Raw genomic sequence first — 239,621 nt, forward strand, 5'->3', positions numbered from 1 at the left:
TCTCACAAGCTTTGTGACAGGAAATTTGTCAATGTGTTCAGTGAGTGCCCATGAGCATGTAAAGGATAAAGCACATTGAAATGATGGAGGAAAGTTGTCTGGTCCTGCAACTCGAGCCCAGAACCCTGGTTGATGTCTAACTGCTGTAGCCAGCTGTGAAAAAAGATGTGGAGGTAGTGTACCCAAAATCTGTGACCATGACAGATTCCATAAAACTTTGTGGGTTTACGTTCAGGTAAGTAAACGGTGATTGGTTTTGAGGGACAAAAAAGCTACTGAAATAGTGCATCTATCAACAGATCCATCTTCGTATATCCAACTTCTCCATTAAACTGTTTTACTTTCACTCATGATCCTGGATGAAATCAAGATATTCTTAACACTGAACTAGAAATAGACTCCCCTGCTATAGTTTTTACATTGTTCAATGGAAATGTGAGTTTTCGATACTGTAGAGCAAGCATCAGCTGGAGAAATTCTGCTACTATGACTTTCTCTCCCTACCCTGACCAAGGCAGTATGAGATGCTAATCACCCTTCAAACCTCACAGCATGAAGACTGACTCTTGAGAGTCTATTAATGAAGACCCAGCTGTAGTAAGCGGTGCTCGTGTTTTGGACAGATGGTAAAAGAATGCCCAAATAATGAACTGGGAAGGGCAGTTGTCCAAGAAAGTACTTGAAGTAACTTCAAACGCTCATTTGACTAGGTGTAATTTGTCAGCCAATGTGTACATCTTTACTCACAGCCATAGCCAAGCTCAGGGAAGATGTAAAGCCACTTTAAATCAGCTTGTGCCTGGGCAGGAAAAGCACATAGGAAGGGTATCATCAGTAGCAGAGTGACACGTACTGCAAAGAGTCTTAACAGTCACCTACATCCCCTACCAAGCCTGATTCGGATCCAGTCATTGCTGGTACAACACTGTCACCCTCACCTGTAAGAGACTAATGCTAACATACGCAACCAGCTAAAAGCAGCCTGTGCTGGCAAAAACCATTGGCAAAACAGTCAGTGATAAGATCCAAATGTATTACCCTCATGTAACAGATATTTCAAAATGAGAAAGGAAGAAAAAAGAAAGAAAAAGAAAATTCCTGTGTTAGGTCTGCTATGAATAAGAGTCAACCAGATCAGAAGCGTTCCTTGTTCCTGCAGTCCAGGTGAATGACTTGGCATCTGGCAGCATTAAAACGCATTTTGTTGCAACAGGCACTGCAGATTACACCATCCTATCTCTCTCTGTAACCGCTCTGTCCCCATCGTTATTGGCTACTCCGTCAGTTTGTGTGTCATCCTTAGATTTTATCAGCAGCAATTTTATATTTTCTTTTCCAGACCACAGATAGAGGAATTGAAATAACATTGGGCACAGACTGTTTTTTTAAAAACCTCTCTCCCATCAGTCAGCATTCCCTGCCTCTTTTGACTCAAGTCAAAATATTGCACTGGGCCATGTTGAACACATTGCAAAAGCATATTATCTCTCTGCAGTCACTGTTGACAACTGAATTTGTAATCACATACAAAATGAAAGTTGTTCTGTTTAGCAGGCTCCACTGCCTCGAAAGCTATGTTACGTGATATTAATTGTGTTTCTAGTTATCAACTGAATCTCTCATTTCCCTGCACACTATTTTGCCAAATATTCACTTCAGGTTGGTCAGCTTAGAATTTTCTTAACCTGTCCTCATACCTCTCTGAAGTACTGGCAAAACTTAAGACCCTAGCAGTCATCTGTAATATTGCCAGCACACCCAGGTTCATTAAAAACAGACGTTTCCTGAGTCAACCGTCTCATGACTCTTAGGTATATGTTATCCTATTAGATGAGGTTTGGCAGACTGTTTGGTTACTTCTTCCTGAAAGTAATCACCCTTATCTAAGCCCATATGCTGCAGCTTTTAAAATACAGAGTGAAAATCATGACATAATGCCTTTGACTCCCTAGGCTCATTATAATTATTATAATTATTTCTCCTTAATTATTTCTCCCATTCCCAAGCCTATGGAAAGTCTTTGTTGCCTCTAGCTCCCCTCGCTATTACGTGTTGTGTTTAGATGTCACACTCTCCAGCAACCCCTTTTCTGCTGCCCATTTCTCCTTGCTAAAGGGATGTTGTGGACAAGAACAGCAAGTAAGTCCTGGAGGAGGATCAGGAAGGATTCCCAACAACTGCCTAGGGATTCACAGGCTTTCTGTAATTCAATTATAGATTAATAGGGACAAAAGCCCTACCTGCAATTAGGGAAAAATTTGAGGAGAAAAATTTGCTCCCAAATTCAGGGTCTCCGTGCTGTGGTACAGAGGTTCTTTCCATGCAAAAAAAGGTCATGAAAGCCAGGTAACAGTTGGCACAGAGCCCATAACAAAGACAGGGACAGAAATCACCCCTCTAAACTATTAATTTTGTGACCGTTTCCCATTCCACTCCATATTTTTTCCAAATTACCTGCCCCATCTTGTCTTCATTGCCACACGCACAACTGAACTAAAAGCTTTGCACTCAGAATAAGTATCTACTACAAGGAGAAGCTTGTTACAGTAATAACACATTCACTGCACACACCTGCATTCTAATAACTATGGTCGTGTAGAGAAATCCTCTTAAATCAAAGAAATACCGCAACGAATAATGAGAATGTTCAACAAAACTCTCTGAAGCAAACAGGGAAATAGAAAGATTGTTTGACCTTTTAATACTGTAAATACATCTGCAGTGCCCAAGGAATGGCTGCATCCCACAGCCTCCTGAACAAATACCTGGTGCCTCTAATAACACCATTTTCCTGCATGTCTCTGTAGCAGCCGCATGGCTCCTCTTAGCATCAGGACAAGACAGTTGGGATTATATAGAGCAGCATTTCCCAGGGAGTTTGGGTTTGGTTTTTTAATCGTTATTAATATTATTATTCCAGGAACATTGTCCATTGAGTAAGCTAGGTCATCAAATGCAGCATCCACTTTGCCTTGATATAGTTAGACAGGAGCAGAATACCAGGGATTTGCATGTGCAGACAATCAAGTGCTGCTTTATTAGCCATGATAGCCTGAAGAACCGATTGCAATGAAACACATATCCCACTGGACAAGCCACACTTCACTGGGAGAACAATCTTATCATTGAGGTCTCACAGTCCTGAAAAAGCTGGGACGGTCAGAGGAGGACTTTAATGAGTGCTTGAGGCAACAACATCAGCGCTTCCTCAGCATCTCCTTTGGCTGACAAAGGAAGCAGCCTCCATAGGTTTTGGGTTCACCCTACACAAAAGCAGTTGCAGGAAGAAAGCTCCTCATTGTCTGAGTTTGGAGGCAAGCCTATACACTCCCCAAAGTGTATTATACACTCCCAATTTCTATGAGCTTCCAAACAGCAGTGATGAGCACAAAGCATAAACTTGTGTGCTTCATGTAACTGTGCACAGGACAAAGACCAACAAGTTAATTCTGCTCTAATTATCTCCCAAACCAGAAGGAGAATAGCTGTGAAGCTGCTTTGGTCTACAGCAGGGCTAATTTGCTGGGCACTGAGAGGCATACTGGATCTCTGGAAGCTGAACTGTTAGCTGCCCAGAGCTGCAATGTGCCATCAAGAGTCACCAGCTTGTTAAGAGGTATCAAGGCATAGCCCTGGGTCAGGTTTCCAAAATAGTTCAGTTCCCACCATATTAGGTCTGTGAAACTCTACTCCCAGATATGAGCGCTGATCTGTTTTGAAAATCAAGCCCTAAGCTCTTGGAATCTGCCCTTTCTCATGCTCTTCCTATTACTACTGATCTCCTCATTTAAAACCTAGTAGTGCTGAGGGGTGGTGTGATTAGCATGATGCTAGAAACAGTTTTTGGAGTCTGCAGAGCTACCCTGGTTGGAATGTTTTAGCCATTCTTCCTTGAAAGTATCATTAAGAATGGGAAGAATATAGTAACAGGGTGTTTAAAAATACATGCAGAGAAAGCAAATTTTTTTCACAATTTTCCAGCCAAGTCAAAGGAAAGCCATGACTTACTCAGACTGCCAAAACACTTTTGAATGAACATCACAAAATAGAAAAGCTATAGAAATTAAGATAGCATAGGGGAGGGGGATAAAATATTATTTGGGTGAAATTTTAACAAAGAGAAAAGAAATGAAGAATCAAATGGCCTGTTTTCACCCTGGCAAACAATATGCCTAAAGGCTCCACCCTGAATCCCTCTCTGTTTGATTTGCTTATGCTTATGAATGATCTAGAAAGGAATGGAATCAAAATAGCAAAAATGCACGAGTCACAAATTTTTAGGTGGATCAGTAGTAGGAATAATCATGATGAAATTCAGGAAGACTGTAGGCAACCAGAAGACTGGACCAAGTAATCAAATTCCAGTGCTGAAACCCCAAAGACATGTAACATCAGGAAGAGGAAAAACTTGCTTGCAAAGGAATCTAAATGAAGGTGGGCAGTTTTTTCTTTACTGATAAAAAGTTTTTCCTTACATCCATCCTACTATCTCTGAGGCCAAAACTGATGAAGCCCAACATTGCTGCACAGGCATGGACCCAGCATCTCTGGCACAGAATGCTACCATGGCTCCCAACAGCAATTGCCCCCATCCCATCATGGGAGAGGCTACTCCCCACAGCAGGGGAACATCTCCTGTGCCTGCCTGCCAACCTCCCTCTCTTCTGCCTTCTCTTTCCCACCACACACAAATATATACTTAGGTCCCTCAGGTGCCCCTTGACCTCTGTGAGAAGCACCAAGTAGGAGACCAGAGAAGGACAGAGGATACAACAGGAAAGAGTCTGTGATGTTATAAGGAGAGGGAGAAAAAAGGAGAAAGACAGAGCAGGGAGGAGGAATGGTTGAGAGATGAGGCTAGGGAGAGAATGTGGTTCAAAAATATAATGCAGGTTACACAATGAAGTAGTCCAAGTCATCACTATAGATATATTGATACAGATTCAGTATATGCACAAATGACAGCAGAGAGACAAAATTAGTTAGAAATCGAACACTCAAAAATGTTTGAGCAGTTCTACATAAGCATCACAGACCCAGCTGAAATCCTACAAGTAACATCTCTTCATAGGCTCTAAAATCTTCCTTGGAGACACTGCACATGTTAAATGGGGTTATGGGATGCAACAGGGAGAAAAAAAGAAATCAGCAATTCCTGTTAAAGCAAGATATTAAGAAGATATCCTAGGGAAGGAAAGAGTAAATGACAAGGCTAATAGCTAGGATTAGGGTTAAAAATTACAACAATAAAAGAGCTACAGATGGAGTAGGGAGAAAACTGGATGTCAAAGGAACAGGGTGGCTGCAAACACATTGTGCACTGAAAGCTCTTCTACCTTTAGTATGCCTAGGAGTCTTGGATGAGGCTGTGCTGACAAAAAGGACAAGTGCAAGGGTTAGGGTTAGTGCTGGGACGCAGACAAAAACCACTGCTCCAGTTGCAGTAGGGCAGGAAAGGAACTGTCAAATGATAGACAGTCTGCAAAATGGTTCTTCTGTGACAGCTTGCTCATCCTAGCCATAAATGGGAAAGCTGGGACAAAAGTGAGCCAAGGTCAGTAATCTAGGCTAAGGTGTGGATTAGGGTTTGTGTTGGGAGAGGTTCAAAGCTTACCTCCCTATTTTTGATTGGGGCCGGAAATGGGCTGGCAGACCAGTGCTTAAGCTGCTGAAGGAATTCATCCCATGAGGCCTTTTGTACAATAATGCCATGAAGTAATGTGTGATCTTTGTAGTATACCCACTTTATCCCTACTCCTTACTTCATAATGTCAGGAAAAGAGACATGCAGTGAAAAAAACCCCAGGGAAATCACCACCGATAAAAAGAATTATTAAATACTTTCTGCAAACAGATGTTTAAGCCTGTGTACTCATTGCTACAGTAGATCAAGGACACAGGACGATTCAAAATGAAAAGGTATTTGTCTATAGATAATGTTAGTTTCCAGAGTCGTGAGAGTTAATGGTAACAACAATTTTTAGAGTATATTAAATGCCATTCTTCAAGGCTTAATCCAACCTCTAACTATTTAGGGATCAGGATGAGATCTAATGGGACTTGAGAACAAGGTTGAAAGGATTGATTATCCTGCATCTGCCTGCTGTGAGGTTCTTGCATCTTCTTTTGAAACATGTAATGCTGGCCAGGGTCAGAGGCAGGATGCTGGACGGGAAGCCACCCTGGATTAACTTGTTTGTACTCCCTCTGCTCTGCCTTGGCTGCAAGCTATGAAAGGTTTTATGTCTGTAATCCACAGCTCTCCTTGAGGAACAGAGGGCCTCTGAAATGCTAAACAATCCCAGGAAAGAAGCTTACCTGAAGCCATGAGTAAACCCAGCAGTCAAACCTCTGGCATGGATTTTGGCTCTCTCCTCTTCTAACTGGCTCAAGGTTTGGATGTCTTTGTTTTCAGCCCTGTATCTGAAAGATAAATGAATTAGCAGGCTTGCTTTATTTTTTGTGTTCTCCCAGATAAATGTATTAGAGGAATTTTGCAGGTTATGGAAATAACCTGCAAAATAAATTAATTCAAAATAAATGCTGTACCACACTGTGTGTTATTGTATCTTAGTACAGGGCACAGCTGAGCCACACAGTCTCCTACATCTGACTGCAGAAACATCATTCCTTTTGTCCAGACCTGGATAAATGAAACAGTAATGCTCTCTTTTCGGCTTATATCTATTGTGACACAGAAAACATGGGGTCCAAAAAGTCTCCTTAAATATATATTTTATTTTCAAAATTTCATAGGAAAATTGATTTTGCTTTTCAAACAGCAAAGAACTAGAAGTGTAACCTAGGGCATCATGGAGTCAGGGGGCCCAGTTATTGACAGAGGAGACCAATAGCTGTATTTCTGTGTAAACTCCTTTTAGTGAGTATAAGAATATCTGAATTGGCTTTACCTGAGCTCTCTCTAGCCAGTTTCTTCTAATTTAACCAGAGGGAATGTTGTTTCCACCACCTAAGATAAAGAAGAAAATAGAAAATGTGAGAGACGACAGGCAGACCTGCTTACTGCGAGCAGAGCTGTTGCTAGTGCCTACAAAATTTCCTTCCCACCTCCAAAGGAAATACAGTTTTCAGAAAAATATCAAGCCCAGAACACACTCTAAATCTGACAGGCAAAGATTTGTGAAGAAAGTGAAGGTATTTTTTTGGGTGCAGTGCTCCTCTACATGGAGAGAAGAATATAGGTGGGAAGCACAATAGGAACCCTTTCCATCTCAGCAGCTGTGAGCCTCTTCGTGACCATGCAAAGTCCTCTCTGAACATAGCAGCCCACCAAGCAGCACAGCACCAACTGAAGTACCTTCTCACCTACATTCTAGCAGTTTATCACAGCCTTCAGCAAGTCTCCTTCACCCTTAACCCCAGCCCAGTCAACATTCAGGGAAATGCAGTTCCATTAACCCTTTCTTGTATGGACTGCATTCAAGTACGCCATCCAGCTAAATAATAATGTTAGCTCAGGTGCTATTGCCTCTGTTTCTCCAACCACATTTTTTTTCCTTTCCCTTCTGCCTTTAGTAAGTTCTTTAGATTCAAGTACTAACCTCAAACCAATTCTTTATTTCAAAGCTGGATTATTGCCTTAACTCTCTTCCTATTTTTCTACCACTATCCCAGTGCTCTCTGACTGTGAGGATGTAACACAGCAACAAAGGACCAGAAAGAAAAAGACAAGGGATTAAAGTATAAATGGATCTAAACACTTAATAGCTGAAAGGAAGAAAAGTGTGACCTACATTAATCAGAGACAAAATAGTGACAATAGGTTTCAGCTGGCTGTGTACCTAATTTTTTATTTATTTAAGACCCCAGGTAGCAGGAAAACATGCTTCAAAAGTTTTAACTCAAATGTGGCTTCAGATATAATTTGAAAGTTTCCTACACTTTGGACACAATCAGACAGCATTTGAGGAGAAAATAATAGAATTCACCTTTATGAAGGCTGGCTCTCCAGACAAGAAACAGTGAAAAGTTGCAGATTGTGCTCTCCTGTGTAAATTACTAAGGTTTCTGTTTAATTTTACCATGAGGATCTTTGTTGCCAGTTCATGAAATTTATCTACAAGCCTTTCAAACTACAGCTTGAAGCTCCAGGCCCTGAAGTCAAGAGATGATGTGAGAGCCTCAGCTTCCATCACAAATAAAATTGAGGCCTGACTTATGATCATGAAGACAATGTTGAATGCCAACAAGGTTCAGACCATAAGAAATTTTAAAAGCCCTCTTCTATATCTTTTGAATGTATGATCTTTTAAAGAAAACTCATAAGGATGGTATACCAACTTGTCTTTTGAACAACTGGAGTGAGCAGTGCAGTAGACATGGAACTGTTCTAAGTATACAGATCACTCAAGGCTGTTGTCTGCATCCTTTATTTCTCACTCCAGCTGCAACTAGGAAAAAAGACAACATGCAAAAAGCAAGGCTTGTGCTGTCTGCTGCCTTGTGGGAAGTCTGGGAAGAAGATTTCCTCTTCTTGGTCTGCCTAAAACAGGGCATGTCTTTGAGGTCCTCAAGCCTGAAGCAATGAGCAGCTGAGAGTGATGCATTCATAGTTTCATTCCATACCTTATCTACTACCCTCCTTCCAAACAATACAGCTTGACTGCTTGACTCCTTGACTTTACTCTTGTCTCAGTAGCCTCTTGAATTCTGAGCTGGATTGGGTTTCCTTTAACAAATCAGCTTCCTTGTCCACCCCCATTTTTAACATTAATTGATTGGAGATGCTTTTAACTGTTCCTTCTGGGTGTATTAATTTTTTACAGATTGAATTTGGTCTGATGAGGCAGGAAACCTGAAACTATTCCTGGCATCTCCTGCATACTCAGAATAACCACTCTAATGCATTCAGAGGCACATGGTAACAGAGCAGGGCTGGGGAGGGGGGAGGCAGAAGAAGGGGTGTAGGGGGAACCTAGGTTGTCACCTATCCATTTTCAAAAGACATCAGTAACTGATTGCTTAGCCACGTCATCTTTTATATTAAACATTTTTCTCAGCAATGCAGGTATTTCGATCAGGCTGGGGCTGCTGACATTAACAGATATTAAATACACTCAGGAGAAATATGATCAAATGTTTGAAGTGTCTAGTAAATGTGCTGTTAGCTGCCCTCCCAGGGAGGCTTAGTTCAAGCTATTGTGTTTTGCTGAGCGAGAGAAAGGCTGGAATATTAGACAAGGAATCCGAAGGCAATTTTATCAGCAGCGTTACTCAGCTCTGGAACACATTGCTAAAGGACTGGAAGCTTTTCTATTACAGCCATCAAATTACTTGCTATTCTTAAACATTGAAATGCCATTTTGCATTTTAAACCCTCTGAGTTGGCACCTGTGAAGGATTGCTATGCTCAGCACCAACACCTCCTTAACTCTGATGCTGTGGCAAGGCTCTGGGCAGGGCTGGGCATTGATGCACCATTAGACCAGACAAAGGTTTCATCCTTCCTGCTCACCCAGATAGGAGTGGGAGATAAACTTGGCAAAGCTCCTCTCTCATGTAACTCTGCTCAACTCAGTACATTTAACCCATAGATTAGGTTGACTGATTCCATTCCTAGTGAGATGCCCTGGATCATCAAATAGGCCTTAGCCATCTCAGAGAGCATTTGTTTCTTCCTCCAACAGGATTTGCTATTTTTTTTTTCCAGAGAAAGCCTCACTCTTTCCTCCTGGAGCAGAGGAAATAACAGCTAGGAAAACAATTGGCAGAAGAGGAAGAGGGTTGGCCACACTGGGAGTTATATGAAAGAACATCAAGAGAAAAGATTGGGAGAAGATCCTGTCTGACAGTATATCTCCCCACAGGGGCTATTTATCCTCTGCTTTTTAGCTTTTGGTTTCATGAGATGAAGGCTGAGGTTGCTCCTTCCTATTGGCACTTCAGGGATACCATGCCTGAGCCTGTGAGATCTCTGTTAGGCTGGGAAATATAAGCACTTCTTCACAGAAGTTTTCTCAACCTTAAAACAGCCTCTTGATCCTGCAGGATTCTTCCAATAAAAGTAAAAGAAAAATAAACCAAACCAAAGTAAAAGGCCACTTTCTTTGGTAAAAGGCCAGGTGCCCCCTAAAGAAAAATTATTGTAGATTACAGAATATATCCTATATATTCCTAGTAAATAAGTTACATAGATTACATAGTGACATACATAGTATTTTTCTATCCTGGAAAGCATCCTCATTCATATAAAACTTCACAATATAGCCAAATAATCCAAATACAGTCATGTATGAACTGGATACAGCTCCTAAAAATACTTCTCTTCAGCCAAAAGTTAAATTCAGCCAAGCTGAGAGACCAGCTTATTTTTTATTAAACAAATGAAACGCCACTTGTCTAGTATATATCCATACTTTACCTAGATGGTCAGTCCCAGGAGCAGCCTGAAGCTTAGGGCACTCCTAAGACCCAGGTCTACATGTCCAAGCACCCTTATAGATTATTTTAGTTCAGCTTGAATTCAGTCCTGTCCACCTTTCCAACAGTCAATGTTAGTGCCCTGCTATGAAGGACTTGGACTGTCTCATCTGACCAATCAATCATGTGATTTTACTACAGGGAAAACAAGATACATGGGGACAGTACATTGAGGTCTTTAGGTAAAATCACCATTTAGTACCTATACGGTACTGTTTTCCCTTTCTCTCTCCTCCCTAGAACCCTGGGCTGGACAGCTGAGTTAGCCCAGAAGTACTTCAAGGCCACTAGTGATTCAAGAAGCTAGACAGTTAGTGCAGGTGTCTCCATTCAAAGCTTTGAGGGTATTCATTAGTCAGTCATGGTGGTCAAAAAGTAATTGGCCAATGCATTGATGAGGATTCTAATCCACTGTTGAAGCACTGGGTACCAAGAGGTGCTGGCTTCAGTGAACCAGGGGTCTCATTTAGCAAAGCAAGCCCTGGGCCCTCTTGTTTTTTAGAGCAGCGTGTTTATTTTAAATTCAAACATACTGTCTTTTTCTACTTCTTCTTCTTCTAGTGCTAAAAAGGGGTTTATGACAGATCTTGATGGATATGAATTGTCTGCCATATGTTGTTTCCTTTCCTGACTGTTATCTCCATATGTCAAATGTACTTGGATCTGATGATCTCCATACAAATGATAACAAAACAAACAGACAAGGAGAGGCCAGGCTACAGGGGAAGCAGAATCCCAATCAGAGAACTGAAATACCAGCAGACAGTCTTTCTACTGGAGCCTGTAAGGTTTATATGCTGTCACTCAAAAACAGTGACTAGCTACTCCTCCCAGGCACTCTCACACATTAGTTGCTCTCTGACTGCTAAGAAAGTATGTATTTGAGGGGAAATTCCCAGGGGATCCACCACCCTGTTTAGGATATAGAGAGTTTAGCCAGACACCTTGTGGATAAAGGTTTTTTTACCTCCAGCATAACCAGTGCCAAGCTTTTTATAACTTCTTTTTTTCCTGGTAAATTGGGTAAATTATTGAAAGTGCCCCAAGTGTCTTAAATTTACCAGAGATTTGATCTCCTAAGTCCCTTAGACACTTATGAAAATTGGATCACTTCTCTCTCACAGTTGTTGCCTCTCTCTTTCACTTTCTCCTTATCATATTGCCATTTTTTTTTCTGTTTCTTTGAGGTTTCTCCCATTCTCCAAGCAACCCAACAGCAGTATTTCAAAAACAGAGGATCATAAACACCTGACAATCCAAGATAGTGAAAGGTAGGTACCCTACCATGTTGTCCTGAATTACTTCTTCCTTACTGGTCCCAGTTTTGATTTCCTAAACTAGATAGGAGAATTCCTGCTTATCCTTCAGGCTGTGCCGCCCTGCAATGAGCATCTGTGAACATGGGATCACTCCACCTGACCAAATTCTCCTTTTCGTGTCTGCTGCAAGGAGGACAGGCTATTCACAGAGAGGCTGGTGACAGTGAGGACAGGAGAAGCCCTGCTCCACAGCACTCTCATCTCCACAGTGGAGCTTTCTCTGAGACAATGGAGATCCAGAATCACATTGTGTAGCCCCTGTGATCATATTTCATTGCTGGAAAGGTATCATTTTTCCTATAAGTAGTGTATGTGCAGCCCTACCTCCTTGCTCCTATGCCCAAACTTTCTGCATGAGAGCAAAGCCTTTCTTTCTGGCTGAATCCATGAGGAAGAAAGTTTTTCTTTACAGGCCAAGCTAAATCTGCGCAGTTCCTGAGAAAGGACACACCAGCAAAGTAAAAGATAAAAAGCGTATTTTAAGTGGGATAGTTTCTGACTTTGTCAATTTCTAGTTCTCTCTTTTGTTTCTTTCTTCCCTTCACAGTTGTTGCCCAGCTGAGCTACTCAAGAAGGGAAGCAAAATGTTGAAACAGAGATCTTTGCAAGGTTAAAGAAGACACCTTTCACTTTAACAAATGAGTCTCCATCTGGTTAGCATCCCTCTCATGTGTCTGTAACAGATACAGGCACAATTGATTACATCAGGCCTACTAATTAAAGCTCTCCTCTGATGTAATGGTACCACTAAAATTTCCACTTGGGTCAATCATGTGTTTTTGTGGATTCTCTTTTTTTCATGACAGTGAAGATAATATTTAAGGGAGTACATTTTTTAAGGGAGACCAGACAAAGAAGATATGAAAAGAGCTGAGTCAAAGCAATCAACACAAAAGAATTCTAAGATTTAGAATCATTCCAGTTGGAAGGGATTTTAAGAGTTCATCTAAGCCAAACACAAGCTCAAAGTCATCTTCAAACATAGGTCAGGTTGCTGATGGCCTTGCCCAGAAGTTCTGAATATCTTAATGGATGACGGTGCCACAGCCTCTTTGGAGATGTGTTCCAGTGCTTGACCGCTCAACTTCCAGGCTAATACAGCAACATAATAAAGGGTTTTATGGCTGAGCTATCCTTTCAAGGCAAAGCATGGAAAGGAGGGCTGGATGTGACCAGTATTTTCTTGGTGCTCAGCATCTACTCAAGAAAACTCTAAGGCCCACAAGATGAGCTGGTGAATTGATGTTTAACTACAAAACACATCAAGGATGCTAGTTTCTAGAGAAGCTTCTGCAACACAATTTTCCTTGAAGAACTACTATTGCGAGTCCAGCGCTTCCCAGAGCATCTCTCTTCATGGGACTGGCCACACTGCCCTTCAAAACTAAGAGGATTTAGGGACTCCTTTATCGCACATCATGCTACCAATGTTTTTATTAGTCTTAGAGTGTTACACACACTCATTTTGCTAGAAAATATGGACGCAGATGATTTCCTACCATCTTCCTCACTATCTTTCCAGGACCTTTTTTTGTAGGTGCCTGAAATATCTTGGGCTGTAATGTGAGAGGTGGAGAGTACAGAAAAGGTGGGCACAGGGTGGAGTGAAGGGAGGTGCTTGTGTTAGGAGATATAAGCCCATGGCACAAGCAATAAGATGGAATAAAGCATCATCCATACTGAGTATGAGGTGATCTTGTCCCCTCAGCGGTCTGTGGGCTGAGTGATCCGTGCAGGCGGCCTGGTGATGTTGCCAGTATTGGCAACATACCTTACCAAGTGTCCCAGGTTCACAGTACAGCCAAGGGAGCAGTTGGCTTGGGTACAGAGACAGAAAGAAGCTGCAGTGAGCAGTCCAGGTCAGAGAACAATAGATGAGGTTATGCCAGCTTCGATGCCAAAGTCAATGCATTAAAACCATGTCCTGAGCACTGAGCCACTGACGGAAGAGATCTATCTGGAATGAGCACTGGTGCTTATGTGAGCATTCAGGCATAGGAGAGGGGCTGAACCCTTCAAGAAACACCTCTTTCTAGAAGGCAGGTTACCACCTGCTAGCTTGAATGTAGTTAACAGAGGTCAGAGATTCCCCATAACTTCTGGGTGAGTCACTTACTTCATAAACCTTGCCACCATTTTGCTGGCTTTTGTGACAATGATGGTCTCTTGGACCTTTCCCATTGAAGGAAAGGAGAGAGGCACAAGCTGCAGCAGATCATTGAATGCCTGAGGAAACCTGAGATCTTTCTAAGAAGTTGCAATACACTCAAATTTTATTTGTCAAATTAGTAACACCTGAGATAACAAACAGCTTACTGCTTCTCTAATGAAATAAAATTTTATCTGTTGGCTCAGGACAATGCTATAACAGACTGGTTGGGTTGCTTCTGTTCTACATGATGATTGCTACTAAATATGTATTTAGAATATTTTAAAAAATGAATGTGATTCATTTTTTTGAGCTAACTAAAACAAGGAATTGATCCAGGCAGAGGGAATAGACAGTATAGCATGCTTGCATACATTAGAGTTCTTCTTTGTTTGAGTTATTCCAGTATCAACTAAGCCTAAGATTTCAGTATTTAGCAGTAAAGTTCACACTTGTTAAAATTCAAATCTCGGTCACTTGCTCATTAGCCAAGAAAGTGCCCTGCTTGGAAGTGAAATAGAAATAAATAGCAGATAATGTGTGTAATTGAATTTCAATTCAAGAAAAAGAAACTATCCTGGAGGCAGTGGGCAAGCCACTACTGGTGCTTAGTTGATGGCTGGGGTTAAACGCTGATGTGAACCTCAAGAGTTTTCTTGAAGTCATTCAGCTTTACAGGACTCTGGTCTTTGCCTTAACAACTGCTGTTAAAAGAAACAAGCAGTTTAGTGAGAGGCACGGGGATATGGGAAGGGTGGAGGACCAGGAAGAGATCAGTTTGGGTGGATTGTGCCCACTTCAGTGTTAGCCCTGAAAAACATCAAGAATTTCAAACTCTCCTACGCCACAGCTCCAGTTACCAGAAGTCTGTTTGTATGGATTTATGCAGCAGATAACTCCTAGTTTTGTCTCTTTTACATCTCTGACCATTAAGTACCAGTGTTATTGCCCTTGGGGAGCACTTAATGTCTCCATCCATTTCAATTTCATATAATTTTGCGCTGGTTCTTTAGAAATGCAATTGCATGCATTGCTTTGTTTTGGTCAATACCACCTAGACAGCTTGAAGTTGGCACACAAACTCATTAAAGATAATAATGCCCTGGGATTAAAAGATTTGACTGTTTCATGCACTTGAACAGGAAGGCATTGAAAGGACCACTACCAAGATCAGACAAGCTGAACATTTAATTTTATATTTCAAGACTGGGATTGTATTTTGTTGTCACACTCTCACAGTTCAATTCAATACAGCTTTTGTCAACATACAGAGCACTTCAAAGCTGCTAATGCAATTGTTTCTATTTAGGTGGTGCCCTTTAATCAACAGAAGATCTAATATTACAGACAGCATATATGTGGAACTCATAGAAAGCCTTGCCAGATTAGAACTCATGAACCTTCACAACCTCTAAAAAACACGTCTGTCTGTGATTGGAACAGAATAGAAATCGTAAAGCTTCCCTAATTAGTGCATTCAGTTTTGGTGCCATCTAAAGACTGAAGCACGTAAATCTCCCTGTTTAAAATTAATTCTACAAGACAGAGAGGAATCACCATAGTGCACAAGCGGAGCCAGGGAAGGTGAGAGAGTAGGAACTGGAACAGCAAAACTACAGTGGCACTAATGATTATTGCTAATGACAAGATGTTAGGAGAGCTAAATTGTCCAGAAGACTGAATGTGTGTGTGTGTGTGTGTGTGTGTGTGTGTGTGTGTGTGTATGTGTGACAGAGAGTACATGGGGCTAGAAACAAAAGGGTGAACTGCTAAACCTCAATGGGGTTGAGCAAATTATTTAATACAAATAACTTCTCAAATGAAGTTCATCTTATAGTCTATTTACTCTTTACAAAGTGTTTGTTCATTGATTTGAGATTTTTTTTCTGAAATGAATTCATCGGCTTAAATGGTACCTGGAAACCCATTAATTAATTCAAATTATCTACAGTTCATTCACAAGCTGTTTGCTGCAAAAAATTCTTTACCTGAAATTATGCTGGTTTTATAATTCTCTATAGTTGTCTGATGTCCTTCATTCATTGCTCATACTAGTTTTCAAAGGCAGATTCTGCTATAAATTTGAAATTCATTGTATGGAAAAAATCATACACGAACTAAAATTCACAGTAAACTGTAAGCAAGGAATTTTTTTCCCTTTTTGTGTGCATATGTGCTCCTAAAAATGCTGTCTTCCAGCTCCCCTCAGGAGAACATGGCAGGGACACTGACAACCAAATCCCAGAATGAAGAGGGTTTGCAAATGTCACAGCATAGAACTAGAGAAAGCAAAATGAAGGATACACTTGTGGGGAAAGCAGCAGTCTGAGCTTGCATCTCTTAACACGAGTGATACTTCAGGTAGATTTTACAGGTAAGCTGAAGAGACATCCCAAGCAAGGACTATCCCAGCGAATTCTTTTGAAACCATGAATCAAGTGTAAATGACTGGAGGTATCTTGAGTTTACATGACATATCTCTTTGTACAAGAGACAGATGGTCAGATATCACCCTGCTAACGCAGTAAATCTCTACACAGAACAATCTTTAGGATAATTACAACTATGCAGCAACATTGCGGTAAGTGGATGCGGCTCTGCTGAGGTGGAATTTTGTTGACATCTAATGAGGACAATATAACTTCCTGTGCATATCTGAAGCTCATTCAGAGTTGAGAAAGGACATTGTAAAGGTATCTAAATATAATATGTCTGTACTGTGCTAAACTAAGTCAGTGAATCCAGGTGTGACATAGTGAGGAATCACACAGGCTATAAGTTCTAACTGCATTACAGGTGAGTTCCCTTATTCAGCTGCTTAGGTGGGCTGTAAAAATAAAGTATTAATATCAGGAGGTATCCTGGGGAAAAAAACCCAAACAAACAAAAAAAACAACCTAAACCAAGGGACAAAGTTGCAAAAGAAAGTAGGAATCACATTTTGGCATCACACACATTCAGTGTGATAGCCCCTCTGCTCAGAGGCAGCTAGAGGGATGCTAAGTTGGTCTTTTTCATGTACTGCTGTGATTTTCTAGCAGGCAGTGCTACAAAAAAAAAAAAAAAAAAAGGAAACTTTGGCTTTCCAGAGGTTAAACCACTTTACCATTTCAATTTCCCTTCTTATGGGAACACTTATGACTCCCAGAGAATGGGGTGACAGGTTCCTCACTCCTCTTAGTGCCCCTTCCTCAGACAACCTTTCCCCTATGCTTTTTAGTACTTACCACTCCCCTGTCAATGATAAACCTGCATCCATCACTGCTGCTGTAGGTTTTGGCACCAGATTGGACTCCCAAACCTGTGAAGGCAGGGCTGACAACAGGCAAAAATTTAAATTAATTGAGATTTCCCTCCTCATTTGGAAACAACTCAGGGAAAACATAAACCTTGTCATATCTGAAGGACGGCTTAATACTACACTCCTAAATGAGACATGACTGAGTCTTAATCCCACTGAGTGAAACCTGACTGGTTTGTATTAATAGTTTGTTATTATCTCTGATAGTTCCCCCACTCCAAATCCTTTGTGCAACCTTTACATGAGATTTTTAAACAACAAAAGAAAATCCATTTGGAGAGACATTTTCCCATTTTAATAACATTTTCACACATATGAGTTAAGTCAGTCACTGTTACAAGCTCAGTCTCTCTTTTCTGCAGTGATCAAAATTAAATGCCAGCAGATCTCCAGGGAGGCTACAGGCTGAGCCAAGCACAGCAAGCTCCTGTGGTAGGTACTGACACTCTCAGTGAATTCCATCACTACTTATTCACTTGTTTAGCAGTAATTCAAAATCACATTTTTGCACAGATCACAGGACCTCAACTGAGCAATTTTTTCTGAGAGTGTTTCTCTATACCATGAGATTGGTCTTCAGGCTGCCTCACTCCAGCCCCTCTACTACTCAGTACCAAGATAGAAGCTGTCTTCACACAGGACCAGGTGAAGAAGTGGCCCTGAAGTTAACACAGAAGCTTAGAGCTGGGGGCTCTTTCAGATCAGGAATCTAAGAAGCAGATGTCAAATTCAGGCTTTGCTGTTGTGTCGACAAACTCATTTATAATGCTTCTGGTTCTCGTTTAAAATGCTTCTGGTTCTCAAGAAGGAGTAGACGATAACTCCCTTTACTTCTCCTTCACACAGAACAAGTCGCTGACTCTGCTGTGAGGAGTCAAATGAAGAGCTAGAAACACCAGTGTGCAATCTCCCTTAGAGTCGTGTCCAGCACTGCCTGGAGTAACCACATCTGACCAGGGTTCATCCAAAAAACCCACACTGGGAACTCTTAGCACCAGCCATGTCTTTTTATAGTTAAGGACCTTCTTCCTAAATACCGTGATTGCACGGAACACTCTCATTTCCCTAACAATAGTAGCTCATGACATTCAAGAACCTGTGCCATCAAGACCTTCAGATTTGGACCAGCAGACAGTATATATACATCTTGAGGACACCAGAGGGAGATAACCTCACTCATAGAAGCAAGGCAATTTACTCCAGAGGTTCTCACACAACCAGTGCCTCCTCTCGTTCCCCAGGAATATCTCTTCTCTTAATAACTTGAGCCCCAGCCCCTATGTGGCTAGAACAAAGAGCGCTTGCTTTGAAAGTAATCTGTAAGGGAGGGCACACTACTGTCAGCACTGCCATCACCTAGAATGTTTTGCAGGGCTATAAACTATTTGGGAAAAATAACCCACAAATGTTCAGGACCTCTGCAAAATAAAAACCCTTTAAGTGTCTTTGAAAGGGACTATGTGTTTTTCAATTGTCAATGCATACAGAATCCTTTGCCATCTATTCTGGGCTGGAGTTATAGGTGGTCATAAGACACCTGAAAATTATTGAGGGTATGAACTGGCGATGTAATTCCAACATAGGCTTGGATTTTGGAAAATTAAATTACATTTGGAGGTTATAAGGGAGCAAGACTGAGGCAAGTGGTGTTTTATACCCAGTAGTTTTCTAAATCTATTCTGGTTTTGTAGGGTGAGGATTGTACTCCGCCTTAGTGATCCCATCTTCAGACAAGAGGCAGAAGAACTAAGGAAATGTGCTACCGTGTTTTAGCATTTGCTAGTAACATTCTGTGATTGGGACTATTGTAACATCAGAGCTAGTCTTCCTTTGCACCTTGCACAGGCATTCATGCCTGAACAAAGAATACACAAAATGCTACTCTTTGGATTTGGCAGTGTGTTATAAGCATTTGGCACAAGCATACATTTCAGCGTAAACTGCAAGGCAACAAAGAATCCAATCCCATTCACTTCACAAAAGAAAAGAGAAAAATAATAAAAACAAGAGCGTTTTGCAGTTGCCTAATGACAAAATTTCCAGGTCTGAAGAGACTTTTAAAAAAAATGTTCCTATCAGCCTTGCTTTTAAAACAGGAAGAATGATAACTGAGGGCAACTAATAGCTTGCAGGGTCAATCTCAGCATTAGGATTTGAATGAAGAGATGAAAGAGGTCTAAAGGGAATGAAATCCCTGGGCACAGAACTATGATCCTTTTGGGAATCGTTCCCATGGGGCCACTTAGCAACAGGCCACCATCCAAGCACAACACCCCTGAGAGGAGAAGAAAAACTTTCTCCTTTGTATTTTGCCCTCTCTGTTGAAAATACTGTTTTCAGCTTGTTCCCTGGGGAGTCAGTGCCTCATTAGGAAGAAATAAAGCTGGCCAGTCTGAGAGTGATTGTGTCTCATGCTCTGCAAAGGCACACATTTCTCTTATCCCCAGGAAGAAAATTGCCTCATTTTATATTCAGAATCAAATGTACTGAAATTATAAGCAGTGGAATAATTACATTCAACATGACACACTAGATCTGACCTTAATAAGATAGCCTGCTGGCCTTAACTGTTGTGGGACTGTCTCCTTCCATTTGTAGACCTGGGGATTGTTTCCACTTTTTCCTTCCAATAAAAATAAGTTATGTGCTCCTTGCATCTTGTCCATGTGCTCGGTGTGACCCTGTGGGCTAAAGCAATAACTCATTCAGTTCTGCTGCATCTGAGTGCTGACTTGGCCAGTGCCACCATCATAGAAACAAAGAAAGCAAACATGTACTTAGAGAGAGGGATGGACACAGCCATGGAGTTATTTTTAACCTTTAATCATTTGATAGCCAATTTTAGCAATTCTAGAAGAAACCTTGGCTCCGCTCACACAATGAATTTACCCTGAGTGTTGATGGCTCCAATGGAGTCATGAAATACCTCTTTGACAAGGGTATTTAGTATTAAAATCTGTCACACGCCAAAATCTGACAGCTTCTTCTCTTCTGACCTCCAAGTCGTATTAGTATTTCAGTGCCACCCCCACACATCTCTGCTAGTGCTGCTCAGTTGTGACCTACACCCCCTACTATTACAGCACCAAGCACCCCATGTGATGTAGATAACACATTTTTCTGATGGATTAAGTGTAACACAAAACCATTCATGAAAGTTTGCCTTTGCTCTGAAATTTTTCTGCATTTAGAGCACAGAAAGCTGCAGGATGGGAGGGAGGAGGAGGAACAGGTCTGTTCAGGACATATCCTTGGGAGCCTGCAGATGTGGTTTTTAATCCCTCTTTTCCTTGGAGAGCAGTTAATAGAAAGCATGTAAGAGGTGAAAATGAACATCTCACCTTTCTCCTGAGTAACAGCAACAGCTGGAGACAAAATGTGTGGATATAACTGAGATCTAACAACTATGTGCAAATTCTGCTCTCCAGAGGGGTGCAAACATGAAAGTTTGGTTGGGAGTTTTCCTGCCTTCCCCTGACAAAAGCAGTATTAAGGTTTTTCAACTAAATATCAAAACCCAAGTTATTGCAGTGCTTTCTTTTGGAACTTATGCAATGACTACTTATTACTAGTTCAGCTTTCTATAAGACATTGGATTTCTTAAAATAAAAGGCATGAGACGCACCACAGACCCCCTGTATTGCTATTCTGTAGGTATAAAAGAGGCACTCTGGTATTTCCTTCACAGGGGTGCTGGAAGGACAACACTGAAAATGCTTGGAAGGTGTTCAAAGGCCATGGGTGTAGACGTTGTACATACGAGGACATGCAAAAAGAACTGAGTCGTGTCTTTAGCGAGAAACTGGATGGGTAGCAGTTAGACCAGGATGCTTGGAGAAAGGATATGTCTTATTTTCCCAAGTCTGTCCTTCATCTTCCAGCTGATGCTGAACATAGCACTTTTATTCTCAGTACATCCATTTCCTCACCCGTAGTATGGGAGCAGTACCACTGACCTTAAAACTCAGGAGACAGCGAAAGCTGAACTCACTATCATACAGAATGCTTCATAATTTGCATCACAGATTGTGGATGAGAATTAACAGTGTCATGGTCCTGATGCAGCTAATTTTGAGCCTTTCATATTCCAGTGTTAGAGCAAGGAAAGCAAAAGTCATTCTTGCTTTAATCAGCCTTGAGCAAACCCTGCCTGCACCTTCTGATATACACCTTGGAAACAGTGACATGGCATGTAGTAGCCCATGCACCAAGGACAAGTGCAGAACTTGCCTCTGCAATGGTAACAAGCTGTAGCACATCCTTCATGAAGCCCCATCCCTGTTCATTGAGCTCTGCAGAACAAACCATAAGCGAAAACAAAGGCTTCAAGAGAACCTAAAATCTCCATTGTACCTTTGTGCTCCAGTGCTCACCTGGCTGAAGTCCCTCCATGCCTATGATCTGTCTCAGAAAGCCTAGCAGGACAGCAGACACCTCATGGCAATTTGTCACTCAGGGTTGCAGGTAAAGGACTTGTGTTTCCTCACATGTAGAAAGCTTCTGGTAGCAATTTTTCAAGCTTTAGCATATCCTTTGTCTCTGAGGATGATCCATCATCTGAAGTTGGAGAGGGTCTCCTACACACCAGGAACTGGTCAGTGCTCTGCTGCTTCCCAGTGACAAGGGTTTTTCTCCTTTTTTTATTTTGCCTGGCCTCAGTGTTTATGGTCTACAGCCTCCTGTACACCCTGCTCTTTGCAGTGCCACCATGGAAATGTCTGTATAAATGTGAATTTCAATAGCCATTATACTCCCAGCAGCAGCAATCCACGTTCGATACCTCGGAGCCTGTTAATCTGTAGTAGTCATAAGGCTACTTATCTCCTGCTCTTTTCAAATACCTCAGCAGCAGATACAAAAGGGAAATGGCAGGAGCTATTCTTCTCTGGAGTTTGTGAGCTTTGGGTTTTTTTCTTTTTCTTTCTATTTTTTTTTTATTTTATGCTGTACTGTTTCTACATTGCCAAATGTCACATTCAAAACCGATGGTAAAGTTTGCAAGAGAGATAAGAGACGACAATCTCCCAGGTTTCTGGTACTGTAAGACTCTTGTCCCAGGAAAGCACCTAGTTGCAGGATGACTTTGCAAGGGCCCAAAGTGCTTAGCGATCTATGTTAATTAAAGCACTATGGTCTGAAAGCTTGAAGAGATTTAGTTCAGATCTTCCTTGGGGTCAATTTTTGCTGTACTACGTATTCGCTGATGAATCCTCAGCACCAGCCTAGGGATGCTGAGCTACAAAGGAAGTTTGGAGAGAGGTGCTCATATGCCATGGACATAGGCATTAAAAGACAAAGAGAGATGTGGCTCCAGAGAGACTTCTAGTGAGGATAATGAGAGCTAAAATTGTGCAAAGGAAATGAACTATGAAAGAAAATTATCTTTTGTTTTGGACTTGGACTGCGGCCTCTAGGGTTCTTATGGTGAAAGATTTGGGATGCAGATTCACTTCACCTCTCCCACTGCTGACATCCAAAGTTGAAGCCGTTTCAGCAGCCAAAACCTGGACAAGAGCTCTCCCTCAGAGCCCTCCCTCATCTCTTTTAATCTCCACAAGTGGAGTGCTGTTGAGCAGTAGAGTACATTGCGGATCTCACTACGTGTCCAGGTGTGACTAAAACAAGGCCACAAAAAGAGCAGTAAGGCACAAGCTTCACAACTAATCAGCTGCGTGAGTTGGACATGTTTAACAAGAGACTGAAGAAAATTCTCTGCTATGAGATGAAGTGTTCCAGGCAAGAGCAGAGGTTTGTCAGGTGCTAGCTAGGGAAATAGAGCTGTGGAGCTGGGTTTACAAAGAACAAAGTGCTGGACTCATGCATTCAAGTGCTCCTGTGCAGAGCTGGGTCCTGCAAATGGAGAACAATTGTGTCAACTAGGGCAGGACCCAGAGTGTTGCAGATGTGAGGGAATGGAGAGGATACTGAAGATGTTTAGCAAAAGGTCCCAAAAGGTGGGGAATGATCTGGTTCTTGTAAGAAGATGGTAATAATGCAACTTTATTTTCTACATACAATTAAGATACTTAACAGTTCTTTCAGTTCCATTTTAATAATTTGGTAAGCAAGAGACCTTCAGTCAAGACACAAAAGGCCAAGAATGAAATTTCATATTTATTGCCATCACTTCATCTTTTCTCTGCTTTTCTGGCTCATTTGTCTCAAGGTGTGGAAACAGCTGGCTCACTGAACACCATAGAAAAATATTAAGGATCGCATGCCAGGCAGGGCCATTTGCAACTTTCTGCTTAGTGTTGCAGGAATATTTCAGTACTGGCAAATTACCTTCAAACTTTTTCTGCTCCTCTACCTTAGAGAAAAATCCTCTGGTCTTTCTTCACCTACATGTTTTTTTATTAATTATCATCAATGGATAGCCCATCACCACCAGCTAAGGCGATCAACCATCTTACAGGTGAGACTGGAAATCTCATGGGTTTAGAGGCTTAGACGAGCTGATTTACTTAGGTAGAGGAAAGAGGGCCAAGGACAGTCATTTTATAGCAGCCTTCCTACACTGCCTGACATGAACAAAACAATGTTCCTGTTTTCTCTTGCTGTCACATCTTTACACATCCCTGAAAAACTTTCTCATCCTGGAACTTTTGCTGGAAAGTTCAGTCTTAGAAATAAATCTTAGATTAGCAAAATGAGAAGTCTTCCAAGTGCTGATTGCTACAGACTAGGGAGGTGAACTAGGAAAGGTATAAGTCTTCCTACATTTACATGGAAGCATACACCACAGCCCCTCTCAGATAGGCTGCTGGGATGAATGGACTTTCATAGAATTATATAATCACAGAATGGTAGGGTTGGAAGGGACCTTTAGAGATCATTTAGTCTAACCCCCTGCTAAAGTAGGTTCACCTGAATCAGGTCACACAGGAACACATCCAGGCGGGTTTTGAAAACCTCCAGAGGAGGAGACTCCACACCCTCCCTGAGCAGCCTGTGCCAGGGCACCCTCGCCCTCACAGAAAAGAAGTTTTCCTTTGAGATCAAGTGGAACTTTCTGTGTTCCAGCTTCTATCCATTACCGCTTGTCCTGTCGCTGTCCGTTATCCCTAACCCTGTTTTGATCTGATGTAGTGTGGCTATTTCTTTGGTTCCTCTTTATAGAAGTGGTCAACAGTGCAAAATAATATGCTTTAAGAGTTAATAGTTTGAAGTTTCATTCTGATTTGCCTTGACAAGGCAGCTAATGGTAAACTCAGCTTTTAAGCAGGATAACAAGCTTGTGAAGCTCTCCTAATAAGAGGAAGTTCAAGGCACATTATTACTTCTAACTGATTCCATCTGAGAATCTAAACAAAAACTCAATCTTTCACAAGCTGAGGTCTACACAGACAAGCATATCCATGGAGCTTCACTGATCTTTATTTTGTTAAAAACATCCTTCATGGTTGCCACTTATGTAACTCTACCAATGGCAGTAACAGTGTCAAGACTGAGACAGAGTAGCATGGCTGCTTCTGTCACGTTACCACATCATTTAGGCCCTCACAAACCAATTTTAGGTGATAATGCAGTGTAAATAGCAGAAGCCAGGGCTGTACTGTTGTGAAACCTGCTCAGTCAGGCTGGCATTTTACACTAGAGATAAGGAACAGGGGATAGCGCAGGATTTTCTCCTTTCCTACTGCCCAGGGTCCAAAAAAAAGTCAGTAAAGGACAATGCTGAGCTGCTTGGAAGGCATCTTTAATTCCTATTGAATTTCTGCAGCCACAGCTCTATATAACAACAATCAAGACAAGAAAAAATAAAAGCAAAGAGCAAGGTCTAGCAACCTAAGATAAACCATGCTCCTTTTGCTATTGATCACCTCAACTCAGTGCTTTCATTCCTAGTCAAATCTGATCAAAACATTGCAGAGGATTTCTGAGAAAACAGGACGTATACCTGGGGAAAAAAAATCTATGCAAAAAAGCTATATGGCAGGAGCAAAGAAGTAAAGTTGAATTAAAATCTGGCTTTATTCTCCCCATCACTTCCTTCTCTCCTACTCAAAACCTTGGTTTCAAAACCAAGCTAACAAGCTTCTACCATCATCTGCTTGTGGAAAGATAAAGGGTCCAGGCACTATCATTTTATTATGCCAGAATCATTGTAATTCCATGAGTAGCCACTGGTGTAGTAAAAGAGTCTTTTATTTTCTTCAGCCAGCCTGACAGCTCGACCCATCTGGAAGGAACATGCTTTTGGTGACTTTCCTTGTGCATCGTCATGCACGGCTGTTGTGCTTTAACCCCAAACAGTACCTCAGCTCCATACAGCCCCTCACTCACTCCCTGTCAGTGGGATGGAGGAGAGAATCAGAAGGGTAAAAGTGAAAAATCTTGTGGGTTGAGATAAAGACAGTTCCCATGTGGAGGCAGACATTCAGCCATCTCCAGGACAGCCAGGCTCTATCACATGTAACAGTTTCCTGGGAAGACAAATGCCATCACTCCAAACTTTCCCCCTCTTCCTTCAGCTTTATCTGCTGAGCATGACATAGAATTACAGACTCATAGAAATGTTTTGGCTGGAAGAGACCTTTAAGATCATCGAGTCCAGCCTTTGTCCCTGTGGTTAGTTGTCGTCAGCTGTCCCATCTGTGTCCTCCCTCAACTTCTTGGTGGGGTGGTGTGTGAGGCAGAGAAGTCCTTGACACTGTGCAAGCCCTGCTCATCAGTAGTCAAAACACCCCTGTGTTATCAACACTGTTTTCAGTACAAATCCAAAACATAGACTCTTACTAGCTACTAAGAAGAAAATTAACTCCATCTCAACCAAAGCCAGTACGATGGCTCATTGTAACTTGGCTGTTACTTGCTTTTCCTGCCTCATGGGGTTAGATGCTCAGGAGGAAGAAGATAAATAAGAGGGCCCAAGGTGCCTCACAACAAGATTTGGTTTGCCTTCTGAATTATTGCTGCCAGAAGGTAATGAGCATTTCTCCCCAGACTTTCTCTCACAAGGACAGAAAACTCACTTGGTTTAACAAGATTTTCCACATGCTTGTTGTTGTGGGCACAGGCTATGCAAGCCAGAAATGACAAATATGTTCTTGGTTTGAGGCAGCCACACAAAAGCAAGAGAAGCTTTTATAGAAATCAGGAGACACAATGAATGAGCTTAGATTTGCATTCAAACTTAAGCTCAGATCCTCAAAGGTAGAGAACTTTCAGTTGATCTTTTCAGCATGTTTCCTTGATCTATGCTGCAGGTTCAAGTGTGTGAATACAATTTTGTGGTGTATGTATGGGTGTGCATGTACCTGATTATTATTTATGTGAACTTTGGCTTGTGTGTTTACACTATATTCAGGGCTTGCTCCAATGCATTTGGCAATACCAATAAACCTATTTTCTGGTGTTTACCTAAGCAAAGTAATAATCCAGCTGTACTTACAGCACTTTGCAGCCAGGACACTTGAGGCACTGCAGAACAACAATAGAAGCATTTCAGAACACAATACAAACACAGTATTAAAATCATCTTACAATTCAAACAAAACATGCTGAGTTCCTGAGAGGAAGAGCAATGGAGATGTCAGAGAGGAATAAATATGTGGTTACAATGGTTTTGTTTCAAAACACACTGTGAGAAAATCTGGTTTAAATGGGTTTAACAGGGAAGTGGTGGTGGGGGTGAGGTCCTAGTGCTGGAGCCCTCTCTGACAAAGACTTACTCTAAAAGTTGAGCTATGTCTGGTGCCGACACACAGTCAAATTAAGCTTGAAGTAAGCAAGCCTGGGTTATTGCAAAGATCGGTGCTGTAAAGGGGTTTCAACCAGCAGTCTCAGTATGTGACAGCTGCTTTGCCCCAGAGGAGGCAGCCTGAATACAGGGTGCGTGAAATTTAATCACTGCTCGTTTCACGTACTAGTGGGGAGTAAGGGAGTTATCTGCTAACCAATGTGAGAGCCACATGCAGTGACGAGGAATGACACCTACGACCCCAAAGGCAAGTTTCTCTCCAACAAACAACAAATCATACACTTTGTACCTGTGCCCCATCCCAGGTACAAAATAGATACTCCCACCCTTCTCTTTTATGCTGTTTCCCATAGATTTAGCCCAAGAAACACAGGTTAGCCCACTGGGAGCATCAGCTTCCCAGCTTGCCTGCTCAGCCATCGAGGGGTCCCCAGTGAATGCTGTTGGAGCCATTGTTATTCCTCCTGTGCAATATCTCTGAGCACAGCATGGAGATATAAAGTCAGCCCAAGCTTGAGCGCCTTCTCCAAGGCTAGTGCTACATAAAGGGAGCTGTATGCGGTGATAAGCATCTAGCTCCAAGGCTACTGAAAGCTGAATAAACCAGCATTCATTTGTTGTTCGGGGAGCACAGCTCTAAGCTGTATGCTGCCTGCTGCCTTTTCCATGTAAAATGGGGAATTTCTGCTCAGATGCCAGATGTTAGAGCTGTCTTTGAGTGTCAGGCACATTTCAATAGGATACAATCACTGGAGCTTCCTTGCACTGAACAAAGTTAAAAGCCTTAAGCAAAGTTGTGCCTGGGAGTCTGGTGTAGCAAGAGGAAGGCTGAACAGTGCCCTCTGCCTTTTCAGCTCTGTGTGGTAGTCATTTTTCACTCCCAAATAGGCTCCCGTAATATTCCAGGAAAAATGCTAGGAATCTCTCAAGAAGGAGTTTGGGGTCAAGGCTGAGCCCTGCAGGTGATGTGCACAGTGAGCTAGAAACAGTGGTGGGAGGGAAGAGTACTGGAGAGGGAAAAGTGGTAACTAGGAAAGCACCAACACTACACTGGAATGGAGTGGTTCAGTACTAGACTCACTCAGGAAGGTATCAGGATGCTGTGCACTGTACTGTCTGTCCTGGAGGGGTCTCAGTGCCATGGCAGAAAAAGACCTCCAAGCAGCCTGTCAGACTGTCTTGACAACTCTGTGTCGGAATCCTGCAGTGTGTGAGACCTGGTGCAGTGTAAAAATAAACCCAATATTTCCATATAATCTCACTGACATAAACACAATCACGAATTGCACGTGCCAATTCAATCACAAATGTGACATCCATATTTTTCCTCTAATTTAAAGAACATCAGATGATCTTGGTCTAAACTTTAATTTAATATAACCAGGTAGAGAAGAAGCCTTCAGTGTATAAACAAAATTACTTGTTTGCTTTACCAGAAGAGCATAGAATACAAATTAGTTGCCAATATTTGCACAGCGCTTAGACAATGACTGAATGCTTGGGCTCTTGGAATATCCTCTCGTGGAAAGGAGACAAAGGACACAGTTCTGTCATCTTTGCATCCCCTCCAGCAGTAGTCCCCGTGTGATGGGTAGGAAATGGGTTAGGTTGGCAGGGGTCTTACTGGAGTTTCTTCTCTTCCATAATCACCCTACCTGCAAATGCCTAATTGTTAGCTGAAAATGTGTATCTCAGGAACAGTGCTCAGAATCAGTGCTCCCAATGACCTCATCAGTGGCTGAGAGGGTGAGAGCTTAAGGTAGTACTGAAACAAGAATCACAGTAGCTTAAAATTTATAGAATCAGAGTGATCAATGATCTTCTCCAGTCTGTGCCTTAGCTGCAGAAGATTCTATAGCAATAAAAACAGCATCCCTGCAAGACTCAGATAGAGTCTAAGACTCCAAGCTGACCTGCCCTAGTCTCAATTTATTAGGCAGGATCACACAAGAACAGCTACAGCAGATGTAATTTCAAGGTTAAATGTTTGAAATCATCTAATGTATCATAAAAGGTGAAATGGCAGGATATATTTGGCCAATTGGTGTAATTAACCCCCAAAAGCAGGACTGAATTCCACCTGTCCAGAATCCTGTAAGTGCTGTCATTCTCTCCAAAGACCTACATGCTGCCTCATGTATTATTAGAGATATTAGACCTATATCTGTGGCCTCTCTCCCTGTCACAGTCCCTACACATCACACACTGACATTGTCCTTTCCTCCTAGCTTTCATAAGGAATGACATTTTTGACATCACCCTATGAGCAAGAAGAAGCAGAAAAGCAGCAAGCTGTTCAAGGATGAAAACACACAAATCCACCTAGTTAGTGATCTGACAGTTTTGCAGGCAGGTGATATCTCCTGTCGATTTCTTCTTCAGATGGAAGGAAAAAGGATACATGGAAGACAGTCTCTCACAGTCCAAGGCACCTGGTGAGAAAGCAACTGAGAGTGTTCAGAACCTTCCAAAGTTTGTTTCATTCTTGTAGGGGATACGCGCACTTTTGGGTATTTCAATTAAACAACCTCCTGGGGCTTCCTCGCTCATTTTGAGAAAATCCTTTCTTATCTGAAACACTTCCCTTGTGCATTTGGACATATGGAAGGATAGAAAATGTGCAGCCTGAGAGAGAAGCCTGGAAAGGCCATCTATTCTAGGAAGAGGTTTGAAGATGCTGAAAGAGACCGCTTATGTCTCACTGCGGACACTTCTGCCTTCCTATTCTTTTGTTCTCCTTTTTCCCCTCCATTTTTTTCCTGAAAAGAACTTAATAATAATCAGTAGTAACAGAAATAGCAGAAAATGACAGATACCTAGAAACTAATAAAGAAGATGGTCTTCTGGGACTGGTCTAGAGTCTGTAACACAATTGGAAGTCATTGCAGAACCTGACTGCCACATTTCTCCAATCTTTCCATGTCAATTTCTTGCTTTACTTTTTTCCCTTGGTGTCAGCTCTATCTCTATACATCAGCGCTATATGTAAAGGAACAAAGCATTTAGTGCTTCCCAGTTTTCTGATATAGCTTGATTTTGTTTCAGTCTTTTCTCAAGCTCCTTCTGGAGAAAGATCTGAATCATGAGTAAATAAGGAGCATGTAAATAAAGAATGAATAAACAGAGTATGAAATGTTTCTCTCTGAATTTTGTTTATTCTTCAGTCATTACCCTCCATTTATGTAAAAACAGGTGAAAAGCGACGGGTACAAATATGTTCCAGGCTAGACAAAGTAAAATTGATGGAGACTACAGATGCCAGAGCAAATGAGATCTCTGAGGGTTCAGAAAGAATCTCACTGACATATCCACTCAATATTCATAGAAATGAGCTCAGGGAACTTTGCTCAATTAAAGCTTGGCTGCAGGGGAAAGAAGATCCAAGCTGAACTTAGAAGAAGTGGCTTTCCGGACCCATAAGATCTAGGTCAAAAGAGACATCATTGGCCAAGGAATGCAGTATATTATAATGACATCTTCCAGAACTGGTGCTTTGGAGAACTCTGGCTTAATGATGCTCATCTCTCAGACTTATACCCCTGATGCCAAGTTAATGCCTCCATAGCTAACCTGGTAGCATAGCTATACCTATAAATGCAGACTCCCACAGAAAGAGGGGACTTTTGACCCTACTAGCCAGTGAATAACAATTAGGACAAATTCTGGACCTAGTGACAAGAAATCTGGAATAAATCCATTGAATTCTTTGAAACTTTGGCAGATTTACAGTAGCATAGAGTGTTTTCACATATTCAGTTGGGGTACTGCAGAGTTGCATTGATATAATCATATATCTTCTGTCTATTTCGTTTAGAGAGAGGAAACAACAGGAAACTAGAGCCAGCATTAGCCATCATCTCCCCAGACTCCCTGCAAAAGCTCCAGAACAGCATGACTTTACCAGTGAAGGTTAAGCAAACCTGCATTGTCATTCCAAACAATGCCTCCCCACATGGTACTGAGTCATATTGATGCGGTCAATTGCAATAACATCTTATGTTTCTGTGGTACCTTTCATCCCAAAGGAGCCAGTGAGGGATCTGGTTTAGAGGTTTCAGTGGAATGCTTTGACTCTCTTTTGCTGCACGAGAGCTTATTATTGGTGCTTGCAGCCTTGTTCTGCTTGCCACTGCTGTGAAGCTTGCCCTGGAGCCTACACAGTCTGAAGCTCTGGACGACAAATATCATCCGATGACCACCCTAGCAAATACCTCCACCTGAAGCTGCAAGTGAATGTGAAAGGCAGACAGAGAAGAATTACACTTTGCAGATGAAAACCAGACAAATCTCACTGCTTCTGCTGTACTGTGTGGTATAAGGTGGGTTATGAGTCTCAAAACAGTGGAAAAATGACCTGACCTACTGAATGTGAAACTGGATGAAGCATACAGAGAGATCCAGCCCAAGAGAGAATCTAGGTCAGATGGAGGCCAGGTAAAAGCTGTGCATTTTCATCATGCTGCATTCTCAGATTATGCCTGGAATATCTAACATGGAGTGGAAGATTTTCCATGTAGAATCTGATTTTCCTCTGCCTCCACTTTCGTCAATAGCTCTTGTGACACTGAAGGCAGAATATCATTTAAATGAATTTGATAACTAACTCTGGAAATAAAGGAATTAGGGTCATTAGTAAATCTTTTCACCTTAGAACCTATCCAAACATGATCAAATTGCTATCTGGTGTAATCTAATTGAATTCCATGGATTTACAACCACAGACAAATTTTAGCCAATAAAGAGAAGAATACAAATGTTTTATTCTGACATTTGTGACATTATAAAGTTAATATAGCTGTGCAACGAAGAGAAGATTTCTGAGTACTTTTGTCTCATTTAGGTCTCATTTATAGTGGAAAGTAATTAAATACATTCCGTGAAATTGCACAAAGCAGGCAAGAATGCTGAAGAATGTCACTTCATTTGTGGGCCAGAGATGTACTTTGCTATTTCCTGCTGTTTATCTTCTGTTCTGCAAGTCAGAATTCCCATTTATGTTCAGCTCTTGGCTGCCAACCTACAGCCCACTGGAAGATGCATGTCATTTCCAGAAGAATCTTAGTAAACACTACCAGTGGAGAGACATTTCACACTTGGCAATTCATCTGTCAGAGCAAAAGATAGCTTCAAATTATTTCCATGACCATTGTGCAAGTACTCGTGGAAGGAGGCTAACACCGAGAAGATAATGCTTAGGGAAGACACGAGGCAATGACAGTTGTCTTACCGTGAGTTTACTACATCAAGTTCATCAGGTCAGTTGAAGAAAATAGAAATAATGCTTGCAACAAGCAGCCCAGGGGTACTAGGGCATCCCATGGCTTTGGGGTGGCACTGTGACACCTCTCCTACCCGTGTCATGGTGGGCAGAGCATCTGCAGCAGGGTAAAAGACCCAGAGAAGTGCTTGCATTGCACAGAGAAATTAAGAGGGCATCCTTCAGCCTCCATAGGATCCTATCCTGTAGAGGTGTCAGAGCAATAGCCTTCTTCTGTTTCTTTAAGAAGCTCTGGGAGTTGATGATGCACCATCCTAAGAGTAAGGTCATGAAGTTCATGTCTGAATCAAGTGAGGAAATGAGGTAGCATTCACCCAAGCACTGCCTGTGCCCTGTTGGACTGTGCTCCCACCACCTTGTTTATCTGTTTATCTGTTCCTCTCTCTCTCCATTTTCTCATCTCTCCATCATCTTCCTCCATTTCTTGGGTAAAAGGGAGAACGGGATGATAGTGAATTGGGAAAACAGGATGCCTGACTCACAAGCAGGTATCAGAAACTGAGGTAAGTACGGGTGTCTTGCAGTCCCTTCCCAGCAGAGAGGCAGAGGAACAAGGAAAGGTGTGCATAGGTCGTGCATGCACACACATACACACACACAGAGAAAAAAATTCACAGGATCATTGAATGGTAGGGGTTGGAAGGGACCTTTAGAGATCATGTATTCCAACCCCCTGCTAAAGCAGGTTCACCTAGATCAGGTTGCACAGGAGTGTGTCCAGGCAGATTTTGAAAACCTTCAGAGAAGGAGACTCCACACCCTCCTTGGGCAGCCTGTGCCAGGGCTCCCTCACCCTCACAAGAAAGAGGTTTTTTCTTATGTTTAAGCAGAACGTTTTGTGTTCCAGCTTCTATCCATTACCCCTTGTCCTGTCACTGCATACAAAAGAAAAAAAGGGATGTTCCAACCTTCACACATCCACTATTTAGATATTTGTAAACGTTAATGAGATCCCTCCCTCAGTCTTCTCTCTTACTAAACAGCCCCAGTTCCCGCAGCCTTTCCTCATAAGGAAGATAATCCAGTCCCCTGATCATCTTGGTGGCCCTGTGCTGGACTCTGCAGAAGTTCCTCATCCCTCTTGAGCTGGGAAACCCAGAACTGGACACAGAACTCCAGATGAGGCCTCACCAGGGCAGAGTAGAGGGGGAGCAAAACCTTCCTCGACCTGCTGGCCACATTCTTCTTGATGCATCCTAGAATGACATTGGCCTTCTTGGCCTCAAGGGCACATTGCTGGTTCATATTCTCACTCCATCAACACTTTGACAGCCAAGGGTGTCGTGATTTTTTTCTGTTCTAAGAAAACAATTTGCCCATCAGGTCCACCAGATCATGAAACCTTTTCCTCAGTACTTCCATAGGACCTGCACCATTCTAATAGGAGTTAACATGGAATATATGTGAAATATACATTTGGAAAGCTGACAAAGGTATGACTGAGCAAGATATGATCTGCCTCTGTGAAATATGAATCTACTGTAATTTTTTGCAACATAGCTAAACCTACCCCTGAGCCTCACTGGCTGGTAGAAAGGTGAAGTACAGGGTTGTTGAACATGAAAAATTGGCAAATTGCAAAAAATCATGGCTCAAAGGTGAAAGTAGGCTTGCATTCCTTCTTCAAATCTGGATTCTAACCATGCTGAAATGCAACTTTATTATGTAGCCTGGCAAGATTTCAGCAATTTTATTGAAAGGGCATTTTGTTATGTTTATTATATTTGTCAAAAAGGCATATTATGGTGTTTAAGAGATAGCATATAAATTTATGAAACTTTAACATTTTTGTCAAAAATAGCCTTTACTGAAAATCAAATAATGCAAGTAGTAAAACCTCCTATCAGACAAATCCAGGTAAAAATTTTCCATCAAGGCACAGACCTATCCACGGAACTGCCTGTGAAATACTGTCAGTGAAACCTGTGCCATAAAGCATTGGAATAGCTGCTGGGTGTTCACATTTAGGCTGCAGTGCTCCCAGGTGAGTACAGACGGGGCAATTCTGTCTGTCCTTGCCTGACCACAAGTGTGGGAATTGGAGGGCATCCACTGGTTTTGTCGCCCTAACTTTTGCAACAGGAAGGACAGAGGTTCTGGCTTGTGTTTTGGCAAATGTAATGCAGTCCATAATAAGCACTTGTCCCTCTGGGCTCCAGAGCAGGACTGGCTGGTGTTGACATAATTGTGCAGGTATGAGTCACAAGCACATCCTCTGATAGCTCTCCGCTTCTGCCATCACTTTCCTTCTGCAAGTTTTCTTTGCTGCTGTTGTTGCTCTTCATTTTCTGCCATTCATTTCTGCCTTCCTCCCCACACCCCTCAACTAAAAACTGCCTTGTATTTTGGCTCAGAGAGCTCCCTTCTGGTCCTCTTTCTTTTTTCCTTTGTTCATCCTCCACAATACCGCCAATATGGTGTGAAACACTTGATCTCTTCCCCTTTCTTACTTAGGAGGTCTGTCTGGTATTTTGCAATTGATACTCTCATCCTTCTTGGAGATTGTGATTTGGCAGCAAGACAGGCTGAGGAACTAATTAAGTTATTATTTTGTCAGCTGAGATCTCTGTAGCAGCCATAACAACATTTCCAAAATGATGATTTTGGAATGCCATTCCCCAAGTCTCTTCCCTAGGCAGGGAAGGGCTCAGTTACAATAAAATGTTTCCCACATTACTTCCCCTTTGCAAAGGAGCCCTAAAAAGCTGGAAAGGTTTTGGGGATGATAGACATTGGGAGGTTAAGTAGGAAGAAAATCATGTAGTAAAGAGCTGGAAGAAGAGTAGAGATCAGGAGGGAATGCAGTCAGCCCTGCCTGTGTGCCAAGGTAGGCTGTCCTTACGCTGGAGGGGTTCAGCCTAGCATGACTAAACCTTGAAGGGCAGAGAAATTGCTATTTGAAATCCAGAGGACAGATGAGAGAAGTGGCAGAACGGTCCTCTTATGGATCTATCATTGCTTTTCACCAGCAACCTCTCTGGACCTGCCTTGTCTTGCACTCTTGGTGAGAAGCCTCAGCACTGCCTTTGCTTGCTATTATCCCTTATTTCACTAAGGGATACATTCAAGGCAGTGCCCAGCAGGGTCTTGTAATAACCTTACTAGACCTAAACTCTGATGATGCCAAGAGTGTGACTGTAACTAGCTAAGGGGTAATTAATCTCCTTTCATTTCTACACATCTTGTTTTGGGAAATGTACCTCATAAAATGCCATGGGACCTGAAAGCTGACAGTGTCCATCATATTGAAAGTGCCTTGTTTATTGTTCAAACTCTCCCTAGTTGAAGTATCAGTAGACATGGATGCATCTTTTAAGCATTTATCTATCTGAAAGTGCTGCAATGGCACTAGTTTGGTTAGGGTAGAGTCATGTGCTGCTGTGATTGCCCTGGATAGTAGGAAAATGCAAAAGGCTCTGAGAGTGAGGGCGATAAGCGATGGGATGAGATTACTAGGCAAAATTTAGGGGAATAATCATCACCAAACCAAGCTAGCCTGGAATGGATGCTGCTTTCAGCAAATGTAGCATCAAAATGGGGGTTACAAACCAAACATATTGCAGAAACTGCCTAACTTTTGTTGGCCTAAAATATAATTAACTGCAGGGCTTGAAGAACACATTTGTGTGGCTTCCTTCTCTCTGTAACCCCAAGATTCACCTGAACATAAAATCCACTACTAACTTCTTGAGAACCCTCTTACTGCAGTGGGACAGGAAGTTTATGTTGTGTTTAGGGAGTATTTTTGCCTGGGTCTGCCCTGGCTTTTTGCATAGAGCAAAGATGCTGGATTTAGAGGATCTTTTTCATTCTCATAGTCCTAGGTAAGTTAGGACAAGTTTTCTTTTTGCCACCAGCAGAGGCCACAACCTGCACATCACCTTGTACAGCAAATATCAGACTCAAAACCTTGGAGAATAAATAGGTACATGGTACATTGTCAGAGACCTTGTTTACAGCCTTGGGGTTTTTTACCCCATTTTTGTCAAAGTTTCATTCCTTCCTTTTTGCAATGAGCTATGTCCTAAGAGGATCTTTGTCCACTCATACATTTTAGTATATGCTTATACAACTCCAGATCACTCCAGGCAAGCCTGAACAGTCTGCTTTCCCTGGGCATGTGATAACCTATGGTTTCTGGATGACTCCTCTTGTATGTCACGCAAGGAGGTTGTGGGGCATGAGATAGTAGATGAGATTTTGAGAGCATTATATTCACTAGGCTACTTTTGGGTACAGACATCATTAGCTGAATTGCATTAGCTTGACCCTTGAACCAGTGAGAGCCTACAGTTAAGCAGATGAATCAACCCTGGCATGAAGCAATATCATATGGGACATCAGCAGGAGGCCAGGCAGAAAAGTTCAAAGTATGGATATGTCCACACAAAACTTAATACACTGCAGCTCATCCAAAGATTTTCACATAAGCGATTTTTTTAAATGAATCCAGTCTATGAAAAGTGAACATTGACTTGCTGTAGTTCACTGTGTGAATTCAAAGTGTTTCAGGTTTGTAAGAAGAGGGTAGCACAAAAGCTCAAGTAGAATAAGCTGTCCATTAGGTAGCATTTGTCATGTGAATGTGAATGAATAACTGAGGAAAGCATGTGAACAGCACACATGAGAGAGAGTCATAAAAGAAAGGAGGATCAGAAGAATGTTAGAGTTTCTTTTGCTTCGGAATTTATTTAACCCACTGACCTCTTGTTTGTTTAATTCAACATAAAAGGTTACCGAAAGGCCTCCACAGTTCTTGGATGATGTACTGAGGATACCTTAACCCAGCACTTTGGGTTGGTACCCTTTGGACTGAACATGGTCTTGGCATACTCGCAGTGCTGTCCACTGGCACAGTGATGATTTTGCCCTCTCTTGACGAAGGTTTAACTGTGCCTGGCAGTGATGAAAGAAATGTATGAAATAGAAACAAAGTAGAAAGAAGTGTATAGATGCAGCTCCATTAATTTTACTCCAGTCTGAATGAACTTGGAAAGCTTTCTAGGCAAGGTTTTGAAGTGAGGGAATATTAAGCCACTATTTTTTTTTAAATCTATCAACACTAACCTTGATTTAATATTTTCCGTATAACCTCAAACTCCAGGATTCATAGTCAATCTGACAGGACTTTCAGGGGAGGCTGTACGAGCACTTTGAGGTCACGGAGGTCTTGGAAAACAGATGTCCTTAATATCTGAATGTTGTTAACAGTTCAGAAGAGTTTCTTGTTCACTGGCAGCCTCATTTGGTCTGTGGTAGCCCGGCATCTATTACCTTAAAGAGAATTTGCTTCAGACACAGAGGTCAGTATGGCTATTGCCATAACTGGTGAAGACCTGAGATCCATGAATGTTTGGAACATTGTTTACTGTGAGAATAATATACTGTGCTTTTAGGGCCTTGAGAAACAAATCAACAGGGGGAGAGGAAAAAAATGGCTCTGAGGACATCGATTAGCTTCCCCAGTGCAGCTTGCGTGCCTCACAATGGGATAGGAACAAGTACTTGTCATCTCAGTCTCTCTTTCCCCTTCCTCTGCCTGTGCTGCTCCTTTCTCATCCTTTCCATGAGTCTGTTGAAACCTCTGCCTCCATACCACTAAGTCCTTGATGCTCCTGTAAAATATGCAGAATGAGCGTATGAGAGACTGGATGGGCTCCTAACTGCTCCCTGGGCTGGCAGCTTAAAGCAGAGCAGCTTGTAGATGAACAGATGGCAGCATTCAAAATACCTGGGCTACATGGAGCCAGGGCCTTGAGTCCCGGTAGGGCCAATTCAGACAGCTATTCCCAGTTGCTTAACTGCAGTCTGCATATCTTCCTCTCTCTACCACTAGATAAGACTGAAGGCTGTGCCTGGTTTCTATGCCTGCTGTACATTTTGTAGCACTCTTGGTGAAGGCTGGGGTTTCCCCAGTGGTTTTGGGTAATGTTTGCAGCAGGAATGATACAAATATCTAATTGGCAGGAATCCTAGACCTTCTGGGGAGCTAAATTTCCTAGGGAGGTATTCAATAGATAAGATATTCTGCCACACATATATCAATATTTACAATTTCTAGGACCAATCTTGAGAGCCTTATTGAATAGCTGGAAAAAGTCACATATATTTTGACAGTGCTAAGCAAGCACTTCAGGCTTCAATTCTCATTTATAATGTGCTTTGGGATTAAAGGTGTCCTATAAATATGATTATTATTAATAACAATATCATTGCAAGTCCCAAAAGAGTGAGCTAGGAACAGATACAGGGTATTCTGCATGTTTGTTAAACCAAACATAACCACTACAGGAGACAGAGTTATTCCTGCCTTTTATTAGAATGAATCAGAGAAGCAATAGGAACAAATAAGATCAAAAAGACCCTCTGTATTAAATACATCTCTGACTACTCTTGCAAGCCAGATATCAAATTTTGTACTGTTTTCCAGAGGCTGATTTTTAGTCTATAGTCTTCATCTGATTTTACAGTCAGCATTACTTCAAGCTTGTTACATTTGTAACAGGACACAAATACTGCACCATTAATTTAATTTAATTTGCATTTCAGAATTATTCAACTGGAGTAAACTGAACACAATTTGATTGAAACTGTCCTGCAGGACTGGCTTTAAGTGCATTCAACAAGAGTGCTTTATAAATAATGGCAGCATTTGGTACACAAAAGACATCCTCTCATACTGGAGGATTTGCAGGAGTCATTAGTAGACAAGGGAAAAGCAACACTGGCAAGAACCGAACTAAACTGCACACTTCTGTTCTGAAGTCCATTTTTCACTACATGTGCCTTCAGAAAAGACTTCAGCTGCAGAACACGATGATCTTCCACACATAGGTCCTAGAGAAAGCGATTGCTAACTTTGGTGTTTCACTAGGACAGAAGCATCAGGACTTAAGTAACTGTTCAAGAGAACCTTGCTATAAAAGGAATGAGGAATATCAATGTTCGTTTCACAGTGGCTCTTAGAAACCCTAGTCAATGATGGAGATACTGTTGTAAAGACACCACAGAACCAAAAAACCATCTCCCCCTTCCAGATGTGAGTATCTAAAAGGCAGTGGGTAGACAGGACAGTGGATAGGATGAACAGATTCCTGTTCATCAGTATGATGGGTGGTGGCCAAACCACCATCGAGTTCTTCATAGACAGTACAGTAAAGGAGGGGTTTCAACGGAGATTTGGAAAGATAATGAGGGTCTTTACTGGTCTTTACTAAGATTCCTCCCAATAACTGCAAGGAAAAAAATGTGCAGAAGTGTTTCTATAAAAATGTTAACAAGTGAGAAAGAGACAGACAGAATGATGAGAAGGGAAAAGACATTGTCATAGCAAAGGAGAGCTCTTTGGCAGGGAGGGAAGGGTCTTGACAGGAAAGATAAATAGCTTGTGCTTGATGGAGTAAAGAAGAAGAATGTAAGAGATAGGAGCAAAGAATGTGTAAAATCCTCAAACTGATGGATTAGGAAGATGATCTTTACAGCAGTATTTTGCAGGCATGTGCAGACTAAAATTACACTTGGCAGGAACAAAGAGGAGGGTGTTTCAGAGACCAAAATGCCAGACAATTGAATTTTAGCCAGGTTAGATAAGGTCTTCTGATGCTTTTAAATGGGAAGGCTAGGATACTACCAGCATCTTTCCTATCTTGCCTGAGAGTGAAAGGAAGAGTTTTGAAACACTGTTTTTCCTTCTGATTATGATACTATCATTTTTATATGAATGTCTTTTGTTCCAACTTCTGAAAGCCTGCAGAATCTGTGAGATGCTCCCACTCACATATGTGGGAGAAGGACATGGCCTCAAAAGCTGTAGGTTATAAGATCTTTGATGTCCTGGCATCTGTCTAACTGATCTCACATAAGCTCTAAACGAGCTTTTGAAGGTGTCACTATTAGGATAAATAAGTGAGATTTGCTAGTGCTGATTTGGTGGTGCCTAATAGGTGGGAAATCCAGGTCAATCCCCTTATGGAAAAAAGGGATTCTGTTTCAGACCCCTGTGAATTTTGTGATGTGTCACAGTGAGACATCCGATTATGAAGAAACAGAATTGCCATGCTGCACAGAACAAATGGACCATATAGTTTAATAATCCTGCTGTGACAGTGCCTGGTGAAATGCCTCAGATTAAGTACAGGGAATCTAGCAGAAGATAAGTAGGGAATGACTTTCTAACAGGGGAAGTTTCTTTTTAACTCTTATCAGATAGCAACTAGCCTAGGCCCCGAAGCAAGAGGGTTTATATCCTTTCGTAACAAAAGAAAATATGTATTCTATTTAATGAGAACATCCCCAATTACATTATCCATATAAATGTCTAATCCTTTTTTAAAATCCTACTAAGCTCTTAGGCTTAATGTTATCTTATGGGAATGAGCTAATTAGGCATTGTATAAAATGTATTTCTTTTTAACAGTTTTATACTTGCTGCCTTTTGCTTCCATTGAACATCCCCCTGTCATATTCTGGAAGAGTGAGCAGGAGTATTTATTTTTCTTTCTTTCTACCACCCACCTTTTCCATAGCCCAGTCAGGAACCTCCTCGCTGATATGCAGCTTCCAGTGTTACCAGAGCTTCCCCATTTGAACACCATATTTCATGTCATTTTGCAATTTCTGCCACTTGTATCTGAGAGCCTTATTCACTATCCCCACCAAAATGGGAAACCAGAGCAGGACAACAAGATTATGCCAATTACTTATACAAGGGCATTACCGTTATTTCAGACTGCTTTGCCCCATACTGTGGTAGATTGACATTATTGCACATTCGATCACCTTGTTATGCCTTGAGCAAGAGAATCTGCTGCACCCTCCCTCCCTTGTGGCACCACAGCTCCCTTCCCAGTACATGACAGCTCAAGTAAAACGCTCTCCACCGCCCATTCTGGAGGCACTGTCCTGTGTCTGCCAGCGTAGGAACAAGCCCATACCAGCGCCTGCTCTCAGGAGCTGCTTTTGCCCTTGCTCCATCTCCTCTAGACATGAGGAGACTCCATGGTAGCTTCAGTGTTGTAGGAGTTTCCAGTCTCCTGGAAACTCAGAGTTTCCTGCCGAGTCATGAGGTTCAGACTGGACTCCCTTGCTTTCTAAATGCTTTCTGAGCCTAGGTAGGGCTGGATCCAATCTTTGCCCTGACTGTAAACAAGAGTTCGGACTCCAGGTTCTGGCACAGAGTATGTTTATTATGGCTCGAGCTGGACCCTCTCTATGAGAATGGTCTCAAACCAAGAACTCTCTGGGTTATTATTCATTTACAATCCAAGTTCTTCTCCTCTCTTGTGAAGGCTTGGTCCAACAGTAATTTTTGAGTCTCAGGTCATCTTCTTGCTTCTTTCTCCATCTCCAGATGGTTTCTGTTGCTTATCTCAGTTTTACGCAGATTTATAATCCTTTAATGCTATCTGCACTTGGGTGTCATCAGTGTCACCAGTCTTTTGTTAACTTCAGGTAAGATGATTTCCTCCCCCTCCATCTAGTTTATGTTTAACACCAAACAGCTCCCAATGCTTTGTCATCCTGAAGTCTGTGGACTTGTTCAGCCTTAGCAAGTTTCAATTCATCTTGGTTTTGCACAATTAATCCTAATATGTATTCTAATTTCCAACAGTCAAATCTTCCTCTTACACCTCACTTTCCCCTCCTTTTTCCAAAAGTTAAACAGCATCCCTAGCAAGGATTAAGGAGGTGTCTTGCTGCCAATCTTTATCACATTACAAGCTGATAGCTTATTCCTATGAGTTTTTTTCTGGCCCTTTTGCAGCTATTTGATGGTTCCTCCTCTCACCTTTTACCCATCTTGTTTTTTAACAGTATCTTGGTAGAGGGTTTTGATATGTGTTTTTAAGTGACCAAATAAAATTTGACAAATTGTTCACATCCTATACAATACTGCAGAGGTACTGGAGTCATGAGAGTAAAGCTTAGTTCTTGCTAGAATAGAAAGAGCCTGTATGGAGCAGAATATAGAAATTGTGAAGGATTTCTATAATCTGGATTCAGTACGGTGTTTCTTCTGGCTCTCATCCAACCTTCTGCACATTGATTTTTTTTTTTTTCAGGGCTTGTACATGAAGCCAAACAACCTTTGCATTGAACTCAGAAGTAAACTGATCACAAGCCAAAGATGAGTCCTCTCTCTGCAGGTATCTCAACCATTACTGCAGCATTTGTTGAGTGTGTCTTTATTTTTCTGGTTTTAATCTGCAGTGTGCTGACAGCCCCAGAAAGATCCTTTTTAACGGACTTTAATAGCAATGCAGTACTAAACTTATATAGCACCTGCCACACCAAGGTATCCCAATAGACTTTCCTAATAATAGAGTTTAAAGCTTCTGCTTTCACGAGCCAAAGGCAAGGCTCAAGAGAGCAAAATTAAGTTTGAGTTTTAAAATATTGACAAGCTTGACATTATTAATTTCAAGAGGTGAATTCATCACTGCTGAAATGGATTGCAGGGGAGAAACCGGGGGAGGATCAGCAGAGACAGCACTGATCAACTTATAACCACACACCTGGATAGGAACCCAGGAACAAAAAAACCTTTGTTCAATATGCAACAACTGCATGTTTACAGCTGTCTAACTCAATGTAATTAAAATAAGTCATCCAGAAAAGCAACAGGAAGTCTGAAGTCTGAAGGCTTGCGGTATGCAATTTTGAGCTTTCATGCAGTACCTTCTATACAACATTCTACAACTATTAATGGGTTACGTCTCCCTGGTAGCAAAAGCATCACAGTTATTGCAAACCAAGACACACAAAGATCAAATGATCTGTGCAAATGAATTCATAGTAGTACTAACAGCAGAAACCCAGAAGCTCTGGTTTTCAGATTCCTCATCTACTCTTTAGACAATGAAGCTTTACAAAACTCCAAGAGGTCAATGTGGCACAAGTAAGACTTCTCTTTCATTTTGGTCCTAAGAATTTGTAAGTTATGTGCTATTAAGGCTACTAGAGCATTAATAACTGTAGCCTTTAACTGGTGTAAATTAGGTGTCATTTCCTTTCATCAACAAGATTTCATGGTTTTAAAGACAAGAAAGCAGGAGAAGAACCAAACCTTGTGTTTCCTGAGATGCTCAGTCTTTCAGCAATAAATGAAACAAGTTGAAAACATCTTGCAAACCACCTGAAACAAGAATACAAGGAGATGCTTAAATGTTTAGAACATTTATGAGCACAGTTTAACAGATTCTAGAATGAGATTTTACTTCTTTTCAACGGAATTGGAAAGCTATTTCTTAGCTATCTGCACGAGCTGATGAAAACTGCTTCTGAACTGTGTCTGCAAAGTTCAAGACAGGACACACTTTCCAGTAGGAAATAGGGGATATGCTTTCTGAACATTACAACCAATATATACTTTTTGGTTCCATATCTTTTAAAGTTAAATGCATCCTCAAATGATCACAGCTATCTTCTTACTCTCAAGTTATTTATCACATGTCCAATAAATTTGTGAGCACCAATCAGTGCATCAAGCTACAAGTTCCCATTTGGAACTCCTAAATTATTTTTTTTATAATGGCAATAAATGATTTTGATTCAGACAGCACAAGTAACTGAAGCTTATAGATATGCAGAACTGAGCTTGGAAATAAGGCATTTTTATTTCTCTGCTGTAAGATTGCCCTCCTTGATTTTCAAACCATTCTCAGACATCTTGCTGCCAGGCAAAAGGTGACATGTAAAATGAGCTGTTGGTAGGAAAGGGTATGACTGAGCAGAAAGTATGCAGAAAAAAGGCGAAAAAGGAGCTTTTCTCTGAAAGAGAAAGTTTACAAGCAAACTCAAGCAGTGGAAAAAAACTGATCTGAGGACTCAAACTATTTTTATCATCCAATACATGAACTCCACCATTCATTCTCTCATAAGAAGTCCATTTATGATCCTTTGTTTGAGTGACTTTTGAAAGTGTGAGGAGGGACATTGCTCTGACTGAGCTCTGTCTGGCTAAGAACCACTCAGTGCCCTGCACCTAATCCACAAATTGCACCATGACTTCTATTCACCTGTGGACAGAGCACACGACTCTAGAAACCAAAATGCTGAACTAGTGCCCTTGGGGTCCCCTATACTCATTTGGTGTTGGTAGAATCCAGATGGGTAAATCAGATAATAGATATTGAAGGCCCAGTTCTGTCCCTTTAAGAAAATATGGGACCACTGCCAGTGCTATGCAATGAAGAAGGTACTTCCTTGGGTTAAACAGATCCAAAATCTGAAGAATTAAGCTAGCTCCTTCCAGCATTCCGATGCGAATATGATGAAGATATGTCCTGTTCTAAATGCCACACAGATCTAAGCACCACAGTGACACAGCATAAAATATGAGGCACACTGCATGGCAGAACTCCCCTCGGCTCATGCATCAGCTTGCATGAGCCAGGAAACAGGCAGTAAAAAAAGCTGCATGCTATCTTTTCTGTCATCACATCCAAAGCTGGGGCAAATAGTCATCAAGAAGAACCTGATGCTGGTACTCAGCAAAGAATGAAAACAGTCTAGGATGGGTCTTGGACAGCCAAGAGAATCAGATAGCAGCGACAAAGGGACAAAGAAGATTTATAGGACTGACATGTCTAATTGGGTGTTCTTTCCTGAGAGATGTTGCCACGTGAGCAGGGGGTTTGGTTGGGGACTAACAAGCAGCCTTAGCGTCTTGAAGATTGAGGGAGGAGATGCTCACAGATTCTCTGGGAAAGAAATGAGCTTTTTGTTAGGTTTTATCCAGGGTTGGCACAGCATGGGAGGGCAAGAGAGAGGAGAGGGATTTTAATAAGTGGGTACTTTAGCCTGGGTTTTTTAGTAGTTTTACACATGTAGAGGACATTACACTTTTCATTTAGGAGCCCAGTACTACTGGGCACTTTCAAAACATAAATGTCCAAGGCAGTTCTGGCTTGATAAAGTTGCCAGTCAGGAATAGGGAGTACAGAGCAGATCAATATATAATGTAGAAGTCATCGTCATCAAACCACCTGCTTAACCAATGTCTAACAGTCTGTCTCCAGAAATAGACCACGAGACAAGCCTGGATGTAAGAGATTCTGCAGCAAATAATTAGAGATTAAGCTCCAGCTAACTACTGAAAGGTTGTTTCTCATCCATTTTTGCACCACGTCACCTATGCCTACATGTGTTTTACTTCAAACTTTATTTTCACACTCCTGAAAAAAAGCTAGCCATAGACTTCCTGCAGGGACATAAATTAGAGCCTAGGTTACAGTGTAAGCTGAATCCAAATGACACAGCTGAAACCTAGAGAGCAGAGTTTAATTTTAGTAGTCCTTCAATGCCACTGTATTAAGCCTGTATTTTCCAACCTCTTTATTGCCCCTCCTTTTCCTCCAGCTTAGTAGAAGCCACCAGCTTGTTTCTAGAAAAGCTGAAACCCAAACTATCACTACATGTTCCATTTCTTCCCCACTCAGCTTTCTTCAAAAGCCTGAAAAGATAGTACCTGAATGGGCTGCTCAGTGGGCTGAGTGCTGAGCCCTGGGTGCTCACTGGTAAGATAAGGGTATGGGGAGACACTGACACCTGCATGCAAACAGCCATGGGACACTGGCAAACAAAAGGCTCAGGCAGATGGATGTCCTGCACTGGGGCACTCACTCTCTGCTTTCCAGGGCAAAGTACTGCAACAGCAAAAGCAATCACAAGGCTGTCCCACAGCAAGGTGACTGACAAGATACATGGTCAAGTACTGACATAGGGTCAAAGAGAAGAGAGAAGAGAGTCCTTGGGAGAGACCTTGGCAACAGGAGGTCTAAAAAAACAGGAACAGACCTTGGGACAGATTGTGTAATTAAGGGGAGCTGGATATAACTGTATTTTAAAGATCTCTAGGGAAGCTTGCTCAGAACAGGTGCAGCAGCAGAGCTGGATCTGGAACTATGTAGACAGCTCTCACCATGTTTGTTAGCAGGTGCTGAAATCTCTGCTTTGAAAAAGTAGTTAGTTTTCTATCAAGAGCCCATGAAATTTTATCCACTCTGTTGTTTAGAGGTCTACAGGAAAGTAACATCTTTGCAGGGTTTTCCTAGGCTGGACAAGCAACAGAACAGCTGTAGCAATGGGCCCTACGTCTGAGTGCTTTAACATTTCAAGCAGCTCCCCTTGCCTTTTTTCCCTAGATTTGTTTAATGAAACCATTTGGAACCATGACAATAGCTTATGTATGGCTGCTGCTGGTAACCAGGTTACCGATATCTTTTGAACATGCTAAGTAATTAAACGTAGCCACACTTAGTAAACAGAAATACTAACTTGTGGCTATGCCATGCTGTAGGACTTTTTAAGTCCGTCTCTTTCTTTCTTTCTTTCTTTCTTTCTTTCTTTCTTTCTTTCTTTCTTTCTTTCTTTCTTTCTTCCTTCCTTCCTTCCTTCCTTCCATCCTTTTTCTTTCCTTTCTTTCCTTTCTTCTTTCTTAAAAAATTATCATGTTCTTGTGTTGCATTGATAGGACTTGCCTCCTCACCCTGGCTAAGACAGCCTTTCTGACTGTTCAGTAATTTGCAATGCAGGAAGAGGAATGCAAATGAACTCGGAGGGAATGAGGTGCAACGATAGTCCAGTGGCTTTATATGCACGGCTGAGTACCAGGAAGGTGAGAGGGACAAGGAGAGAGGAAACAGGAGCAGGACTGGGGACAGGGAGGTACACAATACATAGAGTATGAATAGAAGGAAGTAGGAGCTTGAGTGGCTCATAATTTAAATGACTATTAAGTGAAAATCCTAGCTACAACACTTGTGACAGTACTACTTTCCATTGTAACAACCAAGCACATCATGTAAAGTGCCTGAGAATGGGCAATGCTTGTGGTGAATTCCCCTTTAGCAGGCAAAACTCCCTACTCACTATCCTGTCACTCTCTGTCACCACAAGAGCAGATCAGGCATCCTGCAGTCCCAATGAAACACTACTTGGTGTTACAGGTCCTTCCACACCAGATGCACTTTTCTGCTTCGTTTTTGGCTACACATACTGCTTACAGGCAGCTGTAAGGATTTTCAGTATCACATTTGTTATTTTAAAACTTTTTTACACCTACATAAATTGGTTGGATTGGAAGATCCATATAAATATGCTAGAGGAAGGAGCAAAACCAGGGAAGTTGTATCCAAAGTTTTTAATGAAACATCAAACTCTTTTAGAAACATTAAAGGAAAGATGAGTAACGTCTTCCTCTGCCCTTGACAGCTCTACACAGCACCATGTTTCTCCATCACAGCATCACAAAGACCACCTTGAGATGACACGAGCCACCCCTTTGACACTTCGGTCCAGCCACAGCACAGACGAATTCTTTTGTTAGTTGCCTATGTATACATGCAAACTAGCAAGGCTTTGAATCCCTTGCTGAAGACTTCTCCTGATATTATCATGGATGTTGTGCTGATGCACTGTACTGCAGTAAATATGAGCTGCATCCAGTGGACTTTGCAGGCGGTGTTGGCGGTGCCTTCAGCTGAGATGTGCCAGCTCAGCATATATAAACCACCTGCTTCCAGGTGCTTTTATTTTGGCATTTAACTTTTTGAACCAGCTCAGTGCAGTCTGTTTTTCTTTAAAAAGGGATGTTCAGCTTGCAGTATATGCAGCACAGGGTCCCCTGCCTGGTTGCTGTAGCCCTTTTTCCCAGCACAGCTGAGGGCCAGGTGAAAGACCCTGCCTGTGAGAGTATCTATCAGCATGGCCAGAAAGTGCTGGGGCAGGAGAGGGTCACAGTGTGTGGCCTTCTCTCTGGCCCAAAGTAGAGAGGTGATGTGCCCATCCCAGGAATGCAGGGAGGCATCACTTAGAATGAATAATGGCCATTGACACCTACTCCAAATCAGGATGCCTGGAGGATTTGTGTCACCTCCTGATCCTGAGGGTTAAGGAGATCTTTCCCTACTAATTGGAGGTAACAACAATACTTCACTAACAACCACAGCTGAGAGCTGTTGACTATAAATCGGCTGGTAGAGCTGGTAGAAATTCTTGGATTCTTTTCTTTGAAAATAGAAAAGCTGAAAGCTTTCTTCTTCAAATAACTGATTAGAAAAAGGCCTACACTGACATGGCCTTAATCCAGTTTTGACTATGAGTAACAGAATAGGAGAACAGGATAGTTTGTCTCAGACCCCAATTTGAGGTGTTAAACTGTCACATTGCTTCAGAAACAGATGCTGTTATAGACAAAGCCACTGTGTCAGCTTTTCCCTTAGCCTCCTTAAACCTCTCATGTCTCTGCTAACCACTGCTGTGGGGGTTAATAAAGGAATAAGTAAATTCAGTGGGCAACATAGTTGAGAGTCCTAGCAATGCTGGCCAGCTTCAGGAGGCTAATTGTGACAGTAAGGTCTTGAGGATACCTGCTCAGAAGTCTCTTGGGATTTTTATTTCTTCCCAACAGCTTGTTGATATCTTCCCTTTTCCTACCCTCCTGTTACTCTTTTCTCCATTTTTATGACTTCTGCCTGTGGTATTTCACTGAAATATTTTCAGCTGATTAACCACTGACCTGTCCCCATGTTCTACCTCCTCCTGTCAGCAGTCTTCAAGATGTACCCTGTAACCTGTCCCTGTGTTGAAAAATTCAATGTAAAATGTAATAATCCCCTGAAATCCATTTTCAAACTCAAATAGTGACTCATCCTCTCTCCTACATGACATAGGGGTGGTTAGGCATACAGGATCGTCAGCGTTTCTGTGCCAGCACTTGGCTCTGGACCAGAGTGTGGGTATTCATGCTGGTCTTCTGGCCAGACTTGTTCCACTCACATTCTTATTTGTCCTATGAATCCACACATTCGCAACCCATGCAGGCCAGACTCACTGCTGAGGTCAAAGATGGGTTTGGAAAGCTAGAGGGATGAGTGAACATTCAGAAAGTGAAGTTAAGGATCAGCAATGAGTCAGTTTCCGTCTCCACTTTCTGTCTCAGCTACAACTACAATGTCACTGTGTGGCTCAATTTCTTTCTCTTGCAGCTGAGCCAAAGTTTCTCCCCATGTCTGATATCTTGTCAGAAGTATCTCCCTAACCACTGCTTCATTTCCAGATTCCCAGTCTTACTTCTCACAGTGCCCTGGAAACCATGCTTTCACAGTGTGCTCCTCTGGATTCTTACCTGCTGCCTGCACGCTTGGTTCCTCCCAAGTTTCTTGCCTGACTGAAAGCAAATGGAGTATCCAGACTTCAGCAGTAGTATGTTAAAGTGAAATGCTTTGCAGCTTGACAGAGGGAGGTACAGAGATCCCCTGCTCTGATTCTAAGGAAAATCCAAAACTTTAGTATGCTCCTTACCTTCAGAGAGCATCATCTCCTCACCCTCTGGCATACACCCCAGCTTTTCCAGACAGGAATTGCAGCTCTCCCCTTGAGGTGAAAGATGCCTTTGGATCTCAGCATTTCCAGTCTGGAGACAGGAGAGCAGAGTAGACCACAGTGGATGTGTTTACTGCAGGAAGCAGGATGGGACTCTCTGCAAAAGCCCCTCAACAACTATCCTCTCTCTCCCTCTTCAACCTCTGTCCAAAGCTGCTGGCTGCTGCCCTGACTTGTGAAGGACAAGCTGCTCAGGGCCACTACCTCCTCCAAACTTTCTTCCTTGTATTCTGCCTTGATGCAATGGTCGAAACAGTAAATCTTGAGGCTCCCTGACAAGCTGGAGGGCTGCCTCTCAGCCTGAGATCAGGAGGCATTTAAGGGGATGAGTCAGGTTTGATCACCACCATGAGCACTGGCCAGTTCAGCAGATGCTCCTGTGTGGTGTGACACTTGTGGTTGACTGCATAGTATCCCTGCCGACCAGCCTGCAAGTCCACCAGGAATCTGCCCAGCCATTTTCAGCCAAAAGCTAGGGAAATGCTTCTCAGAGAAGTTGATCTGAAAGGCAAAGGGACTGAGTACAAATGTGGCAGCTCAGCCATATAGCATAAAGGAAAGCTATCAGTATGCACACAACAGGGGAAACTGTGCCATGGGTACAACTGTTAACACTTTAAACTTGTTTTATAACAGTGTCAGACAAATCTGAAACAGCTGTTCTGTACGTTCTGCATTTCCAGCAGCAATGATTTTTTTTATTATCATTATTTTTACTTGCTGTAAAATAAATTGGTGCTGCCGCTTACAAAATTACCCGAGCTGCACTTCACGACTTCTCTTCTGATCTTGCTGTGATCACATAGATACCATAAACGGCAAGATCAGGGTTTGCTCTGTTAACATTGGTGCCACAGCCCTGAAAAAGCTGAATGTTGGATACATTATGGAGAACAGGCAGGGACAGCAAGGGAGAACTCTCAGCTCCCATTTTACATTCTCTAAGGCATTTTGTCATTGAACTATTGAATACTTTCTCATGCTGCCGAGCAATTAAGCCTCCCTGACACCCAGAGTGTTTATGAGGGAATTACTGCTCATCTGAGCCATGCTCAGAAACACCAGGTCAGAAGTCAGAGAATTGACAAACCTGTTGAGGTGCTTGGAAATATGTTCAGCTGCCGAGTCCTTGGTCTGACATCAAGCAGTGGAGGAAGGAGCAGAAACAGCTTATTTTCAAAGAGACTGCCAGGGGCAGGCACCTTTCAGTCTAATGAAGGCTGAACTGTTTCATATTTATACAAGATGAGAATTTTATTATGCTTGTTTATCTGTGCTGCAGTAGGACCCAGAAGACTTAGGTGCAGACAAGGTCCTCTTGTACTAGGCATTATGAAAATGATGAAGTCAGGTAAAGAAAAAAGAGAAAATATATCAAAGCCACAGATCTTCTACCTTTCCATTTAAATTCTTCTGGCCTAAGCTCCTCCTTCAAAGGAACATGCATGTATAGTGCTTTGTTTATTTTTACCCGTTTAATTTATAAACCAGGTAGTTGAAGCAAAGATTATTTGGGACACCACTGTCAAATGAATCTGGACTCCACGAGCAGAGAAAGTGGGTCTTGGGGATTGCCAAAGAAGTACCCAAAGCATGAGCTCGGCAGGAGCTCTGCATCGGTTGCTATATTGGGAGTTGAGCGACGTAAACACTATTCCTAGATCTGCAGGTGTCTTCTTGTGTAAACCTAGGCAGCTTGCTTCACGTTCCAAGGCTGCTTTCCTCCTGATAAAATTGCTGTAACAATGCTTACCTTATTATTTTTTTTTTAAGGTACTGGAGATCGTTTGCAAAAAGAGCTTTCAAAGCCTAAGAATGGTCTTTGCTGAGTTTGCTATCCAGCATCAGGAAATGCCTGGCACAATGTAATCATCATTACACATTCATAAGTCTCATAGTTTATAACAATAATAAAAGTTTTGGCTTCCATAGAGCATTTACAGGTTTATTTTTCTGTGAATTATTTCAGTATTAGTCACTGTCACATCTGTGTAGCGTCACTAACCACTTTTGTTTTCCAGGCATCCTCTCCCCTTTTAGTAAATCTTACCTAATGTTTAGATTTAAAAAACAAAACAAAACCAAAAAAAACCCCAAAACATTTTATCTGTCATTTTTAGACTAGCCTGGAATGTTTAATTGCACATCATTTTTTGCATTTGAGCTTTTCTCAAAGTGTCCTGGATTACATAAGGGGCAGGAAGGGGATGTAATATATCTGTGAAATAAGTAAAAGTATTATTCATAAAAATTGTCTCTGTGTAAGTCATATCTGTGCAAATGGCATATGGCTGTGTTAAGTCTTCTCTTCCACTCTGGACTCTCCATCCAGCCATTAACTGCAAAGAAACAGCACTGTTATTCACAGTAATAATAATAGCATTTGCTCATTTCTAAAACTGCCATCCAATATAGGTTGATTCATCAGACTGTCCACGAGATTATTATTGTTTCCATTTCAGAAAACAAATCTGAGGCACGGGGAGTCTTGAAATAACCAGGAGAACATCTAAGTCCTGACTCTAAATCCTGTGCTGTAACTATTTAAACACATCCTTTAGTTTCCAAACTAAAGTGTTATGTTTTAAAAAAGTCACAGCCACAAAAGCCTTCTAATCTACATAACTCAAGTTCATAATTCACGGTTGGTTAAATTTGTAAATATTTTTTCTGCTTTGTCAACACAACCAAGGTTGAGAGCCAAGAGGAATTCAGTTTGTCTTCTTTAATCTGGAGACTTCCTTCAAGCAGCAAAGAAGACTGGAGTTGGATTAACTGGGGCCCAAGTCAGAGGCTAAGGTGCAGGTACTTCTCTCTTCAGACTGCTTGCACTGTCACCTAACTTAAACCAAATGAATAAGCAAAGCTGCAGGCGTTCAGCTGGATCACACCCTGCTATGCCAGGTGTGTACAAAAATAACAAGACACACTTCCCAATCTAGAAAATGAGATGAGCTATGCATTGAAGAGCAGGCATTTGAAAGCCTGGCAGCCTTGCTCCCAATTCAGCCAATCTTTCACACGGTTCAGTTGCCTTTTCTGAGGTCACATCTGTGTTGCTGACTTGCTGCAGGTTAATGTCTTCATGGTCCACAGCCTATGCCCTGAGCTCTAGTGAATCATCGGTGCTGTTCACCTCCATCATTAGCTATGACTATAGCTCAGACACATCCCCTTCCACTGCCCTTTCCCACATGCTCCTTTTATTTTTTCAGCCTCAATACAGGGTTTAACAAGAATGATCTTCTGAAAGAAAAGATTTCACTAAGAATATCTGCCTACTGGAGAGGAATAAAAAGTGGTGATTATTTCAATCAGTTCAAGAGTCTCTCTAACAGATTGGCACCACATGAGTCACTTTTATCATTTTATGGCAATTTACATCTCAAGATGAGAAAGAAGATGTACAATGCTTGTGACTTTCTTCACCTGCTCCACTTTATAGTTGTGCACGTGTATCTCAATTGAGCAATCATGTTTATACTAAAATAAACCAACCCCAAAATGTACTGATTATATACAGATACAACCTTTTCTAATATATGTTAAAAAAAAGCACTTGAGAAACAAGAGTATTTAATTGTGGCTTCTAAATCCAGTGTAGTGCCTCATGATCTTGTGAAGTCTGCTACAACATCTAATCTTGCAAGAAGGTTGTTTGAGCCAGAAGCATCTCAATGAGACGTAGAAATCAGATTTCACCATAAGAACATTCTCCATATATGTCCTTTTTTACATCTTTTACTAAACTCTGTGTGTCCTGCTGGCAAACACCTTCCCAAATGCAATCGTTCCCAAACTGCAAATATTACAATTTTTAAGTATTCAGTGTCTGCAGGCTGTATTTTGGTTGCTCTTCTCTGCACTCTCCGATTTGTCTGCAAAAAGATGCCTGGAGAAGAGCTGCAGGGGCAGCTACTGGTAGTACAGGTAGCCAGTACAAAAGACAAAAAATTTTATTTTCTATCGATTTACTGGTTAAGAGCGCTGCATTAATGAAGCTGGGGCTATTTCCTTCAAGTACTCTCTTCTCTTAACTCACTCAGCAGTGCTATCTCAGCAGCTAGGCTCCTCAGGAAGTTGTGCCAAGAGGAAGCTCTTGTGCTTCAGTGCACAGAGTAGCACGCAGCCACAGATACTTTAAAGAGGGCTGGCAGTTGGATCAGTAAACATGTCAATGAGAACTCTCAACAGACATCTTGTCTCCATTGTACCACTCAGTAATATTCAAAGTCACTGCTGAGGAAGAGCAGCAACTGACTGAGCTACCAAAGCACTAAAGAACCACTTGATGCATTGACAGGGAGTCAGGTAACCCCAGACTCAGAAGTCTGATAAAATGACTGGTTTTAGTAAACTTTGTCACAAACCAGTATCTTCAAAAGATGCTTCTTTACATGGCTTCAACTGAATTCTAACTTTTTATTAACAACTTTGAAGTGTGCCTTTGTATGTATTCCATCACTACTTTTCTCTGGCATTAATTAATTTGATATAAAATTCTTTAAAAAGCTTGAATATTCAAGCCAAGGGGTTGTTGGCAGGATTCATTAGTTGCTCACAAGGATCTACATACTCCAGGCCTTTTTAAAGATATCTATTATTTTCAATGGTCAATAACCTTGGTTTTCAGTGCAAAGCAAAAACCAAAGCATAACAGTGCCTCAAGAATTTATCCAAATTTCACCATTATTGACACATCACTATTTTACCACACAGCATTCCTCACTCAGATATAAAAACTTCTAGCAGGGGGTCAGCAGTATTTTCAATTCACAGGCTAAAGGAACCTACAGTGAGTGCAAGACTGCAGGTTGCTCAATGCCACTTGCTAAACCCCTACAGCAACTACAGACCAGATGCTTGAAACTCCCCTCTCCTTTCCCCTTAGTCAAAGGGGATCTGTCAGTAATCGTTGTCTCTACGCTTCCTTGCTTGCTGTACCTTACCTCTCACAGGTCCCTTTCTCTGGGGCTGAAGTGACCTGCTCTCCCCCAGCTTCAGCCAGCTCTCAGCCTACTATCCTCAGGCACTGAGCATTGTTTACCGCTGCCAAAGAAAGCCCCGCGTACTTCAGACACCTAACCCATTTTATTTCATGCTTGGGGAAACCGCGGATAAACACCTACAGAATAAGCAGGAAACAGAAGACGAACCGTCACCCTCTGGCCTCCCCCCTGGCCTCCAGGCCTTCCTCTCAGCTTGTAGAGGCGGCGAAGCACGGAAGCAAACGGAGTACAGGGCAAACAAGGTGCGGCTCACCCTCCCGCATCGAGGTCCCTGGGAGGCGGCCACCTGCCAGGGAGAGACCCCGACTGCGGACACGGAGGTCAGCCCCCGACACACTGGGCGGGCAACGACCAGCCTCTCTTGCACCTCGTCCCCGGCAGCAGCGGCTCGGACAGCTCCCGGACCAGGAGGATGAGGAGGGCGGCGCGGCCTGCCCAGCCTCCCCGTCCCTGGGCAGCGCGAGGGAGGCCCCCGGGGACCCGCTCGCCACCGACCAACTTCCGCGTCGCAGGCCCTCCGCGCATGCTCAGCCAGCGCCAACACCCCCTCCCCCTGGTCTTCTCTGGCTGCACCACTCTGGTCCCAACATGAGGGAGGAGGCAAAAGATAAGCCGCGGCTCCAAGCAACTCAGCAAGCCTCAGCCCTCCCTAAGCCGCCTCACAGAAAAGTTCACTCCCATCTTGAGTCTATGAGTGCCTTCTAAACTTTGCTTCTCGCCTAGTTCCCGCCCCGGATCTAATCCAGCTACCCCCGAGGATAGGCTATGGTACATGCCACTCCCAGCTGATCCGGTGGCTTGGCGAAACCATCCCGCTCAGGACAGGGGGAGGCACGGCGCCGAAAGGGGACACACACGTATTGTTGAGTCAGAGACCGAGCGGCAGGGGAGGGCGGGCGCGCCCCGCTGCCACAGCGGGGTCGTCACAGAAACGGGCGGCAGGGAGGGGGCTATCGCAGAGTGCTCCGCGCCGTGTCCCTGCTCCCCCGCGGGCCCGGCCGGCAGGGCGCGGCCGCCCCCCCCCACCCCCCCCCCCATAAGCGCGCTCTCCCCTCCAGCGCCTCCCCAGTGGTCGCGCCCGGCTCCAGCTGACCGGTCTGGAATCGCGGTTGGGAGCCCCGCGCCCCCCCCGCCCGCCGCCGCCCCGCGCCCCGGCCCCGCCATGGGAGACGCCGGCAGCGAGCGTAGCAAGGCGCCCAGCCTGCCACCGCGCTGCCCCTGCGGCTTCTGGGGGTAAGCGAGGGCCCCAGAGCGACGAGGGGGCTGGGCTAGAGCCGGCTCGGCCCGGCCGGACACGGGGAGGGGGTCGGGCGGCGAGGAAAAGGGCGACGCGGCGGGGGGCCGCGCGGCGAGCGGGGGCAGAGCCCAGCCCGGGCCTGGCCTGGCGGGCAGGCTAGCTGGCCGACGCGCCGGGCCAGGTCATAGCCCTGGCTTCAGGCCTATCCCAGGGGCCGAACCGTCAGCTCGCCCCGGTCGTTGGCCCCTGCCGGGAGGGCCTTAAGGGCCCGGCCTCAGGGCCAGAGGGGTGTCCTCCTGCCTCTCGGCGTGTGGCCGGGTGTGCCGCATCCCAGGGGGCCCGGGCGGGGGTGGCGGCGGCTCCGGGCTTAGAGGCAGCGGGTGACCTGGGGCGGGGTGGGGGGAGGCGGCTGCAGTGCCCCTGGGAGAGAGTGAAGGCCTGGCCTGGATGCGAGCCGCTTCCCCCGCCGCTTGGGCAGGTCGGCGGTGGCCTTGCCGGCAACTCGGTGAGGTAGGCCTGCACGGATCCCCAGACACGCAGGTTTTCTTGAGCGGCTGCCCCACCTTTGGGGCTGTGGGCTGCGCTCCCAGACCTGCCTTTGGCTCTTCGTAGGCTCAGATGAGAAATGAGGGCCTCTGGTTACCCGGCTGGGTGTCCTGGAGCGGGATGCCTGACATATCACTGCCCTGTGCCCAAGAACGAGCTTCTCTGTCGCTTCTATTCATGCAGGTCAGCGCTGGGCAGCATAACTATGGAAGAAAAAGAGCTAAGGACAAAAATAGGCTTCTTTCTCCACTTTATGAAGACGGAGAGGTTCATAATAGATAAGGTCCTTCTTAGCTGTAGGCTGTTCCTCTTTTAGAAAGAAGGAAATAGGGTCATGCCTGTATGCCAAAGGTGAATAAAGAGTAAGTCGGTATCTTGCTAAACTCCTGTCACTTCTAGGGTCATGTCTGTTAAAGATGTTTCCATTATTGATTTTTTTTTTTTTTTTAAAATCAGATCTGTCATGGCAGGTGATATTCTGTCAAATACACATGATCATAAAATGTCTTAAATGTATATCAGAGAAGCATTAGTTCCTAATGCCGTTATTTATGGGAAGTTCAGAGAATATGTGGCTAAATAGACTTTTGAGGGCCCACCTGAGATTTACACTTGTCTGTGATTGTGCCTTCTTGGGATTTATGTCATACTATTTAAGGCACTCGGGGGAAGTGGAGGCTGAGAGAACAGAGATGCAATAAGAGTGATTTAGTGATGTCACTCTACATTTGGTAGGTTTATTGGAGTGGCAGGATTTTAAATGAAATCCCAGTTCTGAATTATGCCAGAAGCCTGAACTGCAACAAATGCCACAGCACTGCTGGACTAATCTTGCTAGACAGACTATAAATATACAGTAAATTATTTTGCTTATTTTTGTTTTGTTAGGCTCCCATGTTTGGACCTGATGTTTTCTGTAATGTAGTGGAAAGCAAGATGCTGCTGTTGCTAATGTAGTGTACTGACTTATGTAACATGATACTGATGTGAAGGGAGAGTTGCAGAAAGTCGAAAGTGAACTTTTTCTTTGGGCTGAACTTCTTGGCTAGTTCATCATGTTGCAATAATGAGAAGAAAATCTGGTGCTTCGTGTTAAAGGGGCTGCTTAACGGTGACAGGAGGCTCTCAAGAAATCCCATTGCATTTAAAGGTGCTACTTTCTTTTGCCTTTTTAAATGTGTTTCCCTTGCACAAGCAACTATCTAAATAGTGTTTTTTTCTTTTTCCTTTTTTTTTTTCCTCACGTCATCCCTGCAGTAGTAGTTCTTGTAAGATGTTTTTGAAAGACAGCTCTGTGGGGGAAAAAAAGCTTACTTTTTCCACCAGTACAATGAATGAATTAATCTTTTTCAGTTTCTTTTAGATTCTGCCAGATACGTTTCAATACCCGGTGGCAAACTGTGTATCTGTTTTTTCCACTTAGAAAAACCAAACAAACCCCAAAACTATGCTGTCAGCTTCCAGAGTTTGATGGTTTGTTGTACTTCTCAGTCCTGAAGAAGCTTAAATGTCTTGTCAGTATTGACCTAGGCCTTGCTCTACAGCTTGAAAAGATCAGCTGATAAGTCTGCATAGACATTCCTTCCTAGTGAGATTGCATTAGCAGGAGTGCTTAAGGTGTCAGAGTTTCACATCAGCTTTCTGAAGAAAGTAAATCATGATAGCAAAAAGGCTTATATGCATCTGAAGTTGGAATTCTGCTGCTTTAGATGTCAACTAGGGTTATCAGCAGCAACATATCCTAAGACAGAATCTTATCTCCGACTTTAGTGCCACTTTTAGGTGTCTTTCAGGTCAGAGTTTGGAAAAAACAGGACCACATTTCCTCTTTATCTGCGGGGCATTTAAGACTACAAAAAGTTCTGGAATTTGTGATTTAATGTAGTAGTTTCCAGGAAATTTGTAAATAATGTAGAGAGATAGTGTTACTTTATGCTTCCCAGTCCCTGTTGGCCTGATGGTTGAGAATCCTTTCACGAGTGTTCTTGAGTGAGCCCAAACCATGTAGGTAGCAGAACAACTCAGTGTCAGTGAGTCAAACAATAAGGTCTAGGTTTAGCCAAGCGTAAAATATGGTGATTTTTGGTCTTTTAAAAAATTGATTTTATGTAGTGCTTAGCCAGAATTGTTTGCAGTAAGGTGCACCTTTCTGCAATATTCCACAAAGATAGGAAACGTTAAAGAAAATAGTGAAAGAAGTGTTAAAGTTGAAGTAAGCTATGGGCTTCTGGGCTAAAACTTGCCTAATGATGAATAGTGATAGAAGTAGCTCCTAAGATGCACATTAACAGTGGAGGCAGGCAAAAGATTACAGGAGAATTGCATTGGAAGGCCTCTTCTTTTAAAATGCTTGATTTGATATTAGAAATTCAGATCGTGTAGGTTTCAAGAATCTCTGGTGACTGGAAAACTACTAAACTCTTGATGTTTCAAGATCTAAGAAACTGAAGAATGAGCAGCTGAAAGAAGAGACTTCAGTGAGACTGTTCAGAACTTCTGAAACATCTGCTTAGGGTCAATGGTTTACCTTTTGTTGAAGATTATCTGTCCTTAAATCCTCTTCAGACTTACCCTTTTTAGAATGCCCAGTCTGCCATTTCTGCCAAGTAAAGTTCAAATGCAACACTGAGATGATCTTTATATGTTACAAGATCCCTTCAGTTACATAGATAATCTCAATTGGGAAGCCTCATCTGTATTTTTGTTATTTATGAAAATTTCACACAACTTTGTGTTTGGAAGTATTTTACTCCCTTTTCTTCCCATTTTTCTATCTTAAACTTCAGTCATTTACAACTCTCTCACTTTTTATTGGAACGGTCTTTGTGTACAATGATTGTAAAGGTGTGATACGCAAGTTATTTTAGGTTACTTCATCTAGAGTTTGTGACATGTTTAACTTCTCATTCTTATGATCCTGAAAAAATATGTCTTCTTTTCCTGATTAACTGTGTGATGTTGTTTGATTTTTTTTTTTTCTGTGTGTGTTTTTTTTTTTAAAAACTAGTGGATTTCAGAAACCTGTTTCATCTTACAGCACATATAAAATCTTCAACTCTAAACTGATAAATACATGAAAATATTACTATATGTATATATTCCATTTAAGCCATTTTGCTTATTAAAGATGTGATCCTTTAATGAACCACATGTTGGCAATTCCAGTTGTTTTTTAAAGGACTCCATACAGGTTTCACTTGTATATAGCTCATCAAAGGATTGGGGCTTTTACTATTAAATGGTTATATGCATAGAGGGGATAATAATTTAACAACTGAATTTGTACCATAGTGACTGCTACTTATTTTTCATATGATCCAGACTGATAGCATACCATTGCATTCAGTGCCTTAGAACTGGAAAAAAGGGAAATATGTTAATGGATGTAAGACAAATGTATTCCATTCTTGAAATGGTGGCAGCCAGCAGGAAGTTGATTGAAAACACACTATGATTAGTTTCATCTCATCTTATTTCTGGGAACTATAAGGTACTGTAGTCAGCCAAAACTGATGGCAATATTGTTTGAGAACATGCCAGCAGGGGTTTTGCGGGATGTTAACCATTTGTTCTGTCTTTCTCTGACGCTGTGTGCATCATATTGTGTGATGAGACATTGGGCCCCAAGCATTCTATGCTGGCCTAATCCAGAGTTTATTTCCAAGCCTGGATTTTCCAGTCACTTATGTATCATCAGGTCCCTGCCATGCCAGTCTGGCTCTTTTCTCAATTTTGTTTACTAAAATTGAACATTTGATCAAATGGTGAATTATCTAACATAAGCATTATTAGTTTGTGACTGTATATTGCCAAAACTTGCATTTAGCTTCAAAACAAACAATGACTATATATTTATGGCATTAAGAAGTCTCTTCTCTGGCTAGTCTTTTTTTTTTTTTTTGGCATTACAGCTGTTCATTCTGTACAAACTTTCAGTGACTGTCCTTTCGATATGTAGCTTTCCAGTCTTACAGGCTGTGTAGGTCATCATGAATGCATAATGCTTTATAAACCTAATTTTGCTTTAACCACTGTTGAAACCATAAATGTTGAAACCATAAATGAGGCTTAAGTAAACTGTTGAAATAATCTACCCTTTCCTCTGAGTTAGTTTTCAATGGGCTTGTATCATGTAGTTCCTTACCTAGACTTTCACTTACTGGAGCTTTGGATCAGATGCTGGAGTACGCAATGAATTTGCCAGTTTATACAAGAAGACCTGTGTGCTACCAAGTAGATATTGGCTTATCAGACTTCAGTATTAACTGGGGTCTTCGAGTGAGTAAGTAGTGAGGCTTGAGTAAGGTGCTTTGGCATAACTGTCTGTGTGTAATGCTGTCTTGAGGAGCAGGCTTTCTCTGTGATTGTTTATCAGAAATGTCAATTTTTCCCTCTGAAGTGGAAGAATGGATGTAAATCAATAAGTTAATGACACTTAGGAAGGCTAATTCTTACTACCTTGTACACGATCTAAACAATTTTTTGTGACTAACGTAAAAGGCTTGTTTGTTTTTATTTATTACAAACATTTACAGGCCATCTATCACAGGAGACTGTAATGGGTTGGAACCAAGTAATTAACTTCCCTGCTGTGGTCCTGGTACTCTGTTTTGGTCTTAGGTTAAGTCTAAAAAGACTTGAATATTGTAATTTTTTTTCTGTGTACGAACTTGTTTAATACTCTGTCAAATACTTGGGTAAAAGAACTTGACACAGTTTGTAGCTGAAACCATCATTAACTGCTGTAACACATCTACTGATGTGTTGTACAAATAGAAGTGACAGTTATTTAACTGCCAGAAACAGAGAGTCTGATGAGGAATTGATTTATTTACAAGTTTTCCTAGAAAATGCTGCAGAGGATAATAACAGGCATTGAAGAGACACTGAAATTCTTTGCTTTGATCTTAATTTTAGAAAAAACTCCAGAGTTATGAGACATAGAGAAGCTGTGTCTGAGGACAGAGTGCTGCTGCTGGTGGGGATCTGAACTTTGTCATCTTCCCTGCTTGAATAAGAGCATGCCGAATAAAGAATGATAAATTGTGAGGTTCTTGTGATTTCCCTCAGTGATAATACAACTAGAAGAGCGTCTCAACTAAAGTCAAAAGATAGATTTCTTTTTTCCCCCATTATTTTTGTACAGTGAGCAATTACCTTGCAACTGTGGCTGCAAGATGCAACACATTTTGGAACAGGTTTTTTTCTGTTTGCTGCAGAAGCTTACTTTTAGGAATGGGAATTATTGGCGCTCAAAGTAAAAGCGGATGAACTGGATTTAATACTTTAACTGTAATAAGCTCTCTTCTAGGAATGTGGAAACAGTGCTTTTTTTTTTTTTTGCAATACTTAATGGAATAGACAAAACAGAAAGGAGATTTTGTTATTTAATGAAAAACAGCTGTTTTGGATCAGATCAAAGATGCATCCAACCCTGTTTCTGATTTGAGTGATAAGCAATGCCGAGGGAATAAGCATAAGGACAGAACAAGCATGCAGTGATTCTTATCTTGGTATACTTCCTTTGCTTCTGGCAGTCTGACATAAAGTTGTCCTATGTTTTATAAATTTATGGCTTAGTAATTTTTACCCATTTTTTAATGGATTTGTGAAATGACTTGGTGAATCCATACATACCCTTGACCCTCACAACATCCTGTAGCAAGTAGTTCTATAATTTAACCATTCTTTTTATTAAAAAAGGTAATTTGTTTTATTTCCTTGATTCTTGCTATGTGATAATTCTAAGGAGTGAATAAATTCAAATAGCTGGTGTATGAGGGTGTTTTGTTTAAAAAGATCCAAAAATAGGACTGCTTGATTAAAAATGTCTGTTCGCTTCTTCAGAGAAACCAGAATTTGAGAAAACCACCACTTTCTTAAACCATGAATTTATTTACATAAAGTGTTTTAGAAATATTTTCTAATTGTAAGTGGATGCTGTGCTAATTATAGACAGACATATCCATCAGTTTTTAATCTAACTGTAACTTCCTCATCAGTCAGAAGGAAATTAAGTGTCATAGCTGTTGCTGCTACTCCTACAAGTACAATGAACAAGAAAGAAGTAGATTGTGTGCAGCTTTTTGATGCTTGGAGGAGATAGAAGTTACTGTGTGTAGGTCACCTTCCAGGTTTCTTTCTATCTTCCTGTCAGTCAGTGTTGCCTTCATGTCTTCTGTAAACTGTGATCAGTTGAAGATATTGTGGTTTGGGCAGTACTAATGACTATTCCACAGTTAGTGCTGCAGAATATCTTTCTTAATGCTAGTGAGTAAAACAATCAACTTTTGTATGGCACCTTTAAGGTGTCGAAATCAGTGATGCAAAGCATTAACTTCATGGTCTGTTAATTGGATATGTTTGGTTTTAATTTTAATATTTTCACTAACATGCTATGCCAGTTATTGCTGTTTTTTTAAAACTATTTTAAATTACAGGTTTGTGCGTATAAATTAACACAGGCTTCTTTAGAGGCACGTGGCAGGAAGGATGAATGGGATGTATTTTTTCAGCAAAATATTGCTTATATGATTTGAAATTTAAAATGTCACTGCGCTTCTGTATCTCCTTAAATACGCAAACTTGAATGACTAACTTTGTGTCTTACAAATGTCTTGTGAATGTTGTTAATATTTGGTCTTACGTTGAAACCGTTATTTGGGTCTCAGAGATAAACTTCATATTTAGTTTAGGCAAGTAAATTGCATTGATCTGTTCTCCATTTTCTTCTCTCCTCTTTTGTTTACATGGCAAAAATCCTCCCTGTCCATTCAGTATAGGCAGGGCTCACCAGCATGAGATCACAGAATCTTAAGGGTTGGAAGGGATCTCAAAAGATCATCCAGTCCAAATACCCTGCCAGAGCAGGACTGCCTAGAGTAGGTCACACAGGAACTCATCCAGGTGGGTTTTGAATGTCTCCAGAGAAGGAGATGCCACAACTCTACACTTGCCCTTGCTGAAATTCATTAGATTTCTCCCCACCCAACCTTCCAGCTTGTCCAGGACTCCTTGAGTGGCAGCACAAGAAATTTTCAGTTATGTGTTCAATTTCTCTATTAGTAGCATCTGAGTAGTAGCACTGTGGTAAGTGCAGTATTTGGCTGTGCAAAGAAGTTGTATTAGGAAATTCTTGATGGATTGTTACATTTCATCTGCCCTCTGGATTCTTCCTTTTAAAGAAAGAATTGTAGGTATTCCTGCTGTTTAATCTGACCACCATATGCATGCTCTGAACTTGAACAGTGTAGTTCAATGGGTGGAAGATAAATTCAATTTCTAAGTGTTGTAGTATTTTTATTAGCGGTTTACGGGAATTTATTTTTAAAATTAGTTTCATGGTCATGATGTCCTTTAATAAAAATGTACTGTGGTTAGTGTTGCGTTTCCAGTGTTTATTTGGTTTAAATTAAGGGACTAACTAGAAGTACTGAAAAATTTTAAATGGAGATAAAAACTTTTTTTTTTTTTAAATTTTAATAAGCAGCCTGTTTTTGTGATCTGTATATTTAACTGTTTATTTGAATGCAGAAGTACAACTTATTTCCTAAGACACTAAGGAAAGCAGGGAAGGAGCACAATACTAGATTGGAAGCGGTGTTTGGTTTTTTGTTGTTTTTTTTAAAGCAGATTGGCTCCATGATAACCTTCTAATTGTGCACTTAGAAAAGCAGAATCCAAAGTCATATCCTCATTGACTTAAGTGCTAAAACACAACCAGCCTTCACAATATGACTGTTACTGAGATCAGCCCTGTCACCATAACAGCAACGTTTTGATCTCTAATTATATGTTGTTAGAGATGTCTCAGAGGAATCTGCTTATATAAAGTAGGCAAAATGCTGTCATTTAGCAAGAGTCCCTCAGTATTGGAAATTATATTGTCCCAACTCTTGATTAGATGCTATTTTGGTTCAAGGTAATGCAAATATTAAGGAGTCTAGCATTTTGATAAATCGATTAACCATCTTTGAAACTGTCCTCTAACAACTATCCAGTATTACTTGATGAAATGCTTTTTTTAACTGTAGAAAGGTGAATATTAGGTCAGATATTGCTGACACCAGTTTGCAAGAAGAGACATTAATGTCAGATGCAGTAATGCTTGTTCATTGCTTAATGTCTTAGTGTTAACCTTTTTTTAAGTAATCTGCTTCAGTGAACTGATGGAACAATAATGGTTTCTAAAATTGTTCAGTATGTTAACAAATGCTTCCTTATTCATGGAGGTAGCATTCAAGAGTTTCTCTGAGTTAACATACTAATCAAATTTAAGTATAATAATTTGTAGTTTTAGGCTTAACTTTTGACTCTCTACTTCTTTGAAGAAGTGAAAGGATTTTTAACGTATGTTTCCATAATAGAGGTTCCCTCTGATTTTAAGTTGGAAACATTTTAATCTAAATATTCATTTTTTTAACAGGAAAAAAATATGGGAAGCGCATGATTTAATTAAAAAAAAGTTCAGAATTTTAGAAGACTGAAAATAGTTCTTTGAAGCAGCTGATATTTTTTTCATGTTTGCATAGACTTGTGGATGAATTGTTAACTGTACTGTAATTAATAAAGGGCTTTTAGGTTTAATCTGTGTATACTGAGTAACAGATGTTGACTCATTTTTGAGTTTTCAAAAGAAAGCAATACATTAGCAAAACAATAGCATTTCAACACTTCATATATGTATATATATATTTTGGCAGTGGGGCTTTGTGATTAGTACTTTATGGGCAAAGTAATTGAAATTAAACCTGCCTTGGAAATTATAATTAAGATGGGACAAAGTGACTTCTCATTTTATTTAGGAAGGTGGACTAACTGCAGCTCCTGCTCTTGTGAAATACATGGGGCATTTGTGATATTTCTAGCATGCCTATTTTTGAGTATATTTCTTTTGAAGAATTAGATGTTAGAATGTCACTAAAAATAGTGTTGAATGTCACTGCATATTTTTCTCTTACTTTGTCTGTAGTTTGTTAGCATTAGTTTTATTTTGGACACTAAGTATATTTCTGTTTTAACTTTCTCTTGGGTACTGTAATTTGAAATATATTGACATTGTGGTCTAATGCTGATTTTTTTTTTTTTTTTTTTTAAATACATCTTACATTTATTTCAAGAGTTTAGAGAGTAGAGGAGTAGTAAAATATTTGGTTTTTAAATAAAAATCCCCTTCTTGACTTTTAAGTTTGGAAGGGATTTATTATTATTTGTGCTGATGATGCATTGTGTGACAGTCGCTTTTCCCCTTGCATGGTTTCCTTCATTGGTGAATCTTACATTGCTCTTCATTTAAATCTGGAGTGCTTTAGGAGCCTCAAGTGGGAGACTTGGTAGCAAAGACTATTTATAGCTTCTTCAGCTCTGTTCTTTTAGAGAGAGGTGATTGTTTAAATCAGAACTGTTCAAGGACAATATTGACTGATTGTTGAATGTTGTTTCTAGGGATGTTCATGTAGAAGGAAGTGTTTGTGGTGGGTGGAGGAAGTCTCTTTTATTCAGAATAGTTGCTATGTAATTAGAAGAGCAAGAACCGCCTTCATGACATGTCTGCAAGTCTCAGGTGGTTTTGCAGCACTCTCTTGATGAAGATAGGACCCCATTATTATCCATTAATCTATGATGCAGTCTCTCCTTTGACTGTTAATGTTCTTGTGTGACTAATTCAGGAAAGACCAGAAATCTTTCTGGTGAATAATTAACACTTACTGTCCTGCTCAAGTTGCTTCTAAAGAGAGATTCAAAGCTAGAAGAAATACACAGTGATCTATATCATAATATAGTAAACTGAACTGATGTGATTTAACTTACTTTGATGTAATACTGGAACTTCCATCACTTACTGGCATAACGATAACTTCAGCATTACAGGTTAGAATTCAGTTGCCTCAACAGACACATCTTCTGAAGTGCATCTGAAATTCATATAACTGAAATTACTGATTGCTTTTGAAAGCGCTGTAACTGGAAACCCAAACCAAATGGAATGAGAGCAGGGCTCTGATAAACTTAAGCTTACAGCTTTCAGTGGTTGCTACAGTTCTTGGGTTTGGTTTTTTGTTCTGTTTTCTAGAGTGGGTTTTTTTTGTGTTTTTCTTTAGTTCAGGTTCCCAGCACACTCCTAGATGCCATGGAGAAAGTGATTTAGCTGCTTTTTTATTAGCATTCTTTCTTTTCTCATTTCAGTTTGCTGATTTAGTAGTAGGTTTCTGACTTCTGTTAGCAATGTGTTTGTTGCAAACTTGAATATAGAAATACTTTTGATTAGTCTTCGGGTTGTGGTTGGAAATGTTGAAATTGTGGCAGTATTTATGTTTTATATAAATATATAGACAACACTTTAATTTCTTTGCAGCTTTTCATACAGGATTGTAAAAACTGCAAGACTCATCTAGATGGACTGTGTAGCTAATGACTTTCCATAGTACAGAAGAATGCTCATATGTGTTTACCAGTTTTCAGGGTGAAAACAGCTGTAAAAGGAATTTTTTCTGTTTGAACATGACTTTGACTAAGTATTCTAATGGTATTTTTCCTGGTATAGTATCATAAAAGTAAAATTCAATATGATATTTTAAAAATTATTTTTGAGGACTATTTAAGGTGACTCAACCTGTAAATAATTTAGTCAATTTATGGTCCAAATGGATTTATACTCTTTTTAACATTATGTAGTTAGATTGTGACACAAAGGGGAACTGCAAAGACTTGTATTCTTTAAATGTCCGTGAAGTCAATTAGAGATTAAGGAAGATGGTATACATGATCCTCATTTTGGGAATTATTATTAGCTGTTTAATCAACAGTGCTTTCCTTTCTTCTACTTAGCTTTCTTATCCCTCATCATCTATTCAGGACAAATTCTGAAGGTAGATGTTACATTTTTAGTAGAACAACCAAATACCTGTGACAAAGCTACTAGTAGGACATGAAAGACAAGTATTTTCTCCCAACTAGCTGGACACATGGCCTGTGTTAATGTTTCTGTATGTTTAGTTTCAGCTGTTTAGTTGGAGATACTGTTTGGAAACCACTGCTTCTAAAATCATGTAGCATACAGAGAAATGCTGAGTGTGGTATTATCCTTACCGCAAAAAATATAAGCTGCTAGTTCAATTTGTACCTAGCTACAAATGTGTTTAAATCATTTTGATTATAGTTGAATTAGTCAAGTATAAACATCTTCAAAAGGTATGGATTGCATTTCACCTTCCCACAAAAACATCTACATACATTGAGAAAAATTATGCTTAGAAAGCTAAAAATCCAAATTTTTCACCTTCTAGACTACAGTTTGCAGGGGATATGGTGTTAAGTAAAAGTATTGGGAAGTAGGGGGGCAAGAAAACAACGTACATGAAGTTCATGATTTACATGCTATTCATTAATTGTGTATTTGGAGACATGTTTTTTTTAATTCTGTTACCTGCCACCTGATTTCCCAGACTATTGTGCTTTTCCATGAGTGAAGACTGAAGGTAGAGAAGTTTTAGATATGGACAATTAAAAGCTAAAAGTCATGCAGATCATGGAAACACCAATTTTTCTTTCTTCTCTTTTTCTTGGAGACAAGCAATGACTGAAAAGTTATGGGCTGATACTGCTTGTTGCTTGCTTTTAAAAAAAAAAAAAATTTAACTCCTGCTTCTCTTTAGCATTCAACATTAATTTGATATAATTAATGAAGCAATAGAGTTGCAGTTTGCAACTGCAACATGTCACAGGGGTTAGCTAGTTAAAACTTGCTTGTTCTGCTGGTGTACTGAGAAGGTTACACATAGTTTGGATCACAGTTCAGGATGAGGTAATGTTACAGGGCTCATTTTTATTACCCACTCTTAATGATCACTCTGTGCTTGGTTACTGTGCCTTTGCCTACGATTACCTTTAGAAACGCATAAAAAGCTGATCTAACGAAAGAGCCTTTGCTGTTTGCTCTGCATGCACCGGAATGAAATATTTAACTTGGCTGTGATTTTCCACTGTCTGAATTAGATGAAATAAGTATATTGAGTGTGTTTTATCCCTTTAGTCTTGATTAGCAGAGGAAAATACGAAATTGAGGCTTGTTCCCACACTTTCTCTGTGTTGTTTTGAAATAAGAAAGTGATGAGAATAACATAGTGGTTTCTGCCAGTGCTGTGATACTCTTTATTTTTATGTAAATAAATCTAGGCTATCTGCTTTATAAATGCTTAGAAAATAGTAATATCTACCTGGTGAAAATGACAACTGTGAAGATTACAGTTTGCGTTTGCATTAATTGGGATCAGCGAAGATAGAAAAGCCAAAATACCAGTCTGTGTAAAAGTTTCCTTCTGTCATGGTGTGAAGGATGTGGATAAAATACTGTTTTTTCACTAGATGTTTAAAACCCATGAACCTGAAAGCAAAATGTGCATGCTGAATGCTTTCTACCTTGGTAATTGAAATCCAATTGCCTGAGACTTGGGAAGTGTGCTGTGTGAAATGGGAGAAAGGCCCAATGCATTAAGTAGGAGGGTCTCATCCCAACTTTACATCTGACTCCCTTTCTGGAAAGTGCTATTCTTTGCCCTGTCATCCACTGAAGAGAACATGCAGCAGCTTATTTCTTGTGGTTAGCTAGATGACCAGTGCTAACTTAGTGGAGAAAAGTTATATACCTGTATGACTGGTCCACACTGTGCTTTGCAGTTGTTGGAATCTTATACAGGGATCATTCACTTGAATAGCAATGGAATAATAGCTCCTGACAGCGAGCTCTTAAGGTACACGCAGCATAAAATCATAGAATGGTAGGGATTGGAAGGAGACCTGGTTGGAAGGAGACCTCTATAGATCATCCAGTCCAACTCCCTTCCCAAAGCAGGTTCCCCTTGATCAGGTCACACAGGAACATGAGAGAGGCTATCAGAAACATCTGTGCTTGGAAATTAGAGAGTGGCAACAATTTGAAGGAGGGGGAAAGGGGGTAGGATAAAACAGGTTCATGTTTTGATTATTCCTTTAGTGTCGTTGTTACCTTTTCTTCTAATCAGAGAAGTAAAAGTAGAAAATTAAAACTAGATATTTTTGTCAGAGACTAAACCTTAACAATTTTGGATGACCTTGTTCTCTGTCCTGCAGCCATTAAATTTTAGATCTGCTGTACTTGCATAAAGGTTCTAGTTATAAATTTATAAGGAAAATGTCAAGTGGCTAGGCACAAAGTTTGATCTATCTTGTTAATTATGTAGACTGTCATAGTTTAGCAAGGAGCAGCTTTTGCTTGGTAAAAGGGGGAGTGGGTTGCAGTGAAGACCCGGTAACGAGTTTTTGGATTCTTCCCCCAGCTCCTGGGTTCAGACCCACCTCCAGCCTGGCTGGGCCAATCTGGTGCCTTTGCCATCACTATTTAGGGATGAGAATTTGAAGTGCTGGGAGGAGGTGTAAGAGTGACACAAGGTGGAGGCGACCACGCAGACCCTACAGTCAGAGAAGGCAGAAGGAAGGAGGAGTACAGGACCAGAGACCCCTCTGCAAGCCGTGGTGAGAACACAGGCTTTACCCCTGCAACCCATGCAGGGCCATGGCAGGACTGAGAGCCACCAGCAGCTCCACGTGAGTGTGCCCGGATGGGCAAGAGACTGTGTGAGGAGGCGGCCATGGCACAGGCTGTGCTGGAGAGCCTGTGCGCTGCAGAGCAGCCCCACACGAGAGGCAGAGAGGAGCTGCAGCCTTTGGGATAAATTCATGTCGGAGCAGCCCGTGCAGGGCTGCTGTGCGTGTGAGGTACCCCATGGACTTGCAGGGAGGACTGGTGAGGAGCCCACCTGCCCTGAGGAGGGACAAATGGCAGAATCTATCAGGAATAGACTGACTGAAACCCCTACTCCCTTACCACTTGGCTGTTCATGGGGTGGAGGAGGTAAAAACACTGGGATCAGGACTCTGAGCCCAGGAGGAGGGGAGGAGTGGGGAGAAAGTGGTCTTAAAGGGCTGGTTGAACTCTTCATCATTGTACCACTCTGTGTTGTGTTATGTTTGTTATGTTTTGGAGTTTTATGGTTATGCTTTAGTTGGTATTGCATTAAATTATTTTCTGTTTTCTTCCCCAAGCCGAGTAGCCTGGTCTGTTTTGCCCTGGACCTTAAGCTGCATTTAAGCTCTCCCTGCCCTTTAGCAATCCTCAGGTCTTTGGTACTTGAGGCTATTCATGGTCTTTTGTTCCCTAGTGGGCCTAAAACATGACATGGACACTATAAACTTCTCCACATACTTCTTAAAACTCTTTAGAAAAAAAGTTATTGCATATGTGCCATTGTATTATGACAAAGCAAGTTACACATTAGAGAGTGGGAAATGGGAATACTTTCTACAATTTTATTGTAGTTGTTGGGGGAATAGGTAGCATATTGGAGGGTAATGTTTAAGATGTTTGAGAGATCCTGATTATTTACTTAAAGCAGGCTGCTAATGGCCTTCATGTAGTTCATAAGACCAAGCTAGAGCTTGTCTTGAATTAATTGTATGAATTAACAGAATCCGCATGTTAAAAATGCAAAAGTGGCCTGATATAGGTCAAGATAGTGTAATTTGGGAGCTTAGATTTGGAGGTCACTGATTAACTCAACAGATTGGTTATGTCAAAGTTGTTTCCAAACAAGAATTATTGCTGTTGATAGCACGATTGATTATTAAGCTAAACACTTCACTAACCCCCCTGTGATTTAGCATGCATAGTGTTTACTTAGTGGCATTTCTCATTAGTTAGATGCTGAGAGGAGATGAGATTGGCAGGTTTTGTTTATGTTTTGGCAAATTATTGTATAACACTTTCTTGTACTGCCGCACTGCTAAGGTTATACGTTTATAAGGAAATTCTTTTTTTTTTTAAAAAAAAAAAGTCTTCTAGAAATATTTAATTGTCAACTGATAATAAATCAGACTATTCTACACTAGAATTGTGGATCCTAAAATGGAAGTCCTTCCCAAAGTAATTGGGTAAAAGAGAAGTGTCATATAACTTAGACCAGGAAATAGCTGACCTTTGTCTGTATAATGGTAAGATGAAATTCTTAAAAACATTTGGGCCTGATACATAAAGGTCATTGCTTTGTACATCAGGGAAACTTCACTTGAGAATGAAAACCAAAGTATTCATTCGGTCAATCCAATTCATAGACTATTTATTTATTTATTATAGTAATACTTTTTGTTCCAACTAAAAGTAATGACTCAAGATGTTCACCTTTAAGGAACAAAAAGCAGTACAAGGAAAGACACATATGACAGTCTGTCTCACTGAGAGCTGAAAAAGAAGAGGCAGTTCATTCAAAAACTTCTTTTTTCCCATTGGGCCGTTCTGTCAATATTATGGAGGATGCTTCTGGACCTCTGCCAGTATTGTGTGACTAGTTTTAGTATAGGTATTATAAAAGAAACATGAAACCTACTGTAGTGTAGCTACAATTCTCTTGCACAGTAGGAAAAAATAGAAAAATTAGTAAGTTTTGTTCATCTGACATTGGAGATGCAATAATGGTTGTCCTGCACTAGCTGATAGGTAATCTCTTGACACATGAATTAGTTAAATGCAAGCTACAGTTGTATTTTTACATTGAAGCTTTATAAAAGTGTTGGTTGCTAATTTGCAACTAGTATGACAATTTCATTTTAATAACAAAAATAGTATGATGCTAGTGAGCTGGTAGCATTTGTGGGATTGTTTTGTTTTTTTCACAGAATGTGTACTGTAACATGGAAGTTTATCATGTTAAAGGATTTCATTTCAAATGTGAGGGTCTAAAGAACTATTTGTTTTTTAAGTATGTTTAGAAAGTTAAGAGAAAATTACTATTAAGCAATATGTCCTTGTATTATTTTGTACTCGTGTGTTACTAAAACCAAGACCTGACTGCATGAGCTTGACTCGTGCAGTGTGTTATGTCTCTTGTACAATTTCTAGTCGGTTTAGGGTTTCCAGACAGCATGTTTCACAAGCCATATGTTGACATTATCGGTATCCTTATGTTACATAAGTATTGGTAGATGTAAATGCATATTGTGTATGCACTGTGGTATATTGAAGCCATAGGCCTTAATACTTTCGTAGTAACTCAAATATTTAATCTGTATAGTTGATTTTAGCAAAGAAATTGTGGTTTGTTTGGTTTTTAAACTTTAGGATATAGTGAAAGAAAATTTGATAATTTCTTGTATGATGCGTAGAAAATAAAAAGCTTTATCAGTATTTTCCAATTCTGATAATTGTAATTCTCAACTTAATTCTGAAGTCTGAAGCTTCAGCTGGTTTAGAAAACCTGAGCTCTTAAGTTTTTGAAAAGGGACTGCTAAAAGAAAGTGTCTCTGGCTTTTTTCCTGTTGTTCTAACCCTTATAGAGACACTTGAAAGCTTTAAAATTTTTTAATCAGTAGAAATGTTGGGACTGTGAAATCACTATTGTGCTTCTGTTGAATGTAATGAAGTCTAAGGAGCAGAAAGCTCTGTGAACCTTTACTGAGGGAGCAGGAAGTGAGTTAAGTATATGGTATTGTTCACTTCAGCATTGCTCAGGCGTTTTGTGGATGCCTTTCTTATTGAAATATTAAATATTCATGTTTGGTTTCATGGATTTGGTTTTTTTTGGTGATAATACCTCCCAATGTGTTCATTCTCCTCCTTTCTGATCCTTCAGCTAATTCTTATGCTGAAGAGAGAAACAGGAAAAGATAGGCCATAACTCTTGTACTGTAGTCTAAAAAGGAGGGAAACAAATATATTCTTGGGTAGATTACTCATTTATTGGGAAATTTTCTGGGTTATTTTGCATATGTGATACAGAGTGCTGTGATAAGGGATAAGATTTATCCTGTTTCTCTTACTGTATTAGTCTTCATTTCCCCTTCTATGAATAAGGTACAAGACCATCAGATCAATAAGTGTATTTGCTTGCTATATACTACTCATAGACAGTCCAATTTTTGTAATATTTGTTCCCTAGAGATTTATGTGCAGACATTACAGGCTGGATTATCATATAGTAGATGGCATTCATTTCAGTCTTGCAGTACAAATATAAGCAGACTGTGTTTAACTTGGATTTTGTAGAGCTGAGGGATGATCTTCTCAACTTGGTCTAAGTCCTGCTGTGACATTCATTGGTACTGAAGTGTGGTAACCTGTTTCTGGAATACATTTCCTTTATGCAGTAAATTCTCATTAGTGTTTCTAGTAGTTCAGCTGATTCCGTGTTTATAACAGCAGGAGCCCTTGTGTGCTGATAGTTCGAGTTATAAAATGTTTCACAGATGTTAAGAGTACCCAGAGAGTTAAAAATGTTCCATGCAAACTGTCAGAGGCCCACAGAGTGCAAATTTTGTAACAGCAGAAAGGCAGTACACTTGCTTCTGTCCTATGTGGGTGCTTTTCTGTGATGTCTCGTCAGGGGACATGGGTACAACCCATTCGATGGTTATACCTATGGAATATTTGAAGGTGTACAGGGTCATCAGAGTTTTTACTGAATAAACACTATATTTGATTTTTTTAGACATTTTAAGCCAAGAGATAAATAGAGATTTGGAGTCCAGGCTACTTTCTCTGAGAGGTTAATTAGACACTGGAGTATTTTTCCAGTTCTTCATAATATGTACTCAAGAGAGGACAGGTGGAATATTTAATAGTAAATAACCTCCTGTATTAGTGGAGAATGCTGTGAGACACAGATGTTGTGTCTTAAACTCTTCCAGCTTAACCTGTACCTAACTTATAGCAGAAATTACTCTCAGGAAATGATATGATTTTAAGAGTGCTTAAGAATTATTTTTAAAGTATATTTTAGTTGTTAACTATAGTTGCATACATATCACAGGATATACATTATTTCTTTTGCTCACAATCACCCTAACACCCTTAAGAAAATGAAGATTTGAGTTCTAATTAGAGAGTATTATTGTTGTAGATCTGGCTGCCTTTTCAGCTGATAATCAAGTAAATAAGCATGAGGGTTTGATGTGCTTGCCTCTGGCTCTAAATTAACAAATTCTGGGGATTTCCTGGTTTAATGGGTGGTAGCTGGAAGTATGCCCATGGGTATGTGATTTGCATATGTTTGTAGTAGATCTGGAGCAGTATTGATTGAAGGCATAAGGAATTATGTATAGTGTTTTATTCTTTGTCAGGGATGTAGCAGCATAGAAACTTCTGCAGTGGTGAGTAGTATCAGCACTTTGGACATTTTAAATAAGAATGTTTTATTGGGTTAGCTAGATATATTACTTACCTAATCTTGAATATTTGGGAATTAGTTGCTGTTGTTTCCATTTGGAATTTTGAGAAATAGTTTTTCTTAATATATATTTTGAAGAGATAGAGATGAAAGGTGGAAAAAATAAGATAAACTCAGAAAAGTCTAGCCTAAAAGTGGCACTGCAGTCCCCCAAGGAGAAAACTTTTGTCTATTAGATCCAATTTGGCACTAGTACTGTTGGTCTCAGTTGTTTCTTGTCCACCATGATTGTTCCATTTCAGTTCCTGTGAAGAAACTCATGCTGTTGACTTCAATGTGGTAACTGTGGTATGGAACATGTAGCTGTGCAAGAGAAGGAAAATATTTTATTTGCCTATATAAAAGAAAAAAGGAAAAGCATCTGGATCATTACTAACAATGTTTACATATTACAACTCAAAATACTTTTAATTTTATTGATTTTTGTTAAAAAAAATTTGCATAGTAAGTTAAATATGCAGACATACATACAGTCAACTTTCCCATCACAGGAAGTTGGGTTTTTTTTATCAAGTGTTTATTTTCAAGAGTCTCAGTTTTCTCTGTGGAAGAAATTAATAAGCATAGACTTCCAATATGCCAGTTTTATTCAGTGAATCAGGTTTTCTTGGATTAATGTGATAAAGGAAAACGCCAAAACCTAGAATACTGGCCACTGAAAGACTGCATAGGGTGCTTGTCATCCTCTTTTTGAAGCAGCTTTACTGCTCCTTAGTTCTATATTTGAACCAAATTGTATTATTACAGTTACAGAAAGACAAGTAGCTAGACCTATGAGCTAACGGTAATTAATGAGAAGATTGAAGATGATGACTTAGTATTTCCTGTTAGATCCAAGATGGGCAGGTTTGAAATCTGTTACATTTACAAGTAACCTTTTTTTATCCTGGAATTGTGGTGGAGTGTTTTAAGTTGCCTTTTCTTCCTGAAAAAACTTTAATACTGTTACTTGTATCTGATCTTGTAGATCAGATCTTAAAAAGCAAGATGTTCACCTCGTGGAGCATTTCATTACTTTAAAAGTGTTTCCTGGTTTACATCACAAATTCTGGTCACTATGGCTGAGGTGATTTGGAATGTTTATTACAGTGATAATATATATTAATGTGTGGTTCTTTAAACCAGGAACATGTATTTGAAGTATTTTTTCTATTTAAAAATAAAATTAAGGAGAATTTTGAAATGATGTGGTTGAATAAAGTGCAAAGTTGAGGCAGCTGTTCCTCCTGGGCACGAGTCATAGGGTTTGTGGGAAGAAGCATGTTTACTGGCAGTCCAGTTGCTGGACTCTACGACATTATTCAGTCATTAACTTTACAGCATCCTTTCCTTGAAAAAGAATGAAATTGACTAGCATGCTGCTGGGTCAAGCTCAGGCCTTCGAAATCACGTTGAAAATGTAGGAGGTGGCTGAGGTTTTCAGACAGTACAGTATTCTTTGGATTCATAATGTTTTCATCGTGGCTTTAAAAAAAACCCAACAAAACAGTCAGTGGTTGTGTGTGGCCTATCCTGACCCATTCCCTGCCCCCCTCACCCCCCACTTCCCCCCTCCCCCCAAAACGAGGCAACCAAAAAAACCAACCCAAAACAATCTTAAAGAAAAGATCCTTTAGGTATCATGAGAAATATGTCGAGTTTATGGATCACAAGTGGTAGGGGAGTCAGTGATTCTTCTCAGCAAGCATGTTGTCTTGTGTAAAGAGTTTGAAACACGGTTTGCAGTGTTCCCTCTGCTGCTCAGTCTTTCAAGCACTTCTCTTTCATCCTGGATTTCTTGACTTAGCTATGTATTTCCTCCCCCTCACCCCTCTGGGATTTGTCTTTTAACAAGATGATTTGGGATGGTTTATAGAACATATATCATTCATAACAAGTAACAATTTTGAGGGATGAAGGCAGTTTTCATGGCCAGCATCCACTGTGACTTGGTAGCTCCTGAGAAAGGAAACTTAAACCGATCACTTCTCTAAAAAAGAAGATGCTGCTTTTGTATAAGCTATATAAATGGAGCTGTAGGTAATAACTTATATCATCTTTCACTGAACTAATGATGCTTAGTGTTTTGCTTCTTTTCTATTTATTTACTCGTGTTTGTGCCTGGGTGCACATTTATGGGAAAAAAAATATTTCCACCTCTTCTATGTGTAAACCTTCTGTTTGTCATTAACAGCCTAACTCTTGCTAATAATGGTTAGATTTTTTTTTTGAGAGCCTGTTTGCTTTTTTAAGCAGAATTGGCAAATGTTTATGTTTGTATTGGTTTGTTCCTTGAACTCTTTGTTGTTGTGTTACATGATTTATTTAGGTTTTTTCAGACATTTCAGAAGTCTAATGTTTAATGCAGAAACATCTTGAAGGAATTGTTTATAAGCAGTATTATGCTGATTACAAATGCTGCGTTCCTTGGAATCATGCTGAACTCTGGTAGAAAACCCAGAAGTTGTGTATGAGACATCTTAATTTTAAACATCTTAAGTGTTGTTCTGGACCAGACCTTGTGTGAAGTGTTAGAGTAAATATTATTTTATAACATTTCTGCAGTGACACTCTGTTTTATTGCTCTGGGGTGGTTTTTGAGGCTGGAAGTCTCGGTTCTTTACCAGATGCAAAATCTGGTACAGATTTCTACCTGAGAATTATTAGGAAGTTGGCCAAAATTTCTGGTGACCAAGAAAAGTGTTCAAACCTGCTTGTTCAACCAGCAAGTTCTGGGAACTAACAGAGGCTGCCAGAAAGGACTTCAGTGATTTTTGCACTGGTTATGATGAGTTGCACATGGTTTACTTCATTTCTAAAAGTGACTTTTAACATCTCTTTTTCTAGTTTTCGTTCTCTCTCTTTTTTTTTTTTTTAATGTTTTTTTTTATTGTACCAGCAGGGCAAGATTGTTTTCTGCCAGTAAAAGTGGATCTGCTTTTGAGAATGTTTTGTTTAAATAGTTCAGTGGCAGATTGCTCGTAGTGTAGGCATATCCTTCATACTAGTTGTTTAAAATTCCTGAAGGAATAGCTGAAGTACTCCTATTCTGTAGAACATTATTGTGAGATGTGACTACAATTTCCCACCTGAGAACTGAATATGACTGTGTAGTCAGATGTAGAGGCAGCACTGACCGAAGCAAGAGGTATGTTGATTCCTGCCTGTACAATTGGGTACAAGGCTAGCTAGGATTGAGGAAAATGAATTTCCAGCAGTGAACCTCCAGCTAATCATTTGAAAACTTCACTGAAACCTCTTTTAAATGGGGAGTAGGAAAAATGTCAGCTTCTTTTAGACATATGTGTGTTTATAAATAGTGTAATAAGATAGGATTGCGAGACACCTTGTCAAAATTCTTCAACTGCTTTTCAAGATATGCTACAATTCTACTGTTGCATGCAGTTCCAGAAGGGTTTGATAAGGAGTGCTAAGAACTGTAAAAGTGAGATTGTCACTTATTCACAAAAGTACTCTGTTATATTGCTGCTTGTGGGGGTGGCATAAGGAAGTCTAAGCAAGTGAGGTATGCAGCTGGACAGCCTCATTACTGAACTGGACAGAGCTCCTTACCAGCCCTGGAACAACAAAGCTTTCTTGTGTTGTCCCGGGTGATACTGTTTTCTTTCTGTATGCTTAATTTCTGAATCTGTCTTCCTGTGCACTGATTTGTAGAAATCAACAGTCAAAGTAACTCTTGAGGTTCTGACTCTTCTGTCACATCTTTTGCATATAGTGCACCTTCAAGTGTTTTCTCTCTCCATGTTTGGAATGGTCAGCATTTTGAACTCATTTATGCTTGTTTAATGTTTTGTTAGACATTAAAAATAGATCTCTTCAACAAAAGAGTTTATCTTATAAATTTTAACATTCTGATAGCTTTTGAGATAATACTTATGGCACAGTACTTAAACCAGACTTTGTTAGGATGTTTTGTTAATACAGTGCAGCAACATTTTTTAACTGTTTTACATAAATTGTCCAATTAAATGTTATTTAACATGCATACAGCAAACAGGGTCGTTGAAATACTTTGCAAGGCACTTTTTTCTTTTTTGTCATTCAAAAGCTGTAGCTATTCTAAGCTATCATAATGCCAGACATTTTAAAGTTATCTTTTTTTTTTTCTACAGAAAAATAACTGATTTTAAAAAAAATAATGCTTCTGTATGCTTTTGCACAGAGAAGAGATGTGCTGGTCTTAAATTGTGCAAGAATTAAAAGTTGTTTTCTAAGATAAATGTAGTTGCTCAAGCAGTGTTTCAGCAAGGTTTCTTTGGGAGGTTTGATATATAATTAGCCATGCCTTTAAGTCAGGAGACATGATGTATACTTTCTTGAGGTTTCTTCCAGCTGCTTAGGGGATTTTTTTTCCTTGCTTTATTTTTTTTGAGTGTTTTACTGTTTAGCATCTATTACTGACCCTGTGATAGAGAGAATAACACAAATAGAATAGGTTTTTGACTGCTGCTTATCAACAGCGCATTGGAGAGTCTGATCTGAAGAAAAAGATAAAGTTGATATGATTCCACATTGCAAATCTGAAGAAAGCGATAGTATTGTCATAGCACAATGTTAGATATTACCTACAATGCACGTAAATAATAATATCCTTCAGGAATTGGTGGAAATTAGGTACATCAGAACTTTCAAATTTTTTCCTACTGTCCTCTTGCACTCTGTTAATATTTCAGCCTTTTTTCTGTCTTTTAAATAGGAGACTACACATCTTTGTGAAACAATTTGAAGACTTTGCAGAGGAATTTCTGATACTGAGATTTTTATATTTTTTTAAAGTGTAGAGATGTGTACACTTGGGAATATGAATAATTTACCTTTGACTTGAAGGTCACAACTTTGTAAACTCAGCTAGGAACTCCACTGACTTACCTAGTTTAAATGCATTGCATTTTTTTTGCAGTTCATTGTATGAATTGTTGGAGAAGGCTTTAAATTGAAACTCTATCTGTGCTTCTGTGTCAGAGCCTGAATGTTTTGTAATAGTAAGAAACTACTTTATCACTGTATTTTTCCTGTTTTCCCCTCTTAAGTATTTGTGATTTTCTCTGGCCTTCAGTGTCTTTATATATTTAAAATACACAAAGTGCTTCAGCCATAGAGTTTTAAAAGAATGCTTTAGTGAAACCATTGAAGAAAATAATAAATCAAGACACAGCTACTTCATTGGGATGCATCGACCTATGTTTTTTCCATCCTGGAAAGATGCCAGGAGGACATTGCACTAGTGCACTGTGCTGTGCATAAAGTTTACTCTCCATTTCATTTCAAATTGAGGTCAGGATGATGAGGTCCTTAAGAATGTATGATTCACTAAGTGAAGCATGATTTTCAGCAGCTTACCAAAGTCTTGCAGTGATAAGCAGTGCTTAAATTGTTTGTGGTGAAAATAAGAGATCCAAAACCAGAATACTCGTATATTTTTCAAGCAGAAAACCCCTGTAGTAATAATTTAAAAAGAATCTTACCGATGACAGTTTTCTAATTGAACTAGAATTCTTGTTATGTGTATGTGGGTATAGAACAGCTAACGAACAGAGGACATTGACTGCATTTGTGGGATATTTAATAAGTTTGCTTAAAAATCTGTTTCCGAGTGTATGTGAATGTTTCTGGTTGCCGAGTTCTCTACAGATTCACCTGCCTTTGCCATACTCTGCTTCTGCTCTTTTATTTGAAAATAATTTGGCATACATCATTCTTGAAGAATAATAGAGCTGCCTCAGTCTAGAAATAGGAATGTTTAAATTGTCCAAAAAACCTTGTCTTTATCCCCTTAGCAAGATCATAAATTAAGGATGAACTATAAATATCAAATATGCAGCATATATGAAATCATTGAGGTGGCTTTCGATTTAGAAAAGTAAAATGGCTTTATTCAGAAGCTAGTGTACAGGATATACAGAACTTTCAAGGGATGATTGAAGGTCTTATTTACACGGTTTAATTAACCTCTTTCCTGTACAGGGTGAAGTGTTACATGCTCTAAGCAAATGATGAAAAGTGTAGGGGAAATACAGAATTGGATCAATTTTCTTCTGATGATAAATAATCTTTCTAGTGTGATTGGATGAAAATAAACATGTGGGCTGTGTTTTCACTTTGCTGTGTGCCAGGATTCAGCTCAGAATGAATTCTTCAGCATTTATAAACCTTTGAAAATTGCTCTATAATGTTAATGGTGACAGACCATGAACTACAGTAGCATAAATACATCAATTTAACATACATCTAGTTATTCTAAGTTGCCAAATATATAGAACAGTATGTGCTGAATGTATAGGGAGGAGGCTTGTTTGTAGTTTTAACTAAGTAATGACGTGACTCAAATTATGTTAGTGTTTCTCATGCATGAGGCCCCTGACAATATTAGACAGGTATCATTCAGATATGTATTTATTTGTACGGGAGTGACATTGCGATCCCACTCTAGTTGCTATACTGGAAGAGGACCAAGTAGCACTTAACATGGTGTGTTTATTCACCAGTGCAATTGTAGTGCCACTGAAACAGGTATGTTTGCCTACTACAAGTCATAGGAACTTCTGAATCATAAAGAATCATTGAGACATGCTGGAAAACCTTGTTCCCAATAAAAATGCAGAATCTCTGATTTTACAATCATACTTAATTAGTATCCGTGGCTTAAATTTCTTTAAATGCTTAAACCATGCATGACATATGAAAGCAATTTTTTGTCAAACTCCTTATTCTTCTGTCCTCAAAAGAGTGCTGCACAAAAATTAGTTTCAAGAATAAAACACTATTGTGGTGGTGTTTTTCAAGCATTGAGATCATACACCCACCCATAATAGAATCCTTTTACTCTGATGCCACTGCACAATTCTTGCTGTTGGTGAGCAGCATCTACATTTAGCTCATGATTACTTTAAAAACTGTAGGAGACATCCTAATACAGATTAAACCGAGCATTTTATATTGCCCTTTGTAACTTGTGTGGAGTTAAGCTAGAATTAGTTTTTAGTGTTTCTGGTTTGATTTTTTTTCTTTCCTCTTAAAGATGGCATGGGGATGCTAGGAAGTACCTGACAGTCTTCTGGAAAATGTAGGATTTTATTACAAAACCTTCAGTATTTATTAGCTGTGCCTATCTTAAGTTTCTTTGCAGAAAATTTTTTTCATTAGGGAGACTGAGTATCCTGAGACCAGACAAATTTCTGTATGCTTCTTTTTATCTCTTTGAATGGAAAAACAAACTTCAGTGAAGACAGTACAACATGTGTTGTTTTGGATGGTACCTCACGATGGTATACTACCAAATGAAAAGAAAGACAAAGGACAATTATTACTAAAGGGAATAAATTTAGGTAAATAACTTTCAGTGCTTTAAATAGAGTGGATAAAGCTACACCTTCATGAATGTACTGGAAGTACCATATGAAAATGAAATCAGGGAAGCAATCTCTTTATTAAGTAGTTTCATATGAATACATAGAATTCGAAGTATGTTATTTTTTATATTTAATGCTTCTTGCTGGCTCTCACTTAGCACTATGCATCTTTAACCAGAGGTGCAGATTTTGATGTAACTGCAGTTAAGACCTTGTGGTGGTCTGTGTGTGCATCTGGCTAAAGGCTCAAGTAGTTTCTTAGGAAATTTTGTAGGCACAACAGTACAAGTAAAGGATGATGGTTTGAATAGCCTCAAATATAAGGGTGAAAATAAAACACACATGTGATTTATTTATTGCTTGAGGTATAAATATGTTAAAACTATGAGGATTTCCCCATTTCTGTAAATTTCTTCCTGTGTGATTGCTACTACTTTCTCATGACTGTGTCATTGAGGGAGTGTTTTTATGCCTTGGCAGTGGAAGCACTTTTAATACCTACGCTTATTTCAGACTAAGCCCTGTGGAACTGTTGCACACAGTCATTCTGTAGCCTCTGGGCTTTTTCAGTTGGCTTGACATATTGTCTGCCTCTTACTTGCTCTGCCACTTGACCTTCCAAGCTTGCTTCACCTTGTGATTTCCAATCTACATAATAATTTGATGTCACCCTTTAGTTAAGGGTTTCTTTTTGACAGATGGAAGTACCTTCAAATAAGGTTTAACTTTATATTCTGCCTTGAAGATAATACCATTCTATTTAACTTGATTTATCCGTAAATATGAATGTCTTTCTGAATACCAGCTTAAATTATGTACAAGTGGAGATTGTAAATTATGAGTATAAAACTGGCTTTCTAAGAGAGATTGTACATATAAATTGTATGCTGTAGTCATTCTGGATCAAAGCATGAAGATGACTTTTCTAAGCGAAATCTGGGAATTACCTTAATATGTCCAGTTAAAAACCCTCATCACTTTATCTGTTTCAGAAGTGTGTTGAATTTCCCCAAACTAACTGTGACAGAAGAGTGTAAAAATGTTGGATGTCAGCCTAAAGACTTGCAGTCTAAAACATTCAGTTCTTGTTGCCAGGACTCAGTCTGAGTTCTAGCTTCACGATGCCTTATTCACCTTTACACTCATTATTTTACTATATATCCTGGAAATGTGAAATATATTGCTTTCTGTAGAAGTCACCTGCTCTAAGCAGACTTAGCTGCTATTACAATGTCTTTCCTATGAAGTGGAAAGAGAGTACTGTATCTTGACCAGGACTGTTAGGTATTTTAGAGCTTTAAGTGTTTCAAGTAAAGTTACCTCTAGAAATAACAGGTATTACGGGTATATTTGAAAAAGCTGTCAGGAGCAAAGAAACTTTATATGTAAGTGTTCCTGCCTGGCAATATGAGCTTCTGCTGAATGCTGGAGTCACTAGAAAATAATGTAAAACAGTAATGTGGTTAACAAGATTTACTTCACAGAGGAAACAGCAATATGCAGGTTTTCTCAATTTTTACTCTGGTGAGAGAGCATTTGCCTGCCGTAAAGAGGAAATCCTAGCGATGGAAGGAGGGATTTGCAGGACAACAGAGAGCTGTCAAACGTATATTTTACTTGACAGATATTGATGTGACTCTCAGGTACTACCTACTAAGTTTGACGTACATAAACTGCTTAATGCATTTTCTTTGTAAAGCTTCTGCTCTAATTAAATACTACATTTTCAGAAAGGGGCTGATTGCTGACCAACACTGTTACTCTGTCTCTAATAAAAAATGCAGTTTTCTTAGTTCCATTGTAATGTCGGTGGATCCACAGTGAAATAAGTGACTGTGTAAAGACAGAAAAAACCTCACTCAAAGTTTAGATTCTCATCTTATGTAGCAGCCTCAGACTGACTTTGATGCCATGTAAAAGCATATAGAAGGATCAGATAAAAGGTGATTCTTGAAACTGTAATGGTGAACTGAAGTTGCTTAGCTCTCGAGATCACTTGTCCAATAACACTGTCCTTTCAGAAAATCTGGTGGTTTTTTGTGTTTGAGTAAATGACAGCCTTTTTTCACATGGCTGTATGTTGTATGTGTGTGTTTTTTCCATTGTGCTGATAAGTAAATATTATATGAGGCTTTGGATTGATATTTAACAGCTAAGATGGTTGATTATACCACTGAAAACATTTGTCATTGCCCATTCTGATGTCATCAATATGAACCATCTGAACTCTGCCTTTCTTTTTCTTTGCTGCCCCTGGGGTTTAATGGCTTTGCAGAGAAGCTCCTGCCTCGCATATTGAGCTGCTCCAGAAGGTCTAACCCATAAGCAGTGAGTACTGAACTGCAGCACACTAATGCTGTAGGTGTTGACTCACCATGCTGTTTTTTAATTGCAGTTCTTTTGAAGGTAGATATTCTGTGCAAACTGTCAACATAGATGTTGAATCTTTGGGTATATACCAATTTGATGATGTATGGCTACAAATGCTGTTCTGCTTTTCTTTTCCTGGGAATTAACTTTTCTCCTGTGCATATATTGTTTGTATTTGAAACTAGCTTTCATGTGTCTGTGGCTCTTGCTATAGCTGGCAAATGCTTATGTCTTATATCTGCAGTGAACTGTGTTCTTCTAGAATTCTCGAGCCTGATATAAACCAACTTTAAAATTTGCATGAATTGAAAAGCATCTGTAATGTTTTGATGTGACTAATACTAAGATATGATTGACCAAGTCTGGATTTACTTTGTTACTGGAAAAGTATTCAAAATACCCATTTGCAAACAGCGGGAGGGGGAAAAAAAAATCTGTAATTCTGATAGGTATGTTAATTTATGATACAATTACTTTGAAAAAAAGTAAAAATTTTTATCTGGAGTTAATAGGCAGTTTTGATTTTTATACTTTATATGTTGTAAGATGCATATCTCGTCTCAGAATTCTGTCCATATCTGACTGGAAATAGGAAACAACCATCTTAGTCGTCTCGATTGTTTTTGTTTATGCATATTTTAAAAGATGCAATTAATTTGGCTAAATAATATGTTCCAGTGAGAGGCTGCCCTGAGGAGGTGAAAAGGTCTTAGGAGCATGGGTAGTTTTGGTACAACCATGCCTGTCAGTATGTACTTTCCAACCTGCTCAGTGTTAATTCAGTGTTAATGCTTATACATAATGGCGGAGCTGATTCAGGAATGCTGAACAAATCAAATATTGGGCAGCGTGCACAGAAAATGGGTTGCTCTAAACTAAAGACATTTCAACGAGCTTTTGAGAATGTTCTCCAACTCACTTTGTAAAGGAGATGATGTGACGTTAGAACTTTTTGTTAACAGGGAGAAACCCTTTGTCCATTAGTAAATTGGTTTGAGTAGTTTCATGGTAGCCCTAAAGAGATCTATATTTTTTTGCTTTTTTTTTTTGTTCTGTTTTTTGGGGTTTTTTTTGGTGAGCTTACTGTCTTTCTTTATATGAGTAAACACTGTGGCATAATTGCACAAACACTTTGGAGATATCTGGGAGGCTTAAGATATTGCTGTTGTTCTCCAGCTGTTTTTCTCTCAGCTGAAGGCTGCTGCCCTCAAAGTTGAGCCACACTAATGGATCATATGAACTATTCTAGTCCATGTCAGTGCAAAGTCAGCCAGGTTATTTTAAATGACTGCTGGATGTGGCTGAGGGTAGTAATGAACAGCTTGAGGTAATAACTTCTTAAGTCATTCCAACTAGACTTCCAAGAGCGCATCTGTCTGTGTCCTTATAAGTGCAATACTTTAATCTCTCTATTGCTGTACTATATTCAGGATTTGTCAGGAGTGCAGAGTTGTTGCCAAGGGCAGCCTAATGATAAGGGGAATGTATTGGCTCCTCATGTCTATCGATATTATTATATTGCAATAGAAAGATCCAAATGAGTGTGTAACATATACATTGAATGGTAAAGTAAGCTTATTTTCATATGTTAGGTAAATGTGTGGAAGTCATGTTTTGGAAACTCTTTAAATTGGAAAGAGATTGCCATATGAAGTCTCTTCCCCCTGTTCCTAGTTCAGTCACTTCTAGCCACTTATTTTTGATTCTTAGGCATTATAAGTTCTTATCCTTCCTGTATCCTGCTTCATTCCCCCCCATACTTCCCTGTATTGATTAGAATGATAATAAATCTTTTAGCTCTATTTTTTTTTTTTTATTTTTGCCCCAGGTCCAGCAAGACTATGAATCTCTGTTCCAAATGCTTTGCTGGTAAGTGCAGTAAAGGTTTTGTGTTTTGTTAGATCATTGAAACCACATTATTGGCATATCCTTTAGGATTTGTTGCATGGGTTTCTCTTCCTTCAGTGTATATAAGCAATCAGATTTTCCTCACTTTAGTCCTTCCTTTGTTTGCTAACCAAGAACCTCTTGTGCAAATATATCTTATCCTTGAAGTTCGTGGAATTCTGGAATCCCCTTGAACTACAGAGTTCTGCACAGCTCCTTTATAGATGATATATCATTTAAAATGCATAAGTCTGAATTATAATTTTGAATATTGTAGGATTTATTTTGTAATAACCTCTTAAATATGGCATGGATAAAGAAGTAAAAGTTGGTAAAGAACACCTCTTGCTCCATTTCTTTTTAACTTGGAGCCCTCGAACATGAAATCTTGGGTAGCTCATGGTTATAATTGTTACACACTAGTTTCTGGTTGTAAGGTCATTACTACTGCGTAAAATGGTAGGAATTGCTATTGACCTTTCTCTCTTAACATCTGCAAGCTTTCCCTTTCTGATTTTTTTTTTTTTTGGTATTATTTAGTAGTGTCAACTTACTTTTAATTGTGATTTAAGTGCTATCATAGTTCATGTTTTTTAATTTCTCTTGGAGAAACAGATAAGATATTTAAAAGGTCAGAATTTAAAAAAAAATCTGAAAGTTTTTCTGAGTTTTTTTACAGGAAGTACATTTTGACTTGCAGATTTTTAGATTCAGAATCATTAAATGTTAAAGATTGTCGAAGGCTGTTCAGTTTATTGATGCATGTATTTCTCTGGCCACTTGCTAAAGACGTGGATTGCTGGAAAGGTTATACTGAATAAAACACAAATCCTTTCTTGTGCTCTTTCCCTACTGACCACAGTCAGAAACATGCTACTAGATCTTTGATTTGACATAGTAGAACTATTACATTCATATTAGGTCTATAAACACCTACTATTTGCATACCTCAAATGTGGATTTTCCGATTCTGAGACGACAAAATGGCCCACCTCTCATATTCTGCGTTTAACGGAGTATCCAGAACTTCATAGACAGCAGACCAGACATTAAGCAAAGGCAACTTTGGTTTTTGTTTTACTCTTTTGGTGCAGCATGTCGTTTGCTTCTAGGGTTTTTTTTCCTTTATTTTTGTTTTGTTGGGGTTTTTTTTGTTATTTGTTTAAGAAGAAGAAAAATTGTTGGCTTCTAGTCTATAATTCCCCTGAAGTTCCCTTACCTTTCATCAAGTTCATTTTTTCTGTTGCAGAAATACAAGCTGATATCTAAATATATGTGTGATTGGGTTGGGGAGAAGAGGGAAGGAAGGGAGGGAAGCATAGTGTTTTAAAATTTTCAAGGCTTTCCTTACAGCCTGTTTATTTTCATGAAATAAGGCTTTTTGAAGAGTTTGAGTAACTCAAAAAGCTGCTGCTTCATGGAACAAAACCAAATATGGTAGAACACGGCAATTTTACTCTTTTTAGATTTTAACTATGGTTCTTTCAACAAGTAACATTGAAATAACCACTTCTATTTGAGTAGTAGCTCAAAACCACTCAATGTTATAATTCCAACATAAGCTTTTTTTTCCCTTTGTATGATATTACTGAAATATTTTTAGTGTATTTTCATACTGGATTTTCAGCCACAGTATTGAAATAAGATGTATGTCTTGTTTCTGTAAATTTAACCACTGCAGATAGCAAGATTTTTAGGCAAGTAAGCTATTAAAAGATGTTTTTCACCATACCGGGCTCTCCAAAGATATGATGTGAAAAAGTTCCTCTTTTATCTCTTGTAATGTGGCATGTTATTAATTCAGATGTATTGAAGTAGATTTGTATGCAAGGGAGAATTGAGAATTATTATTTCTCTTGACTGTCGTTTCCTTTCTCTTTTATTTTAGAAAAAAGAAATCCACACAACGAGAAAGGTTAGTAACTTTTTTAAATGACTGGGTGGGTTTGATTTTGTTTCGCTTTGTTTTTTTTTTTTTCCAGAGGGAAGGGATAGAATCCACTCTTCCTATTTAAAAAAAAACAAATAATTTCAGACACACGCTGCTGCAAAGCCCCATACATTTGTGTAAACATTACCTTTTTGTATAGATGAGAGGAGAAGGCAACAAGTCAGCAAGAGATGAAAATGTTGGGTTTACATTGCAGTGGAAGTTATTACATGGAACCCTCCTACCTTTTAGTAGTTTTTCAGACTTTCTGAACTACATACAAATTTGTAAATACGTGATCATGAGCTCTTTGCTTCTGTGCTTCCTCTCTTCTCCATCCCCTTGGAAAAATGGTCATAGTTTGATGCCTGTGATATTAATTAGCACAGAAACAGAACAAAGGGTCAAGGGCTGTCAGTTTGCCATCTTACTTGACCAAATGCTTGGGACTTGTAAATTTATTATCGAGATAATATCACTGAATTCTAACTCTGATTTGTTGAAAGATGAAACAAACAGTAAAAGCAACCAGATTATGTAGCAGGGAGACTGGAATTACTTGTTTTGGCTACATTTTTTATATTAAACATGGGAATAGTTTTTGTAGGTTATTACAGAGATTAAGCTGCTGTTCTTTCTATGGCAAGAGCTGCATGCTGCAGATACATGTGCTATATTTTTCCTAGAAGAACCCAGTTTTTACCTAGATCTAGAAAGTTCACTAAGTGCTTGTGTAGAACTGAAAAATCTGTTGTTTGTTTGCCACAGAGTGGTTCTTGGCTTGCATGTAAAGGTTGGTAAATATTGGAGAGTTAGCTGTCGTATTCACTGCATCTGCCTGCTCCAAGAAGGAATACCTTTATTTAAATACTGTAGAAGCAGTACACTGAAATGTTCAAGAGCCTCTCTGTAATAATTTAAAGTTAATTGTACTTCTGCAAAGTACTTAGCAACATTTGGTCTCCAATTCAGTGCTGGCCACATGCTATCAGTGTCTCAAAGTCTCCTGATACAGTACAAGTATAATCCACCGTAGTAAATTGCTTCAAATAAATTTGCTCTGTACATGGTTAAGGCATAGTTGCTTCAGACTTCTTACACATCCAGAATACAAATGCAATAAAGTGTGGGGTTTTTTTTTCTAATCAGAATATAGACTGGTAAGTGAAAAAATGCAAATTACAGTCAGACTGTCTCCCTTAGTGATACCATATATTTTGCTAATATGGCAACCTCTCTTCTATCAATATGGTAAACTCTGAAATCTTAACGATTTAAATAAAGGGCAGTGATGAGTGAAATTTTTCAAAAGTTGTCTTCATTAACCTGTCTTTGCTCCCAATAGTTTCATGGAAGTTTTTATATCAACTTCGGGTAGGGTCATTGTTTGAGTACTTTTGAAAAGTCACTTCTACAAATAGGCCCTCTTAGGCAGGAATTCTTCAGTCTTAGAAGCAACATCTGATACCTCAAGAACTCAGTTTTAGACCTCTGGGAGCAGTCACAGATAATCACAAAGTAAGAACTAATATTAAAATATAGAAAATGTCAAAACTAGACTTTCATTAAATCACCCCAAAAAATATAGTCTCCCTTTGTGAGTCTAGACAGTTTGTGTTATGATGCTATCAGCATTGAAAGAGGGGTGCAAGTAGTGGATTTTGGCTTGCTGAACAGTATGTGAAGCTAAAGGTAAGTGCATCACTTAAAAAAGCAGAAAAAGATAAAATTGTGATTAGAGCGTTCATGGATTTGTGAATCAGTTTCATAGCCCTTCTGTCTGAAAGTGTAATTGAAACTTCTAGAGAGTGTCCATCTCTCTTCTCAATGCAGCTATATACAATGGTCTTGTTCATGTTCTGTGAAGTGCTAGATCAGCATCACAGAATTTGAGAAAATATTTCATCATGTAATCCAAGAATTCTCTTAGTTTTAGGGGCTTCAACCCTTAGTTCAAATTTCTCTTTAGTGTGACATAAAACACGTTATTTTACATGCTACTGTCTTGATGAGTAAAAATTACAGATTTTTAATCTACATCAAGTAGGAAATCAACGTTGCTGGAACCCCATATATATTTTCAATACATAAACTGAGCTGTATGCCAGATTATTCAATTTTGTAACTTCAATAGTATCTTTTATTCTCCTGAATTTGAAAGATCTGATAAGGAGTGAAAAGAAAAATAGACACTACTTACTGTCTTTTGTATGTCATCTAATTCTAGAAGTATCAGATTATTCACGGTTCTTTCTATTTCTTCAACTCACTCAGACATCTGTAGAGTTTTTTCATGTTTTTCTGCATCTTAACCCTTCTGCTTTGTTGCGCAGACCTTTATTTTGTCATGCCTAATTCACACAGTTTTCAGAGCTTAACAAAATTGGGGGTTTTATGTGACTCAGATTCACTTGAATAACATAATTTCCTCTTCTCTCAGTCTTTGTAAATCCTAGGAGCTATTTAAAATGCTGCCTTGTCTGGCAGTAATAACACCTACTATATAAGCACAAGCTGGCAAAAATCAGCATTCCAGCCTAAATAGATTTTCCTGTTTAATCAACTGCTAACTTGATCTTCAGTCAAGCTTTCAGCTTGCTTACTGGAAACCTTTTCAACAGGTGCATATTGCATGCTGCTAGTTCAAATTTTTCTGTATCCTATTGTATGATAAATGAAAAATTACACTGTATTCAGCTGTTCCTCATAAAGTTTTCATTCCTAAATAAATGACTAAAAATCTGTGAAGTTTGCATTTTCCATATCCTTATAATTTCTGATGTGAATCCACGTGTTTTAGTACTTTGCTAGAAAAACAAGCATTTTCAGAAGTTTGAAAACAGCACTATTATTTTTCTTTATCTGTACATCAAATGTTTCTTTTTCAGTATGGTATTCCCTTTGTTGGTTCCTAATGGAAACTGCTACCTCAATTTGTTGCTTCATTAGACTAGGATTTGTTTCTGTATTCGCGTGCGTCTTTATATTTTGAAGTACGTGGACTGCTCCCTACAAAAAAACAATGCTCACTAGCTAGCACTTGAAACTAGTCAAGCTGCATCTTCAACCTATATTACACCGTCAGGCTTGCAGCGAAGTAAGTCTTTGGAAAATTACATAGCTTATTACAGTGATGACAAAAATGTTAAATTCTAGAGCACCTACTAGTAAAGAACAATAACATTCCAGATCTAAACATAGATATTGTTTGACATATATTTAATTTCTGTTACTCAAAGACTTTTTAAAAGGGGAAGTTGGTAGGGAAAAGGTACCTTAGCATAATTAGTAAACTTGAAAAGGTGAGATATATGCTAAGCTTGAGGAAAAACAATCACTGTGAAATGTCTTTAAGAAAAAAACCCATAAATGAATTTAGTTGGGCTTCTCTTATTTGTAAGCTTGATTTGCACTGATCACCTCAAAGATTCTTTTTCCTCTGTTAGTATGCATTATTCTACAGGTTTAAAAGATGTAAAGATCTGAGTAACAGCTCTGTTTGATTTGTTAGAACAGTGCAATGTTTTGTGGAACAATTGGAAAAGGAGTCCTGTGTTTTTTAGTTTACCCTTTTCCTCATCCAACTTAAAATTTCGAAGAGGAAATATGAATTAGTAGAAACCGAGTTTAATTAAGTATAGTTGAGTTATCTAGGCTTAGGGTCAATTGTTTTACTTCTGTCAAAAATAATACCATTAATCAAATTATGCAGCATAATTACTCTACATGTTCCTAGTACTCAATACTTACAAAAGAACTGGAAATATGAGAGAGAAGGATACTTGAAGCTTGCTAGGCTTGCTGGAGTTCTAAGAGTTAAATAGAAACCACATTTTCAGGGAAGTTAGTATAATGTTACTTATGAGGTCCACTTTTTTCTTTTTTAAGTCTGTCTATATTGCTGTGGCACAGAAATTGTGGAGGATAGGGCTCCTGTGTTGCTTGGTGGCAGTACCAGTATGATTCTGCTATATGTTATCTAGAAAGGCATTAAAGGTGCTGCAAGGAAGACAGAAGCTGCATTTGCCTGGGACCTGGCTGTGTGAAGGCATTGTGTGCACAGCAGTAAAATGAGGTTGTCAAGAGGGCCAATGACTCGGCTGCTGATTTTATTTGCTCAATTATTTTCTCCTTTTTCCTCCTCCTTCATCTCCCCCTATTTAAAATAGTGGGAAGGGGCAAGCATTAATGGAGGACAAACACATGAAGTATTTCTATTTCTGTACAGTTGTTGGTGCGAGAAGGAGAATTTCTTGCATGGCTGGCAGTCAAACGCACATTGAAGTAGGACAGCTTTCTTCTTTTTGTCTTCTTTCTGGCTATTACTAACTTCAAGTTAGTAGGGCCTTTTCCAGTCATGTTTGAAAGTGTCTTTTCACCAACACAATCTAGGAAAATTGAATGCCTTTTAATTAAGAACCTTAACGTTTTACAGTCAATCAATCCTATAAACATCTACCCTGTAGGACATCAGTGGCAGTTACACTGGATTGCATCTTGCTAAATTCATAGTCTGTAGTGTGGCAATAATTTGTTAAAAATATTAATCATACTCCGACATAAGAGCTTTTCTCAGTACTGACTAGCTGAAAAGACTACCAAATAGTCTTTATTTTTTTCCCCTCTGTCTCAACAAGATATCACTCATGTTTTCCATGTGTTTTCTTATCTCACGAGATTCCCGGTCCCATTTACGGATTGATCTGCAGGCAAAGAAAACAGTTCACTTTTTGTGTTGGACTTACATTATTTTTATTTTTTCATAGCTCTGTTTGCTAGTATATTTTCTTTATGGTAAAGCCAGTTTCTTTCTGTTTTGGTAATATCTTGTTCACCTTCTAACTTGTAACCTTTCCAAATGACTCGTTGAAACGCCAGCTGTAATTTAGTCTCTTGTGTATAGGTTCTCTGATGATGTAAAAAAAAATGTTCAGAAATATGCCTTAATTGCCATAATATTTGCACATTGCCAGCATGAAAGCAGTGTTGCCTATTTAGAATGTGCAAACCACAGGTTTAATTTATTAAACTTTCTTGTAACTCCCTTCTCCTGTAAATGTATGAATAAGATAGGAGAGGGAATATTTTTCTCCTTTTTTTTTTTTCCCCTCCATTTAGCAATTTGCTTGATTTATAGAAAAGTCTGTACTATGTTTTGTGTATTTGCTGGTTTGGAAACCTTCTATAGTTTATAGAGACACCAGTGATTTGTTCCTTAGCCTCCCTGTGGAGTTTGTTCCATATTACAATCTAATTCCATGTCCGTGTCGTGCACTCCTGAGCTGTTAATTTGTACATTTCGATGCAGTTTGTTTCATCGTGTTTTTGTAATCCAAACTGAATGTAACGAGCTATGTGCTTTGGGGACCCAGCCTTGCCTTGCCAATTAGAACAAGTGGTTACTGAGAGAGAGCATGTTTTAAATAAAACATGGCACCTCTGCGTGGGACCAGCTGCCTTTGGGGAATAAAAGAATATTTAACTCTTTCTGTCTGAAAAGAGAGGTCAGTATCAATGAGCACATTTTAGAAACATTTAACTAATTCTTTTGAGAAGTATGATGCAGATTCATGTTTCATCTTGCAAACAGAACTCAGTTTGTCATTAGAGATCTGTTACGCAGTAGTACATGGGGACTATTTAGGAATGCAGGATAACTGTTGAGTTGCCTGCATGTTTTCCAGGATTCTAATTGCTAAGGCAACATGAAAATTGTACAGAACTAACAGCTAACCTTTCTCTTTCCCTCGTAGTGCTACCCAAGATGCTGAGGTAGGACAGGAAGAGTGCCAGGTGGTAAAAGAACCAGTTTCAAAATATATTTAACAAGGCAATGAATCTAGAAGCAACGCTTATTTAATGAGAGTACTAAGATTATGTGCTAAGAGATTGTGAGGAAGGACTTATTGTTATTCTGCCATTTTGAGGTAAATGAGAAAGGTTCTGTGACCATCAATATTTGTGACTGTTGCCAAAATTATCCAGCATTCTATAGGTCTCTATGCTAACTAAACTTCCTGGTGAATGCGAGCAAGACAGAACAACAATTTCAGAAGTGTAATTTGCATTTCTTCTTTGCATTCCAGCCCCAGTGTTTCCCTTCCTTGCTCTTCAAACTTGCATGTTCTGTGTGCTTGTGCATCTTCTAAGGGAAGGCTAGTGTTCACCAACAACCTTCAGCTAAGGACGCAGAGAAAGATTTCAGGTGAACAGTCACAGCGATTGACTCAGACAACATTTCAACAGTCCTTGCATATATGAGCAAAGCAAGACCAAGAAAAACTTCACTTGTGAAATCCTGTTAGCTCAGCAGCTAGGAGCAAGGGAAGTACAACTATTAGCTAAGGTGATTTAAGCTGTTAGGTAAGCAGGTGTACAGGACAAACGTGATCTGGGTAACAGCACAAAATGTAACTGGTCACTTTTCAATTGTCTATCTGTTTTATATGAAAAGAATGTGATCTTAACACCTAGACAGCTTGCTAGCAACTTGAGACACAATTTCCTTTTCACAGTCAAGAGCATTTCTTTGTGATACTAATCAAGTTGCTTTTTTAGTCTTCCACTTCTATTCCTCATCAGTTACTGAGAGGTGATAATATTTCCCTGTTTACTGGAATGATTGGGAAGATAAAATATATATGATACACAGTAGAGTAACAGTGGTTATCTAAGGAGCTGAGATAAATCTAGAGCCTTATCTTGGGAAAGAAACAGTAATTTTTAGGAACAATACCTATATTTTCCTCTTCAAAATTAGCTTGAAGTAACTATGCCATTAGCACATGTTAGATTAAAATTCAAATTGTTTATCTTCAAAGTCAGTCAAGATCAAACTTTGGGATAAAAGCATGATCCTTTGGTTGTATATAATGCAGATTCATATTGCATCCCTGGCCCCAAACTCTTATCATAGTGTTAATGCAAGAAATTAGTTTATCAAATTAGTGTCAGATCTTTTTCAGGAGAAAAGCAATTGTATTTCATAAAATCTGAAATTAAGTTGATTTTGTCTGTTTATGCTTTCACACTCACATACTCACAAGCCCCAAGATGTCTGTCCAGGTAGTCTGTCCAACATCACCTGTGCTTGACATAAAGCAAGGAGGTTTGGCTTTTGAGCCCTTACTATGACAAAAAGCTAATTTTGGACTTACCTTGTATACTCTTGAGGAATGGATGCTGTGAGGGACCATTTGGTTCATTTTTTTCTTAGCACTCATAAGTCTTGGGCAAAATTTCAGTTTTCTTCTTTCCCATATGTGGCTACTCTGCTGCAGTTCCATTCTTCATCATCTTGAAACTATGTTTAGTTCAATTTGTTTTCCTTAATTTGATTGCAATTAACTCATACAATTTCTTTTAAAACCTTTAATGCTATTCCTTCTGAAGCCTGCAAACATTCCAATCATTCTATATCATACCACTCTTCACATATGTGTTACAAATCTCCTGTGTTCTCACAAAGTTAGTCACCAGAGGGCAAACTGCTCATGCAGATTTAGTCAATCCAACTATAACTTTGCTTCCTCCCCCCGCCCCCCCTTTTTAAAAAAAAGCATTGTGAGCGACTTTAGGTGTGGTATTAATTGGATAGAAAGTGAAAAATATAATGATTATCCTCAGAGATATGAAAGTTAATATTTTATCTTGAATAAGAGCAAATTTTTAAAAGTTACCCTTTAGAATTGTTGGGGTAATTTGCAAAATTTGGGGGGAAAAAAATATCTCACTTTAGGTATTTTTTTTTTTCTTGTGATCACATCAAAATATCACTTAATTATTACTCAGGGAGAATAGTAGTAGGTTTAAGTAGTTTCCAGCAGGAATCTGACTTTAACCTTATTTGAGCCTAGTTGCGTCTCTATAATTTGGAGTTGATCTTATGCTGAATATTTCTAAGCTTGCAGGAGTGTAGATGAGACCTTTCTTGAAAGATACCCAGTATAACTGCATCTCTAGTCATGGAATATGTACGATGTTCCTTTCCTTTACAGAAAGCATAGACCATTGACTGAATCTGTCAGTGAAGATTTAGGGGAATTACAAGATAGGTTATGGTACCATAATAACTAATCTAATCCGTCTGTATGCATTGTAACTGTTTTCTAATTACGCTAAAAGGATCAAAGAATACAAGAAAGTATAAGATTACTGGTCTAATCTCTGTGTTAAACCACAGGTCATTAAATATCATCTAAGTAAGATGACAATGTCTCCTTTAAACAGATACCCTGTCCTACTGTGAAGACACTGGGGTTTTTCATGCACCATGGGCTCTAGTGTGTCTAATGAATAACCTCTCTCACTATTAAGTAAGAAATAAGGTACATATTTTTAATTGCAACACCGTGGGGATGTATCCACACAATTGTGCTCTCAATTCATTTTACTGATTGGGAAGCAATGTCAGACACTGCTATGCTCAGTATCAACTTACTATAGCATTTGTACGTTGATCTGAATGGAGAAGGATTAGTTTGGTTTTTTTTAAATAGAATTACTTTAGAAAACTAATTAGCCCCCTAGGGCTTCCAGAAAATAAGTAATTTACTATCTTGACATTTCTGTGAGTGGAAGTGGTGATGTTCTTGTTCACTGTATATAGATAAGAATCTAAAGCACAAATGTCAAACATCCACACATACTGTTTGAGAAGTCATAGGACAGCAGTCCTTTCTTAAGCTTCCCCTGCTATGCATATTATGCTTTTAACATTGAAAATACAGATCACCCTACCATTATGGAACGGCAAAACTATTGAATGCTAGTGGAGACCCAAGAATACCTATTTGAACATTCTGAAAAAAACCATGAGTGGGAGGAACTTAAAAAAGTCACTTAGAAATTCTATGGCAGAAACAGTGGGTAGAATTTGGTTCTCTGTCCTGTCTCTTTAGAATTTTCCTGGGGGTTAAAAAGAAGTCAAGAGTCTAGCAGAAAAGAGCTTTGCTTTCTAAAAAATTCTGATTGCATGGTTTGAACCTCTTTCCTTCTGTCCAATAAGGAAGGTAAAGTTCCTCCAAAAGAGAAGTTCTGTGATTATTTGCATGCATTATGAAAGTAATTTAGCATGCATTATAAAAATCATTTAAAGTTAGAGAGATCAGATCACAAGTGTACAACAAGGATCAGTTCAGACTCTCCCAATTTCAGACTGCTTGACTTTTCAAGCTCAGTTTTGCCATTCTGTAATGTCATCCCCTATCCTTCCAATGCCAATAGATGTCTTAGGGGTTGAAAACGGTAGAAATGACCAGATGTAAACTTGTGCATCTCAAATACTTTCAAATTGCTCTAAGTGGACTTGATAGTCACTTGCTTTTGGTTAAATTCTCTTTATCTGAGGGGAAACTTATTTGTGGTAATAAGCAATAAAAGACACATAAAGTTACAGGCTTTACTCTCTTGACCAAAGGTGGTGGTGTTTTACTTTCTGTCTTTTTTTAAGGGGTCCATTTTTGTTTTGGTGTTTTTTTTCTTGGTTCAGAGTAGGGACAGCCTTCCCCCATTAGTACTTTAGATGCTGTTTGTGGAAGTAAATACCAGAGTCTGGCTCAGTTCTAGGCTGAAAATGAAATATATTGTGCTATTGACTGTTGTGTTTTAGTGATGTTTATTATAGTGTCACTGCTCTTAATAGACAAGGTTTTTTTCACCTCTGTTGACAAGCTCTGCCCTGCAATATGGGAGGAAATAGAAAACCGATCCCAATGTAGGTGCATACACTCTTTCACTGTGACATTTTCTATGCCTCAGCAAAGTCTGTGAATCACTTCAAGTCCTCAGTGAAACTGCCGTCTGCTGAAGAGCTTTAAGCAGCAATTTAAAAGCCAGATTCAGAAAATGTTGGCTCTTTTTTTTTTTCCTTTTTATATCTGTCACAGTACCTAGAAAGAACTTTGATAGATATAAATAGTTCTAGAAATGCCAAAGCATATTATAGATATTGACATCTACTGAATGGACAAACATAAGTTAACATTTAGAAATATTTCAAGTATTCATCTTCATTCTGCAGCAGTTCTGTTAGGGTCTGTAATTATTACTTTAAAAGAGTTAAAAATTATTGTATAACTGAAATTTTTTTAACTGTAGGGATTTAATTTCAGATAAACACAGCAGTCACTTCTTTTGATAATCAGCACATAAAAAATTGTAGCTGTTGCATGACTGGTGCTAGTTGGAGGTAACTGAACAGGTTCCAATATAAGTAACTTTTTTTTTTTCAGTCAGGCTCTTCAATCTGTGAACAACTGAACCGAAAAAAAGAATATCTCTAAAGCCAGTATCAAAGTGATTGACAGTGTTCTCCAATATATCTCGTAGCTGTGAATAGCAGTAGATGTCGATTTGAAAGTTTTGGGGTTTTTTTTTGGAGAGGTTTGTTTGGTTGGTGTTTGTTTGGGATTTTTTTTCCCCTCCCTCCCCTCTGTCTTTGAAGCAGTCTTGCTATGCCTCATTTGGAGGCAGACATACAGGAATATTCATGAAACAGGTTTAGAAATGCAGTGTGCTGTAAGCTTTTTTAACAGGATCGGTTTTTCTTGGTGGTAACCAAAAGAGCTGTTTTGATGTAAAGGTCGGGTTTCATGTATTTGTTCCCTCTTGAGCTCTTTTTGACAGAATGAAAGCTATTTTGCTCTTGATTTATAAGATATTTACTGAGAGTTACTGCTGTATAAACATCTGACATTGTGAGCAGTTCTGTGTTCTGCTGACCATGCCTTACTAAATGGTGAAAGGAATTTTCAGGTATTTATTGGGACCTTTTCTGTAGGCACTGTAGCAAAGTACAGAATGTCCATTTACAGGAAAGCATAAGTAATTGTTTTGATTTTAACTTGAAACAGTTTTCCACACAGTAAGCTGCAGTAACTCCCTGTAGAGAGAGAATGAATAGTTAGTTGTGACTCTTGCAATACACCCACCTGAGCCTGAGAAATTAAATTGTGCCTCCTACATGGAAGAAAAACTTATAACTCATTCACTTTTGATGTCTGAAGATGTTGTCAGCAGGACTTGAGAGTGTATCTCCTTTTAGGAGACTTCAGAAAATGAAGTGTCATTGTATGCTATTAATCTATTAATGTCAGTTTGTTCTATAATTATCATTACCAAGGTATTTAAATCTTGTTGGTGTGTTTTCACATATGAATTCAAGTTGAAGATTAATTCTGTGAGGAACAAGAGCAGTTTGTAGCCCTTTCTGCATTCTGTTAAAATTAATCAGAATCCATTTTATGTTTTTTATAAGGTTTAGTTCAGAAGAAAACTTTGAAATCAGTCCAGACATTCCAAAATTTGAACAGATTTTTAACGTATTTACCCATATATGTGTGAGAGTGATATTTTAAGGCTTGTGTTATCAAGCATCTGTCTTGCATCTTCTTAGATTGAGCTTGAGTAATGCTCGACTAAATGCTTTTGTCCATGTAAGTTTTTAAATGTTATTCTTCAATGTGTAGAAAAGTACTGAAGTTTTTTACCAATTTATCTTCCCAGTGGTGTTGTTCCATGACAGTCAGAAGTAAAGATCTCTTAATCTGGACAGTATTATTTGTATGTCTACATATTTAATGGGGAAATAAGCAAAAATGTTGGTCAGTTTATGTAAACGTATACACATTCTAAAACATACACAAATTCTATATTTTTATGAGTATGTGTAGTCTGTCCACATACGTACTGTATATTTTATGTAAGTACTCTGAAGTGACTGTTTACTCTGAATTTTATTAAATATTTCCCATAATGAAGTTACTTTATTTTTTAAATCTTTATATTAAATTTCACATTCCTAATCAGACTAATCCTTCAGAAATTGAAATACCTCAGTGATATCCCGAACCATGTGTATATGTTTTTTAATCAACTAGCTTTTACCTGCTAGATGCTACAAAGGACTAAATGAGGCATGAAGCTATAGAAGTCACAGACTAAGCATTTGGTGTGGAAATATTAAACTACCTCTTGTTATAGTAGCCTTTTCTGGAAGTACAAAGAGAATGTTTGATTATTTTTTTTTAATTTTATTTTTTTAATGATGAACATGAAATTGTGAAACAGTAAGAATCAAACTAAGTTCCTGGCCTCTTTGCTTTAATTTGTAAACAGGAGTGTTGGGAAGGAATATCATGCAGAATACGACAGTTTGAAGCATTAATTTTTATTAACAGGTGTAGTTCCCTTAAATAGAGACAAATGTGTCTTAAACTTGAAAAAAAACCCAAAACAGAAACATTTGAGGAAAGTTTTTATTTTACCAAGTAATAAATTTTAAATTCCCATATTTGTAAATTTCCTACTGAATTTCAGATGTATTTCTGTTGAGCAGGTGGAGAAATCCCATGTTCTTTTCTGTGTTCTCCATCTCGTCTGAGACTGAGAAGCTGTAGAAGTTTTGTAAACACCTAACTGCGAGGGTTGAGATGTGTGCTAGGTTTTTTGCTTAGCCAAAAGAAATTCAGTGTGCTGCAGCTGTTAGAGTTTCTGTGGAAGCCCTTTAGCACACAGCTTGGCATGTGTCTGGGTCAACCTCTGCTCTCTTTTGTTTCTTGTTTTCTGAAAGGCTAAGAGTTGGATGAGGGGAAGTTACAGTGACATTGCATTTACTGTGCCCAAACCTTGACTCTTTTTTTTTTTCTGCCTTATATTTGAAAACTCTTAGTCCCTTTTATATTGTGCCTTATATTGCATACAGCAAAGCATTGTATTCTACTGATTGTGTAGGTGCCTTTACAAAACATTAATTAGTGCATAACTTGGTCAATGAAGTGAAGGTTTCCTGGGTTTTGCCTGTACCACAGCTTCCATTTGGAGTGTGGATGAGTGAGACTAATAACAAATTACTGTTGTGGCTTTTTTGACCAGTGCCATTCAGGCTCTCTAAGTATAACTGTCTTCACTAAAACCTTTATATGGGTGAATTTAGTATCATTTATTAAATAGAGACATAATTGGGAGCTGAATTTCATGGTTAACTGCAACGCATTTTCTGCCCTTTGCTCAAGGGAATGCAAGTAGGAGGTTTCTTGCCTCTTTTCTCAGTTTTACTACTGATTAGGGAAACTGAGACTATAAAAGTTGTCTTTTTTCAGCTATATAGTTCGTGCAGCAAGGTATTAATAATGTTTGAGTTGTGCCTTGGTCTATTAGCAGGAATATTCAGTGGCAAAAGAATGATTTTGTTGAAAATGTTATGCTTGCATGACCTATTGTAGAACATTACCCTGTTGCAATGTTATTAAGTCATTTTTCATCTCCTCTTAAATTAACATTGACGTTCTATTACTGGGTTTGTTCTTGTCTTCAGATTGGAACATAAAGGAAAAAATGTTATTGCTGGAATATTAAAATTAATTGTTTGATAAGCAGTACCTTACTTGAAGTAGAATTCTCCTAGGAAGTTTATAATGTAAGAGCAATCTCTGCTTTAGATTTGCTTTCATGTATCAAAAAGTGCTTTTGGAGCATTCAGGAGAATACAGGAGGTAAAGATGAGTTGAAATCACAGTGAGGGCAAACTGGACAAGAAGAAATACCTATCCATCCATGCCAATATTGCAAGGGATGGTAATTATTCAGGGAGTTTCAGTGAACATTATATTGCCTTCCCACTAACTGCCTTGTGACACTGTTTGGTGATGTGAATTTCATGTGATGTACAGAAAGATGGAAAAGGCTGTTTGAAATTTAAGTGTCAGTCCTGGTGGGTTTTTTTGTGGATTGGTTTTTTTTTTACTGTTGTTTTGTTTTGGGGGGTATGATGGGGTAGTTTTTTTAATTCACTTTGAAAAGAGCCTTTTTGCAAAACTGGGTGCAGGTTTGGAGTTGGCATTTACAAATTGCTTTCAACTATAGATTTTTGCTCTGATTCGATATGGATCAACCTTAATTAGAAGTTACTGGTAAGGAATTTCTATTCTTATGGAAAACAAATTGACTTTCTAATCCAGTTTCTATTTAATACTTTTATCAAAATTTCACAATACTCTAGATGAAGCAATTGTTTTTAACTTTCTGATAAAGAGGTAGATCTGTAGAGATTGGGTTGGGTGTGCTCAGCATAACCAGTAAGAACTTAAAGCAGTGGAAAGAAATTATTTATTTTGCTTTTAAGGTAATTTCACAACCCTACTTGGAGATTACAGTCCTTCAGAGAAAGTTTAGGCACAAATTTTGGTGAGCTAGTATTTGACAGAAGTGGTGGAGCACAGAAAGTGGTGGAGCGCAGACTTCTGCCAAGGAGGATGGTGTGTGCAAGGAACAGTGTGTTGCCAGTGATTGGCAAATAATTCTTTAATTGACAGCCATCTAAAATGGTCATTTCAGAAACTGTTACAGTCATTAGGCAAGTGGATGATTTGCTTTTACTTCTTTCTGGTTTTTTTTTTGTTTGTTTTTTTTTTTTTTCTCCTGATACTGTGATTAGCAGTGTGTAATAGCTGTAGAAGAATAAAATTATCTTAATTTTGTTTTGTGGGACAGTTGTATTTTTCCAGAATTTTTACCAATGTGTTGTCTTCTACTTGCTCTCTTGCATCATGGCAGCAGGATCATACAAGGCGTATATCTTTAACACATTTAGTTAATGTCTTCAAATTATGTACATCTCGCTTAGCTATAAAAATAAAACCAATGTAAATTTCAATAGTTTTGTGCCTAAAACATTTTAAATTGGTGCAAACTACTGGTTAAACTAATAACGAATTGGCTGGAAATTTAGATGGAGATATGGAAGGGTCAGACTTAGCTTCTTTTTTCTTCTGAACATTGTTGCTGAAATTTAGATCAGAAAAGGAATTTTTGGAGTCTTTTCTGCCTAAAGTCTGAATTCTGTGTCTCACCTGGTGTGACCAGTTCTTGCTGTAATGTAAATAAATGCTATATGAAGCAGAAAGCGTTGGCTTGTTGAAAACCGTAAATTAATGAAGGAAAATCAGTTTGATCACTTAGTCCATTCATAGGTGATGAAGGATTTCAGATTTATTTTTGGCATGTGATGTGGGCTACAGAAATTGCTTTGAGGATAAAAGGTAAATAAGTTAATGAAATTGTTTCATCTTACAAAAAAACAAAGGAAAAATGCTCATTTCCTCAATGTCTACCAAATGGGATGCCAAGAGGAATTGTAACATATACTTAAAATTTCAGTATTGCTCTGCAAGAAAATAGCTTTCTTTTTCCTCTATTTTTGTGGAATCACCATGCTATTTTTGGACTGAAGCTAGATTTGGTCTTGGAGGCTTACAGAGAGTTTGTAAAATAAAAACATTAAGTGTCCGTGTGTTAGCTTACAGGAAAAAGTGCAATACATGAGTTTGAGCTTTCTAAGGTTAAAATAAGTGAAGATAACACTTTTTTCTAATCTTTCTCCTCCTCTGAGACAGGAGACCTTCATGCGTTATCAAGTATAGCTTAACTCCCAAAAGACATAAAGAATCTGAGCTGTGTACCTTTGGAGCTGCCTTTTTTTCAAGTACTGCTATAGCGTTGTCAGTCCATCTTAGGTTTTTATCACTTGGTCTTACAGGCTACAGCTCCTGCCTTAGGCAGACTGGTCCTAACTCAGAGTGGAGATTTTATTTTTTTAAGGTTTGTATGAAAGTTCAAATTTAATTTGATCTATGGTAATGCACAGAAGAAAATGGAAGATCTGTTTGAACAGAAAGAACAGCAACTCATTAAATGAGGGACCAAGTTTGGGATCTCTGTGTCCAGATGGGAATGATGCTTGCTGCCACCCACTAGAGCTACAAGTGTCTGCTGGAAACCGTTCTGGAAACAGGTCCCTTATACAGGACAATTTTTTGTTGTTTCCCCGTCCTACCACTTTTTTAAAACGTTCCGCCTTGATTCAGAAGGTGAGTGGTAGATATGCATCCGTGTAGTAATCCTTTACAGAATGCAGTACAACAAGGTTAAAGGAAACATCTGTATCTCTGATAGCTTTCTGAGAAGCAACTTTAATCACTCAGGTGTGATGTGTTGACTGTCTTGTATGATCCAGTGGTAAGTGTTCCTTACGAATCAGCCATTCTGTGGTAATCTCTTTAAATTCTTAAAATCAAACCCACAATGTTCAAGAATTGTAAAACTACTGTTACAAAGATTCTGTAAGAAGCAATGTTTTTCACTGAGAGAAAATAAGTGAAACGTTAACAATTTTTATTCTTTGTTAAGGTGATAAGTCATTGGTGATAATGCATCTCCCTTCCCCCTGTCATCTTCTTCTATGTAGGTATAAATGGTAAATGTGAGCTGCATTTTTGAAGCTGTTTTCTGCATCCGTGCCATCTGGTGTTTAAATTGATTGGGCCTTTTCTTTTAACTCTTATAATAAGGTTTCAAAACGGATTTAGTTTCTGATCAAGCCTTTCAGATATATTCACACTTGAAAGGTACTGGACTATGAGTAGAGTAAATATATTTTTCTATACATATGCTTATAACTCTTCAAAAGGAACTGAAAATCAGTCTTAACTCGGCAATATTGTGAGTGGTACTACACTCTTCCATGATTAAAAATTCAGGGTAAGGTTAAGTTACAAAGTACTGGTAGACCAATTGTGAAAGATGTTTTAGCTAGTCAGAAGAGAATCCGTGGAGACACTACAATCACTTCTGAAAATTTAAATATTTATTTTTTCTTTTTGTTGGGTAGCTTTTATCTGGCTTGCTGGGCTTCACAGCTGTAGCATCTCTTCTGCCAGTAGCCAGTGATGTGAACATGCAGACCTCTATCTGTAGCACCAAAGAGATGAGAAGAGTGTATAAAATAAACAATATGAGAATTCATATTGAATCTTGGGATTCAAAAATATATAATGTGTTTATATATAATAAAATATATATAGATATAAACTGTTTATATATAGTATAAACATTTTAACAAAAACCTGAGTTACTGTTTATTTACAGTATGCCAGTATGTACTACCACTCCTGTCAAATTTTTTTACTCCCTAGAGCTTTAGTTGCCATAATAAATCTAGGTGATCTTCAGTAAAAACAAAAATAAAAACCATATTCTATGTTAAATTTTGTTTTACAATTAAAATAGTGTTCATGGAATTTAGTTTTGTGCACTTGCTACTACTTAGGCGATTGGCTTTTTAATTTCTATGTACTCTAGTCAAAAATAAAGCTGTATACTGTGCAAATAAAAGTGATGAATCAGAGACTGAGCTTGAGTGTAACAGCCAAGAGCTTGGCCGTGTGCTGGGAGTCAGAGACTGCTGGTAGGAAGAACATGGAGGTGAGGTTCTAGCAGTAGAAGTCCAAGGTTTTGTTTGTTTTTAATTCTCCATTCCATATTATTGGGGAAAACTTCCATGCATAGTAGAATTCTGAATATTGCATTTTGAGTTGGGTTGAAGGGTTTTTTTGGGTTTTTTTTTTTTTTTTCAAAATTAGTGTATGTAAATAACTAATCTAAGCCACATGTGCATTTTTAGTTACTCATGGATTGTTACTCGTGAGGTAAAACCTGGAAAGTTGTGAGGAAAAGTGGTTAACATGCTCCTGAAGTATATAAACATGATAATTCTTGATCAAGTGGTTCTGTATATATTTTGGATTCATTAAACTGCTTTAAAAAGAAGTGCTCCTTTACTTGCTTTCTGAACAATAAATCCTTTAGTAAGTATTCAGATTTTCTTGCATTCACCAAGGCAATGAATTTGTCAGAGAAGAGAAAGTGCAGGACTCAATATAGATGTCATTGGGGTAGGGTGCTCTGCCTGGCATGCAGATCCTGTGAAGCCATGTAGGTTGTAATAGCTTCTGAAAACAGTGAAGGTGGCTAACCATTGAAACTGTTACATTTTTTTTCTTCTTAGGGCATAACGTCACATTTTTTTTAATCCTGAGAGCAACTTCTTTCCAAAGTCTCTTCATTTGGCACGATTTGATGAAATAGATATCTTTCTGGTTTTCAAATACTATTAGGCTGCCGTGGCTGACTTAGGAGAGATAAGGAAAAGTGAGTGCATCTGTGTACATGGATTTATTTATACTTGTTTCCCCTCACAGTTATACAGAGAAGTTTCTCAGACTCCTTCTCCCCTCTGTCTGGGGAGACAATTACCGCAATTTCAGTAGAAAGAGGAAATATTCCTTGTTTCAAGTTTGATTGAAAATACTGTTCTTTCTAGGGGTAGGTACTGGAACGTTTTCTTCTTGTTACCTACCATTGTGCTTTGCAGTGATGAGGATCTTCTAGCAGTAAAATACCTTTTCATCTGCTTTCTAACTTATTGCGTAACAACATATATGAAACACTTGACAGAATAACAGAATGCATTTGTAGTTCAACTCTTACTGAAAGTCTGTCTGTATGGACTTTTACAAGAGGATATTCTCTGTTTTATGCATATTCTGTGTAATACATAAATTATCCCCCACCAGCAAAAGGCTCGTCAATCATGTTGTTTAAAAAAGGAGGAGAAAATGTGTTGAGTGGGGCCTGAAATGTATCTTCTACTACTTTAATGATTAAAAGTAAAAATATCTCTCTAGACACTATTAAAACAGGAATTGATCAGGCACGTTGGATGTGACAGTGAATGAATGGGAGAGTGAGGTCAAAACAGAAAGAGGAAGGTGACAGCATCATAGTGTTGGAGACAGTTGTAGAAGAATATTAGATTTATTGATGCACTGTCCTGTGTCAAGGCCAGAGTGGAAGCTATTGACTCTTGCACAGATTCCATTAACCAAATTTTTCTCAATTTAGGAAGCTTCTTAGTAGAAATTTAATTTGTTAACCTGACACAGACCTTTCCCTTTGCATCTGTTGAATTGCTGTAAGGAAATCTATTTGTATCACAAAATGTTTTATTCAGAGTTTTAGTTCAAGTTCTTGGAAATAAATCTCTTTCAGGTGCCTTAGGCAAATCAAACTAAAAATTTCTGCAGTGAATTTTCTTTGATGTTGTCTCTAGCATGTGTTTATTCTGCTGTATGTGAACATAGGTCCTAGCTGCTAACAGATTTTCCTCCTAGAAGGTACAATTCAGATACAGAATGTAAAAAATGTACCTTACAGAATGGTTTAGTTAAACAGTAAAGAGAAGAAAACATCAATTCTTAATTTCTTAAGAACTTAAGCTGAGCTTTCATTCTTCTTTATGAAAATATCCTGTCTGCAGACTTAAATAGGCAGAGTTCAAAGCAGTTTTCCCATGAAGATATAACTAAAACTGTACGTTTTTGTTTTGAGCAGCAGATTAGAAGATAAATTTACACTACTCATATAGCATTTAAATATTTTTCATAGTACTTAAGTACTCTCATATATACAGTATCCATTTGGTATTTTGCGTCCTCCTTTTACTCTGCTGTGAATGTCTCATTTAAATCATCAATAATTTTTTCTTCAGTTCATACATGGCGCTTGTCTTTGCTATACTGATTGCACAATACAAAAAAATTAACAGATAAGAAATGCTAAAATAAACTAAGAATTACTAAAACTGTATGGTTATAATGTGTTGTTCAGGAAGTGAAGTTTTCATTAACTGAAGCACGAAACTAGTGGTGAAGATGACATCAGTCATTGTCACCATAGATGCAGTAAATCCCAAAGTGAGATGATATCTCCAAAGAATGATAATGGAGTTGAGTCTTGCTCTTAAATGTGCTAACCAAATGAATATGTGGTTAATATTAAGTACAGCTATAAAGTATTTTCCATGTGAAGAGAAGAAAAAAGGTTTTATGCATTTTGAAGACTAAAGGTTCTTACACATACGGTTGCTTTATCAGTTGCTGTATCCTAGTATTGAATGTAGAATATAGGCTAGAATACCTCTTTTGACTCCATGTGCTTTAAGTGCTAGTCAGTATTACAAGGCAAAGATGAGTTAGTTTCCAGTGTAATGGATGTGAAACAAAAAAATACATAAACATCCATTTTTAACAGGAGAGTGTTTGTAAACAAAGGACAGAACAAGTTAAATTCATGAGAGAAATTAAACAAAATTACATGATGTCTATGAGAAAAATCCAGAGACATTCTGTTAAATGAACTCTATAAAGTATTTTAATATTTGCTATACTGTTATTTTACTATGGAATATTGTAAGAATTACAAATATTCTTGCCTGAAGTGTTGAAAAACCTGTATTTAAATATCAACAGAATAATGCTTCTAATACATTGTCCAGCCCTTCGTGTTAAAGGTTCCACCCAGCAAGAGCAGAAGTGCTGTTTTGATTCTTTGTGTCATTGCATATCTTCTAGAGGATATTGTGTTCTAGCATAGCTACTATTCTGCCTGGAACATAGTGTTTTCATAGTGTCCTGGACTATTACTAATTGTGTTGGCTCGAATGTTGCATTTTTCTAATTTACTAATTAATTTACCTCCTTGGTATAGAATTTCGTTTTGTATTCATAGTTTTATTATTGTAATGTCAGAAATTCATTAAGCAAGGTGATTAACATCTGTTGTGGGTGGTTTGTTCTTTCTTTTCCCAAAGTAAATCCTGTAGGACTGTTACTGAATATGTTATCATATTCTCTGGTCTATATTTATGTTAGTGAAAGCTAAATCACAAAAGTATACTTTGCCTTTTAGAGAAGATAGTGATAATATATGCAGTGGTTTTGGTTTTGGTAGGAATTCATTATGCAGACTTGAATAGACTGTGGGGAAGATCTTGTGCTATGCAGATGAGCTTTTTTCCTTTGCTTTAGGCAATTTGTGGTGTGTCAGGTTCTCTTCAGATGCCTTCTTGTACCATGTGGTCAGATTTACTGGGTTTCACAAAGATAAGATCTGAATCTGAATTTCCTCTCTGAGAAGCTAGTATAGAGATATGGATAGGATTCATGTGCAACTTGGTTCCCTTAGGGTTTGGGCTGTACACATTCATGTAGAGCATCTAGAGTATGACAAAGCTAAATGTAATTGAGGGCAGATCACATAACTATTAGGTAGGATGCGGCCTCTCATTCTATAGCTGTTTCTTAAAGATGGTATTTACCTGTAGGTGTTTGTATGTAAATCGTTGCCTCGTGTAAGTTGTCAGTAAGAGATCATCTATGATTTTCATGGATGCTGTTGTTTTCATGTTCCAAATGCTATCCAAATCTTCTGTTTGTTTCTATTCTCAAAGCAGTAGCATCAGGAATACAGTCTTAGTACAGATAGCTAGCTCTATCAACAAATAATGAGAACTGCTTTAAACAGAGAGTATTTCTTCATCATTGGTCAGACTGTTGTATATTTAATGGAATCATCAAAGGGTTGAGGTTGGAAGGTGCAACTGAAGATCATTTAAGCCAACACCTCCTGCTTAAGCAGGTCCACCTAGAGCAAGTTGCCTAGGGCCATGGCCAGATGGCTTTTGAATATCTCCAAGGGCACAGACTTTGCAACCTGTCTGGACAACCTGTGCTCAGTCTCAGTGAAAAAACGTTTCCTGATACTCAGATGGAGCCTCCTGTGTTTCAGTTTGTGCCAGTTGACCATAATTGAAGGAACTTGGCTGTATGGCAGGAGTAGGATGAGCAAGTGGTCTCAATAAATATCCCTGCTATTCCAAACTAAATATTTGTGAAGGCAAAAGAAAAATATAGTTAGATTATTTATTGTTCAAATTGTTTCAAGGAATATTTGTTGTTTCAATGGACTGTTGTGTTTTGAAACCACTGTATGGAGAGAATGGTGTTTTCAAAGTTCTGTTTGCTTTGACATGTTCATATATCTAAATGCATAATGGTATACCAGCTAAACAGATCTCTGAAACTTCTTTCTGTGCTGCATAGTGGTGTTCCTTTTCACCTAATTTTCTGTGTCTTAGAGCTTGGTCAATCAAAGTGTAGTTCCTGGTTGCTGAAATTTTTTGTTTCTTGAGAGCTCAATAGTTAAAGGCCACATGAACAGGAGAATTTTTCTTTATGCCTTCCGTAATGCAGTCATTTCAAGCAGGAGTATTTTCACTTGAGGTTTGAAAAATAACTAACAGCTTTTCATTTTCTATACTATTTATGGGGACTCAAATACATGAAGTCAGATAGTTAGGCTAGCAGTAATGATGGATTTCAGAAATAATTTTCATTTACATACAATTATTTTGTGATATACATTGTTAAGAAGTTGCAGCTTGCCAAAAGGCAAGCAATTACTTTGAGTAAAATCAGTGTTTGATCAAATTATCAGTATTTTAATTTTTCCAGGTAGAGTATTAAAACACTGTCCCAGTATTGTGTGTGTTGTCATTTCCAGGAAGTATTCAAGCTGATTTGTAAGAATAGGCAAAGGTTGGCACATAAATTGCATATAACATGGAACAGATATCAAAAGTGTGAAACAGTATTTTAGCCTTTTTCTCTCCTTCTTGTGCTGACCAGGATTTTCAATTCCTGAGTTCACACAACTGTTTTATAGTACCTTAATCTGTCACTGTGCTTTTTCCTAATACCCATTAACTCCATGGTGTTTGTCATAAAGAAACAATAAGGCAGATGACTGACACTCTCCAGTGCAGCTACTAAAGATGTAACTGTAAAATTTGACACTAGAAGAACAGTTAATAGCATTTGAGGTTTATATTTGAATGGCTTTAAGCAGGAATTTATCATGCCCTAGAGAAAGGTCAAGTTAATCCTCAGTATTGTGGATACTAAGTAATTTATATAGTGTTTCCAGTAGAAGAGCAGTTTAATGGACCTGCAGGTAATGTTTAATAGCTGAGAATGTAAGTTAAATTGACCATCTGTTACATGTCTCTGCACTCACTGCAGTGGCATTTGAGATGGTGGAGAAATTTCACACTCATTTTGTTTCAGATTGTACTAATTGTTTCTTTTTCATGCAAAGCATGAAAAGACTCTCACAATTAAGGGAATGCCCTCTGTAAATTGAATGTAAACTCAGAGATTTAATCGAACTAATTTCCATAGTACATTCACTCCTCTTCAATGATATGCCTTGAAGAGACGATATGTAACTTCATGACTCAGTTGAAATAGGACTTCCTTGCAAATGATGCCTCTGAGGTGCCTACTGAGTTGCCTCACTCTCCTTCCTTAACTGATTTGCATTGGTTAGCAGATGACACTTTGTCCTGAATTGTTCTACTTGAGTAGAAGTTACACAGTAACTTGCACAGTTTTTCAAGGTCTTGGTAATTTGACTTCAAATGGTTTTTTGACCCATATTTGAGGTCACAGGGCTAACTGGAGATTCTAAGGAATAAATAAACAGGAAGTAGAATTCAGAAGAATTCTCCCCATATATAAAATGTGGTGATGGAGGTGTTAATTTCAGAGACTAAATAGTTAGGATGTGTTACCCTCGGTAACCTCATATTCCTCAATGAACAGCAGAAAGGTTGCACCATATGCTAACAGAATTAGTGCCTCCTCATTATGAGAAACTGTAGCATCTCAATGTCTGCTCATTTGAAAAATGTCCAGAATGAAGTCATATACCATAAATGAGAACCCTTTTGAGATGCTGATTGCTAAATGTAATGCAAGAATACTTTTTAAAAATCAAAGTTACTTCAGGGATCAGCATATTAGTAGAAAATGCCCTCAAGCTGACATGTATTGGAGGAGAAATCAATGTTTTAGTTACAAAGTCTCTTTGGAAGTGTTATAATCAAAATAGTGTTTGTTTCTTCAGTTTACCTAGAATTAAATGGAATCCTGTCCATGCAGGTGTGCTTTGAGCATAGTTTGTCTTATCCAGTGTTGAACCTGAGCTATTAACGGTTCAAACACACACAAGTGAACTGTATAAGAGACTGATATGTTCAGAAATTAGCCTTGGCAGGAATATGAACTGAGTTTTCAGTAACTTTTTTTAAACTGTGTATGTGATTTAAAGTGCTTTGTAACTGAAAAAATAATGCTACCTTGATATGTAGCTTTAAAAATACTCTGGCTACTGTGCATTACATACTGGAAAGTACTTCAGGCAGTGCAGGGTACTTCTAAACGACTGATCATGGGCGGTGTGAAGCATTAGCTTTGTCTGTTTCCAGTGGAAAGCTGTTTTCCAGAGAAGCTGGTAATTGTGTTAGGCACAATAAAATCCCCTTCTTTCCGAAGGAGTAGGAGTGTTCAAAGCTGGTTCAAATCATATGCTAAGTTCAGTGAATGGGGAATTCCATACTGAATTTTAGAGATGCTGGTGGTTTATTTGTTCAGTTCCCTATTTTTTCTTCTGTCCAAGCAGAATTACAGTACAAAAGCATCTTTAATGTATTAGAATTAAAATGTTTAAAGAACAGAAATACTTCTTAAGAAGCTCGGATAGCATCTGTCAATCCTTTATTTTCATTCTCTTTTCATGGAAAGTGATAGGAACAAATTCTCAGGTGTGCCTGCAATTTTGTTTGCCCTTATAGAGACATTTATGTGCTCCAAGGGCTGACTTTTAGGGGTTTCTATAAGTATAAAGAACTGCTTATACTACTTGATTTATTAGAGCAAAGATTATCAGCCTCTCAAGGTATAAATTGTTTCGCACTTGCTGTCAAAACTTTCCTTACCTGTATATTAATGTCGTACTAACAGAAATCGGTGGGACAGTAGCTGCATCTTTGCCTTCTGAAACAATGAACAACCATCGTTGCTGTGAGAATTTTTACTATCTGCTTCAATATCTTTGTATAATGACATTGTGAAAATATTTGATAATATTCAATGTCCAAATGACAGAAGCAATGTGCTATGTAATCTCTCTAGCACACACTAGTATTTGATAGTTATAGATGAGGATTTAAAATCCATTGCTGTGGGAAAGTATCCTTTCCAAAACATAGCCGTCTATCTGTTGAGAACAGCATTTACCTTTCAACTCTCCAAATACAACTAAAATACACTGCAATTGGTAATAACGGATGAAACAACATAACATAGATTAAGATCTCTGTTTTACATCTGTTGGTTTTGCAGCAACCTGTTGAAGCAGGTTTCCGTGTTTTTGAGGTCCTGTTGTGGTCCTGCAAACTCTTAGTCTCATTTAGAAAACTCCGGCTTTCTCATCTGTCACCATGCTTCTTACTACTAACGTGATAAATATTTGGATGGTTAACAAAAGCTTGTAAGCCCGACTGCTTTCCTTATCTGAATTTTTAATTATGCATTATGCTGACTGCTAGTACATTTCACCAACTATGAATAATAACAGAGCCTAAAATTTCTGACACTGCCAAAGAGTGTGTGTCCTATATACTTCCTGTCCCAAAGTTTTCTCACAGAAATCATAATCACTTGAGTGACAGCCAGCACTGGACTTTGTTCCAGTGTGCTACTGAGTATGCATATGTTCAAGAGATTATCCTGCTATTTTCACTACTAGCTGCAAATTCTCTTGCTTCTCCTATGTCTTCTCATTACTTGGACAGTATGGGAGTTTTTGAGGGCAGTAATGACTTTCCAGTTAAGGAGCTCAGACATGTATCTTGAGTTCTGCTGTAAACTACACAGTGTTATATCTCTTAATTCCTACTACTCTGACATAATTGTTTAAAAATGCTTCTTTGTTGATCATGTCTATCAGGATTTGCCTTGATACCTTGGACACACTGTTTGATTCTTTCCATTCTGACTTCCATTATGTAACACAGTCAGGATTGTGTGTTGAGCTCAGTTTAAGAAATAGTTTTAATAACAGAAGTACTGCACCATATCCAGTGAGAATATGCTTGGGTTTCCCAGGGTGACAATAAAATGAGGACTGCAGCCGTGGATATAACTCATGTGGGTATGGGAAAAACAGAGGGAGGTAATTCTCAATGTTCTGGATATAAGGAAAATAAAAAGCAAATGTTTACCATAGTGCTTCTAAATCTAAAGAAATGTTTTATCCAGATTCAGAATAGTTCAATAATTGTGACTTTAAGAACAGTGAGCAACATTTTCTACAGCAACCAAAACAATGGGGTACTTTTGAGAAGTGTAACTGAAATCATTAGTGTTGTACAATAAAAGGTTCTAAAGTTCCATTTGCACAAGTTCGTGTATATTAGTTTTCAATATGATAAATTACATAGAGATCAAATAGGAGACACTTCTGTTGTGGGGTCTGTGGACAAGCAAATAGGAGTAATGGAAAAATAAGCTGGTTTTCCTGCTTGGCGTTTAGTTAGGCTGTCTTTCCATTATAGAGCTACTCAGCTGGTATTTGAAGTTGGTTATTAGTGTGCCTAGCCAGCCATGTATTCAGTGCTTTTAAAATAGAGTCTGAAAGCTTGATCTGCTTAGTTCCACTATATCAATGTTCCTGTTTCTGAAAACACTTAACTGCCTCTCTTCACTTTGTGCATACAGGAATTCAAGATAAATTCTGAAATGTGTAATTATTCCTAAAGCTTTTTCTATTGTCTTTTGGCAATGCAGAAGCTATAGGAGGAAAACAGAATTCCACATCTTTGTATCGATTGCCTAACCTGAAAGGAAAAACAGAAAATCACATAACCTCTCAGAGGTGTAGAGCTCGCTGCTTAGATTTCTGCTCGTGGTGTTCCTTGAGTTAGACAGTGCGATACAGGTTACTCAACAGACAGCAAAGTGACACTGTGTTCAAGGTTTTTTTTTATCTCAAAGATAAAACTGTCCCCTTAGAGACATAATGTTATGTTTCAGATTACCACTTGTTCTGTAAATCACTTTTAGAAGGTCTGTACTATCTAATGATTTAATAGCTGCTTTTATGTAGTATCTTTCCACTGTAAACTTAAAATCAGAAACGTTTGGGCACTATCTTATATGACATGTAGAGTTAGATAGTGGCATAAATTGTTTTGTGAGACTTTGTATTGCTCTTTCCCATTCTTACCTGGCAAAAGGTAACTGTGTCTGAAATAAATGCCTAAGTTGTTGAGTAGTCCAGTTTGTTCTTCAGATTTCTCAGCTTTGTGTTTATTTTGTCAAGTTTGTCTATATTTGGACCAATCTTGATCTCCATCTCAGTAGCTGACTCCAGACTTGCTGTTGGGAAGTTTAATCTGAAGCTGTACATGATTAAGCTTTCTATGTTTACATGATTGAAGTCAAGCTAGTTTAACTCAAAATTTGAGATACACATTATGGACTTCCACCAGTATATGCACTGGTGGAGGTAAACCAGTTTAGAAGGCTTCACTTGCTATTTTGCTCAGCTGGCATGGCCACACAGCAGACTAATGGGGGGTTGGAGGGAAATAACTCATCAAAATGGGAACAGCTGGATGAGTTCTGTAATTCAGTGTGTTTTACCACGTCACAAATAGCTTTGAGACCCAAGGGAGGGAGCAATTATACATGGGTTAGAATGGATGGATAGTGAAAATTAATAAGCTAATTACAAACTAAGGATATATTATTGAATTGTCTGAAAATCAAAGACCTTTTGACTTTGATTCCTTCTTTCTAGGATGCAGAGATGACAATGCTAATGACATGTTCTAACATATTTTGGATAGGACAGTGCTGTAGGTACCTTCCAACCAAAGTAATACAGTAGTGCAAGCCAGAAGATAAACATACATTTATGAATTCCCATCATTATTGCTGAGAGAAATTTGGGGACAATGAAAATTACTACACTTGTTGGGCTGCATTCAGAACCTTCTCTGGAGTGGGAGATATCCAGGACTTTAATTTTTTTGTTCCTTGTCTTACTAATTTAGAACACAAAAAGCATAACTTTCTAATAACAGATAGCAAAAGGAGACTTGTATTTGACTCACATTTGCAACTTATTTCCCTCTGGAGCAGGAGGGTTTAATTTATAATTTATTTATTCTTTTAAATAGAAACGTTGTCAAAGATGCCTCTTTTAGAGTCTTTCTAAAATGCAGCCACCTGTGATACCTCTTGCAAAGACATGCACAGTTACAAGGAAAGGAAATTTTGTCCTTTAACAAACAGAAGAGAGAATATTTGTGTAAAATGTATGGCTGATTTTAGAATTTTGTTATGAATATTTAACTGTAGAGAGACAGTAATGCTTGCATATGGTTTCTAGAGTTACTTTTAAATGAAAAATATATTGAAAGTATTATTTGAGAAACATACAAAAAGATAAAGGCATTCTCAAGTTTTGCCATTAGGAAGTTGATTGAGCTGTATGGAGAGGAGGGGGAAGGTTGAAAGGTGTTGGCATACTATGTATAGCACCGTACATGGATATTAGCCTAAAAATGCCTCTGTAAGAAGGAGGTGTAATTTAAGGAAATATTCCCATAAAGTGACTGAAGCAAAGATAACTAAATTACTGGGGTTTACAAACAGCTTCAGACACTCTGACTGCTCTGAAAATTCTGTTGCTGCTTAGCCTACAGATATATGAAATTAAAGCCAGAGTTTCAAGAACCTCCCTGTTGTTTGTTCCCTCTTCAATGTTGTCCTCCCCAGTTCTGTTGTGTAACTGGGCTGGGAAGTACATGGTGCTGGCCAGAGTAAAAGAAATTTGACAACAAAAATATGCTTGTTCTGATGTGTGAGATTCTTGGGGATGAGAGAAGGTGGTGTGCTTTTTTTTTTCTTTTTCTAAATTCAGGCCAATTTTCTGGTGTAATTCATCACACTGTAATATTGGCACAGCTGAATGTGCAGTGTAGGATGATCTGCTGAGGAACATGCAGGGAGAGCTACTTAAACTGCCACAGCTGTTAGAAGAAAGGTTTTCTGAACTCTGGCATGTTTCTGTCTTCAAAATGAGATTTTTAAATGATGCAGTCATCTTATTTTGGATGCATTTTTTTTGGAAAATGTTTAAGGTATTTTTGCTATGAACAAAATTTCAGACTTTTGGCTCATTTAGGTTAATGAGAGGGATAGGTTTAGATTTCAGGCTTTTATTCCAGTTTGAGGAAAAAAAAATTCTTCAACTACAGTTGAACTGTATCTGAAAAATTACTTTGTACAAAAGAGGTTTACTTTTGCTAAGGGTAAAAACTTTTTTTATGATTGCAGCATGTAAATTTCTTTTTTGGTTACCATTACATAAAACAGGGAGGATGGAAAGGCTTACCGTTACCACTGTAATTCTAAAACTTCAGGGAATGCTGGCTATTTATAACATAGCATTTGGGTAGTTTATAGACATTTTTTCTCTAGCTCGTAATATATAGATAGTGCAAAGAGAAGGTCTGGAGGATGAAAACGAGTAGAGGAATTACAAGTGAATTCAGGATTATTCATTCTTTGTTGGGAAATGTCAAATCCCATGAAACAGGTAGCCTAACATTTTCCTCATTTTAATTATCACAGAGGATTCCTGGACTTGAAAATTAATTATTTTGCAATAAAAAGCATGCTAACAATGCCGCAGAAAGCTGCTTAAAAGTACTAATTAAGAGGATGATTACCCATTATACTAGATCATAAAACATTGTAGTTTGGTCTTTTATCTTAGTCATCACAAGGATGGAATCCCACAGAAATATTACAGAAGACTTTGAACTTCCATTATAGATTTGAAGTGCACTGTACCGTCCAAAAAATACTTTCTTCAGTCTTGCCTCTGCACGTTCTCTTTTGTTTGCAGCGTACCTTGTACTGTAGAACAGCAGCCCTGCCCTGTTTGAGCTGCTGGTTATTACTGCAGCATGGATCGATAAAGAATTGGGTTTTTCTTATTTATACAAGTAGAAAGGTTTCATGGTGGTTTGGTGTGTTCTGTTTGGATTCTTTGAGGTCATTGTTGGTAGATGTTTCTCTTATTTCTTAATGCCAAGAGTTGGCATAAGTCAATATACTGGCTTTCTCTTCTGACAGTAATTGTAATAGGTCTCACAGTGGTTAAAGTTTGCATTTTGAAATGGTTGTAATGTGAGAGGCTATGATTTCTATTACAGCCACGTTCTGAAGTGTCTGAAGAAAACATGACACGGTAGCAGTGTTATTAACATGAAAATCTCCTTTTAACTCAGGCAAGTCTGTGACATGCTCGATCCAGGGAGCTTACAGATTTGTACAAAAGCATTTGCTTTGCAAAATAGTGGCGACAGTTTGTGCACTGGAGCAACAAGGCTAAACAAAATGACTTGTGGAATTAAAGACTGCCATCTCTTTGAAGAAATGCATCTTCTCATTTTCTCTCTCCTAACCTTTAAACAGGCTTATATTGTCCAGACTGCTCTGAGTGTCTGTTAAATGAGCTTTGTATCTCTCGGTTAATTTTCTGCCAGTATCGCTTTAGGCTGACATCTGTGGGTGTTTGTGTATCCATTAAGGACACTGCCAGGACATGTCCATCACTTGCCACCTCTCTCACTAAAATAACTGTCAGCAGGTTTACAGAGCTGCGTTTTTGCTGTGCATTAATTGCTGCAACTCACTAAATGAAGTGAAAAGCACCTATAAAGAAGGAACACGGAGTTTGCCTTGAAATTTCTAAAGTTAAATAACAATGCCATAAGTAGTTAAGTCAGATTTAATATATAGCCATATCAATATGATTAGCAGGAAAAAAATGTCACTTCTTTTTAAATTTTCTTTTTTTTTGAGGAAGCTTTCTCCTTGAACTTCCACATGCAGAAAGAAAACACTGCAAATCTAAACAAGTGCGTATCAGCAGATTCTTGGATGAGACTGTGTCATTGAGGTTGTATATAATCCCATGCTGAGAATTACAATTGGTTCTGAAATGAAAATCTGTTAGAATTAGATCAAACATTATCCTAGCTGAGATAAGCAGTGTGGGGAAGATTAATGATTTGTCCATGAAAGTCAGTATATAGTAGGGTTATTGGTATAAGGTTTTACATGAGACATGCTAAAATGGAGAAGGAGTGCTAGGGGTAATTTGATGGGCTGCAGCTAGTTTGCCACATGTTAATGTGTCGTATTTTTGCAGAATAGGAATTCTGATCCTAGTTCTTGAGACAAATTTTTTGTATGTGTGTGAAAGTTTCTTTTATCCTATGTGAAACACTAAAACCAATAATAAATAACTCAGTAGTGAAACACTGTATATCCAGGCTTTTATTAAAGTATTATTTTGGAAATCCACTGGTGAACACACATAGAAAACCATCACGAGACATGGGAAAACATTAAGCATGTTGAGTGGAGGTGTGAAGTTGAATCTAAAGATTTGGTAGGTCTGATGAGACTTTACTTTCGGTGAGTCTTTACTAAGGCTTATGCTTAGACTTTAAATTCATTTAAATTTAAGTTAACTTTTCTGAGCATCCTTTTTTAGATGAATTCTGAGAGCAAATCATTGGGCTGATGAGTTTGCAAGCTAATTTGATCAGCATATGGGAAAAGAGTAAAGAAACGTAGTTGAAGGGACTTCTGCAACATCACTCAGAAAGCAAGTGTTGAAGAGCTAAATAGCTCTGAAGTGCTTTGCTACATGTCCTTTATGCTGGATGGTACAGTGTTCTGAAAATGACTGCAGTAAAAGTTCTTCTATTCATTCATCTTTCTCTATCTTCTTATGCTCTGCAGGACCATGAATTTTTCACTCAGTGATGTTCTCTTCAGAATCTCTCTTCTTTGTAGTCCTTGCTGAGTATCATTGAATTGATCTTTTGAGGGCTGTTCAATGTTGCCTTTTCAAGCAGCCAGCTAAGGGTACTATGGAATGATCAGATACTTACCTCTCCTGCCAGACCTGCTAGGGGTAAGCTTTCTGCTTCTGCCAGTCACAGCATATGGATTAAATAATTTAATGATGATTGGGGTCTTTAATACCGTCTATCAGTAATTTTTGTGTTCTGTGTTTTATCCCTATACAGTATTTATTTGTACCCAACATCTCCACACTGTGTACAAATACAGATATGTAAATCTTATCCTGGTGTGGGAATGCAGTCAGCTGTGTCACCACGCATATTCTAGTCTTAATAGTTTCTAGGCCTCCAGAAGATATCAGTATAAACAGTACTCATCTGACTTAATTACTTTGAGTTCCTTTCTGCTCTTCAGTAATCATTGCATTGTTGTTTGTAAAAACTTTTGATGAAAATTCCCAAAATTCCTCTCACTGTTGTAAGATGCATTTAATTTCCAGAGGCATTGTCACTTTCACATAAAAAAAACCCCTACTTTTTACACACATAATTGCTCATTAGAAAAAAAAAATGTTGTATTTTCTTTTTCCATCTCCTCCTCCCATTCCAGTGGGAATTACTCTGTTTACAGAAAATAAGTACCGTCTCCTGGGTTTACTGTAGTTTTTCCTAATTATTCTTGGGGAGTGGGATTAGATGATCTCTAAAGGTCCCTTCCAACTCTACCATTCTGTGATTCTATGATACACATATATACATTACGGATTGTGGTGAACAATTTGCCTCCTCTGTTTCACCTATCTGATTTTTATTGTAAAAAAGCATAATGTTAACTCTAGATATCTGTCAGCTGCAATGTCAGTATCACCTCCAGCAGAACGCTTTTAAAGATGGACATTTTGAATATGATCCCAACATTCTTGGAAGCTATGTGAAGAACAAAGATCAGTTTAATCCCACATCACCACCTGGTTTTTGAGCTGATGTGTGCCTGTCAACTCTGTTTCAGTGTATGCACAAAAAACATACAATCAAAACAAAGACGATTTTCCACTGAGATGGGGAAAAGTCTACTAGCCAGTATAAAATGACTTTGTTTCCCATTGGTGAAGTCCCTTGGAGGTGAAAGCACTTTTAAGTGCAATCAGATTGTCCATTAGGATTAGAAAAGTTGCTTTTCAAAAGTGACTTTTAGATTTCTTTACATTAAAGATGGTAGGACACAGGTTTTCAACGACTGTTAGATTTGTAGTAATTTAGAGTGTCTGGGGTTTTTTTTGCTTGTTTTAATATGGAGAGATACAGATATATAGATATATGCACTTGCTAGTTAGGGTAATATCTAGACACCTAAGTCTATAAAATTATGTGAAACGGTATAATAGAAAGAAATACAAGTAGGAAAAGAAAAGCATCTGAAATTTCCCATAAATGACTTTACTGCCCTGAAGAAAATTATTAATTTTTTCTACTTGTGTCTCATTTGTATAATGTGTATTATAAGGAATATGTGCCATCTAAATATCTGAGCTAGAAATTCAGGTCTGGATACCATGTAAACAAAAATAAAGTGATCTTTTTCACTAAACAGTATATACCATGTCAACAAAGCAGGACAAAATTGTTTAAGTATTTTCCTGTATTCCAAACCGATACTTCCGGCTCTGTAAACTGGAGACTGATACAAATTCAGAGATTATGCCATATATTCAGATTGTCATGGAGGCTTGGAGGAAAATGATGAACTCTGTTATCTTTCAGCAATAAAAAAGACATTAACACTTAGGTAGAAATAGCAAAACATCTAATTGCAAATATGTTAATCAAAGATCTTTGAGATTTTAGCACTGGGAAGCAAGACACTTCACAAGTACAAGGAGTCATTCCATAGTTGAAAGGTACTAATTAAAATTAAACTTGTCTTTATTAGCTACTTGTAACTGAAATCTGATGAATGTTTAACCGATGCCTGACACAGATCCATGTATTTGCTGATTGGAACTTGAAAATTGATGGTCAGATCTTAACACAGAGTGTTGACTCCAGATGTCAGGTGTGTTTAGTAACTTGTCAGTTCTGAGAGTATCATCACAATACTTGTGTTTTCCAAATTGATTTTCTTCCTTTTTCCTCCTTTTTCACCAGACCTTAACTTACCAAGTTCTGTGAACATGTTGTGGCTGCTTTAAATGTAAATGTCAGATGTTCTGGATAGTTGAATTCCAAATTCTAAAAATCTGCAAGTGAACCGTGTAAGTCTTGAAAGAAGGAGTGGCAACAAAGAAGTTACTTAATTCTTTTGAGTCTGGTGCAATAAAGAAGAAAACAGTAAAATTCATTTTGGATACATGTTTTTCCTCAACATTTTAAGTGCCATTTTGGAGTTCTTTGCCACACAATATCCCCTAAAGCATGTTTTTTTTGTATATAGAAATGCTTAGAAAGCCTACTTTTTTTTAGTCTTTGTAATTAAATATATAAAATATCTCTAAACATATAAAAGAGAAAAATCCCAGTAGAGTTCTGTAGCTAGCTAAATTTATGCAACATTGGGTGGAACCACAGAAAATCAAAATCAATTTTTGAAGAAAAAACATTCTTCTCAGCTTACTCTCTTTGTAGGTGTAAAAATTAATTATTTATTAAAAAGAGTGCTTTTCTCAGTTGAGATTGTACAACCAATATGGATACTAGAGAGGATAAGTTCTTAATTAGTAAGATGACATGAGGTCAGCAAAAAAAGTAGAAGTTTCTGAAGCCAAATGCAAGTTGCCATTCTTTTGCACTTCTTCATTGCTCTGGCTTCCTTTCACTCTGTGAGAAAAATCAAACTTTTAAAATCCAGGTCTATACTCAATTGCAAGAGGGCAGAGAACATCTCTGTAACTCTACCTCATGCATTTACCAGGAATATGATTTAACAGTACAGTGTGTATCACACTCTTTGGTAACTGCCGGTCATGATACTGGATTAAAATAGCTTGATTTTTTTGTTTGTTTGTTTACCACCTTTTATTGTAGTTTTTGTGTTTTGTCTTTCTAGATGTTTAGAATCAGCAACAGTAAAGCCCTAATTAGAGTGAATGAGCATGGAAAATAGATACCGAAATACAGTAGAAAAAGATAATACTGTGCCACCAGAGAAAAACTTTCTTCATTGTGACCAAATTCTGGCATATTTAAAATACGAAGAGGATTAGATGGGTAAATTAAATAGTTCTACTCTCACGCACCATTTGCCTTTGAAAAGGAGGAGTATGGTAGGATTTAGACAAGAAGACACATCCCATCCTGCTCAAAGTCTCTGCAGGGACGATAAAGAATGGACCTACTGGATTTCCTCACAAAAAATTTGCTTGCCAAATCATTTTTAGTACAGAAATTTATGCAGAAATGCATAAACATAACATGCATAAATTAAAATAGATTTATTGATACTTTTTGCTGTAAAGTGAACTAACCAAGCTAAATGGCTTTTTTTGAAATAATTTAGTTGAACACTTATGTATGTACTTCTCTAATCATTTTGAATCTTAATTAACCTAGGACTATTTACTGCTTTCTTGAAGATGACAGATGGTTGTTTTTTAAATAAAAGCAGCATGTAAATTGCATGCTGTTATTGCATTCTGAGGCCCATTCTGATTTTTATTTTCTGATAAAGTTACTTTAAAGTGCATGATCTGGAGGTATAGATAATTGCTCTCTATTAATTCTCTTTTATCTCATTTATTTAGTTGTTGAATGGAAATTTAAATAAAATTTAGGTTGCACTTACAGTTTCTGTTTTAAAATATACTTGAAGTTACTATCATGGCTACTTTGCCTTTGGCATCTACAGATTTCTACTAGATGAATAATTTAATTATGGAGTAATCTGTGTAAATTAGTGGCACGTACTCGGGACATTTTCAAGTAATGCTATCTCTGCTTAAGAGAATATAAATATAATATATGTATATAATTTAGTGTTCTTTACTTTTCTGATGTGATTTCTTAGATAAAATATCCAAAATTCTGTTGCAGAATAGATACTGCCTTTTGCCCTGAACAAGGCATGTAAGGTGTGGTTAAGAATTCAGAAATTTCCAGTTGTGAAGTTCCTACTGCTGACTCCTGGAAAACTGAGCCAGTATAGGTCTGAAAGAACTTCTAGATATCGATGATAGGTCCATGACATGACCCACTGTAGACAATTCTTCTAGTCAAAAATTGTGACATAAAAATAACTTGTAACTTTGTCAGTAAGACAAAAATTGAGAAAATAGTAGTAGCTTGGCAGTTTTGGATCAGTTTCATTTGAACTTCAATTAGACAATTATTTTGTATTAATATAGAAAGCTATGCTTCCAAATTCTGTTTTTAAAAGCAGATATTTTCGTACTAATCAGGCATCCAGGTGGATAGCTACAATTTCTGTCCTTCACCACATGAGACTTTGACACAAACCTTTCAGCACGCTGTCAATTGAACGGGTAATGAAAATAATAGAAACTCTACTTTCTCTGCAGGCTAAGATTTGTTTCCTTAAAGAAACTATGAAAATGAGTTCAGATAGCAGAGAGATGTACCTTTGCTGAACTTCCAGCTCTTCCTAAACACAATACTGTCAGCACGCTCTGCTTTTGACAGGACTCAGGTGCATTGGGACTGCTTTGCATATGCCTAGTGTTAGCATGTTTTGGTAACACAGCACGTTAAGAATAAAGTTAGCCTTACTCGCTTCTACTCTTGGCTTTTAGTTTGTGTTGTTTTTTTTCCTTGTGCTTAATAGCAGAAGTAAGAATGACTAGAGGAAAAGAAAGCAGAATTATACTCAAGTGAGAAGACGATACAAATGTGATCAACAATGCTTCAGTTTTCTAAAATATTTTGAAGTTATTGTATCCTTGGGCATATTATCAAAAATGAGGGGGGAAAAAATGTTGCAGGAAGTGTCCATCAATGTAAGATCCGATAATGTTGCATAAAAATAAGTGATGAAAAGAAGACTTCTATTGCTCAGATAAAATACTTTTCACAGCATTGAAAGAAATCTGTCAGGCAGCTAATGCAAAAAAATCAGAAACATGAGTCTTGACTCTAGAAGCTAGTGACACGGACCTGTACAACTCTCAGTCTCCACTGACCAATGCCTACCTTAGTCTTTAGTATGAATTAAATAGAAAGCTGCAGAGTCCAACATTGCAATGAATTTGACAGACAAGCTTGTTCATAGCAGCCTTTGTGACTAACACTTTTTGAAAAATTTGTTACTTTCTGCTACTTAATATTGGTGTGAAAACTTGTCTGAAAATTCTTAAGATTAGTACCATGTCTTCAATATGAAGGACTGTTGCAGATTTTCAGACTGTTGCAGTTGTTTTCATGGCATGGCAAATCAATATTGTTGTGCAGTTTTCTTGTAAAGCCAGTTTGATGGGGAATACAGACTCTGTAAATCTTCTTAAAATTGACCAGAAAACGTAAGTTTCAAGTTTCTAAAATTACTTTTTTGAGGGAGTGGGAAGAAGGGAAGATATTTCACATTTGATGAGCAAGAGTAAGAGAAAGAAACTCTAGAATCAGAAAGGGGTAATTTTTCCATATTCATGGAAAGCTACTTCAGGGTCCTCTGGAAAAGGAGAGCATAATCAGGGACTGAAAAGCTCCTCATGTCAGCCATGGCATTAGTTTATTTGAATTTACTCTAAAAATTAAGAGGCTATTTTGCTATTGTGTGATGTTTATAAAGGTGTTAAGTACTGTTTCTTTTCAGGAGGAATTCTTCAGAAATAATATAAAAAACAGTCATTGTTTCTGTAGAAGGATCAGTATCGTTAAGAAAGATTAGAAATGGCAAACCTTACAATTTGCAGGTAAAATGTCTAACATCAGAATGTTCATATTGATTTGTGGCATTTTGTTCTTCACACAGTATGCTAACTATATTCTTTCTTTGCTAATTTCTGTTATTCTTTCCACAGCTGCATTCTCTTTACAGTACAGTTTGCTGTCTTCAAACTGTTTCCTGTGAACAATTTCTAAATAATTCATGAAATTGAATAAAAGAATGTCTGTACAGGGCCAGACAAAGCTATGACTAGCCAGCACCCTGTCATCAGTAGTGGCCAAGAGTGACAGACTAGGAAAACAGGGCAAACAGTTATCATAACTTTAAAAATACTCACTAGAGAGTCCTTTCCTAAATTTGAAATGAATGTAGGCTTCCTGGCTTTTTCATACATCTCCAGCATGAAATTGACCAAGTGGCTTAATTTTCTTCATACATAGCTTTTCCCTATCTCTAAAGGCAGTTGGATATCCTTACAAAATGGTTATTAAAATCTAGCTAAGAGAACTTAAAGTATACTTCCAAATACTGAAAAGGTCACCAAATAATAAACACAAACTTTACTTTCAGATATAGAACATGGGACATTTTTCACTTTGATGGTGTACAATTCCATATAAAGCGACTTGAAATAATCCAGTTGAACATACTATAGAAGCTGGGATTTCTTCCGTCACATGTGCCACCATGGTCTCTTTTGGGGTGCCAATTTATTTGTCTTTATTTTTCAAAAATTCTTCTCAATGTGCAAATTTAAATCTATTATTTCAAGCAGCATCACAAACAGAACTCATTTTGGTGATAATTTAATCAAGTAGAATTCGACTTGGGACAGACTAGGCAAAGCAGAAGTAACGCAGCTGTTAGTATAAATGTCAGGAAAATATAAAAATGGGTGTTCTTCCTAAATATGAGATATTGAAATCTTGTAATTGAAAGCTGAGCTTCTGTAATCATACTGTTTATCTCAGATGCAGCTGACGTTCTAAGACAGCCTGGGGAACTTGGAAATGAAGGAGTAAGCAGGAAACCAGACCAGTGTTGCAGTCAAGATTGAATTATGTTCTGCACAGGGAACTGGAGAAGATTGTAAATTGAAGTCCCAGAGTGTGTGACAGAGGTCACAAATTAATTAGCAAGGGAGTATGTTGATGGAATTGAATATATGGGTTTCAGATCAGTGTTTGTAGTGCTAATGTGTTCTTAGTCATTGCTGAATTTGAGGGAAGATGATAGGGCGTAATTGAGAACACTCTTGAGTCTTTGTGAAATCAAGTTCTGGAGCTCTGCAGAAGACTTGCCTTTATGAAACAAGATTTAAGATTTGAATTTTTAGTTCCTGTGGAATACTAGTGCAGTTAGCATGCAAGTCTACAAATTAATTTTTTTGTTAAAATCTTGAAGAAAACATAGATCAACTTGGAATTTATTTCCAGTAAAAACCCTCTCAAACATTAAACTGTGGATTGATGTAATTACCTGAAATACCTTAACACTACTCTTGCTTTCAGTTGAGCTGCCACTGCTATATGCCATTATATATGTATATATGTTTACAGAAACCTTAGGCGTAAGAGAAAGATAAATAGTCCCTAAAGGTGTGTTTTAAAATGTCTAGCTCATTTTTATTCAAATAATCATATTGAGCATATTTTTGTGTGTCTTAAGTAGTGTTTCTAGAGAAATCCTAGCCCATAGTATGAATAAAAATAATTATTCTAGTGTAGCTTTCTCATATAGAAAAAAACCTCTCCTTTTTCTTCCATTTGACCTGCACTAAATATGTTTCATTTGTTGAAATTTATTTTATATATAGGCATAAAAATGCATGTGGTATCATCTCTCACTGTGGTTCTACTACTGTATGATTATGAGAATAAAATCCATCCTTTAGAAGAACTTCTGACGTTGTTTGGCTCAGAGATATTTTAATGTACAGAGAATTAGGCAGCATGAAAATGTTACCTTACAGCATTTTAGAAGAGGAAGAAGAGTGGAAAGTCAGCCTATTAGATTTACTGTTGCTGTTTCCAAGCAAGTCTCATTTAATAGGGAAAACTGTACTCCCCTTTTTTTTTATTAGATATGTTTCTGCTTCTCCAGCAAGATTAGATTTAACATTGGCAAGTCTCCTGATAAAAGCTGCTGTATAATGCTCAAATCTTGAAGAACTTGCAGACTTTAATTAGAAATAGCCAATGCAATGGATGACAGTTTTTTCTTCTGAAGACTGGAGGTGGTGTATTTTAAGTAATACACACAGGAAAAGGTAACGCTCTGTCTTTCTTCTGTATTTTTATTTGCTGTTGGTTTTTAGTCTTGCAGATATTAGCCGTTCAATGTTGTAGGAAGCATAAAACTTTTTTTTTCTTTTTTTTTTTTTTTCATATTTTCAAACATGAGGGGTTTGGTTTTATTGCTTACTTGTGCAGAATAGGTGGAACCATTGTAAGGCAAGGTGACTGGCTTTTGTGATATTTTTTTCCCCATGTGTAACTGAGTTTGTCTACTCTAGTCAACAGAGGCAAGTATTTCAAGAAAGTAATGTAGGCACTTTATATTGGAGTCATTTTTCTCCTTGTATGGGCACTCTGAAGCTTTTTCTAGAGGTGTCTGCCTCTACCCCCTCACACTTGACCACAAATTAAATGCTTGCTATTAGACATGGTTGGCACCACTCCTTTTGTTTTCAGGAAATTGTACCACTTACATATGTTTCAAGTTTGATGATCAGCAAGGTGATTCCACCTTACACTTGTTTTGTTTCTCCCCACTGAAGAAAGCAGAACTAAGCAGTTTTGGAAAAAAAATCTACTGTGGTTCTCGGTCATATGGAATATGAGCATTTCTATTGTCTTTGTGTTATAGGTCAGAAAGAGGGGATAAAGGTCAGAGGGTTTGTTGATTGAGATGGATATGACAGATTTTTTTTCCAAGTTGCTTCTTTTAAATAGATAATAAAATTTTCCATAGCAGTAATTAGTCTAAAGTGGCTATACTTAAGAAGAGATTCTTCAAAGTGTCTTTACAATGATGATGAAATAGAATAGAAATCAATGTACAGGAAAGGAAATTTTGGGGAAATTCAGTATAATGGAACACCTCCCTCTAGTGGTGGACCTTGCGGAGTTACATCTGTTGTGGCACACGTTGACTGGAAACTTGTTGGTGAGGGCTGCCCCTCAGACTGCTCCTGAAGAACTACTAGGACTCCTTTAAAAGAGAATTGCCTTTCATATAGAGTTTTTTGCCACTCTAGCTTTTTGAGTATGGGGGGAGAGTGAGTCTGCCTGACCCAGTTTATTTTGAGTTTGTCAGTTAATGAAGTTTTTATGTCACCCTCCCCTCTTGCTGCCGGGATTGGTTACTTTTTGACAGTTTTACTGGCCTATAAGGATAGGCTCTATGGATGTTTATCCTTTAAGCAGGTAATCAGCACAGCTAATAGCAATCATTCTGCTTTTCCGAAAAGCTGATCATTCTTTAGTGTATTCATATTCAACTGTTTGATCTGAATTTTATGTGCTAGTCCTCAGTTAGTTTCCAAAGTAATGCCTGTAATTACTTCTACCTAAAACATAATTAGCCACCGTAACTGGAGGAGAAGATTGTTAATTGTTTGTCTTGTAGTTTATTAAGGCCAAGAAACAGATAATTTATAAGATTTTCTCTATAAGCTTTTCAGAGATAGATTCAATCTATCAATCTAAAGAATGTGAGCCCTTGAGGAAGCTGTATAATTGTTATTTCTAGCTCTGTTTAGGCATAACAAAGAATACTTGAAAGAATGCTTTCAAATGCTTCTTGAAAGCATATTTTAGTTCCTTTAGTTCTTTTTTTCATGGCCATAGCACTTCAGAATGTGAACAATATAGCCGAATGTGTGAGAACAACAGTTTTTCATCCTTGTCTTCCTTTCTGTTTAGTAAGCATTTTAGGATGATTTTTCCTGTTGTTCTTTCAGAACGTAATTAAAACTGCTTTTATCCCCCCCAGCCCAGGTTGAACACTCATAGTAGTTTTTGCTTTTTTTGTATGTCATCACTAGAAGAGCCTCTGGAATCTTGTAGATCTTTGCTAAGGCTCTGGATGAAAACCAAAACAACTGAGGTCTTTCTGTGGGTCTGAGTCCGAATTCCGTGGTTGTAACAGTGTTAAACTCGTAGAAACAAAACTTGGAATGTAGAGGACAGGCCACAGAATCTATTTTCATGTACAGGATCCCAGCATCACCAGCATTTATTTAATATATTGTTCAAGGTTAGTATGCTGTTGCTTTGATTTAGAGATCTATGCTTTGCTAGTGAAGCAAAGATAGATCATATTTACAAGATTCCAGATCTGTTACGCCCAATAACAACCATTTGTAAGCCAGAGCTCTGGAAAGAGCACTGGTGAAAGGCTAGTTTTTTCATCTCTGGTATCTTCTTGCGGTAGCTCAAGAAGACAGATCATATCAAATCACAAATCATGGATATAAGAAGCAAAACGATCATTTTCTGCTCATGTTTTTTTGTTTGTTTATTGAATATTAAGACATAGAAAAGTATGTGTTTGATACAGTTTCAGCAGTGATGCTCCAGTACTCACAGGCAAAAGGATCACTTCATCAACACAAGAGATGTTTTAAGTCCACATGTATTTTCTATATAAAAATAAGTGAATTAAGAAGTATATTTATCTGTCTCTTCCACTGCAGCAACAGGAATGCATTATTCTGAGGAGAGCAGTTTTTCCATTCTTTTTCTACATTTTCCATTTCTTTTCTACACTTTTTTAATGTAAAGAAACTAGAGAATCGTCTAAATATTTAAATAGCAGTTATCTAAGTAAAACCATTAAAAATCTATAAGCTTTAGATGTGAACTCTCTAGTTATGACTTATTTTTGCAACTGTTTTATACTGATTTCAAATTTTGATATGTGGTCCAGCTATTTTGTTGGAGATTAGTTGGCTAATAATGAAAATGTGAGTTGTCATTGATTTGCATTCAGAATCTAGAATAGAGTTTTAATAAGTTTTATTTTGTTGCTCACAGAGGGACCTAAGGAATGTTTATTTTACGTAGGCAGTTCTTTGATATCTGTACATATTCCTATTTTTGTTACTAAAAGACTGGAAGAGAGTTATCTATATTTCAGGTTTGCTGAAAATAAGCAGGGTGTGCTTAAGGTGGGGTTGGATTTCTAAGCGATAGTGTTCCATATTTAGAATTTAGTGCAATGTAGTGGTTTGCAGCAGCCACCTCCAAGAGTTTGCTGTATTCAACCTTTTGGATTCATAAATCTACATCAACTATCCTTTCCTTGGTCCTTGAACTTCTTCAGTTTTTTGTCAGCAGGTTGAACGTTGCTCTCATGCATTTCTGTATGATTAGAGAATAAGATAGAAGGAATGGTAACAGGGAGACCACAGCTGCTCCCTTAAACTCCTTGACTCCTTTGGGAAGTTTGTAAAATTATGAAGCTTAAAGCTAAGTCAGATGAGCTTCCAGTGAGCTTTGTCACTTGTGTGATTAAAACGTGACCTGGATTTTTTCCTATTGTAGACTAATCCAGTCACAAATTGCTCACATAAACTCCAACCATTGCAAAATTTTTGCCCCTACAACTGTCAGACTTGAGGTTTCCTCTCCACATTTTTTTCTAGCTACGGCATATGAAAGGCAAATATTTCTTTCAACAAGAAGCATCAGGTTCCAGTACAGTTGAGAAACGTGAAAAGAAGCTCAACTTTTACACTTCACTTTGCCATTCCTTGCTTTGATGGTAAAATCTAAATAGTGATAAAATAACAGGTCTTCCTCTCAGACACACATTTTTAAAGTTCTGGGTTGGCTGTGAGGAAGTAGGGCTGGGAAATGAGTCCCTGGCTCTCATTTTTCTCCCAGATAGTCTTTATCTTTGCCTCTAAGCTGTTCAAAGGGGACAGAGGAGGAAAAGATTCTGATGAGTAATTCTGAGGAATGTTTTTAGAGTTTTGGTAATGGTACTTCAGTTGCCTTGACTGGAGATGAGAGGGAACTGATGAGGAGTTTGTAGGTTAATACTATAAAGGTTTGACTTACTCTAGAGGCCTCTTATTCCTTGTTAAAATCCTGAAAATGTATAGTCAAATATTTGGGAATGCTAGAACTATAAGTATGACTATTATTGACAGAGAATGAGGCAAATGTTCACTGTAATTGGAACCACATAAAATGAACTGGAGAAATTAATTAAAAATAATAGACATGCGTTTTGAAATTGGAAAGTTCTCTCTAGGTACTAGAAAGGGCATGATAAGGTGACTTAAAAGATAGCTCCAGTACTAGAAAAGCTAATTGAAACACTTCTTTTATTAAAACAATATTAGTTCCTATGTGTCTGGTGAATGAATTGTCCAGAATAAATAAGAACTGTAATTAAATTCTATTTATATCATTTAACAGTCCCCTTTTCAAGATATCTCATTTATTGCAAAAGCACCTCGAGAAGTTCACTTCATTAGTTTACTTCGTATGACTCATCACTGTTGCAAAGCCCTTGGTTTATGGATCAGATTTTTCTAATCAAAATGAATGTTTCTCCCCCTCTAGGAGCATAGATTTTGGTGTATCATCACTCTGTGAGTTTAATTTGAAATGAGATATTTCTTATTAATTTGTTTAGTTTTATAAAGGGGTACTAGAGAATTCTAGAGAGAAAGATGAAAAAGTTCAGCAGAGTTGTTTTTTTGGGTTGCATGCTGCTCTCAGTCAATTTGAAACTTAAACTTTTGAGTATTTTCTAGAATTTTTTCATGACTCTTTCTAAATTCTCAGGTTATATGTTTTCCAAGTGTACTTTCAGAATAAATTCTGTAGATCACAACAGCTTACCTGTTTTTCCCAGGTACTTTTTAAAAAACTCTCTTATATTTAGTTCTGTTATAACTCCACTGTTGTATTAGCCTCAGATAATTTTAAATTATTGTTCTCCTTAAATGCCAAATGGATCCTTCAAATAGCTGCAGCCAGTTAGATTTCCAGACTGGTTCCGTAGCCGTACATCAGTTTATTTTTTTCCTGGCCCTTGGGTACCAGAATTTCTTTTCTTGTTTCTCACTAGATTTGGTTATATTATTATCATTGCCATCTTTTGCAGTGACAGCCTGTAAGACTCTGTGGCAAGCCACCCACATGGTTTGTGTTTTGCTAGTTCTCCATTCTGGTAGTTGTTATTCCTAGTGAATTCACACTGTATGATTGAAAAGGAAAATATTTCTTGCAGTCATGATGAAGGAGTGATTGCTTTATTTTTCACAGTGTTTAAAGTTCATGCTTTCCTCTTGCATTGGATTGTTACTTAGATCCTTTGATAAAGAGTCAAGAATCTACACAGTCCCAATTGTTTGGGTAATAATCTTAATTTCTTAGTTCCATTGTCAGGTGCAAGTGCTATATAGTTATATGGTCTGTCATTGGTTTGGGGTTTTGCAATGTAATGGTACCTTTATATAGTATTTTCTCACCGTACCTGCTCTATAATGAATGAAAGTACAAATGCTAGCTGTAGACCTGAGGGATCCTGTAATGAGAAATATGAAGTGGAGTGTTAAAAGAGTAGTGTACTCTTGATAGGTTCAGTACTTTAGATCCTGTGATGACAGAAAATAATGTTTATTCTTTTTTATGTTGATAAGTTCTATGAAATTAAGAAATTTTAGTTAAAATAATGTAAGCATGTAACTTTAAGTAACAATAGGGAATGTGACAGAAGGGCTTTTGAAATGTTATTTGCAGGGATTTTCAGTGTCCTTTTTCCTGGTCACTACTGAAGTAGCTATGGTAAGCAAAGCAATGAGTCATTTGGGGAAGCTGCTCTCAGAGGATACTTCTGTAGATGTTAATGACATTTTTTCATCAATTCAGTATTTTGCAACTACTTTGCAGATGGGATCACAAGCTGTAAAAATGTCAGTTTCTTTCATTTTTTTTCATGACAGTAATGTAAGGTGCTGTAAGTCAGGTTAATACAGTTACTGTGGATTCTTCTACTCACTTTTGCGTAAAGCTGCAGATCTTTTCCTTAAAAACATGTCTGCATATATATTTAATAATGATCCATATCTTAAATTGAAGTTTATCTGTAATAATATGATGCTGCTTGTCTTGCTAGCCTTTGTGTATTAGTTATTCATGAATTTTCTTGCTGAATAATAGGCAAAATCCGGTATTCAAATCTGGAGCTTCCTGTGTAGCTTTGGAAGAGAATCTTTTTATAGAGCCAGGAGAAAGAAGACCTATTACAAAATGACACCTTTAAGCAAGGAATGTCTTTTTTTTTTAATAAAAACATGTTATCAGACTTCCTAAAAATCCCAAACAACTCCAAACAAAAAACTTCATCATGTTAAATGTTCCATTAAGTTTACAAATATGTTAGTCTTACTGGATAACTTGATTCGAATTCCTGAATGATAAATATGGGTAATTCTCAATGTCTACCACCTTTTCAGGTCATCTATCTTTTTAATATAGTTTATTTTGCCTTTAGTACTTTTTTCTGCTTATTTGAAAACAGAACAATATTTGTATCAAAAGCTCAGTACATGCAACATGCAAATCACAATATTAACTTGAAACTCTTATTAATAATGTGTGGCTATTTACAAATATGTAGCAATCATGAAAGATAACTAGGCATAAAGAACTTTTTAAATTTTTTCTCAATGAATAAAAAATGGAAAAGTTCCATTATGAATAAAAACCCCAAGAGCTGAAATACTTTAGAGCCATGTGTGAACCACCATATGTGCTCACAATTCTAAAATTCTGAAATTCTAAATTAAGTTCAGTTATATAGAACATAAGCTTTCAGTTATTTTTGCTGCTTTGTTAATTCTCCCTCTATTTCGTGCTTAACTGTGAAAGTGATGAGCTTTGCTGATAGCTTGTACAAGAATATACTGCAATAGTTATTTCATACTCTCCAGTCTAACTTCCAATTCATCCACCTATTGTTACTATTATTATTGTGACTGTGTAAAGAAATATATATATATATATGTTATATTTTGTTTATATATTTATAAATGTAGTTTTGCACAGTACTTACCTCTGATTTTGTTTGATGACTTTAATTTTTATCTTGTAATACAAATGCTTGTGAAAACATTTTGGTGCGTTCCCCTGGGGGCAGGATATCTCTGTTTACACTGCAAGTGGGCTAGTGCATCTTTCTGTCTGTGTTCTATTAAGAGGGGGGGGGAAATTCTCTTCCCAAGTACAGTTTTATTGCCGGTCCATCACTGGAGCTTTAGAATGCATTCAGATATCTACTTAAAGGAAAGATTTTGTCCATTTTGTGTGTGTGATGTGAATGGTACTTGAAATATCTTCAATAAGCTATGATCCAGAAAAGTCCAGTGAAGAATTCTCAATCATAAGCGAATTAAGTCTTTAGGAACTGAATTACTATTCCATGGTCATATATGAACAGGTTTTTTCCAGGCATGTGAAGGAAAAAAAAAAAAAAAGAAAATTATACAATAACTTCAAATAAACATTTTGCTGTAGCATTTTCAGTGTCCTAATATGTGTGTTATATCCTTTAGAGTACTTTCAAAATGCGTTTTCTTTTGTGTGGAACTGTTTTCTGATTAGACTAATGTAAAAATCTATTGTGTATATTGGGATACTGATGGACTAGTAGACATATGACGTGACACTAACACATTAGTTTATGCTCTGTAGAAGAACAAGATGTTCTGGTAATAAAAAAAATGTACAGATTGCACATTTAATGTAGTGCTAGAAGCAAACACTCAAATAACTTTTTTGGTAGTTCACACTACTAAGTTATGGGAGCTGTAGGATTGAAGAATAAAGTGATATAATATTGCCTATCAACCAAAATAATTACTTTAAAGACTTCATTTTCTCCTCTTAGCATGCTGTTTACTCTGATGCTTCTTGCAACATCCATAATTTATTTGAATGAACCCATTTCTTATTAATGAAAACATCTGTTATAGACCAGCAAAAATGAAGTGTTTGTAACCTTGACTCTTTAAAATAAGCCAAAATGAGAGCTTAAGTTTAAGACTCTTTTGGAGTTTAATAAGTGTTATCATTTCTTATACCATAGCCTGAATGCAAATGAGAAAAGGTGCTGGCTTAGTAGTAAGTAAGTTTGTGTAATACTTTGACATGCCTGTCTCTTTCATTATAAATACTAATATTGCTAGTATTTGCCTCTACCTCATTTCAAGCAATCGTAATGCCAGCAGTTACTTACTAGAAGCTAAAGGGTTATTCCCTACTTAGTTACAGATCCCTTACATCTAGACAAAAGTGGAGAACTCAATATTTCTTCAACTGTTGAATATTGATGGCCAAAGTAAACTAAATATTGGAATCAAAACTGTCTCTTTTTTTTTTTTTTTTTTTTTTTGAATGTATAACAATCACAGTACTTTAGGTGATGGAGGAAGTTGGATGTTCTAAATATTTTTTTAGTTTAATCTTGTGGTAACAGTTGAAATGAAGACAGACTCTTTCTGGTTACCCACCTTAATCTGGTAACAGTAACAGGACAGCTGTAGGAGGGAGGTTTAGTCCTGTGCAGAAGATATGATTTCAGGTGTCACCTCTAGTTTTATGCGTTGAGATGCTGTAAAGGTAATGGCTTTCAATATCAGTGTTGTCTTGTGAATACAAATAGTCAAAAGATTGTCTTGCCAAAGAACTTGTCTTCTGAAGTCTGGAACTAAATCTGGCTTCTTGCCTTTCTTTTAGTTTAAACTATTTTAATTGATTGAGTATATAGAATATGAAATGTTTGTATTATGTCTATATATGCATGTAGTCATTGTTTTGCTTAGAAGGAAATCTTAAGTAACAAAACAAGCATAACACTATTAACATCCAGTGCATGAAAGCCCTGCCTGAGATTTTCTGCTCCTACTCAGCTAGTTGAGGTGCTGAGTGAAACCCATAAATGCAACAAAGCAAAAGGATTTTGGACCTAGAAGTCTGGTAGTCTTGCTGTTTACTACTAGCAACTTCTCTACCGTGCAGTAATACTTTCTTGGGTTTATTTTATGCATTTTATTGCTAGAGCTTTCCTTTTATTATTGCCCTGTAAAGGAAATAGCTAATTTTCACGTTTTATTTTGGTGCTGGCTCCACCTTGTGATTAACACCAGGATGTCTTGCACTTTAAAAAAACAAACAAAAACCAATCACCACAACCACCAAAAAAACCCCAAACCTGAAGCCAGGGGAGAAGAAGAGACAATGTTGCAAAGAAAAAAAAAAAAAATCTGAGAAGTGGAGAATGTAATTTCTGTTAAAAGTTAGATGCATTTTATTGACTAGGAAAGGGGAATATGAATTTGATGGATTTTTGTTCATTCTTTGTGCAAATTTTGCTAGCATAGTGAAAGTCTCAGTAAAAATTGAGGGAAAAACCAATTTCTATTATAAAGTTTTGCATACATCTCTAGTTAAATAGAAACTTATGGAAATTATGATTAATGTCTTGCCAAATCGTGTTTTTTCCTCATTAAAACTATTAGGAGAGGTCATTGTTCTGTTGAGAAGACTGCCTTCTGATTTTAATCAGAATTAAGCCTCCCCTCCATAATATGCCAGAGTCTTGCTTGTATTGTGTGTGCATTTTTGTTTTGGTTTCTTTGTTAAGCACTTAAGGCTTAACTGGATCTATTTGGACACAGCTCTTCTATAATTCTTATGCTGCAGGGGTGGAGGGAGATCAAGGTGGTCTGCAAGTTACTTTGTTGAGGAGAGCCCTGGTTAACACAAGCCAAATGCTGTTCACTGATACACAGAAGAAATACAGTGCAGCTCATCCAGTATGTCATTAGATATGTGTTTGTATGAGGTAAATACTGGACCACAAATCAGAAACATGTTGATAAATTACTTCAAATTTACTCTATAAACTATGTTACTGAATAGGCCCTATATTGCTGTTGATGCCCCTGTTGTAGTGCTGTAAGCACTGCAATTTCAGTTACAGTCAGTATGTCTTGGGTGCTTGAGATTAGTAGTCCAACATTTCTCTCAAGTACTCTTGTCTGCAGTGAAAAAGTGTTTAAAAAGGGGGGATGTGAAACATTACCAAGTTCCACACAACTGAGCAGGCTAAGACTTTTCTGAAAGTTAATTGATTTGCAGTCTGAGTAAAAGTTAGTTCTGAACACAGAGTACTGGATTCATGAAGGCAAAGAGCATTTAACTGCCATGGTGGATTTTGACACTGTGTGACACCTCTGTTTCACTAGTAATCTTGTTGGGAAATGCTGTCACGGAATGACTATTTTTGACAGCCTTTTGTGCGCTCTTTGAAGTTGGAGAATTTATCAATAGGTTGCAAAAGCAAAGAGTTTTTCAGGGAAAAAAGCTCAGCCTTGGTCAATGTGCTCTTAAATGTGCAGCTTTGAGAGACAGAGTGTAGTAAAAGTACTTGCCATACTATCATTTAAGGGATGTTAGGACTTCTATTGTATAGAGTATTTAGTAAAGACGTTTTACATTTTTCTGTAAATGCCTTTCATGGATGACACTGACCTGATGCAGCTTGAGTAAAGTATTTGCAGCTTTCTAACAAAAAAATTACACTGACTAGGAATTTGTAACGGTCAATTTTAATATATTTCATTGTGTCTAGTGCTGTTCTGCAACTATACTTCCTTTTTTAATGCATTTTGTAGAATGCTCCTGGTATAGTGCACTGTCAGCAAGTTTGATGACACTGAGCTAGGGGGAGTGGCTGACACACCAGAAGGCTGTGCTGCCATTCAAGGAGACCTGGACAGGCTGGAGGGTTGGGTGGGGAGAAGTCTAATGAAATTCAACAAAGGCAAATGTAGAGTCTTGCATCTGGTAAAGAATAACCCCATGTACCAGTAGAGACTGGAGAATGAACAGTTAGAGAGTAGTGTAGGGAAAAGGGACCTGAGGGTGCTGGTGGACAGCAGGATGACCATGACCCAGCAATGTGCCCTTGTGGCCAAGAAGGCCAATGGCATCCTAGCCTGTATTAGAAGGGCTGGGGGCTGTAGGTCGAGAGAGGTTCTCCTCCCCCTCTACTCTGCCCTTGTCTGACCACATCTGGAATATTGTTTCCAGTTCTGGGCCCCTCAGTTCAAGCAGGACAGGGAGCTGCTGGAGAGAGTTCAGCACAGAGCAACAAAGATGATGGGATGAAGCATCTCCCTTCTGATGAAAGGCTGCGGGAGCTAGGGCTCTTCAGTTTCGAGGACACTAAGGGGTGACCTCATTAACATTTACAAATATGTAACGGGCAGACGTCAGAAGGATAGAGTCGTGCTCTTCTCAGTGATGTCCAATGATAGGACAAGGGGGGTGGGTACAAGCTGGGAACATAAGAGGTTCCAAAGAAATATAGGGAAGAATTTCTTCACAGTGAGAGTGAGGGAGCACTGGAACAGGCTGCCCAGATGGGTTGTAGAGTCTCTCTCTGGAGACATTCAAAACCCACCTGGATGAGTTCCTGTGTGACCCACTCTAGGTGGTCCTGCTCTGGCAGGGGGGTTGGACTGGATCATCTTTTGAGGTCCCTGCATGCCCTTGAGATTCTGTGATTATTTTTGATCTGCTTGTTGAAGGCAGACTTGCTGCTACTTCTGATACATTCACACAACATAACTTTAGTTCTGACTCACAGTTTTTGTAGTCACCGTATATTTTCATGTGTTTCATTTATTTGTTCATTTTTCTTTTATTTTCTGTGCTGGTTACTTATCAAACAGTGGTTCCCCAAATGTCTCAATCTGTGGGCTCCCCCTCCAAGGGCTGTGGCCTCAGTAGAGGTGTGATGAGTTCTAATGAGCTCCAGTTGTAAATGCTGCTGTTGTCTGATTGTTGTTGGTGCATAATCCCAAGTGCTTGAAGCTTTTTTGATTGCACATAGACACTAATAATATCCAGGAGCTCAACTTGGGTGAAACTTTGTGGATATCTAGTGAGACCTGAGATGTCTTCCTAGGACCAGTAACACATCCCACTGGTTTTTCAGAGCTGTGTTGTGGAGGTGGCTGATTTCCTATCTTGTTCTTCTCCAACTTACACTTCTGGGTGACTTTTTCACAGCAGAAGTTACAGCTTAATTTCTATGGCAATTCACTTAAATCTGAAGTCAGCATTTAGGGACTGTTTGACTGTAGTGCTTCCCAATCCCAGTGAATCTTATTGGTGACCGATGTTTCTCTAACACATCGTCATCCACAAATATTTATGATCTATTCTGTTCTCCTCTTTGTCGTGACATAATAATGAGCAACTGATGCTGATGTATGTCTGTGTTTGTTTAATGAATAAACGCTGGCATTGTGAGAGTACCCAGATATAAAGCAAACCAAAATCCACTTGTCTGGGATTTTGTTCCCTGGGGATATCCAGGGGCAGAGCTTTGCCAAACTGAAATCCAGTAGTGTAGCTGGTAAAATCAAACAGGTATCAGGGCTCTGGGTTTGGGAAAGAGCTCTTGGGGGACAATTTGCACTTAAGGAGTATTTTCTCTCAAACTTGAATCTACTTTGACGGCAAGGTAAGGCTGAGGATGGCATCAAAGACACGGAATTTGGACTGTGGAGGAGACGTCTGGAGACTGTGTGACTTGGCACTTGCTTACCCAAAAAAAAAATGAAAGCTTTGACGCCATATCATTTATGCATAGCTTTAATATATTGCAGTGATTTACTTCCCATGTCTAACTCTGTGGTCATATATCAATGAGCAACTTTTAATATAAATGTTGGAGGAAAAAGTAAGAAGGAAACACCACCCCCCCAACCCCTATCAAACAAGTGACGCAAAGGCAATCCCTCCCCAGCTCCCACATGCTAACCTGGAACCACAGCTTGTCTACACTAACTGCTAAAAGTGTTACTGGTGGGATTTTATATCATCGGTGAGATGTGTTGTTTTTAGAGAAGTGTGATGTTTCCTTATAGTTGTATTAGATGCCTTAGTTCTTCCCCCATTAGATGTTTGTTTCTTTATGCTTTTGTACATGTTTTGTGTGAACTATTTTAACATGGTGCCACGTGCTGTATATTGATATATGCAGTGGTAAGCTGTGGATGCTCTAAAATGGCTGAGGAAACAAGAGCTTTGTATAGTTCTGAAAATGTTTGTTGTTCTTCAGGTATTAATAACTTAGGATATTTTAAATCTGAAGTAAAAACTTAAAGGATACTCTGTGTTGTATGAGATGTACAATGATCAGAATGGTGGTACTTTTGGCAGTATTTTGGTGTTATTTTTATTATGCTGGGTTTGTTGATTGGGTTTTGGGGGTTTTTTTTCATAAAATTGGATTATTAAATTAAGTGAGTTGACATATTAAATCTTGGTTTTGTTAGATTTCCAGAAGAAGCAGCCAGACGATGACTCTACTCCCAGCACAAGCAACAACCAGTCAGATTTGTTCTCTGGAGAAACAAACAGTGACAACAGCAATACCTCTCTAACCACGCAGTCTGCAAACTCCAACCAGCAACTTTTGACAGAACTGAATGTAACTTCACCAAGCAAAGAGGAATGTAAGTGTATGAGTCCTAAGTTGATAGCAGAGGAGGCATAAACATTTTGCTTTGTTCTCAAGCTTATGTTTCACTGACTACCTTTGGAAGTAAATGGCCTATCTTGGGGAAAAGGGAAAGGTTAAAAATTCTTTACAAATAGGCATTGGTGGTTATAACTGAAGAGCACACTAAAAGAGGTTGCGGGAATTTCTAACTATAAAGATGTTTCAAATGCAATATGCAATTCATGATTTTGAGGCATTCTCGTTTTGAGAAACTCACATTATTAGTAAATTAATAGTAAATTAGTAAAATAATAAATATATTCTGGGATAAACGCCAATGTCTTGTGAAATTTTGCTTTAAAAGCTTTTGAGTTTTAAATGTTGCAGTTGCACATAGCACTGACTGTAATGTGTGTTGATCTAGACTGCTGTTAAGTTTCTTGTAGTAATCCATCTCTTCTTTCATGACCTCTCTTTCTTTACTGAACTGACAGACAAAAATTCTTTCTGAAGGTAAACTAAGACATTAAAGATTAGGAAACAGAATGGGATGAAGTTGTCTTTTAAGTTATTCTAAACCTCTATAAGTACATCCTGTGTCTAATGTTGAATTTTAAAATCTATATTCTGCAACTTAAGGTCAAATGTGTAATTTGTAGTTTCATTTTACTCTACGTGTTGCTTTATTTTAGAAGGTACTCAATGCAGAGGATCACTCTTGAGATGAATTTACTGTATGTTGTGGCTGGTAGCATTTATTTTTAGTAAGAAGTCTGCAAGAGCTACTCCAGTTATTCAGCATTGAGGCAAGTGCTGAAAGTATCAATGCTGACAAAGCACTATGACTAAAAAATCTTTGATATCACAGAATGGTGTGGGTTGGAAGGGACCTCTAAAGATCATCTAGTCCAACCCCTCTGCTAAAGCAGGTCCACCCTTGTTTTTTGTTGCCCTTGTTTTTTGTATAAGATGGTTTTGCTGAGCTGCCAAAGTATTTATAGAGGTAGACTTTGCATATATATTGTTTTTTACTTATGCAGCTTGGCTGTGGACAAAGCATAAAATGTCATGTTAGGATTGTGATAGTTTATTAGACTGACTAAAATGAAATTTTTAAATGGAGTTACAGTTTTCTGTCTACATGTTAGAATACTGTCAGAAGTACAGCAGGGTTCAAATGTGAATGTTTTTCATACCATTTCTTGTAATAAGAGAAAACTTGTCATGAAATTCTTGTCTCGTTCACATACACAGTTACTGCTGACCACTCATCTCCCTTCTGCCAAGTACTTCTTCAAGGGAAACCTGTAGCCTGCTGTACAAACAAAGCCTTAAAAAAACCTTCCTAGAGAATTCAGCAAAACTTTATGCTTCAGCAACACAATTGGGCCTTCACATAACAGGAAGCTTCAGCATCTGTGCTAGCATATTAGCCAAGATCTACTATTTGGTATTATAGGGTGGTCCTCTAGTGCTTCCTGGATCCAGTTTTCTGAAATTTGTTCAGTTAAGCATTAAATTGCTTTACAGCAAAGTGCTTCTATTGTAGCTGAGAAGGACTTGGGAGTACATGGGAAGGTGGTTACAGGGATAGGAAAGAGGGAAGGAAATTAATTTTTGTCCTTCCTGAATTACTGCAAGCTTGTGAACATACACAGTGATGGATATTAGGCAGCACAGCCTGCAGAGCATTTGAAAATATTACCTATTAAAAAACCAACTTTATGACTTCCTGCTGGGGCGATTTTAAGTGAAATACAGTGGAGAGATCTATTTACAGCTTGAGCTAGCTCTGTCTTTTTTCACATCCCCACTACTTCTGTAATGAAGCTTAATATCATTTATCAGAAATAATTATACACAGATGGAGCTTTTCTGATGGATAATGGCCTCAGCATGGAAGATTCTTTCCCATAATGAAGAATGCCCAAACTTTAAATGTCTTTTTGATTTTCATTTGTGAGTGTGTTTTTCTGTGCAATATTTATTTTGCATCAAGTTCTATACAACATGCACTGCTCTCCTTGCAACTGTGTTCTTCAAACATTATTTTGCACTACCATGTAATGATATACAGCTATATGCTGTTCTGAATAGAATTGTGGTAATTCACCAGAAATCAGTGTATGGTGTTCATTATGGTAATCCCTACCACAGTGTGGAAAGATTGGAGTAATCATGAAGGGTTCTCCTGGTGCCTTCCACTCCTCTCTCTTCATTGTCAAGATTTTGAGGAGAGTCTCACTTCAAGGCATTTACCATAGTGCTTGAGTCCATAGGGTAAACAGATTGGAGGTAATTCCAGCAAGCCACTTGGGCAGTTAACAAATTCTGTTCGTGTTACAACAACAGAAGAGAACCGTAGAAATCTCATCTGGTAAGAGTCGTATTCTGTGTTCAAGAAAGTGAGGATTTTTTTTGTACTTGTTCTTGACAAGTATGCACTTGTCTATGAGTGCATAACTGGCTGGCTAGATGAGGGGAGAGCAGCAGATGTCATCTACCTTGACTTCAGCAAGGCTTTTGACACTGTCTCCCACAACATCCTCATCAGAAAGCTCAAGCAGTGTGGCTTGGATGAGTGGACAGTGAGGTGGATGGAGAGCTGGCTGCATCACAGAGCCCAGAGGGTGGTGATCAATGGCACAGAATCAAGGTGGAGGCCGGTGGCCAGTGGAGTTCCACAGGGATGGGTTCTAGGGCCAGTTTTGTTCAACATCTTCATCAATAACATCGATGAGGGGGCAGAAACTGGGAGGACTGGCTGATTCTGCAGAAGGCTGTGCTGCCATTCAGCGGGATCTCAACAGGCTGGAGAGTTGTGCAGAGAGGAACCTCATGAGGCTCAACAAGGACAAGTGCAGAGTCCTGCATATGGGGAGGAACAACCCCATGCACCAGTACAGGCTGGGGATTGACCTGCTGGAGAGCAGCTCTGCAGAGAGAGACCTGGAAGTCCTGTTTGATAATAAATTGAACATGAGGCAGCAATGTGCCCTCGTGGCCAAGAAGGCCAATGGCATTCTGGGATGTGTGGCCAGCAGGTCAAGGGAGATTCTGCTCCTCCTCTACTCTGCCCTGGTGAGGCCTCGTCTGGAGTCCTGTGTCCAGTTCTGGGCTCCTCAGCTCAAGAGAGACAGAGAACTTCTGGAGAGAGTCCAGCACCGGGCCACCATGATCAAGGGACTGAAACATCTTTCATACGAGGAAAGGCTGCAGGAACTGGGGCTGTTTAGTCTGGAGAAGAGGAGATTGAGGGGGGATCTTATTAATATTTACAAATATCTAAAGGGTGGGTGTCAGGAGGTTGGGACATCCCTTTTTTCAATGGTATCTAGCAAGAGGACAAGGGGTAATGGAATGAAGCTGGAACACAAAAAGTTCGATATAAACATGAGAAAAAAATATTTTACTGTTCAGATGAGGGAGCCCTGGCACAGGCTGCCCAGAGAAGATGTGGAATCTCCTTCTTTGGAGGTCTTCAAGAGCTGCCTGGACATGTTCCTATGTAACCTCATCTAGGTGGACCTGCTTCTGCAGGGGGGTTGGACTAGATGATCTCTAAAGATCCCTTCTAACCCCAGTATTCTATGATTCTGTGATTAAGTAACCATTTTTTTTTAGTAACATAGAATGAATTAAATAGGAGAAAAATTCCTTGGTCTGGATTTTGCAGGAGTTTATTTTGACAATATGCAAGTATTTCTGCCTGTTTTGTTACTGTTCCAATTTTCTGAGAGGGTTTAATTTGCATTCCTGAGTGTCTTTTATACACAATGAGATTGCAGTGACTTTCCATCTCCTGATACCCTTAGTTTTGGACAATCAGCTGCTCCAGTGGCTCCTTTGCTGATTTAATATCTTGCCCTAGTAAATGAAAGGTAGTTCTCAGTCATACAATCAACAAAAATGTGTTAAAGATTTTATGCCTACAGACAGTGATACAAGCTTCAGGACTCCCCTCCCCCTCCCCCTCCCCCTCCCCCTCCCCCCTTCATATATGTATTGCTTTTATGAAGTGTTACTGATCACCAGTGTTTTTTAAAATGTTGTTGCACTTTGGACAGGGGAACATTCCAAGAATTATTCCTTTCTCCATGCTTCTTGAGTTGCCTTTTTCTGTCCAGAACCTTCAGGTCTCATCAGTTGCAATAAGTTTTCTGAAATAAACTTTTGTAGACAAGGCATATATTGATATTAGTATAGCTATAATAAGTCTAGATTTGCATGAATTTTAGTGATCTGTTTCCTAATGGTGAAATCAGTCTAATTTTGGTGGTTCTGCTGCTTTGTGTGCAGATTAAGTTTCTCTGTTCAAGTTCTGGTCTACTTTTTTGCCTTTATTATTCTTGTCCATCTTCTCTCTTCATTTAGGAGGTCCTAATGGTAGTTATTTCAGTGTTAGTCACCATATGAGCTGGTTTCTCTGTCAGAGATTTCCTTTGCTTTTTGGTTGGACAAGGGTTTTGTTTCTTTTTAACAGGCAGGAAAAAACAGGATTGGACAATGGCCCTCATTTCTCTCTCTCCCTATCACTCTTGAAAAAAAATAGCTTATTAAGGAAAGTTCTGTGTGTTTTGGTAAAGAAAAGGTCACACAGCACAGGGAATGATTTTGCTTAGTTTAAAGCTTTCATTACTTTCTTTGGGACTGTCACATTACTCTTCTGTCTCTATACGTGTAGACCTAAAGCTGACGCTGTGCAGGTTTAAAACTAACTGTGGTGTTACATGACAGGAGAAATGTCAATATAAACGTCTCCAAGTCTGGCAGATGGACCAGATTTTATATTTCAGTACTTCTTAGCTTCATTTGACATATGATTTTATTTTAATTATGTACTTAACTCTTCCTGACCTCCTTGATTTAGCAAGAACCACAATTTAAAAAGTACAAAAGGAATCTCTGATGTTTTTAGAGCAGTTGAATACTTTTCTACACTGAAGACTTAAGATACACAAAGATCTAAGATACTGCTAAAAATGTTAAAAAATACTCTGGAGATTTCAGCTTAGAAAGATGATGATCACTGACCATGTCTTACCTCTGTGTCTCCTGAATTTTAGATGCCTAAATATGAATGTTGAAGATTGAATATTTGTAAATTTTGTCTTGCTTTTGTATACACTCCAGAATTTGAACTGCTGCATGTCAAGCTAAGTGTTTAAAACATCTGTAGTTTATCTCAAACACTTAAATTTACAAGACAAGTTTGAAGAATACTTTAAAACATTCTTTATTTTTTAAAGCATTTGTATGTGCTGCAAGCACTGAAATACCCCTGATTATGAAGATATTTTGGTGAAGTTTATTTTTATATACCTGAAGTGTACTACATCTGAGACAGAGATGCACCAAGCTTCTATGAAAGATCTCTAGCAGAAAGACGAGAGATTTTTTTTATTACTGCATCTATTGGATGCTTATACTCTGAATTTCATGGCTTGTTGAAGCATGACTGTGTAAAAAGCCATATAGACTATAGTACTAGAAAAGTAATATTCTTTTTCCATCCTTGGAATAAAAAAAACCCATCTTATGTCAGTTATTTCAACATAACCTTATGAAAAATAGATCAACAAGTGCATCCTTTCTTTTCTTTCTTTTTTGTTCAATGGCTTTCTCGTTGACACTATGCAAAAGGTTCCTACCAATTTATAATGACATCACAGTTTTTGCATTTTGCTTGTCAGCAGAGTCAGAGATGACCGTTTTCCTTTGTTTGCTCTGAGAATACTTCATATTGTGAATTATTATTGTGATAGCCTTATGTTGTGGTTTAGGCCCATCTAGGAACAGAAGACCACAATCAGCCATAAGTACCAAGGGCCTTTGGAACACCGTAAGGAAAGGGAGGGCTTAGATACCACTTATGGTCCCACGCAATACAGACCAGACTACTCAGATTGGGAAAGAAAATTCATTTAATACACCACCAACCAAAACCATAAAAAATATACCTCAAAATAAAATACCATAAAAAATAAACCTCAAAATATAACAAACAGAAAACAACACAGAGTGGTACAATGATGAAGAGCACATACAGCCCTTTAAGACCACTTTTTCCCCACCACTCCTCTCTTCCTGGGCTCAGAGGCCTTTTCCCAGTGTCTTTACCTCCTCCGTCCTTGAATGGCTCAGAGGAGCAGGGTTTTCAGTCAGTCATTTCCCAATGGCTCCTGCCGCTTCACAGAATCACAGAATCTCAAGGGTTCGAAGGGACCTCAAAAGATCATCTAGTCGAACCCCGCTGCCAGAACAGGGCCATCTAGTGTACGTCACACAGGAACTCATCCGGGTGAGTTTTGAATGTCTCCAGAGAAGGAGACTCCACAACCCATCTGGGCAGCCCATTCCAGTGCTCCCTCACCCTCACAGCGAAGTTTTCCTTGTGTTTCTTTGGAACCTCTTATGTTCCAGCTTGTACCTATTGCCCCTTGTCCTATCATTGGACATCACTGAGAAGAGCCTGACTCCATCCTTCTGATACCTGCCCTTTACATATTTGTAAACATTAATGAGGTCACCCCTCAGTCTCCTCCAAGTTAAAGAGCCTCAGCCTTTCATCAGAAGGGAGATGCTCCATCCCATCATCTTTATGGCTCTGTGCTGAACTCTCTCCAGCAGCTTCCTGTCCTTGAACTGAGAGGCCCCACTACTGGACACAATATTCCAGATGTGGTCTCACAAGGGCAGAGTAGTGGGAGAGAAGACCTCTCTCGACCTACAGCCCCCAGCCCTTCTAATACAGGCCAGGATGCCATTGGCCTTCTTGGCCACGAGGGCACATTGATGGCTCATGGTCATCCTGCTGTTCACCAAGACCCCTAGGTCAGACAGGATTTCCCCTTGGTGAGTCCATGTTGACTCCCCCTGATAACCATCCTTTCCTTCATATATTTAGTGACAACATTCAGGATGAGTCGTTCCATCACCTTTCCAGGGATGGAGGTGAGGCTGATGGGCCTGTAGTTTCCCAGGTTGTCCTTCTTACTCTTTTTGAAGCCTGGAGTGACATTGGCCTTTCTCCAGTCCTGAGGCACCTCACATGTTCTCCGCAATATGTATCATTTGTATTTGTACATTTTTCTCTGGTACAAAAGACTGCAATAACTGTTGAAATTATGCAAAGCTACAAAACTAACCTACTTGATCCACATGAGTTAATACTGCAATTACACTTGGACCCAAACAGAACTGGTAAAGCTGTAGATAGGTGATGATGAATAATTCTAATTTTCCTTATCAACTCACAAGATTGTCATGTATTCTTTCTTTCTGTACTCAAGTTTTGTGTCTCTTAGAGCAAGAGAGGACACAACTCTAATATAGGGCTGGCTTTATATTGTTCATCTTTGGATTTCTATACCATGGAGTATCAACTGGCTATTTTCTCAGGCTTTTTATTTTATTAGTTAGATAATAGTGAAAAGTGGTTTATGTCTCAAGGATATTTTTTTTTCTTAGCCTTATTTTCACATTAGATACTATGTACAAATAGCCTTTTGGTACAGATTTTAACATTAAAATTAATAGTAATTCAGTTTTTCGTTTGGATCATCATCAAATCTGGATTTTCTTGACTACTTGTAACAAAATACTTTTTTTTTTTTTTTTAGTATTGGTGAAACACTTTTTCTCCAAGAATTTGCAAGAAGGCTTGCAAATGTAAAACCACATTGAGTTGTGAACTATTTGAGTTGTCTTTCAAGAAAGACTACTAGTATTAGATGCCAGTACAGAACATACAGGCAGTTAGAAATTGAACAAAAACAGTGTCTGATAAAAGTGATCTTCAACAACTACTTCTGCTAGAAGTGATCTTCATCATGTTTTCATGGTGTAAGATCTTTCTGTAAGTTTGAATCTAATCCCAACATTCCCAATTAAAAGAACATTTCTGGTTCTTGTAACATCTTAAGCAAAGATCTGACATGTAGATTTATGAAATAAACACTTCTTTCCACATCTGTGGCATGTTCATTTCAAATCATAATGAACATCAGCAGAGTAGTACCACTGTTAATTGTTCGGTCTGATTTATAGTTGCTTCACACTGCAGACTAGACAGTGTATCCTAGGATCTCATTTATTACAGTGAAAGGATCCCATGGAACATGAAAAAGAAACAAATCCCCTAAGAAAAATGTGGATCAGGGCTGCACAGCAATCAAGGTTACATAAATATTATTTATATAAATATCATTTAATTGCTTGTTTCAAAAGCACTTTTTTTACACCTCACCTTACTTATGTATTGTGTCTATTTTACAAATGAGGAAACTGAGGAAAAGCTGGTAATGGAGTGAGACAATAACAGGGAAAGAAGTGGAATCTGAATCCCATCTCTGTTTACTTAGTTAAAATTGTTCAATTTATCAGCTGTTCAACAGCAGGAAAGCAGACCCAAATTTTGATTCCTTCTTCAAAAGCTGAATGTGGGTAAAAATGTACAAAACCAAATAATGGCAGAGTTATAGAGCTAGATTTTAAAAAATATGTGCTTGTTTGTGATATAATCCTCTTACCTGTTTAATCATGACATCACTTACATTATCATGCAGCTTGCCCACCCTGCAGCAAATAAGCATTTCAGTACTGTTAAGTTCTTTTGCTTTTCTTTCCTTAAACAGAGTATATGCTGTCTGTGCAGATTGAATGTAGAGATTTATGTTCCCATTTGTTTATGTATTGGTGTTTGTAATCAATGACCGTTTTCAAACTCAATTTGTGTAGATTAATTAGATTATGTCTCCACTAATTCAGGAAGTGTACAACTGGTTTGGACAGCTTTCCAAAGGTGAGTTCTTTCCTGTGTTGCAAATAGCCATGAAATTCTCCCAGTTCTGGCTGCAACACTGCAGTCCCAAGGAATCTGAACTATTAATTACGACCTTCTTCCAGCCCATTGAATGCAGGGGGTGGGAGTGCTTTTTCTGGGAAGGAACAATTACAGTACTGAAAGCTCAAACTAGTGTTTGGTTGGTCTTATGACATCATGTTCAAATGTTGCTGAGCTTCAGGTTCCTTGACTAATTTTTCATGTTTTTTTAATTTTTTTACTCCATTCATGTTGGTTCAAAACTTAGCATTTCCTTCAACAGCAAGAAGCAGGTTACTCTAGTATCTCACATCTTCCTGCCCAGGAAGTTCTGACTGAGGGGAGTTCCTGAAGTCTTTGTAAAGTGAAGTAAGGGGAAACAAGAAGTTACCCCGACTCAGAGTGTCCTACGGGACAAACGGGACTTGGCAATTGTTACTGTCTTTCAGGAAGAGGGTTGGACAATGCAGAAAGGCATTGTAAAGGTCGGTTTCAACATACAGCTGTTACAATAGTCTATATTAGTAAATAATAGTATTCATATATGTAGAAGTATAATACATACAGTTTTACTATTGTAGAGAGTTAGCAGGGAAAATGATTTTTGAAACAGGTTTGTTTTGTTGTTTGGGGTTTTTTTCCGAATTGTTACAGTTAACAGCAAATGGCAGAAAGCCAGCAGAAGCCAAAACCACAGCAGCAACATTAACAAGACCTTTTACTTTAATATATGATAATGTTCAGGTTAAAGGATCTTGTTTTGGTTTTGTCCAAATTTGTTAGTATTTGCTAACCTGGTGATTCTCAGTTTTCCTAATTTCTTCAGTACTTTTTGTATTTTTGTGTTTTTAATCACCTTCTCTTGGGTTTGCATTATTGCTGGGCAGTGGGTGCTTTTGCTTGGAAGAGGAGTTACAAATGCCATAAACTGTACACTGGAAAAACATAGCAGCAGAAGCTATTGTTTAATCTATTAATTAGATATAGACCAGAAAGATTTTAATCTCTTGCTTGTGCTGAGAAAAAATGTCAGTCTACTGCTCTGTGACTTATGTTAGAAACTAGACATGTGTGGCCTTTAAGTGTGCACTGAAGTGTTTTATGTTATGTACCATAGTTAAATTCCCTTGAAACACTTTGGGGGGAACGAAGGTGCAGATATATGCTAAATCATGCTAAGTTTAAGTTTACCTTTGTGTATAACCAAGAAGGACTGGTGTTCTCAGTTACTTTTCTTTCATGCAGAATTTTTATCAAAGCTGTGGGGAAAAAAACTGCCCTGTTCCAAATAATCCAAAGATACCTGTATTAGCCATTATGTATACCAGAACATTCAACATAATGACTTACATATAGAAGTCGCAGAATTGCACAGTCAAGCCCCAGACTACATGGTATTGAATTATGCATGACAGTTGTAGAACAAAAACAGCACCAGAAGGAAGTACTGCAAAGGACTTGCTGCCTTGGCTGGTTGTTAGGCACTGATGTACATGCTAAAGTTCTCTTTGTTGAAACTCTGGCACTGTGCTATACAAGCTACATGAAAGTAATAGCTAATGGGGGAAGACTAAATAGAAGAACTCTGACACAGAGAAATGCAGAGTACACACCAACTTATTGTACTTTAGAGAGTGGGAAATGAAGGTCTTGCACTTAGTTGGATGCTGAAAGTATCAACTAGCGTGTAAATATTTACTGCACAGTAATTGAAGGGATTAGTCTTATTTGATAGTTCACAGGATGATGCCTGCCAATGTCTGTTCAGTGAAAACTGGGACAGTGTAACTAAAATTATTTCTAGAGCTACTGCATCTTAAGAGAGAGCTGTGGTCTAAAGTCAGTTCATTGAAATTCCATGTCCTGTTGTATATATTTTGATTTATGCCATATCCTGTTGTATATATTGTTTATGCAAATTCTATATTGAAACCAAATAATATATACTTGGTCTTTGAAAGTTGAGACTGACTTAAGAGACCTGCTGTGGAATTTTTTGAATATCTAAAAGGTTTCCATAGAGGACTTGGTAAAGATTCTGTTGCAGTATCGATTTTCTTCCCAAATGCACCAAACCTTAGACTAGGCATTTTTTGAGCCTTTTACAGTAGTATTACTAACATAGATAACGATGATCTTTTAACTTTTTATACTCTAGCCTTGAAAAAATTATGTTGTAAAAACTGATTTGAGTTTCATTGACTGTTTCTCGTTGATGCAAAACAATAGTTTGACAATGCTGTCAGACTTGGAATGGGCATCAACATGATGATACTAGTATGCTTGATCAATCCTTCTGGAATGTTTTCCTGATGGCCGGGGAAGGCATCCACCTCACACTTCCCAGTCCTGCTCACTGCAAAAGCAAGCTTGGTTCTTCTCATATGCAGACTTGACTCTTCAGAGATTGCCATTGCTCTCCTCCACTGGTGGAGTTGTGCCAGTCTAGCTAGTTCCCTTTGTACCAGCCTGCAAAATCCAACCATCCTTCACAACTTCTGCCAGCTACTTACGCTGTTACCTACCACGTGCAGCAATTTCTTATGTCTTTTTAGTAGTTTACTGTGTGACCTGTTCACTTAACCTCAGGCCAGGCCCTAATGAGCATCCTCAGTGTTTGCCTATAGGCCAGAACACCGATTCATTGGCCTTTGTAACCAGCCCTTTAAAAGATTACCTGTTGGTTTTGAAATGGTTTGTGTTGCCAAAGGGACTTTTTGGGAGAACAGAAAATTCAAAAGTTTTATCAGTCCTCTGGAAAATTCTGTAAAACTTGTGAGATCTTTGCTCCCAAGTGCGTTTCATTGAAATCAAATGCACTGAAATCACTTCTTCATGTCTTTCTCTCCCAACTGCAGAAGTTTTGTGGTTTTAATATTATGAGTTTTACAGGGTAGACAAAGTTAATCAAGACCTGATACTTACTGAAAAAAAGAAATAAAAGAAAAACTTAAAAGGAGAGAATCTTGGAGAGATGCAAAAAGAAACAGTTTACTACCAGGCAAGACTTTAAAGTATTTGAGAAGAGAAAAATATTGCCAAAGCCATAGTGCTGCTTCCCAGATACACAAAGACTCAAAAAAAAAAAAAAAAAAAAAAAGGAAAAATCGTTTTTCAGGACATGAAGACTTATATTAAAGGTTCTCCTGTCATACTAAGCTCTGTTGTATTGCCAGCTTAATACTAGTATATCACCAGCAGTCCAGTGCAAATTTGATTATTGGTATCTTGATAGCCAAACTCTACTAGATCTAACTTAATTTCAGGCTCTCTAGCATCATCCAATTTATAATATCCAATTATCAAAGCTATGATTTGTTATTACCACTGGTAATGTTACTGTCAGTGTGTCTTGGCATCACTATGTGGTATTTATTTTATTTAGTTATTTATTTCTTTTTACAGCAAGTTGCTGGGTACACTCAATTGGTTGCTATTTTAACAAGATCTCTGGAGAACTCTTCAAGGGTGATGCATGTTAAGAGAAAAAAGAAAGCAATTTACTACTGAGCAGATACCAGATTAGTGTGCAAGAACCCAGAGCTCAAAAAAAGAAACTTAACAATGGAAAGAGTTTCTTAGCTTATCGTTGTACCACACTTAGAAAACATATGAGAACAAGATAAGAGACAAAGTTGTTATCTCAAGGGATCAGTGTGACAAGGTTTCTGTTGACATCAGGGAAGTGATCACTTCATACCTTGTGTTACCTGTAGATCAGTTACATACGTTTCTAGCTATATTCTGATGTAAACAATATTTTTGCTAGTGCTATCTGGAAAAAGTGTATATTTTCCTAAAACTGCCTCTTGAAATATTTTAAAAGTATAACATTAACTTGCCTTTTTTGTCTCAAGTTCTCATCTGTTTTTTTCAGTGCAAGTCATATTTGGATTTGTCTGGGAAAGAAATATGTACTACTTCTACATATACTTTCCAAAGACAACTGCTCCTCAGTGTTTTATATCCATAAGTATCATCCTGATGTGGTTTTAAATGTTAGATATAGATGATATTTTGAGACATACAATCTTCTCTGTTTTCAGGTGGGCCATGCACAGGTACAGCTCATGCCTCGTTAACCACACCAACCAAAAGATCTTGCGACTCAGGTATGTGTTTTGTGGGGGTTAGGAATTAGATTTTGCCTGATATGTAACTATACGGTTATAGTTTAGTATTCAAGGGTAGTAACTATCTCTGGCAAGTACTAAATGAAAATGATTCCTGTTTCATTGCTGTCAGAAATGTAAATATAAAAGGATTTGTATGGCAGATTGGTCATCTGAGAGTCCTGTTAAACATAATTCCATATACTATTTGTTCAATTCCTTAGTAAACATAAGACATACAGGAGAAATCAATTTGATTAAAGTCTAGCAATTGTGATAGTGTTCTGGAAAACCCCCGTTTAAATACAGAATCTTGAGTGTATTGACTTGACTTTCCCTAATTGAAGATGCAGTAGAGACAGATGAGGTTTGCATTGAATCTAAATTTTACCTGCTAGAAGTCCTTTCGATGACTTTATTTCTACATGGAGGATGTAGGTGGATAATCTCTCACAGAGCTAGTGTTAGTAGTGACATGTTAGGCCATTTGCAGGCTGAATTTGCTGCTTCTGCAACAGATCTGCCATGAAGAATTGTGTGAGCACTCATTCAGTTTCATTCAGGCAGCCGAGTTACCTGCTTTGGCTCAGATCTTTGTCAGACTTTGGTTTTGCATGGATTAAGGAGAGCTCCTATGATACTTTGCATCAGCACCAGTGTGGAAAGCTATAACCACCTGTGGAGTGGCTGTGAACAGGTGTCTAGGCAGCAGTAATATTCTAGCAGTCTGTGTTTCTAAAATAAGTTTTGCCTGTATTTGCATTTCTGTACCAATTAAGCTGTATTGAGTGTGCAGAAAGAAAGGGTATTCCTGTTTGATTAGGGACTCTTATTCTTTCAGGAGCTCAAGTTAAGTTTCCTCTGAAGTCTTTCTTTCAAAAGGGGATTCAAGTTACTGTATGTTTAGCTAAACTGTAGTTATTCCTTGTATGCAAATTTTTAGCTTGCAGTGAACGTGAGGTGATGCAAGCTAGCTTGGTCTGCAGCAAAGGAAGGTTAAGAAGAAGCTGCATTACCTGGTGCTGAGTGCAGTTGTAGGCCTTTCAAGTAGTGCGTGGTAATCTGTGACAACGCTGTGAGTATTGCTTGCCAAAGAACTCTGTGTTTGGCACTGGAACATACTGGATCCAGCTTCTCCAGAGCAGACCGACTCTCATTTTTGCTTTTCTACATAGCCATGGTGGTGTACCTAAACAAGATGGGATGTTTGCCACAGTATCCCTTGCAAACTAATCTGCTTTGCTCATAGTATTACTAAATTTTACTTTCTTTGTATGTTGACTGTTGCAATGTTTAACTCTGATTTTCATTGCAGAGTAATTTAAAGTCTTTTTATACTGAAAACTAAGAGTCCTATATGAATATTTAAAACAAATGTGCTTGTGATTAATAAAGGGACAAGTCTGCTATTTGGAGCATCAAATGGCAACAGTAAAAGTTTCTTAGAATAAGGTACATGAAGCTACTCGACATTGAAAAATATTTATTAAATGGTTGGCTAACTTTGCTCAGTACTCTTATTTTTAGTTCACATTAATGTTTGGTCTCTACTTGCTTGTATGTTAATAATTTGTGCATTTAACAAGAAAATAAGTAGATCATCTTAATTTGATGCCAAAAGTTTCATCTTCAGTCAACTAAAGCTAATGATTTAACATTACCTCAATTTCTCACAATGTTTTTTTACGTTATTTGCTCAGTGATGTGCATATTTTGTTTTAGTCCCCTACATTAATAAACCTGTTAGCAGTAGTTATAGTTTTCTTCTCCAGAGCTTGAATTTTCAGCAAACTTTTGCTTTTAAAATACGTTTGCATGTTTTCAAAGTCTGCATTTTGAGAATCCAGATACATTGTCAAGAAAATATGTGACGTACTCAGAAATGAGCAGCAGACTATGTAAGTGAATATTTCACACTACATTCACTTCAGCTTAGTGTCTCTTCCTAGGAAGCTATTTCAGTGATACAAGCAATATTTGTCAATACTACACTTGGCGTATGAGCCTTTTTTCTGTAAGTAGTCTACATTTCTTCTGCTTGAAAGAGCTTTGAAGGAAGAATGTTTTGGTGGAATTCATCTGTGTAATTTTTTCCCCCTTAAAGCATAGTTTTTCCCTAAAGTCTGTCATATATCAGCATTTGGACGGAAAATTAGGAATTTGACCTACTCATCTTGTATGCAGGTTCCCATCAGGAGGATATTACGGAAGACATAAACCTTTCATATTTTATTAGCATGAATGTAACTACTGAAGAAAGATCAAAACAATAAATCTGCTAAGTCACAGAAAAGTTTTCTCATTAAAAAAACACCCCTATTTTTTAGCTCATGCACTTCTCAACTTGAATGCTGGAGGAGGCGTTCAGATAAAAAATTGTATTATGTCACCAAATAGTGGATCTTTTTTCCCTGCTCCTGTTCACCAGAATCATCACTGTAGTAAAAAGTATTTCTATTCCAAAGTGTGCCCATAGGACAAGGTTTATAATGAAAAGAATGAATGGATGGTGCCTCCAAGGCTTTTGAGGGACGGTGTTATAAGGATTTTGTAGGAAGAAAGATGGGGCTTTGTGGCCTAGTGTATGGCTTTTTCTGTATTTTGATTTGCTTCTTCGTGGTGAGGTAATGTTACGATTGATGGTAGATACTGAGGCTTACTTGAGTTAGTAGGACATCCAGATCTCATTTATATTGTGTGCTCATATTGTGAAAGTGCAGTATTAAGTGGGATATTAGGCTTCTTTTTCTGCTGTACAACTTTAATGCTGATTTAATGTGCAATTCTAAGCAACCAGATTTTAAAACATTTTCATGTACTTAAAGAAACCTGGAAAAAAAGGATGGAATCGATGCGCTCAGTTAATTTTTAATTGTGCAGCAGAGAAGGTAGTGGAAACATGCAGATAAAATGCGGTAATAATACAATCAATTCATACATTATATCCATAAAGTCAGTGAGGTTTTTAAGTACTTTATTGCTCAGTAGCAGTTCATGAGAAATGTGCATCTTTAATATTAAGTATAGTTATACGGGCTGATAGCTCACATTTTATGAGAATATCTGTCCTAGTGGGTGTGGTAGTATTTATATTGTACAAGATTACAGCAGCTGTCTCCTTGCTGTATGCTTTTTCTGGTTTTAAATTTGAGTCTAGAAGATATAAATAATTCTTCCACTGCTTGAGAAAAGCAGTTAAATGGATGTATGGTCGTTTTTGAAGTTTTGAGTTTGGTGGTGTTTTTACACTAAAGCGTGTGCTTGATTGTAGCAGTGACAGAAATCTAAATGCTTTGAGGCTGAACCTGTACAACTGACAGGACAGCTTTTTAGGAGTTATAGAAAGGGCAGATTGTGGAAATAGAAATGCAAAAATTTTTAGCCAGACCCAAAACTAAAAAGTCATTACTTTTCTATTATTTTTTTTTTCAATCTTTGTGTTGAGTAAGGGGAAAAAAGACCTTGTATGCCACTAATTAGATTTGAGGGGGTTTTAATTGCTCTGAACTGTTAAGCTCCTGAGCCAAAAATATACAAAATATCATTGAAGGGGTTTTACAACATTAAAACAACTTTGTGGTATGGTTTTTATCAGTGTTCCAGGGGACATTTAAGGTGTTTTTTATTGCTTGACTTCTGGAGGGCATTGTGTTAGAAATCCAACCTTTGTGGAGCTCTCTCACTGACAGGAAAGTGACGATAGAGCAGCCTTTGAGCAGCATAGTAAATCACCCAGCCCTGGCAGTAACGGTGCCCATTAGGGAAGCTCTTTTTTTTTTTTTTCTTTTCTCCCCTCCCTGCTCAGTTTCCAGCTGTATTAATAGAACAGCCATCAAGCAAGGCTGTAAATAAAAGTTATAACCTAATAGGTGGGTACTGAAGTGGAACGGACAGGAGCTGAGGCATGGAGGCCTTATTACTGCTCATCAGCAATTATAAACAGGATAAAGTGTCTGGGACTTCCACTGATGCAGCAAAAGCTAATAGAGGCTGGGAAATGACACCCTACCATGATCAGATGATATATGTTGATGGCTTTTTACTATCTCATCTTATTGCCTATTTCTGTGATGTGTTGTATTACCTGTTCTGTGCTTCCGTATCTATCTGAATGGACAGATCGGTTTCCACTACTGCTCAGAGGACCTTGAGCATATGTACTCAAGCTTGCTTTCTTGCACATATTCTTTGCATTAGTTGCCAGTACTAGTTATCTGAGAGCCTTCTCAAAGTGTTATGATCATTGTAGATTAAAATCTTCCTAATGTTAAGACTCATAATAGTCACATCCATAAACAAATTTAAGGACTTGATGCAACTATAGGATTTATTTTCACTAGCAGCTTTTTCAGCTTTACAAAATCACCCTCATTCATTAAAAATAGCGGTTATGGTCACCTGAACACATGATCTTTTATACTACATACATTCCATGCATTTTAGATGAAATGTGTTATAACAGTGTGGTTGAAGAATCCAAAGAGATGGGTTTGGGGTCAGTATATCAAAAAGTCTGTTAAAAGTTAGCTATAGCTGTGATGATCCTTGCTCTGAATTATAAAAACTTCAGCTGTTCCTGGGAAAGTTTTTAAGAGCTTGTTAGCACACAGTAATTGGTAATATTCACAAAAAAGTCTTTCTTGATCTTTTATCTATCACAGTCTAGCACATTCCTGTGCTAGACATCTAAATTACCTCTTTACTAAACTATAGTGGAAATAAAAGCCTTGAAATTTAGCCTGTGCTGGCTTTAATCTAAAGAGAAGTTTTGCAAGCATCTTCATAGTTCATACAGTAATCACTAATGCTATTTGCTTCTGAAGATAATATTCTTCTGAGTAGTGGAAAAAGAATTTAGAAATTAAAAGGTGTGCAGCAGCATCACAGCATGTGAAAACAGTGACTCCTATCTTTGTCTATACAGTACAGCCAGGATAAAATAAATAGATCATTTTTCTATCGTCTTAGGATATTAAAACAGGAATACTTATATCTGCCTGTGTTAAAGTACACTAAGCTGAGATGAATGGAAACCCATCCTTTTCATAGTTGATATCTCTTTGAAATTAACTCTCACACTTACTGGTTCCCTGGTGTTCCTTTCCTTTGCATTGTTCATAAAGTGAGGAAGCTACATGGTTGAAGTGGCCAAAGGGACAAAAGAATGTAATGTGACTGCAGAAGCCCTATTTCATAAGCTATATAGATAAATTAGAAGTATTTATAGTGTTTTGAAGATGTTTATAAAATGTGCTAGTAATTCCTACTTGGGAATAACTCTTTTTTCTTATTAATCTGTTGAAATAATTCATCAAAGGATTACCGGCTTTAAGAAATAAAATTACTGTTATGGACTGGGATAAATCAAGGAATATGATAACTTACATGCTTATCATGTTTCCCATTTTATAGCATTGTGTTCCACAAAATGTAAGGTAATTGTATGTGATTTCCGAGTTACTGCAATATCCTTTCAAAAGACAACAGGAAAACCTCAGAAACAGAGGATTGCCTCTTTCCCATTGTGTGGTGTATCAGTGTATGTTTGTTGTTACCTGCCTTATGCAGAAGGGTATGTGCTAGTGTGAGTCCAGAAGAGTCTCATGGCAGAAATGTGTAAAAAGCTTCTGATTATACAGGGATGCATAGGGTATAAGAAACAAAGTTTTCCTCCTTTGCTAGGAGGGGAAAAACCCTCAGTACCAGAGAGAATTAAAAAAAATAATCAAAATGTTTGTATGGGTGCAGGAATAAGTGTCTCCTGGGCAGTATAACCTCCCAGCAGCTGCTGAGTCACACATCTGTGTACCTCACAATGCTCCCAGCTATTTGAGGTCTCTACCATGTTGTCAGTTCATTCAGAGTCCAGCATCCTAATAGAGAATGTCTTCCAGGTACTTAAAACTTAGTGCTACTACCTTTATTTACCCTCTTAAATCATCCCAACTTATGTTCTCTCTTTTTTCCCTTGCCTTTTTTGTTCTTACTTACCAAATAACCTGTTAAAGACTTTTTTTTTTTTTATCACTTTTAAGTCCATTCCTCAGCTTTCACTTGTCTTTATCTCTTTGCTGCTCTTGATCCAAAATTTTCATCTGTTTTCATTTCTGTATCCTGAATCCCATTATGAAAAAGCAGAACAACTTTGAGGAAAATGTAGTTAAGTCAAGGGGATGGGATAATCTCTTGAGAGGAGCTCACATTGAATTGTAAGCCTGCAGGAAAATTATTTTGAATGTCAAAATAAAGGTAATACCAGATGATAGGAGAATAGTAAACACTCTCTCTGGATTAACTGTGTTAGGAAAAGTATAAGTACTCTGTTCCTCTTCAAAGGAAGAGATCTGTTTTCTCTCTGGTTGGTACTGGAACAGGTGTCCACAGATGCTGTGAAATCTTAGTCCTTAAAAATTCTGGATGTGGACTGGACCAGGTATAGCCTGATCCAGCTTTCTTATTTATTCTGCATGAAACAGGAGGCTGGACTAAATGACATACAGAAATCCCTTCCAACCTGATTTTTATAATGATACTAACAGAAAACAAATTTGATCTGAGTGATTAAGTATATTTAGTCTAACCTGAATAGCATTCAGAGCACTTAATGAGAGCTGAGGCAGGTAGGCTTCAGAAGTATATGTGCCTTGAGCACTGCAGAGAAGAGCTAGGAGAGACTCTTGAAAGGTGAGAGATTTGGGATGGTGATGAAATGCAAAGTGGAAAGCTGGGAGAGTAGTCCTTAGAGCAGGATTCTTGGTGGCCATTAGCAGAGTAAGAGTGCTTCAGTAAATAGAATACTCTCCTGTTCTTAAAAAATATGTACTGCTTTCCTTATTGCTTTCTCACCACTTTTTCTATATGATCCAATAAGTAGCTTTCAGTCTGGTTAGTGAAATTCTTGCCAAGTACAAAATTGTATGTTTTTATTATCATTACCTTTTAAAATTCATGTATGGCCACATCTTTGTATTAAAGTTGTAGGGAATTATGACAAAGTATTTATCCTCAAATTTACTGGAAAAAAAGGAATAACTATTTTATTCTTTATTAATATCTTGATTAAAATTAAATAGCTTTATCTTTTCAGTTTTTAGTGGTTTCACGACGTGTTTAGTTTTCAGAACTATCAGGATCTCTCTAATCAGTTAACTGGCTGTTGATCGATACACAGTTATTGTAAGAGAATATGCATCCATTATACCTACTTAGCATTACGTTTCCAACAGCTCTGAATTCTTTGTTTCACTAACAACATCTTTCATAGACTGTTGAAAATCCATTCCCAAATAACAAAATTGCAGCTCATGACTTTAAATAAACAGCATCTTCATTCATTTCAAGGGCAAAGAAATCAGTTACATGTCTTGCATTTCCTGCCTACAGCCTCTTTTAAAAATTTAATAAAAACATCTATTGGAACAGGATGGGGGAGATTAGGGTTTGCTTCACTTTCGATTGAGCTTTCTCACTAGCAAGACAATGTGGAGAATGTTATGAAGAATAGTTGAGATCATTAACCTCAGAATCTTTTAGAAACTCTGCTCCTGTCAGTCTGAAGAATTGAATTAATTTTACTTCAGTGTGTTGCAGTCAGCACCTTGATCTGGTCTGTACAGATCAGACAGCTTTATTACTGGTATTTTTTAGCAAATGAGACACAAATTTTTATCATTTTAAATTTGGTATTTTATGGTGATAGAGGTTTTTTAACAAGTTCAGCATTAAATAACTGGCTTGAAATATATTTCAAAATGTGTAGCCACTTCTATTTCCTTGTTAATTATTTTTTAACTATCTTAAATTAAAATACATGTGATGTGCAGGGAACTAACCCATGATCCTGTTACTCCTGTACTTTTTGATGTGAGGGCCATGCCCCAAAGGTTTCATCTGACTTTTCATTAAGGCTTTTATTGTGACTGATGATTTCATTGAACATTAGACAGCTTTTAAGTACAAATTTTCACTATGTTCCATTTAGATATTAATTTTGAAAAGGACCTTAAAAATAGATGTAAGTAATTTTAGAGTCTCTTGAAAGTATGCTTAAGTCTGTTGAGCATACGCAGATGAAAAGTGTCTCTTCCTGCAAAGTGAAAGTCTATAAATACCTGTATGTTCACTGAATTGTCATGAAAACAAGTTGCCTGTTTTTCCTATTCCTGTTCCACATACTTTTCTGTACCGTAAACTTCAGGGAATAACTAATGTGGCCAACGTCTTGGAGACAAAGAGGGTTGAAAATGAGCTGGTTGTAAGATGGTGCATGTACTGCTGCATCCTCTTGAGTTTCATTAATCTATTTTGTCCCCCTCTTTGTATGGATCTGGTCTTTGGTTCAGGTTATTGTAGATGCTTCCCAAATATCTCCTTTCAAAACAATAAGAATTGCCCAGTAAACCACTGTGACTTCTGATGTATTGTAGACAGCAATCAGGAGTACAGAAATTGTCTTCTATGCTTGTTTTTGATGTACAAAAACTGCTATAAAAAGTAACGCAGTCAAAATATAAACTGATTTTTAAGCTGCATTTAAAATAACTAAGTTGAGATATAGTGTATTTTGAAGATAGATTAGCTGTGCATTTCAAAACCTACCCAATGCATTCAGTAACATTTTTATCAAATTAAAAAGCTCTTACATTTTTTCCTTAACATTAATCAGTTACAGTCCTTGGAATTTTAGTCTCTCATTGCCAGATTTCTGTAGCTAATGACATCACTGAGGTTCTGCAGTTAATGACAAATAAGATTTTTGAAAGATAAATATTGAAAACACATATTTTTTTCACTGCTAGCAGGCAAGAACTCTTTACAGTTCCTCTTCTGAATCTGTGTCTTAGCCTTGGAAAACCCTCCTTACACTAATACAGGAACGGGTATACCAAGAAAAACTCAGGGTATGAATGAAAAATAGCAGAGCAAGTAGTTTCTATATAGAACTGGTTTTAGGCTATTAGTTTGAAGAATTACCTTCCTGAATACTGTGTACCATCTGATTGATGAGGACATAGCTGAAGTATACTACTAGGATTTTGGAGCAGAGCAGCACAGTGTATTTATGCACTCATGATCTGACTAGCAAATATGCAATATTTCTAGCATTACCTATTCTTGTTAATATTAGAGAATTTCCCAAAACATAAGAGAGCTCTCATTAAGGTTAGCAAAACCGAAACTAGAATATTGCTGAATGCTTTTGAATTTCCCATTTTATCTGAACCAGTGTAAGCTTGTTTGTCTGTGTTTGTACATACACATTCATATATGTAAATACACTTATTTGAATACTAGTAAATAGTCTTCAGGTGCTGTGGAGTGGCCAGGATGTTCATAATTTGCTTTCAGAACTTTTTCTTCCTGTGTTTTCACGTTACATCTTTTTTTTTTTCTTATTGTGTTTATGTACTTCCATGTAGCTGTCTGTATTTTTGCATTATTTCTTCACTTAATAACCTTGTTGTAATTATTCAGGCCACTTATGATATCATTTATTCTCTTAACTGTCACCAGAATCTGCCTTTGTCCCTCTCCCAACTCTAACCCCATGGTGCTAAAATGAATAGTTTAATAATGAGAAAATAAATTAAAACGAATACCTGTAAAGCATTTTAAAAAAAAAAAAACTAGTGAGTTTACTCTTGCAGCCTTTTTTCTCTTTTGACCTTTGCAATGTTTATTCTTTATAATAGTCAGAATATGTGACAGGCTTGAGATGCTATTTCTTAGTTATTAAAAAAAACCACAACAAGACAGCAACCCAAAGCAGCTTTCCTTAACATCCTTAGAATAGTTTCTGCACTGCATAAATTGCCCTCAGTGATCCAGACAATGGGAATTCAGTCTGGTGCCTTGCATGCACCAACAATAGCTATCTGTGTATGATTTTTGCTGTCAGCAGCCATTTTTAAACATGTTCTTCATCTGTTTACTCTTATAGCTAGAGATGAACACCAATCAGCAAATTGCCCCCAGGGCTCAGTACTGGGGCAACTCCTGTTTAACATCTTTATTAATGATCGGGATGAGGGGATAGAGTGCACTCTCAGTTAAGTCTGCAGATGACACCAAGCTGGGTGGAAGTGGCAATATGCCTGAGGGTAGGGAAGTTTTACAGAGAGATCCAGATAGGCTGGATGGCTGGGCCCATGAGTTTCAGTAAGGCCTGAAGTAAGTGCTGAGTCCTGCCCTTGGGCCACAACAACCCCCAGCAGCTCTACTGGCTGGGAGAGGAGTGGCTGGAAAGCTGCCAGGCAGAGAGGGACCTGGGAGTGTTGGTTGACAGCAGCTGAACATGAGCCAGCAGTGTGCCCAGGTGGCCAAGAAGGCCAATGGCATCATAGCCTATATCAGGAACAATGTTGTCGGCAGGAGTAGGGAGGTGATCATTCCCCTGTACTCAGCTTTGGTGAGGCTGCACCTTGAATACTGTGTCCAGTTCAGCAGGACTGTTAAATGTATTCTCTCTTCAAAAAGTCACCCGTTGTGAGCTCTGGAGGTTTACAGGCTTTGGTCTGTTGGTGTAATTCAAGAAAGAAACCCCATTCATCTAGTTTTCTACATAAACATTGTCCTCCTTTCAGTCAGCAGCAATAGGGGCGGTCATTACCTTAGGAAACATTTCAACTAATTGAAATGCCCAAAGTTAATCCATGAAAGGAGCTGTACCGTACAGGTACCTAAATACATTTAAGTATATACTTGTTTGAATCAATTGGGTGTGTAAATAAAAATATTTGAGAAATAAATGAATGTTTCCATTAGCTAAAGACACGCAAACATCAGAGAGTTGTGAGGGAGTAATGCAAGAATTTTGCTATAAAACAGATGCAGTATAGGAGCCTATATATGAGATGAAAACTAATTAGCTTTCCACTTAATACAGCAATTACAAAATTCATTGACAAGAAAGGATAATAGACATTTCACACTTTTTCTAATTAAAACTTAGCTAAAATGCATGCTGTAGCTTATGTAGTTCACTATTTGTCATATGACAATTTTCAACATTCATTTCATTCTTCTAGGTTACTGGCACTAAATCCGTCTCTTCCATCTCATTAGAGAAGATAGTCAATAGCCTCATTAAGTTACACTGCAGCACAGTGTACTTCCTTTTTGACAGATGGTAATACCAACAATACAGGTTTAGAGGAAAACAAAAAATGTGAAAGGTATGAAGGAATTAGTATATGAATCTTTTTAGAAATGCTTTTTCTGACCATGTATCTCAGAACTGCAGAATTGCTGAGGGTGGACAACTGTCTGGTCTAACCTCCTCACTCAGGGCAGGGTCACCTAGAGCAGGCTGAGAGCCGTGTCTAGTCAGGTTTAGAGCACTGATGGGGATGGAACCTCCACAGACCCTGCTGGCCAACCTGTGCCAGTGCTGCATCTTCTGCACACTAAAACAAGTGTTTTCTGATGTGTAAGTGGAATGTTACTAAAATTGTGTAGTTTACAGTTATGTATGGTTAGACTCTGATGGTTTTTCTGTTTTCCTGAAGTCCTATGCCAGCAGTTAACATATGCATTAATACTCACACACACACACATACTTATATTTATATATATAAAAAAAAAAAACTAGAGATTGTTCAGTTTAGAAGTTTGGTGATAAGAAGCACATATTAGGTTGATGCATGTAAACCACTGGGGGTGGGGGGTGACTGACTGCCTGGTTTCCTGAGGAAATTGAGCCCCTGTAATTTGTCCCACAATAACTTCTGAATCTCTTGGATTATTTTAATCAAATTTCACAAAAGTATCATGGTCTTGAGCACACTAATCTCACACACAGGTTTTATGAAAATTGTCAATCAACCATGTACACAAACTTTGTCATGCTCTGGAGTGTTCACCTTGGTTCTACAAATGCCAGTTGCCACTATGCCAGCAAAGTGTGTGGCACTGTAGAAGTTTGATTCTCCTCTTCCTTGCAACATATGCATCATGTGTGCCACTTCTCATTCTGAGGATATTAAGCTACACTATGGTTGAGCTCAAAAGTACTGCTTACACTCAAAGCAATATACATACTAAATTCCATTTTTTCACTGCTTTTTAGCGTTCATTTAGAAAAAAAAAATAAGTCATCTGTGACAGAAGCCTTCTTAATCTCTATTGCAAAGAGGGAAGGTGGCAGAATTTTACTGGCAGAGTTTGAAGCACATCCGTAGTGTTTCAAATTTGGAATGTCTTGTAGCAACCCTTTCAATTATGTATCTCAAACAGCTGGACCAAAAATTGTAGGGTTTGGGGTTGTTTTTTTTGTTGTTGATTGGTTGTTTTTACTCATTAGAGCTGGAAACAACCACCATTGAAGGGTTTTGGTAATGGATGAGAAATAATAACTTCTGTCTGGCAGCTTCTGGAGTTATTTAGTCTCCAGAGTGATTTCACAGGGAGCCTCTTGAGGCAAAGAAGCAGCTGACGGATCTTAACTGCACAGGAATAGTCCATATAGAACTCTTCCTGTTCCACATTGTATAGGGACGATGACTTTCAGCACAATTGCTTTTAAACTCTATGGAGGGGAAAAAATGAGTCAGTGAAATGATGATGCTGAGGGCAGTGAATGATACTAGGAAAGGGATCGCGTGATAAATGTTACCAAAGGGTTTATGTAAGATTTTTTGGGATATCTGTCTGTAGTGTGTTAAGAAAAATTGTCGTGAATTCACAAAATAAATGAATTTCTATGAACATGAGTACTTCCAGAGAAGTGCATGCTTAGGCTTCTGACGCAGCTTTGAGATACAGTCATGATTGCACAAGAGAACAAGATGTTCATCTCAATGTAAACACCAGTTTCAAAATAACTCTTTCCACAGCGTTATACAGCAACAGGGAGAAACTGAGGCAGTCACAGTTCTCAAATTTGACTCATAAAATGTTAATCTTGAATTTCTGTCTCTTCATTAATAGTCAACAAGTCTATGGGGTTTGGAACAACTATGTTAATTTTAGGTTCATTTGAAGTAGATGAGATGATTTTAAATGATGATTCTGGTAAATGTGATAGGAAAAATTTGTAAAGAGGCAGTTTCCTTTAGACAAAATTTCTAATGCATAGTCAATATGCCAGGGAATTAAATAATCCCTCATCTAAAAATGGAATAATAAAGGAGAAGGATCCAAAATCCTAGAAACTGGCGAGAAGGCATTGGTCTAAACTATAGTTAAGCCCTGTTATGTAATCATTGTCTATGACCATGCAAGTTTCTTCTTGGACAGAGGTTTTAACAGCTCAAGCTCCATTTAGAGTAGTTTCAGAGGAGATGGCAGTGATGTTTGAGGGTTCATTAATTATAATTCCTACTGGTGTTTGCACAGGCAGCAGAGATCTTAAATGTCAGTCTGTCAGTGCGATGGATTCTTTATGTAAAGAAAAATAAATGTGACTGCCTCAAAAGCTGTCATGCAACCAGAGATTAAGTAGATTCATCTCATTCCTGAAGCGAGCAGTAGCAGAGGAGGGCTTTTCTTTCTCTTACTACCCTTCCATCTCTTTCCTCCTTCCCTGTTACATTTTCTGAGCCCACATCTTAGCTGGGCTTCCCATCCTCTCACCATGAAAGAGCTGTCATGATTATTAGTGAAGCCGTGCATGTGCAGCCTGCAAACTCCTCTGTGGCAGGAGAGTAAGAGAGTGGGATTCAGCTCTAACAATTGTAACACCATTTATTTGAAAATTTTGAGGGGAGAACATGAGTAATGAAGACAAGAACAGTGACAGTAAGGAACAAACATGAGTTTGTCTCCAAGACATAACAGAATTTTTAGGAACACTACTGCTTCTTGTTTCTAGACAAGCCTCCAGTTTCAATATTGCTCAGCTGACTGACTTCATTCTCTTATTTCAAATGGGAATTTGGTAATCACCTCAATTAGAAGAATCTCCCTCATCACATATAGATTAGAAGAATCCTTGTTTCTTAATTCTGAAGTAAAATTGCAATTGGAGGAGTGTCAATGGCAGTTACTCTGCTGAGCAATTTCTCTGTGAAATTCTGGGAATGTCTCATCTCTATTCTCATTTTTAGAGAGGTTTATGGTACTTGACATCTGCAGATGAAAGAAGGTTTCAATGAGGACATCTGCATCTGCAGAAGGTTGAGGTTTTTTTCCCTTATAGTGGGTATTTGTTGGTTTAGGTATAATTGTAAAATCAAGTTGAGTGTAGAAAATATTTCTTAAAAGCAAAGCAAGAAGTAATTCTTGTTGCATGAACCATCCTTCTGAGGAAGGCCACAGTCAGTTATTGGCTGAAAGAATCCTCTTCTTCGTAGACATTTTTGATTGTTTAATAGTTCACACTGAGAGTTTGCTCTTGAGTCTAGTTGCAACACTTCATTCCTAGAGGCTGGGATTTTTTCTGCCATGCAGGTATTAAAGCTACCCATGACAATTTCATTTTGTTGTCAGATCTCCAAAGTTTACTATTACAAGATTCCAGGTGCTGGAAGATTTGTTTTATCTTGTATTGTTTGTGTCAGTATTGTGGAAGGAAATGTGATCTGGAAGAAATGCATGTGGTACAGAATCCAAAAGTTCTGGTTTCTTATCTATGCTTTGTACTCTCTCTATGTACTTGCCCATGAGAAGATGTAGGCATGCGTACTGTTTGGTTTGTAATAAGGGTTAGCTTGGGCTTGCATGTTTAAGGTGTGGTGCAGCCATTGATCAGATAGCTGTCACTTAACCTGAAAGTCCGGTAAGTTTACCTTAGTGTTAACACTGTTTTATTTATGGCACAAAGATTTACATTTTAAAAAATGAGATAGCTAAATTTTAATTTCTGTCATATTAACCAAGTTACATTAATATTCAGTTAATAATTACCAATCAACAGGAAATGTATAATTAAATATTTTAATTATAGGACTAGTAGCCTGACTTGGGATAGCTATTTTTCTCATTAAGGCACATGGCTTCATTAACTGATCAGATACTTGTTGACTCATACACATGAATCCCTTATTGAGACTTTATTATAAGCAGACCACTACAGTTTCCATTGGCTTAATTCAGGATGCCAAATTTGCCTCTGAGAACTAGCAGAATGGCTTATGTTTCCAGAAGCAAAGATGTGTGGGATGTAGCTATTTCAGAATAGCAGCGTGTCTATTTCTCTGAGTAACGAATAAATTGCAAATCATGTATTTCCCCATCTTGGGCAACAAGGTGGGCCGGAACAGTTTTTTGCTGCACCCTGGGTCAGCCAGTCAAGGCTAGCCTGCTCTTGCAGGCACTCTAAAAAATAAGTGTATGTGACAGGAGTGTTGCCTTGGAGTATGAGTCAGGATCACTGTTCAGAGAGTCAGGCAGTCTATTCAGACAGTCTTTCTCTTGGATCATCTTCTGCTAAGATTGAATTTAAGAGAGGACTAGTTGTTCCATGACTGTATTGATTCATTATGCACTACTTTCTTCTCCCTGTCAAGGCACAGCTAGGCATGCAGAAGTGGCATACGTTGCGTACTGAATGTTAGTTTAGGTCTAGGTCTAAATTGTAATCTATTACATTGATCAAAAAAAAAGGCTGTATTGAGGCACACATCAGATAAACTTATTGCAGCATTAAAAAAAACCTTATCACCTGTATGCTGTGCGTAAAGAGATTCACTTTTCTGTGGAATGTCAGATGTGGAGACTTTGTAAAGCCAGGCACATGTTTTTGCATATCTTAAAAGCAATGTGACAGAAATAAAGTAGACTCAAGTAAGGTAAGTTATGTATTTGTAATGGCTGTAACATTGGAGTCCAACAACTGTAAAAACACTATGAGACATTGTCTGAAATACAGGTAAGAAAAGTGACTCCTTTTATATTGCACGTGAGGAACCAGGTAAAGATAGTAGTAGAGCATACCCCAGAGGGAAAAGCTTGCAGGTATTCCTAGTCTGACTTAGGTATTTGCTGAAGGAAAGTGGTAATATTGATAAACAGTGGATCAGATAAGGTCATTGAAATAACAAGCGTATGGACAATGTTTTAGCCATGGCAGTTGTCTTTTCCTGGCTAATCTAGCTAACACAAAGCAGGCATTTTTCCCATAAGCACTGGACACCACACAATGGAAAGGTAAAAACATGTTAAATAGGATACCACCCTGCCAAGAAAGATACAGTTATCTTGCTGTTTGTTGGATTACTGTCCTTTCAAAATGGATTTAACTGAGCAAATGTTCTTTGTTTTATTTTGTCTTCCTTCATCACTACCTTGCACTAGAACACTGACTGACTGCAGTAATGGCTTTCAGCAGTTAGTTTCCTTACAATGCTGCAACAAACAAATTAATTTTTAGTATAGCTTGGATTTAATTTATTTCCAGCTTCTATTGAAAAGAAATACAGAACTGATTCTGCTTTCTAGAGGTTTGAGAAGGGAAAATATCTTTTCTAGCCTGACCTGACTGAGATTGCAGAGTGGCAGATCTACTGAAATCCACTGCCTCTGACATGCCACCCAATAAAGCTTCGGCATCCCATCTTCTAGCAATAATGTGCTTTTCTTGCTACTCTAAAGCCCTGGTCAATATACTGTTTATTGTAGAAGAAAAAAAACCAATCACCCAAACAACAAAAAAGGACACAACAGTAACTGAAGTAACATAGTCCTGAACTTTATCTTCTTAAGGCTTTCTACACACTATAAATTTCAGCTTATAAGGAAATAAAGTTATAAATGCAGATAGTATTCTTTAAAAATGGCTGAGCACTTTGAATTTATAGCATGCATATACAAGCTGTGCTTATTTTGTTTGGGTTTGTATTGTTTATGTATACTAATTTAGATTTAAATTGTTATCCATGTGGGAAGAGAAGGATGCACGATATGGTGATTTCGTGTAGCTCCTTCGGTCATAAGAGAGATAATTTACATGCCTTAAAAATCTCCCTCCTGCCCAGAGAGGAAATGGGTAGAACTTGCTTTCAGTTGTTTTTCAGCAGCAGCCTTCTTCAGTTAGTTTGCTCAGGGAGAATGACGAAGGCATATGAGAGACAGTAAATGAGCTGACAGATGAAGCCTGCAATTGTTTAGCATGATGTGTACTCTACGTGTGTCTCTATATGACCCAGCCATGACTGGAAGGAAACTAATCACTTCGTTTTCTATTCAGTTCTGCCAGCAGGAGGGGTTCTTATAGTGAACAAAGATAATTTGTTCTTTACTTGATGCTCATTTTCATTGTTAAGAAAGTGCGTATATGCAATAGAATGAGAAGTATCATGCTGCTTGGTGATGACCCCAGCTGAAAGCAATATACCTTCAATCTGCCCAAAGGGATGCCTCAGCAAGGAAGTTCTAATATTTTTCCTAAAATATTTGTTGTGAATACAACAGATTCACAGTCGGAGAATGAAGCTTCTCCCGTGAAACGGCCACGGCTACTGGATGACAGTAATGACAGGCCTGAAGAAACCAGTCGATCCAAACAGAAGAGTAGACGCCGATGCTTCCAGTGCCAAACAAAACTGGAGCTAGTACAGCAGGAACTGGGATCATGTCGCTGTGGTGAGTACTGTCTGTCAGTAGCATCTGGCTTTCTAATGCAGCCATGCTCCGGATCTGTATCAGAGGTGGGAAGAGAGAACACTTGCAGTTTTTTTAATCTTTCAGAGATACTTCAGAGAGAAGCTGTAGCTTTCACTGGTAGCCAAAAGTTATAATTAGTTCCTGTCTAATTTTGCTTTTAAAACTTTGGCCTTAATGTACTGCATTGTCTCAAGAGATCTCAGATGTTAATGAATTTAGTTTCAGAAGTCCCTGTAAGGCGAGAGAGCATCATACCCACTTGATAGGAGAAAAGACACAAAGTACATCAGTAAATACGCAAAGATGACAAGGTTTTTACACGGCTTAAAAGAACATAGGTCAACATTAAAAGAAAAAAAAAATCTAACTGAAATTTTTTTCACTCTCAGACTTAGCTGTTGAGGGAGGGAAGACCTGTTCAAAATACTTAATCATCCAACCTGACTTTGCCTAAGTCGATGACACCTTTCAGCTAATTGAATTGAGGATGATAATCTCATGCACACAGCTAATTTGGGGTTTCACATTACATGCAAGTAATCTTTCTGAAACAACAATTAATGTGACTAGATTCCAGAGGAGATGCCATCTCCTTCATGGAACAATTGTGTTCATAACTGGTTTAAATGTACTCATCAGACCCAGTGATAATGCACACGGTAATTTTACCTGCTAATTATCATGTGTTGAAAGCATTACACCTGTGCTCTCTGACCATGCTTATATCGATACATTTGGAGAAGTTTGTTTAGTTCTTCATTGTGTCTCAGCAAGGGGATAGTTTCCAAAGGTTTTCCATAGATGATAGGTGTCTTTCACATTATACCTGTGAAATGTGGAGCATGGTATTAAAATGTTTGTTGGATAGAAGACATGTCTTTCTGAGCAGCAGTGGGAGGCTTGGCGATGCTAAGTTAGAGTTAATTAATAAATTTTATATTGAATACCTAATTACAAGTGAAGAGGAGCAATAGCTGCAAAGATTCTGTGTTATCCTTTGTTCTTTTGTTTAGCATCTTATCTACCTGCAGCCTTTAGTGGTTGTTGTTTTGTGCTCTTTGAGACATGAGACAGTCTTTGTTTCAGATATTGGAACATTGCCACAATTAACATACGTTATCCATGAATCATAGAATCATGATTTTCTTAAAGGAAGGACCGTTAGGATCATCAAATCTAACCACTAACCTCACACTGTCAGGCCCACCACTAAACCAAAAAATATTCCTCAGCACCTCATCTTTTAAATATCTCCAGGGATGGTAACCCCACCACCTCCCTGGGCAGTACATTTCAATGCTCAAAAACCCTCTTGGTGAAAATGTTCTTCCTAATGTCCAATCTAAATGTCCCCTAATGCAACTTAAATCCATTTCCTTGTGTCATCCATTACTGGAGAGAAGAGATTGACCCCCACCTCACTACAGATCCTTTTCAGGTAGCTGCAGAAGCCACCAAACATGAAATTAAAAGCTGTCATGTTGAAATTCTTCTTATGAAAATCATGTGTCTGAAGACTTTGAGGTATCCAGTAAGATTTTTATCAAACCAAAGAAATTTGGTGCTATCAGCAACATTGTTTGGTATGAGTCTTTGTGCTCAGCATGGTGGAGACAGGATGATCTGCTTCTTGATCTGATGCTGTCACAGATCAAATGACTAAGACTGCTCACAGGTACATGACTGAATTAGAAGTATCCTCCCTAATATTGGGAGCAGGAGAGTTTTACAAGTTTGGGGAGGAGTGGAGAAAAGATGACAATGATTGTGCAAAATTGAAGCTGTGTAAGAGCAATGAAGTTGAAAGCAACTTTTAAAAAATCTTTCCACTGATTAGTAGTATTTTTAAAATAATAAAACAAGATCTCTGACTTTTTTCCATAAACTGGATAACAAAAATCTAGTTGTTCAAGCTTCCTTGAAGCAATTTTTAATGCAACATTGTTGCCATAAAAATGGTTTAGGAATTTTTTTTTTTTTTTTTTTTTTTTTACTGGATATATTCTGTTTAAGTTCATAAAATCTATTAGTAAACACAAAAAGGAAACAAAAAAATCTGAGGAAATGAAAATTTACATTCCTACGTTACATATTAGACAGGATCATAGAATCTTAGAATGGTAGGGTTGGAAGGGACCTTAGAGATCATCTAGTCCAACACCCCTGCTAAAAAATGGTCCACCTAGATCAAGAGTATGTCAGGAACATGTCCAGAGAAGGAGACTCCACAGCCTTCCTAGGCAGCCTCTGCCAGTGTTCTGTCATCTCTCACAGTAAAATAATTTTTCCTTATGTTTAAGCAAAACTTTTTGTGTTCCAGCTGCTTTTTCCATTACCCCTTGTCCTGTCACTGGATACAATGAAAAAAAAAAGGGATGCCCCAACCTCCTGACATCCACCATTTAGACATTTGTAAATATTAATGAGATCCCCCTCAATCTCCTCTTCTCTAGACTAAATAAACAGCCCCAGTTCCCGCAACCTTTCCTCGTATGAAAGATGTTCCAGTCCCTTGATCATCTTGCTGGCCCTGCACTGGACTCTCTCCAGCGGTTCCCCCCTGTCCCTCTTGACCTGGGGAGCCCCAGAGCTGGACACAGGACTTGAGATGAGGAATCACCAGGGCAGAGGAGAGGGGGAGGAGAACCTCCCTTGACCATGTGATAAACATTTATATTCCACATATTCAGTGAGAGAAGTGGAAGGCAGGAGTCTATTTCCATTTTTATAACATGGCTGAAGAGACTGGAGATCTTTTTGGGTTTCCAGTACAGCTGTAATGTTTTATTATGCTGTATTCAATGCATATGTGTTATCTGTGATGAAATGCTATTGTGTGATGTGAAAGCAGGCATACCCTGCACTACATACTTTTAATACTAACAAGAAGCAACAAAACCCTGCCACCAAGCCACACAGGTCATCTCAGCATCACACCACATAAATGGCTTTACCAACCTGCATGAAGCTTTAGCCATTTTGAAAGAATATGCCTTAGAAACCATTGTCATTAATTTTGCCCTACCATGTGTAGAATTAGGTTGCTTCAGGTCATGAATGACAAACCAGATCAAAACCACTTGGTATGGGGTGGTGGGAAATAGGACATTAAAAATATAGCAAATATGTGCATATTTGCACATATGTGCAAAATTAAATATGGGAAAATTCTCACTCATTTTAAGTGTTTCCTAAATCTGTATGTGCTCAGGTTTTCCTTTTTGTCACAATGTGAAGCTCAGGTAACGACGCATGTTTAACTGGAAGTGTCAGACATTAAATCAACTGGTGTAAAATAAGCATGGATATTCTTTAGAAGTAATGGCTAAGGTAGAACATTGTTTTATCTGGTCTTTGGACCACTGCTATTAAGTTTATTGATATCTTAATCCTTAACTGAACCAATGAGAAAAAAGTAGAAAAGCCTCAACTTTCAACAGAAAGTTCTGACGGTTAGAATCGATAAAAAGGCAGACATGATCTTGAGAAGGACAAATGTGTGTGTTTGCTTGAATGTAAGGAAAAAGGATTAACCACATAAATATTATGTTCTTCCAAAGCTGTGTCTGAAATACTATTGTTAAAATCCAAATTAATTCTTTAAGACTGCACAGAACAGCAATTTTATTGCTTGCTGTTACACTTCTTCTTGTCCTAATGTTAAAAGTGTTGGAAATCTCCTTTTTTTTGCTTATGTGTCCTAGTGACTCTTGTAGTGAGCTGTTTAGTGAGACGTAGTGGAAAGAAAAATCTATGTATACTGGACAATGTTTTAATATAGACGTACCTGCAGATATTAATCCAGCATAACAGGGACTTGTCCAATGGGGCACAACTTTTTTAAAAGGGAGCAGAGTGGCCTGCTAATTTCCACCTGAGATTTTACACCGAACTCTGAGGTCTGTAGGAAACTGTGGTATTGGCTCTGCTGCCTCTTGTAAGACCTGTCCAGAAAGAGCTGATGCTGCTGAGCTTGTTTCCTTGCCACTACATGGAATTTTAGACAGATTTGACAGTGCTGCAGGGCTTTGCCATAAGGAAAAACAATTCTCTACTGAGAAAGGAGTTCCAGTAAATGTTCTTCAAATTCAAACACAAGATTTTTCTGTAGAAAGATTTGTTTATTTTCATACACACATACTCTCAGGATCTTTTTTCATTCTGCTTCCACTCTGTACAAGTTATTAACTGCTGACAAGAAAGTCACATCTCATAAATAATGCTTAAGAGCCATTGCTATATAAATTGAATGCATTATGAATTGTGATGGGCCTTTTTGTAGCATTCTGTGCCTGGAGCAGGAAGAACAGAGGATGTCATTTTCATTAATTTCTAATGAGGTGCCAATTAAAGGCAAGGAAGGAACTCAGAAGGAAAGAGTCACAGAGCTCCCCTGAATCCTCTACCCTGGGGCTGTCAAACGAGCGTGCTGCCAAGCCTCCTCTGAAAGTTCCAGTAAATTACAAACTCATCCAGAGCACACACAGACAAATTCGGCTTCCCTTTGATCTTCAAAAGAGCAATTTGTAAGACGAGTTCTGAGCCTTTCACACAGCGAACTGGAGGAAGTGATAGGAATTGTTAATTGCTGATGCACTTTGCAGGCTTCAGTAAGAAAGAGAAATTTTGAAATGAATTCTCATTTCGTGCCTCTCTGACTGGATAACCTTTAAATCAACACTACTAGAGGAAAACCAGCTTCCTATGAAATGTTTCTAGGTGACAGTTACACTGGACATGTTTTCCAGACAGCAATGTTCTCTAGTTTGGAGTGGGTCTTTAAAAAGTTTAATGTCTTGTGATGGGTAACAATTGTATTGAAATAATGTATTTATTTAATATTGCATCTGCTAGGCAGTTATATCATCAGGAATTACTGGAATCATGTCCTTCAAGTTATGTTGTATTATAGCATTTCTGCTGCAAGTCTAAGCAATCCAAAATCAATTGCCTATGATCCTTGATCAGAAAATTGATTTGTCAGTTCAGTGATGTAATAAACAAATGGTTATCACAAACTTGCTTAAAACTAAGGACATTGAGTGAAAGTAGCTATATAACACAGAATACTGAAATGTATTTTAGAAGAAGTCAGGTTGATTTTTTCCAAATTACACTTTCAATTTATGGACCTTGTCTATTACTTGACTAGAAGTATGTCACCACTAAAAAAGTGGTGTATGCTTTTAGAAGATACCAAGCTGTAAGCTTCTGAGTCATAGAAATTACTTACACAGAAAGTGTAGCTTAATTTTATGGCAGAGGCTTAGTAATTTATGGCAAAAAGTAGTTCTGGCATCACTTGCTATGTAAAGGCAACACACAGAAGTCTCCAGTGGTCTTTAATGTTGTTGGAATTGCATAAGATGTATGAGAACATTCTAGGTGAGCAGCAAAGGAATTTCACATCTCTCATGTTAGATCCAGCCTTAGTCATCAATTAAAGAAAAAATTAGTTCAATGGAATGGTTTGCTATTTGTAGGTCACATCTTAATGGACACATCTATAGCTCAGGCTCCCTCTACCCAGGACTCTTGGCAATCAATGGTGTGGCCAAGGTAACGGTCCCTGGAAGGTAAGCCTAGCTGAAGCTTCCGGTAGCAGTCCCTCAGAGAGATGTTACTGATTTGTTTGTGTGCTCATCAGATACGAATGTAGAGGCTTTTTGTGGTCTTTGGCCAGGGTAGATGCTTAATAGGATGAGAAGATGTTGAAACTTTTCTGTTTGATCAGATTTTCCAAGTAACTTGTCAGTTATAGTACAATTGGATCGAACAGTTCATAGTGATATTTCTTGCCTGTGTGGACAGGAAAGATTTTCTTTGGAGTTTTACTGGCCTAGGTTGTATTGTAACAAATTATGGTTTCCCAGAATGCAGACAGACTTGAACAGTTATGAATTCACCAGTGCTCTCAGTGGAGACTCTGCAGTAACTACTAGCCTCAGGCATGGGTGAAGGCAAAACATGTTGATTTTCAGTTTTTAATTGTGAAATGTTTGCAAGCATTGATGTTTGTCTATTTCTTGATTTGAAGGAATGCACATTCACAAATGGTCTCTACAGTGATAAGACTTTTCAGTCAGGAAAAAAGAGTCCAAATTTGCTGGTTAGCCAGAGTACTGACTTGCTATGTGGAATGAGGGCATAGCACGTTGTTGGGGCACACCACTGACTCCTTTGTTAAGGGGCTAACTTTCCTTCCAAATTATTTAGAAACTTTATGTGAATATAAGTTTATCCACCGAGATAAATGACTGCCGCTTATTGTGACTGAGATTTAACTACTAAAGCATGCCTCTGGAACAGACACAGACTTTAGTGTTTGTGGTATACAGTGTGCTGGGTGTCTCAGAGATGGTCCTGAATGTTACTTTAATGCATGCTGGATAAATGCCATGTTAAATTTTTATTAGAAGTTGGTGAAATGCCTTATCAAGATGTGATCAAAGTAGGCAAGATTATCTTCATAAAATAGTTTCTAGTTTTAACATGTTTAATAGCAAGCTGCTTGCTACAGCTTAGCAACACAGAAAATCAACATATCTGAATGTTTGCTAAATCAATTTGTATTTGACTACTTTGTGGCTTGCTCCACATAAGGTTAGTGCATAAAAACACTTAAGATTCTTGCTTCTGTAGGGGGGTTGGACTAGATGATCTCTAAAGGTCCCTTCCAACCCCGACCATTCTATGATTCTATGATTCTTTGCTTATATTGGAGGAGGAGGCAGGAAGAATGGAAAATAAAGATAAGAGGCTGTAGCAGTACAAGATGTACATGTTGCATAGTACAATTGGCTTGGATGACCATTCATGTAGGAAAATCAAAGGAAGATAATGGAGAACCTGAACTGTGAAAGAATATGAAATAGGAAGGTAAAACAACAAAATTAGTGTTTGAGTAATCTGAAGATTATTTGCCTAGAGTGGAAAAAGCCCCATGTAAATGAACGTTTAACTACATTGATTGAAAACAAACAGAAAAAAATAGAGGCAGTAGGACAGGCAATTATAAATGCCTATGAATTAGATGAAAGGGATCATTGACAGAAACAGAGGTACTCTGGTTGATTATTCAAATAAGAAAAAAAAACGTTCAGACGACTCATAAAAAAAAAATTTCCAAAAAATGCGTGTGAAGTCTTTATACATGTGTCAATGCACCACGTTCCTTTGTATGTGAACAGTGATCAGTTACAAATTTGAGACATCAGTTGAAAAAAGTAGCTCAGAGAAAAACTGACCTTAAGGTGTTGAGGAAATAAACCCATGGGGAACATGTTTATCTTGCACTAGAGCAATGTTAAAAACAAATATGTCTTACAAAATATCCTATATCCTAAACCAACCCCTGTCTAAAGTCTAGTGCATTCTGAAGAGAATTTGTTGCTTGGAAAGTTACACATACATTCTTCAGATTATTTAAAAGCACCTATTACTTTATTTCTGTTATGCTCTTGTGCTAAGAAGAGAGGTAAGTAGAAAAAAGAACAGACTCATCAAGCACTGAGCATTTGTGTTAGCTGTCAGAAACAAAATATTGCCACAGTGAAAAGACTGTACCTTTTTTACAGATACTGTGGCAGCAAGTCTCATTGTGATTTCAGTAATAAAACAGGTGAAAGAAAAACAGCTGCTGATTTTTAACTTGTATAATGGAGCAGCTCATTCTTAAACACAGGAAATGAGGCACTTGTTCAGCTTGTGCCAGAATAAATTTGGAATTGTTGGATTTACTCAGTTAATTTAGAACTTATCTTCAAAAGGACATCAAGAAGGAAACAAATTGACTAGATAAGCAAAAAAAAAAAGCTCTGACAACTTTTTCATCTTTGGACAAAAGTAGTCCAGCATGTTGAGTATGTTCCTCTTAAAACTCAATATTTTTTTTTTTTTTTTCCTATGGATAAGAATTTGTAGTGGCACTGGTAAATTCATTTTTTAGATGAATAAGGTTTATCTGGTACAAACCAAAGTGGCTTCAGGACATGACCATGTATTGTACTTCCATTTATTAAAACTAAGTATGTGCCCTGCTTCTGGAGACTGAGCCAAATAAGTAAGTTAAACCAGTTAAGAAGCATTAAAGGAAAAAGAAATTTTGTTAGTAACTGGTTCCATACTATAATGCTGGTAAGTCTTCCTACCAGGCCTGAAGATGTACTAAACTCAGATGTCTTCTATTGACAGTTCTCCAAAGACAGTTGCTCCCAGAACAATACTTTTGCCTAAGCCATTACAGTAATGCCAGGCATATTCATGTACATTGCTGCATGTCTTTACAAAAACAAAAAACAAACCAGTGAGGAAGTAGAAAAAACTGTTGGTATTTGAATTCAAGCTCAAAGGTGAGGGTTGTTTTCTTTTGTTTTACAAATATGTTATCCCAAGACTATAATTTAAGTTGTAAGGAGTAGGAGCTGTTAACTAATGTTGGTCTCTCTGAGTAATATATATTCTGCAAATACTAGAAATGAAATGGTTAAAAGCAGTTGACTAATTGGTGTATCATGGGTTCCAAGGATAGGAGCCAGAAAAACACTTTAGTATCAAGGCTTTAGAAAAGCTGGCTACAGCTTTAAATGTGGAAATGGAATTCATGGTCTGTTCATAATTAGGAACTGTGAAACACAGTTTGAAAAGACTCTGGTATCTTCCCCTGACCTCTTCAACTAATGCAGATTTCTTACTGCATGGTCTGACTTTGATTTTTCCCACCATGCTACCTAAGTTTTGCAACAAGTGACTCTCTTGGGTTAGTAACTTATACTGAGCCTTTTAGTTACCTTCCTGTAGTCCCAATCAATACATGTAATTCAGATAGGCCTATCAGTCTCTTAAGTCCTTGAATTCTCCTTAAAGAAAACAAGTTAGTGTGATCCTTTTTAAAACAAAACAAAAAAAAGAGGTTTTTTATTTTGGCACTAATGATGTGGTAAGTCCTCCAGTATGTAACTTTCAGGTGGTTATATGAGGGGGAAAAAAAAGGCATTTTGTTGGTGTGCCACATTAGGTTTCTTTGTCCATACACATCTACACTGTGCTTACAGAAGAAAGAAGCATAATGCATAAAGTAAAAGATTATGCAATTTTTAATTGTCTTGCATGCACAAGAGACACATGGCCTAGTGAACTTGAACTTAAAAATGTAGCTGAGACTACCTTCTATCTAATTCTTTCAGTACCTTCAGGGAAGTAATTTGCTCAGTCTGAGATATTTTTTTCTTACTAGAAAAATGAATATAATAGCAACCTATCTGACAGATGTTTAAAGACATGTTTTTTGAAGGTTAAAGTGCTCTCTCTTTCTAATTAAAAACCTTTCTTTAAAATGTTCGTGCTTACCCAGAGTCTCACAGACACACATCACAGCTTCACCAGGACTGTGCACTTAGAAAGCTTCTGCTGGTTGGCAGGAGGCTGCTGCAAGCTGTTCTCAGAAGGGAACGTTCTGCCTGGAAAGCACCCCCACAAACTAATCAAACATACTTGTTCAATAAGTTCTGATTTTGCTATTGTGCTTGATATTTGAAGTAAACACAGAGGGCCCAAAAATACACTATAGTAATTTGACAAATCCTAAAGGAATGCTACCAGCTAGTTTAACTGACCATGGACAGTAAGGCTTAGGTAGGGAGGCGTGATGGCCATGAAATTTGAATTGTGAATTTTGTTGTTGAAAGTCTAAATTCTTCCTAGGAGGAAGTAGAGGAAAAAAAAAAATCACACTAATTACTGCATCAGAACTGGGAGGAGAAAAAGGATACTGAAAGGAATTATCCAAATTTACCTTAAAAAAGTCAGGATTGATAAATCCTGTTAAAAAGTCAGGATTCTTTCCAGGAACTAGAGGTTTTTTTTCCTCTACAAACTAACTAAATAAAATATTACCTCAAGGAAAATACCACCTGTGGTTTTACATTCCATATCTAAGTTATAAAAAAAATGTTAAAGCTAGGTACTGGGACTTGAGACTACCTGTTTCTCTGTTTGAGTTTTCTCCTAGGTTCATGTGAGCCTTCCAGAGAAATAAAAGATCAGTGTGCATCAATTTTCACTAAAGTAAAAAGAATAATATTAGTGCTTGTTGGAGGCTTTTAATATTAAGTATTTCTGGCCTTAGAGGAAAGTTTCAAGCCCTGAAAAACTGTATTTGTGTTTATTCTAATCACTAAGAGTATTTTCTTCAGTAAGCTTTTAAAATTAATACCTTTATTTAACTCTTTTGAAATGAAAATGTTTACCTATAGAGGTATTCACCATTGTTATTTAACAACTGTGTCTGAGTTTATGAAAGTTGCTCAAATATGTGCATAAATGGTATCCAGGAAGTCCTGCCGTAATCTGGACAAGCAGAAAGGGAAATCTTGTGTAAGTCTTTGCACCAAAAAAAACAGAGGGCATAAGTAAGTGTACCTTGCTCTAAGCATTTGTTTTTGTTTATGATATAAATAGAACTTCTGTTTCTCTTTGGTTAGAAGAAGAATTACTCTTGAAATAGATTGCAAGAGGCTATAGGAATAAAAGGCTTGAATGGACTAGAATGTGAAATCTAAGAGACCATGGAAATAAAGTGTAAATAGAGGATAAAAACACGAAATAAATTTCACTTAGGTTTAAAAGAAATAGAGCTACTTCTCTCTGGTGATTTGACCAGCAAGCCTAGCTGTTGTCTGACTATGGATCAATATGGTGCAACCTCTAAAAGCTATTTAAACCCAAGGCATAAATAATACTGTTCAGGAAATACTCTCAAAGTCAAACCTGGAATCGTATTCAGCATGTGATGATTTGAAGTAAAAATCCATTCAGGATCCAGGAGAACAGATAGAATTAACATAACATGTACAGTATGTTAGTATGGACCCTTTCATTCTTCATTCCGGCTCTTTATTGGTAGCCTTATCTTTTCTGCATTTTCATTGGACTAAACAAAATGATACACATACATTATTGAATCACTTGGTATTGCTTGCTATTGTAATTAAATTACTAGGTACAATTTGGCATTTAATTAAATCCTCAGCTTCTGGGAGAAGTATATTAGCTCAGATGGGCTTGATGCAGAGAGAATTCTAGAAGTATTAATCCTCATCCAGCTCTTTGGGAAATGTCTCACTGCACAAAGCCCTGCACTAATACTGGGATAGCTCTGTCATCCACCTGCCCTTTCTCAGGAGACTTTTTAAGATTTCACACTACTCTAAATGGTAGGAAACAAATATTTATATGCTGATATAGCCTATGGAGAACCTAATTTTATAAGAATACTACCATCTCTAGAGGTCCCTTCCCACTCCGCCATTCTATGATTCTATGATCTGCAATAGTGTTACCTATTATAGTGGTTTACCTTTCATTTATTATATGTCCTCTCTTAGACACTTTTAGCCATAATTCCGTTTTTTTACTGTGTATCCTGTTTTTTTCTGGATTCATTCTTCCACATCCTACAGGATATAACCTTGTGAAACTAAGAATGATATGGGAGGTGCAGTCTTGTTTCAGTGTGTTGTCAGCCCTGCAAATATGGCAATGAGTGCTCCTTTTACTAGTGTAGCAGTGATATTAATTCCTCCTCAATATATTGTTGCAATATCATATGATTATTGAAAAACGCAAACTTACTTCAGTTACCTAAAATCTAAATTTTTAGTTTTGAACCTTTGTGCTTCAACAATGTGCAGGTCTCTTTGAGTCTTCTTTCAGTTACATTGAGAAAGTATGTGACAAATTAAAATGCTGATTTCTGTTAAGTTGCATCTGTGGCAATGGATGAACTGGGATTATAACCCAGTTCTGTAGAACTTTCACAACAGCAGTAACCCACCATTTGTGCTAGCTGGTATGTCAGCCTGTAGTGTCACAGCTGCTGCTTGTACCTGACTATTGTGGATTGCAACTTGGACAAAAGATTGAGGATGGTGGATAAGGTTAGAAGGAGAACCTACAGGTAAAATGTGTAGGTCAGTGACTTCTGAGCTGTAGAAGTGAGCATTGGTTGCATGCTGTGTCCGTCAGAATAATCATGTAACAAAGTTGCTCCATTAAGCTACTTCTGATAGATGTTGGCTCTTAGCTCATGTATCCATGGTGGGGTGGAGAAGATGTGATGTAGAAGACGTTATTCTTATGTGCGAATGTTCTGTAGAGCAATAAACGTATTTCATACAAACCAAAAGATTTAATCACAATTATTTTGTGGTACATGGTAGAACTGAGCTAAAATCCTAACTGAGGCCTGCAGCACTTAGTAAGACCTGACCCACAGCAAACTTCTTTTTTCTTAAATTGCAGTTTACAATTACAAAGCAGGTATGCTGTATTTATCACTTTTACTCGTTGAGGATTCTATGAAATTCGGAAATAATTTCTTAAAAACCTCAGTTCTATTCCGGGAGATGCTCCCTACTTCTGTGGAGTTGGTATACACTAGAGCAAAAACAGGACTTGAATCTAGGAGAGTAGCATCTCTTAATTTTTCCTACTCCACATACACTGTCTTCAAATAAACAAGAGGAAAACATTTCTTTGAAGTTGTTGTTCTCAGTTCTAAAGACAAGGAATAGTGTCTTATGTACAAACTCTTTAAGAACTCTTGATTCAAAAAAACCCTATAAAATCAACATGTGCTCTATCTTCAATATAAATTCCGTGTTCAAAATTTGTGTCACGTTTAGTGTACAAAGAAGTAGTTTGACAGCTGTCTGTGCAAGTAGTAAGATAAATAGCCAAGTGAATTTGAAAGTAGCATAAATTGGGATAAAACATTTTTTGCAGAGTCTCCACAGTGCAAAACCATATCTCTTGCATGCTCCCTACAGCAGCCTCCCAGGCTTACAGTCTTCAAGAAAATAGGAGACATTTTGAAACATAGGTTTATCCATGAATAAATGTGGAAATACAAAGTCGTTGCCTTTCAGTCTGAAGAATTTTTACTGAATCCTTAACCATACCTGTCCAGTGGCTGTTACAGGATTAAGGTGATGTCATCTTTCTTTTGTATACAGTTTCTTCCATTCATTTCCTGAGCAGTGTTTTACACTGATAGCTTTTTTGTCTCCAATGCATGCTTATATGTAGTGCTTTACTCTCTTTGTGGTAGACAGCAGAGTAGAGCAAGAAGAGAAAAAAAATTAAAAATCTTTGTTCCTTACTTTTCTCCTGAGCATAAACCCAGTAGCAGAAATACAAAATGAGTTGGCAGCATCTCATAAGCATCCTGGGTCTCAGACATAAAGTTTTATGTAGCATCACAGACTGCCTTAAGAGCAGCATGGAAGGCCCAAGTGCATGCCGAGTCCCAGGGACAGATTAGCGGATTGAAAGAAACATTCTAAGGTGTTTTATACCACCGCTCTTCTTTTACTCTTTTTATTCAGTTATTGATTGTTTTGGTAGTCATGAGTAAGTATAAACAATCTATATAAAGGAGAAAAGATTGAAAGTTAAGTTGCAGTGACTACAGCAAATGGTTAGTAAAAGTAAGTTACGTACACTTCTTCCTGCTGTGTTTCCCATGGCTCTTTTGCAGCTGTGCTGTTTGTGAAGGAACATGGAAATGAAATACCTCAAGAGGGCAGTTTTTAAGATACTGTGCATTAATATTTAGAGACTTCTAACTCTGAGCACTTAGAGGTTAACATTCCTCATCCCCTCCTCTTGGAGTGGAAATGATACAGAGGACTGCCTCCAGCTATATCTTACCGAGTTTTAGTAAATATATCTATTTGGTTAAAATACTTCACCATAGCATGTCTTAGTCTTCTTTCCCCTTGGGAAGGACTGACAAGATTCCTAGACAACTTCTTCTGAACTACTTAGCACTTAATCAAAGTCCATGACATCTTGCAAAGCTGGGAAAGGAAAACAGGAGAATAGTTTAGCTTGCTTACTTCCAAAAGCTTGTTGTTTTTTGGGATTTGGTTTGAGTTTATAGAGTATGTCAGTAAAACTGAATGTTCCTTGAGTTTTTTAATGAAAGCTGACAATGCCAGTGCAGAGCATTCCCCACAGGAGAGAGCAAAGACGTAATTAGAGTATATGCAAGAGTAGAGCAGTCTAGAAGGAGAGTAATACAAGATATCAGCAGACTTAGGATATATTTTACAATATAAAATAGCAGTGCATACAAGCTGCACTGAAAGTTTTTCTGGGCTGGACCACAGCACACTTTTATGTCCTTCCGTTGCTGGATGTCTCCAAAATCCTAGGGGAGCAAGCTGGGTTATATTGAAATCAAGAGAGAAAGGGTTGTGGGGTTTTTTTTCTGAAGTACTCAATGTACAAGTCTCTAGGATCTTGCTTTGTATCTTGGTGGCTATTTGTTCTGCTCTTACATTCATTTCTTACCTATTTCATGTCTTGAAAACAGAAACAATATTTCTCGACTGCCTTTTTTTTAATAAGTTTATTGTTAGTATCCCTTACAACACATTAAGTCATCTTTCCAGATGGACAAGTTGCATAAACTTTGTTTAGAGGTTTACTAGACAGTTTTGATGAATGATGTCCAATTATTCTGAACAGTACTGCAGCAGCATGTATCACTGCATGAGCTAATCTGTCTGCTGGCTCATCTGCCTGGTTTTTTTGTGTTATGTAATATCCTGTAGATAAGGCTCACATTTTAAAGATACGTTAAAATCTGTTCTTGCACAGAAACCTGTGTATAGACTCACACGTGCCGCCTTAGATAATGCACATTTGGTAGAGGATTTTTGCAGCACCTTCATCTCTTAATGTTACAAGGTATTTTTAAGTTCTGTTTGAACCTCTCTCGATTAGAATTTCAAATTAGCATGAGTGGTAAAATTTCTTGTGAAGAAACCAGAGCACATAGCTCAGAATTCCACACAGGAATAAGTCTATGCCACTGCTTTTGAAGAGCTTTTGTATAGACTATCTATACAAACACAAGTTGTTTGTTAATTAAAATTTGGAAATGGCATGAGCTGCAAATTCTGTCAGTTTTGAACTTCTGCCTTTTGACTTGGGAATGAAACACCAGTAAGATGATTTTTAAGTGTCAAAAGCTCTGATTTTATGTGGTAATATTGACTTCACTTTCTTTACCTACCAGTGGGAGCTTCTTTGAATGAATCAAAGGGGGTTGCTGTAGTAGGTAAGATGAAACTTTCAAAGCAGTTACTGCATGCAACAAAAACATAAATGTCTAGCTTGAACAATTAAGATGATGGTACTTGGTAACAATGAACTTGATGTTTTCACATCAGCAGTGATATTTGAATGGTTTAGCTCTTAGAGAAGTCAAAATGTGCCTCTACATAAGTGAGGTTCAGTTTTCTTCAGTAGATGGAACTGCCATGAATATTAATTATATCAGGGTAATTGTGTCAGCCATGTAGCTAGGTTTTAGGTAATACTCGACAACTAGGGATAGTTCTAAATGTTTTAAATGTGTAAGCAGTATAATTATTTAATAAGCTTGTTTGGCACTTCCACCCCTTTTCAAAACATGCTCACAAAGAAAACAAATCTGTCTTCTTTTAGCAGCTTTCTGAATGTCTTGTGAGATCAGGACCAGAATCAAAGTGTGGGAGAAGGAAGAGCTTCCTTTCTATCACAGTGCTTATTCACTCAACAAGGACCATTATACTATTATGTAATTTATGTAACAGTGTTGTGTTCTCCAGCATTACATTAGAAGAGTCTGGGATTCCATGCCTGGCCAAGGACATCCACTACAGTAGACGCACCAGTGTGCTGTGCTTCTTCATTGGTAGTTTGCAGTATGCCAATTATTGGGCATTTGTGCCATGTTCCAGAAAGTCTGACCACTTTCTCGTGAGTTAATAAAGAGAAAAAAAAGGAAATATAACCAAATCAGAAGTGCTTCCAAGATTGATTACCATTTGGCTTTGGCACTGTGGATTATTATGCTATTTAGTTGAAATATTTCTGATGCTTCACACAGCATTCACAAGTTCTGTTTTCAGAATTTGAAGACATAAATTTAACAAATACACATAAGTTTTAGTTGAAATTCTTGCTTATTGTCATTCCCTAGGCCCATCTAACCAGAGCTCTTGAACACAACAATGAGGAAAACGCAGTCATTGTTCATCCACACCCATGCTCAGCTAACTGTAGGTCTGTAATATTCTCTAGTCTTGAATATGGAAGATTATTTCGATTGCCTTTTCCCAGCAGATTCCTCAGGAATGATGAAAGCAACTTCACAGTTGTTTGTGTACAATCTTATTTTGAATGCACCTTCCTTTGTGTGTCCTATGCAAAACACTCATCTGTATGGGTCCAAGTAAGGTAGAGGTGGTCCGCAGCTGTATGGCTTTGGCCATTTATGCTCTGGCAATAAAATGGAAGTGATTTTTTTTGTGATGTATGATGAAGTAGTTTTTAGGGTGCTTAGTGGAGCTCAAAGGCTTGAGGCAGAACATAATGTTTTTTCCAAGATGTTTGCAGTAGAGGCCTGTGGAGTAGGTGATTCATAGTTTACTTCTAACATCAGAAAACAATTGCAGTGCTGTGTGATGTATTATTACATTTACTAGACTGGAATTGTCAATGCTTGGAGTGGAAATCTGGCATATGTTTGGTTGAGATAACTTTAGTTGGCAGATGGATTCCCTTTCCCAATGCTCTTTCCTCTAGCAGAAAGTTATTTATTTTGGCTTTTAGTTGTAGTGTGCTAAAAGAAGCGTTTCTGCAGTAAAGTCCTTTAGGGGAGACAACCTGTGTTTGATACTTAACCGAAATGAACTTAACAGTAAAGAGTTCATTTATCTAATTTGCTTTATAACCGTAAAAGCAGGATTCTCAGGAGAAAAGATTAGTTTTAAGGATCCAAGTAAAAGTACGTATATTGGCCTTCTGCCCCAGTCCACTTAAGTTAATAATGGAAATGTTGTAAAAACTGATGCTCATGATATGACAGCAGGCAATTGTGCACAGACAGACCACAGAATGTCCACTCTGATTTCCAGACCAGTGAAGCAAGGAGTGAATATAGAAATAATAACTGAATTGAATATATCCACTCTGAACTAATGAAAAAATGCTCAGAACTACTGTTACTCAACTAGCTACTAGATAATAGTATTCAAGTCCTTTAAATCTTAAATAAATCTCACAAAACTGCAAACTCCAATCTTCAAAATGACTTGTAGGCATTTGGAGGAATGGGACTAAGGTTCTGCATTCTCTTTTGAAAATGAGATTTCCAGAAGTTCCCATTTCTAATTCAATAAGAATAAACTCCCTTCATAAAAACAGCCAACATATGCAAAACTATTTTAGTCATGTTCAAAATATGCTTGGGTATTCTTTCATTAGATATTCTCAGTTCTAATTAGCAGTACATATTTAAATAGATGTAAGAATAACAAGTTGAGATCATTTAGTTGCTGAAGTTAGAAATACTTTTCACATAGTATGGGAAAATGAAAATCGCCAGCTGTGCTTTGTGGGCAGTTGTTGAAATTCTGTTCAAGAATGCTTAAGGAACTAGTTGACAAACAGCAAAAATAAATAACATGTTTCATCTGGAATAAGAATAGCATACAGTACAGATTTTCCTATGCAAGAACAGATGCTCTAAAAAGAACTAGAAGGTATTCTAAAAAGAAATAAAGGTAAGGCAAAGCACAGATTGCTTTGGAGAGGTTGCAAAGTAGAAAGGAACATCATGAAGTTATATTGGTTTGCAAAAGGCAGGAGGCCTTGCAGGAGATGAGGAGTTGGGGCAATTGAAATGTCACGTTCAAAAGTGATAGATCACATTGTATATGCATTTTCTTACTAGCTTTATAGAGTTGTCAAAAGGGTCTTGTTCAAACTATGTAGAAGATTGTATGTATGTTCAAGATCTCATTTAGATAACATTTCCTGGCATTTCTACATATTGTTAACCATGTGGAGAGCATCTTTAAAACTGTCAGGACTTTAAAACTAGTTTTTACCTACAAGGGACTGAAACAACTTCAGCCCAGTCCATACCTGCAGGGTTTCTTGCATCTACTTCTTATGCATCCATTGCACATACGATGATGAACTTGATTTGTGAGCTCTTCTAGTCAGGTATTGATGTATTCTTGTGTCTGCAGTCGGTGCTGGTTCAGTAATTTGAGGTCTTATTTCAAGAAAAAAGAGAAGCCTTCAGTCCATGCTTTCTGTAAGAGAGAACTGAGTGAAATGCCTGTTGGGTATTGAAACTATTGTCCAAGGATGTTTTCATTTCACCAGTCAGACCTTGAATTTTTATCTCCTCAAGAAAGATATTTGCCACATTGTGATGTGGGATGACCCAGACTGAGACTGAAGTGGAGGCAATGATCACAAGGAGCGAGGCAGATATCAATTCAATCTGCATCTTTCCATCCACATTTCTGAATCATATATACCAATACAGAAAACTTGTCTTTTTTGCTTTGTTCTTAGAACTGAGTTTCAAAGCCAGCCACAGATAACAGACGTGTCTCTTCACAGCTGGTGCTGTTGAAACAAAGAGCAGAGATAAATCAATTTTTCCTTCACTTTTTTTTTTAATAATTCTGCATGTGTTACTTTTTGCCTTTCTGTTTTCTTAACAATCACAGACATGCTGGTAGCCTATTGTTGTCTCCTACAATTGATGTTTTATAGTCCAGAAGCTGGAAATACTTCACACACAATTTTGTATAGAGATAAATATATACGTGTGTGTGTGTGTTTATATGTGCAAACGTACATTCAGTCATTCTCTCAAATAACATCGCTTAGTGGGTTTAGTGTCTTTTGAGCATTCAAGGAATATCAGTAATGTAAAGCATTCTGTGAGAGGCAGAGTGATACTTTTTGCACTATCAGGCAGGAAAGATATTGCAGTGTAGGCGATATCATACTTTGTTTCATATACGGTGGGCTACATGAACTCTGTAACTGTGTGACCCTTTTCTCCATTATATCATGTTAACACTACTTACCACCATGCAATGTTAATTTTAGAGGAAGGAAATTTGATGCATTTTCTTTACTGTTATAAAGTGTTAGGGCATAAGAAGAAAAAAAAAACCTGCTTTTCTTTGAGGACCAGAAAAAGGTGGCTACTGAAGACGGCCTCCTCACCCCTAGGAAAAAACATTGATGTGTTTGTTTCTGAAATGTGTGCTCCCTGGAAAACTGAATGACACTGACTAGTTTTAAACAGAGAGACAATAACCTTCATCTTTTCAGCTATAGAGCAAGGTGATGTGGCATGGTATGTCCCTGTGTCAAGTGCCTGTTCACCCCTCGTGGTTAGAGTCAAAACAGTTCTTGACAAGAAGCTTCTGCAAACTGGAGTAGTAGTGGAGCAACAAACTCTTCTGCAATCGCTACCAGCTTGGGGTGCTGGCAGTGAGGAGGAAGCAAGGTGCTTTGATTTCACGGTTCTAACTTGAATTCCTGCTTGGGAGTTCAACCTGAAGTATCACAGGCATGAATTTCAGAAATGTCAACTAACTCCACATGAAGTAGGAAAGATTTGTGAACAGGGATTTATGAGAAACACGAGCTTTGTTACTATGTGGGCACACCTAGTTTAGATGATGGGGGGCAGGGGCTTCCTCAGTAAGATGAGAGGATGGCAATAAAAACCCCAAACCTAATTATGAATTGAGCTTTGATGCTGTGTTGATAAAGACTCACTAAAATAATGTAATTAACCAGATATTTATCAAGATCTTGTGAGGAAGACAGGTAAAAGCTTAAAGCTGGCATTAATGTTTGAGACCCAAGTAATCCCCCAGCAGGTGATCCTTCGTTTCTGATTGAGGTAAGGTTCTGCCACTTTAACCGAGTCCCTAACTGTATGTTTTCTCTTCTCCCTTTCCATGTCAGGTTATGTGTTCTGTATGTTACATCGCCTGCCTGAGCAACACGACTGCACATTTGACCACATGGGCCGTGGACGTGAGGAAGCCATTATGAAAATGGTGAAACTGGATCGGAAAGTAGGGAGATCTTGCCAGCGCATTGGCGAAGGATGTTCCTGAGTGCAAGACTGCAACCAAATGCTGTTCTCTTAGTTCACTAATGTTAGCCTTATTTAGGACAAAGTCAGCCAGACACCTTGTACTAGGCAAGTTTCAGACTACAGCCAATCAGTTTCCTTTCTTTAGCCAGCCGTCCTGGTACTGTAGTTTAGGGGTTGATGGTGGTTGAAATTGATTTCTGGCTGGTTACTAAGGTGCCTGCTAGCCACCGTATAAAAACAAAACATGAAGAAATATTATTTTTGAGCATGGCTAGTGGATTTAAACAAAACAAGAAAAAAATCCAAAGGCTTCTGTTATTGCTGGAGTCACTCTAAAAGCCTTACCGCTGGAAACATTCCAGCTGCAGAGTTAAAACGAATAGTTGTATAGAAGCTGGTGTAAAAGTTTGCTATGCACATGGCTTTCGGACAAACTGTTTAATGTGCAGCCTTTCACCTCTTCACAGCTAGTGAATCCTGGGGAGGTGAAATACTACTAAGAGCAGCAAGTGCAGCTGCTGTAAGCCCAGAAGACCTGACTGGTCACTCGTGCCTTCCTTGCGTGTGGCTTTTGAGTTAGGCAGTGTCACCAGCATCAGGGATTCTGTTGGGGTAGGAACATCTTTCTGGTTCTTCCCAGGAAGCCAAAAAGAAAAGGGGACAGAGATTCTTATGAAAAATTTTTATATCTATCTTACTATAAAGAACCTATCAGGGTTTTGGTTTCACTTTTTTCCTTCTTCTCAGTTAAATTATGATCTCACTTTAAAGCCAACTCCATCCCAGAGCAGTAAATGGTGCATACTTTTTACATGCCATCCACAAGGATTCTACAAGTCGTGTGAACAGATTCCACGTACCTTGAGCAGTGCAGCCTTTCCCACCGGCCGAAACCTGATTGGCTCTTGTTTGCCTTTTGCTAAGTGCAGGTATCTGATAATTGATCAAATAAGGCTAATTCACAGCACAGTAGCCATGGCTGGATTCTACAGACTGACTTTCTGTAGCTAGACTTATATATTGGGGGGGAGGGGGAAAAAAGGACATTTTGTAGCAAACGGAATTCAGTAACAGTATTGGGGAACAACCGGTAAATCACCCTGTATCAGATTGAGTTTGTGTTCCTCACTTCCAGAGTGTCAATGAGATAATCAAACGGGCTTCTGCCAGCCCTCTTTCTATGCAGCTGAACGCTCTCATGAAAATCTCTGCCCACATCTATTGCAAAGCAAGTATAGCAAGTGAATGTGGAAAGCATTACATGGAGTAGGACGTTTTGGATCCGTATGGTATGTCATGTTGAGCTGAGCTGAGTTGCACCGATCTTGTCAGCTTGGAAACAAAAAAGCAAACGTAATAGTGAGCACGTCTCCTCCTGCACGTAGGATTTACCTGGGGAAAAAGGATTTGTACCGACGTGGCCCAGCTTAATCCTGAGTGAATTTAGCTTCTCAGTCTATTAGCAAGGTATTAACAATCAAGTAAATTTGTTAGAAAACCTGAGGGAGGGAAAGATTTTTGTCTCATCTTCAAATACTGGGCAGATAGATATAAAACATCAGAGGGGTGAAGTAAGGTGTCACTTGAAAAAGCCCAGTGTTTAGGGAGTATGCTTGTATGACTCATCCTCCATTCTACTTGTTACAGGTAACTAACTCTTTAAGGCCAAATTACATTGCCAGCTAGGAGCATTTAACAAGGAGCCGACTAATGTAAAAAAAAAAAACAAACCCAAACAGAAGAAGAATATATATGTCTCTCCACACACATCCTCAGCATCTGACTGTATTAGCATTAATTAACCACGAAGCAAATCAGAAGTGTCCCATCCTTATAAAATGCAAGCTATCCGAAAGGCAATCTGGGGATTTTTCTTATCGTTATTATTCAAGAATATGGAACCAGCAGCAAAATCTTCTGTCATGTGCTGCGTTTTCAGGAACTGGTCCTCGGGAGGGGGACTTGTTGAAGGATATTACTTACATATGCCTTGAGGAGTTTATAACAAAACCCACAAACATGGATTTTGGTGGCTGCTGTGATACGCACTTTTTTTTTTCCTACAAAATCCTCTCATAGCATTTGATGGGCATTCTGATTGATACACAAGACTTTTCTGCATTAATACTGAAGATGCTATTTTGTTCCTCCTTAGTATTCTCTTTAATCGCGTTACAAGTGCACAGATGGTTTCAAGGTGGCTCTTGAGAGAACACTACTTAAAGTTCATGTGAATTATGGACAATGTTCACTTTAAACAAAAAGTTGGGGAGGGGGTTGTTCCTTTGCAGTATCTGTTCTGTGAAGTTTGTTAAACGTAAAGAAAGCTTAAGTTCTTGTATCTTAAAAGAAGATCTTATTTAACCCTTTTGTGTTCTAGATTTACTTACACATGTAGCCTAGAGCTCAGTTTTAGTTTAACATTGTGAAAATATTAAAAGAATCTTGTAACTTTATTCTTTTTCCTCCTGCTAAAAAAAAATTAAACCAATCAGATTAAAGTTTGAATTCCTTTCTGCCTATTCCAACAGGTCTTGCTGTTTTGCACCATTTCTGTTGCAAGTTCATGTAAGAAATATGAATGGGGAAAATACCAAGGTTAGGCCAGTAATTTCAAGCTGAATGTACAATTGGTGGAAAGTGGACAGCATTTTCTGCCACTTTGGAAGGGGAAGATGATATTTCTGCTGGGTTCAAAGTTTGGTGACTAATTTTGTAAGCAAATCTGGTGAAATCAGCTGTAGCTGATCTGGTCAACTTAATTTTGAGGTTAGATACAGTAATCGAACGAAAGAGTTGTTCATACTCTGAAGTCAAATGCATACCATACATTATATCATTGGCATCAATGTTTTAAAATGTCTTAAATGTTCTTTCATGCATTTTGACAACTTCTGCATGTCGAGTAGCTGTGTTCTACAACATAACGAGCTGTATTCATAACGGAGAAGTAGAGAAATAACTATTGGTTTTTAATCATTTAGATGCTAGGAGCACAAGGCTGATTAGAAGCCAGGGACTATATTAGAGGGGGAGAGAATATCAAGGTAGTTATTTAAAAACAATTCTGAAAGTTGTTTGGAAATGAAATTGTGCCTGATGCATGGGACCTGTTCACTCTCTTTTTACCCCTCAAATTCATATGGTACTTTCACTTACAAAACTGTTTGTGATTCTTGAACAAGATGGCTGTGTTACAGTAAAGGTAAGTTATGTAAAACAGCTCTGCTCTTTCATCGAGTTCCAGACCTATGGCTGGGTTCAAGCCAAGGCTTCAACGAAAAATACAAATTGCCCATGAAGGTTGCTGTGCCTGTTCTTCTTTGCACTGGTTTCTGTTTTGAAGCAATTTAGTTGAAGGAGAAATAATGTAACTGTAAAGTGAGGTACCTGAGAACATGAATTACTCTTCAGTAGGGACACTGGTAACGCTCTGAACAGAGTCCTGGTGCAAGTACAGCCATCCAAAAGTCATCTTAAATGGCTTTGTCTACTCTATGAAAGGTGATAAAAACTTTCAAAACTTGAATGTTGCATTGCTTTCTTTTGGACAAGTTGTAATCCCCTGGCCTCATGAACGCAGTGTCCTGTTTATATTTAACTCTCTACTCAATGGGACATTAGGTTCCTTCTGCAATCATAGCAATTCCTACTGTGACTGTGCTACAGCTTATATATAAATCTCTAAGGGATAAAAGTACTGAAGTAGTTAACGTTACTTCCAAAAGAGCCAGGACTCGCCAGGGAAGAAAACTGATACTAATGATGTCATAAAAATGCAGGCTTTCTAATAGACTCTGAGAAATACATCAGTGGCATTATTGGCAGCACCAGTGCTCAGAGTTGATGTGTACACAGTTAAGCGCCCAGACAAGCAAATTACCATTCTCTTTGTTGTAGTGTAGTTACTGAAATTGTCAGTCATCAGTGGAACGGCAAAGAGAAGTTTAATCGAAGTAATCCCTTAATGTCACAATGAGATTGTAGCCGATTCACGCTGGAAATAAATGTGTATGCTCCTGGGAACTTTTATACCTAGAAAACAAATGGGAACATTTAAGACAATGCTACTTAAAGCAAACTGTATTTATTTGCACCAGCTGTTTATTTCATCACTCAAATAACTGTTTAGAATTCTGCACACAGAACAAAAATAATAGAAGCGGTGGTAAGCTGTGGTTCAACACAGAAGCTGATGTGGCAAGAGCTGCCATGTAAGGATGCAGTTCTAGTACCACCAGTTCAGAGTAATCTGTTTAGCTGAGACCATCTGTACACACTTTACTGCAGAAAAGACCACACTGGAGAAACAGTGGCTAAGATTAAACTGCTCATAAGTTTTCACTGCTCATTTTACGTGATGAACTTTTGCAATAATGGGCTTTATCTCACCATCAGCAGCTTTTCTAAGAGAGCAAACCTTAGTGCTGCTGGGAAGAGCCATTCTTAAAAGACAATTCTCAAAGGCATCGGAGACAGACATTTTTCTTCCTAGTCTTCATTTTTGTTGAGGTGGTCAGTGTGTACAGCTGGGCATTTGAAAGTAGTTCTGAGTGACTGTTGCTCTTACCACAGCAGAAATAAAGCATCAGCTTAATCTTTTGCAAGCGCCTGCACATTTTGTTCTGATTTGTTTGTTCTGGATTTAGGCTGTGAGTTTCTTGAATTTCAGGTCTGTAATAGTGGTCACAGATACCTTCTCATAAACTCTGCATGCCTCACCTTCCAATCTGAGTTTGAGTCGGGGGAAAGAAGGTATGGAAGCAGGAGGCAGAGCATTCAAATTGACAAGTGCTTACTGATCACCTCCACCCTCCTCTTCAGTTGAGCTCAGATCATAAAATGGTAAAGATACGGTAAAATGGTAAAGAACGACTTGCCAGACAGCACCAACTTTCTTGACTTAGGACTACAGGAAACTGTTTTGCTTGGTCTTTGTGAATATACCTGTGTAGAGTTTGTCTGAGTCAGTTCTGCAACGTTTGTTATATGCAAAGAAATGAAATGAGACTGTCACAATTAGAAAACATTTTTGATGGATTATTTAGTAATAACTACATATTTTGCTACAGGACCTTCCTATTTTGCAATATGCTGCTATTTTCTTTGGAAGAAAAACAAGCAGAACTTTATAAGACTAACTGTAAATGATTTCAACTTCAAAATGTGCATCTGAAACATTAGGAAAAGATTACTGAAATTATATATAGTTTTTGAAGATGATGATTGCATCCTCTTAAAAGGGTTTATTCCTCAGACAGTAGCGTTGATAGCAGTGGTTTAACCATAGGCAGAATGTTCCTTTCTGCTAGGTTTGTGCAAAGCTAAGAACATGCAGTAGGATGCTGTGAGTTAATAACTTGTAGCACGGTGCAGTGACTGTGTAAGTAATGAGAATAAAATTATAGAGACTTACTCTTGTCTGTCGGCTCTCCTTTCCCATGAAAGGACAGAAGGCGGCAGCCCCTACTTCCTCATCACTCAATCCCTTTTGTTCTTTTCTCAGTGGCAGAAGATGCTTTCCTTCCTTCTGCCACACATGCTCAGGGAGGATGGAAAACCCCACTCTAACAAGAGTACTCTACACTTCAGGGGTTTTTTTTAATAAATAACAAGCTGCCATCTCTGAAAGCAAAGTGTTGAAGTCATTGGCTCTATCCGAGATGCGGCACCTGAAGGAGCTCCCTCAGCACACTCAAAACTGTTGGGTTTTTTCTCCTCTTAAATTGTTCAGGTTCTCTTCAAAACTAAGTAGCAATGGCCTTTTTATTTTTTTAATCATTTTTTGAAAGGAAGGCCTGCGTGATCAGCACTTCTGCAATAAGAAAGCTAAATGAAAGGTTCATTGTTATTGCCTGACATGCTTGGTCTCATCTCTCTACTTTTCAAAGGAGCAAATAAATGCAAGGCTCAGAGGAAGGAGAAGAGAATCTGAGACCTGTGCTAGATAAGCTAAATTCTGAGTTCATTCTTCATTTGAGCACCAGTTTTGTCTTTTTTTTTTTTTCCTTTTCTACAGTGTTTAAAATCTACTACAGTTGCTTTAGATTCCTGAAAGCTTTAGCTAGATCAGTTTCTGGAGATGTTTTAACATGCCACATGTAGCAGCAGCGTGGGGGAGATGACGAGCTCCAAGAATAAGTTAAAACTAACCACTGTTGGCTAGCACAACTGTTTTGTCTACACTCAAGTTTTAAAATAATGGCTAGCTAAAAACATTTTAACTGATCCACCAATATTGTCTTTGCATGAATCCTGCTGCTTTGGGTTGTGTATGAAGTGCTCTGCAGCCAGGGGTGTTGCGTGTATTCTGTCTGCATGCAGACTTTCCCCTTCATTACCCTCCATGTTTGTATAGATTAAAATACTAATCAGATAAGCAGCAGTTAGTTATACATTCTGTGGTTCTCTTCAAGTTGCATTGCACACACATTCTTATCTCTTTCTGTTTTTCCACTGTTTGGTCTCAGATCTTGTCAAAAGTAATAGATCCAAATGGATCTTTCCATACATGGGCACGTACACCTATCTCCCGGGACAGCAGATGGCCGAAGCAGAATTATGCTGCTGGGCTAAAAAGAGCTTTCACTTTCTGCACACCTAAATGCATATAATCAGTCCTTGCTGGGCTTGTCTTCTGGGGAAAGGTAGCGTGTCCCAGGATCTCCATTTACCTGTTTATTAGAGGCTGCAGTTTAATCCGTATCAACCACTCAGTCCTGGAAGCACCATTATGCTCATTTGCAAGGCTGTTAGGAACACTCCTTCCTCCCAGCTGCTGAGAAGTTGGAGTGAATGCCAAGTGTTGGGTTACTGATTGTTTTCAGTAGCGTGTCTGATGCTGTTCCTCAATGAGAAGCAGGTGAAGCATGCATGTAGGTAGGTTTAGGATCAGCTAGGTGTTGCTGACCACGTTCCTGCTGCTACCTTCATAGCAATACTTTGCCTCTGTGGCCACAGCTCCTAACACATTACTGGGAGCAGGGAAATGTGTGCTCTTTGAAACTTAATATCTGATAACCTCTGTCAGCCTCTGTTCTGACACCCAGGCCTTCATTTCACAACTCCCTGGCTTCTGTCTGATGTAATTTTCATAGGCTTTCTCCATCACCTCTTTTGCAAATTCTTCCTCTTCTACTACAATGTCCCCATGCCGCCCAAATTGTCATATTCAAAGACGGAGTCTACACGAAGACAACACAGCAGTAGAGATGGTGCCATCTATTGAGGCTTGTATTGCCAGTAGCTGTTCCCAACCATAATGAAAATGTTATTTTTAAAGGTTACATAACTGCTGCTGCTCAGTATATTAAATTCCTAGAGCTGTTTTAATACACTGTAGCAAATAACATTAAGGCTGAGTTGTACCTCCACTTTAAACCCCTTCTCTGTTGCTCTTAACTGTCTCTGTGGACTTTCTCACTGCCAAGAGCCTTAAGGCTGGCTTGATAGTACAGCCACTAGGGATCTGCAAGCAATGTTTAGCGGTACCCATCCACACCAAGAAAAAGATTCTCTTTGTTCTGCCTTTGATTCTTTCCGTCTGTCATCAACCCAGTGTTGTTCTGTGGATGAAATATAAAGCCATCACATTTGCCAAGTAATGGTAAATATTTACCAGTCTCCCTGATTGATATTAAATGATTAGCATGTAGTTGAGGCTATGTGTGTGTTTGATTTCTTTAACATCAGCCTTCATGAAGGCAATCCTCAACTGTTAGGACTACTGAAGTAGGCAGGCTTGGTTGGCCTAGAAACCACAGGTCAAGTAGACCCCCATCTAGCTTATTACATAAATGGGAACTAGTTCCTTGCTTTTGCTGTTCTCAGTCTGGATAACAGCTGATTATGCTGCCTCAGCTCCATACACATACAAGTTGTCCACTGGCTCGGCGGCTGCAGTGGTGCTCTACACTCTTATCCCAAGTCCTGAAAGACCTCAGGATTCACAGAGCCTTATCCTCCATGAGTCCTTGAAGGCAATCAATTTGTATATTGTACCTGCTCTTTCTAAGCGCGTTTGTTGTGTGAAACAAACTGTTTTATAAAGAGATGTAACATATTAAACAAGATAGTGCTGCTCTGTGATTGAATTGTGCTTTCTGGGGTGGCTTTCTTTCATCAACCTTCGGCTGATAGCAGAAAGGTAGGGAAGGAAATTCAGCAGCCTACAAGAACTTAAATCACAGGAACTGAAGCAAGTGTTAGGCCCTACACACTTTGCATACATCCAACGAAGCAGAAAGGTTAATGCAGCTTGTTTCACAACAGCTCCGATTCAGTCACTAAACACCAAGACAGATCAGATTTCTGTAACCAACATTCAGCACCTTTCTAAAGGCAAGGAGGATCAATTATTTTAAGAGCAATCTGAAGAGAAAACATAGTGGGTAGAGCTAAGTATCTACTATAAAGATTACAGTAGAATTTTGTGTAAGAGGTACCAAAATGGAATTCTAACACCAAAACGTGTTTTGAATGCAACGCAACATTTCTGATTTCTCGGGAAGCTCCGTGGGAGCTGAGATTGGGGCATTAACAGCAGAAAGAACAAAAGGCAATAGGCTTCCCGCACCATGTAATTCTTCACGGTGAGACAGTCTGAACCTTGCTGTTCTTACCGTTTATGGATTTCTTGGTGTAATTTTCTGTTTGAGAGCTTAACTATTAACTACACTTTGTGGATACTGTGTAATTCCATTACTAAATATCTGCTACTCCAAAGCATATGAGAAGAATGAAAGAATGGCTGATTTTTTGTCCTTTGTTACAGAGCGTATGACTTAAGGGGTTGATCCACTAAATACAGAAAAGCAGAGAAATCTAAAGTAGTACACTCATCAGAAGAACCTGTGTAAACTCTTCCTGCACAAAATTCGTCAGCATGTTAATTCAGAGCTGCCAAGTGAATAGTCTTCAATTTTAAAAAAATCCCCAGTGCTAAAGCAACTTGCTCACTTCAGCCAGAGGCACATTCGTCATGCCATGCTTCTATGTACAAATTGTTCCATCTGCCATCCATGACTGCTGGAGCTCTATCTGTTCCAGCATAGTCAGACAAATGTAAGTACAAGTGTTACACACCAACTCTTACAGTCAAGGAAGAGGGCAGAACTTCAAAGGTTCACAGCAGATAAAGGGTTTACAGGATGCTGTTCTAACAAGTCTTTTGTATCAGCTGTCTGCTGGAATGTAAGCCCTATGGAGAAAGCACAAGGACATCTTTGTATTGGTGAGGCACTGAGCAAACTCAGTGTTAGTCAAACACCACAAAAAAACCCCACCAAAAACAACCTGGTTACATTTGTCATGTTGCAACAGTCCTTGGATGCTCACAGGATAGTCTCAAACACAGACATTATTTGGTCACAGATGACAGACTATGCAACCTTCACCTGCAAGCAGTTAAACAATTTGTTTGTGTAAACTGGCAAGGCTAGAGAAGTAATACCAGGGTCTAAAGTATCTACACATCCCAAATTTATTTGAAAGCTCTGATACAAGGTTATAGTCCAAACCAACCCACATACAGAAATCGAGCTCAGATAGTGTATTTGTCTATACTGACTATGCCAAACCAGTAAAAGAAATGTCATTCCCACTGTGATTGGCACACAAGTTCCTCATCACTCCAAAGTCATAGGCAGCATCAAGAAGTTCAGAACCACTGGGCCAGGCTGAGACTCAGGCACTAACCTCTGCAGAGAAAGGAGTACAAAACCCTACTACTGTGGAGAGAAGTCACTGTGACATTTCCTGTGCTGTCTTTCTTAAACAGTAGAAAAGGGTATTTATTTGTTAGACACTGACAGGACAGTGTTTGCGTAGCACTGGAGCTAGTAAGACATCTCCTGTATTGGTTTCATGCTCTGCCCTCACATCACATGTCCACGATCTGCCTGTACTCAAGAGACTCTCCTCCAGCAGTAAGAAAAGGATTAAGACTGCCTCTGCAATAACATCCACCCACTTGCTCTCCTCAGACAGGTGGCAGATTGTGGCAAATGCCAGATAAATGCTCTAGAAGCAAAAGGAAAAGAGAATTCCCCATGCCACCTTGGACTGCTGAGTTTCTTGATGAAACCTTCCCTCCCCATCTTCCAAGCCTTGTTCCTTGTACTGAACAGTTGGCAAGCAGAGATCAGTCCAGGCACAAGCATGTTCCACACAAGTCACTCTCCTACATCCCAAAAACTCTTGTCCAAGGTTGCAGCGGTGGCTTGGTATTTGAAAGTACTAGGAGGCTGGGTGGGTGTGGAGGGGGATGCAAGACTTTAGTGGAATGTCTTCCTGGCATGCAACAAGAGAAATAGCTTTGCCTCCCTTGGAAGCTAGGCTCAAAGCAGAAGCTAGCAGTTCATATAGTGAACTGACTGTGCCCATTTTAGCATCTCGGACACAGAGTTTCTTGCAGAAGCCAGTTTTAGTTACTGACCCAACCTGTGGGTGATAAGAGACCAAACTGCTCCTCAGGAACAGAAATTAGAGATGTCTGCCGCAGTTTCATTCCCTGAGAATGAGCCCTACATCAGCAAATGCACAATGCCAAGATACAATGTATCTGACTCCATCCTGAACCAATGGCTCAGTATTTGATCTTCACAACTAATGAAAGAAACACAGATTACTGAAAGGTCAGGTCACTAGCCAGGGTGACTACACTAGACTGACTTCTTCTCGCAAGCCATATAAGTTTCCTAAGGTTACCTGGACTACTATTCTCTCTCACACTAAGAGGGTGTTTGATTTTGCTTGCAACATTGCAAATGTGGCTATGTTCTCCCAGAGTTATTTGCCCTTTGGTTAACGGGATCAAACCATGCAATCATATTTGTAAAGTGCTCAAATACTTGTAAAAAAGTGTTATATACAGACTATTAAGAGGCCATCTATCAGTATTAATTTCAGAATAGTATAAAGAACCTTTTCTACCATAAAAAAAAAAAAAAGCTGCCTGCATGTAGGAGAACAGGTCAAACACTTATTTTGCTAAGTACAAATAAAGCCAGTGTGTGGCTCCTGAAGGAGAACACAAAGTAAACCCAGAAGCTGAAGGTCAGGGTTTAAAGGACTTGCTTTTCATTTAAGTTTTAGCAGCCTTGAAAGTAGAAATTCTCCCCCATCTCACTCCATTACCTCCTCCACAGATCAGGTCTTTCGTAGCATTCCAATTTCACATCTGTAATGGACAAACTGCATCAAATGGCATTTAGCAGCCGAGAATTAAGAGATGCATCAAATAACTATGAAGATTTCCAGCATCTGGAGGAAGTGAAACTTGTTCCTAAATAAACTAGCAGCTCCTTCAGTTTGACCAGTAAAATTCCTTCCACTTCCACTGGTATTTAAAGAAAACCTCTCTGGGAATGCTGCAACTTACAAGAGAACTTGCACAAGACTTCTGCGGTTTTCTGCGCTAATAGAACTTTTAAAAAACCCAACAAATATTAAGTGTCATGAAAATGAGTTTGCTAACATCACTTTAGGCAGCAAAAACTACACATGATGTCACTCTTTGAAAAAACAGGTTTAGTTTGTATTGCTCATAACAATTCTGTAGACAGAAATTAAGTGCACAGCATTATGGAATTGTTACAATGTTCCAGCATAAGGAATTCTACTGAAGTGGGAAATAAAGTGAAGAAAAGAAAAAACACCTTTACAGAAACAAGAGGATCTGATGCCAGGAGAGAGGCAGCCATCCCGAGGGCACAACAAACACCTGTGTAGGTGCAATTGCACTGACTGTCCTTTCACTCCAGGCAGATGTAAGAGCAGTTCTGTACCTCACTGGAGCATTGCTCAGTATCTATCGCTTGGCTTGCAAAAGCATTGATTAAACTCGCTTCCAAACTTACTAATAGTGTTAGGACTCTACTTGTCTACAATAAGCCTGATTGAATCCTTGCCAACAGTCTAAACATGAGCATCCTGGACAAGTCCAATGCTGAGATGGCCTGACTGCAAGTTTTCTAGCCATACAGTGCTCAACACCTTACTACCCACCATGTAACAAGGGCAGCAGCAGCAACACTGATCAGACCAATAAAAACTTGTATTAATTCTCACACTTGGCAGAATTGCCATTTTGGCAGCTAATCTGTGTCCAGCCTTGCCCTAGTGAGCCTCAAAGGCCTGCTCTGACCTCAGCATAGGCCACACTTTGGCATAAAGACCATTTCCTGTTGGAAACAGGACAAGGTCTCTTATGCTCTGAGACTACCTGGCCACCAGCCTGCAGCTGCTGAGCTCTGTCATTATCTTTGCTTTTAAAGCACTCTGGACAACCACAATGCTGCACAAAACACACCCATTTATTTAGCCAAATTACATTAGCTCTGCCTATTACACTGGTGCAGCCAAACTGACATTTTTATTGATCCAGGTAGCCTGTTCTGTGTCCCCTCTTCATTATTTTCCATTTGTCCAATTAACATAAGAGGAGAGAAGAAAAACAGGCTCTGACAGGACCTTGAGTCAGCCAGAGTATTCATGTGGAACTGCTCCCCACCTTTTCTTTCAACAAAGTACACCAAGAAGCTCCCAATGTCTAAAGTAGGGTATATTCTAGTTTATTAGGCTTCAAAATAAGCCCTATCTTCAAAGAGATAAAAAATGGAGATGTGTTTGGTAAGGCAGTCAATAAAAGAGTTTCAAACCAAATCCTTCCTGCCTCATCACTCTGTACTCATGGGAAAGGGAGAGAGACTCCATGTCTCCTGCTGAAGGTTTCCTACCCATGTTGCTGCTCTTCTTTCTCTTGAGAAAGTTTTCCTAACTGAGAATGGCTATTTTTTCCTGAGAGAAGGTGCAAGTACTTCCACAGTATTTCACCTGAGTGCAGCAGCCACAGGAGAAACCAGTAGCTCTTCCTCACTGCCATGACACACAGCATTTGGAACAAACTGAACAAACCAAGCAGTTATACTCTTTGCTGTGTAAGCCCTCAATCTGGTACTTCTTGCATCTACTAAAAAAATGAAACACAAGAACTGTTCAAGCCCAGCTCAACTGAAGTGCCCAAAATCTGCATGACTACAGTAAGCCTAAGATAATTTCCTGCAGCCAAGGATGTCTAAAAGTCATTTAACATGAATAGAAGATGCAGGAACAATGAGCTGGCTAAACTGAATTCAGTGTTAAACCCTGATATATGTTATCAGATTTGATACGCAACATAAAAATAAGCCATGAAGAGCTGCAAAGACAACATTCTTCATCCGTTTTCAAAGAAGAAACCAAGCAGAAGGCAGCTGCCAGTAAGGTAGCATTTGTTTTAGTCACACATCATCTTCTATAACCTCCATTTCTTGATGTCAACAAATGACAGTAATAGAGAAACCGTGATAACAGCAGATCTCCATGAGCCCAGAGATAACACTGGGTCTCGAGTGATGGACAGTTGAGTACTGTGTGCCAGATGGCCTTAAAACCTATGCAGTGGCTCAGCTCATTCTGACTGGCTTCTCTTTACTCTAGAATGTAAATGGTACGTGTTTGCTATGCTGCTCAGGAATCAGAAGGAGATGGTTTGTATAACAGCTCTGTTTGTTTTGTTTTTAAATGAGATGTGTGAACCTGCAATCCAAATGTTTTAAAAAGCTCTCCCTTTTTACAGCTTCCTTTCCTGGCTGCCAACACATTTTGTGTTTACAAGCTTTGAGAATTTTCATGATTGTTTGATGCAACAGCTTCAAAAGCAATTGTGGGGTTGTTTGATGTTTATAGATATATTCAATTAGTTAGCATGGGGATGGCTTCAGTTCCTAATTGGTTCCAATTCTGTCTTCTCCAATACATTTTGACTGGGATCAGAATACCAGAAAGAGTCAACCTGCACAAGCCAATTGATGTCAGATGCTGAATCCAGCAAATGAAACATTGAGAAGTGCCTTCTGAATAGTGACAATAGATTTTGTTTGTTTCTTTATTACAGTAATGTAGCACTCTTCTATCTCTCTCATCTCCCCACCATCCAAATAGGACATCTGAAATGGTGTATTTTGGCCAGGTTCTTTTCTCTCCTTTGGAATCATTTCAGTGACTTTATTTTACCTATTGGGTGCCTGTTTTACCCAGAAGGTTTCCTATTCAAAGGCATGATAGGTTACAACGGTTAATCTTGGGCCCCCACCCTCTGTCACTCAAGCAATTTTGTCATTCTAGGTGCAGGTGGGAAATCAGTGTAATTAGTACATATTTCTCAGTGGTAGCTGAACCATCCTACCTTATATATGCCCCTTTTCCTCCTTGTTCCTAGTGCATAGCAGCATCTTAACTTCAGCAGTATAAGTCAATTAACGGTGAGAGGAAAAGAAGCAGTGCCTGTTGTATGTAAGAAGGGGACAGCAAGTACTGCATAGATTAGGTGCCTCATTCCATTCTTTTTCGCCTTAGATTTTAAAAGGAAGAGAAAACTCTAAAGTATCAGAAGTATTTGCCACGAGTCTCACAGTCATACCACAGTCTATATGCGGCAAAGGCTTATTAGAAATCCCATGCAAAGCCTAGGTGCCCAGCAATTCCAGATCAGAGATCTGAAATGCTTCACGTGGCATTTAGAATGCCACAAGCATCAGAGATATGCCCTTTGGAGATGATACGAGGCATCAACACATCTCATTATCCTTTACACTAGAAAAATCCAAATGCTCGCTCCACTACTGAAATTGTACTGCTAGACCTAGCTCCAAAGGGCGCAACTGCAAAGAATTTGTTCTTACAGAAACAAAACCTTGAATGTGAAGAGCACTTTGCTTCTACATTGAAGTAAACAAAGCCCAACCCTTTTCACACAGAAAAACCACCAAATGCGTGGGTTAAACGCTGGTTAATCAGTATCCCTCTGAGCGCACTGGCAACACTACACATTCATTTGGCATGAAAATAAAAACAATCACGTTCAAATGAAATTGCTGTCTCCATCCAGAATAGAACTGCAAGTGATTGAGTTTCCATGGTGTACAGTGAGTTACAGCTTGTCCACTGAGCAGCAGTAGCCAAGGCCACATATGCCCTTAACCCATTGCAAATGCAAAGTAAAACCACTTAAACCTGATTTGAGCTAGAATCTTGTTCTAAGTTACCATTTATCACCAGCCCTCTGGTAACGCTTCACATACAATCTCCTCCTCTTGCAAACATAATCCTTCACACACAGCATCTCAAACATTTGTTATCGTGTGAACGTAGATTTAGGGAGGCAGCACCGAAGTTGTTTACATGGAAATTTGAACAGGCCATGCAGAATAAGACTCTCGGTGCCTTGGGAAGTTTTCAACTGCAGCATAAACCAGAGGCAATTTCCATGTCATGCATGAATGATGGCACTTACAGAAGGACAACATCCCATGTTATCACACCGAGGTGTTGTCTGCCCTTGAAGAGAGCGGAGTGCTAGCTACTCCATCAAAAAAACAGCACTCCTTGCGGTATGTGATACCCCCTTAGCATTCTCCCATCCAAGAACTGACCAAGCTTGAACCTGCATTACACCTCACGGAAGTTAGCAGAATCAAAGCCTGTGGCAGTCTGCCAGCAAGCCAAGTAAAATACTACTCGGATCTACACAGTCAGAGTGTCTTTTTTCCAGCCTTGGCTGATTGCCTCCACTCCAGTGATATCTTCAAAAGGACCAATAGCTGCAAGATATTGAACCGATTACAACAAACTAGTGTTAAATGGCCATGAAATCCCACTCCGTCAGAATGAGACACAGCTATTATAACCCAGCAGGGAGATGTGAACTGGAATGGACAAACAGGACATGCAAAAGGAAAACAGCATCCGCTGATGTCAAAGGGCAGTCACCCTAAGTGTCACCTCTCTTTCCCTTCACTTGTGCAAGTCTCAGCCAGATCCAATAGCATCCACTAGCGAGGATGAGAATGAACCAAGAACCACTGTTTCTAAGTCAGCCTGGGCTGTTACATTCAAGGCACAACCCTGTGTTGATATTGTGTCCATTATCCTTGGGTTGGAAACATCTCCCTAGACCACAAAGCCTCTGGGACCCTAGATTAAAACCAGGGATAACATGGCAGAAAAGAAAGAATGCAGACTTCGCAAGAAGAATTGCTTAAACACAAATCTTTATTTGGTACATGCAGAGAATCACAGACCGCAGCTCTTTGGGGTCAGCCACATAAACCCGCTGACGATGCTGAGGAAGCGCATGAAGAGTTAAACCTGCACAAAGATTTTAGCAGGTATAAGTTCTGCTCAACTCACAGGCTGCAGCCACTGACACCTGCTATCCATGGCCACTCGACTGACAGCTCTGTTAGGGCAAAGTGGCTGGCCACCGTTTTCCTCAGCCCATTGGTTCCATTTACATGACTACCACACATAAAGCCACTGTCTTCACAGTTCAATTACCTCTACTTTACAATTTTTTTCCTAATATTGAGGAAAACTTAATTGTTCATCAAGCCATGTGTGCTTCAGGGATACCCTTCCTCTCATGCCTTTTAAACATGGAGGCAGCCACACAGCAAAATCCAAAGAACCATTGAAGAAATTCTTTGGGTCTCATCTTCATTGCACTGCCCACAATATAGATGACAACGGCTGGACAGATCATGCTGTTCCAGCATTGATCACTTAACAAGTTGCTCCCCCTTTTGCTGCAATGTTGTGTTCCTCCAGCCTCTTGTACCCCTCTCCTGTTTTTCTATAATTGCTCAAAGGTTTTGGGATGGGGCTTAACTTTTCATTATATACACAGCAGAGTCTTGAGTCTGATTGGAGCTCTTAGATGCAATGAAACAAATTAATAATAATAGCTGCTGAACAGTGGTAATACTCTCCATTTGTGATGGGCATGCTGGAAAGATTACTTGATGTTTATAAAGCTCTTTGAGACTCTTGGATGAAAGTCAAGCTAGTGATGCACAGGATTTATTATTCTATTCAGCACCTCAGTATCCAAGGCTAGCATCTATTCTAGTTGAAAAAGATTTTTACTGTATTGTAAAATGGAAACAAAATGAAATATATACAGTGCATGGTGCTTTATATGTAAGGCAAAAGCAGCACAGAAACAGAATTTCATTATTGAAATGGATGTAGTCAAAGCTGCTACACACAGTAGGTAAAAGACCAGATTCAGTGACCCCTTATTCTGTTTAATCAAAACTGTTAGTGTATGGTTTTCCAAAGGCCAAAGAAAATTTCAGGGGGTTTTTCCCCCCCTTTTATTCTTTTATCAGATATGTCACCGGTTTGCAATAAAACCTTTGTAGTTGCTTATGATGTGAATCTCAAGCAGCCTTGACCAGCAATGAAATGAAAATAAAGTGGATGTACTTTCAACAAACAAGACCACAGTTCTTCTGTAATACTCTGTGCATTTAACCACCAGATCATAACCCATTCAAAGAGGCGGCACTCCCTCATCCCCATCCCAAGTTTCCACTCATTTCACAGCATCTCCCCACTACTCTATTTAGACATGAGCCCCTAGTAAGTTCTCCCCTCCTGCAGTTCTGCACTTGCTGAGCACAGAGGGTAGACGATGCTGCTGTTTTAATAGTGCTAGTTATGCTATATGTGGCCTTGCTGTTTCTAGGAATAGACATGCTCAGACATCAATTAACATCTAATTGCGGGAAATAATCTTGTTCCTCTGCTTCAGATGCTATAGAGATAAAACCAAGACCCTTTGCAGCTCTATTTTTAATTTAGTGGAATTACAGTTTTTTCATCCAATGAAAAATAATTGTGACATGCTGTCCAGAGAATGTACAGTTCAGGGATCAGGATGTTTACGGAGAAGCGGAACAAGGAGGAAGAGATCGTAACGTTATGCCAAAGCAAAAGCACTCTTGTTACTGCAAGTCTTTCTTCTCTCCTTCACACCTTCTCACCAGTATTTCTCTTCACACCTTCTTGCTTGAGTGAGCCTCACAGGGATAGAGAGGATTATGAGTGACTTGGGAAAGAGCAGAATTTACCACCTCAGCAGATAATCCCTAATTCTCCTGCTCAGCCTGTGCACAGGGGAAAAAACAAATGTAGAAAGAAGAGAAATCAAGGAAGCGGAGGAAAAGGATTTAAAACCAACCACCACCAAAAAAATATCAAGCAAAATATTTTTGCAGCACTCCTTTAAAGCAGTCATCCATCTTCTTTATTACCTGCTGAAGAGAGAAATTGCAGGCCACAGACAGGGCTTTGTACTGCATTTTGCAAATCTTTGTACTCAGTTAAGCCAAGCAGTGTTTGGCAGACGGCTCCCAATCTTAAGATACTGCCCCACTTTCCTAGGTACATGAGCAAGGAGGACTTGGGCTTGGCCCAGTGAAGTGAGGGTGGAAATAGGCTGGATTATTTGGCCAAAAAAAAGAGAATCTTGTATGATGAGAACAAACCTGCAAGAGATGGAAAAAAAAACCCCAAACAACTAAACAACCCACCAATCAGAAAGGTATGTGAGCTTGACTGTCTAAAAGAGCTGTGTGAGATAACTCACTCACAAGACTATACTCTGGGGATGGGTCACAATACCCTATATTAAACTTCAAGCAGCTGAAACAAGCATTGTGTCCACTTACAATGCAGACGAGTGATCTATATTTCTTACTGTATGAAAAGGGACTTTGATGGCTCCTCCCGTTTTCAGGAGAAACTGACCCACTCCTTCCTCAGTCCTAGGTTAAACTGGCAAAATCCAAGGAATTTCAAGGGCAGTTGGCATGATGTGTAGCTTCATTTTTACTGCTCATGCAAGCCTAGTTATTCTCCTGTATTCTCAGCAGCAGCGGCAAGATCAGAGCTCATCTCACCTAAGGTCATCACCCCTTTATTTCCTTTTTCTGACACTTGCCAAATACAGCATGTCTAGTGATGTGGAGCTATGAATACTACTGGATCCCTCCTTTTACTTCCTTCTGCTGAAGGAGGATGTGCAATGTTCACACTTCAATGCCTTTATAACATCCCAAGGTCTTTCCAGAACTACAGCTTAAAGGCAAAAATGCATGTGTGCAGATATCTGACACCTTTACTGCAGGTCACTCCCTGTGTGAGGAGTCGGTTTGGAGTAGATGGACATCAGCCAGCCCTGCACCCATAGAAATTTCAGACTTTACCAAGAAATAAGAAGGGTAGTAGAGAAGCACTACAATTCTATCTTCTCTCATAGGCTTTTCAAATCATACTTTCTTACTTTAAAAAATAAAATGGAAAAAAAATGGTTCCCAGAGCTTTGGTGACCAGACCCATCTTCCTCACATTGTACTGTAGGCTTAAACGTAACAAATGTTGGTGGAGACTTGCCATATCACATATGATTCAAGAAACTCCCAGTTCCTGTTGAAGGAGAAGGTGCTCAAAACTGAGACTCAGTTTGGTTATACTTTCCTGGGAATAGGTCAAATTTACACATGCTTATGTGTGAGTGAAAGGCAGAAACCGGCTGTTTGTGCAATCTGCAGTGAGATAGGAAAACCAAGCCCATTTATTCAATGCACATCATTAGTTACTTAATTTACATTCCTACCAAGCAGCAATAAACATCCTTCTGCTGCTTCCCATTCCCCTGCCTCCAGCCTTTCCCATTAGGAACTCAGCTGGAGGCAAGGAAGGAGTGGGAGAGGAGGGAAACAGAAAACCTAATTCCGTAAACCAATTCCTAGTTCTCAAAATACCGATACATAATTCTGCCAATGTGTCAACCCTAACTTACAACCTCTGTGCCCCCTGCAGTCCTTATTCATTGCTGACAGTAGAGCTCCAAACGACCAGCACCACATCTCAACAACAATTTGACTTGCTTGTCACTTCTCCTACTACTTTATTTCAGGAGTTTCCCCCTGCCCCTTATAATTGCATCCTCTCAAATCACTCCTTACCAACAATACACACCATTATGGTCCAGTACTTTTTCTGAAGCAAGTAAGAGAGCTGAAAGAAACCATTCCATACTGCTTCATCCTATTTTACAGTAAACATGCTTTCCTTAGGAGACTGAGATTGCAATAAAACAAAAACATTACCAAAAGCCAAACCCTCCCAGAGCAAAGGTCTTAATTGTCTGACCAGGTGAAACCCCCACAAAATACATAAAGCAAGGACCACTGTAATTTGATGGCAATTGTCTCATTTGTAGATTACATGGAATTCTCTCATGAGAAAAAAACTTGCTACGACCTTGGAAATATATCCTATGATATGGAAGGAAATAAAGAATATAGAATTAAAACTCTCAGATGAAGAAAGTAACTTCAAGGTAAGCCCTAACCACAGAAACAGTACTTTAAGAAGTAAGCCATGTTACAGCAAAAACATTCTCACATTCAGAGATCTCCTTTCTTTCTTTACAGACCTCAAAGGCACAGACAGCAACACTCTGACCCAGAAGCAATCAGCTTACGTTTTCACGGTAACAGATAACGCACCTGCACTCAATAGTAACAGTTACAGTTAAAATGGTGCAAACATGAGAAAACAATGCAAAATGTGAACACAACAGTGGTGTGGGGAACATGCCACAGGCATCGAAGTAACACCGAAGCACATCAGCACTTTACACAGTATTTGTAAATAACCACTAAGATTTTACTGAATAGGAGATGTGAATGTTTAGATGAAAGATTGCAATATCCCTTTTGTGACTTAAATTGCTGTGGTGGTTTAGTCCCGGCTGGGTGTCAGCTTCCCGCCAAGCTGCACAGGGGAGAGGGAAATACAACAAGAGGTTCGTGAGTCAAGGTAAATGCAGGGAGATGGTTCCGCAATTAGAGTCACAGTCAAAAGAGATTGAAGTTTGAGAGAAATGGTTTGACTTATTAGTAAACAATCAGAACAGAGCAGGGAAATGAGAAATAAAACCAAATCTTAAAACACCTCCTCCCACCTCTCCATCTTCCCAGGACTCTGCTTCCTTCCCCTCTCCAGTGGCACAGGGGATGGGGATTGCAGTCAGTTCTTTACAAATGGACTTTGCTGCTGCTTCTTCTCAGGGGGAGGCCTCCTCACACTCCCCACTGCTACACTGTGGGGTGCCTCCCACAGGAGACAGTCCATCACAGACTTCTCCAGTGTGGGTCCTTCTCATAGGCTACAGCTTCTCATAAACTGCTCCAGCATGGGGCCTCCCACAGGGGCAGCTCCTCACACCCTGCCCCAACATGGGTCATCCATTGGGAGAACAGTCCTTCAGGTACCGACTGCTCCATCTTGAGTCCCTCACAATTCCTGACAGCAAACCTGCTCTGGTGTGGGCTCCTCTCTCCCCATGAGCTCCCAGGTCCTACCAGGAACTTGCTCCAGGGTGAGCTTCCCATGGAGTCACAGCCTCCTTCAGGCACCCACCCGTTCCAACGTGGGATCCTCCATGGGGTGCAAGTGGATCGCTGCTCCCCAGAGGCCTCCCTGGACTGCAGGGGCACAGCTGCCTCACCATGGTCCTCGTCACAGGGCAGTCTCTCTTCCAGTGAGATTCCACCTGCTCCCCTTCCTTTTCTACTGACCTTGGTGCCCACAGAGATGTTTTCACATTCTCACTCCCTGCTGCTGTTTAGCAACAGCACAGCAACTTCTTCCCCGTCTCCAATATGTTAATCGGAGGCATTACCTCAGTCACTAATTGGCCAGGCCTGGGTCAGCTGTGGGTCCGTCTTAGAATTGACTGGCATTAGCCCATCAGCTACAGGGGAAGCTTCTGGCAGATCTTTGTTTAAAGATCTTGGGCCTGGGGAAAATCAAACGTAACTTACCTTCCTTCCTCAGTTTCCCATATAAAGATGACATTAACATTCAAACCCCCTTTGAAGGTACTGTACTACCTTTGTTTGACAAAAACAATGTTAAGTTTATCCATGCTAGTCACTTCCATCATACTCATTAACTTTACTTCAAGGCATCACAGCTTTATAGAGACACCAAACCTGCCTCATAAATTCCAATTACCTAGTACAAATCATTATTGCTATTATTTTATTAACTCTGGCATAATTGTCTGTTGTGCATACAATTATGAAGTTAATATATGTAAATCCCGCTTCAGAAGTTCTTTATCTTTTATCTACATACATAGCACATGCCTGCTTACATAAGTTTTTTCATTAGCTTTAAAATCTTCATCCTGAAATTTTTGCTGTGCTTATATACACTGGTGTGACTTACAAATCAAAGCATGTTTGGGTTTTTTTTTTTTTTTTGTGATATTGCTCGCTTCCAAAACAGCTATTTATCACTCTAAAAAAAAGAAATTAAACAAAAATCATGTTACCATTTTAATGTATGCAGAAATATTTACAGGAAACCTTGAAAAAGAAGAACACATCAATACTTCTCTGGTTTGTTTTAAAGAGGAAAACAAAGGCAGTCACCTAGTTGGGTGCTAGGCATAATTAACCTATTAAGATCCCAAATTGTCAGCTTTTACTCAGCTGTTGCCTATTGATGGCAATAGTCTGCTTGTTTAGAACACCTGAGGACTTAAAACATGCACCTAAGAGAAGACACCGTTTGGGTTTGAGCCTTACTTACTCCAGGCAGTGCTATTAATTGATAACACAACTATGTGTTCCCTGATGGAAGGATCAGAACTCTGGACTCCCAGGTGATTGAAGTAATTCACGTGGGAGTCAAATTTCCTTTTCCCATGACACAACTTCAGTAACACAAGTAACAAGTACTCTGCCTCTCTTCTAGAAAGCTACAGGCTTAGAGTATTCCTGGGAGTACAGAAAGATGTTACTTTGAAAGTTGTGAGGTTGCAAAGAAAACAATCTCTCTCACATTCTGCATGGTTTCACTGGCAAGGTGTTATATACCAAGGTGACATCTCCATCTCTTCTCCTACAATGAGGATACATTAAGGAAAAACTAAAAGCTCCTTTTTCTTTCTAGGCATCCCTGCTCAGTAAAGAACTCCAGATGACATCCCTAAATTAAATACTTGAACTCTAGAGAGAGAGACAGGATAGATGATAAACTCTTCCACTCAGAATTTCCTACTGGTTAGCTCTGTTCTGTGATCAAAACACTGTTCTGGAAGTTATTTTGATATACCTTGTTTCTCCTACATCTCATCTGAGAATTGTAGGTGAGATTTGATGCAGGTTTTGCATTCAGATCCAGGGACAGGTGATTAAACACCAGAATGCTTTGTTTTTTAAAGCACCATACTTCATTGTGCTGAATTGGTTTTGGTATCTAGCTCTTATAAACTGACATAATAAAGCTGTACTTGCAAAATTAACAAGCATCTGAAGGTGCACACAACAAGTTGGGTTTTGGGTTTTTTTTGGGGAGTTTGTTTAAAAAAACACAAAAGAGTGGAGGAAAGAAAAAGTGTACAAAACTAAAAAAAAATATCTGTGATATCAGACTAAAATCAGAGGTTTCAGGGAAAGCTACAGCAGTTTTACCTGTGCAAGGGTGAGCAGGTCCTGGACAGACCCATCCTATTCTCTGGAGCATGGCACAAAGAAGTGAATGCAACCTTGGGAGCCATGATGCATGGCAGCTCCCGGGAATTAGATGGGAAAATATGAAACCATGATTGGAAAACGCAGAGACAACAACAGATAAAACCGAAGTGAATTACGGGGCATCTCTTGTAAATAAACATAACAACCATGGAATTACTGTCAAATCATATTATACAAATTGCAGATCGTAAGCTGTAGCTCTAAGGCAGCTGATTGATTACTCGAAATGAGAAGTAGGAGAAGGACACCTCCAGCATATTAAGCCGCTCCTCGCCCGACAGCTGCATCTCCAGCAGCGAACGGGGGGAAAACCACCCCACCGGCGACCCCGCTTGCGGCGGGACTTTAGCGACCACACGTCAGCGTGGGTCTCGTTTCTACCCGGCGGGGTGCGGTCCTTGGGCAGGGAAAGCAAGCACCGGGCATAAGCGAATGCAGCCACAGGGACCGATTGCGCCATGCCTGCTTGCCGGGGAGCGCAGCAGGGGAAAAAAAACCAACACAAAACACTCCGAAACCCAGGACAGCGGTTCACTTAACCAAGGGAACTGAGGCAAAAGGAGCGCGGGCAGCACCTCCCGGGCCTGGCGGCTCCGCCTCCCATCAGCCGCGGGGCCGGCGGTCTCCGGCTCCCTCTGCCGGGACAGCATGGCTGCAACTGCCGCCGCCTCCGTCCCCGGCTCCTCAGCTCCTCAGCTGCAGCCCCCGGCCGGGGCAGGCACCACCGGGGCTGCGGCCGCCCGCCGCCCTGCCTCAGCCCTTGGGGCGGCCGTGGAAAGGCCCCGCGAGCTGCCGCGGCGGCGATTTCGGAAACGCTACCGGGAAAGGAGCGAGAGCCTCCGTTGGGAGTCCCGGAGAGGGATCGGCGCTGCGAACCGAGGCGCGGTGGGGCCGGGGCTGCTCGGAGCGGGCGGGGCCGGGAGGAGCGGCGGCGCCCCGGGCCCCGGCTGCGCCCTGGAGCTGCGGCAAGTGCTGCGGGGCGGGAGGTGGCCTCTGCGGGAACTCGCTTCCCTCTGCCCGGCACTCCCAACGCGAGAGCTGCCGCCGCTGTGTTTGTGTCTTTCACCGTGGTATCTGATCAGAGTTAAGATACCTCTCGGGACAGATAAACCACCTTCCTTGTAGAAAGTAATCTCGTTTTAAATTTGAATGGTGTCCTTCAATAGAATAAGTTGAGGGTTTTTGTCGTTTATTCAGCCTGTACAAAACACACCAGATTTCTTGCTGGAGATAAAACCATAGCAAAGGACAATGTTTAACAAAGATATCAAAAGGTTTCTCACAAAGCGATGCTCAATGTACACGTTACTAGTATCAAGGAAAGAAATAGGTGGCCATTGTAGATCATCCATCTCCAGAGGGGAAAGGACTTCATGCAGCAGGTTTTTGTGTAAAAATTCATCTGGCACTCCAAAAAGTCCCAATCAATTGGTTCTTTCAGCTGTTTTTCACTAAGAATCCTACAACAAGGTAGTAAACCCTTATATATGTGATTACATTAAACTCACAGTGTCAACCTTAATATGCCACTGTTACCCATCCAGCTGGGTGGGTGGAGGTCAAAAAGCGCTCAATAGCTTGTAGGTTGCTATTGCTTTTGCTTTGCTCTTTGCTTGCCCAGCAGTTTGGCAGCCTTTGCTTGGGACATTCTGCAATAAATCATGTAAAAGAAGCAAAGCCTCAGCTTCCATTACAGAGTGAAGCTCACACTGTGGCTCTGCTAAATCTTCCTTTGAGGTCTCGGCCAGGCAAACTGTTATTTAACTCACCTGCTTTTATTTTTTAATAAAATTGTCTTTAAAATGTATGAGGTACATTGGAGGGGGCAAGGTGTACAAGGACAGAAAGTGCACTGTCAGCCAAATAAGCAACTAAATGTAGTAAATAACGAGAGGAAGTAGAAGGCCCTGAAAGATGGAGCTATAAAGATATGGGAATGTGCAAGAGAGCAGTCTCATAGAAGAGCAAACACTACAAGTTTGCTCCCAGACAGCCACCCAGCCCAGAGGATGTGAAAGAGAAAGGAAACACTGCTTAGGGCAGATGTAGAAAGACTCCAAATGTAGCCATAGGCACTTCCAGGGCTGGAAATATCAATTCTTTACACAGGAGTAGTCAGACATGCTAATTGCAGGCCACAAGGGAAAGGAGAAACAGTTCCTACTCGGGAAGATGAGTTCTGTGTGACTGTCCTAGAGGGATCAGACAGTCTGTCATTTCACTTGACTAAAAATCTATGACATCGCTCACTAATGACAAGCTAATCTGGGGAAATCTGGGATTGTTCCCTCTTCTGTCCCTCCCTAAGACAAGAGGGAACTCACCTGCCCTTGATGCCATGTGTCAAGCACGTTGGAGATGCTACGCAGGATTTCTAAACCTTTACAGATTGGGCAGTAAGTAACGTGCCTGGGCTGCCTGCTTGTTCATAAGAAGAATTAAAGCTAAGATGGGGATGGAGGGAGGGACATGGCTGTGACCTGCCACAACTGATACATGCAGAAGTACCTGGGGAAAAATCCCAACATCCATTTGTTGGAAAGTGACACTGTCGTGAAACTGTTTAATCTGAGTTGATGCCATTATTCCCAAGTGTTTCCTTGATTTGTTACATCGCCAAAAACATTATTAACTGCCCAGATCACTGTGTGCCCTTGGCTTCACATTTATCCATTTAAATAGATGGAGACTAGGGCAGATGCTGTCAAATAGAGGAGCTGTAAATTTAAGCACTATTTGATTTTCAGAGGTGCTGAGATTTCTTAACTGCCGGCGAAATGAATCGGAGGGGTATTTGCTCAGCATTGCTGAAAATTACAGTGGTTTTGTTCAGGTAGTGCATCAATTTGGAAATAAAAGCCTTGGTTTATGCACCCAGGTTGAAGATTTTGACCGTAATTTTCGTGAAGCGTCAGTCTAAGGCCAAGTGCAAGATCCATGTGGCACATGGAAATGGAAAGAACAATTCTCATTTCATTCTTCACAAACGTTAAGAGCATCAATTTTGACTCAGCTTTGCTTTCTCAGTAGCACGTGGTGCCGTGGAGATTAATGAGCTTGCTCTGTTATGTTAATACTTAGATGCTTATTAACAGTTGTCCCCTGTCCTATGTAAAGCCCTTTTCTCTGTTCCTTAAGAGGAGAAAACCTATAAAAAGATTTGGTTCACCATGAAAATGCAAAAAGGCCTGCGGTACATTAATTTTTCATATGGAAAAGATAGAAGCAGGTTGCAAGTTTAAATAATTTACTTAGAAGAGGTAACATCCATCCTCTCTTTTATCTAAAACTCATTCATTTTTCAAATACAGATGTTTCGGAGGAACAGACTACTGCTGGCTCCAGAGCAGTTTGTGGTGTGTGGGGTTTTTTTACTTGCTCGCAGGTGACAAACTGACTCATCCCATAACAGCAGGACCAGGTGAACCCTGGCGTGGGGGAAAAGAAAGGCCCTATTGGTCAAGACTTCTGCAGTAAAATGCACAGTTGGAACCCAACAAACTATCCCCTAAAGCAGGTTAAATCCTCACGGCAATATCTTTGTTGGTTGATTCTTGAACCATCTGGAATTGACATGATTATTCCTGGGCTCCCATCTATCAGAATTTCTGGAATACTGCTTCGCACTGTAGTTGTTAGGTGAACAGCAAGCTTTGCTATGCTTTAGTCATCCTGCTTACTGGGGTTAAGCTGCATATAAGGAAGAAGAAAACTTCCCAGGACTTTTCTGGCTTCATAGTGCAATATTGTTGAATCTGGTAATTATGATTATGAAGAGGGTTATGAATGTAACAGTGCTAAATAGAGAAAAAGAACAGAAGATGTTAGAAATGCGGAAGAAACACTCGAAATACTTAACAGCAGCAGAAAAATGGGAGACTATCTATTTAGAAGCAGCCCTATCTTTCATAAATCTCCCTCCAAATATCAATGTTGAAAGCTTTCCTTTGCCAAGAATTCACTCTAGCTGAGTCTGAATCAGAAAACAAAATTGCCTTCTGCTTTCAACGCTTTTCCCAACAAGAGAGAGCATTACAAGCATAACAATCAAATATCTTTTTTTTTAAGGCATTACTCTCACACTGGGAAGAGCAGCTTTGGAAACACCATCACCTTGAGCCTGCCACCATGTTGGGAACAGCATGAGTGAAGAAGCTGGTAGAAAAGGAACATCTTAATCCCTGCCGGGCGGTAGTGGGGTGTAACCACTCACAAAGGTCTTTCCACTGTGTAAGGTCCGGGAATGAGGAATTAGATCAGTGTCTCATCTCTCACTACAGAAAGGCATTTTTAAAAGAAACACAGAAAAATAACTGTTTTCAAAATTCCGCATTACAAAACCATCTAGCAGATGGCAGCTGACAGGGAAGGTGGCTGTTTTGACCTAACTTACACATCTGAGGGGCAAAGAGCATTCTGCGCTTGAGAGGGATAGTTAAACCACGCTTATGCTATTTGCCAATGGTTAGTTTTGTGAGAGCTGATTATATTAGACACTAGATATTTTCCAGCAGCTACATGAACAAGCTCATATCAATCAGAGTTTAGATTGCAAACATTACGACACCGAACAGTGATGGCTATGAGTACAGTCCCTCTGCTAAAATTTCTCCACACAAAATACTCACTGAGGAGCTCAGGGTGTTAGATCCACTTACAGAGACTGTTATCTGTTCAGAAACAAAACTCAGACTCAGTGGTTAAATAATTTGTTGCAGATAGCTCGAGTAAAATGACAGTGGCAGGCTGTCGCTGTTCTCCTCTCTGCCCACAAAACCCACTGGTAAGGGTACGTGCTGCAGAGCAGCATAAAGGACAAGCAGAACATCAAACATTTTCTTTATGGGAAACATGAACGAGATGCTTTTGTCAGCTGCTTCCAGCAGACGACATGAAGCTGTGGGCAGGAAATAGGAAGCTCTAACAGAACAAAGCTTTTCTAAAGGGCAAGTCAAGCGAGAGCTCTCTAAAATTTCCAAAAGGACAAGCACACATTTTGCAGGCAAACCTGCCATCCAGCTGGATCTGTTTACCACCTGCCTTATCTCAGGGGCACAGCTGAAATAATAACAGGGATTTTGATGCTGACAAGTTGCTTAAATATGGCTCATTAAAACCCAGGATGACTTGGGAATGTGAAGTATTTGCTAGAAGACACAAGTAATATCAATACCAGGGACTGAGATGTAAGAACATCCTCTTTGCTGGCTGTAAGATGGCCATAAACTGCCCAACAACGAGGGCCGTGTGCTCAAGGCAGGGGGAGCATGACTTGATTTCACCCTGAGGAAGGGCCTTGAAGAGTATATAAGAAAAAGGGGAATATGTATCAACTTGAGAAGCTGCAGATGAGCAACCTAGTCTACATCTGTATCAGTGTCATTGTCACATTAGATGGTGGCCAAATAAGATTTACTCTTCCAGAGCTATTACAAGGAGCTTCTAGGCAGGCTGGAGAGAGAACAGGTACAGGGCTGGGTACGACATGGTGTGTTTCTCATTAATATGATTAGCCCACTGCTTACTGTACTTCTTAACCTTTGCAATTTGAAGCCTATTTCCTGCTGGCCACGCCTGGCTACGATCCCAGTGCACAGAACCTTGCTGTGAAGGCAGTTGGCTACTCACAAGGAATGATTAGTGACTCCTTCCCCCATCATCCTCATGCAGAAAAGGAAAACAGCTTCTTTATCTGACCTCTGCAGAAAATCTGAACTCTCCAGCAGTCTTGGCAGCAAGATGAAGTAGATACCAATCAGTAGGAATCTTGCCACTAGTATCTCTGGTCCGCTTCTGCCAGCCCTCAGAGCACATTTGGGTTTTGCACACTCCAGGGAAGACTCAGACTTCTCTACCAGCTCCTGAATCGTCTTTTTGTCATCACAAACATAACGGGGTATTCACTGCAGCTGGGGACTTTTAACCAGGACTTTTTTATTAAGATTCATTCTGAATCTTTATCCTCAAAAGTGAAATGTTGGGCCCCCCACTGTTTATTGCTTCACATTAAGTAAAACATTTGATTCTTCACGGAAGAAACCAGCACAGAGGCATCAATCAAAATCCTAGTCTCTAATCGACAACTGTGTTAACTTGTGGGCACCAGAAGAATATGTCAAAAGAGTCAGTGTGCTTTTACCCTTCATTATATGGTAATAAAGGAGAATTTCTGATTCTGTATCTGACTTGCTCTTCTCCCTTTTGTCTCTCTGAAGCAGGGCAGCAGAACCTATGCACACCGAGTTACACAAATCCAGTATTTGAGATAGCAGAAAATAGATTATAATAATATGCTCTGCCAGTTCTCCAGGGGTCTTACAGCAGTTCATAGTTGCTAATTCAGCCTCAGAAACTTCAATGAGATAGGCTGGAGCCATCATTTTCATTTTTAAATATGAGGAAACTGAGACAGAGTGAAAGGCTATGACTCATAGAGTATTGCTTCAGGAAGACATCTTAGAAAGGTGGAATTGCTGTATCAGCGAAGACTGGCTCAAGAAGGCTCAGTCCCCATGCTCAGTGAGCTCCAGAACAGTATACCTGCTTAGCTTAATAGTCTCACATGGGCAGGTGCCACCACCAGAAAAATCAGAAGAAGGTATAATATCCCAGGGCATGAAATCCCATCATTACCAAGGCACACACTAATCACTTTTATTAAAAACACTGATTCCCTCTTGCTTAATTGCTGCATATACCTCACATTATTAGCTTTACAGCAGCCAAGCTTTAACAGGCCAGAGAAGGGTGCCTTCTTCCTACAGCTTCCTTTATGTCATCTTATGGCACCCTCCTGGAAGGTAACTGTGAGGGCTATCCAGGTTTCCAGACAAGTGCTGCGACTGTTTACTTTTATATAAAAAAAAACAGAGGCACCATCTCAATCACAACATTTTAAAGAATTTCTGACTGCAGTGCTCAGTGCTGAACCCACATCTATTTCTATGAGTTAGATATCTGTCTTTGGTGCTTTCTCAGCCCTACACACGTTGTGTCTGGTTCCTGTTTCGTCACTCTGGGCATTATAACTCTGGATAGCCTTTAAAAGATAAAATGAAGCCATCCAGTGGCCTTTTGTGTTTCCATGACTGAACAGGTATTGGAAACAGAGGCTGATTCTGCTTCTGTTTTCTGCTACTGTTATGTTAGACTGAAGCTTCTGAAGTTGGACACCTAGCACTAGCTGACCCTGAGTCCAAAGGAGGAAAAGAAATTGGTACTCTACTTTCAAGCTCTGTGAAACCAGAGTAATTAGTCCTTTGTTAGGGAAAATCCCCCACACTTTTAACTTCAGCTTCTGTGTTTCTCCAAGAACTGGAAACCTATAATATTTTTGATTGCTTGCTTTGTCTGAGACATACTTGTTTTAACTCATCATTCACTAAATCCTTCTTTGCGTTGGTTCACTAGGATACATGAAGGGGATGAAACAATTAAGTAGTTCTGGGAGAAGGGATGCTGATCAGTTTTTCCTTTACCCGTTAGAGAATCAGGATAATCTATTAGTGGTGGTGTAGTGAAAATACAGATCTCCTTCAAAGTCTCGAATAACAAAGGAGCTGATTTTAGTGGTTGGTTATGTATTAATCTCAATGGAATTCTTCTTTTTCCTGCATTATCTGAGAAGGAGAATGTTTCAGATTACCTCTGTCCTCTGCAGTTTTCCATCTTCTCTCAGGGAACAGAACATATCCAAGGGGTAAATAAAACCTACTATGGTTCTCTGTAAATATTTGAGTACCTGGGTTTCTCTTCAAGGGTTTCTCATTTAGGTGCCTCTCCTTCTGCATATACATTTCATTTATCTAAGAAGCTCATCCTATTTTTTCTGCAGAAAACACTGGTGGCCATGTATCTGATTTACCAGGACAGTGTAGAAGACAAGTGCTTTTCCATGCTCCACTCAAGACATCTTTGCAGCCCTTCTTCCTCTCCTGAGCTGCCATTTCATGGTCATCCTAGCTTTGCAGAGCTGTAATTTGCAGAAATGAATGCCTGGATATTACTATACAATTACCTCCTCTTTTCTGGGACTGGATTATTCAAACTCCGGTTTATCTCTAGTAGGGCTGCATAGGTAGTTGGCTCTGATGCACGATATACTTGTAGCTTAGGTGCAGTGGTGGAGCATATAGACATACCACTTATGGGCTTGGAAATCACAGAGCTCTTTTGTGTTGCATGAAGCCCCAACTATAAACCTTGTCAGATTTGAAGTATCTCCCTGCCTGTGCCACGCTGGCAGGACAAGATCAATTGTCAGGAACAGTTTGGAGGGACAACTTCCAGAGCCACAAGAAGTAAGATGAAGTAGAGCTGTGCACAACTGGATCTGAGGCAATGCCACACAGAACCACTGCCTCTGTAGCTACAGGTCCATATTTCTGGACCAGGGCTTGTTTGTTCATGCCATGATGTAGTTGCAGACCTACATCTGTCCTGGCACTGCAGTGGATGTCATGATTTGACACCAAACCACAACACTGGATTAGTGAATCCTCTCTCTGGAAGATTGGGGAATGCTAGTGTGACCTACAAGAGCCAATCTAGCTCCAATACTGCCAGATAATTAGCTTGGCTGAACTCAGATCTGTACTGGATATTCGATATATTGCATTGTGCTCTCAGGTGCACCCAAGTAGGACTTGCATAGATTTCTCATCTCACAAAGGATTACTTCCCCATTACATTTGATAATGGAGACTTTACTGTACGATCTCCCTCCCATCTCTTATCCAGTAGGATTTATGTATATGGGAAGAACAAAAAATATGGCAGCTGAGATCTGCAAATCTACTAATAACAGTGCAACTGCAGCAGCTCAGTATGCACATTTCCATTCTCGGTTGGATGTATTTTGCAAGACTTTCTAAAGAAGAAAAACTGCCCAGATATGACTTTGTCAAACATAGCTTCATTCTTGGCTTGCATGATGCCTCTGATGCTTTACCTGTTTACACAGAGATAAGATAGACAGACTTAACCTGCAGCAGTGCCTGCGTTACATTTCCACGAGGCTAGAGAATGACCAGGCAAAGAGCCAAGACTGAGGCTGCTACTGGAGAGGCCACCTGACACAGAGAAAAATGGACTGGTTTCTCTAGCAGGGGTGCTAAATTAATTAATGTCAGTTTGTGCAACGTTTGATATGTTCTAGGCCTTTCAAGTTCAGGAAAAACAACACTTTGGACAGAAATAACAGTAAATAATATTTTGAACTAGCTGGTTATGACTACTATTTCTCCACTTCTTTTTATTTTTCCTCTTTGGTATGTGAGATTTCCTTCAAACTGATCTAATAGAAAGCATATTTGCATGCATGTTTCATTCCACTTCAATTTCTCTAAAACTAAGCTGCTTTGGGATTTTTGGCTTCCTATATCTGCTTTTTGCCATGGCTTCTCCATTTTCTTCTTGTTTTGGCTGAGATTCAAAATCTGAGATTCAAAAAACTCTGCTTACTGAGCTTCAACTTTTTGAACAAACCAGAAAACAGCTCGGTTTTCTGCAAGGAAATTCTTTTGACGATTTTCCCTTTTAATGCCTCTACCATGTCTGTCTTAAGGATATGTACAGCCCTCTTATTTATTCTACTTCTCCACATCTCCTATTTTCCTCCCATCCTTCCTCACTACCCCACACCCTTTCATTTCCTCTTTCTTTCCAGTTTTTCTCCACTGGAGTAATAAAAAAGTGTTCTCAATCCTACTGGGTTGTCCATTTAACCAAACTTTGAGACTTTCACCTTTAAAATGCCTTCTACATTTAGAGTAGCAAAGTATACCTTGGTGTCAGCCATAGTATTTGATATATAGCATGGGATTTTGACTGTTATACTTCCACTTGACTATATTCTGTGCTGCCTCCTCTCTCTGTACATCGTTCTCCAGCTCTGTCCTAACTTGCTCAGCAAGCCACAAGGTGGAAACAGTCACATTTATTCCCAGGTCTCACTTGAGAGGTGAAGTCAATTTCACCTGGTTTGCTGAGGCTTATAGGAAATTTTGAGGTGATGATTAGCTGATTAATAATTACCAGAGAAGGAATAATCTTTCTAATCAAATCACTGTCCTGTCAGTTGCACTGGAAAAGACAAGAAATCCATTTCAATGCAGAGGTATGTGCCCAAAGGACATATTTCAGGAGTGGATGTTTAAAACTAAAGCTATTTTTTGGCAAATAAAATTTACATCAATAAAATGTTAAGCCTCTAACTTTCCATCTGCAGTCAAATTACAGTCACACAAGACTCTCCACCTGCCTAGGGACCAGTCTGGCAGTTAGTAATGCAGGTTTCTTTTGAGTTTCACTTTTCAATCTATCAGATGAGGCATGGTTTAACACTCTGGAGATTGTGTCTTACAGAGAACTTAGCTGTCCTACAGCTATGGCTTATAAATCCCCTTCCTGACATTGTGGTGAGGGATACTTGTTTCTTATTTCTCTGCCACAACCATTAGAGAACGTTTTCTATTGACCTGCGGCCATAAAAGGAATTCCTACAGATCTTGGGCTAGCTGGCAGGTTAGTTAGCCTTTTCTCTCTGTTATCAAATGAAGAGTATTGCATGAATAAAAAGAGGCCATGAACATGGAGAGTAGTGCAATTATTTAAAGTTAAGATTTTTACCAACTATTCAGCAGGCCAGCAGCTTCCTCTCCCTCTGCTTCACGTTCTGATCTTCCTCAGTTCCTTTAATCATAAATTAGTGCACTTGTCAATCAAAAAGATGCTCACAAAGTCCAAGGCTCTTCTAAATGTAGTGACTATCAGCCCCAACAGCATTTTGTCTAAGTTTACTGGGTATATTTTAGCAACTCCATTAATGGTAAAACAATTTGTCGCCAAGCTGAGACATCATATTGATGATCTCTCCTGGTTACATTGTGGGATAGTCACTTTCCTGATGCTTACGAGTGCTAAAGTGAGACTTGCACCAAATACATGCCATAAAATGATTGCCCAAGAGTAGCAGCAAGAACCAGGAAGGGACAAAAAACATGCAGAACTTAGAATGTATGAATCTACGTGCACTGTTTCATCTGTTGGTTTCTCCTCTCACCAGTTTTTTCCCTTAACATAGATGTTCCTTCCCACCTGTTCAAACCGTATCTTTGATGTCCCAGATTGAGTTTAGTTGTGCTGTTTAGTGGAAGCACACCAGGCTCAGCATCTGTATAAACAAACACACTTCTGCCAGTGTCCTGATTTTTTTCCTTAGTTAAGCCATAAAGTCTTGTTCAGTAATCTAAATCCTGCTAAAGGCAAATTTAGACAAAACAGGAATTGAAACACAGACATAAAATAGTGAAAAATGAAAGATGGCTATTACAATCTCTTCTGTCTCCAGGTATGAACGAAAAAACCCACAACCCAGCACTCCAATGTAAGTTTCTTCTATTGTCAGACAGTTGCAGCAAATCTTTAGTAAATGCTGTCCCAAGATGGAATACACTGGCTGCTTTCTCTAGATTTAAAACTGCAATGAAAACAGGAGGCTATGTTTTCTACAGAGAGAGCACTGTTCTATGGTTTCAATTTTCATGTAATAGACATTTGGGCAATTCCTTTTCAATCCATAATCCAGTCTCTGGTACATAAAAATGAACTTCTTTTTCATTTGCTTGCACAGACTTCAGTGCTTTGCCACAGATCTGTCTATTGTTCTGCTACCTTAACTATTGTTTTGTGTTTCAAATTAGATTTCAGGTTCCTTGAGACAGGAATCTCATAACATATTTTGCACTATAGAGGTGTTTACAATACATTGAGGTGACTTAAAAAACATATAAAAATAAGAAAACATAACGTGGCAATGCTTCTGAATTTCACAGCCCTTCATTAATGCACATCTCTACCAGTTTTTACTTCTCACACAAAGGATTCTGGGTAGACTTGGAATTAAAGGTTGCAGGAGGGCAAACTGTGAGCAAAGACTGTATGTTTTTACAACATTGTAGTTATTCAGATTCTGCTAGTAAATGAAGGCAAAGTAATGAATCAGAAGAGTGTTTTCACCACAGACATGACTCAAAACCTTATTAGCTCAGGAGGCTTTTTATAGTTTCTTGAGTATTTTCCCTTCGTCTTGTGAAAATACCAGCTCTTTGTGAAAAGGGTTGCCTTCAAGCCATGCATATTCCATTGTTTCTGTCTTTTTCAGACACCTAATCTTGATATTGCTGGGACACTGATGTCTCTGATTCCACAAAGGTTTTATTCCAAGTGTTTTCTGTAACTCCATATTATTGAAACTAATGTCAATTCAGCCATGGAGTTTAACATTACGCTCTTAACTCACTATGCCTGTCTAACCTAGCTAGGCATAGGCAGTGCTCATTCCTATGGTGCCTAGGTGCCCAGGCAGAAATTCCCCAAAAGTTTTCATTAAGAGTAAAAAGAGTAGTAGCCAGACAATTGTGCAGTTATGAGATCAAAAGTCTGTCTCAAATGTGCCTAGAATCCACATTGAAAGTGCCACTGTTGATTGCTTTTGCCAGAGCTCATTTTCTGGGTGACATGGGACAGCAAGAAGCAGAAAGAATTTCTGCAGAATCACTGCATTCGCTGCCTCTGGGCAGTGACAACAGCAGCACAAGCTGACCTTATCTATCACTGATGAACGCTCCCCATAAATACAAACAATGCAGGAAAGCAGCTGATATTGCAACTTCTTTGGTAAAACTCTGTGATTTAGAGTGTAATACTCTGACACTTACTGTGTAACTTCAATACACAACTCCAGGATTTACAACAGTTCACATCGAGTGAGAACATTGCCAAACACTGTGATTTGTGCAAGGCAGAGCTGGAAGAGGAGAAGCCATGGATAAACATAATACATTGTCTTTGCTTTTTTAGCTACTTTGTTAAACTTTTGATATGCCCTTTCCAGTTAGTTGAGACTTGGGAGAGCTGGATCAAAGGAAACTCTGATGTGTGTGTGTGCATGTACCTTTTTTCATATATACATATGCATGTATTCATACATCTGTAGCCTTATCTATCCAGAAAGATGGGTGAAGAGTTAGAGACACTTATACAATAATAGTTATACAATCAATACCTAAAACCAGTCAATTATTCTCAAAAGAAATCCCCAAACTAATGTTTTTAAGATTGTTTTTATTACTCTACTATTCCTACTGTTTTATCTTAATGCTGTCATATATCTGATGCTTTAGAGGTGTGACGTACTAATAGAACACAGGTAACAACTATCAATACTGCATATGTCACAGACCTCAGACTATACCTTTTCCTGGTTTACAGCCCTTGGGTACCCACCATCTGCATGATTTTAACTAATAGGAGGCAGCAAGGAAGAAGACTGGTTTTGGGGGTTGAGAGGCAGAGCATGACAGTTGTTTATGTATTTTTTGTTTTGAAAGTGCATGGAAGACACTGCAAAGGTAGCTAAGGTAATAAATTTTGCATTCTTGTGTTGTTTGTTACCATTAATTCATCTTTGTTGATGATATGCATAGACTGTACCTCAAAGTCATGATGACAACCTTTCAGTGTTACTTTCCAACATCTGATGCCGCTGTAATAAGATATATGAAACTCCTTTGTTACTATGGCTAAGAATAGAACTATCTAATAGATGTCTGAATGGGAAACACTTAAAACAACAAACCACACTATGCTGTGCTGTAACACGTCTACTAGTCATAGTTTCATGTCATTTCTGGTCACTTCATGGGGAGAGGAGGTCTCTTTGCTGTGATTCTCCAAGTTTTGCCATGGAAATCAAGGCATAGTCAGCTGCAGGTAGTAGGAAGTCAATGCTTCCTGCTTGCAACAGCTCCCATCTCTGAACACTCCTCTTCAAGATATGATGCCTTCTGTTCACACTTCACTGTTTCTACAGCTTTCAGTATTTGGATATTGAACTTTAAAAGACTTCCCCAATTTAACACAGCCCCTGATGCATCTCTAACTAGAGAGGATAATTAGATGAACCAGGCACACAACGATATTCCACTAAGGATAGTCTCTGTGGCAAACCTTTGAAAAGCAAAAGATAGACTCCCACTGGGATACACAAAGACATGGTAACCATATGGGGATTGTGATGTTGAATATATCAGAGAAATCAAGAAAAAGATATCTCAGGATAAGTCAACATATGGTAGGCATCAGCAAGGCTTAGACACAGTTTGTGCTGTGTGTTTCTTACACAGGTCACAAAAATGCTAATGGCAGGAAAAAATATGAAAGATCAAAGTCTGCACATGAGTTAAAAGCATCTCAACATGTGGGCACAGCAAGTAATCCATGAACCAAAATGAGCAGCATAATATATTGCAAGCTGACACTTCTAACACCTGATTGCAGCCACAGGGGTACAGCCACCTCAGCTCACCCAGCCCGCCGCCTGGGCTTCTGACCACCAATATTTGCATCATGAAGAAAAGAGTAATCAGACCTCATATTGCAGGACAGTCAGCCATCACATCAAGCGAGAATTACAATTTCTCTTTGCCTGAAGCTTATACCATGCTGATCATCAGGGTTTCTGAAAATACACTTTAAACAAAAATGAAAGTGTTGGGTTCTTCTGCCCCCCTCCGTCTCTTAGGAGTTGCTCTCTGACTCTTTATCTTCTTCTGTTCAGGACTGTTCAACAGGTCATGTATGTTTCAGAGGACGTTTCCCTTCAGTTGAAGCATCAGACAACAGTCCCTGCCAACAGCAATATAAATGATTTGACAGAACAACAGACGGGTGACAATGTCTATGCCAGGAATAGTTTCCTCTCTTTCTGGAGGCAGTTCATACATTCACAAACTACTCAAATTTGTTCTGTAATGCACTAGTCTATCGTTCAGTGAAAGTGAGTTAGCAATTTCCAAGGTAATTCCCCTATTTCCCTGACAACAGCTCTAACAGGAGCCCCTGGGGAAATAACCATTAAGCAAACATCTGTGTACTTCCTATCTGTCAGCACCGCAACAGCTTTGGAAGTGGGGGCTGACATGAAAGACCTGCTAGCTTTACCACAACCCAAATCCAGCTTTAGTACAGCCTACATTCTGAGGCAGAGGAGATTAGCAGAAACATTGACTCAACAGTGATAAAGACCCAGAGATATATACTGAACTGCACAAGGAAGCAAATTGCTGTTTTCCTAAATGGATTATGTTCACCTTGATACAATATGTCAATTTTTACAATAAAAATCCCCCTTGAGAACCTGCTGCAGAATTAGTATTGTCATCTGTCTAGTGTCATGTCTGGTGATGATACATTGTATTGTCATCTTGTCAAAATGATTAAGTGAGATGAAATGCTAAAATTTCAGCACTTTCATGATAAATAAAACGTATAAAGGCTTCTTCTTGTTTGTCAGCATCTGCTATGTTTTAGTAATTTGGCTTTCAAGAGGGAAAATAAAAAACATGGTGGGGAGAAAGGAGAAAAATAAGACTGCAATCTAACCATCAACCTTAAGAATAAAGTCACTCGAAAAACAATGGGCAATTTCATTTTCACTGGAGAAAATGATAAAGCGACTCTCTACTTCACATTCTCAGATGTAAAATCTGCACAACAGCGATTACCTAATAGTTTCTACAATATTTACAGGGGAACAGAATATGTTCCCTTGCCATAACATGGACCCATCAACACTTCCAAACTACACCTGAAATACATCTTTGCATAGCACTTAGCAGAGAGCACCATTTTCAGTTAGACCACTGTGATCTTCGGTCACCATTAATATTTATCAAAACCAGGGAGATGTTGCATGTGTTGTTTGTGATGGGGGCCATACTGTAGTTATCTTGATACAAACTTGTAATCAAGATAAAAACATTTGATATTTTGGATTTAGCTATTACATAAATATCTCAACTGAATAAAAGCCAACCATTGAATTTGATGTAGGATTTCTGCAGGCAACCGGGGGGCATTCTCTGTGACAGATTTATGTGCCTACTGCTGCGTCTCGCCCTTGACAGCATGGATGGTTTGGCTTGCCCACAGAGCAGCACACAGGATTAGAAATCATAGAGATCTCTCTCAGTGGAGAAAATTAGAGATCATATTCAAAACACATAATACAGATATCTACCAACTTCAGTGTTCAGCCTCCTTCCCACGTGAGCCAGGATTTAGAAGCCTTGGAAAGTAGACGATCTAAACTATTTTGTTGTCTCCTAAGCCTAGAAATTGTTCCAGACACCAACCTTACTTGTGGGTCAGTTGGTTGATGTGTCCCTGAATGTTCAGGTTTCATCAGCTCCCTTCTATCTTATCTCCTTCACACAGGTAAAAAACCCCTTGCAATCATTACAACAGCATTTTCTCACCAATGGATCATGACAGCCTAAAGTGCCAGGCTCTTTCATGAGCAACTTCCCATACATAAGTCTGGCCAAAAGACAGCTTTCTGGTAATAAGCCCTCTTCCACTTTCCTTATAGCACTAAGAGAATTTCTGAAATGTGTTAATGGTTAAGCTTAGAAATCATTATGTTTAAGTTATTGAGACAGTTATTTCCCTAAACAGCCAGAACTGGGAGCTGTTCAGAGTTAATGCTTGGAAAACAAGAAAGAAAATGCCCTGGAGTATTAGTAAACTTGCAGCTTGTGTTTCCAAGGTTGCCAGTATTAACAAGGATGTGAAGGGAATAACAGGATCCTCTTTGAGTGGGATGTTTTAATCATCCTAGTCATGCACCGGAACCCCCAAATATTGGCTCATCACCCAAAGAGATTATGTGCAAATGGGAGAGACAGAGAGGACGTTCTTAAACACACCATCAGTCACACCTGAATTTGGCACTTATCAGAGGATTACAGGATTTCTTGATCTCATAAAATATGCAGGATAATGTATGTATGTTTATACTATTGCTCCCAGTTTCAGAAAAGTGGAAAGAATACTGGAGCTTGCTGGCTGTTCTAATCGGGGACTAATACTAAACCGCTACAGTGCCAAAACATTCCCCAGTTGGTTTTTAAGCCTTTGACATTACCAACCCTGTATTCAGTGTTCTCTGCCCAAATACTTCTACTTTAAACGGCCCCAGGGAGCACAGTGAGGCAGTTTGTGAAGGCAGGGAGCAACCTGTTACCCGCACAGAGAGACACAACCTGGGGCAGTGCTCCGGTCTTAAGCTGATAAGGTGGTGAGCACTTGCCTGCAAGCTAAAACCAGGACTCAGAAAGAGAATGACCTGCAGAAGATTGATGTGTCCACCCAGATGGAGCTGGGTAGCAAGGATGCTTCAGTGCAGGCAGACTACAGGGGGTGTTTAGGTACATCTCTTGCTAAGGTAAGTATCTGTGATTGGTGCCACCAAGTCCAAGAGCTGCAGCATCAGGTGAAAGAGCTGCAAGAAACTGTTAGTAGGCTCCAAGGTATTAGAGAAGCAGAGCTAGAGACCCACAGATGGTTCCAAAACCAGGCATCGGCCACCACTGCAAGTGAAATGCCTTGGACCCTTGACACAGAAAAGCAGGGCTCTGCTTCACAACCCTCCCTCTACTGTTCCACTCAAAACCAAATTTGAAGCTTTAACAATGAGGACATGGATGAGCAAGGTCAAAGTGGGGAAATCTCAATGACCAATTCACCACCAACTGCTCCAGTGGTAACAGGCAGCAGGCAGCATAAAAAGAAGTGATGGAGGCTCATTGTGGGTGACTCACTGCTGAAAGGCACTGAGAGACACATCTGTCCATCTGACAAGGAATTTCAAGGGGTGTGCGGCCTGCTGGGAGCCAAGATCCAAGATGTGGCTGAGACGGTGCCACATTTTGTCAGGGATGTGGACTACTATCCTCTACTCCCCTTCCATGTGGTTATGAACAATATAATGAGCTATGACATTAACACTATCAAGGAAGATTATAAAACATTAGGGAAACAAGTGAAGGGTAAGGGGGCCTAAGTTGTCTTCTCATCCATCCTGCTCACCAGAGGAAGGAAAGGAGTCATGAGTTAACTCTGGGCTTAGAGGTTGGTGCTGATGAGAAGATTCCGTTTTTTATAACAGGACCTTCTTCAATGACCATAATTTGATAGGGAAGGATGGAATAGATCTGTCTCACAAGGGCACCGGTATTTTTGGAATAGGCTGGCCAACTTGATCAAGAAGGTTTTAAACTGAAGGACGCAGCGGGTGGGGGTTTGGAATGGCAAAGAATGTGCCATCCCATCTAATAGGGAAATGTGTCAGAGCAGGAAATGCAATGATGAGTGCTCCTCAGCCCTGCACTGAGATGAGAAGCAGAAGGCTGACCGCCCTGAGGGAATGTCAAATGAGGGAGGATCTTCTTGCACCCATCCAGGGAAACCAGTCTGCTTGAGTAAGGCGCTGCGTTGCCTGTACACCAATGCACACAGCCTGGGGAATAAGCAGGAGGAGCTGGAGATGTGGATGAGGATGCAGGGCCACGATCTCATTGCTGTTACACAGACATGGTGGGACAGTTCCCATGGCTGGAACACAGCCATGAGTGGCCATGTGCTATTTAGGAAAGACAGGCAAATGAGGCAAGGGGGTGGAGTTGTTCTCTACGTGAAAGAGCAATTAGAGTGCATTGAGCTCTGCCTCAGTGGGGATGAAGGGTGGGTTGAGTGTTTATGGGTGAGAATTAAGTAATGTGGGTGATACTACTGCTGGAGTTTGCTACAGGCCACCTGATCAGGAAGTGAATGAGGCCTTCTACAATCAGCTGAGAGCTGCCTCACAGTCCCAGTCCCTGGTCCTTCAACCACTCTGATAATTGCTGGCAAAGCCACTCAGCCAAGCACACATAGTCCAGGAGGTTCCTACAGATTGTTGATGACAACTTCCTGTCACAAATGGTCAAGGAGCCAACAAGGAGAGATGTGCTACTGGAACTGGTGCTGACAAATAAAGGATGTCTGGCTCGGGATGTGAAGGTTGGAGGCAACCTTGGCTGCAGTGACCATGAGACAATGGAGTTCAAGATCCTGTGTGGAAGAAGCAGGGCACCAGGTCAGGTTTTAGCCCTGGACTTCAGGTGAGCTGACTTTGGCCTCTTCAAAGACCTGCTTGGAAGAATCTCATGGGATAGGATTCTAGACTGTAGAAGTGCCCAACATGGCTGGTCAATCTTCAAGCACCACTTCCTCCAAGCCCAGGATCAGTGTGTCCCCACAAGTAGAAAATCAGGAAAAAGAAGCAAGAGCCTAAGTGGATGAAAAAAGAACTACTAGAACTACTCAAGGAGAAGAAATCTATGTAAAGCGGAAAAAGGGCCCAGTTGTTTGGGAAGAGTATAGGAACAGGAAATCCTGTTTGACCAACCTGATAGCCTTCTATGAGAGCATAACTGGCTGGCTAGATGAGGGGAGAGCAGCAGATGTCATCTACCTTGACTTCAGTAAGGCTTTTGACACTGTCTCCCACAACATCCTCATCAGAAAGTTCAGGCAGTGTGGCTTGGATGAGTGGACAGTGAGGTGGATCAAGAGCTGGCTGAATGACAGAGCCTAGAGAGTGGTGATCAGTGGCACAGAATCGAGTTGGAGGCCTGTGGCCAGTGGAGTTCCACAGGGATTGGTTCTGGGTCCAGTCTTGTTCAACGTCTTCATCGACAACCTGGATGAGGGGACAGAGTGTACCCTCAGCAAGTTCCCTGATAACAGCAAACTGGGAGGCCTGGCTGATTCCCCAGAAGGCTGTGCTGCCATTCAGTGGGTTCTCAACGGGCTTGAGAGTTGGGCAGAGAGAAGCCTCGTGAGGTTCAATAAGGACAAGTGCAGAGTCCTGCATCTGGGAAGGAACAACCCCATGCACCAGTACAGGCTGGGAGTCAAACTGCTGAAGAGCAGCTCTGCAGAGAGAGACCTGGGAGTCCTGATTGATAATAAACTAACCATGAGCCAGCAATGTGCCCTCGTGGCCAAGAAGGCCAATGGCATCCTGGGATGCATCAAGCAGAGTGTGGCCAGCAGGTCAAGGGACCTTCTCTCTCTCTACTCTGCCCTGGTGAGACCTCATCTGGATTCCTGTGTCCAGTTTTGTGCTTCCCAGCTCAAAAGGGACAGAGAACTGCTGGAGAGAGTCCAGTGCAGGGCCACCAAGATGATCAGGGGACTGGAGCATCTTCCTTATAAGGAAAGGCTGCAGGAACTGGGGCTGTTTAGTCTGGAGAAGACTGTGAGGGTTCTCATTAATACTTAAAAGTATTTAAATATGTATGTCAAGAGGGTGGGTCAACACCTTTTTCTGATAGTGTTCAGTGATAGGAGTAGGGGTAATGGACATAAGCTGGAACATGAAAAGTTTCACTTAAGGAAAAACTTCTTTCCTGTGAGGGTGAGAGAGCCCTGGCACAGGCTGCCCAGGGAGGGTGTGGAGTTTTTTTTGTCTGGAGGTTTTCAAAACCTGCCTTGACACGTTCCTGTGTGACCTGATCTAGGTGAACCTGCTTTAGCAGGAGGCTGGACTAGATGACCTTTAAAGCTCCCTTGCAACCCCTAACGTTCTGTGATTCTATGATTAATAAAACCCTATTTATCTGTTTAAACTGAGTATCACTATTAATAAGATAGGTCTATAAAAGAGTCACCTCCATTATGTGATGCTGAAATCTGAGCAGCAATAAAACTACACTATATCAGCACCTTAGCAAAAATATATTTTCACCCAGCAGCTGATAACAGAACGTGATAATGCCCTGTCTAAATTAAAACAAGGATATTTATGTAGTAGTCTAGCACAGAGCACACAGCATGAAGAAAACACCTGTCAGCAATACATCTATTTCTATCACATTCTTATTTCTTAAAATAAACATTGTACGTGTTCATTTCATCAAACTGTTAGACAGCAAGACCTTTTGAGATCCTTATAGTGGCGTTAGTTTAATGCATTGCAATGATGGATTGATAGTAAATTGCCTTGTTAAGCAGAATGGACTTGCAGAACTGCACTGGGGAGCCTCAGGTGTGCCTTAGGCAAATTTCTAATACTCTTACAATGCTTCTTATTGATACATCCAAGTACATTTGTCTGTGTGTGACCTCTTTATACATGCTGTGCCTAATGAAACAATGAAATGAGGCTGCAAAATGGCTATTTATCAGAAAGAAATACCTCTGAATAGAGGCCTTCCTGTGAATGCAGTCTTCACAGCATGGGCAATTAGGAGTAATTGTTGCTAGTATCACTTTTATATGGTTTTCAAGTAGCAAACCTGGAATCTGCATCTAATCTCACTACCCAAGAATACAACCATCTACATTTTCAAAGCTCACAAATTCTCTCAATCAAATTAGGGATTTCTCATTAGCAATGTGTGTGTGCATGAATACAGCTGACCTCCTTGTAGCTGTTTGCCTACATCAGGTATGCATAAATATGTGCAAGTATTCATGACCTATGGGCAAAGAAGTCTTTCTATTAAACAAGCACAGCTGTTAACAACCTGTGTTGTTGCCCTGCCTGTGAGCTCCAGGCAGTAGGTCACACAAATTGAAAATAACCAAGGCATGAGGCAGATGGGGACAGACACATTGGAGAGCAACTGCTCTCCATTAGGATGACCAAAACCCTTCCATATCTGTGCTTCCCTGGCTGGGGGGCAGGTCGATTACCTGGAAACAGCACATACGAACTCTGAACAGCACCTCTTGTCTTCTAAAAACCAGACCACAAGTGGTAGTTAAGGGCTATGAATGAAACCGGGGACAGAAAAGCAAGTCTCAGGTAAAAGCACATGGATGACCTGACAGATCTGAAAATGTAAAAGCTGTTCCACAGTGCATACACGCATGTCTCGTCTCTGTTTCCTACTTGCTAAACACACAATAGGAAAATTTAGGATGGATTTTGTAGAATAAAGAATTACATCACAAATATATTTGTGTGCCTTGAAGTCAATGAGCACGAGTATATCAGCGATCTTAATTGATATAATACATTTAGGTTTCCAAAAAGCTTTTGAAAAGGTTCTTCAGAGAATCTCACCCAATGAGCTACCACCAGACAGGATACCAGAGCAGGGAGGCTCTATTGCTCACCAAGGCTGCAAGACACTGAGCTGTCATAGAATGTAGAATGTCCTGTCATAAAGAAATAACCATTCAAACAACAGAAAACCAAATAGATCTTTTATATTCCAGTAATATCTCTCTCTTGTCAATTTGACTTTTATCCCAGATGGTAGTATTTCAGTGCTAAGCACTATCACTATCTCCCTTATATACACTGTGAATCTTCATATTCCAAAAATCACAGGGAGGTGTTTGATCAAGCAGAGCTCCAGAAGTGAGTATTTCCACAAAGACATCGATAACAAATGGCTCATGTCCTCTCTAAGCCAGAAGGGAACCTGCGCAGTAGTCAGGTTGTTGCTGAAGGGAATGAAGACTTGTGAATATTTCAGTTTCTCCCTTAGTCATGTAGTCTTTAAGAAAAAAGCTTAACAATTTAAATGTCAATCTTCAAATGTAACATCTTAAAAAGCAGACAACAGAGTTGTTCATAAATGAGACTAAATTTGTCACTGCATAGTCTGGACACATGCAAACTCTCAGTGACTCAGCTGCATTAAGGGATATTTTTGTGATGCATCCATTCTTATTAAATGGGATATACTTTTTTTTCTACACACTTTGATGCTTCTGATGATTTTCAAGACAAATCCCACACACTTTTCTAGCTATAGAGAGTCAGCATATTAGTGGGAGAGGAAAAGAGTATGGCAAAGCACAGAAATATAGAGACTTACATGATTATCTTTGCTTTGAGCTACTGTGCAACCATTGCCTACTCTCCAGATGTCATTTGCTGAGCACAGCCTATAAGGATATTTAAGCAGCAGTTAAATGGAGGACAAATCACAAAATGAATAAGTAACAGAAACGTCCTGTTTATGTGCATTTTGCTCTGTATAAAAAGGAGATAAAGTGACTGTGATTTGACTTGTATCTAGTCTTTCCAACTTAAACAATGTGTCACGGTGTTTTAAGTTTCAATTGCCACTGTTCATCAACATGTGAGTCCATCACTTCTGATCAGGAACAACTTGGAAATAAATCCTCAGGCTGTAGCATTTGAACTGATTCTGCACTCTGCCACTGTTTGGAAAGGCAGCTGAATTTTGACTTCAGTTTGCACTCTCTTCATGACCCCTATCTGATGATGATTTTAAAAGCCTAAGCACAAATTTTATCCTTACCAGAGCAAGGAGAAAGAATAATTCTTCTTAGCTTTGTTCTCATGCAGCTTTTCTTTCCGTACTTTGTAACTACTTTGTCTCCTATTACAATATATCCAACACTACCTATGAACTGCATTATTGTGAACACAATCAAAATTTTGCCTGTGGCCTGCAATGGAAATTGCCCAAAGCCCTCAAGAGGTCGCTGATCTGTCATGATGGAGCAAAAAACATTTACCTTCTTTTTAACTTGGACACATGGCCTAGGAATGCAGGTGGTTTCTGCATGTGCTACTTCTCATTGACTGGATTATACAACTTTCTGGCTTACATTCAGCCTGTACTCCGTTAGGCAAATACCATGTCAAAAGTAAGGCTTCCTAGCATCAGTATTCCTCTGTTAGAAATGTCACGATTTAGTAACTGAAGTGAGTGGCAACCAATGCTCCAGAACTCATACATTCACTGTTTTAAAATGGACAGCAGAATCTGACACTTAAAAAATCCCTTTTTTACTCTAAAAAGCTAATAATAACCATTAAACTTATTAACTAGCATATGGCAAATTGACACAAAAAATAAATCAGGCCTAATTATATTACAGTATTGTATGGCTGGCTGTGGTACCTCAGCTTGACTCCACAACTTGTTTTCATACTTCCATCTTTTGAGGTTGAACTCTCCACTAATAGCATGACACACCTACAACTGCTTCAAAGATTCACAATAGAGGAATGTATTGTTACTGGAACAGTCACTGCTTTAGAGTGTGAAGTTCTGAAATCCAGGGAAGGCTTACAAAAATTATTTTCAATATGTGAGGCTGATTAGCCAGGCAGATAAAGGTCTAATATTAATGAATCAAAGACTCAGTGCTCCAACATTTCATGGCAGTTCAAAGGAAATAGAGTGCTAAATATCTGAAAAATCACGTTTTTTTTGGTTCGTTTGAAAACAATTTCCCCAGACTCAAAACACATGCCCATTTTTAAGCCAGTAAAGTGCCCTCATGGCCAAGAAGGCCAATGGCATTCTGGGATGCATCAGGAAGCGTATGGCCAGCAGGTTGAGAGAGGTTCTTCTCCCCCTCTACTCTGCCCTGGTGAGGCCTCATCTGGATTCCTGTGTCCAGTTCTGTGCTTCCCAGCTCAAGAGGGACAGGGAAGTGCTGGAATGAGTCCAGCACAGGGCCACCAAGATGATCAGGGGACTGGAGCATCTTCCTTATGATGAAAGGCTGTGGAACCTGGAGCTGTTCAGCCTGGAGGAGACTGAGGGGGGATCTCAATACTTGCCAGCATTTACAAGGTGCATGACAAGAGGATGGGTCAACATTTTTTTTCTGTAGTGTCCAGTTATAAGACTAGGGGTAATGGACAAAAGTTGGAACACAAAAAAGCTGCACTTAAGGAAGAACTTTCCTGTGAGGGTGAGGGTGCCCTAGCACAGGCTGCTCAGGGAGAGTGTGGAGTCTCATTCTCTAGAGGTTTTCAAAACCCGTCTGGACGTGTTCCTTGGTGACCTAGGCGGACCTGCTTGAGCAGGGGGATGGACTAGATGATCTCTAGAGG

General features: G+C 39.0%; 1 protein-coding gene across 2 annotated transcripts; it reads left to right on the forward strand.

The window, feature by feature from the left end:
* The first annotated feature begins 55,400 nt into the window (after positions 1-55,400).
* Positions 55,401-193,984, forward strand: ZFAND3 (zinc finger AN1-type containing 3). 2 transcript variants are annotated; one of them, XM_061991263.1, is made up of 8 exons: positions 55,764-55,817; positions 84,243-84,295; positions 86,166-86,206; positions 88,113-88,139; positions 140,835-141,014; positions 153,872-153,937; positions 171,287-171,457; positions 191,321-193,984. In XM_061991263.1, exons 3-8 carry the CDS (start codon positions 86,179-86,181, stop codon positions 191,473-191,475), a joined length of 627 nt encoding a protein of 208 aa, XP_061847247.1. In that variant the 5' UTR covers positions 55,764-55,817; positions 84,243-84,295; positions 86,166-86,178; the 3' UTR covers positions 191,476-193,984. The 2 variants fall into 2 exon arrangements, with proteins under 2 accessions (XP_061847246.1, XP_061847247.1); XM_061991262.1 differs by lacking the exon at positions 84,243-84,295 and having other exon boundaries at positions 55,401-55,817.
* Positions 193,985-239,621: the final 45,637 nt, after the last annotated feature.

Source organism: Colius striatus, chromosome 2 (genome assembly GCF_028858725.1).
Source record: "Colius striatus isolate bColStr4 chromosome 2, bColStr4.1.hap1, whole genome shotgun sequence".
Lineage (NCBI taxonomy): Eukaryota > Metazoa > Chordata > Aves > Coliiformes > Coliidae > Colius > Colius striatus.

Coding starts and splice junctions, on each gene's coding strand:
- ZFAND3 (XM_061991262.1), top strand. CDS start 55,747: ATGGGAGACGCCGGCAGCGAGCGTAGCAAGGCGCCCAGCCTGCCACCG. Junction 88,140..140,834: donor AAATCCACACAACGAGAAAG/GTTAGTAACTTT, acceptor TGGTTTTGTTAG/ATTTCCAGAAGAAGCAGCCA. Junction 171,458..191,320: donor ACTGGGATCATGTCGCTGTG/GTGAGTACTGTC, acceptor TTTCCATGTCAG/GTTATGTGTTCTGTATGTTA.